At 47.3% G+C, this 281,813-nt stretch overlaps 10 protein-coding genes and 1 long non-coding RNA gene across 28 annotated transcripts; 7 read left to right on the forward strand and 4 right to left on the reverse strand.

The window, feature by feature from the left end:
* Window positions 1–2,571: 2,571 nt before the first annotated feature.
* Window positions 2,572–10,196, reverse strand: LOC310834980 (protein Wnt-4-like). Its single transcript, XM_083719609.1, has 5 exons — window positions 10,123–10,196; window positions 9,165–9,403; window positions 5,913–6,044; window positions 4,668–4,810; window positions 2,572–3,287 (listed from the first exon to the last, which is right to left on the reverse strand). Exons 1-5 carry the CDS (start codon window positions 10,185–10,187, stop codon window positions 2,820–2,822), a joined length of 1,047 nt encoding a protein of 348 aa, XP_083575735.1. The 5' UTR covers window positions 10,188–10,196; the 3' UTR covers window positions 2,572–2,819.
* Window positions 10,197–13,509: 3,313 nt separating this feature from the next.
* Window positions 13,510–33,441, forward strand: LPAR5 (lysophosphatidic acid receptor 5). 3 transcript variants are annotated; one of them, XM_083719537.1, is made up of 2 exons: window positions 13,510–13,671; window positions 30,957–33,441. In XM_083719537.1, exon 2 carries the CDS (start codon window positions 31,190–31,192, stop codon window positions 32,300–32,302), a length of 1,113 nt encoding a protein of 370 aa, XP_083575663.1. In that variant the 5' UTR covers window positions 13,510–13,671; window positions 30,957–31,189; the 3' UTR covers window positions 32,303–33,441. The 3 variants fall into 3 exon arrangements, with proteins under 3 accessions (XP_083575663.1, XP_083575664.1, XP_083575665.1); XM_083719538.1 differs by lacking the exon at window positions 13,510–13,671 and adding an exon at window positions 19,778–20,247; XM_083719539.1 differs by lacking the exon at window positions 13,510–13,671 and adding an exon at window positions 19,862–20,161.
* A 24,838-nt stretch (window positions 33,442–58,279) lies between these two features.
* CHD4 (chromodomain helicase DNA binding protein 4) lies at window positions 58,280–85,930 on the forward strand. Of its 7 annotated transcripts, none has more exons than XM_083718216.1 (40): window positions 58,280–58,356; window positions 60,277–60,466; window positions 63,179–63,306; window positions 63,475–63,669; window positions 64,037–64,155; window positions 64,873–65,114; window positions 65,335–65,462; window positions 65,628–65,763; window positions 66,191–66,372; window positions 66,483–66,722; window positions 67,560–67,763; window positions 67,856–68,061; window positions 68,468–68,599; window positions 68,835–68,931; window positions 70,298–70,489; window positions 70,585–70,785; window positions 70,978–71,115; window positions 71,709–71,830; window positions 71,943–72,116; window positions 72,410–72,551; window positions 73,098–73,229; window positions 73,343–73,460; window positions 73,865–73,989; window positions 75,084–75,348; window positions 75,458–75,630; window positions 75,850–76,033; window positions 76,130–76,216; window positions 76,604–76,692; window positions 76,892–77,025; window positions 77,304–77,448; window positions 77,639–77,804; window positions 78,091–78,218; window positions 78,628–78,754; window positions 78,939–79,016; window positions 79,115–79,252; window positions 79,349–79,457; window positions 80,674–80,806; window positions 81,599–81,794; window positions 85,080–85,255; window positions 85,415–85,930. In XM_083718216.1, the coding sequence occupies exons 2-40, from the start codon at window positions 60,370–60,372 to the stop codon at window positions 85,430–85,432; spliced, it is 5,796 nt and encodes a 1,931-aa protein (XP_083574342.1). In that variant the 5' UTR covers window positions 58,280–58,356; window positions 60,277–60,369; the 3' UTR covers window positions 85,433–85,930. The 7 variants fall into 7 exon arrangements, with proteins under 7 accessions (XP_083574342.1, XP_083574347.1, XP_083574344.1 ...); XM_083718221.1 differs by having other exon boundaries at window positions 58,290–58,356; window positions 75,850–76,030; window positions 78,631–78,754; XM_083718218.1 differs by having other exon boundaries at window positions 58,301–58,356; window positions 75,850–76,030.
* Window positions 85,931–88,832: 2,902 nt separating this feature from the next.
* NOP2 (NOP2 nucleolar protein) lies at window positions 88,833–111,059 on the forward strand. Of its 2 annotated transcripts, none has more exons than XM_083718914.1 (16): window positions 88,833–89,020; window positions 91,789–91,834; window positions 93,074–93,141; window positions 94,612–94,850; window positions 96,718–96,761; window positions 99,416–99,573; window positions 100,979–101,178; window positions 104,076–104,165; window positions 104,252–104,339; window positions 104,468–104,608; window positions 106,090–106,229; window positions 106,643–106,732; window positions 108,215–108,337; window positions 108,812–108,909; window positions 109,014–109,144; window positions 110,496–111,059. In XM_083718914.1, the coding sequence occupies exons 1-16, from the start codon at window positions 88,915–88,917 to the stop codon at window positions 110,816–110,818; spliced, it is 2,085 nt and encodes a 694-aa protein (XP_083575040.1). In that variant the 5' UTR covers window positions 88,833–88,914; the 3' UTR covers window positions 110,819–111,059. The 2 variants fall into 2 exon arrangements, with proteins under 2 accessions (XP_083575040.1, XP_083575039.1); XM_083718913.1 differs by having other exon boundaries at window positions 88,851–89,020; window positions 94,606–94,850.
* A 3,223-nt stretch (window positions 111,060–114,282) lies between these two features.
* On the forward strand, window positions 114,283–141,983 carry IFFO1 (intermediate filament family orphan 1). 5 transcript variants are annotated; one of them, XM_083719131.1, is made up of 9 exons: window positions 114,283–115,212; window positions 130,478–130,538; window positions 130,630–130,725; window positions 132,146–132,286; window positions 133,182–133,366; window positions 135,538–135,658; window positions 138,771–138,866; window positions 140,374–140,504; window positions 141,178–141,983. In XM_083719131.1, the coding sequence occupies exons 1-9, from the start codon at window positions 114,389–114,391 to the stop codon at window positions 141,278–141,280; spliced, it is 1,758 nt and encodes a 585-aa protein (XP_083575257.1). In that variant the 5' UTR covers window positions 114,283–114,388; the 3' UTR covers window positions 141,281–141,983. The 5 variants fall into 5 exon arrangements, with proteins under 5 accessions (XP_083575257.1, XP_083575258.1, XP_083575259.1 ...); XM_083719132.1 differs by having other exon boundaries at window positions 114,337–115,212; window positions 138,774–138,866; XM_083719133.1 differs by having other exon boundaries at window positions 114,337–115,212; window positions 133,206–133,366.
* Window positions 141,984–147,544: 5,561 nt separating this feature from the next.
* MRPL51 (mitochondrial ribosomal protein L51) lies at window positions 147,545–211,217 on the forward strand. 2 transcript variants are annotated; one of them, XM_083720014.1, is made up of 4 exons: window positions 147,545–147,556; window positions 205,711–205,822; window positions 209,917–210,024; window positions 210,847–211,217. In XM_083720014.1, the coding sequence occupies exons 2-4, from the start codon at window positions 205,726–205,728 to the stop codon at window positions 211,041–211,043; spliced, it is 402 nt and encodes a 133-aa protein (XP_083576140.1). In that variant the 5' UTR covers window positions 147,545–147,556; window positions 205,711–205,725; the 3' UTR covers window positions 211,044–211,217. The 2 variants fall into 2 exon arrangements, with proteins under 2 accessions (XP_083576140.1, XP_083576141.1); XM_083720015.1 differs by lacking the exon at window positions 147,545–147,556 and adding an exon at window positions 203,794–203,862 and having other exon boundaries at window positions 205,572–205,822.
* GAPDH (glyceraldehyde-3-phosphate dehydrogenase) lies at window positions 156,506–164,188 on the reverse strand. Its single transcript, XM_083719628.1, has 12 exons — window positions 163,967–164,188; window positions 162,938–162,983; window positions 160,772–160,871; window positions 160,041–160,147; window positions 159,835–159,925; window positions 159,455–159,570; window positions 159,236–159,317; window positions 158,543–158,694; window positions 158,368–158,446; window positions 157,526–157,609; window positions 156,983–157,080; window positions 156,506–156,736 (listed from the first exon to the last, which is right to left on the reverse strand). Exons 2-12 carry the CDS (start codon window positions 162,958–162,960, stop codon window positions 156,667–156,669), a joined length of 1,002 nt encoding a protein of 333 aa, XP_083575754.1. The 5' UTR covers window positions 162,961–162,983; window positions 163,967–164,188; the 3' UTR covers window positions 156,506–156,666.
* NCAPD2 (non-SMC condensin I complex subunit D2) lies at window positions 176,328–203,398 on the reverse strand. Of its 2 annotated transcripts, none has more exons than XM_083718373.1 (31): window positions 203,026–203,398; window positions 200,643–200,718; window positions 199,797–199,855; window positions 199,172–199,353; window positions 198,348–198,481; window positions 197,938–198,065; window positions 197,667–197,790; window positions 197,444–197,591; window positions 196,270–196,467; window positions 194,957–195,091; window positions 194,341–194,425; window positions 193,510–193,687; window positions 193,196–193,320; window positions 191,872–192,069; window positions 190,602–190,776; window positions 189,922–190,006; window positions 189,018–189,151; window positions 188,436–188,568; window positions 187,363–187,447; window positions 187,114–187,272; window positions 186,679–186,899; window positions 185,460–185,571; window positions 185,192–185,315; window positions 184,896–185,051; window positions 184,513–184,690; window positions 181,737–181,831; window positions 180,991–181,071; window positions 179,149–179,335; window positions 178,811–178,955; window positions 177,152–177,304; window positions 176,328–176,863 (listed from the first exon to the last, which is right to left on the reverse strand). In XM_083718373.1, exons 1-31 carry the CDS (start codon window positions 203,168–203,170, stop codon window positions 176,778–176,780), a joined length of 4,224 nt encoding a protein of 1,407 aa, XP_083574499.1. In that variant the 5' UTR covers window positions 203,171–203,398; the 3' UTR covers window positions 176,328–176,777. The 2 variants fall into 2 exon arrangements, with proteins under 2 accessions (XP_083574499.1, XP_083574500.1); XM_083718374.1 differs by having other exon boundaries at window positions 197,667–197,803; window positions 203,026–203,341.
* An 8,216-nt stretch (window positions 211,218–219,433) lies between the features above and the next one.
* On the forward strand, window positions 219,434–227,284 carry VAMP1 (vesicle associated membrane protein 1). Its single transcript, XM_083720025.1, has 5 exons — window positions 219,434–219,609; window positions 222,652–222,778; window positions 222,906–223,064; window positions 223,934–223,985; window positions 224,309–227,284. Coding segments are annotated over exons 1-5 (357 nt in total). The 5' UTR covers window positions 219,434–219,607; the 3' UTR covers window positions 224,326–227,284.
* Window positions 227,285–230,119: 2,835 nt separating this feature from the next.
* Window positions 230,120–232,893, forward strand: LOC310835381. The gene is made up of 2 exons (XR_014559619.1): window positions 230,120–231,532; window positions 231,913–232,893. It is a non-coding gene; the product is annotated as an uncharacterized lncRNA (long non-coding RNA).
* Window positions 231,972–262,471, reverse strand: SCNN1A (sodium channel epithelial 1 subunit alpha). Of its 3 annotated transcripts, XM_083718963.1 has the most exons (15): window positions 262,115–262,370; window positions 259,585–259,635; window positions 255,684–255,729; window positions 252,679–253,069; window positions 250,878–251,127; window positions 249,055–249,242; window positions 243,009–243,109; window positions 242,193–242,356; window positions 241,364–241,462; window positions 241,082–241,199; window positions 240,860–240,938; window positions 239,530–239,587; window positions 238,098–238,153; window positions 235,830–235,905; window positions 231,972–233,999 (listed from the first exon to the last, which is right to left on the reverse strand). In XM_083718963.1, exons 3-15 carry the CDS (start codon window positions 255,727–255,729, stop codon window positions 233,700–233,702), a joined length of 1,926 nt encoding a protein of 641 aa, XP_083575089.1. In that variant the 5' UTR covers window positions 259,585–259,635; window positions 262,115–262,370; the 3' UTR covers window positions 231,972–233,699. The 3 variants fall into 3 exon arrangements, with proteins under 3 accessions (XP_083575089.1, XP_083575088.1, XP_083575090.1); XM_083718962.1 differs by lacking the exon at window positions 259,585–259,635 and having other exon boundaries at window positions 262,115–262,471; XM_083718964.1 differs by lacking the exons at window positions 255,684–255,729; window positions 259,585–259,635; window positions 262,115–262,370 and adding an exon at window positions 254,994–255,105.
* Window positions 262,472–281,813: the final 19,342 nt, after the last annotated feature.

Here is a 281,813-nt window from a genome sequence, read left to right on the forward strand (position 1 = left end):
CTGTGTCGTCTGATATATTCACCCACAACTTAACAGTTGCTATGACAGAATATGGATTTATTAGATTTGGAAGGCTTCAATAACCATTATGGATGGTACGCCTATTTAGGGTATGATAAGGTTAAGGTCCACAAAGGAATTTTGAATCATATGAGCAAACTGCTATATGTGGTATGGGCCAAATACAAAGATCTACTTGAACAAAAAACACCCTGGTGTATATCATCCTTAGTGGCATTTGCAGTAAAGAAAAAAAAATATGAAAGGAAACTGGCCAACCTATATAGAATATTCTTAGAAGAAGAGGAAAACCAGCTTAGATTAAAAAGTTTCGATGAAATTAGATCACATCTTTCAGACTGGCTCCAATACCATCAACTAAATGAGACATTCAAATCAGATAAAAGGAAGTGTTTTGCTACAGAACCCATATAGATTAGAAAAAGAGTAGGCAATCAAAAGAGAAAACTCTCTCTAAAATGTATAATAATAATAATAATAATTTTATTTATATCCCGCCCTCCCCGGCCAAAACTGGGCTCAGGGTGGCTAATATCAAAATGTATAATACATAAAAACATAAAAACAAACAATTGATTTAAATACAGCTTAAAATCAGATTAATATCAGAATACAATCAGTATAAACTTCTCCTTGAGGTGAAGGAGGAGGAGGTAAAATCTGTGATGGTCGAATGGGCCCAAGACTTTGGATATAATATCCCAATGGAGTCTTGGGAAAGATTATGGAAGGAAGACCTAAGGTTTACCACGTGCTACACACTGAGAGAGAATTTTATGAAGATGCTATAAAGGTGGTATTTAACGCCTTCAAAACTAGCAAAAATGTATAGGAACACCTCAAAACGTTGTTGGAGATGTGGCAAGGCAGAAGGCACAATGCTACATATGTGGCGGAACTGCAGAAAAGTAAAGGAATTTTGGGAAACAGTTTACAACAAACTCAAAAATATATTCAAGATTACCTTTGCAAAAAAAAACACAAAAAACACAAAGCCTTCCTTTTAGGCATAATAGACATGGATATACCCAAAAAGGTGAGGAAGATATTTCTCTATGCCGCCGTGGCAGCAAAATTTATACAATAGCTAGAAACTAGAAAGGAGATGTAACACCGACTAAACTGGAGTGGCAATCAAAACTGTTAAGAGTTTGGAGAATTAGGAAAAATGACGAAAAAATTAAGGGACTGGACTGAACAAACATTTATGAGGGAATAGGACATGTATAGAAAGTATCTCAAGGAGCACTGCAAAAATTTGAACTCGTTGTCAGGCCTGTAGTGACTTCTGTAGGAAAGTAGGAAACTATAGAAACTTAATAGAACTAAGATGTATTATTAGTGATAAAGATAAGTGCAACAAACCAAAAAGCACTAAGGAACCATGATGGGGTGATGGGAAGTCTCCACAGAAGATATGTATTATGAAACTATTATATCTTCTCGTAAGATGTGAAAGTGTTTTCGTTGACTGTTTGTTTTCTTTTTGGAATCAATAAACCAAAATACTGTATAAAAAAGAAGGAAGGAAGAAACAGATTTCCCTTTAATAAATAAAACAATTATATTTTCAAATGACTAGTCGAGTTGCATTTTTTAAAATGAAAAATATGGATGGACAGTCCTTTTGAAGACTGGGAGAAGGAGAAAGACATACAACGGCGATGTGGGTTCAAATCCCTAAGGAACACATCTGCTTATTGTGTCACACGCATGGAGGAAACCAGGGATTATTCTTTTCAGCCGGAGCTCACCCGACCTCAGTTCTGGCACCTCTTAGGTGGGTGCCATTGCCATTATAAGAGAGCAACAGAGGCATTCATGGTGAGTTCTGCCACCTCTTTTTCCAGAAAAATAGCACTGGAGGAAACCACTATAAATGGGAAGGGGAAGCCTATTTTAAAAGTACATCTGTACCCTCCCCTACCATATAACATCAGGGTTAGGCAACCTAAGGCCCAGGTGCCGGATGTGGCCCAATTGCCTTCTCAATCCGGCCCGTGGATGGTCCAGGAATCAGCATGTTTTTACATGAGTGGAATGTGTCCTTTTATTTAAAATGCATCTCTGGGTTATTTGTGGGGCATAGGAATTCATTCATCTTTTTTTTCAAAATACAGTGGTACCTCAGGTTACATACGCTTCAGGTTAAATACGCTTCAGGTTACAGACTCCGCTAACCCAGAAATAGTGCTTCAGGTTAAGAACTTTGCTTCAGGATGAGAACAGAAATCGTGCGGCGGCAGCAGGAGGCCCCATTAGCTAAAGTGGTTTTCAGGTTAAGAACAGTTTCAGGTTAAGTACAGACCTCCAGAACAAATTAAGTGCTTAACCCGATGTACCACTGTATAGTCCGGCCCCCCACATGGTCTGAGGGATGGAGGACCGGCTCACGGCTGAAAAAGGTTGCTGACACCTGGTTCAGATCTTCCAGACTGGAGCTCCTATTCACGCACCCACAAAAGCACACAGACTTCTGTAGTAAAGTCATTTTATTTCTACTATGCAAGGAAATTAGTTGGCTGCATGCCCTGCGTCCAAAAAACAGAGTGTCCCAAGAAAAGTGGAACAAAGCGAACCATTTGGATTGCCGCAGCCTCTGCCAGAAAGACATCGTCATGGTGGGTAGGGTACGCTCCTGAAACGTGTCCCTCCCAAGTGCTCACACCCAGCTCTTGGCAACGGAGCCTGTCGCCCTGTGACTCACTTGGCTTCTGCCGCTTTGATGGACGAAAGAGTCCCAAGCCAGAGTTTCTGTTTTCTTGGCAAGCGGCCCCTTCCTCTTCCCACCTACCTTCCTAGCGGCAGCGGTGCACTTCCACCAGATGCCGGCATTGCCTGCACTTAACTGAGCAGCACCAGCGGAACTTGCAGCTGCATCTTTCCACCACCTCGGCCTGAGCCGTGCGAAAGCCGCGGCCGCAGCAAAGCAGCTCACAGCCATCCACAGCGGGGGAAGTCCTGTTGCACTGACGTCCTGTGGTGCCAAAGATCCCTCCTCGGGGGTCCCAGTTACAGAAATCTGGGCTGGCCACCAAGTAGACCAAGTCGTGAGTAGCGTAGGGCTTAAAGCGGGAGCTCTTGGGTACCAGCAGCTTTCGGGATCCCACGCGCTTCAGGTGCACTTCCGTGGCGCTTTCGAATTTCTCCTTCAGGAGGTTGCCCACTTGGTGAAATGGGGGCATGACCTTCCAGCACGTGCGGATCTCACAGGATCCCGACACCCCGTGACACTTGCATTCCACCTTCATGTGGGACAGGATGGCCTAGAAAACAGAAGCAAAGATTCCAAGGGCACCTTCAAGTTCCGTGTATGTACTGAGTTGAATAGGATCCAAAATGCAGCAGTCTGATTGGTCCTAGAACAATAGGATCCAAAATGCAGCAGTCTGATTGGTCCTAGAACAATAGGATTCAGAATGCAGCAGTCTGATTGGTCCTAGAACAATGCAGCAATATGATTGGTCTGCAGGAGACACCCAATCCAGCTCCAGGTGGAAGTGAATTCGCAACCTGATTGGCCTACAGGAGAATTCCAGAATTAGCTAATCACATGCAGCCCATTGTGTAAATAATGTATATAAAGCAGATATTTTGGGGGAATCTTCATTCCTCCTCACCACTAGGAGCTGAATAAAGAGCATGAAATCCACTCTCGACTCCGAGCATATTTCAGTGTTGCAGAAGCTTCAGGAGCTAGAGCCGTCTGTCATCTGCATGAAGTGAACCCGCATGTATTGGAAATTTTGTCTGTTTTTCCCCCCCCCCAAATGCTCACCATCAGCATGTAAAGAAACTGCATTTGAAAATTATCAAACGAGAAGGAAAACTTTGGTGAAGTTTTCTTGGATAAGGAGGGAGGTTATTGCTGCATTTACTTAACTTTGGATGTGGCCGAAGGGTTTGTAAAGAGTTCTCTGGTGGCGTGCATTCTGCAGCCTTCCTAGGTGCCTGCACTTCATTGAAACCTCTTGATGTACTCAGCTGCACTTTCCTTTAAGTGCAGGAAGTCAGAAAGGCTGTCTGCTATGTGCCTGCAGCTGTCCGTCATTGTTGGTTTTTAAAAAGTGAAGTCAGTTTACTTTTAAAGTACAGTTGTACCTCAGAAGCCAAATGGAATCCATTCCGGAAGTCCGTTCAACTTCCAAAACGTTTGGAAACCAAAGAACGGCTTCTGATTAGCTGCAGGAAGCTCTGATTGGCTGCAGGCTGCAGGGCGGATTCCAGACTCTCCAAGAGTCCCTATTTTCCAGGGACAGTCTCAGGTTTACAGAACCCGCTCTGGTTTCTGATTTGATCCCAGAATGTCCCGCTTTTCCTTAGGACATCCCTATTTTCATGTTGGAGGGTATGGAGTTATGCGACCCCCAAGCCAAGGAGATAAGATACAACCTTTAGAAGACATCTGAAGGTAGTCCTGTATGGGGAAGGATTTTTAAAAATGTTTAATGTTTTATTGTGTTTTTATATATGTTGGAAGCCGCCCAGAGTGGCTGAGGCGACACAGTCAGATGGGCAGGGTAGAAATATTATTATTATTGATAAGGGCGTCACTAATTCATTGCAGAAATGTTGGGGAGTATGTGACAGGAAGCTCCCGACCCACCTGAACCAGCAGCATGGATGAGCCCCATCATGAGACTTACCTTTCTGCCTGCTTCATTGTTGTGCAAGTTCATTAGTACTCTGCTGGAGGAAGCGCCACGGTTCCGCTCCGTGGTGTCCACGAAGGCCTGGGAGAAGGCAATGCCATAGGACAAGTTGTCAGAGCAGCCTGACCACTGGAACCCTATTGGGTTGGGGAAGAAGAGAGAACAGAGTTCTGATCAATCAATACGAAAATGCACGTTCAAAATTCCGCAACCAGAGCACCTGAATTCTGCAACATGCACAAGTCAGACAAATTTGCAAGGGCTTTTAAATTTTATTTAGCAAAATGTATTTGTTCCATTTTTTTCCTAGTAAAGTTGTACCTTGGTTTTTGAACAGCTTAGTTCTTGAACGTTTTGGCTCCCAAACGCTGCAAACCCAGAAGTGAGTGTTCCGGTTTGCAAACTAGTTTTGGAAGCCAAACGTCCAATGGGGCTTCCACAGCTTCCGATTGGCTGCAGGAGCTTCCTGCAGCAGAAGCCGTGCTTTGGTTTTCGAACGTTTTGGAAGTCGAATGGACTTCTGGAACAGATTCTGTTTGATTTCCAAGGTATGACTGTAGAGGAGAATGGAAAGAAGGATGACAAAGTCTTAAAAGTGTTGTCCGACAACCCCATGGGCTTCTAAGGTTCAATCTAGGAGGCCTTATACACACACAGTCCCAGTCCTAGAAGCATAGCTGTCAACTTACAGATTTGAAAATAAGGGACCAGCAGCCTCGAAAATAAGGGATCAGCAGCCAAAATAAGGGATTTTCCGGGCACAGGTATGTTCAACTTCTGAGCCCCTCTGAGCCAGAGGCAGGAAGCCCAGCCAGCAGCCAATCGAAGCCTCATCAATAAGGGACAGCAGCGGGACATGGCGCTGGAATAAGGGACTGTCCCGCCAAATAAGGGACACTTGACAGCTATGCCTAAATCCAAGCAACTTCCTTAAAAACAAATAAAAAGCAGATTCTTATGAGGCCTGTAATGTGGTTTTCTGTGCTTCTGCAGAAATGAATCACAGCAGCTCCTCCTCCTAAGGACAAGAACAAAATCAGGGTGCTATGGCCAGATAGGAGCCTCTCCCTTTATTCTTCCAGTCAAAGCTAATTGCTCTTCCCTTACTCTTCCACATAGCTAGGAACACCAGAGTGATTCCTTTGTGAAACTGACATTTCCCCTTGCTCATATTACTCACGCTCTCCTCCTTAGACCGGGGCATGATTACTAGTTCATGCCAGTTGTATTTCTCCTTACCTTCAGGGCTGACTCCTCTGACCTTGCGATCACACCCACACTTTTCCAGTTCGCCGCGGCTACAGGCTCGGGTCACAGCAAATGCGATCCCAGCTGAAGAGACAGCGTGAACAAAGGCCGATTCCCGAGTGCCTGCAGAAAAGAATGTATTAGCAGAAGGACTGATGAGAGGTGGCTTAGAGGGCTCAAGCCCCAGGCCCTGTCCCTTTCTTAAAGCATTTTTTGAGTGCTGACTTTGCAAATGGGAGGGGGCACTGCAAAGCAGAGGGCTGGTGATACCCCACCCACGCACCCCCTTAATTTCCAAGAGGCATCTCTACAAATAAATCAGTCTATACAAATGTGTGTTGTGGGGCTTCTACCCCGAGTCTTTGCAGTGCCTAGGAAGGCCTCTGGGTGTATGAGAATGTGTGTGTGTGTCCATGTACCCCTTTGTATAGAGAGTGCACCCTTTACTGTCTCCAGTCTAGGTGAATGGTTGCCATTTATTTGGGGGTGGGGAGCCAAACACTGCACTTGGGGAGTAGAGGGAAGTGAGGGGCAGGTGGGACTTGTCAACCTGGGAAACTGTAGCCCATCTAGGAGAAGGAAAACTCTAGTCCTGAGTTGGTGGAAGAAGATTGGAATAAATTTAAAGACTATCTACAGAAACATTGCAAAATTAATGAATGTTAAAATGATGTTGGAATGAAATGAAGTGGTTTTAGCAACAATGTTAAAAAGGAGTATGTAAAAATGGATTGTTAATAGATGTAAACATAAAGTTATAAAATGTTAAGATTAAGAATTAAGATAAAAACAAAGAGGGAAAGGATTTGCTGAATTAACCATTCGAATTGGAATACAAAAAAGGGAGGTGTGAGGAGGTCAGGGAAACAAGTAAATGAAAAGCAAGATATAGAAAGATGGATTTATTTTTAATTGTTTTTATTTCTTTTCTCTATTTTATATTTTTTGCTTTCTTTTTTCTTTCTATTCTTTTTTACTACTTTTGTAATCTTTTTTGAAATCTTAATAAATATCATTTTTTTATTAAAAGGAAAATTCTAGTCCTAAACCTCTGCTGCCTTGTGGGACATCTTCAGGAGATGAAAAGCCCAACAGTGAGCCCTACACAAATCCAGTTGAATCTCTAAGATGGTTGGATGGTGCCTTGTCCTGCAGCCAAGCTCTATGAAATATACTCAGAGTTGAGTGTGAATTTCATGCTCTTAGTAGCAATGAATGAAACTTCCCCCAAAACGTCTAGCTATATATACATTATTTACACAATGGGCCCCGCATGATTGGCTAATTCCAGGCTGCTCCTGTAGGCAAATCAAGTTGTGGATTCACCTCCTCCAGAAGTCTGATTGGCTGCTCCTGCAGGCCAATCAGGTTGCTGATTCACTTCATCCAGCAGCCTGATTGGCTGCTCCTGCAGGCCAGTCAGGCCACTGATTCACTCCCACCTGGAGCTGGATTGGGTGGCTCCTGTGTTTTTTATATACATTGTGTTTTTATATACATTGGAAGCTGCCCAGAGTGGCTGGGGCAACCCAGTAAGATGTGTGGGGTATAAATAGTAAAATTATCATTATGGAATGGGACGTCCCTATTTTTCATCGGATAAATGTTGGAGGGTGTGGATTTGTGTGTGCATGCAATGTTCATTCTTATAGAGATATACAGTGTACCCACACCCAGAAGGCCTTTGCAGTATGAAACCTTATCTTAAATAGGTATTTCATGAGTGTCTTTTGGGTGGAATCCTCCCCCCAAATTTCATCCATCCTTTCTTCACTGTCAAGACACAAGAGCATCACTGAGCCACTGAATAAAATGAAGCAGTCTAAATTCAGAGGTAGTTGAGGAATCCAAGCAGAAAGATGACATCCATGACAGAAAGATTTTGCTAGTGTTTCTTCCAAGACCTCTTACTTGCAAGATCTGCCTTCTCAGCGAGGCCTTTTTGGAGGAATGCTGAGGAAACATCTGCACAAAGCTTTTCCCTCAACATTTCTCTTTGCTCCTGCTCTAGTTATACGGCTTAGCCTGTTGCTGTAGAAAGCTGGGCAGGCACCATATGAACCAAGTTCCTTATATTAACTACTGCATAACAGCATAGCAACCAAGTTCCCTTACCAGAAATATGAAACTCTGGAGTCCTGCTGTGGTACAGTGGTACCTCGGTATTCAAGCATCTCAGAAGCCAAACGTTTCAGTTTTCAAACACTGAAAACCCAGAAATAAATGCTCCCATTTTTGAATGTGCCTTGGAAGTCAAACAGCCTCCGCTGCACTTTTTTTCAATTTTCTCCATTGACTTTGCTGACCGCCCTTTGTGCCTCAGTTGTCAAATGTTTCGGAAGTCGAACCGTCTTCTGGAACGGGTTAGGTTTGACAACGGAGGTACCACTGTATGCCAATTTAGTTTAGATTCAATATTGGGTTAGGGTTCCATTTGCTGTTACTATAAGAACCCAAGCTGATACTAAGAACATGGGGTTTAGATGGGAGTGGTGTAGTGGTTAGGGTGTTGGGTTAGAACCAGATCAGAGTTCAAATCCTCATGCATTCATGAAGTGTGCCGTGTGACCTTGGGCCAGTGGAGATGGGTACACACCATACATTTAAATCACATGGCATCCCTCAAAGAATCCTGGGCACTGTAGTTTAACCCCTCACAGAGTCACAATTCTCAGCTTCCTTAACCAGCCACAGTTCCCAGAATCCTTTGGGGGGAAGTCATGTGCTTTAACTCCCGCCAACCTAGCAGTTCGAAAGCACGTCAAAGTGCAAGTAGATAAATAGGTACCACTCCGGCGGGAAGGAAAACTGCGTTTCCGTGTGCTGCTCTGGTTCGCCAGAAATGGTTTAGTCATGCTAGCCATATGACCCGGAAGCTGTACGCCGGCTCCCTCGGCCAATAAAGCGAGATGAACGCCGCAACCCCAGAGTTGGCCACGACTGGACCTAACGGTCAGGGGTCCCTTTACCTTTACCTACATGTGCTTTAAATGTATGGTGCTTGCAAAGCCGTAGTCTCTCAACCTAACCTTATTCATAGGGTTGCTGTGAGGAAAAAATGGAGGGGCAGTGAGAACAATGTGCCCCATCTTGAGCTCCTTGGAGGAAAGAAGGAATGCAAGTGTATTAATTGATTGATTGATTGATTGATTGATTGGTTGGTTGGTTGATTGACTGACTGACTGACTGACTGACTGACTGACTGACTGGTATGCCCTAGTCATGTTATTAATGAAGTCTGACCTTGCAGAATAACTTTCCCGAAAACCTGCAGCCCCTGCAGGGTGGAACAGTTCCAGGGGCGGTTGCGAAACTGGTGCTGGCACTCTTTGAGGGCCACCTCAGCGCCATGCTTTACCGAGTCCATGGCTTCCGCTTGGCGGTGGCATATCCTCACTTGCTCCTGTGACAAACCCTTCAAGCTTTCGCAGGCACTGGGGTCCCTCACAAGCCCTCGGAGGGACGGCTGTTTGGCCAGGTATCTATGCAAAAGGGAAGGTGGGGGGAAGCATTTGAGACAAGATTGTTAAACAGTTTTGGGAAAGGGGAATCAATCCCCTCGCCCATGTCATTATGACCCAGCTGCAGGTGGCAGCATTTCTGCACTCGATTCTGCGATTCCCCCCATAGTCAGAAGTGGCTACTATTCAACAGAATACAGTGGTACCTCGGGCTACAAACACATTGGGTTACAAACACTTTGGGTTACAGACTCCGCTAACCAAGAAGTAGTACCTCGGGTTAAGAACTTTACCTCAGGATGAGAACAGAAATCGCGAAGCGGCAGCAGCAGGAGGCCCCATTAGCTAAAGTGGTACCTCAGGTTAAGAACGGTTTCAGCTTAAGAACGGACCTCCGGAACGAATTAAATTTGTAACCAGAGGTACCACTGTAGTTGAAGCAAAGCGAAGTCATCTGCCTCAAGCCCTCTGACTACAGTTCTCCTTTGGAGCGTGTCCCTCTCACTTTCCTCTGAATTCATCCCACAGGAAGTATCGTCCACCAACCCCACCCCTTCCCCCCTTTGCGAAGTTTTGGCAAGTGGCAAGCCAGGTAGCTCAGTGGGTAAGAGCACAAGGCTCTTAATCTCAGGGCTGAGTCCCACGTTGAGCAAAAGACTTCTGCATCGCAGGGGGTTGGGCTAGATGACCCCCAGGGTCCCTTCCTACTCTGCCATTCTGTGATTCTAGGGTTTACTTACAGCCAAGTCACAGCGAGGGCATGGTGCACCAAAGCCAGCACTGAGCACAGGTAGACACTTTCCATCTTGCTATTTTGCCAGATATTTAACTCTCCCTCTTCTTTGCCTTCCTTCCCCAATTCTGCTGAAGGATTACTCCAAAAGCAATCTCGCAGCTGGGCAGAAAGCAAATATTCCGGCCCGATTGGAAACCATTTTAGCTCCTCCTGTTCATCCACGCTGACATCTCGCTTACTGAGAGGCATTCATTGCAGGGTTCTCAGCCAGCGGCTCTGATCGGTTCACCCACAGATTCACATATCTGGACCGCAACGCCACAAATTTTTAAAGTGGGTTCTCTTAAGCCCACTCTGAGGATCGATGTTTTATATTTTCTCGCAAACTCTTCCCTCTTCAACCCCAGAGGTTCACGCCACAAACCATGCAAGATCATTACAGGGCAGAGTTCCCAAGTCAACAGAGCTCCTCGGCACTTCAAAATCCTTCTGGCATTAGATGGTTGTCGCTCAGGATCACAATCCTTCTTTCCGCTTGGCTCAGCTGCCCAGCTCTTCCTTCTTCAACCCACCAGTCCGATTAAGCACTCAGGCAAGACCCCAGTGCTGGTTCTCAGGAAGGGAGAGCAGAGGGGAGCCTGGGCTGGCAAGACTTGGCTGTCCTGCTTGGCTCCCTTGCAGATGTGGAGATGCCTCCGTTCTATCCTACGGCCCTCATGGTGACAGCAAACACAGACAGCTCTGCCTGCTGCTCGCCAGGCCCTTTCGCTCTTTCCCTGCTGGTGATTTTGCAGCCCCTCCTAAAACTTTGGACACAGAGGCAGCTGTGTGGGAGACAAACGGTGACACTTCAACCAAAGCCGGCCCTAGTTTATGGGAAGAACTTATTTCGCACTGGGTCAATTTGCTTTCCTCCTAGTCAAAGACAGGGATGTCTATGGAAACTGGGCAGAATTTAAACCCTTTAAGTTGGGTAGGGAGAATCCTGACGGAAATCAATTCCCTTCAGAAATCGCTGCTGTGCTTCTGAGGAATCCGAGGGAAGCTGAACCCTTGTATTGTCAGTTGCAAGACGACACTTGCAAGAGACAAGGCAGATATTATCTGCCTTTTAAAGATAGTGCATGCTCCCTTATCCCTCACCCACCACACGCCACCCCAGCACAAGACACGGGTGACAAAACGTCTTGTTTTCTTCTTGTGGATTTGACTGATTGTGCCTTCACAACGGCGTTGCTAAATGTGTGAGAGGCAAGAGAGCCTCCTCATCCCCGATACAATAGTTGTGAGCGAGGCTCATTTTAAAATGAGGAGGTTTTACTTTGGCCCCCATCTGCACTACACGTTTAAAGCAGTATGATACCCCTTTAAACTGTCATGGCTCTTCCCAAAGAATCCTGGGAAATGTGGTTTGTGAAAGGTGCTGAGAGTTGTTCAGGAGGCCCCTGTTCCCTTAAGAGCTGCAATTCTCAGAGTGGTTTAAGTGTTAATCCATCTTCTCGGAGGTCTCTGAGAACTGTACCCCTGTGAGGGGAATAGTGGTCTGGGTGGCGCTGTGGGTTAAACCACAGAGCCTAGGAGTTGCCGATCAGAAGGTCGGCAGTTCGAATCCACCCAATGGAGTGAGCTCCCGTTGCTCGGTCCCTGTTCCTGCCAACCTAGCAGTTTGAACGCACGTCAAAGTGCAAGTAGATAAATAGGTACCACTCCGGCGGGAAGGTAAACGGCATTTCCGTGCACTGCTCTGGTTCGCCAGAAGCGGCTTAGTCATGCTGGCCACATGACCCGGAAGCTGTCTGTGGACAAACGCTGGCTCCCTTGGCCTATAGAGCGAGATGAGCACCACAGCCCCAGAGTCGTCCACGAGTGGACCTAATGGTCAGGGGTACCTTTACCTTTACCTTTAACCACTCTCCTAGCAGACTTAAAAAACTACAGTTCCCATGATTCTTTGGGGGAAGCCATGAGTGTTTAAAGAGGTGTGATACTGCTTTAGATGTATAGTGCAGTTGAGGCCCATGTCAAGGCAAGCTATCTTAGTTCTAGCAACTACAAGAAGTTACAAGAACAATGTAAAAAAGGGGAAAGCGAAATAAAACCATATTCCAATCACCCATCTCTCCTAACTTCCCGGAGGTACCTATACATATGAATCTGCATGTGCAAATCGGCATCATGGGCCTATGCCATGAGTCTTTTAAGTATCTAGCAACGCACACGCATCCTATTACATATCCCTCAACCGTCCTGTTTTCAACGGGACATCCTGGAATTATATAAGCCAGGGACGTCCAACGCCCAAGAGACTGCGATCTACTCCCAGAATAAAAATCTGGCAGTGATCTGGGGGAAGGGGGAGGAACCAAACTTGTTGACCTTTTTTGGGGGAGGGGCAGGTCAAAGTATATTTTTAGGGGAGAAAGTTGCTCATCAGAAGATCACAGTGATAACTCTTTCTGCCACTTTTGCAATCGTGCGAGAGTGAAGGACGGGGGGGGGGAGGCGGGGCCGGATGTTCTCTCCCCCACCAACCTGTGGAGGAAATAGAGACCACGATCGACTGCTAGCTGTTGACCAGTCGATCACAGTCAGTGGGTTGGATATCCCTGATATAAGCCATTGGATCCCGGAACGTCTGGTTTTTCAGTCCAGCAAGTCAGCTGGCTCCCGCAAGAGCTCTGGACCAAAAAATGAATGGGGTGTTGGAGGGTATGCTATTACAGGCAGCCTGTTTCAGAATGCTCTCCCCATGGAGGCCCGCCTGGCGCCTTCATTAGACATCTTTAAGGGCCTGGCAAAAACATTCCTCTTCAACCAGGCCTTTGGCTGATGTCCTTTTAAATGCATTTGTGGGAAGGAGGGTTATGGGTTTGTTTTGTTGTTGTTTTTATTGTGTATTTTGTGTTTTTCTCTTGTGTTTTTATGCTGTGAACCACCCTGATATCTTCAGATCAAGGGTGGTATACAAATTTAATAAAGAATAATAAAGAAATACCAGTGTACACCAGCGGACGAGAGCCTTCCTTTCAGCAACGCGTAGTTGGCCTGTGTGTAGGGAAAAGGAAAGATCTGTGTGCGTAAGGCAATGACACCTGTTCCAGGACAGGGGGCTGTTGTAGTCTATGTTTTGTCAGACTCCATTTCCCATTCCCTCTGACCATTGACCATGCTGGCCCGGGGCTGATGGGGGCCCAACAAGATATCTGGGAAGGGCCACAAGGTTAGCTAGCCCTGCTGCTATTCTCACCAGCGAAATGTTGGGAGGCTATTTCTCCCTATGGTTTTTGTAGCAGGTGGTGTTCTTATTATTTCCAGATATCATAAATGCCTAGTCCCAGGAACATGTTTGGATCTGCAGCTCCCGACACACCTCGAAACACACCCCAGGAGTCTGGTTTTACCTGCTGCCAGCTCACGCAAAGAGATGAAGTCATTTGGGCACTCCTGCTGTTTTCCCTAAGGAGTTTAGACCAGAAAATGCAGCTCTCCAACACAACATGGGACTCCGCTGGTCAGCGACTGGACTGGCTCAGGGGCTGAGAGAACGTAGGAGGTAGGTAGATCTGAATTTTGACTTTACAGGGAAGGAGGCAGAAGTATTCAGAGGGGCCCATAGCAAATATCACAGCCTTAGCAGAGCTCCCAGACTTTGGCTGGTTCTCGGTTTTGCAGGACTCTGAGGTAGCCTCCCTTGTTGTGAAGGGGAGGGGTGTTGCTCCCGCTAATTATGGGACATCACAAATTAACCGGCAGCCATGTTTTCATCCCCCAAAGCCAGGTCTTTACTTCTGGCTGACATGATTGTGAGTGTGTGTGTGTGTGTGTTTAGAAATATTTTGTTCTAGAAGACTTGTGGTGGGAGTTCTGCCACTGTGGTTTCTTTGCAAGTGCTGCAATGAAGCGGCTGCCTAAGTAGGTCACATCCACACGGTACATTAAAAGCTTTGAGAGGCACGGCATTCTCCCAAGGAATCCTGGGAGCTGTAGTTTGTTAAGGGCGCCCTCAAAAACTCTCAGCACCCTTAGCAAACTACAGCTCCCAGAAATCTCTGAAGGAAGCCATGGCTCTTAAAGAGGGATAACGGTACACCATAATTATAAAACTTGCCTCAGCAACAAATCCACAAAGTGGCCTAAGGGAACCCACTGTTCTCTAGCATCTCTTCTCCGCCAAATCTTAGCCAACCTTTCAAGGTAGTTGTAAAGGAGCCAGTAAGAGTTTTTAAAATCATGAGGGATGTGGAGATATTCCCCCCCTCTCTCGTAATGCTAAGGTAAAGGTAAAGGGACCCCTGACCACTAGGTCCAGTCGTGACCGACTCTGGGGTTGCGGCGCCCATCTTGCTTTACTGGCCGAAGGAGCTGGCATACAGCTTCCAGGTCATATGGCCAGCATGACTAAGAAACTTCTGGCGAACTAGAGCAGCGCACGGAAACGCCGTTTACTTTCCCGCCAGAGCGGTACCTATTTATCTACTTGCACTTTGACGTGCTTTCGAACTGCTAGGTTGGCAGGAGCAGGGACCGAGCAACGGGAGCTCACCCCGTCGCAGGGATTTGAACCGCCGGCCTTCCGATCGGCAAGTCCTAGGCTCTGTGGTTTAACCCACAGCATCACCCGCGTCCCCTCATAATACTAGAATGGTGTAAAATGTGTTGGCAGTAGCCTCAGCCCAGGCCAGAGAAAAAAGAAAGAATTTCTTCACACTGTTCTCAGTTCTATTATTAGCTTATTGAATTCACTGCCACCAGATGTGATGCTGGCTGCTAGCAGACTTCCACTTGCAACGCCACTTTCCCCCCAGGGAAACCCGATCTTTAGTGCTCAATCGGAGCAAATGTCCCTCAGGTTTCCTCTCAGTTGATGTTTGCCCCTATTTAAAGAGTGGTTTCCCCTAGGAAAGGAGTGAAGAAAAGCGCTCAGACCCATTATTTCTAGGAATAGGACACAAGGAAGTGGGGTGTGCCCCTTTGTCGCTGCTTTATTCCAGTGTTTTCAAACCTGGGTCTCCAGATGATGTTGGATCCCTAGCTAGCAAGACCACTGGTCAGGGATGATGGGAGTCGTAGTCCAACAACATGCAGGGACTCAAATTTGAGAAACACGGCTTGAGAAATTGTGCTACATATTAATGCAGAGCAGGTGTGACAACGACCAGTAGAAATGATAATTAAATGGAAATGCTGGGATCAGAAGTAAACGTAAAGGTAAAGGGACCCCTGACCATTAGGTCCAGTTGTGACCGATTCTGGGGTGAACCAGAGTAGCGCATGGAAACGCCATTTACCTTCCCGCCAGAGCAGTACCTATTTATCTACTTGCACTTTGACGTGCTTTCAGGAGCCACGGAAGCAAATCCCTACTCCGTGCTGTGCCGGTTTAGTGCAGCACGTGGGGACTTGCCAAGCGGGCAGCCCGGTTCGGGGGCAGCTCGGGGCTGTTTAAACGACCCCCGTGGGCTGCTTGTGGCCCATGGGCTGCAGGTTGACGACCCCTGGAATAATGCATGACTATAGGACACCTTGGTGGCGCTGTGGGTTAAACCACAGAGCCTAGGACTTGCCGATCAGAAGGTCGGCGGTTTGAATCCCTGCGATGGGGTGAGCTCCCGTTGCTCGGTCCCTGCTCCTGCCAACCTTGCAGTTCGAAAGCATGCCAGTGCAAGTAGATAAACAGGTACCACTCCGGCAGGAAGGTAAACGGCATTTCCGTGTGCTGCTCTGGTTCTCCAGAAGCGGCTTAGTCATGCTGGCCACATGACCTGGAAGCTGCACGCCAGCTCCCTCAGCCAGTAGAGCGAAATGAGCGCCGCAACCCCAGTCGCCCACGACTGGACCTAATGGTCAAGGGTCCCCTTTACCTTTACCTTATAGGACACCTTGGTCTGATTCAACAGGGACATTCCTAAGGGTTCAGAACACTTGAAATGTGGAATTATTATTACTGTTCCTACTACTACTATTGCTACAGCTTCCTTATATCGCCTGTGCCGCCAACACCCCTGTGTCTGACTGTTCCTGCTTCCTTGTGAGTGTCCATGGCAGCTTTTCTGGCTGTTTTTAGCCCTGCACCTGCCAGCTTCTCCCCTTCCACGCTTCTTGAAAAGGGCCTGAAATTCGGAAGAACACAGATCCCAGCAACGAGGGATCGGGAGAAAAGGGGCACGGCTCTGAAAGCAAAGGCACTAAAACGAAATTGGATGAGATCACTGGCTGGGAGGCCTTTGTTATCCCCTCAGGATTTATGGGTGGCAGGGACACATATATATATCCCCTGGGGTCTCACCCTCTGAATGAGGAGCCAGTGTCAGCAGAAAAAGCAACATAAAGAGACTGAGAAAGACAAACAAGGGCAGAGAAGGAAGGTCCTACAGACCGAGGCTGCGGAGAGGAAGACAAAAGGGAACGAGTTGCTCCCAGTCCATGCCCGATAAATCTCGGTTATGGGAAGTCCTAACTGTGACCCCCTCAGGGTAGCTTTCCGTGCTGTGAAGACTCTGAGCAACGGTTCTATTAAGCAGTTGTAGACCCTGGATGTACACATGTCCTTATGGAGAGCTCTCTTTAAACAGCCGTTATGTGTTGTTCATAATAATAATAATAGTAAAAAAATATTATTTATACCCCGCCCATCTGGCTGGGTCTCCCCAGCGACTCTGGGCAGCTCCCAACAGAATATTAAAAACATGATAAAACATCAAACATTAAAAACTTCCCTAAACAGGGCTGCCTTCAGGTGTCTTCTAAAAGTCAGGTAGTTGTTTATTTCCTTGACATCTGAAGGGAGGGTGTTCCACAGGGCAGGTGCCACTACCGAGAAGGCCCTCTTCCTGGTTCCCTGTAGCCTCACTTCTCGCAGTGAGGGAATCGCCAGAAGGCCCTCGGAGCTGGACCTCAACGAACATTTCTCTTCTCCCTCGCCACCACCCCATGTTAGAGGCACAAAGGCACAGGTTGCCAACCCTGATTTTTAAAATAGTAATAACAGATTGCTTATACTCATAGCTGTCAACTGTCCCTTATTTGGCGGGAAACTCCCTTATCGCAGCGCCGTGTCCTGCTTGATGTCCCTTAAATTTCCCGGGTTTCAAAGGAAGCAGCTCCTCTCCCTCCCTCCCTGCCGGCCAGGGAGGAGGGAGGCTCCAACTGTGTTGCTTGGCTGCGTTGCTCACCCAATAAGGAGTCTAAGAACGACTGGGGGGTGGAGCTTACATGCCTTGTGCCAATCAAATCGGCCGTGTTGCCTGGGGACTCGCCTTTGCTCAGCGCTTCCCAGCGGAGAGGTGACGGTGGTTTTCCTTGCTGCATCTCCTTTGCCGGTTGCTGCACTGTGGGAACCACCGCTTGAGGCTTTGTTTGGCTGCTGGCTGACTAAAATCCCTTATTTTGGCTGCTGATCCCTTATTTTCGAGGCTGCTGGTCCCTTATTTTCAAATCTGTAAGTTGACAGCTATGCTTATACTACACCAGAACAATAAGGTGCAAGAAGAAATCATAGGATCATAGAGTCAGAAGGAAACCTGAGGGTCACCAATCCATTGCAATGCACGAATCCTGCACACAGCCAACCCTGGCTGGACTCGAACCACCAACCTTCTGGTTGTAATAAAGTAATAAAGTAATAAAGTAATAAAGTAAGCATCTGTCATCATAGACAAGCCCAGACGGCAACCCTGTGATGATAAAAATCATTTTAAAAATGAGAAGGAAGGAAGGATGTTGTGGTGGTCAGCACCAGTATTTTGTTCCATTCTAATCTGATGCAATTGTATAACTTCAGATCTGCACAGCTACTTTTGTTTGGGTACGGACTGTTCCTCATTAATTCTGCCCCCTCTCCAGTGCACTGCCTCTCTGCAAAATGTCTGCCCACAGGGCAGCGTGGAAAGCGTCTCTCCATGTGTCCTTGCTGTTTGAACTTGGTGCATGGATTGTATGGCCAATAAGGCAATCTTGGCAAGGCCAGACCATCAGGTAGAGGTGACTTGCTTCTTCAGTTTATTTATAATATCCCCTCTTCCAAACAGTGGAAGGCAGCGTACGTGCTCACATACACACTGTTTTATCCTCACAGCAGCCCAGGGGAGGTTAGCCTCAGAGACGGTAGCCAGCCCAAGGTCACCCACATCCCTGAGATTAAGTGTCTTGTGCTCTATTAATGATAATAATAATTTATCATTTGTACCCCGCCCATCTGGCTGGGTTTCCGCAGCCACTCTGGGCGGCCTCCAAAAAAGATTAATAATACATTAAAATGTCACACATTAAAAACTTCCCTAAACAGGGCTGCCTTCAGATGTCTTCTAAATGTCAGGTAGTTGTTTATCACTTTGGCATCTGGTGGGAGGGCGTTCCACAGGGCGGGTGCCACCACCGAGAAGGTCCTCTGCCTGGTTCCCTGTAGCCTTGCTTCTTGCAGTGAGGGAACCGCCAGAAGGCCCTTGGTGCTGGACCTCAGTGTCCGGGCTGAACAATGGGGGTGGAGACGCTCCTTCAGATATACTGGGCTGAGGCCATTTAGGGCTTTACAGGTCAGCACCAACACTTTGAATTGTGCTCCGAAACATACTGGGAGCCAATGTAGGTCTTTCAAGACCAGTGTTATGTGGTCTCGGCGGCCGCCCCCAGTCACCAGTCTAGCTGCCACATTCTGGATTAGTTGCAGTTTCCAGGTCACTTTTAAAGGTAGCCCCATGTAGAGCACATTGCAGTAGTCCAAGCGGGAGATAACTAGAGCATGCACCACTCTGGCGAGACAGTCCGCGGGCAGGTAGGGTCTCAGCCTGCGTACCAGATGGAGCTGGTAGACAGCTGCCCTGGATACAGAATTGACCTGCACCTCCATGGACAGCTGTGAGTCCAAAAAGACTCCCAGGCTGCGCACCTGGTCCTTCAGGGGCAGTTACCCCATTCAGGACCAGGGAGTCCTCCACACCAGCCCGCCCCCTATGGAATACTCAAAGCCTAACCACTGCACCATTTGGGGCCTCTATCATTCTCTAGAGACAATGGAAAGCACCTTTGGGGTCAAAGTCAAACAGCTGTGTTGGCAGCTCCAAAGTGACCTCCCCGGCACGCAAACCTGGACAGTGTGCATGGAGGTCCTGGGCTGCCCAGATGTCCAGACCCCCCTCTCAGCCTTGCTGATGGGGTCCAAAGGAAAGCAGAGAAATGCATTTGACACCAGCTTGGCCACAGGAGTTGCTGGAAGGAGGCACAGAAGGCGCCGTCCAACCACCTGAGAAGCTCCACTCTGGATTTCTTCTCCCAAAACTTTCCACAAGTTTTAGGATCAGAGTTTTCCTTCTTCTAGATGAGCTACCTTCCCAGGTTGATGAGCCCCATCTGCCCCTATCCACACTTTTTCTGCCTCAGGCGTCAAAATGTCTTGGGATTCTCTGGCTCTCACTACGAAGGAGAGAAGGCAATCTCTGGGTGTTTTAGACCCAGGACAACCGTGGTTTTAACACAAAAATCAGCACCTTTTCTAGCCGGAAAAGGCAACGCAAACGCTGCAGGATTGGTGTGATGTGCTCTGCATGACACACCCATCCAACAAACCCTCAACTTCCTTTCAGCCCTGCGAGCCTGAACTCCGATGTGATAGCTACTGGCTAATGATTAATTTCCTTGCCTTGCTCTGCACTTTCTGCACAGGGTAGAGTAGACGTCTGAGGAAGTGCAAGAGAAGAAAAGTAAAAAGCTAGCAAAAGCACCACTAGCCCACTTCCTTATTTGTCGCGTTCTTCTCACCACAAAACTACCGCGGCGGGCAGAGGATGATACGTTTTCTTCTTGCTTGTCTGAGGAGCCTGTCATGGCTTATCAGCTGTTGGAACCAAAGTTCATATGTTGTTATCAATGGCAAGTTGTGTCACAGACACATGATGGCCGGGAAATGGGATTGAAGCAAGAAGAAGAGCAATTTCCGTAAAAGAAGGAATGAAAGCGAGAGAATGTCCGGACGGTGAAGTCCATGGAGCTAGATTTCCCACCTAACCTGAGGTCCTCGCTCGTTTCTGATCTGCCTTTGACTTCCGCTGGTGAGCTAAAATTCCTTCAGTTGCTGTGGACTTTCAGCCAAGAAGGTCAGAAACCTCAAGCCTGCAATTCCTCCAGATACAGAGAGGTAAAAGACACTGGGAGAGTGTAGTAGGGAGATGAGGTTAAATGCTGGTGATTGTGGTGGTAGCTATAAAAGTGTTTTGTTATCTGTCAGTTAGCCGGCTGACTGGAAAACCTCCTCAGTCTGGCCTGCTTTCTTTTCCCAAAAGAAAAACTGCTCAGAAAAAATACAGGGTGGCTCATAGGACTAGGCTGACGTTAGCCCTGTGGCAAAGTTCAATGCCACAATCTGAAAATCTCCCCCTGCTAATTTCTGCACATCAATCATTTGTTGAAGGCCAGGTTTGGGGCATGAGCTGTCCTTACTCAGTGGGGAAAGCATACTCAGAAGCATTGAAAAGAGATTAAACTGAGATATGGTTATGACAGCCTGAAATGGTGTCCTCAGACAGTGTTCCTACATTTACTTTTGGAAGATCTTCTTCTGTGCTTCTAAAAGAAGATTGATAAGCAGAAATTCAGCAGCTACAGCTTCTTCATCACTGCATTTCCATTCTAGGGAATTCGCATCTGCTGAATTTCTGCCTGTCATGCAACTATTAAAGGCACAAGAAATCAGACAGAACAAAATATAGCAATGTTTTCCTATTCCTTCCTTGGCAATTTAGACAGTCAGGTGTTTTTCTTTTACAGTACTTATTTGCTGAGTGATTTTTATTCTGCTTTTAAAAGCAAACCCCTTGCAAGACAGCTACAGTATAAGAGTTAAGATTAAGAACATCACAACAAAATAAATACAATTAAGAATCCACAAAACAGCATCATGTTAAAGCTGAGAGAACCAGCGCCAGCATTTTTTAACTGGCAGAATAAAAGGTTTTAGACTTTGTATTTATTTATTAAGACTACTTTATTAGAGAAAGAACTTTTGCAGTATGGGTAAGCATTGCTGAAGGATCTTGGCCATGTGAATAATAATGCTATAATAATTTATAATACTATATCAAATTCCACTTGTATATAAATGAGCTGGATGGTTTTTAGTATGAAGAAAAACTTGCTAAGGAGAGGTGTGTTGCTATGATGCCTTTGAAAAGCCATTGGAGGGGGTGGTATGTGTAACTTTCATTTCTTGATCTAAATGGAATTTTACCAATTCCCTCAAAAACTAGAAATGAAAGTGGACAGGTTGTTTTCAGCTTCAGTTCGGTACCCTCTCTAGCAAAGTCTCTGGGCACCTTCCATAGAAACACAAGGTAAAACTGAAAAGCGTCCCTTCGGAATTTGCTGTGACACTTTGGGCAGATCTATCTACAGGACAATTTCAAAATGGTTTCAAAGCCCATGTTCCTCCACTGAAATTGGCTGCCTCCTGTAGCTGCTTTTCATTTTTGGAAAAATGTTGGGAGACTGTTCACATGTCCCAAATATTGTTGCTGTTGTTGTTTAGTCGTTTAATTGTGTCCGACTCTTCGTGACCCCATGGACCAGACCAGAGCATGCCAGGCACTCCTGTCTTCCACTGCCTCCCACAGTTTGGTCAAACTCATGTTCATAACTTCGAGACCACTGTCCCACCATCTCGTCCTCTTTCGTCCCCTTCTCCTTGTGCCCTCCATCTTTCCCAACATCAGGGTCTTTTCCAGGGAGTCTTCTCTTCTCATGAGGTGGCCAAAGTCTTGGAGCCTCAGCTTCAGGATCTGTCCTTCCAGTGAGCACTCAGGGCTGATTTCCTTCAGAATGGAGAGGTTTGATCTTCTTGCAGTCCATGGGACTCTCAAGAGTCTCCTCCAGCACCATAATTCAAAAGCATCCATTCTTCGGTGATCAGCCTTCTTTATGGTCCAGCTTTCACTTCCATACCCTAAGCACCCCTAATTCCAGCTCCCAGTATTCCCTCATAAGAGGGGATAGTTATTATACAGTCATACCTCGGGCTGAATGTGCTTCATGTTGAGCGTGTTCGAGTTGTGCTCTGCAGCAACCCGGAAGTAACAGAGTGCCTTACTTCCGGGTTTCGCCACTTGCGCATGCGCAGATGCTCAAAAATGACTCACACGCATGCGCAGAAGCGGCGAAAAGCGACACACGTGTGCGCAGACGTGCCATTGCTAGTTACGTTTGCTTCTGGGTGCGAACGGGGCTCCGGAACGGATCCCGTTTGCATCCCGAGCTACCACTGTAATTAGTGTTGAGGCTATGCTCACCGGAAAACAAAAGCAACAAAACCAGGCTGATTTGGGGGTATTCTCTCTCGCCTCCCCTAAGAGCTCATCCACATTTACCTTTTGCCTTCTGCTTTCTACTTACAGGTCCTCCCTTTTCCAAGCATATTATTATTATTATAATTATCATCATCATCATTATTATTTTGTGTCACTACTTTCCCCAGGAATACCTGCTCTTTAATGCTGAATGGCAATTTGTGTTTTCTGCGGATTGCCAAGAGCTTTAAAGAGCGGGTTTTTTGTGGGGAGAGTGGCAGCGCAAAAAATTTAATTAAATTTTTTAAAATGCAAATCCCTAAACTACACACACACACACACACACACACACACACACTTGGACACAGACCAGAAAAACATGGATCTGTGCCTAGAAATTGCAGTGGAAAATTGGTGTGGATGAGCCCTAAGATCTACTGCTGCTTCTGTTATGCTTTGAAAGATTCTCTCTGTTTTCCCACACATAAATTAATGTCTGAAGTGTGTCGGTGGACAGAAAACCACAGAAACTACTCTCCTAACTGGATAGGGGAGTAGTTTTTCTCATCGCAGAAGTAGCCGCTGCCATTTCTGATGTGTCCCCGTTACAGTTGTGAGCAATTAATTACAGGAATTTACTTGTAAAGTTTAAGAAAGACGTCAGCTAATTTTATTTGAGAACCAAAGGGTAAAAGCATAAGTAGAACAGGAAAAGTGACAAGCGCTTAGAGCAGGCCGACTGCTCTCTGCTACCTTCATATGTTGTTGTTGACATCTGTCTGTCTCAGGAGACAATTGAGGAGTGCACCTTTGGGGGGTGAAGTCAAACCATTGGAGAGTTACAGCGCCTGCTGTAGCTGTAGAGACTGATACAGGAGAGACATGTTTTGTTGCAACTGGGGCAGAGGAAGGTGTCTAGTTGTGCTGTTGCAGATGTACCATGGCATTTCTTCTCTCTGCGCTCCTTCCAGCCGCCATTCCTCCTCTGCTCCCTGCTGTGGATACGCAATCTGACTGTCTGTCTCCAGACTTTGCGGTCATCTGCAAGGGATTCCTACTGGGTGGGGTTGATGTTGCCCGTCTTCATGTCACATTTGCAGACATTTTTATAATACAGAGTTGGTCCGCCAACAGCCCTGGTGCCTGAAGCCAGCTCCCCGTAGACATGGGTCAGCAAACTTAGGTCCACTAGCCGGATCAGGCCCAATTGCCTTCTGGATCCGGCCCGCGGACGGTCCGGGAATCACCGCGTGGATCGCCAGCACATGCCTTCTTTCCCTCTCCCTCCCACACACGGCGACGCCGCCTCCTCCCTCCCTCTTCCTGTCTTCTCCCTGCCCTGCCTAGAGGAGGAAGGGGGCTGGGCTTTGTGGGGTGCCTCACGGTTCTGTCCTCTCCCCCATGCTTTTTAATATCTATATGAAGCCGCTGGGAGAGATCATCAGGGGGTTTGGACTGGGTGTTCATCAGTATGCAGATGACACCCAGCTCTACCTCTCCTTTAAATCAGAACCAGTGAAGGCGGTGAAGGTCCTGTGTGAGTGCCTGGAGGCGGTTGGAGGTTGGATGGCGGCTAACAGATTGAGATTGAATCCTGACAAGACAGAAGTACTGTTTTTGGGGGACAGGAGGCGGGCAGGTGTGGAGGATTCCCTGTCCTGAATGGGGTAACTGTGCCCCTGAAGGACCAGGTGCGCAGCCTGGGAGTCATTTTGGACTCACAGCTGTCCATGGAGGCGCAGGTTAACTCTGTGTCCAGGGCAGCTGTCTACCAGCTCCACTTGGTACGCAGGCTAAGACCCTACCTCCCCGCGGACTGTCTCGCCAGAGTGGTGCATGCTCTGGTTATCTCACGCTTGGACTACTGCAACGCGCTCTACGTGGGGCTACCTTTGAAGGTGACCCGGAAACTGCAATTAATCCAGAATGCGGCAGCTAGACTGGTGACTGGGAGTGGCCGCCGGGACCACATAACACCGGTTCTGAGAGATCTGCACTGGCTCCCAGTACGTTTCCGAGCACGATTCAAAGTGTTGGTGCTGACCTTTAAAGCCCTAAACGGCCTCGGTCCTGTATACCTGAAGGAGCGTCTCCACCCCCATCATTCAGCCCGGACACTGAGATCCAGCGCCGAGGGCCTTCTGGCGGTTCCCTCATTGCGAGAAGTGAGGCTACAGGGAACCAGGCAGAGGGCCTTCTCGGTAGTGGCGCCCGCCCTGTGGAACGCCCTCCCATCAGATGTCAAAGAGATAAAGAATTACCTGACATTCAGAAGACATCTTAAGGCAGCCCTGTTCAGGGAAGTTTTTAATATGTAATGCTGTACTGTTTTTAACACTGATTGGGAGCCGCCCAGAGTGGCTGGGGAAACTCAGCCAGATGGGTGGGGTATAAATAATAAATTATTATTATTATTATTATTATTATTATTATTATTATTATTGGTGCCAGCAGCAACAGCAGCGCTTGAACGGCTGCCATTTTAAGCAGCCTCTCTCCAGATCATATTCTCTAGGAAGGCCCAACAGACAGGAAGTTTATAGAGCCGTTCCACACTCCACAGTAGTCAGGTAACATTTGCACAGAATCTTTCATGCAGCACAATCCTATACATATCTACTCAGAGAAATTGGTTTCACTGAGTTCAGTGTGGCTTGCTTCTAGGTAGATGGGCATAGGATTGCAATCTGCCCTCTCTACCACCTGTGCATTTTCTCAGATAATCCGAAAAGGTTCTCCACTCTTCCACAAACATTTAGTCTTTTTGGTCTCCTATTTTAAAACTATTGGACTATATGGAGGTGGTGAAATTGACAGCAAAATTATGCTAAAAAATCAAGCATATTGGATTACCTGCATTTAGGTTCTGGCTGTTCTTTATTGCTTCATCCTTTGCCACCCTGCGCACTCTTTGCGTTTCTCAAACATTTTGGTTACACGCCTGGAATCTAGTTCCTTACAGTGACAAGCAGTGGAGGAAATGAGGCGATTCCTGTTCCATTAATAGTTGCAAGTAAGAGGGGATTCCTCCAGCTGCAGTTTGTCAGGGCAGACAAACTGAGAAAAACCTGCGCCTTCCCAAATTCTGTGCTCTGAATAAAAGTACAGTAGCTCTGGCCTCTCTTCCACCTGACCACCCTACAACAGGGGCATGAAAATGTGCAAACAGAGCTGTGAGATCACACGGAGGCTTCTTTTCCCCACGACCATCAGCAAAAATAAAGGATGCAGAGGCGTTGGCTGACAAAAGTTGGTTCAGAAGTTCAGCCCTGTAGAGGCTTGCTGGGACGCTGAACCTCTTCAGGAGTCGGGGTACCAATTAAAATAGGCCATCCCAGGAAGCTAAAGGATCCAGATGGTTTCTGGATGACTCCTGGGAATTTCCGTCTCACCTGGGATACTGTCAAAGCCATGGTGGACTTCTGGAATGGGGAAATGACTCAGGCTCACCGAATGGGTGTGCTTGTTTCATCAGTTTCATCAGTAGCCAGGAGCGCTTTTGCACAGCTGAAGGTAGTGCATCAGTTGCACTCCTTTCCAAAAGTGATGCATGCTTTAGTTACATCTTATTTGTAATATGGAGAAAGTCTCTGGGAGTTAAACCCTGAGGAAATATCGGTACATGCTGACTTGCAGGACACCTTCTGGAGAAGAAAAGGCTAAGATGTAAAGCCTACACAAATCTGGAGTCCCTAAGGCAGTTGGATGGTGCCTTGCATGACTCCTTCTGGCAATTCCTGCAGCCAAGCTACTGCCAATAGTATTGCTCTGCTTTCCTTTGGACCCCATCAGCTGAGAAGAGGATCTTGTTGTCTGGGTAGCCCAGGACTTCAAGACACAATGCCCAGGCTTGCCCCCGGGGAGGTCACTAAGTGGTTTAGCTTCACCCCTGGAGGTGCACTCCATTTACTCTTGAGATAAATGGATGTCAAGTCCGGGGCCGGATTTAGGTTTGATGAGGCCTTAAGCTACTGAAGGTAATGGGGCCCTTTATATGTCCAGCTGTCCTTTGTCAACAACAAATTGTTGCTGGTTTTTGTGTGTGTTGAATATATGCTATATGGTAATTTATGGACCTAATAGGTCATACACAACACAAAACAAAATTCTGTTGCTGTATGTCATCTTTATTTTGTTTTTTATCTTATATTTTGGAAATGTACATCCAGTTGTTTTTTCCTTAAAAAATTATTGGGGCCCCCAAGAGAGTAGGGCCCTAAGCTATAGCTTGTTTAGCTTATACTTAAATCTACTGCAATGCGCTCTGACTACTGCAATGCGCTCTATGTGGGGCTACCTTTGAAGGTGACCCGGAAACTACAACTAATCCAGAATGCGGCAGCTAGACTGGTGACTGGGAGCGGCTGCCAAGACCATATAACACCGGTCTTGAAAGACCTACACTGGCTCCCAGTACGTTTCCGAGCACAATTCAAAGTGTTGGTGCTGACCTGTAAAGCCCTAAACGGCCTCGGTCCAGTATATCTGAAGGAGCGTCTCCAACCCCATCGTTCAGTCCAGACACTGAGGTCCAGCGCCGAGGGCCTTCTGGCAGTTCCCTCGCTGTGAGAATCCAAGTTACAGGGAACCAGGCAGAGGGCCTTCTCGGTAGTGGCGCCCGCCCTATGGAACGCCCTCCCACCAGATGTCAAAGAGAAAAATAACTACCAAACTTTTAGAAGACATCTAAAGGCAGCCCTGTTTAGGGAAGCTTTTAATGCTTAATAGGTTATTGTATTTTGGTGTTTTGTTGGAAGCCGCCCAGAGTGGCTGAGGAAACCCAGCCAGATGGGCGGGGAATAAATAATAAATTATATTATTATTGTTGTTGTTGTTGTTGTTGTTGTTGTTGTTGTTGTTGTTGTTATTGTTATTATTATTATTATTATTATTATTAATCCAGCACTGGTGCCAACAACAATAGCAACAACATCTCCGCAGGCCTAGCTTTGAATAGTGTTTGGAAACTTCAGCTAGCAGCCAAACTATTGACCAGGGCTGATTATAAGGGCCATGTGACTCCCTTGTTACTTCTTTGTTCCCACAGCTTCACTGGCTACCAGTCTGTTACTGGACACAATTCTGAGTTCTGGTTCTGACCCGCAAAGCCCTACACAGCTTGGGAGCAAGTGATCAGACGGACCACAATCTCCCATATGAGCCTACTTAGGGTGGTTGTTTTTTAAATGTTTTATTGATTTCAGTACTGTCAGGGAACTGCCATCAGGGCCGGAGGGAGAGAGCGGGCTCCAGAGGGATTCCAGAGAGCGTCCCGGGATGGGGAGAGGCAGCCCACCTTCTGGGGAAGGGAATCAGCGTAGCACCAGTGGAGAAGGGGGGCAGATGGGGGAAGCGGCAAGGCGGTCCCATGACTCCTCGCCGGAGACCAGCGGGGAGAGCACGGGTCCTCCGCTGCCTATGCCCTCCTTGCACAGAAGACTTCCGCGCAGGGAGAGTAGGAGGAGACTAGGCGTCAAAGAGCTTCTTTGCTGGAAGAAGTTCAAGAAATGCCCACTGATGGATTCTGCCAGCGATTGAGACAGCCACGGGCGAGTGGCTGTCCGGACAGAAGAGGTTCACTCAGGCAACCCAGCCAGGTGTGGTGCCGGTTTACGCACAAGCAACCCCTAGAACCATTACAAGTATATAACAGAACAAAACAAATACAGTCATACCTTGGGTTAAAGATGCTTCAGGTTGCGTTTTTACGGGTTACGGACCCAACGAAACCTGGAAGTACTAGAACGGTTACTTCTGGGTTTCGTGGTCATGCATGCGCAGAAGCACTAAATCGCTTTGAGCATGCACAGAAGCGCCAAATCGCAATCCGCGCGTGCGCAGACGTGCCACTGCAGGTTGTGAATGCTGCGGGTTGCGAACGTGCATCCCACACAGATCACATTTGCAACCTGAGCATCCACTGTACAAGAAAGAAATCGTAGCCCCCAACCCCAGCCAAGGCAAAGTCCGTCTTTCAATCGTCCATGTTTTCCATATCCGTTCTGTAAAATATCTGTTATCTCAAGGTGTCTCTCCATTGGCATTCATGTGTGGAGGGTGGTTGTGTTCTTTTGTGGTTGCATATGTCATAAAACTGTACGAAACCACATCCGAGTGGGCAGTCTAAGTCAATTGTTCCATGAATGCTAAAAGCTAAAGCTGTTGGCACTGCACCTGGTTTCTAATTTACTGGAGGCAGGGGCTTTCCAGAACTTTGCAGTTGTCAATCCTGCAGCACTAACTATGAATAAGAGCAATTTCCAATGAGGTAATCCAAGTTCTTCTCTAGAAGAGAGCCAATGTGGTGTAGTGGTTAAGAGCGGTAGTCTTGTAATCTGGTGAACCGGGTTTGCTTCCCCGCTCCTCCACATGCAGCTGCTGGGTGACCTTGGACCACTCACACTTCTCTGAAGTCTCTCAGCCCCACTCACCTCACAGAGTGTTTGTTGTGGGGGAGGAAGGGAAAGGAGAATGTTAGCTGCTTTGAGACTCCTTAAGGGGAGTGAAAGGTGGGATATCAAATCCAAACTCTTCTTCTCCTTCTATATAGGGAAAGAAGAGCCATTTGAGGTTTCATAGGAATTTGTTGGGCTGTCATCATGCTAGCTCTTCAATGACTTCCTTCCAGAATGATCAGAAGAATTGAGGAGCTTGATTCCACATGTGGACATACTTTCCTGTCTCCCCCCACACACACCCCAGCACACGGCAGAGTTAGATGAAGCTATTTGACTTAGGCTGTGGGGTGGCATCTGCGTAGGATTTTCAACTATTTTTCTCCAATACGCACAGAAATCAGTTTGAATGTTGTTGGGTTGGGGGGGGGGAGGTTGCACCAAATTGTAGCCCATTAAGCAGTATTCATTTTTCGCCTAGATCTTTTCCCCATAATTGATTTAGGGTATGACACAGATCCCCATGTTTCTAGTTTTTAATTAATGTTTTGTGATTAACAGAGATTTGTTTGAACACAACATGCGAGGAGTGTTTGAAAGGCCTCCTGTGTTTCGAAGACAATGTATTTGTACCCTGTGATTGTAACTTCCTCACTGCCTCAAGGAAGGGCCTGCCAAATCAACACCTGGTGGAGAATAATGATAAAAAGGAAAAGGAAATCTACTAATTTAAGTGCACGGTCAAGTAGGGGAAGTCTATCCAGTAAGATAAGAGGTCAAAAACCATAACAATGCTAGATATCAGGCTGGAGCAGCTTCCCCAAGCTTGGATTTCCACAATGAAGTGTGCCATTTCTTTTTTAAAAGTCTAGTATTTTAATTGTTATGTATTCCGTGGTCTGTGTTTGCCTGCGCTTGAGTCCGGACTAAGGATTCTGAGCTCCTGTGTTCTGATTTGATACATGATGTCCAATCACAGAACATTTCAGGATTTGGGCCTCTGCCATTGGCCCTTGAATTCTGAGTCGTGATTCGCAGCTTGGGAGTTTAGACAGCCAATCACGTTGGGAGTGGGAGCGGCCCGGGCTTTCAGGAATGTATATAAGAAGTTGCTTTGCGTGTTTCCAAGTTATGTAGTTCAGTAAAGGTTCTTGCTGTTATCGCTGTGTCATGCCTCATGGGAACTCACCTACACTTCATTAATGGTTTACTTACTATTTTCTCCCACTTCAACAAAAGCTTAATTCAGACACCCAGACACAGCCAATGAATCTTACCTCTTTCTGTCAAGAACGAGCAGAATCGGAAGTCATAATTTGAAGTGAAACTGCAGGCTGTGGTTTGTGCATGCAGCGTTGACATGCTCTCTGAATTGAGTCAATATTTATGAAAAAAAAGTCAAAGGAATTCATCATCTGATAGTTCAACCCCACCCAAAAACCCTTGAGGATGTTATGTGGTATTCTCGGTGATGGCAACACTCTGTTATCAGAACCTGGAGAAGCAAAAAGAGGACCCACCCCTGCCATGAGTTTTTCCTGATGGGTGAAGAGAGGTAGGGACACGGGTGGCGCTGTGGGTTAAGCCACAGAGCCTAGGACTTGCCGATCAGAAGGTTGGCGGTTCGAATCCCCGCAACGGGGTGAGCTCCCATTGCTCTGTCCCTGCTCCTGCCAACCTAGTAGTTCGAAAGCACATCAAAGTGCAGGTAGATAAATAGGTACTGCTCCAGCGGGAAGGTAAACAGCGTTTCTGTGCGGTGCTCTGGTTTGCCAGAAGCGGCTTAGTCACGCTGGCCACATGACCCGGAAGGTGTACGCCGGCTCCCTCAGCCAATAAAGCGAGATGAGCACCACAACTCCAGAGTCGGTCACGACTGGACCTAATGGTCAGGGTCCCTTTACCTTTACCTTTAAAGAGAGGTAGGGACAGGGTTAAGTACTCCCTCCTCTGTGTAGTTAACTATTAAATTAGCTGTTAAAAGCAGAAAGGAAAATTTGGAGAAACCTTGTGCCCTTTCTGAATATTTTCATAACAACATGCTGTATCTATCTACCTGTTGCCTTTTCCTTTCTCCTTATGTGCATTTCTCTCCCACCCCTGTGACTGAATTCCTCACTTTTCTTGATGTGAGTATGCTATAGTTAATAACTATATTTTTCGTCCTCTTCCAGACTCATCATTCTGTATGATCATGAATGGCGCCAGCCTTCCCATCTCTGACAGTTCCTGGGGCCTGGAGGCTTAAGTAGGAATGCTGGGAAGAGAACCATCTAGCAACAGCAACTGCTAGAAATGAAATAAAGAAATGATCACCAACTTGAGAATTGCACACCCTTTCCTTTGAAGGAGATTGTCTCCAAGCACCCTGAACGGCAGGACTGAGGCCCTCAAATGCTTCACAGGCATGTCACCAGCCAATGTCACCCCGATCGTGATTTGCAAGGACCACAGTGCCAACCACCGGCTGCACCTGATCGGCTACAGCCTGATCTTCACCGCAGGTTTGCTGCTCAATGTGGCCGCTATCTGGATCTTCTTGAACTACCTGAAACTCAAGTCGGTGGTGAGCATCTACATGCTTAACTTGGCTGCGAGCGACCTCCTGTTCACCATTTCTTTGCCCTTCCGTATTTACTACTATGCCATGGAGCAGTGGCCCTTTAAAGAATTCCTCTGCCAGGTCTCGGGCTCTGTCTTCCAAATCAACATGTACGGTAGCTGCCTCTTCCTGATGTGCATCAACTTGGACCGCTATGTGGCAATTGTCCACCCCCTTCGCTGGCGCCACCTCCGGCGCCCCAGACTGGCTCGGATTGTCTGTCTTGTGGTCTGGGTGCTTATCCTGGTAGGCTCTATTCCTGTGGCTTATGTCCACAAATCTACTTCCTGTGTCAAAGACAGGATAACCATCCCTCTTTGCTTCGAGAACTTCAGCGAGGGCCTGTGGCAGAAAGAGCTCCTCCCCTTGATCATCCTTGGGGAGATCCTTGGCTTTCTTCTGCCCCTGACCTCCGTTTCCTACTGCTCGGTCCGAATTTTCCAGAAGCTGTGCCAGGCTGGTGGGATGCAGAGCCTGCGCCAACGGAAGACGCTTCGCATGCTGGTGGTCAACCTGGTCATCTTCATTATCTGCTTCGTGCCCTACAACGTCGTTCTGGCAGCGTATGGGCTGATGAAAGCCCAGCTGATCAAGACCGACGTGCAAATGAAGGATTCGGTACGGCAGGCCCTGGTCATCACGGTGATATTGGCCAGTATGAACTGTACTCTGGACCCCTTGATCTATTACTTCAACACAGAGGGCTTCCGAAATACTTTAAATAAACTGAGGAGGGCGCAAGCTTGGGACTCTGAAATGGGAACACTTCAGAATCAAGTAACGGAAAGTAAGTCCTACCAGGCAACAAGCGCCAAGCGAGGATTCCCGGTCCAAACCTTAATCCTCCCCTACGAGGGCTTGCCATTTGTTCCCCCTAAGATATTTTTGAACAGCCCCATTGAAGACTCGGAAATATAAGCAAGGGGGAAGGGGCTCTCCGACTGGTGATTACTGCAAGAAGTGCTTGCTAGGAATTTCTGAATGATAAACAGAGGGGCAGGGGAAGCGATGAAACAAAACTGTAAAGGGGGTAAAGCCTCTTGGAACATGGATGTTTGGAGACGGTTTCAGACCTATAGAGAGTATGTTTACATGACCACGGTAATCTGTTTCTACACCCTAGGCATTGTCTTCTTCTTTGGCGATCACTCGTAGCCGAGTAAGATTGTCTTCCATAAACATGGTTTTAACCGTGGGTCCGTAAGTGACTGGGGAGGCCAATTCTGGATCCACGTGTCCGGACAGGAGTTGATCATTGTGCCTTCCTCTTAGCACATTTCTCCCTTTCATCCTGAGTTCAAGCATCTTCAAAGCCCATGACACCTTTGGTCAAGGCTGTTCTCCAACTGGAGCACTCGCAGGCCAGTGTTTCCCAGTTGTTGGTGTTTATACAACATTTTTTAGATTTGCCTTGAGACAGTCTTTAAACCTCTTTTGTTGACCACCAACATTACGCTTTCCATTTTTAAGTTTGGAATAGAGTAGTTGCTTTCGAAGACGATAATCAGGTATCCATACAACACGACCAGTCCAAAGAAGTTGATGTTGAAGAATCATTGCTTTGACACTGGTGGTCTTTGCTTCTTCCAGTACACTGGCATTAGTTCGCTTGTCTTCCCAAGTGATGTGTAAAAATTTTCAGAGACACTGTTGCTGGAATATTTTGAGGAGTTGGAGATGGCATTTATAAGTGGTCCGCAAGCATACAGTAAGGTTGGTAGTACAATAGTTTTGTAAACAAGCATTTTGGTTTCCCTGCGAAAGTCCCAGTCCTCAAACACTCTGCACTTCAATTGCGAGAAAGCTGCACTCGCAGAGCTCAGGCGATGCTGGCCTAGGCATTGTACATCATGTACAACCCAAGAAACAGGCCCTGTGGTGAACTAAGGCTGTAAACACACAGCAACTTAAAGTGGACTGGATGCATCTCACATGTAACTTGTGTTGTTCTCACCCACATGGCATCCCACACTATCCCCCATTCTCACTTGGATTTTCCCAATCCATAATGCGGTAAGGAAATAAAATCCCATGTTACACAGCTGCCAACTACTGAAGCACATTGTGTGGATGGCATTTCATTTCGTTTTTACTCGTGTGGTGTGATATGTGCATATATCTGCAATGCAGGCTTCTGGCGATGGTGGCAGTGGTGACTATGATGGTACTTTTATTGCACCACTGTACATGATGAGCAAAAAGGAAAGGGAAAAAGCACAGGTCCCTGCTTTGAGGATTTTACAAGCCAAATTTCAGCAGTTGCAGCGACAACAAACAGGAAAGCCTGTGTCACAAGGGATCGATGTGATTAAAAGCATTTGTGATTCCTTTGGCTTAGTTTTAATTGAAGGATAAAGGCTAAGGGCTTAAGCCAGACTCCATGGGGGAAAGGGGGGTTGAAGGGGGGATGATGGGAGACTAAAGGTGCTCTCGGACAGAGTTTAGTACTGCAAGCAGGTCATTCGGGTTTTGCAAATGGATTGTAACAAGCAGGTTCCCCACCACCAGTGTATTGGTGAGAAGGGTTAATGTAGAAGAAATGGAACAGAGAGGCACGGAGACTGGAATTTTGAAACCACTGACATCATATAGACACTTGGTGCACCGATCCCACAATGAAGTGCAGTATACATACGTGTAAGGATTCAAAGGGGTTGCTCGAGAGCAAGCAGGCAAACACCTCTCTGCTCGGCTGTGAAGCCTTGCTTTTTATGAAAAAATAAACTTTGTCTGTCCGGAGCGCCACTCTCCCATGGCTGGCTCATTTCACTGGCAGAATCCATGAGTGGGCATGGCTTAAACTTACCCCAGCAATTTCTTGATGCCCAGTCTGCGCCTCCCCTCTCAGCGTGAAAGCTTAATGCGCAGGGAGGGTGTGGGTAACGGTGGACCTCTCCCCTCCCTGCTTTGCCCAGGCAAGGTGTCCTGGTACCACCTTGCCTCCTCAGAGCCCTGAAGCTCCTCTCCACTGGAGGTGTGGTTACTCTCACCCGCTGAGGAGGAGCTGCTTCCCACGATCTTTGGGGGCTCTCTGCAATCCATTCGGCTTTTCCTCTCTCCCTCCTGAACCGATGGCAGTTCCCTGACAATATGCATCTTGGCTAACATTGTGTGAACATGGATTAAAAACCCAGGACTTGAAATGCATTGGATGCACGTTCGGTATTTACTGAGCATTCATCCATTCATCTGTTTGCAGGGACAACCTTCTCATCGAATATTGCAGAGTTGGACAGGGCCACACAAGGGTCATCTAGTCCAACCCGCTGCAATGCAGGAATCTTTTGCCCAACACGGGGCTCAAATTCAAGACCCTGAAGTTAAGCGTCTCATGCTGTACCCTCCAAGCTATTCCACATCCTCCCCATGTATCAAGCAAGCATTATCCCACATTTCCCATGGATTTTCCTGTCACTTTCCCTATTGGAAAAATTCCTTGGCGGGCAGAGGGCAGAAATGTTACACAAGAGCTCCAAATCAATTTAAATTACACAACCTGAATTTGCTGGTATGTGAATGAATCCCATCTGAAAACACAAGGTAGAAGTGCACGTTCTTCATTCCAATTTGCAATCCTCCAGTTGATTGTGATAAAATCAACAATGATGTAGCCACCAACAGACAACTGTGTGTGGTCCCAAGGAATTGTCTACTAAGGAAACATTGCTAGTTGCAATTTTTGGAGAGGGGAGCGGGGAGCTCCCCAGTCCATTTTCCTCACAAAGATTGCTTTGCTTTCCCCCTGCTTCTAAAACCATCACCTATCCCTTACCAACCAATCCCAGACTGTACCAAAGGCAGCAGAAGGGTCAAAGTGGATGAGGACCAAATAGAAGCCCATGGAAGAGTCCAGTAGTTTCCAGAGGGCGGTTTCAGTTGAGTGCAGGGAATAAAAGCCATTTGGAGGAGATCAAAAGCAGAGTTGGAAGAGATACAGCAGAAATAAGCTGTACCCTCCAGGAGGTTACAGGGGAAGGGAGTAACCAAAGGGGAAGGCTATAGGAATGCCTGCTTGTGCCTTTCCTTGCAAAGTTGGCCAGTTGCAGTTCAAATTATCCATTAGTGCTGCCACCACCCTACCCTCTTAGTACCTACACTCAGAAAGACAAAAGACAAGAATTGAGTCATGTGAGCTAGAAGTTGGAGGCAAAAGCAGCAGGCTGGAGAGGCAGAGAGAGAAAGCCGGGCCTGATTTCTGCTGGAATCCAAGGCAGTGACTATGGGAGAAACAAGACTTTTTGAGGTCTGAATGCTGTGAGTCCCTCCATCGCAGGCTCAGCGCTGTGGGTTAAACCACAGAGCCTAGGGCTTGCCGATCAGAAGGTCGGCAGTTCGAATCCCTGCAATGGGGTGAGCTCCCGTTGCTCGGCCCCTGCTCCTGCCAACCTAGCAGTTCAAAAGCACGTCAAAGTGCAAGTAGATAAATAGGTACCACTCCGGCGGGAAGCTAAACGGCATTTCCATGCGCTGCTTTGGTTCACCAGAAGCGGCTTAGTCATGCTGGCCACATGACCCGGAAGCTGTACGCCGGCTCCCTTGGCCAATAAAGCAAGATGAGCGCCGCAATTCCAGAGTCGGTCACAACTGGACCTAATGGTGAGGGGTCCCTTTACCTTTAAGCTATATATCCTAAAGACACCACATTCTCCCCTGTGCCTCATTTCGAAAAGGAAACACAAACTCCCAGTAAGTGCCTGGAACCCCTCAAACTCTGCATCCCTGGGAGATTGGGTTGGTGAGCGACAATTCAACAAGCAAAAGTTGCGAGTTAAGAGGGGAAGAATGTGGTGATTTGATTTCTACCTTTCTGTTCAGTTATTCCAGGAACTAAATAGGTTATTTTATATAAAAAGACAGTATTAAACTGAACCGTAGCTAGGATTTTACTTGTAATAAAATGAATGCATCGTATCTTTAAATTGTGCTAATAATAACAATAACAATTTATTATTTATATGCCGCCCACCTGACTGGGTTACCCCAACCGCTCTGGGTGGTTTTCAAATAACACATCACTTGTTCTACTGCCATTGATAGATGTTCAAAAATACAAAGGCGAAAAGGGTAGGAGGAGCTCAGGCCCAATAAAATCTGCATGTTTACATTTTCACAGCACCCTGTTAATCCGTGAGCTGAAATTGTCGGAGAATCCTCCTCCTATTTCCACTACAAAACCAAATTTCCTCATAAATTCACCATGGTTCCTGCAAACAATATCGCTATGTCTCTAGTCCAGCCAAAGTAGTATTGTCCTGTTCCTCTGCTGCCACCTGGTGTCTTAGATATCTGCTGAAAATAGCAATGTTGGCAGCTCAGTTACTCTAAAAATAGGGAGGTTCATCTCCATTTCTCTCGGGTATTGCCCATATAGCTCTATAAAAGTGTGTGTTTTTTAGTATGCTTTAAAAAAAAAACATGCCACCACTCTATTTTTGCCATGGTTTACTTCTGTCTTTTTGACCTTTTATTGAGGAACAGCGGGAAAATGAAGGAGAGTTTGCCAACACAGAAAACGTGACTATTCAAGATGAGCTGCCTCAAGCAAGTTTCAGAAAGTGTCCTCATTTTCTTGCCTTCCATGTTTGAAAACCATCAACCAAATGGCAAGGCGACAGGGTCCGCTTTCTCTTTTTGACTTCAGGAATGAAAATGTCTAAAGGCAACGGGATGTAGGTATGTGAGTAAGAGAACATCACATGTTCTATACCTCCAGTTTCCTTGCGAGAAGGGAGTCATGGAGACTTATGGCGCCATTATCGAGAAACTGATTATTTGCAAGTGTAGCCTGAGCAAGCATGCACATCCTCTCTCCCACAAGCAGGATTCACCCCCAAGAAATAACATCACTCCAGCACCCCAATAACTCAGCAAGCTATTTCCCACACTCCCACACTTGCATGGTGAGTTCCCGCCCCCCCCCCAAGTGGAAAAAAGCACACATGACACAATTATTTAAGGTTAATGGGCTAAATATGGCCACAACTTTATTGGTTACAGGTGATGAGCGGTATTGGCTTAGGCATTGGTCCTAACCGACTATCCGGCTTCAGCCACCCACTTGAAGTCCGGGAAGGGTTAACCACTAGTAGGGGGAGTTCTGCTGACGCCCATCAACTAGGAGCTCCCCTGGGGTCACCCCTCGGGGCGTGCCTTAGGCCCTCATCTCCTTAGGCTTCGGACAGGGCCACGCCCCCCAGAATCCTTTAGCAGACTACCCTTCGATATGTGGGGCAGGTGAGGGCACTTCCTCCCCTCTTCCATCTACAGAACAATACCAATTCCAATGCCTAACCGCCAATACCCAGAAAGTTGTGACGATTTGCTACGAGGTAGGCGAAAAACCAAGTGGTGAGTGGTGAGGATGATGGAAACTAATTCTGGTTGTTGGAGTAGCCTTCAAAGAACCTCACTCAGTCAGGACTCTGTTGCCCACCATCAAGTGCCAGGCTAAGGGAGACAGAGTGGCGCTGTGGGTTAAACCACAGAGCCTAGGACTTGCCGATCAGAAGGTCGGCGGTTCGAATCCCCGCGACGGGGTGAGCTCCCGTTGCTCAGTCCCTGCTCCTGCCAACCTAGCAGTTCGAAAGCACGTCAAAGTGCAAGTAGATAAATAGGTACCACTCTGGTGGGAAGGTCAATGGCGTTTCCGTGCGCTGCTCTGGTTCACCAGAAGCGGCTTAGTCATGCTGGCCACATGACCCAGAAGCTAATAAAGCGAGATAAGTGCTGCAACCCCAGAGTTGGCCACGACTGGACCTAATGGTCAGGGGTCCCTTTATCTATTCTCTGGTTGGCCTCTGTTATTTTCTCCTACCAATAGGGAACCCACATAAGGACTCTATACGGGCTCTTGGATACCCCATAAGGGAAAAGGGGCAGGTTTTGTTTACAGCAGCAGCACAACACACCCCACATACATACATGGAGGCAGACAGCACCCTCTCTTTCTCTCCTTTCCTCATGCATATACCTCACTCTTACAAACCCTGGGAGGTGAGCAGTTCCTGCAGATCAAGAGTACTAAGCCTCCATAATACAGGCCTAATCAGCAGGCTCACTCGGGGTAAAAACCTGAGGGGCTGTTGTTTTTCCATTCACCGACCCAGCAGTGTTCAGCAGCAGTAACCTTCAACACAGAGGGACTGTCACCAGGGGAAACCAGGCTCACTGACTTCTGGTTGTTTAGTCGTTAAGTCGTGTCCGACTCTTTGTGACCCCCTGGACCAGATCACGCCAGGCACTCCTGTCTTCCACTGCCTCCTGCACTTTGGTCAGACTCATGGTGGTAGCTTCGAGAACACTGTCCAACCATCTCGTCCTCTGTTGTCCCCTTCTTCTTGTGCCCTCCATCTTTCCCAACATCAGGGTCTTTTCCAGGGAGTCTTCTCTTCTCCTGAGGTGGCCAAAGTCTTGGAGCCTCAGCTTCACGATCTGTCCTTCTAGTGAGCACTCAGGGCTGATTTCCTTAAAAATGGAGAGGTTTGATCTTCTTGCAGTCCATGGGACTCTCAAGAGTCTCCTCCATAATTCAAAAGCATAAATTCTTCGGCAATCAGCCTTCTTGATGGTCCAGCTCTCACTTCTCACTTCCATACATCACTAATTGCTAAAATAGCCCTCCCTAATTCCCTTCGTCTCCCTGCTAAGGGTGAACTTTGGCAATGTTCAGTAACATGGCATCCTGAGCGAGGCCAACATTTTGCGCTCCCAAGTGGGTCTTCTCAATTATGGATCTCCTCAATTTTGTGCCCTGTGCAGGAGAACTGCCCACACTGCCTTAAATCTGATGCAGCTCCTTAAAGGTAAAGGTAAAGGTACCCCTGCCCGTACGGGCCAGTCTTGACAGACTCTGGGGTTGTGCGCCCATCTCACTCAAGAGGCCAGGGGCCAGCGCTGTCCGGAGACACTTCCGGGTCACGTGGCCAGCGTGACATCGCTGCTCTGGCGAGCCAGAGCCGCACACGGAAACACCGTTTACCTTCCCGCTGGTAAGCGGTCCCTATTTATCTACTTGCACCCGAGGGTGCTTTCGAACTGCTAGGTTGGCAGGCGCTGGGACCGAGCAGCGGGAGCGCACCCCGCCACGGGGATTCGAACCGCCGACCTTTTGATTGGCAAGCCCTAGGCGCTGAGGCTTTAACCCACAGCGCCACCCGCGTCCCTCGATGCAGCTCCTTGCTCCCTCTCAAAACACCTCTCTGCTACTTACAGTGAATGGCCTCAAGCAGCAGGCAACACTATCTGGACCCAGCAAGATTGGTAAAGAACAAGCGTTTTATAGGCGTTGTCTATGCGATATAAAACTGTGACACCAGGTGGCACTGTGGAATCCCACATTTCTCTACTGGATTTCCCTGCATGAGTTTACAGCGCGTTTCACTGAATTGCTTCTTTGACATGGGTAGATCCAGCCTCTATCTATCCCAATGATGGCAAAAGCCACCAATATCGACTTTTCCTCCTGAAAGAATTCACAGGAAGCTGGTGCTATTACCAGAATAGGCCCTCCAAACTTACAGCCATAGTAACTGTAGTTTGTTAAGCGTGCGGGATGTTGTTTGGGGACCCCAGTTCTCCGCACAGAGTTCCAGTTCCCAGAATAGGGCAGTGAGGTAAATAGAGGTCGCCTACCAACTCAAAGGAAGGGACGCGGGCGGCGCTGTGGTCTAAACCACAGAGCCTAGGGCTTGCCGATCAGAAGGTCGGCAGTTTGAATCCCTGCGACGGGATGAGCTCCCGTTGTTCGGTCCCTGCTCCTGCCAACCTAGCAGTTCAAAAGCATGTCAAAGTGCAAGTAGATAAATAGGTACCGCTCCGGCGGGAAGGTAAACGGCGTTTCCGTGCGCTGCTCTGGTTTGCCAGAAGCGGCTTAGTCATGCTGGCCACATGACCCGGAAGCTGTACACTGGCCCCTTTGGCCAATAAAGCGAGATGAGCGCCGCAACCCCAGAGTCGGCCACGACTGGACCTAATGGTCAGGGATCCTTTTACCTTTTTACCACTGTAGTGCAGATGGGGCCCCAGGCAAGCCTGTGGCAAAGAGTTTTAAGGGCCACTAGCCCTTCCATTTTTGCCCTTCCTTTCCTGCCAAAGTCTCTGGAAATGAAGGTTGCTTTTGCAGGCTCCAGGACTTGGAGTGGCCAGCAGAGGGAACGTGCTCTCCATCACTCGCCCTCTTCAGTTTCATCGCTGTACAAGGTAGCTCCTTTGCGCAGCGCATTATACAACCCTCAGCATACAACCCTCAGCTATGAAGACTTGAAGGACGGCTGCAAAGTCTGAAATAACGACGGTCTGCAGCACCAGGAAAAGAGCAAGGAAACTCCAATCTGCCTAAATGTGACTGTGGTGCTTCACGATGCAAGGATGCAAATCTAGAAACGAAGGCTATGATGCAGAATCAGATCGTAATTGGAAAACTGGAAAGGGCTGACCACTGAACTTTGTGAAACTGTGTAGAAAAGGCTCGAGGTGACTCCTCCTCCGACACTTTTGTTAATCTCTGGTAGCCCCTCACTGAAAGTGGCCAAGATGTCAGGTCTCCATCTTTGTTTTCATCATTTTTGAGGGGTTTGTTTCCTTACCGGTCTTGACTGTATATGCCTCTGCTATGGATGTGTAGCAAGCTGCCTGACTCATTCTATTGCTGCATCTTTTAAGGGATGGATCTTTGCTTTTGTGGGAAAACAAAACATTTGATAGGAAAGGGGAAAAGGGGGGGGGGACGAATGCTGTTTCTTTCCACAGCAGGGAAGACTGTGGCCTGTGTGCCAGTGCGATGCAGACTGATGGGCAACTCCTCGCTGTTCTTTGTTTTTTATCCAGAATTGAACTGGGCAACCCTTCAAATGCAGCATTATTTCAAATAAAGGACTGTCCTTCCAACAGAGGATTGTCCTCTGTAAAGAAGGACAAGTGCCCACCCTTTTCTGGATTTGCACACACATACAAAAAGGCAAAGCGAGATCAAAATTTGATCTTCTTCCTCAATGTTTACACTCTGATGTCCATTGAAAAAAACCTAAAACTGGGACTCAGTATCTGGATGAGATAAGAGATGGATGGGGTTTAAATATTACAGACCAGAGGGCTATTTTATTTATTATATTATATTACGTTGTTAAAAGGGGGAAATGTTACAAACTGCAAAGGGTCCAGGCCGGTTTCCATGCTCACTGGAAGCAGAAAGCACACAGGCCCAGCCACAGGAAATCTCTACAACCCGAGCTGGCTTAGCCGGCTGGGGTTTGGCCCACGGGGTCAGGCCTCTGGCACTATTATGGGATGGTGAGGCTTTATGCGACGGGGTAGGCGGGGGGGGAGGAAGCCAAGGAAATATTATGGGCTGGAACAGCAGCAAGGGCTTATGTGACCAGAGATGGTGCGGCGGTGCGGTATCCGTGAGGGTGGGGTGGGGGTGTTGTTGAGGAGGCAAAAGGATGGGTGGTGGAGAGAGAGAGCGAGCTGTGGGATGTGTGGCGACTGCTGCTGCAGCTGGCGAGAGTATTATGGGATGGTGCCCCACGAGAGGCCAGGACTATTATGGGATGGGAGAGGATGGCAAGGCGAGTGGAGGGGGGGTGGGGTGCTGCAAATCTGAGAGTGTGCTCAGGGGTGGAGTATTATGGGATGCCTCTGCATTTCAGCCAGCCAGCCAGCACGCCACACACGTGACTGGGGTGGGTGGGTTGGTGGTGAGGAGAACATTATGGGATGCGGGCCGGCCTCTCTCTCTCTCTCAGTTACTACGGGGTGTTGTGGACAAGAGGGAGGAGAGCGGGTTATTATGGGATGTCAGCGCAGACGGTGTGTCTGGCTGGGTCTGTTGGGACTGTGTCCAAGTGGCTGCCCTGCCTTCTTCCTCTCTCGCTCTCTCTCTCTTTCTTTCTCTCTCTCTAATATGCTCCCCTTTTCCTTCCTCTCCTCCTTTTTTTGCCACCACCAGCCCAGCCTTCCCCCCCCCCCCCCGCTCTGTAATCTCCTCTGTTTCAACTGTCAGAACCTGTAAAGCAGGCATGCTATTATGGGATGGCTACTCCGTAGGTGGGGGTGGGGGTGGTTGCTAGGGAATGTCTCCTGTCGGAGATATTATGGGATGTGACCAGTTTTGCAGGGTGGGGCTGCCCAGGAGGTTTATTCAGGGGCCTTCACAGCCGTGTGAAGAAAGAAGGCAGATTGCATGGAAACCCTGTGAATTAAAGATATATGTGCACACACACATATATCTATCTATCACACAGAGTCAGGGGACAGACGCTGCTCTCAGCTTTTATGTACAAAAGAAACAAATAAGCATGGGGGGGGGGACTTCTTGCAATTAGAGGCACTTATTTAAAGGCATGGGAACAGGGGTGGTAAAATTATTGAATTATTCCTTCCCACAGTTCAGAATCTTGCCATTTCCAGTGTGGTTTGGTGGTTATGGCGTCAAGTGACTGGGGAACACCAGGTCCCAATCCTGCCCACACAGCCATGAAGGTCACGGGATGACCTTGGACCACCAACTTTTCCTCATATTCTCTCTCTGCTTTATCCGCCTCATGGGATTGTTGTGATGATAAAAAGGGTTGTGGGGAGAGCGGACAGCCATATATGCTGCCTTGGTGGGGAGAGGCGAAAGTGAGCTGTAGAAATAAATTAGACCCTGTTGAAAAATGTCTGTACACGGAGCAGGTTTCAGACTCCTTCGGCTTTTGTCAGGAATGTTCAGGGTTAAAATAAATAAATAATGAAAACTTTTTAAAATGGTTAGCCAGTTCCGGTGCTTCCGTGAAGGTTGGGGCAAGGTCATGTTCAGGAGGACAATTCCAGAAAACCACATCCGGACCCCACAGCGGAGTTCAAAAATGCCTACGTTCAAGTCAGAATGAATTTGGATTTGCCAAAAAAATAATCTCCACTTCCCGACTAACGCTTTCAAGCAAAACATACTCTCCTGAGGCTTTTACACACACACACACACAAATGCAATTTATACTTAGCAAGTATTGAGGTGCTCTCAGTCTCCGCCTCTCCCCCTGCCCCCCATTTCATCACCACTTTCAATTCTCAAATATTGGGGCTGTGTGGGTCTAGCATGCAATAGATAGAGCAGAAGAGAGTTTTACCCAGGGGGGTTAAATTATTATTATTATTATTTTCCTTCACACACACACCCCTTTTATAAACAGTAGACGATGTGCTCCAAGACCAGAAAAGAAACCGAAGACTACAGAGAGGGGAGAGTTAACATAACAGAGAATACTCATCATTAATATTTTTCAGTATTAATAGGAAGGAAAACAGTTGTGTAGAATTCCCCTCCCTCCCATATTGAAAGGAATACACTGATCGCAGCTAATGAAGTCCTGTCCAATAGGTTCTTGTGACAAAGGTGAAAGAAGAATATTGAGAGGTCCCTTCAAGGGTTCAGCTTCTTAAGGAAGATTGGACCTTCAGAGAGAGCGGAACTTTTAAGGCTCAAACCGGTCAGGAAATGAACAGAGACCAGACCAGGATATACAAAAGCAAAGCGGCTATAAGCCTGATCTTTATTAAAGCTGTTGCAACAGGGTCTCCCCCCACATGCAGGACAGAGGAGAAGGACACCAAACCATGCGTGCAAGCCCTTATATAGACTTTTCAACCGCCCACCCTGGAGCCCAAGACCACCCCTCCATGCATCATACATACATACATCACAGAAGCTGTGTAGCCCAAGACCACCCCCAATAAATCATACGTACATCAGAGAAGGGATGGACTACAACAGAAATCTGAATGCATTGTTTTTATCCTGTCTGCCAGGTTACCTGATTGGATTACCTGGGCATCCTGGCCACTCTTTTATTATGATAACTACTCAACTCCTGAGTCCAGGTCACAGGCTCACCCTATTCATATATTAACTGTGCCCTTGAGACAGGATTTGTGAGCAAAGAGACAATGGGGAGGATCCCCATTTCCTTCGACCTTGCAGAGAAATATTTGAGGTCAATTTGGAAGAGACAAATGGTTTCAGGACATTTTCTGTGAGGTTTCAGACATGTGGTTTATACATTTATGTGTGTGGTGCTGTGGGTTAAACCACAGAGCCTAGGACTTGCCGATCAGAAGGTCGGCGGTTCGAATCCCTGCGACGGGGTGAGCTCCCGTTGCTCGGTCCCTGCTCCTGCCAACCTAGCAGTTCGAAAGCACGTCAAAGTGCAAGTAGATAAATAGGTACCGCTCCAGCGGGAAGGTAAACGGCATTTCCGTGCGCTGCTCTGGTTCTGCTGGCCACATGACCCGGAAGCTGTACGCCAGCTCCCTCAGCCAGTAAAGTGAGATGAGTGCCGCAACCTCAGAATCGGCCACAACTGGACCTAATGGTCAGGGGTCCCTTTACCTTTATGTGCTTGCTTGGTACATTTATGAACATTTACTTTATATATATAAGACCTTAAACTTCTTATAACATAGGCTATATTATAGAATTGTAGAGGGACCCTGAGAATCATCTAGTCCAACCCTCTTCAATGCTGCATTCCTGCTCACAGCTGTCCCTGGGTAGCCTCAAACCAGTGACCTTCTGGTTAACAGCCAGATACACTGACCTGTTGTGCCACTAGGGACTTAGACACATTAACGGTTTGAAACAGCAGCAAGGTCAGAATTTCCCCCTGCTGCGTTCCCAGTTGCTTTCTTACATCCCTGTACGCCCCAGAGAGAGGAAGATAACGTCTTCACCCAAGGCGCGTTATCCAATTTGTCTCCCTGCTCCCGACTCCCATTCATTGAAGCTGTCATCTGCGCATGCTCAACCTCTGTCTCCAAAGAATACACCTCAGCTTAACCACAGATTCTGTTTTCTAATCGGGGGGGGGGGGAGGGACTGGCGTAAGGGAAAGCGTACCCAACAGGAGCGTTTCTTCAGAAGCTAAAGGGTGCAGATGGATTGGGGCCAATGCCATGTGTGCGGTACATAGCTATTCTGAACTTAAAAATTGAAAGCGTAATGCTGGTGGTAAAAGGGACGCGGGTGGCGCTGTGGGTAAAACCTCAGTGCCTAGGACTTGCCGATCGTATGGTCGGCGGTTCGAATCCCCACAGCGGAGTGAACTCCTGTCTTTCGGTCCCAGCTCCTGCCCACCTAGCAGTTCAAAAGCACCCCTAAGTGCAAGTAGATAAATAGGTACCGCTTTATAGCGGGAAGGTAGACAGCGTTTCCGTGTGCGGCGCTGGTGCTGGCTCGCCAGAGCAGCTTCGTCACGCTGGCCACGTGACCCAGAGGTGTCTCCGGACAGCGCTGGCCCCTGGCCTCTTAAGTGAGATGGGCGCACAACCCTAGAGTCGGACACGACTGGCCCGTACAGGCAGGGGTACCTTTACCTTTAATGCTGGTGGTCAACAAAAGAGGTTTAAAGACTGTCTCCAGGCAAATCTTTAAAAATGTAGTATAAGCACTGACAACTGGGAAACACTGGCCTGTGAGCGCTCCAGTTGGAGAACAGCCTTTACCAAAGGTGTCATGGGCTTTGAAGACACTCGAACTCAGGACGCAAGGGAGAAACATGCTAAAAGAAAGGCATGCTTGTCAAATCCACACCGTGATCAACTCCTGCCCGGAAACCTATGTCCCTACTGTGGAAGGACGTGTGGATCCAGAACTGGCTTCCACAGTCACTTACGGACTCATTGCTAAAACTGTGTTTATGGAAGACAATCTTACTCGGCTACAAGTGATCGCCAAAGAAGAAGCTTCAAGCACCAGTGATGAGAGTGTGCCCAGAGCCGGAGCAAACAGTAATGTGTACACAGCTACAGTTTTGCAACCACATTGGACAATCCACCATCCCAACAGGTGCACTGAGGTGGATGGGAAGGTTAGCAGAAGGGGGGGGGAGGTTGCATTTTTCCAGCAACAGAATGCTGAAAGGAATATACTTTTTTTTGCAAAGCAACGAAGGCAAAGACATTTGGACCACCTTTCAGCAACAGAATAACTATAGCACATTTCTCATGCTATAAAATGATCAATACGAAAACTCATATATTGTGCACCTGGGAAATGTCCTTCTGTGAGTTCACACATTCAATTTGATCATGACTGATGTATGGGATGCAGTTGTGGCAAGTGTCATAGACAACGGTTGGATATTGTCTGTGACAAGAATCTCTTTTTCTGGGTAAAAATGAAGGATACATGCTTTATTTAAAAGTAGTGATAAATGATGCAACTTTCTACACATCTTTACCATTCTGTGATTCCATCCCACCCCATAAGAAATCTTTGTTGAGGAATGTATGTATATTCTTGCATTATAACGTAACTCCAGCACAAGAACACACACAAACACACACACACACACACACACACACACACACACACGAGAAACAGGTGTTGCATTGGGGCTGCCAATAATGATTGGTTAATCATCTGTATTTTTAAACCAACGAATTGATTAAAACTTAATTTGCATATTAAAAATACTTGGATACAGGTGCCTGTTTTGAGATATTGTGTAAGAGAACATACAATGTAACAGATTATTAATTTTGTGAGTTGGGAAGTCAATTAATCAATGAATGATTAATTAGTTAATCGACTAAAACTCATATAATTAATCAATTATCATTATAATAATAATTAATCTATTGATTAAATTTGCACAGGGGCTAAAACCAATATTTCTGAAGCACCTTTTTATTTTTACAACACAAACGGTATAGCAAGCATAGTCCTTGAAGATCCATTTCCTCTGTTAAGATGGGGCTTGCCACCTGCTGTTTTCATAAATGTGTGTATTGAGTGAGATTAATCAGAGGCACTTTCTTAGTCCTTTAAAAGGTTTGCTAATCAGTAAATCGACCGATCATAAACAGTTGATCATAACACCAAAAGATAAAAGTATGCGATAGAATGTTTACATCCCACAATTTATCTGCACTGCAATTATTTCATAACAAGCAAAATCGGAGTCATCAAGACCTGGGTGTTATGGGGGAGCAGTCCATTCTTTTCCTGTGAATTTGCATAAATGTGCTTTAAGACACACCTACTGTCTGGATAGGCAGTTATGGGTGACAGCAGAGGGAAAGCAATGCTCTGTTTATTTGTAGGTGTGGGTGCACATTTAAATGCGTGCATAAGAAGAATCAAGATGCAGCCCCACAGAGTTAAATCAGGTTTAGCCCTGAAAAAAATACACTGTGTACCCCCCCAAAAAAAAAATTCTCCAAAAGAACAGTGAACAGTGATTTACCGGGGACAGGCACTAGAAAATAGAGACTATCTTTGGTAAATAGCTGTGCTATATCCCTCTCATAGATCATTCCTATGTAGGTCTATTCACCTATTTAGGACTTCTTATTAGGTAGAAGTAGGACGCGGGTGGCGCTGTGGGTTAAACCACAGAGCCTAGGACTTGCTGATCAGAAAGTCGGCAGTTCGAATCCCCACGACGGGGTGAGCTCCCGTTGCTCGGTCCCTGCTCCTGCCCACCTAGCAGTTCGAAAGCACATCAAGTGCAAGTAGATAAATAGGTACCTCTCTGGTGGGAAGGTAAACGGCGCTTCCGTGCGTTGCTCTGGTTTGCCAGAAGCGGCTTAGTCATGCTGGTCACATGACCCGGAAGCTGTATGCTGGCTCCCTTGGCCAATAAAGCGAGATGAGCGCTGCAATCCCAGAGTCAGTCATGACTGGACCTAATGGTCAGGGGTACCTTTACCTTTACCTTTATTAGGAGTCATTTTTAGGGGAATATGCATAGGATCGCACCCTCAGAGATCTAGACTATGAGAGAGGGCTGTGAAACCTGAAGAACTATACTGCATGTGAAAACAACAAACTGTCTTGCAGTAGTTCAAAGACTGATTCATTAATTGTGGCAGGGACTTCCATAGGCAGGAGTCTATTTCTGCCGGTCTGAAAACTGAACAGTGAAGTCATTGCAGATGATGTGCGCAAAAGCGCAGCCGGCACTATGACAAATGAAGGATAAAGTACAGTGGTACCTCAGGTTAAGAAGTTAATTTGTTCTGGAGGTCCGTTCTTAACCTGAAACTGTTCTTAACCTGAGGGACCACTTTAGCTAATCGGGCCTCCCGCTGCTGCTGCGCCACCGCAGCACAATTTCTGTTCTCAACCTGAAGCAAAGTTCTTAACCCGAGGTACTATTTCTGGGTTAGCAGAGTCTGTAACCTGAAGCATCTGTAACCCATTATTATGTATGTGTTCTTTGCAAAGAAACACCATAAGAGGTCACCAAGATGGCCTGTTTGGACTTTCTAAAGGTAGTCATTCTTCCTTTGTTTTTGTATTAAAATTTCTTTAATAATAATAATAATAATAATAATAATAATAATAATAATAATAATAATAATATCTTTATTGTCATTGCCCCCTCTCGGGGACCACGAAATTACTTGGCTGCTCCATCCACCCAGGTAGGGCTCTCCACACAAAATCAGAACAACTATAAAAACACTAATTAAAACAATACAATATAATACAGCAAGGAAGATTAGATGACTTTCAAAGTCCAGGTTTCCCATTCAGGGCCGAGATCGCTCTGGAGAAGAAGCTGTTCTTGAGACGGCTCGTTCTTGTCTTCATCGTCCTGTATCTCCGTCCCGACGGCAGGAGCTCGAAGAGACAGTGACCAGGATGCGATGGATCTCTTACTATGTCCAGTGCCTTCCTCTGGCACCTTGTGGCATAAATCTGCTCTAAGGTGGAGAGTGGGCAGCCAACAATGCTCTCTGCTGCCTTCACAACTCTGCACAACCCCATCCTGTCCTGGGTAGTACAGCTTCCGTACCACACACATAAGCCATAAGTGAGCACGCTCTCAATGGCACAGTGATAGAAGGCAAGCAGCAGTTTCTGCGGAAGATGGTTTTTCCTTAGGATTCTCAAAAAGTACAGTCTCTGCTGCGCCTTCTTCACAAGCCCCCTTGTGTTGACACCCCAGGACAGATTCTCTTGTAATTCAATACCCCAAAATCTGAACGTTGTTACCCTCTCCACACAGACCCCATCAATCAAAAGTGGCTGGACATTGCTCTTCTGTCTCCTGAAGTCCACCACAAGATCCTTTATCTTCCTTGTATTTATGAGCAAGTTGTTAGCTCTGCACCACTCTATCAGCCGCTCCACCTCATCTCTATAGTCCGTTTCACCCTCCCTTTCAGAGATGAGCCCAATCATGGTTGTGTCATCTGCAAATTTGACAACCCTATTACTAGGGTGAGCAGCGACACAATCGTACGTGTAGAGAATATAAAGGAGCGGTTCCTCTAGTGCAATTTACACAGCTACCTGGATTTTTGGACTCTCCTTTGGAGTAGCTAATGGGTTGCTCCTGCACTTCCAAGCTGACCAGCTCACCACTGATCAAACCATGGAGAATTAGGCTATTGATGACCACTAGCCATGGTGGTTGTGTTCTGCCTTCAGTGTTGGAAATCAGTATGCCAGTTGTTGGGAATCACAATTGGAGAGGTGCTCTGGTGCTCTGTTCCTGCTTTCTGGCTTTCCTGCAAACAGGAAGCTTTCATTCATCTTGCACGAGACCTTTGCAGAATCAGATTTCCTCCCTGCACGCAGAAATTGGGATTCCCCTTATACCGCTTGCACACTGCTAAGAATCATGCTTTTAACTGTACAGCACAGAGGAAAGGAAGGTCAGTTGCTGTAGCAGAACATTCAGGTAGAGCGTGAGGCTCTTAATCTCAGGGTCGTGGGTTTGTGCCCCGTGTTGGGAGAAAGATTTAGCTAATCGGGCCTCCCGCTGCTGTTGCGCTGCCACCGCACAATTTCTGTTTTCATCCTGAAGCAAAGTTCTTAACCCGAGGTACTATTTCTGGGTTAGCAGAGCCCCGTGTTGGGAGAAAGATTCCTGCATTGCGGGGGGTTGCAGTGTGATGCAGCAGCTAAAAAAGCCAATGCAATTCTGGGCTGCATCAATAGGAGTATAGCATCTAGATCAAGGGAAGTAATAGTGCCACTGTATTCTGCTCTGGTCAGACCTCACCTGGAGTACTGTGTCCAGTTCTGGGCACCACAGTTCAAGAAGGACACTGACAAACTGGAACGGGTCCAGAGGAGGGCAACCAAAATGGTCAAAGGCCTGGAAACGATGCCCTATGAGGAACGGCTAAGGGAGCTGGGCATGTTTAGCCTGGAGAAGAGGAGGTTAAGGGGTGATATGGTAGCCATGTTCAAATATATAAAAGGATGTCACATAGAGGAGGGAGAAAGGTTGTTTTTTGCTGCTCCAGAGAAGCGGACACGGAGCAATGGATCCAAACTACAAGAAAGAAGATTCCACCTAAACATTAGGAAGAACTTCCTGACAGTAAGAGCTGTTTGACAGTGGAATTTGCTGCCAAGGAGAGTGGTGGAGTCTCCTTCTTTGGAGGTCTTTAAGCAGAGGCTTGACAACCATATGTCAGGAGTGCTCTGATGGTGTTTCCTGCTTGGCAGGGGGTTGGACTCGATGGCCCTTGTGGTCTCTTCCAACTCTATGATTCTATGATTCTATGACTAGATGATCCTCGTGGTCCCTTCCAGCTCTATGATTCTACACAGGTAGTTCCTGTGGGAGGAGAGCTGCGCACCCATGCCTCCTTGGGACAAGGATTCAAGTCCCTCTGACAGCAAAACACATCTGAGGAGCAGAAGGAGCCCTTTGCAAGGCAGATAAAGAGATGCATTTGGTTAAGCAATAAGGGAAGCATCAATTGCAGTCTTACCGCAACCAGCTCCATTAATTCACTGAGTTTTATGTTGGGTTTCTAGAAGATACCTAAGACCCCCAGTTTGAGTATCAATTACTCAGCTGGAGGGGGCACTACAAATCGCGGGGTTCACGCTACAAAACCCTACAAAACGGCTAGGAAACATTGGCACAGGTTTGGAGTGAATTGGACAACACTGGATTTCTGGGTGTTAATTACAGAATGACTACCAAACCCCACAAAAGTTATGGAGGGGATCCCAAACATTGGAGTTCATAGCACGAGTATGGGAAACATAGAAGGCAGCTTTGAACCCCAAGGGTATCTCGTGGGGCATTTGTTCTCCACCAGCTGCCAGACCCAGCCCTATATGCCAGAACCAAGAGTCCCATGCCGTGCTAGCTGTGGCCCAGTGGGGTGGGGAGAAATCCCTAGATAACAAAGAACAATTGGCGAAGAACAATACCAGATAAGAAAGTAGAAGCTTTTATTGAACAGAGAGGGAGATAGCTCTCAAAGCAGGACAGATTAACAGGTTTGCCCAAGAGTGCCTTGTCGCAGCAGCTGTCCGGTGCCCTTGAAAGTTCTATGAAAGGCTGCGGAGTAAGACAATACGTAGCTGTCTGTCCAGAAGATTTCAGAAGGTACAGGGCCCTCTAGGATGCGAGGTTGGCAATTCCTCAGGAAACAGCTGGAACCACACTGGTCACTGGGAACTGTCCTCTCTGGGGAGCTGAGAGAGAGAGAGAGAGAGAGAGAGAGAGAGAGAGAGAGAGAGAGAAGGACAGTCATGACCAGTGGTTAGCAGCTGCAGCATAGCCTCTTGGTGCAGAAAGAGTGCTGTCTGTTGTAAACAAATTCTGCCCTTCTTCCCTTATGGGGTATCCAAGATCCCGTATAGAGTCCTTAAGTGGGTTCCCTATCAGTAGGAGAAAATAACAGAGGCCAACCAGAGAATATTGAGAAGCAAAGCAGCTAGTAAGCTTGATCTTTATTGGACTGTTGCAACAGAGTGCTCTCCTCACACGCAGGAGGACGGAGGAGGACCCATATAGACATTTTAAATTGCCTTTCCTGGAGCTCAAGACCACCCCCCACAAACATCCTACCTACATCACAGAAAAGGCGGTCTACAACAGAAATTTGAATGTTGTTGATTTTCCTGCCTGCCAGGTTATCTGATCATGCCTTATCTGATTGCCTTTGCTGGTAGTCTGCCCATTCCTTTGAGATGGTAATTACCCAATTCCTGAGACAATGGGAAGGTTCCCTCACCCCCTCCCTCCTTGCAGAGAAAACATTTGGTCAGTTTGGGAGTCAAAATGGTTTCAGGACGGTCTTCCTATGCTGCTGCAGACGTGTGGTCCACATATCTATGTACGTGCTTGGTTGGTACGTTTATGAACATTTAATATATATATATATATATGTATAAGACCTTAATTTTTTTATTACACTGTCCCCTAGATGTGATCCCCATGCCCTTTCTCAATCAACCTTCCTTCTCCTGTTAGGCAAGAGAATATATCTGAACCCTTTCCTAGCGGGTTTTACAGGGGACTTGCGTGTGTGCAGTAACCTGTCTGCTCCTTGGAGCTGGACTGTGCTCCTGCAAAGCAAAGGGAATCATGAGCTTATGGGAAGCAATAGCAATGGTTGGAGTAAAGTGCCTGGCATTTGGCAACAGAAATGTGGCCTGCATGTGGAGGTGGCCCCTGGTCCTCTTTTCTGGGTGCAAGACACAGCTACTAGCTGTAGAAGGAAGGCGTGGTACGGGAGCTATCATACACAGCACTCCTACTCCTTTGCCCATTTGCAGAGTTTGCTTTATTCTAGAGCACCCTCTGCTTTGGGAGGTGAGTGGGGAGTTGTTCGTGAGTGCTTTTGTACGGAGTCCTAAAGCAGATAACTTGTAAGGCTTCTGAGAAAGCAACGGTTAGCTATTTGCTCTTCCTATAATTGTCCTGGGGCTTTGTGCAAAGTGCTCCTTTCTTGTGCAAAGGGCCCTTTCTCCATTAGTTCCCATCACCCAAATTTCCCCCTGGTGTACTCTAGGTGTGCAAAACATGAGGTCAGATGTGGCCCCATCAAGCACACTCTTTCATTTAACTAATGAGCTCCCTGGCAGGGTTTTATATGCTGATGTGTTGCATTAGGATGAATCCTGCATTTCATTGCAAAGCAGGAAGATGTGAGGGGGCAGCTTATTTTTGCTTCCCAAAAGCTGGGACATCCAAGGTAGCTTCCTCTGAAATGCTACTGGTTCCAGGCACTGGGTTGGTCAGCCAGGAGCAGCTTTGTGGTCTCAATATGCAGGTGAGACGGTGGTATTGAGAGGTAGGGTTTGAATTTCTTAGGTGCTAGAGCACAATCTGGGATAAGCCAGGCCTGTAGAAAAGGGACAGGCGCCAATCAAACTAGGGTGGAACCAGATTGTAGACGCTTGGAAAGGGGGCAGAGCAGCTTTTGAACTGAGCCAGGGGCAGGAAGAACACTGGCAGGAGCTGAGGAGAATCCAGTTCGGAACAAAACTCCCCCCTCCTTGGATGAAGATGATAAAATTGAAGAAAAATTAAATGGGGGACATGTTAAACTAGGCACTGTGAGTGCAGAGGCACAGGACAGCAATTCAGAGAGATCAACACAGCACAAGTTAAAATAGTAAAGGTAAAGGGACCCCTGACCATTAGGTCCAGTCGCGGAATACTCATCTCGCTTTACTAGCAGAGGAAGCCGGCGTACAGCTTCTGGGTCATGTGGCCAGCATGACTAAGCTGCTTCTGGCGAAGCCAGAACAGTGCACAGAAATGCCGTTTACCTTCCCGCCAGAGTGGTACCTATTTATCTACTTGCACTTTGACATGCTTTCAAACTGCTAGGTTGGCAGGAGCAGGGACCGAGCAACGGGAGCTCACCCTATCGTGGGGATTCAAACCTCCAATCTTCTGATCGGCAAGTCCTAGGCCCTGTGGTTTAGGCCATAGTGCCATCTGCATCCTTCAAATTAAAATAAGACTGTATAAAGCCATTATACCAGGGCTGGTGCAGCCATTAAGTGGTGTGAGGCTACCACATCAAGTGGCAGAAGCCCTAATCAATCAATCAATCAATCAATCAATCAATCAGCCACCTTCACTGGTGGAGAAGCCATGCCAGCATCAGTAATGATTTCGGGCAAGATCTTGCCAAAATCACCTGAGATATTGTGGAGTGCAAGAGAGCTGTCCTGAAATCATTTTTTGGCTGAAATTGGCACCAGTGCCATGACCGCTTCTCTGCTGGTGGCGAAGGCAATGTGGTGGGCAACACAGGTGGTGGTGGCGGCAGCCGGGGGGCACTTCCTGTTTCACCTTGAGCAGTGAAATGGGACATGCTGCCCCGATTGTAATTCTGTGAGGGATAAACTACAGTTCCCAGAAATCTCTGAGTGAACGAATGAGATTCAAATGCTCTTTTGTGGTGTGGAGTAAAATCTGCAACAAGCTGCTATTTTTATAATGAAACCAGTTTCTCAAGAACTGGCTTTCAGGGGCAGAAAATATGCAATAGATCCCGGTATGTGTAAGTACCATTTAGCAAAAAAACAAGAAACAAGTAGTCACTTTCCTTTCATGCTAGGATAAAATACGTACACAGCTTTTATTTTTTGAATGAATCGAGTTCTTCAGTAAGTGCTTTTCAGGAGCAAAAGTAGGCAATCAAACAGGGCTCCTTTTGGAGGAAGAAGAGAAGAGTTTGGATTTGATATCCCGCCTTTCACTCCCCTTCAGGAGTCTCAAAGCGGCTAACAATCTCCTTTCCCTTCCTCCCCCACAACAAACACTCTGTGAGGTGAGTGGGGCTGAGAGACTTCACAGAAGTGTGACTGGCCCAAGGTCACCCAGCAGCTGCATGTGGAGGAGCGGAGACTCGAACCCGGTTCCCCAGATTACAAGACTACCGCTCTTAACCACTACACCACACTGGCAGGACATAAATGTTATGCTAAATAAATAGTGTGTAAGCTACATGGGGGGCGGGGAGAAGCAAGTACTCAGCCTTGATTGAGTCCAGAATAAAACATTGTGTATACATTGTGTATACAGAGTGTCTGTGTGAAAACTGATGTATAGGGACCTGGCAATGGGAGTTGTATCCAATGAGGGGTGGATTTCATGCTCTTTATTCAGCTCATAGTAGTGAGGAATGAAAGTTCCCCCAAAATATCTGCTTTATATACATTATTTACACAATGGGCCGCATGTGATTGGCTAATTCTGGGATTCTCCTGCAGGCCAATCAGGTTGCGGATTCACTTCCACCTGGAGCTGGATTGGGTGGCTCCTGCGGACCAATCATACTGCTGCATTCTGGACTCTATTGTTCTAGGACCAATCAGACTGCTGCCTTTTGGATCCTATTCAACTCAGTACATACAAATACAGTGACTGCTTCCTTCTTCCTTCACCTGGGGCATGCGCAGGGAGGAAAAGGCATGGATATAACCTAATCAAAGAGGGCGCTTTTAGAACACGTATCGTGAGCACTTCCACCTTTGTGCATGCCAGAAGCTAGAATCAATAGAGATTGAAAGCAGCATGTTGAGAATGAGCACGGACAATTACGTTGGAGAAAATCTTTTTGTGCTATAAACCCGTGTGTGTGTACACAGGCTAGACCATGCGTAGGCAAACTAAGGCCCAGGGGCCAGATCTGGCCCAATCGCCTTCTCAATCCAGCCTGTGGACGGTCCGGGAATCAGCATGTTTTTACATGAGTAGAATGTGTCCTTTTATTTAAAACGCATCTCTGGGTTATTCGTGGGGCATAGGAATTCATTCTCTCTTTTTCTCCTTTCAAAATATAGTCCGGGCTCCCACAAGGTCTGAGGGACGGTAGACCGGCCCCCTGCTGAAAAAGTTTGCTGACCCCTGGTCTAGACAATATCTGCTGCTCCCTGACATATCCTTCTAACGTTGTCGTTCCATCAGTGACAGGGATACACCAGCAGGACCCACACATCACACTGAAGTTGGGTCCCTAGTGGGAGGCTTGTCGGCAAGATCTAAACAAACCCCAGGAAACCTAAACAGATCCTAAACCTCTCCCATCAGCATAACTTAAGCGTACAAATAAAATTAGATGTGCAAATTTGCAGTTAGGATAGCAGCTTGAAAACATGCAATCCAAAATTCATGAGATCTCGGGAGAAAACAGAGGTTTTTGTCATTTTTACACAGGCAATAGTGTGCATATATAACGGATAGTCTGTTATAGTAAATACATAGCCATAATAGTGAAGCTGTCTCTGATCTCATAAACACCTTTGGTATTAATGGAATTCTCAAGCTCCGAGTGATATCAAGATTATGGCCTTATTTATATAGACGTTTTGATATGTGCTTGTAAAGTTTGTTACAGGAGGGCGACCTTATCTCTGATACTTGGCATTCCTCTCCCTTTGCTTCCCTTGCCCTCTGTGTACGTTGTGTTTAAATGTAGCATGCGACTTACATTGATTCTTATGTCTGTGAGCTATGACAAATGTAATGAATGGAAGTTCCCTTTTTCTAAGAGATTTTCACAACGATTTTTCTAAGAGACACCCACAGTTACTACTGAATTGTCTGTTGTTGTTGGGTTTTTAAAATATATATATACAGGTTTTTTCTGTTTTTACTGCCATATCTCTGTTTTTATGTTGCATTTCTGTATACTGCTTAGAAATTTTAAAGCGTTAAGCAGTTTGGAAATGTTTTTTAAATAAATTAATAAAATAATAAATACGCATCTTATGAGATGTGTATATTGCCGGTAGTTTGTGTATTCAAAAAGAAAAACATTGTCAGTCATAATAACGGAGGAAGAAAAACGTGCACCGTTAAATTAGGGGATGGACAGATGCAGTCGTCATAGATGCAATTCACTAAGCCCTGCTGCTAAACAGTCTCCATTTATTTCAATGCAGCTTGCACAGCAATAGATGAAATACTGGCGAGTCGCTTGCTCCCTGTGCATATCAAGGACCACATTAGGATAAGGAATATTATGGCAAATGGTCAGTATGCTGATAGCATTACGGAGCATCCGCCAGACCTTTTTTAAATCGCAGAACTGCACAATTGCAGGGAAGGTCCCTTTATGGAATGTGGGTTCAGAAGTGGCTTTTCCCGCATCATCAGGTGGTTGGACTAGATGACCGTGGAGGTCCCTTCCAGTTCTATGAATCTATGAGATTTTTACGGGAATCTGAGAACAAGTGAGATGTATCATTTGTAAAAATGATACTACAGTAGCATTATGAGATAGACCCGTCGCAACTTTCACGACAGCAGTCCCGCATTCCCAAACTGAAGTGCCCTGAATTTTCAGAGGGCGGTCGAAAAACAGGCAAGAATATTTGCCAGGAGAAGTTTGCGCATGAATTGATCACCAAAGTTTGCATTGGTGAGCCGGTTTGCGCATCAGAAGGTTACCTTCTTTTCCAATATGCCAGGTCACCTAAATAACCCTGGTGCTGCGCGAATGGCAGAGAGGGGAATCCTGCCTTAGAGGCCTTGCAGGGTCTGACTTCCCAACGCCTGTGCATGAAAGATTATGGGATGTGCAGCGTCTGCATCATCTGAAGGAAGAATAGAGAACCCTGGCAGGCTTTGCCAGAGTATTATGGGATGTGTCATTGGCCCTGTGCCCCCAGTGGTTATTATGGTCTGTGCACTTTGAAGGCGGGGGTGTTGGGGGGGGGAAGTGGGGCACATTGGGACCAGGCGCGCCAAATGCTTTCTTAGGGGGCAGCTGGAAGGAGACCCCTGGAGGGGGCGTTGGGCGCTGCGCACTCTTTTAGCAGGGTTCCTTCCATTCTGTTTGGGGAGGAATAGTGCGCCGGTGATTATTATGGGCTGTGTGAAGGAAGGCGGGGGGGGCTGGGAGGGAGTGGAGAGAGAGAAGATGCAGTAAGTGCAAGCATTGTCGGCTGTGGCTAAGAGTTGCTGACAGTATTATGGGATGTCTGGCTGGACGAGGACTATTATGGGATGCTTGCCTGAGGAGGGGGAGGGGGGAAAGAGGTGGAAGCGGCTGGTATTATGGGATGTCTCTGGTGCGGACTATTATGGGATGCCAGGGGGGCTTCTAGTGGAATATTTCAGGGAGGAGTGCGCCTGCTCTGGGATGCCAGACTTGGCAACAGTGGAGTGTGTGTGATTATTATGGGATATGTCAGGGAGTGAGTGAGTGATGGGGGGGGGGAGATTGTTGTGGGTTGGCTGGAAGAGCCAGGGAAGGAGATGAGGGTAAGGTAGTGACTATTATGGGATGCTCAGGGCAGGGACACAGTGCCTGTGGGAGGAAAGTGGAGGGAGGAGGAGGGGGGGGAGCAAGGAGAGAATGTGATTATTATGGGATACCTCGGTGGGGGGAAGGGTGGCTACTGTGGTATGTATGAGTAAGGGCGAGTATTATGGGATGTTTCCGCATGGTGTGTGTGTTGGGGGGGGGAGCGGATTACTGGACGGTGCCCCGCAAGGACTATTATGGGATGCTTCGCTGGGGGTGGGGGGAGGGCGATTATTATGGGATGCAGGGCTGGGCTCCCGAGTTTTGTGGACAGGGGAGTATTATGGGATGGCTCGGTCGAGGGGTGGCCTGTGTGTGTGTGTGTTACTGAGGTGACGGGGGTGGGACCCGTCGCCAAGGCGCCGTGGTGGTGGCGGCCGTGGGGGGGGGGGCCGGGCAAGGGAGCGGGATTATTATGGGATGGAGGCGGGAGCGCTGAGGAGGGGAGGGGCTTGGCTGGGGCTTTTTTTTTCCCCTTTAAGAGGCGGCGCTGGAGCCGGAGCCATTTTCCCTTCAGCGGCGTCGAGAAATAAGAAGCCGGGGCGCCCGGAGTCGGGTGAGGGCGGGAGAGGGGCAGGAGCCCAGAGAAGGGGCGGGGGGGGGCTTTTTTGTGGGGTGGGGGGGAGAAGGATATTGGGGTCTGGGGGGGGGGACGAGGTAGGAGAGGCGGCGGCTTTCCCGGCTGCACCGCCGCCCTGCAACCCGGGCGACCCGCCGCCGCCTGAGGGAAGCGGAGCTGCCCCCCCCTCGCCAAACGCCCCCTTTCTCTCCTCCCCCCTCACAGAACTCCCCACAGCCTCTCACGGTGGGGGGGGGAGAAGGGGGTGGGGTGCCCTCGTCTTTCTTGGGGGGCGGGCTGGAGAATATTAGCCCCCCCCAGACACGTGTTAGGGGGGTGCCTTGTATGTGGGGATATTATCTCTTCAGTTTTACCCCCCCCAACCCATGGCAAGAGGAAATCCCCCCCCCGTCCCAAACCTCGACCTTCCTTGCCATAGCGTTCCCCCCCCCCACTCAACCTTCAATAACTGCTCTTCTCAGCCAGCCCCAAAATAAATGTTTTGGTTTGGGTCTTTTTTATTTTATTTTATTTTCCCCCAGCCCCCCCCCCCCCAGTTTGGGTCTTTTCCTCTCCCCCCCCCCCAATATCTAGGAGGAGTGGGACGGGTCCGACAAGTTTCTCAGCTTCCCTCAAGCCGCCTTTTTGTTTTACAGCCTGGTCCAAAACTTTAATTTCCTTAGCCTGTTTATGTCAGAAGGAAAAGGGGGAGTTAAGCTTTTTATTTTATTTTTTTAAAATCCCAACTGCCTATCAGGGGACGCCAGGACGTCCATTCTCGGCCAGAGAAGAATGAGTGGGCTTTGTAAAAATCAAAATAAAAAACCAGCCCCACATTTCTTATAGCATTTCCATTGCGCGTCTTCTAGTGAGTGGGCGTTTTTTTCCCCTTCTTTTTTTATTTGTCCAGGAGCTGAAACAAACTCTCTGGGTGGTGGTGGTGGTGGCTTTGAATTATTGGTAGCTTTGACCACAGAGGCGCCACCAAGAGGCATTTCTTGACCCATGGGAGGTGGGTTGCTCAAGGCTTTTGTTTCGCACCCCCAGGTTTTGTCTGCCCAAAATACAGGTGGAACCAAACTGGGAAACCCCAAGTCGGTGCTGCCTGTCAGGATCCTCATAATAATGAGACTGTGACTCGGATTAATTTGGCATTGGCCTGAAGGCCTTCTGAGATGAGGGCTTGGACCAAGCTGCTACCTAGTTGTCTGGCCCTCCCTCTGCCACCTTTCTCCAGAGATCCAGAGGCTGTCTTTTGGCTGTTTCTTATAAAAAGGCTGCGACTTTTAAGCTTTCTTTTCCTTCTCTCTCCCTATAGCCCGTTGCTGGCCTTAGCAGTAAGGAGGCGCCGAGATAGCAGGAGATAGCAGGAGCTTCTTGAGCCCTCGGATTGTCCTCCGAAACAGAGGACATGGCGTCGGGTATAGGATCTCCATCGCCATGCTCTGCGGGCAGCGACGAGGAGGAGATGGAGATCCTGCTGAACAACAGCATCCATCAACACCAAGGTACACATATCAGCTAGCAGAAGAGCGTTGACTCCTTCGTTTTGGGGCTGCTATGGTGGCTTTTTCTTGAACTAAGGAACAAAAAGAGTTCTCTCCTGTTTTGCATGCTTTAGACCAGTAATGACAAGGTCATGTTCTTCCTGCTTAATCCATGCTCTTGCTTAATGGGTTTTGGCGGGGGGCAGGGAGGCATCTTGTCCTGTGTTTCTGATAATTCTGCTACATAGACATGATGGGATAACTTGATAGTTTGGATCGGAGGCTGAGGGAAATTTTTAAAAATTGTTCTGAACTTCTTTTCACCCGGGCTGCAAGATTTATCATTGACTGCTATAGCTGCTAATGTTTTAGATGTCTCATTTGGTTGCCTCTTTCCATGGCTTCCTGCTGAGTCCTCCTCCTGCTGCCTGGAGAGGGCTTCCTGTAGACCCCGTTCAATCATTCTGAATACTCTGAATACGTAGCTTGTCACGCTAGCTTTGCTTTTGAATGAACATGAATGGTGGCTGCGAAAAGACATGGCTCAGGTGAAAGTTCTGTTTACTAGGAACTTCTGTGTGTGATAGAAAGTGTCTCATTCCTTGTTATTGCGTCCCTTTTCCTAAAGGTGTGATGGAATTCATTGTGGGGAGGGCTTGTGGGGGAGGGGGGAACCTTTCAAGTGGATTGACTGAAGTGAGGGTGGATGACAGGTTCTTATGCACATTTCAAGCTGCTTTGAAGGGAAATACGAAGTGGAAGGCTTTCCTTTCTCTTGCCCACTTGAGAGCTCAACTATGTCTTGTGTCCAAAATGATCTGTGCCCTGGGCTGTTGCATGACCCACTTTCCTCCCTAGCCACACCCTGTGAAGCCTACTTCACAGCTGCTCACCTGCATTTTGGGTTGAATGTGGCCTGCACCATGTGGCAGGGACATGGGAGCAGTGCATTTCGTTGTGTATCTTCTTCCCTTGGTACCTTTCAGAAGAATTGTAGTTGAGCTCAGTTGTATGGAGTGGCCACCTATTGATTTGGGTTGAGTGCAAGAATATCCCTAGGAACAGGGTGAAGGTCTCCTGGCCTCTGAAGTGCTTTTAGTGCTTGGCCCAGCTGGGAGTTCAGGGGGGCAGACATGGATTGTGTGTTTTTGAGCTCACAGGCCAAAGAGGGAGTCAGCTCTCTTTTACCATTGCTGGATGCTAGAAGGCCTAGAGAGGTGCAGATGATGCTTGAGGAGCGGAGCCTGCCTGAAGTTCATGGGGAGGGAGAAGCACGGGAAAGTCTTGCTGAAGGAAAATACTTCTGGCACAGGATACATTTGCTGGTTTGGGAAAGCAGGGCTCCACCCTGTGCCGTTTCCCCTCTGCTCCTTGTCCTTTGGTTGCAGCAACTGCTGTGACCTGTAGCTTCCCCCCTCCTGCCCAGTGCCTGTGGTTAGGAGGCCATTTTCCCTTGGAGGGAGAGCTTGTGACTCTGGCTGCGTGTAATGGGCGGGGGTGGCTGCTGAGGGGGGAGGGGAGGGAGAATGGCTGGTTACTGTGGATCTTGTCACAAAGGAAGCTGCCGGCTGGCTGTGCCCCTCTGGGCTGTTGGGGGTTGGAGAACAGATGGGAGTGTGGTCTGTCGGGTTAAGGAGTGACATGTTTCTGTGTGTGTGTGTGTGTGTGTGTGTGTGTGTGTATGCGCGCTCGTGCTTGTGCATGCATGCGCGTGCACCCACATGAGAGGGGGAGAGGGAACGAGTTAAAGCTTGCATTTGCATAGCGAGGAGGTGATTTGTGAGTTGTGAGAGGGCTGGCACCTGAGTTAGCACCTGGTGATTGTTAGTACTCAGAACCTCCATTTCAGTCTAGGTAGGATGGGAGAGTTGAAGCAGCGTCCAGTTGAGTTTGCTGTTAGCTATGAAGGTTTCTTCAGGGGGATTTTGAGGAAAGTGGGAGAGAATGTTTGTTATACCCTGATCATTATCTAGCAGGTGTCTCTTCAGAAGTTCTTGCTTGCAGACTCATATTTTTCATTTGAAACAAAGTGGTAAGGGATGAAGGGGGCAGTGCTTTGCTTTTCGGTTGCATTAAAAACCAGTACTGTTCCTAGTCTGTATTTTGCTCTGGTGCTGGACTAAACAAATGTCTTCCATATGGAATAACTTCACTAAGCAAGAGGTAGAGGAAGATGCATGAAGACACTTAGTCTTTGCTGGTGCATTGGAAGAATCTTGAGGCAGGTGGCACCATCCTCATTCACTAGGTGAGACCTTAGATGGGTTGAATGCCCCTGGGCAAAGGACCCCCTCCCTCTCTTTGAGTTGCATTAGGTTTGTGAGGATACAGGAGGAAGCTAGTATAGGACGAGCTTCCAATTTCTTTCAATGAAGGCTCCCTGTATACAATTTTTGGGATGAGATCAGAGATGCCTTGTTCTCTTTAATCTGTTAACCCCAGTTTTGGGCTAGTACTTCAGTCTGCTGTTACTTCAGTGCAATAGCAGGAGGTTGAACACTGGAATCACACCCATGGGGAAAAGAATGGGGTAGTGAAAGGTAATTCAGAAATGGGCCCAGTTCAAAAAAAGAAGAAGTGAGGAGTGACCCTATTGCATATGGTCTAACTTGAGAGTGTGGCAAAGCAACAATGGACCAAGTACAAGTGGGGTGTAGTCTGTGGCAATGTGAAGGAACACCTAGGCATTGGAAAATGATTAGTTACCCCTGCTGCCTTCATAATTTCCCTCAGAGCCGGAAGAAGAGCCAGAGGAAGAACTCTTATCAGAGGCAGAACTGCCAAAAATCAAGAAGAAGAAGAAACCCAAGAAGCTGAAGGAACCTAAAGTGCCCAAGCTTAGTAAGCGCCAGAAAAAAGAGGTAAGAAATAGAGTAGGCCTTGTGGCTGAGAGGGGGGATGAGGGAGAGAAAAGCAGCTTAATGTACAGATGGGTCTGCATGTTGATTACATTACAGTTTTGCTTCCTTTTAGAAAGAATATTTTTTGGGTGCTGATTTATGTGCTTTAATTCTTCCCTCCCCCTCCAGCTTGGAGACAGTTCTGGTGAAGGAAATGAATTTGTGGAGGAGGAAGAGGAGGTGCTGCTGCGCTCCGACAGTGAGGGAAGTGACTATACCCCTGGGAAGAAGAAGAAGAAGAAACTTGGGGCTAAGAAGGAGAAGAAGAGCAAAGCCAAGCGCAAGGAGGAGGAAGAAGAAGAGGATGAAGATGATGACTCCAAGGTGAGAAGATCCAGAATGGCCCATTAAATCACATGAACACGTGATTCCACTGCTGCTATAGTGATTACCCTTGCTTATCTTACTTATTTTTGTACTTTAGGTTTGGGGGGGAAGGGGGGGCACAACACAAGGTGCTGCTAAAAGAGGGTGATGTTTTTCTTCTTGGGGGTCTGAGGGAATTCCCTGTCCTGCTTTTGTAGGGTAGGTGTGTGTGTCTTGGGTTCTTCTTCCTTTTGGCCCAGTCCTCTTTAATTTCCTGCTGATCCTGCCCTTTCTTTGACAAGCTTCCTGCTCATGGCAGGAAAGTGTCTCCTTGTTGAAACTAGTATCTTTTTAACTAGCAACTTTTCCCTGTCCCTTTCTCCAGGAACCTAAGTCTTCTGCCCAGCTTCTAGAGGATTGGGGCATGGAGGATATTGATCATGTTTTCACAGAGGAAGATTATCGCACTCTTACCAATTACAAGGCTTTTAGCCAATTTGTCAGGTGCGTCGTACAGTCTTTTCTTATCTTGAGAATGCAGGGCAAGAAAGACTTAATATTCTAGCAGATGATGTGATATTGAAGTGTATTATCTGTAAGTCTCTGGTTTAGTTTTTTTGTTGAATGGCAAATAGGCATGCTACTTTTTCTGTGCCTTGACACCTCATCTAAAGCAGGGGATAATACTACTTGGCTTACAAGGCAGTTGTAAGAATTATTGAGATAATTTATGTGAATTTCTATGAATGTTTTTATGTAGAAAATGCTATATAAATTATCACAGTGTTCCAGGCTTGGGCACTTGGTGTTACAGAATTGTTGGATTACTGTAGGAAATAGGTTAGGCTGCAATCCTAATCCTCATTGGATTCATTATGGCTTACTTCTGAATAGGCATGTTTAGATTTGCATGTTAACTATTACCCATAGAAGGATGGAAGACAAAACTGGAAAGCCTAAGTAATTAGTCTCAAAAATCTTCGGTTTGTGGCAGAGTTGGGGACTTAGGAACATACCTAGCTTTTCTAGGAATACTTGAACATGTTCTTCTCCCATATGTTAGTTGGCTTCAGGGGCAATGGGAGGGGCTAACAGTCTTAAGAATAGGTTGTAAAGTTTGAGCTTCCCAAAGTCCAGACCATCCAGCAGTGCTCTTTTTTTTTTTCTTCCCAAAGTCCAGACCATCCAGCAGTGCTCTTTTTTTTTTCTTCCCCCATGTAGGCCACTTATTGCTGCTAAGAATCCCAAAATTGCTGTCTCAAAAATGATGATGGTGCTTGGGGCCAAGTGGAGAGAGTTTAGCACAAACAACCCCTTTAAAGGGAGCTCTGGGGCATCTGTGGCAGCTGCGGCAGCTGCGGCTGTGGCTGTGGTGGAGAGCATGGTGGCTAACGTGGATACAGTTGTTCCTCAGCCCCCAGTTGAAGTCCCGCTTCGGAAGGCTAAGACCAAGGAAGGCAAAGGTGAGGTGATCATATGGGGACTGTTGCGATGATGAGTGGGGGGGGTAGGGGTTCATAAGCTCTGTACCTTCTTCTAGCAACTTTGATCAACTGTATTGCAGGGCACCCATTAATTCACTTCTGGAAATCTCTCATAAGATTTTACATTTCCCTTTAAAGCACAGCTCAGCTGGGATCTAGGTACCACTTAATAATGGGGTGATGACGGTCTGTTTTCTAGGTCCCAATGCCCGAAAAAAACCCAAGGCTAGTCCTCGTGTTCCTGAGATCAAAAAACCCAAAACCAAGAAGGTGGCACCCTTGAAAATCAAGCTGGGAGGATTTGGCTCCAAGCGTAAAAGATCATCTGTGAGTTTTTCTTTTTCTGGTAAGAGGGTGGGAATTTTCTCTTGGCCACATTGTCTCTTGCAGGATATGGGTGTGTGGGTTTGTGTGGGGCAGCCTCAATAGCACTGGGTCACAAAGTCAGTTTTCATATTCCTTTACAGTATTTATTTATTTTTGTACCTCCAGAGTGAGGATGATGACTTGGATGTTGAGTCAGACTTTGATGATGCAAGCATCAACAGCTACTCTGTGTCAGATGGCTCTACCAGTCGCAGCAGCCGCAGCCGCAAGAAACTAAAAGCAGGAAAGAGGAAAAAGAAAGGTACCGAGCTCTGCTTGGCTCATACGGGAGCTGTGTGGAAAGTGTGTGCTCAGGGGCAGGGATTTCATGATTGCAAGTGTCTGGAGGGTGGTTGGGGACCATTGGTATAAAATATTTGCTATTGCGTACCTAGGGAAGAAGTCAAACTCTGCAGACTTAAAAGATTGAGGGATTTTCAACGGGACAAGACACACTGTGAGGAAAACTTAAAGTTTGTGTTACGTCTTTTTATGGTACACCCAAAGCCATTTTCCTGCTCTCTGACCCTTGGGATACAATAGTGATATCCAGGCTGTGCTCTCTAAATAATAAATCTTTGCTATCTAGATACTGCTCTGTGGCACGAGGTTGGAGTATCCTCCTTGTTGCTTGAACCTGCTGCTTGCTTAATTGTTTAAAAGCTTTCTTCACCACCTTGCTCTGCTAGGAGAAGAGGATTCTGCTGCAACCGTTGATGGCTACGAAACGGACCACCAGGACTACTGTGAGGTGTGCCAACAGGGGGGAGAGATCATCCTGTGTGACACTTGCCCTCGTGCCTATCACATGGTTTGTCTGGATCCAGATATGGAGAAAGCGCCAGAGGGCAAGTGGAGTTGCCCGCACTGTGTGAGTTTTGGGTTCTATGACGCAGCTAGAGGCCTGGGAATGCAGGGGGGTTAGGAAGACCGCTTGAGGGACTTCGAGCATCTTGGTCTAACGGATTCCCTCCCCTATAGGAGAAAGAGGGTATCCAATGGGAGGCTAAAGAAGATAATTCTGAGGGTGAAGAGACCATGGAGGATGCTGTGGGAGATGCAGAGGAGGAGGATGATCACCACATGGAGTTCTGCCGTGTCTGCAAAGATGGAGGAGAGCTGCTCTGCTGCGATGCCTGCCCTTCTTCTTACCACATCCACTGTTTGAATCCACCTTTGCCAGAGATTCCGAACGGAGAATGGCTTTGTCCGCGTTGTACTGTGAGTTCCTGTGCTCTTCCACAAATGGGAAATACAAGCTGAGTTTGTGGGAGTCCCCTGAGTGAGATAGCATTTGAATCAAGATGGCTCACGCTGAAATCCTGCTCTGAAAAGCATTTGAGTACATTTTTGGATCCTACTCTCCAGGCAGATTAATTTTTTTGTGGTTAAAAAGTGAGCTAGCACTATGTTCATCTGCTGCAATAGGAATCAGTTTTTGCCAAGTATTTAAAAACAAAGTTAGGTCCTTGTGTGTAAAGGGAGAGTCTAGATTAGCATCTTGTGATAGGTCCAGGGTCTGGGTTCAATGGTTGACCCATAAATATTAGAAACAACATAACAACCAGTAAGCTTGTAATACTCCCTCCATAAATGTATGAGGGTCTTTCTCTTACAGAATCGTAAAATTGTAGAGTTCAGTACCAGCAAGACACTACCTTCAGCATTGCCTCCTGGACTCTGGCCAAAATGTTCTTTATAGGAAGCCTCACGTGTCTTTTAGCCGAAGCATCTTCATCTGTTATGTCTAGGTTGTATTCCCACGCCTGGTGCAATCCACCTGCATTTCCCATCTTGCAGCCAATCTACAATTTATAAAGAAAATAATTGGAACCTTTGTAGCTCAGTCAGTAGGACAGGAGACTCTTGTTGTCACAGTCATGTGTTCAAGCCCCATGTTGGGCAAAGTATTCCTGCAATGCATATGTCTGGGGAAACCAGATGACCTTTGTGGTCCCTTACAGGTCTATGATTCTAAATATGAAGCAGATTGGATACAATGCTGTTCAAAAGCTGTGGTGGGGACTGATTTCTAATGCCATGCTCCATCTTCTCCAGTGTCCATCTCTGAAGGGTAAGGTGCAGAAGATCTTGACTTGGAAGTGGGGACAGCCCCCACCAGCCACGCCAGTGCCACGACCGGCTGATGCAGACCCAAATGCACCTTCTCCGAAGCCCCTGGAGGGAAGACCCGAGCGACAGTTCTTTGTCAAGTGGCAGGGCATGTCCTACTGGCATTGTTCTTGGGTGTCTGAACTACAGGTAAGCAAAAGGCATCTTTACTAGAAGCAGAGCAAAGAAATTTGCTTACCCCATGTCAGGATGGTGTGTAACTGCATCTCTTTGTATCTCAGCTGGAGCTGCATTGCCAGGTACTGTTTCGCAATTACCAGCGTAAAAATGATATGGATGAACCTCCTGCAGGAGATTTTATGGGAGAAGAAGAGAAGAGCCGTAAGCGTAAGAACAAGGACCCAAAGTTTGCAGAGATGGAGGAGCGTTTTTACCGTTATGGAATCAAGCCAGAATGGATGATGATCCATCGGATTCTCAACCACAGGTGAGGAAAGAGGTTGAGATTGCCTCAGTCTCTGAAACATGAATGGTTGAACATTCCTGAGTTGAAAGCGACCCTAAAAGGTCCTGAAACACTCAAAAAGGAGAAATTCAATTCCAATTGTCTCTAGCCAAATGAATGTAAAGTCACACCTTACTTTATATATTGTCTTTCCACACTCACACAAACATGTAAAGAATAATATAAAAGCAGCAACGCCAATCAAGATAAAATCAGTAAGAACCAAGAAATCCTAACACACAATTCAGCCTCCTTTTCTGTGCCTCCTCTGGTTCCCTTCATTAACTGTATTTTTTTGGGGGGGGGGCGAAACAGGAACAATATATGCAGTTTTCATCCTTTACTACTTTACATAGACTGATACTCATTTAATCTCTCTCTCCTTTAGCATTGATAAGAAGGGGAATGTTCACTACCTTATCAAATGGAGGGATCTACCATATGACCAGGCTTCTTGGGAGAATGAGGAGGCAGAGGTACAGGATTATGATATCTACAAGGCGGCATACTGGAACCACAGGTGAGCATGGATTTCATTCTTTGATAAGTGGGTCAGATGAGAGAAAAGCCCAGCTGGGTTGGTAATGTGAATTGAAGCATAGCTATCCTAAGATCTTTGTAGCTTTCTCTCTGAAAGGAGAAGGATACTCTACTCAGCCCTGGGGTGCTTCATTTGGAAGAGTTTCTTCTTCTTTCCATCTGCTGTGTTGGAAGTACAGAGTTTATACGACCTGTGTGCCTCTTTTCTTATACAGGGAATTGATGAGGGGTGAAGAAGGAAGACCTGGAAAAAAGATAAAGAAAGTGAAGTTGCGGAAATTAGAGAGGCCCCCAGAAACTCCAACAGTGGATGTGAGTTAATGGCTTTGAGGGGTGTGGGAGGGAGACGCAAGAAGGGGAAAGGACATGGTGGTTCTGCCGTTGTATGTTCACGGTCGGAGACAGCGTGTTCTGTAGCTGGAGCGAAAACTATGTATCTATAATGCTTTTGATCACCAAAGCAATCCTTTGTAATTTTTATGCATTCTGTGGAATCTTGGTCCTGGACCAGTTTTGATGGCGTTAAGTTGCAGAAGCATAGGAGCCAACTGCTAGGGAATGAGGTCTCTTCGCCCCACCCCAAATACAATATTTGAGCCCCCCTCCCAAGTTGATGGGCAGTGCCACTCAAATGGTGTGTGCTGTGTCTTGTGATCGATTATTTTATTCAGGTTGGCACCCCGAGAGTAGCTCAGGCCAAAGACAGTGAGGTGGAGCAGTTTTGCCTTTTTTTGCCATGGGTGGAAGAGGGATAAATGCAGGCGCACAACCTTCTGTAAAGAGGGAATATACTGCTGTACAAAGTAAAGTAATATTCACCAGAGCAAAGGATCTTGTCTACTGAGCTACCATCCTCTGCTTCTACTAATTTTTTTGTGTAGTATCGGAAGTCCCCTAGGTGCTATACTAGGGTCTCCATATTTCAAAGAGCAAAAACCTGGACACTCACCCACCACCATAGGGGCACCCCATCACCACCAATACACATCTCTATCAGGCGCAGAGAGAGAGAGACAGACTAGATGGAAGGGAGGGAGAGAGAGAGAGGGTGCAATGTTGGAGGGAACCGGGGAGGGAGGCAGCAGGCGTGAGCCAGTCCCGCGCTGAGAAAGAAATTTTGCCGAGTTCCGAAAATTCCCCCTGCACACCCATTTTCAGGAGTGGGATCCTGGATATGTCTGGGGAAACCAGGATGTATGGCAGTCCTATGCTATACAGAACTCACACCATTCTTGCCTGGGGAAATTACTCTTGACTTTTCAAAGGAAGCAACAAGCTTCCTTTTTGCATTGTGTTCCTCCCTTAGTTCTTGCCTGCTTTGCCCATATCCTGTTCTTCCCAAACAATTTTCACTAGTAGAGGTTTGAATAAAGTATAGGTTACCTTTCAGCATGAAACAGTATGCATGTATGAGGTACATAGCTTAAAAGCTGCACAAAGCTGGTGTGTGAGTGGCCTGTTTTAATGTTTATTCATACATTGAGCACGTAGAACCCTGCTTAGATAAGGTGTTGTTGTTTTTAAATTTTAAACATGTGCCATGCAGTCAGTTTAAAACTTACTGTTGAGCCCTAGGCTGAGATATTACATGTTATCCAATTGGGCAAGACTCAGCTTTCTCTAATAGCAGCAATGGCAGAAACTGAACATTTTCGATTGCTTTTCTCCATCTCTGCAGCCAACCGTGAAGTATGATAGACAGCCTGATTACTTGGATGTGACTGGAGGAACCCTGCATCCTTATCAGCTTGAGGGTCTGAACTGGCTGCGTTTCTCTTGGGCTCAGGGCACAGACACCATTCTGGCAGATGAAATGGGTCTGGGAAAGACTGTCCAGACAGCTGTGTTTCTGTATTCTCTTTACAAAGAGGTGAGGTTCCAGAAGACCTTGACATGCACACATATATATCATTATTCCGGAAGTCTGTTTCCTGCTGTCTTAACATCAGATTTATCTGATTGTAGGGACACTCTAAAGGACCTTTCTTGGTGAGCGCTCCATTGTCCACCATCATCAACTGGGAGAGAGAATTTGAGATGTGGGCCCCAGACATGTATGTGGTGACTTACGTGGGGGACAAAGACAGCCGGGCCATTATCCGTGAAAATGAATTTTCCTTTGAAGATAATGCTATTCGTGGGGGAAAGAAGGCCTTCAAGATGAAGGTATTACAGCAAACTAATTGGAGTTAGTGCCTCTCTTGAGAACTCTGTAATGTTGCAGGTTCCTGTGTGAAGCACTGAATGCCAAGTAATTTCAAATGATGGAAAGCTGGGTTTTTGTGAGTGTGGGTCTGGCCTGTGGTTATACCTTTCCTGCTATTTGTTTCCCTAATGTGCAACTTCTGATCCTTGCAGAAAGAGGCATCTGTGAAATTCCATGTATTGCTCACTTCTTATGAATTGATCACTATTGATATGGCCATTCTAGGCTCCATTGACTGGGCCTGCCTTGTAGTGGATGAAGCGCACAGACTGAAGAATAACCAGTCAAAGGTAGGAATAAATTTATCTTGGATCTGTAAACTCTTTATTCCTTTCCCCATGTTTTATGACTCTGATTAGAGGGGCTTGCCAAGATTAGACACTGCTCTCTCTTTCTAAACTCAATATTAACAAACTTTTCAGAAGACTTGTCACAAGCAGCATTTTTACACTGTGTATATATATGTGTGTGCACCCATGTATGAGGAAGCTATTAACCCTCAAGAACTGCTTTTGTGTTTGCTGTGCAGCAGCTCCTAATTTTGTGCACTATGATTAAGGATTGTTCTTGTTTTAAAAGAGGGATGAACAGTGCTTTATTTGAACATGCTTGTTTTGTTTTTTTAAAAAAACTTAATGTTAATCTCATTTGTTATTTTCTGTGTTGTACTGGAACAGTCTGATGCTCCTCAGGCTGGCCTCTGCATAGTCCTTTAATTGTTGATAGGTTATTGTAGTTTTACAAAAGCTGAGAACTTGCTTGGAGATTACACGATCGGTGTCTAGTCGCCTTCTGTGCAGATCTGTATGTTTGGAAATACGTTGTGAATTTGTCTGACTTTCTATCTTTCCTTTTCTTGCTGTGCCCTTCACACCTCCTTCAGTTTTTCCGGGTGTTGAATGGCTACTCTCTTCAGCACAAGCTGCTACTCACAGGGACACCCCTGCAGAACAATTTGGAGGAGCTTTTCCACTTGCTTAATTTCTTGACGCCAGAAAGATTTCAGTAAGTCCTGCAGTGTGCACTCAAGCACAGCTTACCTGTTGGGTTGCTGTTCCCATGTTTCTTGTTGTTGTTTTTTAATTTCTCCTGACTGTCTGTCTGACTTCCCTCATAGCAACCTAGAAGGCTTCCTGGAAGAGTTTGCAGACATTGCCAAGGAGGATCAGATCAAAAAACTTCACGATATGCTGGGCCCACACATGCTGAGGCGCCTCAAGGCTGATGTCTTCAAGAACATGCCTTCTAAGACAGAGCTTATTGTCAGAGTGGAATTAAGTCCTATGCAGAAGTGAGTGTGGGAAGATAGTCCTTTACTCCTTTAGCGAAGTATCTTGACATTAACAAGGTTTAGCCTATGCTTCAGGGTCCTGGAATTCTAATATGCTCACTTTCCTGTTCTTGGTTTGTCTCTCATGCTGATCGGCTGCATAAAGTAGACTTGTACGGCTGCTTTTCTCAGTACAAGGGGGGAGAATGGGAGGGGAGCTGTGCTTCAACAGATAGTTCTGAGGTAGAAGCGAAGTGTTTGCAGCAGACCTAAGAAATAAGTAATCAGCAATGTGAATATTCATATTTTTACAGAAAGTACTACAAATATATCCTGACAAGGAACTTTGAAGCACTGAATGCCCGGGGTGGTGGCAACCAAGTTTCTCTACTCAATGTGGTTATGGATCTGAAGAAATGCTGCAATCATCCCTATCTCTTTCCTGTAGCTGCCATGGTAGGTTCTGTCTCCCAGAATTTCCCTTTCAAGTGCTCTATACACTTTGCTCTTAAATGTCTAAGCACTGGGGAATGGGCCTGTTGTTTTATCTCCCCTTTCCTGCTTAAACCTTCATCCTGATCTTAAATGTTGTCATATGTATTGGTTTTATGAAGCACAACTATCATTTGAGGGCATGGTTGTGAGCAGCAGTTGCCACATCATTAGCTTTTGAATGTAGTAATTGGAGGGAAGTTTATAACTTGATGATCATCTCAAAAGACTGAGAATTGGCACAGAGCAGGAAATTTATTAAGTAATAGGCCATCTGTTTCTTGCTATGCTGCCTTTTGTATGGAAATAATAGGGCAGCTGCAAAAAAATAGGGAGAATTGCTAGAGAGGCATAGGTAAGAAAAATGAAGTGGAAGGAATACATGATAAGACTGCTGGAGTCCCTACAGGGTAAGCTGTTTGACACTTGTGAATCATTAATGGCCAGGACCAACAATTTGAAGAATACTTTCCCTCCCTTCTTCACCCACCTTTTCAATTTTTCATGCAGGAAGCACCAAAGATGCCCAACGGCATGTATGATGGTAGTGCCCTAATCCGGGCCTCTGGGAAGCTGCTTCTGCTCCAGAAGATGTTGAAGAACCTCAAGGAGGGAGGTCACAGGGTGCTGATCTTCTCTCAGGTAACCAAGAGCTATTGTGTATTGGGGAAATTTTTCCAGATGGTGATAGGTTAGCTGAATGCATTTTGTGCATTTTTACTCCAACTCATTTCTTTGTCTTTCCCCCCCTAAAGATGACTAAAATGTTGGATCTGTTGGAAGACTTCTTGGAACACGAAGGATACAAGTATGAGAGAATTGATGGTGGGATCACAGGAAATATGCGTCAGGAAGCCATTGATCGCTTCAACGGTATGTTATGAGACAGAGTACATAATGGCAGGCACAGTTACCCTTAGCAGGAACCAGGGATCCCCTCTCATACTTTGCTAAAAATGTCAATTCACCCTTTACAACTACTAGCAGGGCAGCTGTGTTACTCTTTGAGCTGACACAAGACCTCTTTGCTGTAACAGGCTAACACATTTGTTAGCATATAAGCGTTCATGGACTACAGTTCACCACCACCTGATAAAGCATACTGTAGTCCATGAAAGCTTACACCATAACAAATCGATTAGCCTTTAAGGTAACACAGGATTCTTTGTGATTACGCTTTATAGTATCCCTGCTCTATTTGGAGAATGGTGAAAATGAAGGTCTGGATGATCCAAGTATGCGATAATCTGACAGTATCTCGTCTCATTTATCTCTAGCTCCTGGTGCTCCACAGTTCTGTTTTCTGCTTTCCACCAGAGCTGGGGGGCTTGGCATCAACCTTGCCACTGCTGACACCGTGATAATCTATGACTCTGACTGGAATCCACACAATGATATTCAGGTGAGTTTGAGCAGCAAAATAAAAATCTCCCCCCCCCCCCACCCTCCATTGCAACAGTGAGGAGGAATCTGGAAGCAGCCAGTTGCATTTCAGAGTATAGCTTACTGTGGTTAATTTCAGCTATGGCTAGTGAAAACAGCTAGTTCCTAAACTGACTTGAAACTGGTTTGTTTCAACTAACCATACTTAAGAGTTACCGCAGTTTGTCAGCAGCAAGGCCACCTGCTCTCGATTGTAAACACGGCCTTCCCCTTCCAGAACACCCAAGTTGAAGGTAAATCAAGGGCTGTATTCTGGTACGTTCCATGAGTGTATAAAAGCCAACCATTGGGAGCAACGGGCATGATCATTGCCCAGGAGTGTGGCAGGACATGGTGTTTCATAGAATTGTAGAGTTGGAAGGGACCCTGAGGATCATCTAGTCCAACCCCCTGCAATGTAGGAAGATGCAGCTGTCCCATATGGGGATTGAACCTGCAATCTCAGCGTTTTCAGCACCACGCTCTAACCAACTGAGCTATCCGGGTTCAAATAAGGGATAAAAAGAATGCAAGTATAAAGGAAGGTGCAAGGGGATCTTTTTTTGATATGGCTAGAGACCGGGGAGGAATAATAATAAGGAATTGAAGTTCTACAAAGGCTAGGAAGCGGGAAAGCTGAGCAGAATATGCTGTATATAGCTTGGGGTTGACTTTAATTCTGTTAGAAGAGTCAACTGGGAAACCGTGTGATGATAGAATCCTGAGCTTTTTTGAAAGTATTCTGAAGTAAAAGCACCCTCTAATGGTCCCCATTAAAAGGAAGAAAAAATTACAAGGGGGTTGGATGGCTATGCCATCTGGGTTTAGTGTAAAGCGAAAGTAAAACCTTTCAGACTCCTGCTATTCTACAGGAGGTGTGAAAGCCCAAAGCTTGCCTAGGATCATTCTTGTAATGCTAGGCTGTGGTTTGAAATGGCTTGGAAGGCATACTAATGTGGCAGTGGGCAAAGGGATAGGACTGCTTTAGGAAGGCAAGGAAATGGAGGGACCCAAAGACAGCAAAAGGGGGTTTAATGAATGAAGACTGAAAGAGTACCCTTTTCTCTCTGTTAGGCCTTCAGCCGTGCTCACAGAATTGGACAAAACAGGAAGGTGATGATATATCGCTTTGTCACACGAGCATCTGTGGAAGAACGGATCACGCAAGTGGCCAAGAAGAAAATGATGTTGACCCATTTGGTTGTGAGGCCAGGGTTAGGCTCCAAGACTGGTTCTATGTCTAAACAGGAACTGGATGACATCCTCAAGTTTGGTACTGAAGAGCTTTTCAAAGACGAAGCCACGGAAAGTGGCAAGAATCTACGTAATGTGACACAATGTGAGTGAAGTGATTAACTTTCCTTTAGTTAGAGCTTTTGCTCTGTCCCCTTTCAGCTATCCAACAACTCCTTGATTACAGCAAGACTGTCCTCCTCCCCCTCCTCCAGGTGATATCAAGGAAAACGAGGACGGCAGTGTCATCCATTATGACGATAAGGCAATTGAACGCCTACTGGACCGGAACCAGGATGAGACGGAGGATGCTGAGCTTCAGGGCATGAATGAGTACCTGAGCTCCTTCAAGGTGGCCCAGTATGTGGTGCGTGAAGAGGAAATGGGGGTAAGTGGAAATTGACCGCCTGCTTTCTGATTCATTTATTTCTTGGTGCAAAGGCATTTACTGCTGATGGCTAGAGGATGGAATTCTGGAGCAAGCGTGGGTTTGAAGCTTCAATCCTAAACCTCCTTACTAGGGTGAAAGCTTTACTTGAAGGCATTGGGATTTCTGAGTAAGTATGCTCAGAATTGCCTCTTCACGTTTCTAACTTTCCTATGTTAGGAGGAAGAGGAGGTTGAACGGGAGATTATCAAACAAGAGGAGTCTGTGGATCCAGACTACTGGGAAAAGCTGCTTCGTCACCATTATGAGCAGCAGCAGGAAGACCTGGCCAGGAATCTGGGGAAGGGCAAACGTATCCGCAAGCAGGTCAACTACAACGATGGCTCGCAGGAAGACCGAGGTAGTTGTGCGTGCGTGAGATAGGAGGAAGTGGCTTTATAAAAACAATGGTTGGGTTTTTCCCAGGCAACTGACTTTGGGCCTTCTGTTTATTTTCCAGATTGGCAAGATGACCAGTCAGATAATCAGTCTGATTACTCTGTAGCCTCTGAGGAAGGAGATGAAGATTTTGATGAGAGGTCGGAAGGTATGTTGAGGCGTTGTGCATTTGGACTCTTTGATTCTGGGAAAAACGCAATATGCTGTGAGCTACAGTGGTGTAGTGGAGTAGAGCATCAGGGCACAACTAGAGACCACCCACTTGGCCATGAAGCTCTCTGGGTGACCTTTGACCAATTGTGACCTCTCAGCCTCACAAACTTTAGAGGGCTGCTGGGATTTAATAATTGTTAGGGTGCGTTGAGAAACATCCTGCCTTGAGCTCCTTATAGGAAAGGCCAGGTATAAATTGAATAAGCGAAACAGATTGGAAGCTCTTTATATGATTGCTATGCTTTTCCTTTGCATACCAAACTCTATCTGATTCAATATAGTGTCTTAAACTGGTACTTCTCCCTTTTTTCTGTCTTGCCAGCTGCTCGCCGGCCTAGTCGGAAAGGCCTGAGGAATGACAAAGACAAACCCCTACCCCCACTCCTTGCTCGTGTGGGAGGCAACATTGAGGTAATTCTTAAGAGTTTTATACTCGTGAAATTCTGAGAGTTATACTGAGGGTTTGGCGTAGAAATCTTCCAAATTAACAAAATCAGATCCTTTGTGGAAGACTTTAGCCTCTATGCTTGGGGGGCTGCTGGTGCTGCATCTAAGCTTTCTCTCTCTCTCTCTCTCTCTCTCTCTCTCTCTCTCTCTCTCTCCTGTTCAGGTTCTGGGCTTCAATGCTCGCCAGCGGAAGGCCTTCCTCAATGCCATCATGCGCTATGGGATGCCACCTCAGGATGCCTTTACCACCCAGTGGCTGGTGCGGGACCTCCGTGGGAAGTCAGAAAAGGAGTTTAAGTGAGTCTGGCGTGCTGGTTGGAGGAGGCATAACTTGTAATGCCCAAGAAAGAGTGGAATTAGGGGAACAAACTTTGCTTTGCCATGTCTGGGCTGGGGAGTGATGGAATTTGACAAACAGTCTCTGGAAACCAAGCTAGTTTGAGTGGAATAAGGGAGATTGCTGGTCGAGAACTTGCACACACTTTAATTGTGAGTCTTGTGGGGAATTGCTTGCATCGAGGGTTTATGCAGTCATGATGCTACCAGTCTTTTTAACGCTCCCTTCCCTCCTTCAGGGCCTACGTCTCTCTCTTCATGCGCCACCTGTGTGAGCCAGGAGCGGACGGTGCAGAAACGTTTGCTGATGGTGTCCCACGCGAGGGCCTGTCCCGACAGCACGTCCTCACACGAATAGGGGTCATGTCTCTCATACGCAAGAAGGTGGGTATTAAAACAAACTTTTTAGAGACCTCTAGATGGCCCTTAGCCTCTTATATGCATTGGATGGACTAACTGGTGATCCCTTTTGCCTCCCAATTTCTATTTTTGGAGTTCAGAAGGACACTGATGCATTTCTTTGTTTCTGACTTGGAACGACTAAAATGTGTTTTCCATGTTCCCATCCCATTAGGTGCAAGAGTTTGAGCATGTGAATGGACGCTGGAGTATGCCAGAGCTAGCAGAGATAGAAGAGAACAAGAAGCTTTTGCAGCCCAGTTCACCTTCCCCCAAGACCCCAACTCCCTCTACGCCAGGAGACACACAGCCTAATACCCCTGCCCCTGTTCCTCCACCTGGTGAGAGCCCTGCGTTTTTGTTTTTGTTAAAAGAGCCCCGTCCAGCCTTCAATGCTGCTCCTCTTTCCGCCTGCGACAGAGGACCTGGGGCGGACGTAGATCAAACCAACTCTTAATTTAGGAGGGCTTCCTGGAGCTGAGGCTAACCCTCAAAGGCACAAGAGGACATTGCTGTGGATTGTCTGCATGGGAGGAGGGTCATTCCAGGGGATCAGAGTATAGAGACTTTCTGAGTCCCAAGTGGTGTGTGCTGAAAGCTTCTGCTTTCTCCCCTACTGCTTTATAGAGGAGGTAGTGAAAGTAGAAGAGGGGGTCACTACCAAGGATCAAGGGGAGCCCACAGAACCTGAGAAGGAGACTAGTCCCACTGCTGCTGCTGCTGCTTCCACTGCTGAGAATGAAGCCCCGGTTGAGGTGAGCTTCAAGGGTTTTCTTCATGTTGTTGCTAAATAACTGCATTTCTTCTTCTGATCTTTAGAATACTCTGCTGATGACTGAGGTTCTTCAGCTTTCAAATGCTGTTATCCCCTGGCCCTATTGTCTTTGGGAGACGGGGAGGGAAATGTGGCTTTTAATCAGTTATTCCTCTGCACCTACTGCAGGATTCTGAAGAGAGACATCTATTTTGAAAGATAAATGCTTTGTTTTTAAAAATGCAAAACTCCATAAAGCAGTGAACAGTGTCCATGGCTGGGAGAGAGCCGTTTGTTATTGTGGCTGAATGTGCTGTGAAACCTGACCACAGAGTTGGTATATGTTCTTACACTCCACTGGGTATGATTCTTACCCCCACCCCCCTTCTTTCTTTCTCTTGCCCACTCAGCAGGCTCCTCCTGCAACAGAGACCCCCGCACAGGAGGCGAAATCCCCTGTGAATGCTGTGGAAACCGAAGAGAAGAAACCAGAAGAAGTAGAAGTGAAAGAGGAGCCAATGGAAACGGAAAGCAAAGGTATGGCTGTTAATTCATAGAAGCATGTGCAAGACAAATGGCATTCCAGAGCATGGGGGGCTCTCTGGTGTTGATGTCAAGGAGAGTTCACAGGGTTACCAAGATTAACCTGGTTGGGACTGAATTAGCCACTGCTTAAATCAGGATGGATGCATTCAATTCTTAAAACCTTCCTCTCCTGCAGCTGACATAGAGAAGGTGGAAGAGAAGATGCCTGCGGAGTCAAACCCTGAGCCTCCAACAATTAACCTTGAGGAGAAAGGTGAGCATTCTAGGCATGGCTGGTATGGCCTTGGCTGTGCCTCCTGTCGCTGCGGAGATCCGGAGACTAACCAGCAAGTTCTTTTCCCCCCTAAACAGAGGAAAAGAAAGAAGACGACAAGAAGGATGTCGTGATGCTGCAGAACGGGGAGACACTTAAAGAGCCTTCTGAAGACCGGCACAAGAAAGCCATGAAGCAGCGGTTTATGTTCAACATTGCAGACGGAGGCTTCACTGGTACTGGCAGGCCGAGGGTGAAGGTGTTGACTGTGGGGAAGCGAGGTGTCACTCGGCTATGAGAAAATAATTTTCTGACATTGTTTCCTCTTGCAGAGTTGCACTCCCTGTGGCAAAATGAAGAGCGAGCAGCTACCGTTACCAAGAAGACCTATGAGATCTGGCACCGGCGCCATGACTACTGGCTCCTGGCAGGAATCATAAAGTATCCTTTCTCTAGCCCTAGACTTTGAGTGTGGCCCCGTGCAAAGGGCTTCGGTGGGTCCTAAGCTGCCATTGCAGCTTAGCCTGCTTTCGTCCACTGCATCTGCCGCTTACTATTCATATTCCATCCTTCTTCCAAGAAGATAAGCAGCACAGTACATTGAGTTACTTCACCTTAGCGTTGCAACATTTTTACTTGGTAGGTTAAGATAGGAGCAACTTCCCCACATTTTGCATGCTGTGGTTGTTTGACTGAACAGGATTTGAACCCGGCTCTCCCAGAATGAATGCATTCTGCATGTTGCAATAATACATACCAACATATGTATGTGCACTCAGTTGCTTGCATTAGGATACTGTACTGTTTGCCACTTAACTTCTGAAGGATTTTCAGGTTTCCTGCTTAGCTCTGCTGCAATTGCTGCTGTTTCTGTGTGATTCTCATCATCTATTAAGGCAATCTGCCTGCTCTGTCTGGCAAGCTCCACTTTGCCATTGTATAGTAGCTTCATCCAAACAGAGAACTGCTCTCTGGTGCAGGCAGGCTATGCTCCAGCAAATTTTGCAGCAGTGGTTTGGCAGGAAGAGTAGTAGGATGGAGAAAGCTGAGCTAAGGAGGTGAGCAGCTAGGAGGGTGATTGCATTAGCACCTGCTTCGTAAATCTGGGGCTATGGGAGCCTGGTACCTGACTTGCATCTTCTGAAAAATCTAGAGGACTTCTTCCTATTTAAAAAGGAACACTGTCTCAATACTGAATCTTAATGCCTCAAGATCCGCCTCCCCCCAAATGAAATAACCCAGCCCCTGTGATTATTATCTGAGGCTCCTCTTCATGTGCCTCCTCCAAGAGAGGTCTGGAGTGCAGCAATACGAGAATGGGCCTTTTCTGTTGTAGCTTCAGCTGTTCGTGGAATAATCTCTCCAGGGAAGCTCGCTTGGCACCTTTGTTACAGATTTTTAGGCATCAGGCAAAAACTTTCCTCTTCTCCCAGGCCTTTGGCTAATTAAAGAATCTGTGGCCTTATAAACTCCGGGTAGGGGGTTGTTTGTGTGGTATGTATTTTTTTGTTTTTATATTGTACACTGTCCTATGGTCTTCAGAGATGTAATAAATAATAATATCACCACTAAGACACTTGATGAGTGTTAAAAGCAATGGCAATTGCCGGAACAGTGCATTTCCAAAATTATTTTTTCTGAGCTTGGCCAACTTCAGCCACGGTTACGCTCGCTGGCAAGATATCCAGAACGATCCTCGTTACGCCATCCTCAATGAGCCTTTCAAGGGTGAAATGAACAGGGGCAACTTCCTAGAGATAAAGAACAAATTTTTGGCCAGGAGGTTTAAGGTGAGAAGCTATGAATTAAATGCTATATATCAGTGGTGGCTTGAGTTTTCTCCAATGAATGGAGACGGTCTCTCCCACAAACTCACACCAATATATATTTTACACAATATAAGTAAGCTTTTTTAAAATATGCGGGCCTGTTTGCCATAGCACCTTTCTTAAACAAACAAACAGAATACCTGTTGAGAGGCTGAGTGGCTTCATGCTATATGCACCTGGTACAATTGGAGCAACACACTGAACTATAGATCCCAGTAGCACAGTGGTAATTCTGCAGCTAGCATTTAGCTACATGTCTCTCCAAACTTGTGTATTCTGTTTCAGGTTATGTTGCAGATGTCAAAGGGGTGATTCTGCTGTTATCTTCTTGACCTAATTGTACCAGTGCAAGCCTGTACTATAGCTGGCATAGGCACCAGGGGTTGGTTCTTTGCATGCAGTATTAGCTACTGAACCCATGGTTTTGTTTTGGTTTCAAGAATAAATTGTGTGGCGGTACAAGATTGCATAAGCTATGCAACCATTCCTCATAGGCTTGCAATAAACTTTGTGGTGGTATGCCATTTCTGAGGGAGTTTAGCGTATGGATAGATTTCTCCTTATGGCAACACTATTGATCTTTCTAGTACTGTGCGTAAGCATGTCGAGACAAGAGTCAGCAATTGGCATAGACCCTGCAGAGGAAACTGCGTGGCTCAAGTGAGAAAAGACCTCCCTTGTTCTGGGAGGGAGCCTTGCAGCAGTTTGAAGAGCTGGACTCAGGATCCTGTGGTTTTTAAAATTCTTTTGCAGCTGCTGGAGCAGGCACTAGTGATCGAAGAACAGCTAAGGAGAGCTGCCTACCTGAACATGTCAGAAGATCCATCCCATCCCTCCATGGCCCTGAACACCCGTTTTGCTGAGGTGGAGTGCCTAGCTGAGAGCCACCAGCATCTATCCAAGGAGTCTATGGCTGGAAACAAACCAGCCAACGCGGTGCTTCACAAAGGTGAGGAGTCGGCAGGCAATCACATGGAGTGAGGGCAGATTTCTGTTGTGTGCCACTGGCCCCTTCCCCCCGCCCCACATCATCCCGCCTCCCTCCACCCCCCCAGTGCCTGTGTCTTTCTAAATGTGCAACTTCTCTTTCTCTTCTAGGGGAGGAGGGCAGCTAGTGTTGGGGGGAAAACCCTCCTCCAGGTTCAGAAGGCAAACTCCAATTTTAAAACGAGGAAGAGGGGCTTTAATTCCCTTAAATCCCCAAATGATTTTGGGTTTTGGGAGGCTCCAGCAGAACCTGGCTGTCTTGCAGTCACAAAGCAACGAAAAGCGAGATGACATAACTTTGCTGCAGGAAGCAGGAGATGGGTCAGGCTTTATAGGTCAGATCCCACTAGTTCTGAAGGGGAATGTTTTGGCCTGGCTAATGAGAACATGTTTGGGCTGGTGCCATCATATGATTGCAGCCGAACATTGCTGCACCACAGGCTGCTCTCCTTCACACCCATTACCCGACGGAGAGAATGCAATGGGAGGTAGTATAGCCTCCCTTCAACAAAAGGGCACAAAAACAGTTGTGGAATTACAGGAAGGCCCAGGTAACAACCCCCAAGGAAGGCCCCCTACTGCAGAGCCCACTCTCTGGGAAAGATGCTTCCATTGCCTGAGGCAACCATCCTTTTTCTTCCCTCCTCCCCATTAAAGGGGAGACCATTCCCCCCAACACACACACCTTTATGCAGTGGATCAGTGTGTTTCTTCTGCCTCTTACTAAAAAGAAATGCACTCTTGAGAGAGTGTTTAGGAGCAGGAATCCCTCATTCCATGGTAGACGTGATAGTACTCATTTTTCTCATACCTGCTCCAGGGGCAGAAGTGCACTCCCTGAAGAGGTAGAAGGTGCAGTACATCTTGGGAGCACATCTGCTCTAGGTCATTATTTTATTATTGCCCATGGGGATAGGTACTATTTACATGGCCAGAAAGCTGCTGAAGACATCCCACAAGAGTGGACTCTTTCCCAAGTTGGACCCCCCTACAATGATCTTGCTTCCAAGGCAGTGCTCTTCTGAAGCAGATGAGTTGTTGATAGACCAGCAGAACTACAAGTCTGGATCTCCCCTGTCAGAAATGTGGGCTTCCTCAGCTATGACGCTAAGATAATCTTGCACGGAGTTCATTATCACTAGCACCACCTTTTCACGAGTCTCTGTGATGCTAGATAAGGAGAGATAAATGCTGCCTTCAGTGGGAGTGTCTCTTGGTGATTCATCTTTGGACACTTACATAACTAGGTAACAGATTCATGGCCTCCAAAAGGGCTGCCTTGAAGAACTCTGTTGCTAAGGTGTAAATTCAAAGTCTAAGGCCTCTGGAGGCAGTCTTTAGGAGAAAGTAAAGCTTCATAGTGCACAAATCGATCTTCCAAACCACGTTGTTGTTATTTTTATGTCTTAAAATGGGCATCAAGTCCATATTGCAACAATAGCAGATCTAAAGAAATCCAAAACGGGTTGCAGCTCTTGAAAGAAGTCCAAACTTAGGCTATCTATTGTGCCCCACCCCTTTTCCTGCAAGAGCCTGATGGCTGGAAGCCACCTGAAGGAATTCATGGACATCTGAACAACCATCACCAATGGATAATGAAATTAATCTCCAGAAGCTATGCTTTAAGATTCACCAAGATGCCAAGACACAGATTTTAGGGAGGAACTCCTATATATCCAACAGTACCTTCAAAACGTCACTGGATTTCCAAAGTGCTGGAAATCAAGGCCAAAAACCCGTTCCTGTCTCAGAAAGGGGAAATGGTTTTCTTTTTTTACACTCCTGAAGAAAAATGGTGAAACACACTGACTATGCTGGATACTAAAGCATGGCAAGCAGTTCCTGGACAAGTTTCATATGCTCTTTCTTTGTCTGAGGCCATGTATCCCTGCTCAGTGTCATCCTGGCCTACCTTCACATCCTTAAGAGCAGACATGCAGGTGCTTTCGTTTCAGCTGCAGGAACCAATAATAGCAAATTTTATGCCAAACCCTTTTGGTCTTCATCGGGATCCCAGTGGTCTTAAAGTGGAAGGATGACCTACTTATCTGTTCTCCATCTCTCTGGCATTGTCCCCAAGGTGTGGCAACGACCGTCTCAACACTACAAAGACGTTGATTCTTAATCAGCTGCGTGAAAATCTCATTAGATTGATCTTTTGCTTCTCAACTAGGGAATGTGAATATCCTCATAGATTGAATCTCTCTCCAAGTAGGAAGACTTCTGCAAGCATGCTAGTAACACTCCTCCACTACTGTCCCAAATCACATCTCCGCTGTCTGCCCAAGCCCTCGGGGACCAATTTCATACACCTCTTAACTCCTGTGGGTAGGGTTTTGCTACAGACCTTTGTTTGTCATGGAATACATGTGATGCCTGCAGGACTTTTGAGTACTCCATAGACAACACGCTGTCCATTAAGTAGTAGAGGTCTTACCTGTCTCAACCAAGAATACTTCATAGGGCAAGAAAGTGCCTACAGCTTCCTTGGCATAGTGGAAAGTGTCAACCTAGCGAACTCTTCAGCAACTTGCAGGTTTGCAAGACTGTTTTTGCTCCTTCTGTAAAGGGGTACCGTTTCCTCTCCATCCTTCAGGGAGAGCTCTCCTCTTAAGAGAGATGAAAAATTACCACATGGGTTTCGATGCCTGACTTTACCAGACACTGTTAAGACACATTTGGACTAAGTTGAGATGGTCTTTGGGTGCTAGATTTCCATATATGGCTGCATACCCTCTGGAAGTGACAGTGTACAGTAGTTGCCAGTTTCCAGACAGGTACTTCTCTTTTTAGCAACCTAATTCTACCTGCCCTCTCCACCCCCACCCCAAGGTTGAGAAAAGGAAATTCTGTACTTCCCTGTGAATTTCTGTTCTCCTCAAGGAAAAGAGGGCAGCTAGGTCCATTCTGCGGTGCTTTTCCACCTTGTAGGCTCCCAAATGCAACAATAGGGGAGGATTGCTTCTGAGATGACTGGAGCCACCCCTTATGTCGTGCGCTCTCCATATAGATGTAGAGAACTGTTCCAGATTTCAGCTGTTGGTTATATAGCTAGTTTCTAGTTGGGCCTAGGTGCATTCTCAGTGTGGGAGTAGTTGGGGAGGGGGTTGTCCTGCCTCCTTGAACCCAAAATTGGAGCCTGCCTTCCTGGCCCTAGAAGAGAGGCTTTCCCCAAAGACTAGCTGCCCCCCTCCCCTTACGGAGACCAAATTCACAGGTAAGTCTAGAATTTCCTTTTTTCTTCCAGTGCTGAAGCAGCTGGAGGAGTTGCTGAGCGACATGAAGGCCGATGTGACGCGGCTGCCCGCCACAATTGCCCGCATTCCTCCAGTGGCTGTGCGTCTCCAGATGTCGGAGCGCAACATCCTCAGCCGCTTGGCAAACCGTAGCAGTGAGCCTCCTCCGCCACCGCCGCCCCAGCAGGTAAGCATCCGGACCTGCTCCCTTTCCCCTTCCACCCTAACCCTGGCCACGAACCGGAGGGAGGGGGCCCTTGGCGACTGCCCCAGGTTGGGTGGGTTCTGCAGGAAATACACAGCACTTAAGAAGCTCTTGTTCCTCTCTTTTTTTTTCCTGCCCTAGGTGGCTCAGCAGCAGTGAAACGCTTGCCCAGTGCTGACAACCCAGTGATTCAGCTGAAGTGACAAACACACACCCTTGTTTGAATTCTGACCCCCTTCCTCCCCCTCTGCCTGGCACTCCTGATCAGATGAGGTCCTCCCTGCATGGGGGATGTGGCTGGTGAGAGAAGGAAGTGCAATTCTCCATAAGCTGCCAGTTGCACTTGGATTGCACTTGGGTGTGATAAGAGGACATTGGACGGACTCTGTACATAGTGACTGCTGGAGGCTGCAGCGCCACATGTGTTACACAGACTTGGCTGCGACGCGCATCACCTTGGCCCACACTTCCTTGATTTTAATTTTATTTTGAGTTTGTTTACCAAGACGAGTGCAAGCAAAAGTCAGGACAGACACAGCTACCTCCATCAAGATCCTTTTAATACAAAAACTGACTGGACTTGTCCTCTGAAACAGCTGGAAAAAAGACAAAAAAAATCTTGATAAAAGTTGAAAATAAAGGTTTCCTTGTATTTTATTTGGCTCTGTCAAAGTATTTGGGAGCTGTGGGGTTTTCTTCTACATTTCAATTCACTTTCTGCCAGGAGAGCCTACTCATACAAGCAGCCAGGAGCGATGTAATTTTTATAGCTTTAAAGTGAGCAAAGCAAATCCCAGACTGGTCCAAGTACTTACAGATGACCCTGCAGTTTGACTGGTGTTGAGCCCCCTCCCAAAAGGTCTCATCAAAATATATTTTGATACATGGTCTTGCCCTATCCCAACATAGCATGAAAGACTAATCAGAAATGGAAATCAGAATGTTAAGATATGCCTACTTCATAACCTAAAGCATAGCCTACATAAGATGTAGTAGTAACAAATTAAAGATAAATTTAGCCTAATGTTTAATATCTGAATATTCCTAGGTGGACCATGACATTGAGGCAGCCTGTAACTGACATCTATCAAATCTGAACTTGATGGGATGGCTGAATTCCAAGCAAATTACAAACAGCCCCTATACATTAAGTCTACATTACCAAACATATATTAAGTTATTGAACTGCCTACGACCTATTTTGTTGTCATGCACGTATAATGCTTGGTATGGGCTACAAGTTAAATGCAAATCTGCAACTTGCAAGAAAATAATTGATGCTCCTGGAATGTGGAGGTCTGCCTCTACACATACAAAAAGGGGGGGCAGTAGAACAGCCCCCTCCCACAGTTCAAGGCCATCTGCTTGTACTAGAAAGCATTCCAGGATCAGCAGAGGCGAATATAGCACACCAGTAAATGATGAAGTTGGCAAACCTAACTAGATCCTTCATTAAGGATACAATTTTTGCAGCAAAATCTGAATACAGACAGGGACTGGACACTCTTGAGCAGGAACAGCTCACCCATGAGACAAGGTAAGGTGACCAGCTCAGGTAGCAGGTTCCACACGGGCAGCAGATCCTGATGTAGATCTTTTATTTCCCCCTTGTTCCATGTAGCTCTTCACTCAACCTTCTTCCCTGGTGGGGAGGGTGGCACTATTTTGTGGTTCACCTCCGTTGCCAAAATGTCCTGGGCCGGTCCTGCTTTTGAGGAAACGAAAGTCAGGACTGGTGGTCGTTTCCAGACAAAATCCCCTATTCTGGGTTCACTCCATCTATAGCAGAGGTCAGCAAACCTTTTCAGCAGGGGGCTGGGTCCACTGTCCCTCGGACTTTGGGGGCTGGACTAAATTTGGGGAGGGGATGAATTCCTATGCCCCACAAATAACCCAGAGATGCATTTTAAATTAAAGCACACATTCTACTCATGTAAAAACATGCCGATTCCGGGACCGTCCACGGGCTGGATTTAGAAGGTGATTGGGCCGGATCCGGCCCCTGGGCCTTAGTTTGCCTACCCATGATCTATGGGGACAACAGCAAGCTGCTCAGCTGCCTAGATTGTAGATCAAGGGGGACAGAAGTGCATTTCTTCAACTGCCAGTTTCAGTCACAAACTTTCTTATGGGGTGAAGGGACAGCAAGGAAGGGCTGCCCACTGAAATCAGCTGTAAAAAGCCAGGATTTTACTGGAGCTGTGATTGTGTAGTAACTTACAACCCAGCAAGAAATGTGAGTAGCAAAGGTTCCCACGCTTTCCAACCCAGTGGGTCTTAAATCCGTGTCAAAAAGTGGTTTTGCTTAATTTTTAATATGGAGCTTTCAAATTTGCCTGCAAGCCAATGCAGCCCAGTGACTTAGGACAGTCCTCCAATATGGCCAGCGAATAAAATTGCATATCTGATGCAGTAATAAGGTTTGATTTACCACTTAAATCCCTTATACTTAACACCTTTCAGTTTGCGACAGGAGTCAAAGTACAGTAAGCCCGCAACTGATACACATTTAACTTTTGTGCATTCAGTTTAAGGCATTTGGCAAAAAAAATATAAGAATTAAGAAGGGGCGGGTGTTACGGCGCTGCTGCCCCCAGTAACAAATCAACGTCATTGTAGCAGGAAACCCCCCCCCCATCATTCAGTTTGTACAAACTTCACACACACACACACACACACACACACACACTACATATGCTACACTTCTGTTATAAATTCATAGAAAAATCAACCATACATCAGATTTGCACTGTTCCACTTTTATTTTACTCCATGAAGGAAGGACTACAAAATGGGGAAGGTTTGATACAGGCCAGCCATAATCCCTTCACCATCCCAGCACATCCACAGGAACCCTGCCCAGTTGCTATGCCAACCCTGATGGTCCTAGACAGAAGACAATCAAGATCACAAAGAACTTGCATATGGGAGTGGATTCAGCATGGACTGAAACAAAGGACAATGATCAGATCTTCCCTCTGGGGGCAGGAAACTGCCAACTCCCCTTTGTCTCCTGGAAGCGACTCATGGGGAGGGGGAGAGAAGGGAACCAGCCAGGTGACAGGACACTCAGGTTACCACCCCCCCCCCAACCCCTCCTTTCTGTAATGTATGCATGATGTTTCTGGGGGTGGGCTTGACTTACAGGATGGGAATTCCAAAAGTTTTTATAAGACCTTGCACACCATTTTTCTGGGTCTTTCCTCTCACCTGCAAGTGAGGGGAGCACCCTGTCGCGACAGTCTTTCTTCAATAAAGACCAAGCCTACAGGCTGCTGATTTGCTTCAATTTACTCTGGTTGGTGTCTTTACTTTTTGTCCAAGGGAGCCCTCAGATTTTTCCGGTAACAGTCATGAAATGAAATCCTGGTTTTTTTTCCTCCCCTGGGTTCCACGGGCAGCCATCACTTCCGCCTCGCGGGAGGGAAGGAAAGGGAAAGTCCGCCTCCCGAAAGCGGAAACTCAGCCCACCCACTTGGCCGCCACTGCTGAATGAAACAAAGGCTCAGCCGGTCGGCGAGGCTGGCCAATCAGCGCCCGCCGGCGGGGCGGAAGGAAGGAAGTGCGCGCGGCTGAGCCTGGGAAAAGGGGGCAGCCCACGTGCAGGAAGCCACGATCGCCTCGCGAGGAAGAGGGAAGCCATGGGGCGCAAGCTGGACCCGACCCGCAAGGTGAAGCGAGGCCCGGGGCGCAAGGCGCGCAAGCAGCGCGGAGCCGAGGAGGAGCTCGCTCGTTTCCTGCCGCCTGGTAAAATTGCGACACCCTCCCCCCCCCTCCCCACACACTTTGGGTTCGGGTTCGGCCCTGCGAGGTGGATCGACATCGGAGAGTGCACGTGTTCAGTCCGCTTGCATTTTGGATCGCGCGTAGAAAGCGCGCATTTGTTGTCTGCATAGCGGGGGATCTGGGATTAAGCTGCCTGGTCGGCCCCTGCGAGAGCAGGATGCCGCGCATCGACGGGCCGTCGATCCTATGATATAGAATCATAGACTTTCAGAGTTGGTAGGGTCCGCGAGGATTTCTCAAACGTGAGTCTTCAGCTGTTGTTGGACTACAACTCCCATCAACCCCAGCAAGCAGGACCAGCGGTCAGGGATGGCGGGAGTTGTAGTCCAACAACAGCTGGCGACCCACGTTTGAGAAATACAGTGGTACCTCGGGTTACATACGCTTCAGGTTACAGACTCCACTAACCCAGAAATAGTGCTTCAGGTTAAGAACTTTGCTTCAAGATGAGAACAGAAATCGTGCTCCATCGGCAGCAGGAGGCCCCATTAGCTAAAGTAGTGCTTCAGGTTAAGAACAGTTTCAGGTTAAGAATGGACCTCCGGAACGAATTAAGTACTTAACCCGAGGTACCACTGTACTGATCTTGTCCAACCAACCCTCTTTAGTGTGGGAATGTGGGAATGTGCACCCACACGGGGCTCAAACTATCAGCATTATCATCACCACACTCCAACCAATTGAGCTAAGCAATCCTTATGGTTCTGCCTTCCTTAAGCGCATGACAACGTCCCTTAGGGCACTGCAATGGAATTCCGTTAGCTGCTGCAGTGGATGTACAGTCATACCTCGGGTTACAGACGCTTCGGGTTGTGTGATTTTTGGGTTGCGCACTGTGCTGAACCCAGAAGTACTGGAACGGGTTACTTCCAGGTTTCGGCGCATGCGCAGAAGCGCTAAATCGCTCTTTGTGCATACGCAGAAGCGGCGAATCATGACCCGTGCATGCACAGGTGCACGGATTGCAAATGTGCCTCCCGCACGGATCACGTTCGCAACCTGAGCGTCCGCTGTAGTCTGTTTTCTGCCCACCTCTACTGTGCTAAAGGTGCAGCCCCATGTATGCTTAACCGAAAACAAGCAAGTCCTGTTGGATTTGCTCTGAATTTGCCTCTTAGTTGCAGTGTTTAGGATTGCTCCACATGTGCTAGTTCAACTCTCTTCTTTCTCACAAGATCACTGGTGGCCACTGGCAATCCGCTCTGCCTCCACCCCCGCATCTGCAGTAGGGATGATAGTAGTTTTACTTAACAGAGTTGTTGTTAGGAATCTGAAGGTGTTATTGTTATTGCTACCTGCCCTTCACAAACAGGGCCCAGCGATGTAAAATTCAGAATTAAAATCAGCTAAACTAGTTCACAGGGATAGGGTGGGTCCTGAAAACACGCGTCTCAGATGTCAGAGGCCAGGGTAAGAGGCAAAGGTAGCATAAGAGGCATGCTTTTAATTTTTGAAACTTGCGTGGTTTCTGTAGGGTATTCCGTGGGTCTTTGCACTCTTGCATTGAAACTGGTGTTTCATGTTGAGTTCAGCATCTTCTGAGCTGCAGCTCTTGTTTTTAGTATGTATAAGCCTATAACCTGTTTTGCTTCTGGAAAAGGACTTTGTGTAGGCTTTGTTCACAAGACGACTTGTTGGGGGATGGCTGGATTCATCTTGTCTCTTCTGTTGAAATGTTCCCTCCATGGCTTTTCTGACATAGTGTTATAGGGCTGGCTAGCCAATGTGGTCCCTCTGTATGTGGTTGGACTACAGAGCTTCCATAGCTTGCCACTGACACACATACTTTACATACTGGCTGACGTTTCTCCAACCCTTCTTCCTGCTTGTGCCAAACGATGGTTTGGTCTTCTGAGAATGAGCCTTGGCTCCCTTGCTCTCTTCCACTTGTGCGTTGTCCACTATTTCCTTCTCGTTTTGTTCACACAGGCAAACCATGGTTTGCATTTGTCTGCAAATGTGGGTTGCGAACCAGGGTTTGCGGCAAACCACCATTCCCTATTTTGTTCAGACAGATGAACCATAGTTTACATTTGCTTACCAAGCAGAATCAAACCCTGGTTTGCAACCCGATTTGCAGACCGCACGTATTTTTAGTAGCCAGCTAAGGATTGGTGGGAGAGGGACAGAGGGCTCCATCTCTCCTACAACAGCTGCCTGACACATTTCTGCACAGGGGCACAGCAGTTCTCCATCAATCCACCCACTCAGCTGCACACAATTCCTTGTCGTCCATGGCTACCAGGGAAGGGCTTACATACAAGGCTGTCCCAAACCATGGTTTGGGTATTATGGAAAGATCTAGGGTTACCAGACATCCCCGTTTGAGAGCTTATTTCACGAATCTGGATTGGCATTGCATCTGGGAAAACCGTAGCGGCTAGCTGTCCTTTCTTGCCCCGTCCCAAGGAGAAATGGGTAAAGAGAGAAGATCAGTGCAGAAAAGCAGCTTTGACTCTTCCTTTGCCCTTTGAGATTCCGGTCCCCTTCTCTTTTCTCTGGATGTTGGTGGCAGTTTCAAAACTCTCAACAGGTAGAGATCTCTCTCCCTGGGGGTAATGGCATTGCGGCCTGGCAGCTCTGCCTCCCCGGTTGAGATTTTGTCCTATTTGAAATCACATTAATGGAGTCGGGAGGCCACCTTGATGCTTTCTTGGTCTTGCATGCTATATTGCTATATCAGCCTTCTAATAATTTTAATTGTTCTTTTTCTCCTGCTCAACCTCCAGATTCCTCTGACAGTGCAAAGAAGCTTTCTAGTCATGCTCGACGAAGGTTGGTAGTGAAGGCGACTTTATTCAGAAAGATACTTTGCTCTTATTTTTAAATAACACAGGAGAACAAAATTTTTGCTGCATTGACACCTGCAGTTGTTCTAACCCAATTTCGACATGCTGATTTCATATCTGAAGTTGGTTTTGTTCTGTAAGATCTAGTTTTTTTGCAATTCGTGTTTTTCACTTTTCACCATAATCTTTGTTTTTCACAATGCAAGAATTCAATATTTTATTAAACACATAGCCAAAGTAGTACAATATGAGTATAAATGTAAGTGACTTATATAGCATTGAACATGACATGTGTCCACTTATCCCCAGTGTAAATATGACGTATCGGCAAAAGTTGTAAATGGCAATATAACTATAGCATGTACACAAAAATCAATTTCAGATTTGAAATCAGCATTGAAAGAACATATAAGAACAGTGGAAAAATCTCATGCAACAGAAAATGGAAAAAAAAATGTTCCCCAGTTTAATGACTGCCCACCAAGGAGAGAGACTTTAATTCTTTGCTTTTTCCTGTGTTAACTGATTCATTAATGACATCCAGCATTAACTGATTGCATGAACAATATCTATCGACATGGATTTTATTAATGTTATCTGCTTTCTGAAGAAAATGATGTTAGAATGCACATTGTAAACTAGTGTGCTTGCCACTCATTACTAAGCCATCTTTGAGATTTGCCAGTAATTGTGTGGTTTGTTTTAGGCATGGCTCTCATGGTAGATTTGCTTCCACAAGGCTATGTGGGTTGAATCCTAAGGATTTGATTCTTATACTCAAGCAGTCCAGGTTAGAATTAGAAATGGAGAAACGTAATTGGCAACAGATTGCCAGGCCTTGTGTTTTAATGTTGATTGTAGTGTGTCTGGCTATGGTTAACTCTACTTTTATATTTGATATTCTTAGGAACTAAATAGTTGTGCTAGCAGGAACCAGCACAGAGTCCTGCTATTGCAACAGGATTAAAAAATATATATCTTCTAAATTATACTTGCTGCCATTTTTTAAAATATAGGCACATTCATCTTATCGTATATATTTTTCTTTTCCTCTAGAAAACATGATACCAAAATGACTTGAAAAAAAATAAACGTGTCCTTAAATTCTGAAAAAAGTAAATGCGTCCTCTTACTGAATTCTTGGCTAAAACTTTCATTAGTGTACATTGATTTATTTTGGTCTCTTAGCCATGCTTGCTTTTAGCTCATTCTCGTCTTATTTTAGAGCTGCAAAGAGACGAATCAAATCCACAAAGCCCCAGGCAGATGCAGAAGGCCCTGATCTCCAGACAGGTGAGGAGGCATCAAATTCATTTTTCTTCATCACTTTGAAGAGGCTGTTGTTGCTCTTCAGTGCCTAGTGCAGATGGATATAAAGAGGAGCTGCAGCAGGCTTCCTCAACCTCGGCCCTCCAGATGTTTTGAGACTACAATTCCCATCATCCCTGACCATTGGTCCTCTTAGCTAGGGATGATGGGAGTTATAGTCCCAAAACATCTGGAGGGCTGAGTTTGAGGAAGCCTGAGCTTCAGGTTGGTGGTTGAGTGTTTCCTTCCTTGTGAAAACCGGCGGGGGTGATTCCCTGCAGACATTGGTGTCAATTCCAGCACCCTGTTCTTTTATGGGTGGTCTTTTGAGCCTCAGGAACAACTTTTCAAGGTGTGCAAGACTCCATCTGTTCTGCCTCTGCTGGCATTTGGGGATGCTCTCTCTTATAATTCAAAAAGGTAACAGTGTTGGTCCGTATTTGGCAGTAACCCTAGAATTCAGGCACCTTAAAAATCAGCAGATGTATTGTGTCACAAGCTGTCATAGCTAATAGCAAACTTTCGTCAGATGCTAGAAGATTTTGAGTTCAGGGCAGCCTCCTGTCTGCTTCTGATGTCTCAAAGGATGGAAAAAGACAGAATTCCTTATTGATTCCACATGCTGTAACAGTCAGGAGATTACAAACAAAAACCCCTCACAATTATGCACCTCTTCCCCCTCAAAAAAAAAGTTCTTTATGTATCTTGCTCTGTTTTCAACCCAAAAAAGAAGCACTTATGCCCTAAACTCTCAACCACAGGTTGAAGCTTGCTCTTACTCCCATCTATTAACTGACAAAAGTCCTAGTTGATAGAAGTACAAATTTAAAGTACTTACACCAGATCGATGGCAACTTGTGCTCTGGGAGGTGCACCTGATCTTTGAGCTCAGCTGTTTATTCTTGTGGCAGGATTGCTTGCTGTGGCACACGACCGAGCTGCCGACATCATCTTTTGCTTCCATTCATTTTTAATGAGTGACATTTTAATGTATTTTTAATCTTTGTTGGAAGCCGCCTAGAGTGGCTGGGGAAACCCAGCCAGATGGGCGAGGTACAAATAATAAATTATTATTATTATTATTATTATTATTATTATTATTATTATTATTATTCTGCAAAAATGTTGTTTTAAAAAACATGGGGGGTTATTCCTTTAAAGACATGGCGCCATATTTTTGTGCAATGGGGGTCTTTCTAAGGACTTCAGGTTCTCACATGTCTTTGAATCTTCGCTGTTTTAATCTTGCGTTTCATATTTTGCAATACCTGCTGGCCTTTCTCTAAAGTGCCTCCATACTTGGTTTGAGTTAGATGCCTTAAATACTTGGATTTTTCTCAGGAAACCGAAGTACAAAGCACTCTTTAGAACAGGTACAACTACAGCTGCTTCAGAACATTTTTTCTTCAAGACCTGTTCTAAATAGTTCCTTTCGGTCTTGCTTTGCAGCTGCAGAGACGCCTTTGTTGAAGGCCGCAAATGGAAGAGCAGCCGCACAAGATGGCCGCCAGCGTGGCTTCAGCGATGGCAACGCTTCTTGGCTGACTCCTTCGGCCTCAGGAAAAAAGAGACCGAGACCCGAAGAGAGTGATGAAGAGGACAGTGAAGCACTTGATGAGAGCGGCGGAGATGATGGAAGCGAGGAAGAGATGGTGGACGACTACGGAGATCTGTCTTCTGATGGCGAAGAGGAGGTAAGGATTCCTCAACCTTCCATTATAAATGGGTGAAAATAATTCTTACTGTTGGGTGGGAAAGAGTTTGCGTTGTAATAACTCAGCTGTGACTTGGTAAATCTCCCATCTGAATCTTCAGTTCCACTGTGAGGTATTAAAAATAAATGGTAAGTAACTTAAACTGATGGAATATGCGCAGCTTGCAGATCTAACGTATAGAATAACAGAACGAGAAGAACATTCGTTTAAAGAAGATTGGAGAATGTTTACTGAATATATGGGGGGAATTGTGTACACTTGGAAATGTTGGCATCAAGAAGACAAATTCAACAGTGTAAATAAGTTTTGATGGAAGTAATAATGGAATACTGAATGGTTTACATAAAATAGGCAGGGATTTATGATATGTAAAATGAACCACAGAAAGAGAAGAAGGAAAGTCATTGATACTTTAAGGTTGTATAGGTGAATGTTCTAAATTGTAAGAGCGAAAGAGAGAGTGAGTGTAAGTGTCTTTAAAAAGGAAAGCGGAAAAATATTTCACTAAGAAATGTGCATATTGTGCCACTTCCCTCACCCTTGGAACTGCAGAGATGTTTGTGGCATTGCAAGTAGGTGAATGAGTCATTTGGCCCATAACCTGCTGCTTCTCTGCTGCAAATAGATTTTTGCATCGCCCTCAGCTATTGATGCTTCTGGCTCTGCCAGTGAATGTGTTTCCCAGCCCCTAGAATTCAGACAAGGTCACCTTCCATAAAATAATGGACTGAAAAGAATTGCCAGTGCAGGCAGTGGAAAACCTTTCTGCTTATGAGAATCTCTTGTTAGCATGCTTCTCCAAAAATCTTCAGTACTTCATCCTTCTTAAAATATTTATACAAATGCTATATATTTATTAAAAAAAAATTAGGGGTTTCATTTTCACCCTCTGCACATCACACCAGTGAGGCTGAGTTGTTGATTCCTGGGGCCAGATGTCAGGCAGCAATGTTCAAGGCCACGTTAAGGAGGAATGTGTGTGTGTTGCCTGGGAGGAAGCAAGTTCTGCTTTTCTCAGGCAAAGTGTTGCTGAAGAGGTACCAGAAGGAAATGTTTGAATACCGATGAACGACCATTATCGATAGGTAGAAAAGGATTTACTCTACTTGGCTATTTTGAAGACAGGTTATAACAACGTATAAAAGCCATAGCAGAAATTGGTAATGTGTGATGTGTAGGGAGAAGGGGTGAATGTACAGTGGTACCTTGGGCTACATATGCTTCAAGTTACATACACTTCAGGTTACAGACTCTGCTAACCCAGAAATAGTGCTTCAGGTTAAGAACTTTGCTTCAGGATAAGAACAGAAATTGTGCTCCGGCGGTGTGGCGGCAGCAGGAGGACCATTAGCTAAAGTGGTGCTTCAGGTTAAGAACAGTTTCAGGTTAAGAACGGACCTCCGGAACGAATTAAGTACTTAACCTGAGGTACCACTGTATTTTGAAAGGATAGTTGGAAAAGTTGGGGTTTTTTGGGGGGAGAGCAGCAAAATGAGGGAGGAAAATAGAGGGGACACCTGGGGTGGGTGGGAAGTCAACTTTTTAATTTGTGTTAATTTGGTGGCAATTTGTTTACAATTATGGAATATCAATAAAAATAATTGGAAATGAAATGCAAATACAAACCAGTATAAACAGATGAGTGAATATGGAAGATAACAATCCGTGTGTCTACTTACAATGAACAGTGTCGATTTCTCCACTCTGCAATTCCTGTTGTGGATCTGTGTTATCCCTCTTGATGTGTGAGGTGTATATCTGACATCTGATTAAGCTGCTTCTCTCTCTCTCTCTCTCTCTCCTTTGTGTGTGTCTGTCTTTTTTTTTTTTTTTAATTTAAACTCAGCTCTTGCCTATAGAACAAGCTGCCCAAAAAGAGAAGCTGGAGGGGTGAGTAAACCAAGAGATTTCAATTTTGTGGGCTGATGAACCCTTCACTCTTTTAGAGCAGGAATTGCCAGCGTGTCATTGGACTCCCATCAGCCCTCAGCAAATGTAACTAATGCTCAGGGAGGGTGGGAGTTATAGGCTAGCAATATCTGGAAGGCACAAAATGGAGGCCAGTATGGTCCAGTGGTCAGTGTTAGAAACTCAGGTGTATAATCTATAAATGCCAATTGACACCTTAAACCTAGACCGCAGTCGCCACAATGGAATGTCTAGACACCATTCCCACCCCCCATTGGACTTACGATGATGATTCATTCCATTTTTATATCGCTTTATATTTTCAAAAACAAATCTCAAAACGGTTTACAACACATTAGGTAAAAGGTAAAGGGACCCCTGACAACTAGGTCCAGTCATGGCCAACTCTGGGGTTGCAGCGCTCATCTTGCTTTACTGGCCAAGGGAGCCGGCGTACAGCTTCCGGGTCATGTGGCCAGCATGACTAAGCCGCTTCTGGTGAACCAGAGCAGCGCACGGAAACGCCATTTACCTTCCCGCCGGAACGGTACCTATTTATCTACTTGCACTTTGACGTGCTTTTGAACTGCTAGGTTGGCAGGAGCAGGGACCGAACAACGGGAGCTCACCCCCTTGCGGGGATTCGAACCGCCGACCTTCTGATCGGCAAATCCTATGCTCTGTGGTTTAACCCACAGCACCACCCACATGGTTATATCAAATAAAACTAACTCAAGCTTCAAGAAAAGTATTTCAGATCCTTCTCCAAATGATATTTTGCTATCCCATATTTATTTACCTACTTAATTTATAGAGCTGCCCCGTAGTTCAGAAGTAACTAGGAACCCAGTATGGTGTAGTGGTTAGAACAGGGGTAGGCAAACTAAGGCCTGGGGGCCGGATCCGGCCCATTCACCTTCTAAATCCAGCCTGCGGACGGTCTGGGAATCAGCGTGTTTTTACATGAGTAGAATGTGTTGTTTTATTTAAAATGCATCTCTGGGTTATTTGTGTGGCCTGCCTGGTGTTTTCACATGAGTAGAATGTGTGCTTTTATTTAAAATGCATCTCTGGATTATTTGTGGGGCATAGGAATTCGTTCATTGTTTTCTTCAAAATATATTCCGGCCCCCCACAAGGTCTGAGGGACAGTGACCCGGCCCCCTGCTGAAAAAGTTTGCTGACCCCTGGTTTAGAGTATCGAACTAGGACCTGGAAGATCATGGTTCCAGTCCCCACTCAGTCTGAAGCTGGCTGGGTGACCTTGGAGCCAGTCACAGCCTCTTAACCTACCTGACAGGGTTCTTGTAGAAATTAACTGATGAGCGGGGAGAACCATGTACTCCTTGGAGAAGACAGTGGGACATAAATAAGTAACCTCTTCTGCATTCTTGCTTAAGAAAGCTAGAGGGACCAGCTTGGATGGAGATGTCAGTCGCCAACACGGGATCCAGAGATCTCCACGTGGTTGCAATTGGACTGGCGCCTGCCTAATTTTCAACACTGGTAGCGGTTAGAGCAGGAGTCGGCAAGGCTTTTTTCCCCAAATTTTTTTTATTGGTTTTCACAACATTATAGACAAACAAACATAAACCATAGCCTTGTTGAAAATTACACTTATTAACATTGTTAAGTGACTTCCTTGCTTCCCCTTGGTTGAATTTCATTGCATGCCCTTTTAACGGTTTTCCAAATCACAGTTCTTATAAAATTTAACTTAAACATTAACATCCTTAGATCTTCACATTATGAAATTAAACATATTAATTCATCACTTAACATAAATAAAATCCTAAGCCAATTAAGTATCTGCAAGCTGTTTTCAGTTAATTTAACTTAACAAATTTAAGTAATCATTAAATTTAATCCACTCTTCCTGATACTCCTCCTCCTTCTGGTCGCGGACTCTTCTGGTTAGGTTGGCTAGCTCTGAAAAATCCATCTGCCATTCTTCTATTGTTAGTAATTCTTGGGTTTTCTCACTTTTTAGCTAACAAAATACGAGCAGTGGTTGTGGCATACAAATATAATTTAACATCTTTCTTGGGCAATTCCAAACCTGTTATTCCAAGAAGAAAGGCCTCTGGTTTCTTTATAAATGTATGTTTCAACATTTTTTTCAATTCATTATAAATCTTTTCCCAGAAGTCTTTCACCTTGGGACAGGAGTCAGCAAGGCTTAGCTTGCCTGGGCTGGTTCACTGCCGCGGAGCCCCCTGCGCAGGCACGATTTCCGGCGCCGCGGAAGCGAGTCACCGTGCTGCACTGGTTTAGTGCAGTGCAGGGACTCACCGAGCGAGCGGCTCGGTTTGGGGGCAGCGTGGTGGCCGGTAAAACAACCCCTGTGGGCCGCTTGTGGCCCGTGGGCCTTAAGTTGCCGACCCCTGGGTGAGAGTGTCGGACTAGGACCTGGCAGGCCAGGGTACAAATCCTCACTCAGTATATGCTCAGTGCCTCTCAGCCTAATCTACCTCACAGGGTTGTTGTGCGGATTAAATGAGGAGGGCCAGGTCCTTAGCGAAAATGTGGGGTGTAAAATAAAAGACTGAACCACATTGGCTACCCCTGCATAGGGGTATGCACTCTGATGAGCGGTAAAAATCTCCTGCTGAAATGCTTCCCTTTCTTGGATGCAGCCCGGCCTTCAGCGACGATGACAGTGGCAGTGAGGATGAGACGTCGCCACGGAAACGGGAGGCAGCGCAGGAGCAAAGCAAGGACACAGACCTGCAGCTCAACGTGGACACGGAGGAGAACTTTGTGCTTCCCAGCGGGCAGGAGATAGAGAAAGAAGATATCCTTCCTCTTGGTTGGAGATGGGGGCGCCTACATGTCTTTGGGGCGAGAGGGGAGATGTGCCATGTTGCCCTGCGCTGTCCGCCTTAGGATTCCTTGCACGCCTTTTCCTCTCTGGCCCCCTGGGCCTCTCCTTGGCAATGCAGCGGGGAGCTAACCTTTCTCAGGCCAAAGACCACGTTGACCCAGCGCCAACCAGCGGTTGTCACACGTTAAAGTGGGCATGGCCAATCTTTTTAAAAAAATAAAGGACAGATCTTGTAGGGGGTGTTGCAAAAATCTTTTGGCACCACAGCAGGAGCCCTTTGGGGGTGCTCATTTAAAACACGGTTACATTTTTTTAACGGAGAAATTGTGGGGGGCCTTGGCATCATAAATTATTATTATTATTATTGTTGTTGTTGTTAATTGAATTTCTATACCGCCCTATTCTCAGAGGTCTCAGGGCAGTTCACAGAACAACATCAAAATATAAAACCTCGAACTATATAATAATTTTAAAAACGGCATCAAAATCTCACAGTGAGGAAAAATCAGTAAAAGAAAAAAAATCCTTATTTTTGTGATCAATTAAGAATGGTGGGAGGCTTGGAGAACAGCCCCCCAGAAAACCATTTGGTATCACAGCAGGAAACCTTTGAGAGCAGCAAGTTTTTTGGGGGTTTTAAAATTAAAGGCCCCACATTGCAAGCTAAGCACCCACATTGTAATGGGAATGAGTGTCTGGGAGCTGGGGGATCTCCTGGTTCACATATCTAGCGCCTTCTAGTAACGGAGTGGTACCGTATTTTTTGCTCTAAGACGCACCAGACCACAAGACGCACCTAGATTTTGGAGGAGGAAAACAAGAGAAAAAAAATATTCTGAATCTCAGAAGCCAGAACAGGAAGAGGGATCGCTACGCAGTGAAAGCAGCAATCCCTCCTGCTGTTCTGGCTTCTGGGATAGCTGTGCAGCCTGCATTCGCTCCATAAGACGCACACACATTTCCCCTTACTTTTTAGGAAGGAAAAAGTAAGTCTTACAGAGCAAAAAATACGGTAATTCCGGCTTGCTTTTACAGGGCTGTTTCAAGGGATGCCAACATGTGTGCAGGTCCTTGAATTCTTAGCTGCTCCAAAGTGTTGCGAGGATCAACTTTTCCACTCCAGAATATACAGTATGGGATCAGTACTGTGTAAATGTAGCATTTCTGTATCTAACAGTTTGTTTTTGTAATATCTTGCCTTAAGTTGTCTGTTTCTGCTTCTTTATGGTACACTGCTTGGAGATGTTTTTAAATCTATTAAGCAATCTGGAAGTTAAATCATCAAATCAAAAATCAGGTGGGCCCCCTGGGTGGTCTGACGTGGGACCAGGCCTCAATCCCTGCCTCTACTGTTTCTTCTTAACATCCTGATCACCTGCGCAGCCCCCTGACCTGCAGCTCATTCACCAGCGCATAAAGGACAACATAGAGGTGCTTCAGGATTTCAGTGCGAAGCGAGAGGAGGGGCACTCGCGGCAGGAATATCTCGCCCTTCTGCGCCGGGACCTTGCTGCTTACTACTCTTACAGCGACTTCCTGATCGAGAAGTTAATGGAGCTTTTCCCACTTTCCGAGGTACTTTCCATTATTGTTATCCTAACCAGTTTTCTGCCTGGATAATTTCTTTCTAGGGATGTGGGTGGCACTCCTGTGGGTTAAACCACAGAGCCTAGGACTTGCCGATCAGAAGGTCGGCGGTTCGAATCCCCGCAATGACGGGGTGAGCTCCCGTTGCTCGGTCCCTGCTCCTGTCAACCTAGCAGTTTGAAAGCACATCAAAGTGCAAGTAGATAAATAGGTACCACTCTGGCGGGAAGGTAAACGGTGTTTCCATGTGCTGCTCTGGTTCGCCAGAAGCGGCTTAGTCATGCTGGCCACATGACCCGGAAGCTGTACGCCAGCTCCCTCGGCCAATAAAGCGAGATGAGCGCCGCAACCCCAGAGTCGGTCATGACTGGACCTAGTGGTCAGGGGTCCCTTTACCTTTACCTTTAATTTCTTTCTGGGGATAACCCAGTTTTGGAGCCCACATGTTGTTGGGTTCCAGCTTCTTCCAGACCCAAGGCAGCATGGCCCAATGGTCAGAGTGATGGGGGGCCAGGTCAGGGAAGGTTGCACTGAATTGTGGTTAAGCAGCACGACACCTGAATTTGATCCTTGATGGCAAGGCTGAATTGTTTAGGCAAGTAGCTTCGAAACATTCTCATGGCTGTTCCACTGTCTGAAGGCTGCATTCACTGCTGAGAAGACATAAAGCTTGCGGGATCTTTTTTTCTTCTTCAAACTAATTAACTAACTAAAACCTCCAAGGTCCACTGACTGGCAGTTTGTGGGTAGGGGAATAAGGTACAAGTTGAGTGTGAAAGGAGAATGGGAGAAGAAACTACAGGAGATGAGTAAAAATAATTTTGAGAGCGTGAAAAGAGAAGAAACTACAGGAGATGGCTAAAACAACTTTTGAGAGGCCTGTGGAAGTGGGGAGGAGCAGATATAAAAGTAAAAGCCACCTTCACTTAGAGGCATCAGGATTTGCCTGAAAGTGGGGAGGGGGGAGGCTGAATCACAATACCTCTAGAGTAAATAATGTACAGTGGTACCTCAGCTTACATACACTTCAGGTTACAGATGCTTCAGGTTACAAACTCCGCTAACCCAGAAATAGTGCTTCAGGTTAAGAACACAAATCATGCAGCAGCAGCGCAGCGGCAGCAGGAGGCCCCATTAGCTAAAGTGGTACCTTGGGTTAAGAACAGTTTCAGGTTAAGAACGGACCTCTGGAACAAATTAAGTACTTAACCAGAGGTACCGCTGCAGCTTAGGGACGCGGGTGGCGCTGTGGGTTAAAGCCTCAGCGCCTAGGACTTGCCGATCAAAAGGTCGGTGGTTCGAATCCCCGCAGCAGGGTGCGCTCCCGTTGCTCGGTCCCAGCGCCTGCCAACCTAGCAGTTCGAAAGCACCTCCGGGTGCAAGTAGATAAATAGGGACCGCTTACTGGCGGGAAGGTAAACGGCGTTTCCGTGTGCAGCTCTGGCTCGCCAGATGCAGCTTTGTCACGCTGGCCACGTGACCCCCGGCCTCTTAAGTGAGATGGGCGCACAACCCCAGAGTCTGTCAAGACTGGCCCGTACGGGCAGGGGTACCTTTACCTTTACCTTTTTACCGCTGCAGCTTGAAAAAAGATGAGCTGTAGAACTCATTACCTCAAGGGAAAAGCTGTGACAAATAATTCAGCCATTTCCAAAAATGGATTAGAAAATTATGTCAGTAACTGCCAAGTGATTATGCCAGACATTCTCTTCATCGGCCATCATCTTGTGACTCTTGCACCATTGTTTTGCTACTGGTGAGCCAAAAGTTTTCAGAAGCCTTATTTGAGCCCTTGGGACAATATGTTTGTAGAATGAGGTGGTGCTGTTACATTTACAGTGGTACCTCAGGTTACAAACACTTCAGGTTACAGACTCAGCTAACCCGGAAGTAGGACCTCGCATTAAGAACTTTGCCCCAGGATGAGAACAGAAATCGCGCGATGGTGGCAGCGGGAGGCCCTATTAACCTCAGGTTAAGAACAGTTTCAGGTTAAGGACAGACCTCCGGAACGAATTAAGTTTGTAACCAGAGGTACCACTGTATATCCTACCTTCCCTCGAAGGAGCTCAAGGTTCATCCCATTTCATCCTCACAACAGACCTGCGAGGAGAAGTTCAGGCCGAGAGGCAGTGACTAGTCCCAAATCACCCAGTGAGCTTTGTTAGCTTCATGGCTAAGTAAGAGATTTGAACCCTGGTCTCCAACACCCTAACCACTAAAACAGAACACTGTACAGTGGTACCTCGGGTTACATATGCTTCAGGTTACAGACTCCGCTAACATAAGAACTTTGCTTCAGGATGAGAACAGAAATCGTTCTCTTGCGGCATGGCAGCAGCAGGAGGCCCCATTAGCTAAAGTGGTGCTTCAGGTTAAGAACAGTTTCGGGTTAAGTACGGATCTCCGGAACGAATTAAGTTCTTAACCCGAGGTACCACTGTACATCTTTTCACTTTTATTGACCTGCCTTCTCAGGCAATAGGGCTTAGTTGGCAGGTGATGTAAGACAGACCAAAGAAATAAAAATTATTATTTTTTTTAAAAAAGAAATATTTCCCCACACACAACTCTATGGAATTCATTGCCTCAAGATGTGGTGACAGCCACTCTCTTAACTTTCTTTCTTTTTTAATACCGATTTATGGAGAATAAATAGGTCTATTGGTGGCTGCTAGTCACAATGGTTTGATGGAACTTCCAAAGCCAGTGGCAGCAGTACCAATCCCTGGGGAGCACATCGGAGAGAATGGTGTTTCACGCCTGTCCTACTTGTGGGATTTTTCTCACAGGCCTCTGGTTAGCCACTCTCAGAATACGACTGCTCATAGGTAGCTCTCATGCCTTGTTTTGGTCTTTCTCTCTTCACCCCTCCCCACATTTAGCTGGTTGATTTCTTGGAGTCCAACGAGGTTCCTCGGCCCGTGACCCTTCGCACCAACACGCTGAAGACACGACGGCGCGACCTGGCTCAGGTGTGTAGCTGGCGGAGAGCCCCCCACCCTCAGGTGAACCCTGGTTGACAAAACCTCACTCTGCTTCTTTCCCCTTCATCCCACAGGCTCTGATAAACCGTGGGGTGAATCTTGACCCGTTAGGAAAGTGGTCCAAAACCGGTCTTGTTGTGTACGACTCCTCTGTGCCTATAGGTGAGTAGAAGGCTGTATTATCTTTCTCTTCACACACACACACACATCCCTCCAAAAAAACAATAACACCGCCACATTTCTCAGCAGCTGGTTTCTCATGGCTTTGCTTCTTCTCCCTTCACTACCAGGTGCCACCCCAGAATACTTGGCTGGCCAGTACATGCTGCAAGGAGCATGCAGCCTTCTCCCCGTCATGGCTCTGGCCCCCCAGGAGAACGAGCGTGTCTTGGACATGTGCTGCGCCCCAGGAGGCAAGACCAGCTACATAGGTACTGGTGGAGGGTTGGGACTGGACCAAGAGGGTGGAGAGGGGTCTGTACTGCCATCTTGTTGGCTCCCGATGGACCACAAAGCACAAGAGTGCTGCTCTTCACTGCCGGCTAAGACGCCGTCTCGCTGAAGGAAACTTCAGCTGGAGCCTGGGCTTGGGGGAAACTAGGTCACAACACAGCAGAACCTCAACTGGGCTCTTTGGGAGCCCCCCACCAATATTTTTCCACTGAGAGGAGAGGTAATCTATTTCTAAATATATGCACCAGGGCTATATCGGACCCTGAGATCATCCTCTGTGACTCTTCTTCATTTGCTTCCTCCACGAGAGGTCCTGGTGGTGGCGACACAAGGACGGGCCTTTTCTGCAGCGCTCCCCATTTGTGACATGCTTTCCCCAGGAAGTCTTGCCTGGTGCCTTCATACATCTTTAAGCACCAGGCAAAATTGTTCCTTTTCAACCAGGCCTTGGGCTGACTGGCATCCGATGTCCTTTTAAATGTGTTGTGGGAAGGGGGGGCGCTATTGGTTTTGGTTTTGTTCTTATTTTTTATTATATATTTTTGTCTTTTTTATATTGTCTTTTTTTTGTGAACCACCTTGAGATCTACAAAAGTGGGGCGGTATACAAATTTAATAAATAAATAAATACTAAGTCCTAAGAGAGAGAGCCAGTCTGGTGTAGTGGTTAAGAGCGGTGGACTCGTAATCTGGGGAACCGGGTTCGCTTCCCTGCTCCTCCACATGCAGCTGCTGGGTGGCCTTGGGCCAGTCACACTTCTTTGAAATCTCTCAGCCCCACTCACCTCACAGAGTGTTTGTTGTGGGGGAGGAAGGGAAAGGAGAATGTGAGCCGCTTTGAGACTCCTTCGCTTAGTGATAAAGCAGGATATCAAATCCAAACTCCTCCTCCTCCTCTTCTTGTGCTGATGTCTGATGCCATGGCTGCGTCCCAAGAGAAACCTCCTGCAAGTTGACCTGTGTTTTTGGAGAAACTAATCCCACCTGCTCACCTTTGCTGTGTTTTTGGGTCACTGGGAGATGACAAGTATGGCTCATTTGACAATTTTGAGCTTATCTGCAGACTCTTCTACAGGGGCCCGCAATTTGCCTTGCTTCTTGTTTTCCTGAGTTGTCGATTTGGGAATTTAGCTGTTTGTGGGGTGCAGTTCATATTCCTTTTTCAGCTGACCATCTAGCTTAGGGTAAGAGATTGAAATAAGGGAGGGAGCAGAAGTTGCCTCCCATTCTTAGCGCTCAAGTGAGTCATTCTCCAAAGACCTTGCCTGTCCTCCTAGTGGAGGGGTACCCAGAAAATCCACATGTAAGCCCAGACTTTGATAGGTACAGAGCTGCCTAAGGAGAGAGAGCCTCAAGGACAAGATGTCTGGGAGAAATTTTAAGTCTCTAATGATCAGGGCTGGAGGGAGACCTGCTATTTCTTTGCAAGCGCTAACCCATTTGCGTCCTGCTTTGGCAGCCCAGCTGATGAAGAACACGGGTGTGATCCTGGCCAATGACAGCAATGCCGAGCGTCTGCGCAGTGTGGTGGGCAATTTGCACCGCTTGGGAGTCACAAACGCTGTTGTGAGCAACTGTGACGGGCGCCAGTTCCCCAAGGTATATACGGTTGCGCAGGAGGTGGGTTGAGGGTATTGGGTTTTGTTATGTTTTTTGACGGCTCTGACCTTTCTTGACCCAGTGGATTCCTGGCGGGGAAGGTCCACTTTGTGAGGAAGCGGGTACAGATGCTGTCTTGAAACTTGGGGCAGGATTCCACCACTGCAGACGGAGACAAGGCAAGAGTGACAGTCCCTCAAGTTGAGTTGTCTGCCACCTCCTTTCTGTGCTGGGCGGAGAAGGAATCCCCGAGTGATGGGGATGGGCAGGGACAGTTGCCACTGTTGTTTCTTCTGCTGACCTGGAAGGTTTTAAGATACCCATTTGGTGTCCAGGCGGCCAGCCCAAGAGAGGGAGAGACCATGTAGAACTGAGGGAGAAACATCCTCCTGAATGCATTTTTCTTTCCCAAGGTACTAGGTGGCTTCGACAGGGTCCTGCTTGATGCTCCATGCAGTGGAACGGGTGTTATTGCAAAAGACCCCACAGTTAAAACCAATAAGGTGAGTTGGGCCTTAATCGCTGCAGTGGGGCATTGGGAGGGGTCTGTCAGGAGCTCGTCCTACACTCGAGTAGGACCCTGGCAGAGACACATGACCAACTGGCATGTTCCTTCCCTCCTGGTCGATCGTTCGGGAGCTTCAAAAGCTTTCTTCTGCCTGAACATCACAGCGACCAATGCCAACAAACATTGGCACACTTAGCTTGCGTGACAGACCTCAGCAACTCAGCATTTTGGCTAATCTACTTTATTTACATATAAACGCACACGGAGCACTGCAACATGGCTCCCTCTCTCTCTGACATCAGACAGCAAAGAGAAAGAACAAAGGACAATAGACCTACTTCATGGAACACAGTAACAAACATCCTGTCTCCGTCACTTCCCACTCTGTGGAGTCAAAACATATACCATCATGTGATAGACAACAATCCCATGACTGCAATCACGGAGCAGGAATTCTAACAGGGTCTTCATCTGTGTGCAGAAAAAGAGGGACTTGGAGCTGCACATCTGCTTCATTTTATTTCTTACCAAAACCTCTTTGAGGATATTTGGGGGGAAGTGAGAGAGGTTACTAAAGGTACAAGAAGTGCAAGAGGATGCCAGCGTGCTTGATGAATAAAGTCAAGGAAGCAAAAAAGAGGCAAGAAGGCCTTCGTTTTTAAAAGGATGGCAGTGTGGCCCAAACGAGAATGAAATTAAGCACAAGCTCTGGCGAAACAAATGTTACGGTGACAACCAGGCAGGCAGCGAACAGTTTGACCATTGTATAGCTAAGTGAAAGGATTATAGCACGAGATGAGGGAGCTTACAGAGAAGCTGAATTGTTTATTTCTGCCTGCCTGCACTTCAAAAGATGCTTGGCAGTTGCCACACCTGAACCAGTTTTGTGGGGAGGTGAACCTGAAGAACGAAGTCAAACAGAATGCAGTTTTAGGGCTAATGGGCATATTCTTAAAACTTAACCAATTGCCAGGATCCAGGTGGCTTAAACCTAATAGTTTTTGAAAGAACTCAAGATGTACGTCGTAATGACACAAGAAGACGCTTATACCCAATCACAGCGTTGGTGTGGTCTTTGCCAAAGGCTCTCCTAGGCCTGAGGCCTGCTGACTCAGATCCTTCCAGCTGGTGATGCCAGGGCCTGAACCCTCTGAAGCATTCTGCATGCCAAGCAAGAGTTTTGGCTCTTGAGGCCCCTCCCCAAACTCTGGATTAAGTAGTGACAGAAAGTGCCTTCTAATCTCACCTCTGCCATGAATTTGCTGGGTTGCATTCAGCAAGCCGTGTCTCATCCTTAGCATCTCAGCGCCACCTACAAGTGGGAGGAGGTTTCTTCAAGGGCTGTTGGGAAATGTAAACCAATGGTGAGAAGTGGGTGTCCCTCTAGGTGCATTGGAGAGCCGCAGATTCCCCATCCCTGGTATAAACAAAGTGCTCCTCCACGAACATTTCATGTGTGTCTGCCTTGTTCCTTCAGGATGAGAAGGACATTTTGCGCTGCGCCCACCTGCAGAAGGAACTGCTGCTCAGCGCTATTGACTCAGTTAATGCCGCCTCAGAAACCGGGGGCTACATCGTGTATTGTACGTGTTCAGTCATGGTGAGTCTTCTTTCCCCTGTTTAGTCTTCGCTGCCCCAGGCAATGGAACACCCCTTCCCAGTAGGAAGCTTTAAGGACGCGGGTGGCGCTGTCGTCTAAACCCCTGAGCCTCTTGGGCTTGCTAATCAGAAAGTTGAATGTTCGAATCCCTGCAACTGAGTGCCCTTTGCTCTGTCCCAGCTCCTGCCCGCCTAGCAGTTCAAAAGCACGCCAGTGCAAGTAGATAAATAGGTACCACTTAGGCGGGAAGGTAAATGGCGTTTCTGTCACGGTGTCCTGTTGCGCCAGAAGCAGTTTAGTCATGCTGGACTCATGACCCGGAAAGCTGTCTGTGGACAAACGCCGGCTCCCTCGGCCTGAAAGCGAGATGAGCTCCACAACCCCATAGTCTCCTTTGACTGGACTTAACTGTCCAGGGGTCCTTTACCTTTACATTTTTAAGGAATCTGACCGTCCATTGTCTGTGTTTGACAGGTGGAGGAAAACGAGTGGGTGGTTGATTACGCCCTGAAGAAACGCAATGTCCGCCTGGTGCCGACAGGCCTGGACTTTGGCAAGGAAGGATTTACCAGGTGTGTCTCTCTAATCCTAAAGCTGGAATGCAAGAGCAGCTCATGATTCTCATTGCTCTCGGCAACTCACAACGTGCAATCTTTGTGTTCCCCTTGACACTCAGGTTTAGGGAGCGCCGTTTCCACCCTACCTTGAAATCCACTCGCCGCTTCTACCCTCACACCCACAACATGGACGGCTTCTTTGTCGCCAAGCTGAAGAAGTTCTCCAACGCCATTCCCAAGCCTCCAAAAGGTAATGGGCTGGAGGGTTTGCCTCATCAGCAACCTTTGTTTTCTTGCCAAACAGACGCTCCCAAAATTCTGTGTCCTGGAAACCGTTTCTTGGCTGCCAGTTATGCAATTTTGCTGAACTGTTCACTGCAACACTCTGATCCTGTTGAGCTTTAGTCAAGTGGTAATACTTTTGTTTTGAAGCGGCGGGGTTGTGGCATCTAGCATATATTTTTAGCTTTTTGGTTCTTAAATATAACCTGGAACAGAGAGAAAAAAACGTGAACAGTGAGTGATGGTGCTTGCGGAAGACGTTCTTATTTTCCCAGCAGCCTGTTTTTGCTCTTAATCGGTCTGCATCTTTTGGTTGGGCAGGATGTATCCTTTTTATGTTATTGCAGGATGAGCATTTTTAATTAATAAAGGTTTTTTATGTGTTTTAGTTTGGTATCGTAGGCTTGTTTCTCTTGAAGGAAGGAAGGAACAGCCGAGATACATTCCAGACTTTGTGCTATATCAGCGTTTTGCAGTATTTAGCTGCTGTTATATCACAATGTTGAGAACCCGATATCGCCCAGCCCTGATACATTCTGCAGACACCAAGCGGCATATGTCACTTCCCATCACTTCACATGACCAGATCATCATCATCATTTATTATTTATACCCCGCCCATCTGATTGGGTTTCCCTAGCCACTCTAGGCAGCTCCCAACCGAATATTAAAAACACAATACAGCATTAAACATTAAAAACTTCCCTAAACAGGGCTGCCTTCAGATGTCTTTTAAACGTAAGATAGTTGCTTATTGCCTTGACATCTGATGGGAGGGCGTTCCACAGGGCAGGTGCCACCACCGAGAAGGCCCTCCGCCTGGTTCCCTATAACCTCACTTCTCGCAGTGAGGGAACCACCAGAAGGCCCTCGGTGCTGGACCTCTGTGTCTGGGCCAGAACGATGGCAGTGGAGATGCTTCTTCAGGTATACAGGACCGATGAGGGCATAAGTGGCAAACACCCAAATCTTACAGATAGTTCCCCTTTCTGGGCTCAGAGCCCAGCACCCCAAGCCCACAAATAAGGATAATGTCAAAGCAAGCCTATTAGCTTATAGCAAAGCAAGAGAATATAAACATGATGAGCTCATGTTTATACAACACCTAACAATTAATTGCTACAACACCTAACAATTAATTGGGGGGGGGATATCTTGCCTACCAAGATGGCATTTGCGGAGCTTCCAGAACCTTGGGTTCAACACAATGCTCTCCCTTTTCTTTGTGGTCCTTGGCTTGTTCCCACCCTGCTCTCTCTTTCCCTGCTGATCCAGTGTTGCTGCCATTGTTTTGGTCTAACGCTTGCTTCTGTTTCCAGACGAAGAGCCGAGCAGAGAGCCAGCCGTGCAAACGGCAAAAGAGGGATCTGTTGCAGCACCAGCTGAGCCACCGGCTAAAGCAGGGAAAGGCGTTGAGTCGAAGGCCGTTAAGAAGCAGCCTGCAAAACGAGGACTTTCTGCCAAGGCGCAGCCTGCAAAAGGAGAATTGAAAGGGGATGAGCAGAAGAAGTTTTTGGTCTCACGGCAAGGCTCCTTCCAGAAGCGGTCCAGGCCCTTGAAGGCTGCTCGGCCCTCTCCGGGAGGTGCGAAAGCTCGGCCAACCCCCAGCAAGAAGCGCAAGGTGCACCGAAACCACCAATAGGGAGGAAATTGCATTGCTTGATGCTTCACTGACAGCTGCCAGACAGCGCTAGTGAGACTGGAGGGAGATCTCCCCCCCCCCCCCAAGGAACTTTGCCCTGGCAAGACCTGTGCCTGGTTGGCGTTCGGGCACTCTCCTCTGCACACCGGGGCTGACGTAAAATATTTAATTTTCTTTTAGCCCTCTTGGGAGGGCAGAAACTGTCTGAATTTGTCAGTCATTAAAAGATTTTCTACCTGGTCGTGTGGCATGTTGGGTGTAGGATTTTATTTCAAGTCTCAGTATGGTTTTTATTTTCATTATTTTCTACAGCTGAAGTAAATACTAAAGGGGGAAGGGGCTTTGGTGGGGGAAGCAGATTGTGGGGAGAAACGGAGAGTGGCAAGGAATAGGCTCTAGCAGAGCCCACTGGGCACGTACTTCATGCAAACAAGTACGGATCCCAAATCTCGGAGTGCTTATACTTTTTGTGCTGCCTGGTGAAGGTAGCCTTTTCGTATGTTGTAAGAATAGGCACGTCTTCTGACTACTGAGCTGTTATGGGGAGAGATACTCCCCTCCCAGTGTTGCAACACCCGTCTTTTGACCAATAAAGCAAACAAAATCCACTTACATTGCCCCTTCCATCAAGGTCCACAGAGTTGTGTTGTGATGGAGCACCTGAGAATTTTAAGTCTGCCCCCCACTTGTCCGTCACTAAGTAGCTCTGTAATTGAAGATCCGAGCCAAACCTTACAGAGGCCAAAGCAGTTTGCCATTGCTTCAAGTGTATAGGGAAGTCCAACTCTTTGGTCCAGGCCTCCCATGGGTCATTCACATGAGATTTCCCATTGCCCTCTTGTAGAGGGTGGGCTTTTTATAGTTCACCAAGGCCATCAGGTCCTCCCACACTGGGTTCCAGAGGGGCTTGCTTAAAATAGAGACGGGTGATGTAGAGGGGGGCACCCCACAGCACCTAGCTCAGTCTGGGTAGCCCATTCATTTTCATCACATGAACTTTGCCCCACAGACTCGGAGGAGTGTCCACTGTTCCAGGTTGGACTGCGTTTTCTTGATAATATGTGTAAGAGTCCAGTTGTCCAGTGCTACCAGTATCCTTGGGAACGAGAATTCCCAAATAGGTTAGTTCAGTGGGACACAAATGGAAATTCTTATAATGAAAATGGATGCATCAAGAAGCACAAATTCTGATTTATGGGGAGGGATACTCCCCTTCCAGTGTTGCAACACCTGTCTTTTGACCAATAGGGCAAACAAAAGTCCAGTTACGTATTTTTCGCTCTATAAGACACACCAGACCACAAGACGCACCTAGTTTTTGGAGGAGGAAAACAAGAAAAAAAATATTCTGAATCTCAGAAGCGAGAACTGCAAGAGGGATCTCTGCGCAGTGAAAGCAGCAATCCCTCTTGCTGTTCTGGCTTCTGTGATAGCTGCACAGCCTGCATTCGCTCCATAAGACGCACACACATTTCCCCTTACTTTTTAGGAGGGAAAAAGTGAGTCTTATAGAGCAAAAAATACGGTACATTGCCCCTTCTTCAAGGTTCACAGAGTTGTGTTGTAATGGAGCACCTGAGAATTTTCAGTCTGCCCCGCACTTGTCCATCACTAAGTAGCTCCGTAATTGAAGATCCGAGCCAAACCTTACAGAGGCCAAAGCAGTTTGCCATTGCTTCAAGTATATAGGGAAGTCCAGCTCTCTGATCTAGACCTCCCATGGGTCATTCACTTGAGATTTGCCATTGCCCAATGGGGTCTTGTAGAGGGTGGGTTTTGTATAGTTCACCAAGGCCATCAGGTCCTCCCGCACTGGGTTCCAGAGGGGCTTGCTTGGAAGTAGAGATGGGTGATGTAGAGGGGGGCACCCCACAGCACCTAGCTCAATCTGGGTAACCCATTCATTTTCATCACATGAACCTTGCCCCACAGACTCAGAGGAGTGTCCACTGTTCCAGGTTGGACTGCGTTTTCTTGATAATATGTGTAAGGGTCCAGTTGTCCAGTGCTACCAGTATCCTTGGGAACAAGAATTCCCAGATAAGTTAGTTCAGTGGGACACAAATGGAAATTCTTATAATGAAAATGGATGGGCAGCACATCATCAAGAAGCACAAATTCTAATTTAGAGCAGCTGACCTTGTTGGCATCTGTCTGTCTCAAGAGATGATGGCAGGCAACTCTAGGGGGTGGGGGTTGAAGTCAAACCACTTAGCTGCACAGAGTGTGTATCAAAGTTGTGGGCTACTCAAACGACAAGACCCCTCGCTGATGCGGTCCAAAGGAAAGCAGAGCAATGCGTTGGGCACCAGTTTGGCTGCAGGATTTGCTGGAAGGAGGCGTACAAGGCACTATCCAACTGTCTTAGGGACTCCACTCCAGATTCGTGTAGGGTTTACTCCTGAGGAGTTGCAAAATGATAACTATAATAAAAGCTATATTTATACAGACATCTACTGAGAAGATCCGGGTGGCACTGTGGTCTACACCACAGAGCCTAGGACTTGCCGATCAGAAGGTTGGCATTTCAAATCCCGACGACAGGGTGAGCTCCCGTTGCTCGGTCCCTGCTCCTGCCAACCTAGCAGTTCAAAAGCACGTCAAAGTGCAAGTAGATAAATAGGTACCACTGTGGCGGGAAGGTAAACGGCATTTCCGTGTGCTGCTCTGGTTCGCCAGAAGCGGCTTAGTCATGCTGGCCACATGACCCGGAAGCTGTATGCCGGCTCCCTCGGCCAATAAAGCGAGATGAGTGCCGCAACCCCAGAGTCGGTCACGACTGGACCTAATGGTCAGGGGTCCCTTTACCATTACTGAGAAGATCCATTAAAAGGCAACTGTGCCAAAAGGAATTATTGTGGAAAATAATAATAATGGGGCACCCAATGTGCCAGATTACCAAAGTCTGCCTGCAACACACACACACACAGCGCTACAGCTATGTTAAAGGTCTTGCGCCCCCTACTTTTGGAAGGCTGGAGTAACTTGGTAGAGCATGAAGCCCTTATAATTTCAGGGTTGTGGGTTCGAGCCCCACACTGGGCACTGCAGGGGGTTGGACTAGATGATCCTTGTGATTCCTTCCACCTCTACAATTCTGTGGTTCTAAGGGCACACAGAGGCAGCTTGTCCAGCATCCAGTCTTGTTCTGATCTGCATCGCGGCTGGCAGGCAAAGGGTCGTTTCCGGCCAGCAGATGAGCGCAGCTCCGTTTGGCAAAGGAGCGCCTTGCTCCTCCTGCGCGCCGCGGTCTCCTGGCGTCGGGGGCGCAGCCGGGCGCGCGGCTGGGCGTCCTCAGCTCCCCCCTGGACGTGCGGCGCGCCTCCATCCCCCGGCCCGTCAGGAGGGCGCCGCATCGCCGCGCTGCTGCATCCCTCCCTCCTTCCCTCCCTCCCCGTCTAGGCGCCTCCCTTCTGCAGCGGCGGGAGGCGGGCGGGCGGCCGGATCCCGCCCCTTCTGTGCCAGCCCGGCGGGCGCCTCCGGCCGCGATTGGCCGTGGCGGGCGCGTGTGCCCGCCCAGCCCGCGCTTCCCCCGGCGCCGCCGCAGCCCCCTGGACGGCCGCCGCAGCCATGAACCCGTTATTCGGCCCCAACCTCTTCCTCCTGCAGCAAGAGCAGCAGGGCTTGGCGGCGTCGGAGCCCGAACAGCAGCAGCAGTTCCCGGACCTTTTCTTCCTTCCCGGCGAGCCCCCGAGGGACTTCTTCGACGGGGAGCTGGCCCCGCCGGCCTCCCTCGCCGCCGGCTCTGCCTTCCCGGCCCCGCCGGCCGCCATGGCGCTCCGCAACGACCTGGGCTCCAACATCCACGTCCTCAAGACCCTCAACCTGCGCTTCCGATGCTTCCTGGCCAAGGTGCACGAGCTGGAGCGCCGCAACCGGCAGCTGGAGAAGCAGCTGCAGCAGGCCCTGGAGGAAGGCGGCGCCCGTCGGGGCAGCCTGCAGCGCCGGGACCAAGCCGTGCAGACGGGCTTCGTGGGCCCCATCCGCCCGCTGGGGCTCCCGCTGGCCGGGGGCGTCGGAGGAGGCGGCGGCGGCGGCAGCAGCAGCTGCAGCAGCCCCCGCTCGGTGGGGCTGGGCACGCCGTCGAGGGTGCTGAGCTCGCCCAGCTGCCACCACCCGGGGGCCCCGCTCACGCCCACCTCCTCGCAGTCGCCCTCGCTGCCCGGCGGCACTTTCTCGTCCTCCTCTCGCTTCTTGCCGGGCACCATCTGGTCCTTCTCGCAGGCTCGACGGCTGGGGCCCGGCCTGGAGACCACCTTGGTGCAGGGGCCCGGCGTCTCCTGGGTGCACCCTGACGGCGTCGGGGTGCAGATCGACACCATCACCCCCGAGATCCGGGCGCTCTACAACGTCCTGGCCAAGGTGAAGAGGGAACGCGATGAGTACAAGCGCAGGTGAGGGGCTCGACGGGGCGGGCAAAGCCATTGTCGCGGTGGGTGGGCGCCAGCCGGCAAGGAGGCAGTGCCAGGGAGGGGGGGGGGAGAGACGGGCTGGTGGGAGCACTAGGAAAAGAGGCGACGAAGGAGGGCTACCGTCGCAGGAGCCTCTTAGTTTGCCACTGTTTTTGTTTTTGTTCCGGGCCAGGCCAGCTTTTGTTGGACGACTTCCTTCTCCTTTTCAGTTTTGCTAAATTCGTCAGTTCCCGACATTGTGATGCAGTGCAAGTCATCGTGATTCGCTTTTTCCACACATGTCAGCAAACATGCCAACTTGAATAAAATATTGGGGGGGGGGGGAGGTAAGCTCCACCCCACATAATCGATCACAAGATGCAGCGCATGCACACCATTTGATTTTTTTCCCCAATTTTTAAAATCAGATTTCTAAAAAAAATTTAGACAAACAAACAAAAATCTCGACCTTATTTGAACCAATCTTAGTAACATTGTTAAGTGACCGCCTCGTATCCCCCTGGTTGAATTTCCATGTATATCATGCAAACAGTTTTCCCAAACCAATATTCTTATAAAATTAACTGAATCAATTAACATCTTTCTTTCTTTCAAATTTGCATGCACACCATTTGAATGGCAATGCCCATCAACTTTAGGGGGGCCCAACAGCCCCCTCAAATATTTTAGGGGGGTGGGCAGAAAGGACCTCGGCCCCCAGCAATTGGTTCCTCTGTGTGGCAGGACAGAGTTATAAAGAGGTTAAATTACCTCTCCCGGTTGCCACTGCCCTTCTTTTTTCCTTTTTAGAAGGGAGAGAAAAGTGAAGTTAGGCCAAGAGCTGTGCGCAACTCTTCCCTGCCACACTGAAGCGTTTTGTGAGTCCCGTCTACTTCAGATTTCTATAACTAAGGTGTGACGCCAGTTTAACCCTTCAAAGCTCACCACTACCTTTTTACCCGTTTGTACCTAAACATCCCCATCTTGTATAGAAAGCCAATGTTGGGCGAGTTCTGTGTCGCAGATGCTCCCTCAGCTGACTTGCTGCGGAGAGAAGGCACAGAAACCCAAGCCTTTAAAGATCTTCTGTGTGTGCAGAATTATTATTATTATTTGCAGTAGCCACATATTATTTATATAATGCCATCAGTGCACATAGCACTCTGCAAATGCAAACGGCAGATGTCGGCTTTGTGGCCTGAGGAACTTGCGGTCTGCATTTAGACGCTGGCTGGGAGTGACAAGGGATGGATGTGAACAAATGCATTTTTATACCTCTTGATGCTTCATTTTGCTTGGTGGCGAAGACTGAAGGAGCCAAGCTGCACACGACATGCCGGTATATCCTTTCTCTGAAAACTTTATTCCCTTTTACTGAAAGCAGCAGAGAAAGCTATGGCAAATGAATCAGAGAGGTTTTATTTCTCTCTTCTCCTCCTGCTGCTCCTCCCAAAGGAACTCAGGGTGGCAAATAACAAGGGAAAAACCATACAAACACATTTAAAACTATTCCAGTGCAGGTGCAGATTGGGAAAGATCACACAACTTGAAAAGGCTCATTTATTTATTTATTGTTTATTTACCGCATTTATATGCCACCCTTATCTTCCAAGGATCTCAAGATGGTCACATGGTTCTCCTCTTCCCCTTTTCATCCTCACAACAACCCTGTGAGGTTGTTGTTGTTTAGTCGTTTAGTCGTGTCCGCCTCTTTGTGACCCCCTGGACCAGAGCACGCCAGGCCCTCCTGTCTTCCACTGCCTCCCGCAGTTTGGTCAAACTCATGCTGGTAGCTTCGAGAACACTGTCCAACCATCTCGTCCTCTGTTGTCCCCTACTCCTTGTGCCCTCCATCTTCCCCAACATCAGGGTCTTTTCCAGGGAGTCTTCTCTTCTCCTGAGGTGGCCAAAGTCTTGGAGTCTCAGCTAGGCAAGGCTAATAGATGGTGGCTGGCCCAAGGTCACCCAGTGAGCTTCGTGGCTGAGTGGGGATTCGAACCCTGCTCTCCCAGCTCCTGGCAGGTACCCATAACTTTTTCCTGAGTTGTCATGTTTTGAGCATGTGACACACGAGCAAGAGGTATGCATCTTCCCTTTTCGTAAACGTGGGGAGTTTTGTCTCACTCAAACCTGCCAGCTACTAAGATCATTCTCAGACACTCTCCTAGGAAGGCCACCTTCAGTGACCAGAATCAAGGTGCCTCGCGGTGCCCAGCCATTGAATGCTCACTCCCAAGAGAGGCTTGCCTGGGGCCGACTCTGTTGCCCTTTTGGCACCAGGCGAAGAAGACTTCCTTATTTTTCCCAGCCTCCTAAGAAGACTCTTTCTGATCCGACATTTCTGTTTTGTGCTATAGTGATGGTATATTCTGTTCCATTTTATTTAGTAACCCATGTTTAAACAAACAAACTTGTAAGCTGCCTTGAGAGTCCTTTGTGCTAGTAAAGCAGAGCACCAGATGCTTAAAAGAAAACATAGGTACCTTTGAAGAGGTAGAAAGATTTGCAGGGTTGGCTAAGTTCCAGGATGTTTAAATATGCCAGAACTTCAGGTGCCTCTAGCTGGGCTTCAGTGAGGGGAACCAGGTTAAAAATCCGTGCCTGCAGCAGTTTTTCAGGCAATTGGGTTGCCAGGAAGAGGACTGATGAATTGCAATGCACTTTTGTACACTAGGGAAGGTACATCTGCAGAGGCTGGTGAATGTCTGTGATCATGGGAGAGATAGAGAGATCCCTGTCAAAGCATCCTTTAAAAGAGTAAGAGGGACAACATAGGAGCAGCTGCTCAGAAACAGTATTTTTCTTTCTTTCAATGGGGCTACTGCTACTTTTGTTGGCTTTAAGCATGAAAGATACCAGGATGGTTGCATTATAATTGGCCAAGAAGTATTTGTGCATCTGCCTCCTAGCTCCGTATTGTGACCAGTTGTGAAATGTCCCTGTGGATGTGGCGATGTTCCCTCATGCTGCTGTAAGGGAGAAGTGCCAGCTCCCTCTTTGCACGTTTCACAAGAAGTGTGAGGCGGAAGATGCACAAGTCGTGCACGTTTCTACCATCTCCACTTCTTTGCAACATGCAACCTTTGCTCCTAAAATGTAGGAGGTGATCCATGGGAGAACATAGAAAAAAATGTTAAAGCACCAGAGGAAGGGGTGTTTTAACTCTTTTCATGGTGCTACATTCGCAGCTGAATTCACCCCTTGCCTTGTGGCTTTTAAACTTAGGAGGGGGGAAAACCTTTGCCCACTCCCCCAATGGGACTAAATGCAGCTTTGACAGGATGCAGAGGATGATTTAACTTGGATAAATAAGGTGAAGGTCAAGGACCCCTGGATGGTTAAGTCCAGTCGAAGGCAGCTATAGGGTTGCGGGGCTTATCTCGCTTTCAGGCCGAGGGAGCCGGCGTTTGTCCACAGACAGTTTTCTGGGTCATGTGGCCAGCAAGATTAAACTGCTTCTGGATGGAAACCAGAGCACACGGAAACACTGTTTACCTTCCCGCCGCAGCGGTGCCTATTTATCTACTTGCACTGGTGTGCTTTCAAATTGCTAGGTGGGCAGGAGCTGGGCAGGAGCAACGGGAGCTCACCCCGTCACGGGGTTTCAAACCGCCAACCCTCTGATCAGCAAGCCCAAGAGGCTCAGTGGTTTAGACCACAGCACCACCCGCATCACATTCATTTGAATAAACAACATGGGCAGAAAGGGTCAAGTAACACTCTTCTCTCCCTGCCCCACTTTTTCTTTTAAATAGATCAGCCTTGAAGCTCCCATATCATACCTTTTTTGTTTACTGTGGTTAGCTAAGAAAAGCGAAGAAGAATTATGAGTAGTGTAGAGAAAGTTAACAGAGGAATTATTCTTCTCCTCCACAATGCAGAGGTCAGTTTAGGACGGGTTTTATAATTATTATTATTTTTAAAGTGCTGAGCATACATAGTGCTAAATGAGAGCCTTTCTTGTGAAGTATCCCTGCCTGGTCTTCATTGATAGTGTTGCTATTTAACAATCCCTGTGCCTAATTGTTACAGCTGCATAATCACAGAAACATTAGGTTGGAAGGCATCTCAGAGATCATAATAGGCTAACCCCCCCCTGTCCAATATAGGAAAGCTACTTCAGACTACAACATCCCTGATAGGTGCCCATCCTGGCTGTACTTTTTAAAAAAAGAGTCCATCTTCTTTTGAGGCAGTCCATTCTGTTGTCAAGCAGCTTGCACCACCAGCAAGTTCTTCCTAACATTTCGTCCAAATCCATTGTCTTGACAATTGAATGCATTGGTCCGGGTCCTGACCTCTGGAGCAACAGAAAGCAAGTTTGCTCCAATGCTTGTGCAACAGCCCTTCAGATAGTTGGCTGTCATGTCACTGCTCAATCAACTCTTTGCCAGGCCTAAGCATCCTCTCCGCAAAGGACTCCACCTCTGCGCTCATCAGCATTGTTCATGCCCACCTTTGGGCAAGCTCTGATTCATCTTCTTTCCTTCCCAGAACTGGACATTACTCCTTGCAATATAAAGTTTGCCTCTCTTGCCGGAAAGGCTGTGAAGCTCCCTTTCACGGCCTCCTTGCTTATCCAGACAAGATAAGACGCAAGCTGATGATAATCCCGGCAAAGCTGGATCAGAAGTGAGTGCTCTGATGGGATGGAGCCAATTGCCGCTCACTGAGCCTCCCTCGCCCCCCGCCCCTCTCAGGCTTCATAAAGCCTGGATCGCTTTTCCGAAGGTCATCCTTGTTGGGATTTACATGACCAACCTTTGAGAGCTGTTTCTGGTGGAAAGGCAGGAGTTAAATATTCATACATGTGTTGAGAAAAAACAGCTTTGGAACGGGCCATTTCAGAAGCAGCAGATTCTGGTCCTTAGCCGTTTCCTCGTCTCCTCCTCTGCTCCAAATGCATGTTCATCCTTGCAAACGTATTGTTTGGGATCCTATTCTGTTTGGGTGTGTGAATGTGGGAGGTGAGAAGAGGAAAGCATCGTGGCCTTGCTTCCATTACAGATTCCCCACTCATTCATGTTTCATATGTTCATGTTCGTAGAGCACGAGACTCTTAATACGAGGGTCGTGGGTTCAAGCCTCACGTTAGGCAAAAGATTCCTGCATTGCAGGGGGTTGGACTAGATGACCCTTGTGGCCCCTTCCAACTCTTCTGTGAGCCTGTGATGTGTACACAGCCTAGGTGCCTGTGATGCTTTGGGGGTAAATTCCTGGAGACGACGGGCCCAGCCTACAACACACGGGCCTGATGCAGAAACCAAAATGGCATCTTCTTTCCATTAACTAATGCACAGTACAATTTACCAGGGAGTCTTTTTCTGCTCCAGAGAGGAGGAGCTACAGAGAGGGTTGCAATATCTCTGCACGCACTGATTCTGCCCATTTCCTGTGTCCTTAGCGGCAGCCTGATGCAAGGTGATCGGCCGAGGTCAGCTGTCCTGGTAACAGAGAGGAAGTGATAGCAAACGGTTCACCTGCTTAAACGATCTCAGCCGTGCTGTTGTTAAAAACAGAGGGGAAGGACCAGTCAGAAGAGCAGCTGGAAACACTGAACTGCACTGGGCACATGGGGAATTCGGACACATGGGCTGTGCACGTGAGAGAGAATGTTTGTGCCGAGCTGTACGATGCTCGCGTCTCTCATAGCGAGATGATAATTGCAAAGAGCTTTTTTGCAATTAAGGATAGCACTAAATAAACACTAGGAAAATATGCTGACCTGCGGCATCATCCAGGAGCCAACCAGTTACTGAAAGAGGGACCTAATAATTGAACTACTCCCTCCTTCCCTTCCTTCCCCTCACTTGTGATATCCTGAGGGAAAAGTGAATTCACTAAATGCCTTGGTGTTCGGAGATTTCTCTGTGTGTGTGCGTTGGAATTTGCAAAGCTGCAAAGCTGGCAAAGGGTCCAATGCAGAGAACTGAGATGACTGTGCAGAATGGCTGAGCACCATCGATGCCAGCAGAATAACCATTTTTGGAACAGGGAGGGATTTTAAAAGGCCATCTGCTCAGTCTCCCTAACTTCATTAAAGTTCATTACAAAATAAAGACTTATTAGAAGTGTGCTTCCCCGCCCTTAAACTTGACCACTCTTTTGCAACATAATTCCTTTGTATTTCACTCAGCCTGAGAATAGCAGTGGTGAAGAGGAGCAATCCGTCCCCCCACCCGCCTTTTTTTGACAGAAAGGAGGACACCTCTGAACCACTAACTTGTATTGATTTATACAATTTTTAACTACCACAGATTCTTCCAGAGGATCCTGAGAACTGCAGTTTTGTTGTTGTTTGTTGTTGTTGAGTCGTTTAGTTGTGTCTGCCTCTTCGTGACCCCCTGGACCAGAGCACACCCGGCACTCCTGTCTTCCACTGCCTCCCGCAGTTTGGTCAAACTCATGATGGTAGCTTCAAGAACACTGTCCCACCATCTCGTCCTCTGTTGTCCCCTTCTCCTTGTGCCCTCCATCTTTCCCAACATCAGGGTCTTTTCCAGGGAGTCTTCTCTTCTCCTGAGGTGGCTAAAGTCTTGGAGCCTCAGCTTCAGGATCTGTCCTTCCAGTGAGCACTCAGGGCTGATTTCCTTCAGAATGGAGAGGTTTGATCTTCTTGCAGTCCATCAGACTCTCCTCCAGCACCATAATTCAAAATTGCACCATAATTGCAGCTTTAGTATTCACTGAAAATCTGTGGGAGATCTTTAACAGCCCCTGCTTCTCATAGTAATAGTATTCTCAGGAGTCCCTAGGGAGATCTGTTGCCCCCCCCCCCACTTGTAGATCTGTGTGTGCATCGGAAATGCCAGGGACTGGAGACAAAGGAGAAAGAGCTGATACTTCCATGCTTTGCTGGTGAGCTTCTCTGAGCCACCAGCTATAGCTGGAAACAGAGAAGTGGCCCCGGATATGATGCACCAGGGGGATTCTTATAGTCTAACACAGGCATGTGAGTGAGGAACATCAGAGGTATCTGGGAAATGCCCCAGATGAAAGCTTTATAGGAGACTTTAAGCTGCCCTGTAGACATCTTAAAGGTAAAGGGACCCCCTGACCATTAGGTCCAGTCGTGGCCGACTCTGGGGTTGCGGCGCTCATCTCGCTTTGCTGGCCAAGGGAGCCAGGATACAGCTTCCGGGTCATGTGACCAGCATGATTAAGCCGCTTCTGGCGAACCAGAGCAGCGCATGGAAACGCCATTTACCTTCCCACTGGAGCGGTACCTATTTATATACTTGCATTTTGACATGCTTTCGAACTGCTAGGTTGGCAGGAGCAGGGACCGAGCAATGGGAGCTCACCCCGTCGCGGGGATTTCAACCGCCGACCTTCTGATCGGCAAGTCCTAGGCTCTGTGGTTTAACCCACAGCGCCACCTGTGTCCCTGTAGACATATTACATGATAGCTATTGTTGCCTCCAAACTAGCCCTCTGAAATTTGCTGCTCTCAGAGTTACATTACAAGTACCTTGCATCCTTCACCCATAGGATAGCTCATGAGAGACGAGACTCTTAATCTCAGGATCACGGGTTTGAACCCCACATTGGGCAAAAAAATTCCTGCATTGTAGGGCGTTGGACTAGACAACCCTTGTCGCCCCTTCCAAATCTGTGATTCTAAGTAGATAAACTCTAAATCTGGAGCTAGCTAAGAGCTGAACGCTGTTCAGACTCAACGCCCCGGACTGGAGTCAGCTGTTTTCTCTTAGGGTTCCTGTTCCATCCTTTCCCTTGTTGCTCTGAGTTGATCATGTCTTGAGGGAATGAAGGATCGTTGGCAGGAAGGCCTACTGTTGTTTCAGCGGCTTGGTCTCTTTGGGGAACGGTTCCCTGTACCTCTTTCGCCCCTCCCTTTCATCTTGCAGCTTCAAAAGCATCTTCCTGGGAAGGAGGGAGCTGTGGGGTCACTCAAGGAAACGTCTGCTTGTCTGGGCTGCTCTGCTTTGCCTGGGCTGGGCTGAGTGGGGAGGAGGGAACGTTGCAGTCGAGACTATTATTAGGAAATGGTGCATTGCAGATGAGAGTGCGAACCGGGAGGTGGAGGCGGGCGATGCGGGATGGAGATCAGGAGACGAGGCCGGATGTGAAGGAGGCTAAAGAGTCGCCTTCTGATTCTAGTGGGCCACCCTCAGATCGGTGTTGCTACCTAGGAAGCGTTTACTCCCATTTTCAGCAAAGGAAGCTGAAGGTACGCTGGGTTAAGGAGGGACACGGAGTGTGTCCTCTGGTCCCAGATCCGAAGAACCAGTAGAGAGCGAACAGGAGATCATTTCGGAAGGGCCAGGGTGGAAATAGCCGAGATAAAAGAATTGAAATAATAGTTTTCAGTACTGAAACCAATTCCTAGCATTCTGTCGCTCAGTGCTGGGGCCAACCAACACAACTCAGGATGTGGAGAGAGATTCCACTCTCAAAGGCCGGTGTTGCTCTTTGTGGGCAGGAAATGGGTACAGACTCTGCTGGTATCTCTGACTATGTCTACTTTATTATTATGAGTGTTTTGACTGTACAAATGACTGCTAGACCCTTTTTTAAAGAGGAAGCAGCACATTCTGGGATGCTCATATCCTCCAATGTTTATCTGATGAAATAGGGGCATTCTATTCCATGATACTAACGATGGTAATAATAATACCCCACCCATCAGACTAGGTTGTCTCTGCCACCCTGGGGGGGGGGGGTGGCTTCCAACATATATAAAAACATAATATCAAGAGGGAGGACAAGAGTATAGACCCTCCCAAGTACTCCTATTTTGCAGGAACAGTCCCAGATTTACAGAAGCTGCCCCGGTTTCTGATTTGATCCCAGAATGTCCCTTAGGACATCCCTATTTTCATCAGAGAAATGTTGGAGGGTAGGGAGTTATGCTACCCCCCCCCCCAAGCCAAGGAGATGCAACCTTTAGAAGACATCTGAAGACAGTCCTGTATAGGAAAGGTTTTTTTAAAACGTTTAATGTTATATTATGTTTCTGTATATGTTGGAAGCTGCCTAAAGTGGCTGGGGCAACCCAGTCAGATGTGTGGGGTATAAATATTATTATTATTATTATTATTATTATTATTATATAGGACATCCCTATTTTCACTGGAGAAATATTGGAGGGTATGGGCCTGGATTTTCCTCTACCTATGGCAGCTATGTTGTACTCACCACATAGATGGAACATTGCAAGATGTGCAAGCAGAAAAAAATGCAATACTCCTGATAATGTGGACGGTCCATTATAGCTTACTGCCAAATAGCAATGATTATTAGGTGATAGGAGCCACATGTCTGAAAGCAGGATTGGAGCCTGAATTGGAATATCTTAATATTACTAGTCCCCACCCCCTAATAACAAGCATGTGCTGTAGTTCTTATTAAGCTTTATTTATAACACATAAATGGGACGCAGGTGGCGCTGTGGGTTAAAGCCTCAGCGCCTAGGACTTGCTGATCGAAAGGTCGGCGGTTCGAATCCCTGCGGCGGAGTGCGCTCCCGCTGCTCAGTCCCAGCGCCTGCCAACCTAGCAGTTCGAAAGCACCTCCAGGTGCAAGTAGATAAATAGGGACCGCTTACCAGCGGGAAGGTAAACGGCGTTTCCGTGTGCGGCTCTGGCTCGCCAGAGCAGCGATGTCACGCTGGCCACGTGACCCGGAAGTGTCTCCGGACAGCGCTGGCCCCTGGCCTCTTAAGTGAGATGGGCGCACAACCCCAGAGTCTGTCAAGACTGGCCCGTACGGGCAGGGGTACCTTTACCTTTACCTTTATAACACATAATCTCAAAAAGCAGATCTCTCATGCTTTTTTAAACATAGAAAGGCAGACTGTACCTAGATATCTTTTGCGCTGCCGTTTGTTTTGATAGCATGCTATAGAAGCTCTCTGCCTGTCCCTTCTTCCACATTTCGCCTCCCTGAGTCACCCTTCCTTTCTCATATTCTGCCTCATTTTCTGTGTTCCTCCCCAAACCATGAGTAATCGCCTGTTTGTTTTTGTCCTAAATGGGTGGGTGAGCAGGCAAACTCTTATGGCATATGAAGCATTTGGCTAGAGGTTTGCCAGGAAAGAATTCCACTTATTTTAGGCCATGAGAGATGCCAGCTCAGCCTGCTGCTCCTGGAAGGAAGGAAATTTTTCAAGTTTGTTCTGGGAAATACTAAAAGGTTGCTGGGAGAGGGGAAGAACAAGTTTTCATAAAAGCCCCTGGAGATAAAGATCAAATTAACATCTGGGCAGATTCTTCATCCTCCCAATTTCTACACATAGAAGACTATCTCTCCAGCCAGTTTAGTGGGGCACCACAAAGCATTACAGCACAGTTGCTGATCTAGTTATGAAATATATGAGATGCATTTCTACCTCCCCTGGCTGTGTGTGTGTGTGTGTGTGTGTGTGTGTGTGTGTGTGTAATTACCTGCTTTTATATGGGAATCTTGCAGGTAACACAAGAGAAAAGCTCTGCCTCTGAAACCATTTATTAATGGGCTGGAGGAAGGAATTATTATTATTTAAAATATTTTTAGGTCACCCTTTAGTAAAGTTGCAAAGGTACTAGAATCAATTCCACATCAGCAAGCCTATATCAAGAAATTCCCTTCATATCAGCTGGACCATGGGTAGGCAAACGTAAGGCCCAGGGGCTGGATCCGACCCCATCACCTTCTAAATCCGGCCCATGAACAGTCCGGGAATCAGCGTGTTTTTACACAAGTAGAATGTGTCCTTTTATTTAAAATGCATCTCTGGATTATTTGTGGGACATAGGAATTTGTTCATTTTATTTTATTTTTCCAAAATATAGTCTGGCCCCCCACAAGGTCTGAGGGTCAGTGGACCAGCCCCCTGCTGAAAAAGTTTGCTGACCCCTGAGCTAGACCTTTAAGCTGCTTGCCTAGACCGTAAGACACTGGCCAGGTATGCTTTCGATACAAAGAACCAAGGAATTCCAAAAGCGGTTTGTGATAGAGGGGAATCATAGAATCATAGAGTTGGAAGAGGCCACAAGGGCCATCGAGTCCAACCCCTGCCAAGCAGGAAACACCATCAGAGCACTCCTGACATATGGTTGTCAAGCCTCTGCTTCAAGACCTCCAAAGAAGGAGACTCCACCACTCTCCTTGGCAGCAAATTCCACTGTCGAACAGCTCTTACTGTCAGGAAGTTCTTCCTAATGTTTAGGTGGAATCTTCTTTCTTGTAGTTTGGATCCATTGCTCCGTGTCCGCTTCTCTGGAGCAGCAGAAAACAACCTTTCTCCCTCCTCTATGTGACATCCTTATATATATTTGAACATGGCTATCATATCACCCCTTAACCTCCTCTTCTCCAGGCTAAACATGCCCAGCTCCCTTAGCCGTTCCTCATAAGGCATCGTTTCCAGGCCTTTGACCATTTTGGTTGCCCTCCTCTGGACACGTTCCAGTTTGTCAGTGTCCTTCTTGAACTGTGGTGCCCAGAACTGGACACAGTACTCCAGGTGAGGTCTGACCAGAGCAGAATACAGTGGCACTATTACTTCCCTTGATCTAGATGCTATACCCCTATTGATGCAGCCCAGAATTGCATTGGCTTTTTTAGCTGCCGCGTCACACTGTATCTGCTGTTTGAAGAAAAAATGTAGACAATCCTGTTCTGTGCTTCTAAGGCCTTTGAGGGCATCTCAGTCTAGTCCTTCTCACTCTGCACTTTATTATTCAGTTGCTTCCTCACAGATATTTTGCGGTATTGTTCATAAGGGATCATGGAAGCGATTTTGTGGCGTTCGTACGGAGCCCCCTGTTGTCTCAAGGACTATTGACCCATACACCACTAATCTGCTGCCACCAACCAGGTGGCAAGACAGGAATATGCAGCTGTCCCACACAAGGATCGAACCTGCAACCTTGGCGTTATCAGCACCACACTCTAACCAACTGAACTATCCATGCACTAAGTGCAACCTTCTTTTCACCAACCACATGCAACATGTGGAGCATCAGTGGCTGAGTAGATCTGAAGGGCATAGAATGAACTAGCATATCTTTGCCGGAGCGGCTCGAGTTAGCAAAGCATAAGGGTGTTTATTTAAGGTATGCCCTGCCGCTCAGTTTGCAGTGAAACCCCAGAGCGGCTCTTTAGCAGGACAGCAACGTGAGCTGTCGCACTCAACTGCAATATTGCAAAACTTCTTGCAATGATAAACCTCAGTAGGCTTGCTAGAGCAGCCCAGGCCAGTGCAGCTGTGGACAGATGGTTTCTATAGCAGCAGCCAAAGTTTTACAGCCAGCATGTTTTTGTGGAAATCTTAACATTTTGTGTTCCTCCTGCTTTTAAACCAACCTACTTCCCTAAAACGAAATGATCCAGAAATGTAATACTTCTACTGCTCTTTCTTGTTGCACATGAGATATGGGCCTCTGGAGGGAGGATTGTGGCCACGTTGCGCCTTCTCTTGTCCTGCTGTTGCACCGCTTTGTGTCAACCCAGATTCCTGGTTTATGTTCCCCAGGAACAGTAAACCATAGAACAAACCTGGGCTACAGCTCTTGAGTTATCTGGAATGAGATAAGCCATGAGCTCAGTTTGGGTGCAGTGCTAATAAATAGTAGTAGTAATAATAATAATAATAATAATAATAATAATAATAATAATGGTTTAAGAAACAGTAATGCGGCAGCAGCTGGACTAGCAAAGCAACAGCAATATTTTCTCTTGGAACCTGTTTCATTTGTGCTAAGCCATAGTTTGGTTTGGCATTTAGTGCAAATTGGGCCATTTTATGCTGAAATGATTAATTTTTACTATGGAAATATGTTTGATGTTAATTTCTTTCCACCCCATCACCGCCCCAATTTTATTTTCAAAATATTGCCGTATTAAAGGAACAGCATCCAAGCTCCTGTTTTCTTTAAATTTCGGACCAGGTAAGCCACATTCTGCAACAAGAAAAGCAAGGTTCTGTTACTTGCAATGCAAAGATACCACCTTTATACATTTATTTATCTGGTCTGTTTTGGGGGGTGTCCTGCAACGTGTTTAAGTCTTCACTCCGCAAACTATACATTGGAATCTACTTTGGATCAATACTGGGTCAAATTTAAATGACAGGTACAGACTTCAAACTGGTTTGGGACGATATATCGCTCAGCCCACATACATTCTCTCTTTCAGATATGCTTGCAGCAGACACACACTTCCCACAGTTGATCCATGTGGATCCGCTGATGAGGGAGTTACCAGCACACACACACACACACACACACACACACACACACACACACACTCTTTGGTCCTCAAATGTTTGATATTGTGACTGGAGAGGACAGTCTGCATCACCCACAGGGTGCTGGGCTTTTCTCCCACTGGGACTGTGTGTTAGTTGGATTCCCCCCTCCCAACCCCACTGCTGCCCAAGTTGGTTGAGTCTTGGGGGCCTAGAACTTGACCCTATAGCTTTATATTATTTATTTATTTATTTATTTATTTATTTATTTATTTATTTCCCCATTCTTTATGATCACACTTTCATCCAGGGATGTCAAATAACTTACCAAAAAAAAGATCATTCAGTCGAAAATCGTAACAATAACATGCATCAAAATCCTCCTCCTATTAGTTATACATAACAGTATATACTTTTGTCCCTACTCATTTATCCTAATTTTTTTCTTCCCCTTCCTCCCTCCCCTTTAATCCCTCTCCCCAAAAATTGTTCTCTCTTCAGATCTTTTAACCATGTGCACAGATTACTGTATTTTTTGCTCTATAAGACTCACTTTTTCCCTCCTAAAAAGTAAAGGGAAATGTGTGTGCGTCTTACGGAGCGAATGCAGGCTGCGCAGCTATCACAGAAGCCAGAACAGCAAGAGGGATTGCTGCTTTCACTGCGCAGCGATCCCTCTTGCTGTTCTGGCTTCTGAGATTCAGAATATTTTTTTTCTTGCTTTCCTCCTCCAAAAACTAGGTGCGTCTTGTGGTCCGGTGCGTCTTATAGAGCGAAAAATACGGTATTCATTCTAATTTGGATGCTTGGGTTGGCTTCCCCCCGTGCTATCCAATTCCTATAACTTGTCCATTTATTCAAAATCTTTTGACATTTGTTTTCCCATGTATCTTCCGTCATTACCTGTTCAAATATATCCCCATAGCTATATGAATCCCTGTGTAGCACACGTCCATGCATAGCTATCTGGCAGCAGTAAAATGCCACTCGCTAGGCCGGGGGACAGCTGAGTGCCAGCTATAGTTGTGAAGGAAGGAAGAGGGAATGCAAGCCTTGGGCTGCCCAAAAACTGATGAGGTTAGACATACCCAGCGGCCTGATCCTGCAGAGCAAAGGAAGGAGAGGCAGGGCTCATCTGTCGATGTGGTTTATTCTGGGGTAGCGAGTCTCTTGCAGTTGCTAAACATAGTTTGTGGTTGCTCTCTTCGGTTTTCGGCCGGTGGGATGTGAATTCAGAGCAGCAGGGTTAAAAGCCTGTGTGGCAAAGCCTGCCAGCTGTCACTGCGGCACATTCCAGGGGGTGCCTCTGCTTCTGTGCCAGTCCCTCCCGCGTGGCACAAATCCCGTGCAAAATTTCCTGTGCCAGCACCGGTTTCGCCAGAGGGAGGGTTGCACCTGTCCTCCCAGCAGTAAAGGTAAAGGGACCCCTGATCATTGGGTCCAGAGCAGCGCACGGAAACACCGCTTACCTTCCCACTGGAGTGGTACCTATTTATCTACTTGCACTTTGACGTGCTTTCGAACTGCTAGGTTGGCAGGAGCAGGGGCCGAGCAATGGGGCCCCTATCGCTGGGATATGAACCACCAACCTTCTGATCGGCAAGTCCTAGGCTCTGTGGTTTAACCCACAGCGCCGCCCACGTCCCCAGTGTAGGAATACTAAAGGTAAAGGGACCCCTGACCATTAGGTCCAATCGTGGCCGACTCTGGGGTTGCGGCACTCATGTCGCTTTATTGGCCGAGGGAGCCGGCGTACAGCTTCTGGGTCATGTGGCCAGCATGACTAAGCCGCTTCTGGCGAACCAGAGCAGCGCACAGAAACACTGTTTACCTTCCCGCCAGAGTGGTACCTATTTATCTACCTGCACTTTGAGGTGCTTTCGAACTGCTAGGTTGGCAGGAGCAGGGACTGAAGCAACGGGAGCTCACCCCGTCATGGGGATTTGAACCGCCGACCTTCTGATTGGCAAGTCCTAGGTTCTGTGGTTTAACCCACAGCGCCCCCCGCGTCCCTCCTCCCAGCAGAGCTCAGTGCAAAAACAAATTGCCATGTCTTTGGTCTGTTTGTCTCGCCAGGTGGGAAGAGGAGTATACGTTGCGCGTTCAGCTGCAAGACCGAGTGACTGAGCTGCACGAGGTGAGGATCACCCCTTCCCCTCTGACTCCCCGTGCCCCGGGCCTGGGTCTCTCCAAGCGCTGACCTGTCGATATGTCTACCTCTCCCCTAGGAGGCCCAAGAAGCAGAAGCGTGTCAGGAAGAGCTGGCGATGAAGGTGGAGCAGCTTAAAGCAGAGCTGGTCGTTTTCAAGGGGCTGATGAGCAATGTGAGTTTATGTACTGCATTCCCAAATGTGCACCCTGGTTTATTTTGGACCACAGATGTCTGGCAAGTGAAGACATGTCAACTGGCATAGTCCACAGCAGGGTGGATTTGATTTGCATCAAATCGATTTAAATCTTCTTCTTTTTTTTTAACAGAAAGACTCATTCTTGCTGGTATCATCTTGACAACCAGGCAGAGTGGATAAAAATCAATGCTTTTTTTAATTTAAAAAAGCAGATTTTAAAAAATATTTAAATTGGATCTTTTTTATTTAAATCAGATTTTTTTAAAAAAAATGCTTTTGGAGGAAAAATCTTTCTAAAGATAGTTTTCTCTTTAAATTACATTATAGTCCAAAGGCTATTCATCAGGAAATAAGGATTTGTTTTAAGTTTTTAATGTGTACTAAAACTCAGTCTAAGTTTTTTTTTAATTGTTTAACCACATCAGTTAACAAACATCAGTTACCAAAAAAATCGGATTTAAGTTTTAAAAACCATATATATATGGTTTATATATATAAATATAAAAATAAAAATCCACCCTGGTCCACAGAGGATACTCTGTTGCTGGGATGGAGTGGGGTCCCTGTGGTCTTCCAGTTGTTGTTGGTCCAAAACTCCCATCTATTACGACAGTAAAGACTGAATGAATGAAACTTCCTTTATCTCTGGTGATGCAGGAGAAAAGGAGAAGAAGCAAAGAAAAATGGAAAGGCAGCAATTTGTGTAGGGGAAAAATATGAATGTACACGGGGGGAAATACCCTGACCCACACATTCTTTTATGAATGTGATATTATTATCTTAATATATATGCAAATATTAATACCCTACTACATTTTGTATAAACTCATTCCAAATACAGTGGACCCTCTACAATGGTACCTCAGGTTAAGAACTTAATTCATTCTGGAGGTCCGTTCTTAACCTGAAACTTGAGACATCACTTTAGCTAATGGGGTTTCCCGCTGCCGCCACACGATTTCTGTTCTCATCCTGAAGCAAAGTTCTTAACCAAGGTACTATTTCTGGGTTAGCGGAGTCTAACCTGAAGCGTCTGTAACCTGAGGTACCACTGTAGTTACATACCGCTCTGGATACGTAACTTTCGGGTTATGTTTGTGGCAAACCCGGAAGTGTATACTTCTGGGTTTCGCCATGCGCGCATGCGCAGAAGCACTCAATCACACCATGCACATGCACAGAAGCAATGCCTTTGCCTACGGACTTTTCAGGTTGCAGACGGACCTCCAGAATGAATTTAATTTGTATCTAGAGGGTCCCCTGTATTGTCACATTGATCCAAACAAAGTCTCCATCTGCAAGCAGTCCGTTCATAAGGGTACAGAGGACCTTACGTAACGATCCCTAACTTTCCTTTCTTCCTCCCCCCTCCTCTTTTTCTTGAATGCTGGGCCAGAATCTTACCGAGCTCGATACCAAAATCCAAGAGAAAGCCATGAAAGTGGACATGGACATCTGCCGGCGCATTGACATCACGGCTAAACTGTGTGACGTCGCCCAGCAGCGCAACTGCGAGGACATGATCAAAATGTTTCAGGTGAGAGGCACCAGCCCCACGTCCTCCCTGTGGGGAAGGGCCACAGCGCCCCCCCCCACCTTTCCCAGGCGGAATGGAACCCCCCTCCCACCCAAACCTCATTCCATGTATTCACTTCCGTCCCCTGGGGAAAACCGGCAGGCAGTTTGAGACCCTCTGTGAGGATGTGCAGTAGGAACCCTGTACTCCCACCCCACCCTGGTCCCTGTCATCATCTCTTCAGGGCCCCCCACCTCAGTCTCTTGGCAGGCCCCGTCAGGGAAGCAGCCGGAGAGGGAGACATGGTGGAAGTGTTTGTGTGTGTGTCTCTCTAACACCGTCTCTCCCCTCTCCTCCCCGCCCCCTTTCTCTCTCTCTTTCTTTGTCTTATTCACTCACTCACTCTTCTTTCTCTTGCTTCCCCTATAGAATCAGTTGGTTAGTTGTTGTCTGTTTCTTTTCTTCATTGAGCTGGAAAACTATGCGAGTTAGAAGCTTTTCTGTAAAATAATTTAACTGTAATTCCCGGCATTTTCCTCTTTTTCCTTCTGGACACCTCTCTCTTAATCTTGTCTTCCCAACGCCATCTTTGGGGTGTGATTGGAGTTCCCTTTACTGTGAACCCTCATCAGATTCCATCTTTCCATTGCTTAGTTTTTAATTTACAAAAATAAGAGGTTTCTAAAAATTGCATTTTAGCCATCGCACCATCTTTAACCTGGTCATAATAAGCCCGTCTCTCTCTCTCTCTCCTCTCTCTCGATCTCTCTGTTTCTCTTTTGCTCTCTTCCTTCCTTCCTTCCTTTCTTCCTTCTTTCTCTCTCTCTTTCTCCACATCACCCTACACCACCCCATTCCCCCTTCCATCTCTTTCCACCCACCCACCTCCGACCTCCAACCCAACCTCGTTCTGTAGTCTCTGCACTTGTCTCCCATTAAGGTCCCAGCCACGATGGGGCGGAAGCGGGAGAGGAAGCTGGTCAGCGACGAGGACACCTCCCTCTCCGAGAGCGAGACTTCCAAAAAATTCGAGGAGGAGGAAGAGGATGAAACCACAGCCATGAGCATCAATGAGGAGATGCAGAGGATGCTGAACCAACTGTGAGTTTAATCCCTTGCTTCTGGAGTTACCTTCAAGTAGGGCCAAGTTACTGGTTAGGGATTGCCAATCCAGCCTTGGGGGGACGGGACAAAACAGAATCCTCCGTGGCTGAGATTAAAGGTAAAAGGTAAAGGGACCCCTGACCATTAGGTCCAGTCATGGCCAACTCTGGGGTTGCGGCGCTCATCTCGCTTTATTGGCTGAGGGAGCCGGCGGACAGCTTCCGGGTCATGTGGCCAGCACCAGCAGGACTAAGCCGCTTCTGGCGAACCAGAGCAGTACACGGAAACGCCATTTACCTTCCCGCCAGAGCGGTACCTATTTATCTACTTGCACTTTGACGTGCTTTCGAACTGCTAGGTGGGCAGGAGCAGGGGCCGAGCAACGGGAGCTCACCCTGTCACGGGGAATTGAACCACTGACCTTCTGATCGGCAAGCCCTAGGCTCTGTGGTTTAACCCACAGCGCCACCCGTGTCCCTTTTGTCCGCTGAGATTGCCAGACCACAACTCCCATCAGGCCTGTCCGTGGCTGATGGTAGTTGGAGTTTGACAACATCTAGACATCACCACATTGTGCTACCCTTGTGGTTACGTTTTGCTCCCTCTTTTTAATTTAAAGGAGGAATAATCCTGGGGATAGGTCTTATAAGAGCATAATGTGGGGCTACCATTGACGGTGACCCAGAAACTCCAGAATGCAGTAGCTAGACTGGTGACTGGGAATGGCTGCCGAGACCATATTACACCTGTCCTGAAAGACCTACATTGGCTTCCAGAATGTTTCCAAGCAAAATTCAAAGTGTTGGTGCTGACCTTTAAAGCCCTAAATGGCCTCAGCCCAGTATACCCGAAGGAGCGTCTCCACCCCCGTCGTTCAGCCCAGACACTGAGGTCCAGCTCCGAGGGCCTTTTGGCAGTTCCCTCACTGCAGGAAGTGAGGTTACAGGGAACCAGGCAGAGGGCCTTCTTGGTATTAGCAACCCCCCTGTGGAACGTCCTCCCATCAGATGTCAAGGAAATAAACAACTGCCTGACTTTTAGAAGACATCTGAAGGCAGCCCTGTTTAGGGAAGTTTTTAGTGTTTGATGTTTTATTGTGTTTTTAATATTCTGTTGGGAGCCACCCAGAGTGGCTCAGGAAACCCAGCCAGATGGGCAGGGTATAAATTACTATTATTATTATTATTATTATTATTATTATTATTATTATTATTATTATTATTTAGCTGTCTCATGTGCTTTCAAGAAAGGCAAAGGACTTCCTTGCAGTCTGCCTTATCGTCACAATCATTCTTGGGACACCCCCCCTAAATTAGTAACTAAATGCCATCCAAATGCCACATTTATGAAAGCCTTCATTTGCTAGATGAAGCCAGCTTTATCGCATGAAGGACTGCCTGAAGGGTGGTGTGGTGGTGGTGCAGCTGTCGTGGCCGCTGGACCTAGCATCCGATCGAGGACATCTGTTTTTCCCCCCTCAAAATTTTTATTAGTATTATAAACAAACAAACACACAAGACAAACAAACATAAATCATAGCCTTATTGAAAATTACACTTATTAACATTGTTAAGTGACTTCCTCGCTTCCCCTTGGTTGAATTTCATTGCATGTCCTTTTAACGGTTTTCCAAATCCCAATTCTTATGAAATTTAACTTAAACGTTAACATCCTTAGATCTCCACATTATGGAATTAAACATATTAATTCATCACCTAACATAAATAAAATCCTAAGCCAATTAAGTATCTGCAAGCTGTTTTCAGTTAATTTAACTTAACAAATTTAACTAGATAATCATTAAATTTATTCCACTCTTCCTGATACTCCTCCTCCTTCTGGTCGCGGACTCTTCCGGTTAGGTCGGCTAGCTCCGAAAAATCCATCATCTTCATCTGCCATTCTTCTATTGTTGGTAATTCTTGGGTTTTCCACTTTTTAGCTAACAAAATACGAGCAGCAGTTGTGGCATACAAAAATAATTTAACATCTTTCTTGGGGATCCGATCGAGAACATCTAAGACAGCCGCTCCCAGAACTGAAGTTGCTGGGATGGTCCCTCGCTAGCCAGTCCCAGTACGGAAACGTAGCAAAGTCTCTCCTCCTCTTGATTCTGGGCCTGCCTGCCCACCGTCTCTTTGCTGATAATGCGGTTCCTTTGTCCCCAGGAGGGAGTATGACTTTGAAGATGACTGCGACAGCCTCACCTGGGAGGAGACTGAAGAAACGCTGCTGCTGTGGGAGGATTTCTCTGGCTATGCTATAGCTGCAGCTGAAGCACAGGGGGAGGTAAGCCAGTGGCCTCTTTGAAGCGCCTCCTCTTGTCAGCGTACATATCCGCGCAAGACCTTCTCCATTGTTGTGGAGTTGGTGCTTTGAGTCGTGCTTGAAGGTTGGGCACAAAACCAAACCCAAACCAGTCAGAATTCTTGGCCAAGGGATTCATAGGTTTCCTTGGTTTGCAGAAGAAGGTGTCCTTGTTTTGCTTCTTAAGGAAGGGGCAGTAATAATAAGAATAATTATAATTGTTAAGTTGTGGGTGAACATATCACAGCGATTCTTCAAACAGCTCTTGTTTATTCAGAGGCCAGAACAGAACTGAACTGAAGGGTTCAGTCAGCCTGCTTATATAGAGCTCCAGTACAACGTAACTGTAACAATTTTCTAAAACTATCCAATCACTGAACGTCTCGATCCCTTATTTGCATAACTATCTACAGTATCCCCCTGCTGGCCCAGGGTGAGAACTTCAGTACATAACAACAATTATTATTTATTATTTATACCCCGCCCATCTGGCTGAGTTTCCCCAGCCATTCTGGGCGGCTTCCAACAGAATATTAAAATACAATAATCTATTAAACATTAAAAGCTTCCCCAAACAGTGAGCTAAGCAAGTGTGAGGCCTGGCCACAGGGCGAAGCCTTGCTTTTAGAGGTTTTGCCCACAGATCTTGAAGCAGGTGCTGTCGAACTCTGGCCCACTAAGGCTGAAGGTACACAATATTAGAAGCGCACTCCATGCTGGAATAACGGTTGCCCTTCTCACGCTTCACCCCCCCCCAAAAAAAATGTTTGGGGTACTCAAGAAAAATCACCATTTTATAGTTCAAATCTCCACGTTGTCCACAAACGACGCTGCATCACACAACACCATTGTCCCATCTTTTGTTTTTACAGAGTCATCCTTAACTTTACACTTCTTTGCTAGCTGTGATGATGAAAAATAGTAATTTTCCTACTCATACTGAAATACTGCTCCTCAATGAGGCCAAACTTTCATCAGTAAAACACCACACATCCACATTCCACACTGCTTCACACATTAAACGCTCGCTTCCGTCTGAGAGTCAGGAAACACCGGGAAAGGAAATGAAGCCGCAGTCGGGGGTAGCAACGGAACTGACGATTCACCGTGCTAGAAAAGAAACTTTTTTTAAAAAAACAAGAGTTTCTTCTTCCGTTAGATTCACAAAATGTTTAGGGGTACGAGTAATCCTTCGTCCCTCCAGGAAAAAAGCACTGCACTCTATGTTGTAGAGTACAATTTGCCTCATGCAATGCACACTGCTGTGGCAGCTTCTGCCTTTTGTGCATCTCCCAATTTAGTTCCCCCTTCACACTTTTTCCCCTTTTTCAGTGTGTCCGACCTCTGTTTCCTTTTCTGTGTAATTCCTCTGTGCCCCCAAAACGGGCCTAAAGGCATTCACAGCAAGGGAAGCGGGCAGGGCTGCCAGAGGCCTGGGATCTGTTTCCCAGCAGGCCAACAGCCAGCGCTGCCCTAAAAATGAAGGGGGGAAAGAGAAAGGAATAGTCTCCATCACTGCTGGTACACAGAAAGGGGCAGCAGAGGGTGTGCCATGGGTAGGGGGTAGTTTTCGTTCACAACTTGCCAGCCAATCCAGAATGAGACCTCGCATTGAAAGATGGGGGGGGGGGGGTTATCTCTTTGCTTCAAACTATGGTCCTGATCCAGACCAAGCCTATTTCACGGCCAACATGCATTAGGAAAAGTTCCCATTTTGCAATGCAAGTTGAAAGCACAGGAAACGCTTTCTGGATCAGGGCCACGGTAGAGGAGAGGGTCAAAAACCCTGATCCAATTTGGGCCCTTTGCAAAGAAAGGCCTATTGGACCTCTTTTTCTTCCACTGCAAACCACAGGCATGGCTCCCAATAGAGTGTTAAAAACAATACAGCATTAAGTATTAAAAACTTCCCTAAACAGGGCTGCCTTCAGATGTCCTTTAAAAGTAGGATAGTTGCTTATTTCCTTGACATCTGCTGGGAGGGTGTTCCACAGGGCGGGCGCCACTACCGAGAAGCCCTCTACCTGGTTCCCTGTAACCTCTCAGTTTCTTCCCGCAATTTCTCTCCCCAGAAATGTCCTTGATCTGGATTGGGAGCAATTCCCTCCAGATTAAAAGACACCCAATGTCAGGCGTGGAGAGTTCTCTCCTCCCCTGGTAGCTTCATAGGCAAGAATCACAAGCAGTTTGTATTTTATAGTCCTTTGAATTCAGTCATCTGGTTGCAAAGCTAGAATCCATGTCTCTCCACAAATAGAGGTGTTGGCTACTCTGAGCCCTTCCCCTTGCGACCCAGCAACATCCCAGGCGCCAACGCGAAGTTTCACCCCTCTGCATTCTCTGTTCTCTAATATGGCTGGACCTGCGAGCCTGAGTGGAGCGGGGATGGCCCAGGCCCTCTAGGGAAGTCTCTGCTGGCTGTTCCCTCCTTTCCCCCTCTTCTTCCACTATCTCGTAGCTCGGCAACTCCTGGGGAGGCTGTGCAGCATTCTCCCCTCTCTCCTACTGAAACTGCTGGGGAGAAGGGGGGCAAATTGTTCGCCTCCTTCTCCTCCTCCTCTGAGAGAAGCTGATCTGGCTGAGGATACCCTTCCCACTCCTCCTGTTCCGACCATTCCCTGACACCCAGTGAAGCTTCCTTCAGCTAATACCATGGGTTGTTTGGCTCCTGCCCTCTGCGCCACTATGTGCTCTCAGCAGATGTGCCGGCTTGCCTCCGCAATAGAGGGGGCCGCGGCGTGAGAGGTGCTCACGCCATGTGCACACACTGCACAGCTTGCGCGCATGATGTGAGCATGTTGTGTGGTGTGCGCATGTCACTGCGGGATATTGAGGGGCCCCGGCCCCCTCCTTGAACATTTTGGTGGGGGGACGAGGCCCCTTGGCCCCCCTCCCAGATGGCCCCCATGACTCTCAGGTGGAGCGTTGAACTCTGTCAACACACTGTAAATGAGGCTGTGAACACCATGCGCTCTGTAGCCTGTCCTCCTTCTGCGGCGATGGACGCCATGTTGTTTTGCAACCTGTGTCACTGATGGACGGCGACTGCTCTTTCTTTCTTTCTTTTTGGGGTCGCTGCCACCTTCCTTGCCAGCAGCCGGACGACAGTTTGGAGAAAGTGATCAAGGACACAGAATCGCTCTTCAAAAGCAGGGAGAAGGAATATCAGGAAACCATCGACCAAATTGAGGTGGGGGAAAGAAGAGTGTGCAAGGAAATAAATGCTGGAGGTGAACTACTAGCTCCCTGCCACCGCCACCAGAAAAAGAAGGAAACCCATGGGGATCAGGGTTAGATGGTCACATGGCTTGGTGGGGGTTGGCTCAGCTCAGGGGGGCACCTAAGGTGGGCAATCAGTGGCATCTTGCGGCACCGAATTTAGGGTGGTTCACCCTCACAGGGCACCAAGCCGAAGGTGTACAAAATTGAGAAGATTCGCAATTGAAAAGATCCATTTGGGGGAGCCAAATTTTGGCCTCACACAGGGGGCTATATTGTGAAATATTATACCAAAGCCCGTCCCAACATCTGGCAAATTGCAAAGATCATTGGGCAGAGGGAATCCCATTGCCTCCCTCACAAGTTCTTGGGTGAATAATGGAGTCCGGGGAAAGGGGCAGCTTTGTTCTGTGTATCTACTCAGGCCTTTAAATGTTTTCCGCATATAACACCCCTTCTCCTCACTGCATTTGATAGTACAGAATGGAAGAAAGGGCTTCTATATCTCAGGGATTATATAGTGAGGGGCAGACAGGTCTCCCTCCCAAAAGGCTTCCTGCTTCTCAATTCAGCTCTAAATTGTAGTTTGGAATTGTTTTGTTCTTGCCAATAGGAAGGTCGGCAGTTCAAGTCTGCGATGGGGTGAGCTCCCGTTGCTCCTTCCCAGCTCCTGCCAACCTAGCAGTTCAAAGCACGCCAGTGCAAGTAGATAAATAGGTACCGCTGCAGTTGCGCCAGAAGTGGTTTAGTCTTGCTGGTCTCATGACCCGGAAAGCTGTCTGCGGACAAACGCCGGCTCCCTCAGCCTGAAAGCGAGATGAGCGCTGCAACCCCATAGTCACCTTCTACTGGACTTAACAGTCCAGGGGTCCTTTACCTTCATAGCTGTCAACATTTTCCTTTTTTAAATGGAAATTCCCTTATTCCGAATAGGATTCCTCGCAAGAAAAGGGAAAAGTTGAAAGCTTTGTTTACCTTTAAAAAGGTAAAAGGACCCCTGACCATTAGGTCCAGTCATGGCCGACTCTGGGGTTGCGACGCTCATCTCGCTTTATTGGCCAAGGGAGCCGGCGTACAGCTTCCGGGTCATGTGGCCAGCATGACTCAGCCGCTTCTGGTGAACCAGAGCAGCGCACGGAAACGCCGTTTACCTTTCCGCCGGAGCAGTACCTATTTATCTACTTGCACTTTGACGTGCTTTTGAACTGCTAGGTTGGCAGGAGCAGGGACTGAGCAACGGGAGCTCACCCCATTGCGGGGATTCGAACCGCCGACCTTCTGATCGGCAAGTCCTAGGCTTTGTGGTTTAACCCATGCACCACCCGCGTCCCTTATGTTTATCTTTACCTTTTATCTATCACATAAAGTTAAGAGTTGCATCCAACAGTCTTAGGAAAGGGCTTTTTTTTTTTTGAGATGGGTTGGATCTGGATTGATATTTGCAGGATGAGTGACCCTGAAACTCCTCTCTTCCTCAGCTGGAGTTGGCCACAGCAAAGAATGACATGAACCGGCACCTGCACGAGTACATGGAGATGTGTAGCATGAAGCGAGGCCTGGACGTGCAAATGGAGACTTGCCGCCGCCTCATCACCCAGTCGGGAGACAGGTGAGCTCCTCTAGCGGGGATCTAGGCCAGGCCCTAGTTCTTGCTGTGGGAAGGGTACACCGGTGTGGGCGGGGGGAGGGTGTCTGCAGGGCCTTGTCGGTTGTCTTCCCTGTTGTGGGAGGGGAGGGGAGTGTGTGTGTCCGTGGAGGGCAGGCGGGAGGCGGAGGCAAATTTGGGCTGGATTCTGAGTGATTGGCTGTAACCCCCCCCCCCTTGCAGACTTACAGGAGTTGTGTTTCGTGCCATGTGTCTCTAGAAGGTGACGCAGTTCCGACAGGCGCAGTCGCCGTCGAAAGAGAGCTTCGGCCGGAGAAAAAGAAGCATCGCCGACATGCTGGGCTTTTTTGGCACTGGTTCATGGGACAATAAATTCAGTGCAGCGCTGGGCCTGGGGAGGATGTCCGTACTGTGCCCCCCATTCCTTCCAACCCTGGGCTTGGCAAGGTTCCCAAAGAAGCTCCCTCACGCCCCCCCATTCCCCCCTCTCTCTGTGCCCTGCAATTGCATCCAGCGTAGCCAGAAACTGATTCCCTCTCCGTTCCAGAGCGCTCTCCTGTGCTTCCTTCTCTGCCTGCCGCGAACCTTTGTTACAGGCGCCCACTGGTCCCTCCCGCCGTGTGTGTGCCCCCCCCAGCCCTAGTGCGCATGTGACCCCGCCCTTTTTTTCTTTCAGAAAATCTCCTGCTTTCACTCCGGTCTCGAAAAGTGAATCGGCTCCAAGCGAGGAAAAGGAGGAGTCCGATCGTGACCTCCCAAGCGATGCCTCCATAAGATAATGAGGGGGGAATCTGCCCCCTCTGCATCTCTCTCCTGGCCCAGGAGTTGTGAGCGTGCCATTGGGGTGGGGTGGGGGGAAGCCATGCCCTCGCTGTGGCTGTGCCGGACGGAAGGGAACCAGGAGCCCCACCCCTCTAGAGTCCTGCCACATAATCCTGCCTCCGCAATCTGGAGGTGCAGCTAGATAAGTCGGCCATCGGGAGAGTCTGTTCCTTCATTCTTCCTCCTCCTCTCCTCTTCTGCCCCTCTGTACTTATGTGGGCTTTAGTGGGGCAGCACCCGCCTTATAGCATCCTCTACTCCTGGGTTCTGCCTCAGGAAGGGCCCCCCCCACCTCGCCACCTAGTATATGTGACTTGCCTCCCCATGCTACACACACACACAAGCCGAACTGGATCCGTTCCTCTCTGCAAAACGTGAACCTCATCTCGGTGCCAAGTGGGCTTAAAGGCTGGACTCTGTTCTCCGAACAGGCAGAAGTGCATTTGGGCAGCGCGCCCCCCCCCCAGGCCACGTTGCCCCCCCCCCCCGACAGCAAGAGCCTCTCCTCCTGCGGGGATGAAGAACGAGCTGTGGTCTCCTTCGCCCCCCGCCTCTCCGCCCTTGCGTTCTGCTTAGTCGCGCTTCCGCGGCGCAAACAATGTCTGCGATGTGCTATGTCTGGAAAAGAGGAACATTAAATGGATTTGACGTCCTTTTCTACGGGCTGTTGTGCGCGTGAGATTTTGTGAGCCTCGCGGCAGGTGCTGCGGACGCGGGAGCTCTTGGTGCAGGTATTATGGGAAGCCACGGTCTGTTCTTTTTTAAAAAAAAAACACAAAAGAATTTTATTAAAGGTTTTCAACATATAATGCAATAAAAACATAACAAAGTTAATATCTAGAGAAAGCTAAAGAAAAGAAAAGAGAGGGGGGGAGAGAAAGAAAGAAACAAGCCTACACAAACGCAAATTTTTATATTCTATCAACTTTCTGTCCTAATCTTCAATTCATAAACAGTGATCCACATCTACCCAGTTCCCACCTGGGGCAGCTCCCATCTTTCTCAGGCTCTGAGAAAAACCACTATGCTGTCTCTCACATAGTTTTCTAGCCATCTTTTCTCTGTATGTATCTTCATATATTTATAAGTAATTTTAATATTAATAAGGAATGATCCAAAACTAAATAAGACAGAGAGAGAGAGAGAGGTACTTCCACTCTTCCTTCGTCCAATTGTATAGAATACAGTTATTTCCAATATTTGGCATATACACTCCAGAATAACCCCCACCTGCAGGTGGGGTGCAGCTTTCTGCTGTCTGCTAAGTGAATGGCCAAGTTTTCAGATCACCTCAAATTTATTCAGTGGCGAAAATCAAAGAGGGATTTGGAGCGCTCCTGAAGGATTGTTCTGCCCTGGGTGAATAGGCAATAAAATGGTAACTGCAGATCAGTGTAACTAAGGGATTGCCCACACCTTTGTTTGCCCCACTGTTTTCCTCTGGGAAAACCCATGGTTTAGCGCTGAATCAGAACAAAGAGCCATCAAGTTTTCCGCAGATGGCTGTTTGTTCCCGTTTAGAGCTAAAGAGTGCATTTTCCAGTCAAAATCAGCAGGGCAAAAGCTAAACCTCTTGGAGCTGTGCTTAGGAAGCCTAGGGCATGTAGGAAACTGCTTGGACTCAGGCACAGGACAAGTGTGGATGAGCCCATTGGAAACATGTTTTTTACATGTGTGGCAACATTTCAGGGAGTGTTATCATAGGGATCCACAAATGGGAAGAATTGATGCTTTTGAATTCTGGTGCTGGAGGAGACTCTTGAGAGTCCCATGGACTGCAAGAAATTCATACCTCTCCATTCTGAAGGAAATCAGCCCTGAGTGCTCACTGGAAGGACAGATCGTGAAGCTGAGGCTCCAATACTTTGGCCACCTCATGAGAAGAGAAGACTCCCTGGAAAAGACCCTGATGCTGGGAAAGATGGAGGGCACAAGGAGAAGGGGACGACAGAGGACGAGATGATTGGACAGTGTTCTCGAAGCTACCAGCATGAGGGAGGCAGTGGAAGACAGGAGGACCTGGCGTGCTCTGGTCCAGGGGGTCACAAAGAGTCAGACATGACTAAACAACAACAACATGTTATCATTTGCCCCCCTGCATCTCCTTTATAACTCCCAATTTTTGATAAGTCCTTAAATATCCCTTAATTCCAATTTTCGGATGGTAGTTTCAGAAGCCACCACGCTTCCTCCAGCTGTGCTAGATGGCTGCCAGGTAAACTTTTTCAGCAGGGGGCCGGTCCACTGTCCCTCAGACCTTGGGGGGGGGGCGGACTATATTTTGGAAAAAAAATATGAATGAATTCCTATGCCCCACAAATAACCCAGAGATGCATTTTAAATAAAAGCACACATTCTACTCATGTAAAAACATGCTGATTCCCGGACCGTCTGTGGGCCAGATTTGGAAAGCGATTGGGCCGGATACGGCCCCCGGGCCTTAGTTTGCCTACCCCTGATCCATATGTTGCAGGGAGTGTGTCCCTGCAGTCCTAAAAAAAGAGAGAGGAAGGAAGTTGTCAATTCCAATCGTGTAGCAGGTGTGTGGGTTAATGGACGGCCCACACTTGCAAGTTCTAAAGCATTGCCTCCCTCCACACAACAGCTGTGCATATTTTTTGTTTATTTTCTTCTCTTCACATTTTTACGCCAGCATTCCTCCAAGCAGCGGGTGGACGACTGGCCCACGGCCACCCAGTGAGCTTCGCAGCTGAGTGGGGATTTGAACCCTCATCTTTCAGGTCTTAGGTCAGCACCCAAAGTACTACACCACCATGGGCTTTGGGATCCCAGCTAGAAGATAAGCGGGGAGCAGAAGCAGGAGAAGAGCTCAGCACTATGGGCATAGCTAGCGTGGCAGGGAGGGCAGCTGTTCCCCTTCCCATCAAGTAAATAAATAAAAATACCTAACCAAAAGTAGAAATAATTGGAATATGTGAAACTGAAAGGTTTGCTGAGGTCGCTTGGATGATGTTGTGGCACGTTCTGGTGATGCAACTGGCAACCAAGCTGAGTAATAGGTGCATGAACAGAGGGAACAGAGGAAAATCTTTTACCCGACCACAAAAAAAGCACTGCTCATCTCTCTTGCTCAGCCATGCACCTTTCGTACCATAGAGCAGTCATTCAGTAGCTTGCAGAGGGTAATAGACCTGGCTAAGATCATCGATGACAGGGGAGCGTCTCAATGGGTTTGGCTTACTGAGCGTGCACAGAAAATCGCCATTGGAATTTGAGAAGGAAGTGCTGAAAAGGTTTTCAGCAAATCCAATAAAACTTCTAGATTCAGGTGGGGAGCCGTGTTGGTCTGACGAAGTTGAAATGTATATAAAAAAATAAATAAAAATGTCCAGTAGCACCTTAAAGGTAAAGGGACCCCTGACCATTAGGTCCAGTCATGACTGACTCTGGAGTTGCGGCGCTCATCTCGCTTTATTGGCCGAGGGAGCCGGCGTACAGCTTCCGGGACATGTAGCCAGCATGACTAAGCCGCTTCTGGCGAACCAGAGCAGCCCACAGAAACGCCGTTTACCTTCCCGCCAGAGCGGTACCTATTTATCTACTTGCACTTTGACGCGCTTTTGAACTGGTGGGCAGGAGCAGGGATCGAGCAATGGGAGCTCACCCCATCGCGGGGATTTGAACCGCCAACCTTCTGATCGGCAAGTCGTAAGCTCTGTGGTTTAACCCAAAGCGCCACCCGCTTCCCATCTGAACTTCTGAATAAGTGTGCATGCACATGAAAGCTTATACCAAGAACAAACTTAGTTGGACTCTAAGGTGCTACTGGGGACACACACACATATATATCCAATAAAACTTGTTTTAGTTTTTTTTAAAAACTAAGATAAATAAGGTGTGTTCTTTGTAATTTTGCAAAATATTCACTGCATGAAAGGTACTCCCAGGTGTTAATTTTTTATTTAGCTTTCAAATGACTGATGATTTTGACATACTTTTCTGAGTGCTTGGGGGTCAAAAGGAAGCAATCTGTCACTGAGACATTTCATTCTGAATCTGCTAGACAGAGCCAGACAGAGGATGGCGGCAGGTGGGTGTCTTACCCTCCCCCAACATAAATCATGGTTACGCCCAACGCTCGGCTCCATACTCTACCTCTGGGCTGGACTTCTCCCACCCTTGGCCAATTTACAGCTTTTGAACTGGTTGCATTTTCACACCCAGCTCATAGGGAAGCATTCAGGAAATAATAGAGCCTGTGGTTTTGAAGAGGCCGCCATATGTGCCATTATGTGGCACTTGTCCCGTGTGGCATCTGCGCAAAGTTTTTTGGCTCTGTTTAAATTAGAAGCTGCTCTCGGGTTCATGTCATGAAACAGGTCCGGCCGCACTTGCTGGAATGCTTGATAGAGAATTCATGGAAGCGGATGCCTGCACAGAGGGGCAGGTGGGGCTGGCAAGACTTCTAGTTGCTAAGCACCAAGCTGTTGATAAGGGGTTGTTTGCTAGCAAAGGTCAGTCAGCAATCGTATGTGGGTACGTATTTTCGTCCCCTGTCATGTCCAGCGGTTTCCCTTACTCCATTTCTGTCAATAGTCCACAGGTGTTGGGGGTAGGAAACATACAGCTGTTTCCCATGCACATCATAAAGAGCTCATAACCCACCTACTCTCAGCAGCCAGAAACATCATAGCCAGACAATGGAGAGACCTGTCAGGAGTAAGCATGGATCAGTGGTATCAAATAGTATGGGAAACAGCTTTATTAGAAAAATTAACCAGTAAACTGAAACTGACACGGGGACAAATAGAAGAGGATGCCTTCACCCCGATACGGCTCCCCTATACAGTGGTACCTTGGGTTACATACGCTTCAGGTTACATACGCTTTAGGTTACAGACTCCGCTAACCCAGAAATAGTGCTTCAGGTTAAGAACTTTGCTGCAGGATGAGAACAGAAATCGTGCTCCGGCGGCGCGGCAGCAGCAGGAGGCCCCATTAGCTAAAATGGTGTTTCAGGTTAAGTACGGACCTCCAGAACGAATTAAGTACTTAAGTACAGTGGTACCTCTGGTTGTGAAGGGGATCCGTTCTGGAGGCCCGTTTGCAACATGAGCAGAACGCAACCAGCGTGTGTGCGGTTGCAATTTACTGCTTCTGCGCATGCGCGTGATGTTATTTTGCACGTCTGTACATGCGCGAGCAGCAAAACCCGGAAGTAACCCTTTCTGGTAGTTCCGGGTCACTGCAGGACACAACCTGAAAAAGCTCAACCTGAAGCAAACGTAACATCAGTGGCGTAGCGTGGGTTGTCAGCACCCGGGGCAAGGCAAGTAATTTGCACCCCCTAACCCGTGGATTTGCGCCCCCTAACCCGTGGATTTGCGCCCCCTAACCCTAACCCCCAGATGTTGCGCCTGGTGCGGCCGGCCCCCCTGCACCCCCCACGCTACGCCACTGCGTAACATGAGGTATGACTGTATCACATACACAGCCCAATAAGGCAGCAACAAGAATCCGCCAACAGCATACGAATCAATATGGCTGCCCTGATCCAAAACGCCCACTCACAGATGAAAACAAAGTTCAACACAGCCAATGACAAACAAACAACCACACCCCAACCTCTCTCACCAACAAAGGAACACAAGCGAATAGTAAAGAAAACCTGCACAAGTGATGCCGACACCAAACCCCACACATTCAGCACATTAAGTGAAATAGAAGCATTGCCACTTGACCCCACCCACATTCACCATGCCCCCCTCCACCTCTTTCCCCCTTTTCTTCCTAGACACTAATGTCTCAACAAATGAAACCGATCTGTAGAAAATGTAACTTGAAAAAAGAGACATTGCACATACTTTTGTAAACCAAGAAATCTTTAATTATAATATTTTTTTTAAAAGAAGAAGAAACATACAACTGTTTGCTGGGCATTGTGAGAAGCAAAAATCTGCACTCTGTGCTGTGGCAGTCGGAAACGGGAGCAAGGAGGTATTACATGGATGTAAACAGTGTCCTGGGCTCAGCTGGTGGCGCTGTGGTCTAAACCACTGAGCCTCTTGGGCTTGCCAACCAGAAGGTTGGTGGTTCGAATCCCCATGATGGGGTGAGCTCCTGTTGCTCTGTCCCAGCTCCTGCCAACCTAGCAGTTCAAAAGCACACCAGTGCAAGTAGATAAATAGGTACCGCTGCAGCAGGAAAATAAACAGCCTTTCCGTGCACTCTGGTTTCCATCACAGAGTCCCATTGCACCAGAAGCGGTTTAGTCATGCTGGCCACATGACCCAGAATGCTGTCTGTGGACAAACACCGGCTCCCTTGGCCTGAAAGCGAGATGAGCACCACAACCCCATAGTCACCTTTGACCGGACTTAACTGTCTAGGGGTCCTTTACCTTTACCTTTTACCTTCCTAGAAAAATATACTGGCATGAGCATAGCCAGGCTGGGGCAGCTGCCCCCCCCCATCAAGTAAATAAATAAAAACAAAAATAATTTGTACAAAGATGTTGACAGGTTTTTCTCAGCATTTGGGGGGGTCAAAGGAAAGTAATTTAAAGCAACTGTTGTTGAGACATTTCATTCTGAATCTGCGAGACAGAGACAGACAGAGGAGGATGAAAGGTGGGTGTCTTGCCCCCCCCCCCTAAAATCCTGGCTACACCCAGGGTGGAAGATCCGGGACAGACAAAAGAAAATGCTTCTGATGCAGGAGGCAGTGATGGCTGTCAGTCTAAATGAGTTTAAAAGAGGATTAGAAAAATCCATGGGGGAAGAGAGCCATCAATGTCTATTGGCCTAATGGCTATGCGCAGCCTCCACAGCTTCTGAATAACACAAGGAACCACAGGAGGGGAAAGGACTCATCCTGCCTTGCCACTGTGAGGATGCCGGACTGAAAGGGCCATTGTCTCAACGCAGCAGGCTCTTCTAATGCTCTTACCCCACCTTTGCATTTAAAATATAGAGCTCAAGGCAACCAAGGAGGCGTACGTAAAAATAAAACAATCCAAGTAGACTACAAACCAACAGCAATAATAAAATCAAGGGCAAAAACCAAACCCACTAAGAATAAAAAGAGGCAGGTAGTTAAATCCCTAGAGCTGAGGCAGCAGAAATATGCCTTTTAAAAATCTCAACTAGGTAGGCAGAAAGTAGTAATTTTATTTACGGCCATAGGCCCATACAGGTAAAAACGACACATAAATAACAACTTGTGCACGTGGGGAAAACAGCCGCTAAAACACCACTATAACAATAAAATACTATAAGATAGAATGGCATACTATGCCTTAGTTAGCTTGTAGTGCTCCTTGGTGTCGCTTTTGGGTAAGGACAGCGACCAGGAACCTTGCCACTTTCAGGGTCGTATGAGTATCCTTATCCTGCAAGATTTGGGCAAGGTGGAATTTTGGTGGGATACCCTCTAGTTTCTGTATGATTGATCCCAACAAATTTGCCCGTGGCACATTGAACAGGGGGCAAGTGAACATAATGTGCTGGAGCGACTCCGGTGTCTCCTTATCACATTCGCACATGGCGGGGGCTTGGCCCTTTGAGAATCTATGTCTCAGGACATTGGAGGGAAAAACGTTGAACCTCGCTTTGGTGAAGGCCAGTCTATGGGCAACAGTCGAAAGGGAGGAGAGGTATGATGGAACGCAGTAAGTTAAAGTGATACCAATGTTCTGAGGCGAACAAACACCTCCCCCCAGCATATAATTTCGCTGTAGATCGATGTCATCCAGTCTTTGAGCAGTAATTTGGTCTAGTTTTAGGGAATCTGAAGGAGAGATTCCATAACTCAGGAGTTTGGCATGAATTCTACTAGTCCAAAGGCTAGAGAATTCATCTCGCCATAAGCATTGGACAAGGTAGTGGTTTGGTAGTCTATGCCACAATGATAACCAATAATTGAAGACTTGCTTCCACAGGCAAGTTTCTAAGGATGCGATCTTCAATTCTAGTCGCATGGCTGCGTTGCTTACGCACAGGGGGAGCATTAGGAGCTGACGTAGGAATTGATTTTGCAGTGTCTCGAGAGGAGCAAGATCTGTCATCACAGCCCAAAGCGGGGCAGCATAAGCAAGCACGGCAACCACTTTTGCCTTGAACACCTTTAGGGCCGAGGGAACATGCAAAGCTCCATCCGAAAAAAAGAATCGGAGGAGCGCATATGACAGAGTTTTGGCCTTGTTAAGTAGGTGTTGAATTTGAGCTTTCCACCCCAAATTGTATTGAAAAATAACTCCTAGGTATTGAAATTTTAGAACTTGCTCTATTTTTGCTCCACCAAGCTTCCATTCGTATAATCTCCGGCTTCTGGAGAAAATCAGAATCTTGGATTTAACATGGTTGATGGTTAATTGGTTGAGTTGACAATACGTGGCAAAGATCTTCAAAGCTCTGGTTAGTCCAACACGTGTATAAGATAGAATTACCGCGTCGTCAGCATATAAAAGGAGTGGGCAGCGGTAGTCCGCTAGTCTAGGCGCGTGTCTAGGCACCTTTGCATTTAAAATATAGAGCTCAAGGCAACCAAGGAGGCGTACGTAAAAATAAAACAATCCAAGTAGACTACAAACCAACAGCAATAATAAAATCAAGGGCAAAAACCAAACCCACTAAGAATAAAAAGAGGCAGGTAGTTAAATCGCTAGAGCTGAGGCAGCAGAAATATGCCTTTTAAAAATCTCAACTAGGTAGGCAGAAATATCTTAACCACCCAACAGGAGCTATATATAAAAAAAACGCATTGGGAACCAGAAGTCACCTGGAAGGGAGAGATGCAGACCTATTGCAGCAGAGCTACAGATTAAATTTAGGTGGCGTTCTAGGTACAGAAGCAAAATAAACATTCAGGTGCGTGTCTATGACAGGCAAGCATGAGTTTCGTGTGAAGGTGAAGATTTTTCAAGCATTAAAGGGACCCTGGACTATAACACACTCATACACACACACATGCTTTCTAAGCCATTGTGTGTTTCACTCGCTTAGTGTGACATGGAAGTAGGCATTTTTCGCAACAGACCTCAAATTAATCAGGCAGCTCCCCAAATAATAATCAGTACAGGATAGCAGCTGTTATCTTACCTCCTTGGCAAACTTCCCTTACGCTTGGCAGGGTAGCCCATCGTTTAAAATAGTAGACCCAGTCGGTTTCACAAAGCGTCAGCAAGTATATTCTCCCAGCACATAATCACTCCACACCCCAAACCCCTCTTTTCACATGAATTTAGGGCTGGGTTTAGGCAGAAAACATGGCAATCTGGCAAATTTGGATGATCCGACTATCTGAGTTCCAACCTATTCTTCCAAGGACATAATGTTGGATTCATATTTTTTTTATAAGATATTTATTAAATTTTCACAGATTATATAATAACGAAACAAAACAAGCAAACAATACACAAACAAAAAAGCACAAGTATAATTTCAATCCCTTATTTTCTTAACCTTACTTCCCCGACCTCCTCATACCTCCCCTTTCTGTATCCCAATTTCTAATTATTAGTTCAGCAAATCCTCTCCCTTAATTTTCAGTTAATTTCTAACCTTTCTTTTCTTTTTACATAACCCTTTCAACTGAAAACCACTTAGTTTCTAAACCATCGTCATGCTAACATTCATTAATTTTGCAATGTTTCCTAAGATAGTCTTTACATTTCTTCCAATCTTCTTCCGCCGTCTCTCTTCCCTGAATTCTGTGGATTCAGACCACAGAACTAAAAGGATTTCTGTTGCCTCAGTGAGAAACCTGTGCTTTTTTCTGTTGCCTCAGTGAGAAACCTGTATTCTTGGGTATACACATGCTGTTAGGATAGCTCTGTCAGTAGAGCATGTCTCTTAATCTCAGGGTTGTGTATTCGAGTCCCTGTTGGGAAAAAGATTCCTGCATTGCCGGGTGATTGGACTAGATGACCCTCATGGTCCCTTCCATCTCTACAGTTCTATGATTCTATTATTCACAGAAATAATATTATCTATTATTCCAGAAAAGTACCTGGTTTATCTTTAGCAAAAGAAATCACCCTCTTCCTCTTGAGGACATAACTTTAGAGAGATAAATGGGGTACCGACGTCCCAAAGGAGCAGAAAAGGCTTTTTATGTTTGGGACAACAGCCGCTCGGATGCTACTAGCCCAGAGATGGAAAGAAGATCCCTACCAGAGAGGAAGGGCAAATTAAGCTGATGGACTACGCAGAAATGGCAAAGCTGACAGAAAAGCTCAGGAACCAAGAGGACAAAAACTTTTTAAAAGAATGGGAAAAAATTATAATCTGTTTAGGAGACAACTGCAAGCAGATGAAAATATTAGCAGCATTTTAATCCCACTTGTAATGTAACAAACTTTACGGATAATATGGATTGATAATATAGACTACGGAATAATATGCAGTTTTATATGTTGGCAATAGGACCCACGAAGGGGGTGAGGGGAAGTCTCAAGATTCACAGTAATCTCTATATATGGATATGCATTTGGACTCATAAAATTATATTTGTAAAATCAAATAAAATGATTAAAAAAAGTACACAAGCAGAACCCTCCCATGAAAGAGAGATAAGTGGGAGACAACAGGTTTCCCAATAGTCTCTGTGGTGACAGAAACCAAATTGGATAGTGCTGCCTAGCGGTTAGAGGGGCATCTTGTTTGGGTGCTATGCAGAGCAACGCACTGTTTGCAACATCAGGATTTCTTCTTCTTTAACGATAAAGTAAATAGAACTTGTTTTGTGTGCATGGGGAGCCGGGACTAGCAGAACTTCCTCTCGGACAGGTTGAGTGTTGTTCTGAACCTCCAGACACAGCAGAAATATTTGTGGTTGCTGTATGTGCATTTGGGATTACCAGGATGATCTTTCTCCTGAGGACATCCAGCAGGGCTCGCCTCCTCCCCAGCAGCTGGCACACTGGTGTTCAACCAGAAGTCTCTTTTTAATACTGTTTTTAGTAGCTCAAGGAATGCACAGCAGTTCTCTCACTTTTGCTGCACAGCCCACGCACTGTGCCCCACTTTGGTAGCTGAGTTATAAGGGTGATGTTATTCTTCCTCTTGGTAACACACCCATAATCACTGCTAAGTGGAATTTGCTTAGAGATACGTCACGAGGTCCTGTTTGATGTTGCTTTTGTCTTGACGTATGCCAAAACAAAACAGTTACTTGCGCAAACACACCACGGCTCCACTATTTTGTGACCTATTTTAGAACTTTGTTCTACTTAGGTTTTTTCCCCCAGAGTTAAAACCCTCACCTTCACCTTCCCTTCATTGCTCACTCTTTAAAAGTGGAAACTGCTAGGTTAGTTAGTTAGTTTCACACAAGGGGCTTGTTTAAAACTCCTAATAGAAAGATAGATCACAACCTCTTTTTAAAAAAGTTTTATTGCTCCTCGAAGGATGTGCAATCCCAGTGTAGTTTCATCTCATCTTTGGAATGAAGGGGCAAGACATCTCAAATCCGTGAAGCAAGATCGTTCTGTCTTCCTGGAATCAGACAGGTAAAAAAAGGTATTTCCTGTTCTGAGAAATGACAGCAAGTTGTCTCTCCAGAAGCTAAGTTGTCTCTTGTTTTGCTGCATGCATGTCACTTACCCACATGGGAATACTTACTGTTCCAGAGTCTATAGATGCAAAACATTTAAAGGTAGACAAGTAAAGTGCCTGGACCTCATGCTATTTTATATAAAAGGTAAAGGTAAAGGACCCCTGGACAGTTCAGTCAAAGGCGACTCTGGGGTTGCGACTCTCATCTCACTTTTAGGCCAGGGGAGCTGGCGTTTGTTCACAGACAGCTTTCTGGGTCATGTGGCCAGCATGACTAACCCACTTTTGGTGCAACGGAACACCGTGACGGAAACCAGAGCGCATGGAAACGCCGTTTACCTTCCCGCCAGAGCGGTACCTATTTATCTACTTGCACTGGCATGCTATTTGAGCTGCTAGGTTGACAGGAGCTGGGACAGAGCAATGAGAGCTCACCGCATCACGGGGATTTGAACTGCCAACCTTCTGATTGGCAAGCCCAAGAGGCTCAGTGGTTTAGACCACAGCGCTACCCACGTCCCCCTATTTTATATAGGCGATGTGGGAGGGTGCACCTCTACAGTCAGAGGTGTGGGAAACAATGAATTAGCTCTCCAACTTGTTTGGCCGAAACATAGGTTATGCACAAAGCGCTGGCAGTCGAAGCCTAGAATTGCTGCCCTCTGGCACCAAGATCCTTTGGGTTAGAAATATTATTATTATTGTATTATTTATTACATGTTTATCCCACCTTTCCTCCAAGTGGTTCAAGGGGAATACATGGTCCTCCTCCTCCCCATTTTATCCTCACAACAACCTGAGAGGTAGATTAGGCTGAGAGGCAGCAAACTGGCCCAAGGTCGCCCAGGAAGCTCCCTGGCTGAACAAGGATTTGAACTCTGGTCTCCCAGGTCCTAGTCCAGCATTCTAAACACACAGCACCCCTGGCTCTCAAATAGAAATATAGAGCTTCAGTGAGGCCCAGGCTTTTCTAGGACAATACTTTGATCTGTCAAAATTGGCAGATTTGGGGGCTGGATGAGGCCAGTTTTTGTTTCTGCTTGGGGAGGACTCCGTGCTGCAGAGCTATGAATGAAAACGAAGGCAAAATAGGACTTTAAACATTGATTTTGCCTGGGGCGGAAAGCCTGTTAATGTTACTTAAACTGCCCAACCAATCTCAGAATTTCTCAGCTTAAAAATAAGTTTGTGTTGCTGTAGGCCTGTGGACTCATTCTGCCAACGGAGACAAGGAGAAAGGAAAGCGCCATGAATAACCATAAAGAAAGCTTGGCTGCAGTGCCCTCTGCAGGATAGGTTCTTCAATCCTACATCATCTGTCTTAATTACTCATCGCCTGCAAGGAAAGCACTAGGAACATGCGGCAGTCTTTATCCTTAAGTGCATTTGACCAGTGGCGTAGCGTGGGTTATCAGCACCCGGGGCAAGGCAAGTAATTTGCGCCCCCTAACCCATGGATTTGTGCCCCCTAACCCGTGGATTTGCGTCCCCTAACCCTAACCCCCAGATGTTGCGCCCGGTGCGGCCGGCCCCCCCTGCACCCCCCACGCTACGCCACTGCATTTGACTGTCTCATATAGTTCTTGTACACAGTTCAGCAAAAGAAATAATCATGCATTGCCCCCTCTTCCCCATTCAAATAAGGTTTCCTTCGGCAAGGAATTTGGCACCTCTAAAATAGCTCCTGCCCACCCCAAATACTTCACAGTGCCCGAGGCCAAAAATCCAAACGGCTGTCACTTCCCATTAACTTGAGATGGGGACGCTCCAGGAAGTGGCCTTGCAAAATCCAGTCGCACAGAGTCCGAGCTGTTGCAGCTTCTGCGGCTGGTAATTGTGTGATGCTAAATGTGACACCTGTTCATGAGGGACAGAGATGCAGCCTTCAGACTTGTGTGTGTGCCCTAAGGAGGCAGAAACCAAAGCAGAATAAATGAACCGGCTGTTCCCCACACATCCTGAAAGTCCGACTCAGCTGAAGGCAGAGGAGTTAGGCTCAAGCCAAGAGTTTGAGTCTAAGAGGAGTAAAACACAGCCTGTTCACACACAAAGCAGAGCGAGCAGGGAAGATCTCAGCAAATTGTAAGCACTGTTTGACAGGTGCCACTGAAAGATGGTGGACTGTTTCATTGGCAGTTTTAAAGCAGAGGTTGGATGGCTATCTGTCATGGATGCTTTCGTTGAGATTCCTGCATTGCAGGGGGTTGGAATAGATGACCATCAGGGTCCCTTCCAACTCTACAATTCTGTGAATTCCACAGCTGCCTATCAGAGAAAACTAAGGGTGAGTGTGCTCTCCTTAGGCTAAATATCCTGTATTGTTTCTGCCAGCAGCTGGTGCTGCAGTTTGTGTCATGGCTAGTCTCCCATTGTGGAACTCCAAACTATTCATCTACTTCACTGCCATTGTACAGCTGGTTAATTCTTATACATCATATAATGAAAGAGAACTAAGCACATGCTTTATTAAATAGATTCCAAGTTTTCAGTTCCTTATTAAAGGAGGCAAATTACTAATATAGCTGCCAGCTGTTGAACATTCTCATGCTGTGTTTTGTTTTCTTCCTGGTTGCGTTCACCCCCATGAAAGATTTGTGGCTCCTTGCCTTAACCAGCATTGCAGCAGGTTGGCAAAAGTATGAGTTTTAAAAGGCTGGAAACTGAGGAAATTGAGTGAAGTGATGCAGAGCCTGTATTCCTTCCACATTTTATCAACTTGGAGAAACGGGGTAGAGGTAAATCATTGGTAAGAAACTTGGCAGGGATAGCGAACACCTCAGGAGTACTTATTTAAAATTGCCTCGGTAGTGTAGTGTCAGCAGTTTTCCATTCTAAGACAGAGACAAATGTGAAGTTCTCCATGTAGGCGAAACAGTCTCAGGACTGTGGACAATCACAAGATGAACTTGAGTTAGCAATGTGATGCTGCTGGAAAAGGAAACTCATACAATTTCTAAGCTACATTAACAGAACTTATTTTCCAGCAGCCTTAAGGAATAGTTCCACTTTACTCTGTACTAATTAAACCTGGTGGCATGCAGTGTCCACTTCTGGACACTGGATCTTACATGGGCTTCAGTTTCGAAGAGTATGGGTATCGAAACGTCTTGATAGCAACAGCCATTCTGAGACAATGGAACAATTTAGGTAGCTAGGTGGTGATCTAGTGAAGATCTGGGTGATGATGCCCTGGTTTTGGTTTCCAGCATTCAGCAGCAGATGGAGCCAGGTGGAGTGCAATTGTGTCAGCTTTACAGTAAAAATGAAGACTAGCTTGATGGGTCCCTTGGCTAAGCACCATCATTGTTTTATGTTTTATATTACCAGCAAGTCACGGAGTCCCCCCCCCCCCATTAAGCTGCAACTGCTCTTGGTTATCTTCTGTTGCTCATTCTTTAAGCAGCAGCACATTCAGCTTAACCCCCTCAGCTACAGGCATTCTGAACCCCCGAAACTCCGAGCCAGGCTGCCTCCACCACCATGCCCGCTGGTCCATACAGAAGTACAACTGCTGTTCAACAATGCAGCCATCAAGTGGGAAATTTTCATGTAGAAACTCTGTCCTGTGGGCTATCTATTTTCAAGGCAGTCCAGCTCTTTTGGGGAGAAAGGACAGCCTTTGTGCTCACACCCTCACAACAACAACAAGAAGGAAGAGAACAAGGATTTGAGACAGTGATGACTTTATTGAGAGGGGAGATGTTACTGAAACGGTCAAGTTTCTTCCAGCCTCTCCACTTCCTCAGAGGCAGGTGGAACAAGAGAAGGCCTCTTACTGCAAGATACAGAGCCGAGTTGTAAGAAAATTAAGAAATGGAACTCTGCCTTTACTCCTTTGATGCCATGTGAACCAACAAGTCTACCACGCGGTTGCTGTATCCATATTCATTGTCGTACCTGGAAAAGAAGGCAGGGGAATAGTAGGGTTACCTACAGTATCCCTCTCATCATAAAATAGCCTCCCCCTATTTGACAAGTGGTAGGAAGAGAGCAGGAAGTCTATACTGCTACACACATGTGTGCACACACTATGTCCCCCTTCCCAAATTTCAGCAGGCCACTGGATGACCATAGCAATTCAAACAGCAATAAGTTCCTTGATCCTACACAAGTCTAGAACTTATATCTAGCTTGATCTCTTACCAGGAGACCAGCTTCACAAAGTGGTCGTTGAGAGCAATGCCAGCAGCAGCATCAAAGATGGAGGAGTGGGTATCACCATTGAAGTCACAGGAGACAACCTTTGAGAGAAAAAGGGACACTCATATACAAGGCAACACAAGTCTCAAAAGATGATCTCACATTTTATCCAACAGAGGGTAACATAATGTATAAACCTGAAGCAAAACTGGTATGGTCTAAAGGTGCATGGGGCCATCACCTTGTTGAAGTTAAGCACCCAGGTCACCACTGCCTGGGTGAAACACGTACACCTTGGGTTCCAATATGGAAGAAATGCAGGATAGAACCACATGCCACCAGTCACGTAGGGCAAGGAAGACGACGGAGGGGAAAAAATGTATCACATAGATACATGCAATGTCAAAAAATATCTTTACTGCCACTATCACGGTAGCAGAAATTGCTACAAAATGTACCGATGTGCTTTCTTCATACAAATGGTGTGTATAAATGAAGAGAAAAATCCAGATTTGACAGTCTGCTGAAGCAGCTATAGCGGCTTACCTGGTCCTCGGTGTATCCCAGGATACCCTTCATAGGGCCTTCGGAGGCTGCCTTCACAACCTTCTTTATGTCATCATACTTGGCCTGTGTGAAAAAGGATGGGAAAGGTTGAAATGGTCCTACCTGCCAGAGCTGTGCAGGAACTTATGGAAATTACTTAAGACACAGGCCAGGGAAGGCCAGAGGCAGTTATATAAATTTAGACCCTGGATTCAAATGGTCTTCATGAGGAGACTGGGCTCTAGACAGCCATGTGGACACAATTAACATTTCTCTTCCCCTCCTTCCCCCACTCCATCCACCAGTCTGTGATTTGCAACTATTTCTAGATTCCTCATATAGTAGAACAAACAAACCTCTGTGTTTGTGTGTGTGCAAAAAACCTCACTATCACGGCTGCAGGAATAAAATGGGAATTCACATCTGCTGCCCTGGTGCTAAACACATTTACTTGTAGAAAATAATACATTTTTAAAGCAAAAATAAAATTAGGATTATCCCAAAGTATATATTTTTAAGCATAAGGAAGGAAGGACTAGAGTGACCAGTGCCAACCACAATGGGCACGATTCAGGTATTAATCTTGGCTTCTGCCACCATCACCTGCCACTTTCTTTTTTTGGGGGGGGTCATAGAGAGGGGACTGGGCTTCAAACGAGAAGTCCAGCCCTAGCTGTGCTTGTTTAGACATAAATGCACAGCTCATGGTGCATTGTACGGTGGTGCAACCCCCTTTTGTGGTTTCTGTACAGGCAAGCGTTACAAAATATTACCGAGAGCTACAAAGGTGAGTTTCTACACGAGGCCACAGGGAAAGGCGCTGCAAGTTCCGAAATACTCACTGGTTTCTCCAAGCGGCATGTTAAGTCCACAACAGAAACATTGGGAGTTGGGACACGGAAAGCCATCCCTGTGAGTTTTCTGAGGGTGTAGAAGATTACTCGGGTTAGGGCGCAAAGCATTCCTCACTTTAATACCCTTCCCTCAGACGCCACCCAGAGAGACAAGAGGACTTACCCATTCAGCTCAGGGATGACCTTGCCAACAGCCTTTGCTGCACCCGTGGATGCTGGGATGATGTTCTGAGCAGCTCCTCTGCCATCTCGCCACAGTTTCCCAGAGGGACCATCCACAGTCTTCTGTGTGGCTGTGATGGCATGGACTGTGGTCTGGGGTAGAGAAGCGGCAAGAGAGATCAATATTCACCCCCAAGCACAAGATATGTGTCCCCTCCATGTACACTGCTGAGAGGAAGGGCTCTAAACTGTATAGTCCCTCTCAGCCAACGTTTATCCTAGACTGCCTTTGATCATTGAGGTTAAGCTTTGAACAACATTTCAGCGTGAGGAGAAATGGTTGCAGTGAAGCAGAAAGGGTTTAAAAGTATGACACAATAACGGAAAGAGTCAAAATCTTTGCAAGTTATTGGATAGAATACTCTATGCACTTTTCCCCTTGTACAACCACAAGGGGAAGGAGAGACACAATTCTTAAGAGCTGCAAATTTGGCTACACTAAGGATGGATAAATTTGTTGCTGGACAGCAGCTTCCATCATCCCTGACCACTGACCATGCTGGCTGATGGGGGCTGGAGCCCAACAATATGTGGAGGGACTTGAGGTATCTGTTGGGGGGGGGGCTAGGCCTCCCCCTCCACAGTAAAGGACCTTGGTAATGAGGAGTGCATTAGGAGCATGCAATTCACTTACCATAAGGCCTTCCACAATGCCGTAGTTGTCATTGATGACCTTGGCCAGGGGAGCCAGGCAGTTGGTGGTGCAAGAAGCATTGCTGGAAGGAAATGAGGGTATTTATATGGAGCGTCAGAACTCTTAACCCCATCCATATTCTGGTCCAATGTTAATAGGCCAGCGAGCAGCACTGCTCCGGTTACTATTACAGTACCACGGTTTTGCTTGCATATTCACCTGACGATTTTCAGAGAGTTGTCATACTTCTCATGATTGACACCCATCACAAACATGGGAGCATCTGCTGATGGGGCAGAGATTACAACACGCTTGGCACCGCCCTTCAAGTGCGCCTGAAAGGGGAAAGGAAGCAAGAACTGTAGCAATCTGTTCCAAGACTGACAGAGCATGTGTTATTTAAGAATCTTGTTGCTAAGGAAGGCTACAGCCCTGTGGATGAGGCAAACTATGTTATCCTTCTGACTTTTATCATTGCTCAGCTAGGGGGAGAAACGGGAGTGGGAAACAGAAAACTGCTGCACCAATTTGTGACACCTCTCCTTCTGCCCAGGAGAGATGCATGGTCCCCTTTGCTCATCTGCACAGAAGATACTTACGCCGGCCTTTTCTAGGGTGGTGAAAACACCAGTGGATTCAACAACATATTGCGCACCAGCATCGCCCCACTTTATGTTGGCAGGGTCACGCCTGATGAGGAAAAAAAAGGAGAAAAAGAATCACAGTTTTAGACTCTGCAAGTGTCTGACAGAGCCAGATCCTGCCCAGCCAGCAAGGAAAGAGAAGAGTGAGAGATATTACTCACTCCTGGAAGACAGTGATGGCATGTCCATTGATCACAAGTTTCCCATTTTCGGCCTTCACATCACCACGGAAACGGCCGTGAGTGGAGTCATACTTGAACATGTAGACCTAAGAGTGAGACATTCAAAACGTGAGTTTTGTAGTCTGGTTCCACATTAATCCCTCATTCTGCCTGCCTCTCTATCCCCAAGCAATTTCCCCCCATACCAAGCTACGCTCAAATACACAACTCCATGAAGACAGGGCTGTGTGAACTGAAAGTAGAAAGGCAGGTTTGTTGCTGTTGCTGTTTGTGTGTTATGGTCATGGGGAGAATGTCAAGTACTGCTGTGGTCACACAAGACCACAAAACTCTTATGTGTCACTTTGTGCAATATTTTCTCTTCAGAACCTTGAACACCTCTCTCTGAACCTGGTCCTTTGAAAGTTGCGTTTGGACTTTCAGCATCTCACTAGGGACAATGTGATTATTATGGGTTATGTGCCAATTTGGCTCATACTCTGTAGTCTTCAGTTGGGGGGTTGGCTTTATTCTAAAATCTCAAGAGGCCCTTGCTCCCTAACCCCCCAATGCTGCTTTCAGCTTATAGACTGTCTTCCCCAAATGAAACTGCTACCATTTGCCAGATCTCTGGAAAAATACCAAGAATACTGTTTAGTAACACAAATACATGTTCACAAGGTAAGGCCATAGCCTGCTTTTTGACTTTAGAAAGAATACTGGATTCTCACCATGTAGTTCAGATCAATGAAAGGGTCGTTGATGGCCACAACCTCAACTTTCCCAGAGTTAAATGAAGCCCTGCAGACCAGACGGCCAATGCGGCCAAATCTAGAGAAAGAGAAGAGCAACCGTCACAATGAAGCAAAATCAGAATTCTCTCTATCTAGTTGTTCTAAAAGCAAAAAAAACAAAAAAAACCCCAAAACAGAGAATAGTACTTTGAGAAAGTATTAAAAATCAAGTAATTGGGGCAGGGGGAGAAGCAGCAGTGATGAGGCACATCACATTGCAGCTTGTGATAACTTGGCAATCAGCTGGAGGGCACTAACTAGACAAGGGCTTAGGCCTGAACCTAACCATATTAAGATAAAAATCAGGCTTATTCTATAAATATTTTCTGCCTTAGGCACACAAGAAATGTAGCCAACCTCTTTCTGTTATCTAAATACCCTGTGCAAGCCTCACTAAAATGCAGAATCCCAGTTCGTTTCAAATTAGGCTTATTGCCAAAGCCTTCCGAATAGACTGTGCCCCACATCCTAGACCTGTTCAAATCCTATTCTGGCACCCTGAACCAGCAAGCCAGCATCTGATGCCCAAGAGAGCTGCATGATATTGCCTTAAGTTCGGGGCATCTCCCAACACACAGCCATCATCTGCTCTGGTGAGCTCTGGCCTTTCTCAGTTTCTCCTGTGGCTGCAAGTCAAGGACCAGTGAGAGAAATGGAGGGAGAGGGGAAGGAGAACAATTGCAGCAAGGACACCAACTGAAGACATGCAACATCACCTCTGCAAACCTTCCAGAGCCCTACAACTGCAGCAGCTTTTTTGGGTCACGTGATGAAGGCTTTGTATTTGAGACAAAGGGCACATTTGCATGAGAGGCCAAGCCACCATTTTATTAGCTCTAAAATGCTTGGAACTGGCAGCCAGCTAATCTAAGGGGCAAGAAAAACGTGGACGGAGGAGGCTCTGATCTCTCCACTTTCATCACGAACCTCAAATCACTGCTCAGCAAGTGCATGTGCTTGAAAAGTTACTGCCTGATTTGCAGAGATTCACTGCTCATGGCTACTGCGAGGGTGTTAGATAAGATATTAAACCGCCATGCAGAAGTGCAAGTCCTACCCTCCCTGTGAAGCTGCTCTGGTGAATTCCACTTGGCTCACATGGTTTATTCCCAACCAACTTGTGGGAATAAACCAATAAGCAGCTTCCCCTTATCTGAGTCCAAAACCCTCTGAATGCAAAGCATGCAATCTGCCACTCAGCTCTATGGGAACTCTTACAGGACACTGCTACTATTTCATTAGCAGCCTTGAGATGGGAAAGGTATTGCTTAGACAGGCTCTCTCATGTTGCATCCAGACACCTCTCCCCTTCCCTTTACAGCACCATCCCTCCGCTGCAGAAAGGTCAGGCACTAACTTTAGCGCCAGCTCCCCCCCCCCCCCCAGCACCAAGCTGCAAGTTATCTGGTTACAGTTTTCTGCCTCCACAGGGTGTAGTGCAGAAGGTCACATTCTTTGTGGGCCCTTCAGACCAAAAGGCACAGAGTTTCACTTTGATTTGCGGGGGGGGGGGGGGAGCAGCCAGAGTTGCAAAAGATGGGAATAAAAGAGAAGTGGGGCGAGGAGGACCAGGGAGCCCCACTGCTGCTGCTGCTGCTTCCTGCCGCAAGTGATTCAGCAGTTCAAAGCTCAAGGAAGTGAGTCACACCACCACCACTCCTCTCCTGCCTAGGCACATCCTGGCCACTGGCTTGCCCCATGTGCTTTCGCTGCTGCACGCGGAGATCAAGATGGGGAGAAAACCCTTTTGGGTGCCACCTGTTTTAATGGGGCAGCTGGGCCGACAAGGACACAAGAGGATCCTTTTTCGAGAGGAGCAGCTGCTGGGCGGAGGCAGAGGAGCGGGAGTGACCTTCAGACGTCCTTGCAAAGGACAGGAATGCCAGCCGGGTCCCCCCAAGAACTGCCACAAGAGACAGCAACAGGCAGCCAGGCGCCAGCGCTCTCCCATTGGCTGGAAAGTTCTCCAAGTTCTCCCAGGGGGCAGCCACCCCCTACTTCTCCCAGCAACCAGATCTCCTCCTCCTCCCCACTTTACACGCCCCTCCCTCCCTGCCATGCTAAGGCAGCCTCGCCGCACGTCCGCCCCCTCCGAAAACTCACCCGTTAACTCCGATTTTCACCATTTTCGGCTCTGGAAATTGTGATCCTGGGAGAGAAAAAAATATATATATCCAGAAATTACAAGGTTGCTTATCTTGCGCCAAAACTCAAGGAGGGCTCCCCACCCCCGTCACTCCAGTAACCCCACCCCGATTCATGCCCGAGGAACCCCCAGGCTCAAAGGGGTCCTTGTCTCTGCCCTCCACCCCCCATCAGGATAATGTCCCCTTAGGCGGAGAGAGAGGGACGCCCCCCCACACCCGCCAGAGGGGAGGGGAGCGAAGCTCAGGATCCAAGAGGCAGTGGCGTAGCGTGGGTTATCAGCACCCGGGGCAAGGCAAGTAATTTGCGCCCCCTAACCCGTGGATTTTAGTAGGGGCAGAGAGCTGCGAGTGCGAGCGCCCCCCCCCAGATGTTGCGCCCGGTCCCCCCTGCACCCCCACGCTACGCCACTGCCAAGAGGGAACGAAAGTTGCTTCTAATCTTTTTTGGGGGAGTGGGGGGGTCATCGTACTAAAGAAACGCTGCCAGGCTCCGTTTCCTTCCTCCAACCTCTCTCTCCCCCCGCCCCCCCCATAAGAAGGCGCTTCCGCGGCCGCCTTTCCAGCGAGGCTCCCCCCCCCCCCTCGCGGAAGTCGGCCGGGGAAACTTTGTCACCGTCGCAGCCCGAGGGCTGGAGGGCGCGGAGCCCCCGAGGACTGGGCGTGGTGGGGGGGCGCGAAGAGGAGAAAAGCTCCCCGCTTCCCACAGCGAGCCCCCCCTCCGCCCCACGGCGCGCCTCCTCAGAAGGAAAGTCCGCCCCCCCCCCAACTGAGTTCTGTGGGACTTCTTCAGCCTCGCCAAAGCTCCTTCGCTGAGGAGACGCGGCGACTCTTGGAGGGGGGCTCTTTGCCCCACAACCAGCCCCTTCCTCCCCGGCCCCCCATAAACTTTTCCAAAGCAGCAGCAGCGCCGCCTCCCCTCCTCCGCCTTCCCCGAAATGGCGAGCCCTGCCACCCTCCCTCAGCGCGCCCCTCTGCCTGGCCTTACCCGAGGGGTCCCTGACCTAACTCAGCTCCGCCGTGCAGTGAGGAGGTGAGAAGGAAGGGCCCCGGCGCCCGCCTTTTATACCTCCCCGTATGGTAATAGCCCGGCCCGGCCCCGAGCGCAGGCGCCGAATCAGAGCCCGAGGGGAGGCGACGGGCGGCCCGGATGGCGCGAGGGGAGGCTCCCCGGCCCCCATTCAGGGGGAAATAGCCCTGCCTCCTTCCCGCCAAATCGCCTCACCACCCACCTTTTGTTTTTGGGGCGGAGGGATACCACCCAAAAACGGGCACCTCAGAGGGCAAAATTTTCATTACTTACCCATTATTCGACCTAGATAAAGTTGAAGGCCAGGGAGTGGATTCGCTACTATAAGCGCTTTCCTCAGTCCAGGAAGGGATGAACAAGCACCAGCAAGTCAGGCCTTCCTGGCGGCATAAATTCCCTTCCCGTCTCCAACCTTCACGTCTGGAATGCGCCTGCCCTTCTTACTTAGGTTAATAGCACCTGGGCAGAATCGCACCATTCCAACAAAAGGGGTTTTTTTTTGGTGCTGAACTGAGGCCCGGAACCTGCCATGACAGCTTGCTGCAATTTTCAAAGCTCAGAAGTTGGATAGGCCTTGTTTTTCATGGATTCCTGGAGATACCTGCCTGGCCACCTAAATGCCGGCCATTGGTCAGGGATTTTTTGGGCCCACATTAATAATAATAATAATAATAATAATAATTTTTTATTTATACCCCGCCCTCCCCAGCCAAGGCCGGGCTCAGAGCGGCTTTATTAGCCATAAAGGTGGCCTGGAACCTCCATGCTGGAGGCAGTCTGCCTTCCAAGCCACCAGCCCTCCGCTGCTGGAAACAGAAGGCAGTTCTGGAGAGCTGTCTTTGTAAGACAGAGTGGCCATAAGGTCCACAGCCGCTTCTTTCTGCAGGATATGGTGATGCGTGTTCTTTCGTCCAAAATGGTTCTTTTAAAAAAAACAGCAACCCTCATCACACCAAAGAACCCTTTCTGGGTTTTTTTTTAAGAACTGTTTTATTTTGCATCCCTAAGATGCTTTGTGCATGTGTCCTAGCTGACCAGCTTCCACGCTGCTGCTGCCACAGATAAGCAGTAAAGGGACCCCGAGGCGGCATTTCTCCTTAGCAGGATGCCGGCAAGATGATCAGCCATCATTGGGGCTGATGGGGGTGGGTGGAGAGATGTGAGCTGCAAACATTGTTGATTTGCTGTGTTTTAGCAGAGAGACGCGATTTTGGGACACGGGTGGCGCTGTGGGTTAAACCACAGAGCCTAGCACTTGCCGATCAGAAGGTCGGCAGATCAAATCCCTTCAAGAGGGTGAGCTCCCGTTGCTCAGTCCTTGCTCCTGCCAACCTAGCAGTTTGAAAGCACCTCAAAGTGCAAGTATATAAATAGGTACCACTCCGGCGAGAAGGTAAATGGCATTTCTGTGTGCTGCTCTGGTTTGCCAGAAGCGGCTTAGTCCTGCTGGCCACATGACCCGGAAGCTGTATGCCGGCTCCCTCGGCCAATAAAGCGAGATGAGCGCTGCAACCCCAGAGTCGTCTGCAACTGGACCTAACGGTCAGGGGTCCCTTTACCTTTACCTTTAGCAGAGAGATGCTGGAAGGAGGGTATCTGGTTCCCTGGGGAGAATTCCCATTTGGTGAGCCCCAAGGAAGTTCAGGAGGGGATGTGAAGCAGAGGATGCAGTGGGGGAAGGGATACAGGGCCGGCCCCTGAGTCAAACCACTAAAATGGCACCCCACCTCCCCACCAGGAAAGAAGGGTTGAGTGAAGATCTACAGCCGGAACAAGAGAGGGAGGAAAGATCAATACACTGCTCCTGTAAAGCCTTAGGCAGTTGCCTCACCTTAACTCATGGGGGTGGGCCGGCCCTGGAAGGACAGGAACGAAGAATGCAGGTGGATGACACTTGGGCATTAGGCCTTGGGTGGCACTGTGGGTTAAACCACAGAGCCTAGGACTTGCCGATCAGAAGGTCGGCAGTACGAATCCGTGAGCTCCCGTTGCTCGGTCCCTGCTCCTGCCAACCTAGCAGTTCAAAAGCACGTCAAAGTGCAAGCAGATAAATAGGGGCGGGAAGGTAAACAGCATTTCTGTGCACTGCTCTGGTTCGCCAGAAGCGGCTGAGTCATGCTGGCCACATGACCCGGAAGCTGTCTGCGGACAAACACCGGCTCCCTCGGCCTATAGAGCAAGATGAGCGCTGCAACCCCAGAGTCGTCCCCGACTGGACCTAATGGTCAGGGGTCCCTTTTCCTTTAAGCAAGATGCAGAGGACTCAGATCTGGTTCGCAGACACCCCATCACTGTGTTGCTCTACACTAGAATTACTATGCATTTCACTGGCCAGCAGCTAGATGCCTGAACTGAATGGAGGAGTGTGGAGTTTTATCATGGGCTGAGTTAAGAGCATCAGCCCCTGACACAGATTATGCGTCTAAGGACCCACTCAAAGCCATCCCTGGAGAAGTGCCACTTGGGCCAAGACTCTCAGCAGAACCTGCAGCAAAGCCTTTGGTACTGCCTAATTCCTTCATTCCTCTCCCCACATCGGTGGCTCTTTTGTTGTTGTTGTTTAGTCGTGTCCGCCTCTTCGTGACCCCCTGGACCAGAGCACGCCAGGCACTCCTGTCTTCCACTGCCTCCAGCTCAAGGTGAAATAAAATAATATAAAAACACACCTACATGAAAGAGCAGTTCTGGGTGGATATTTATCTCTCAGAAAGGAAACCCTTCTGGCCTAGGAGCGTCTATGGGTCAATTGTTGTTTGGTCGTTTAGTCGTGTCCGCCTCTTCGTGACCCCCTGCACCAGAGCACGCCAGGCCCTCCTGTCTTCCACTGCCTCCCCCAGTTTGGTCAAACTCATGCTGGTAGCTTCGAGAACACTGTCCCACCATCTCGTCCTCGGCAGCTATTAAGGAACGCATATATCACAGTTAATACGGTAAGAGGGCGCAAAGCGAAAGCCAGCCTTCCAACCCAGGCATGCATGGGGGTTGGGAGAAATAGGTTTCCGTCCAACCTCTCCCATCCCCCCCCCCCGAATAATTAACAGCTCGTTTCCCAAGCAACAACAGACGTGCACCCCCCCCCCGGTTGTTTTTGGTTTTTTTTGGAAATGTTTCCCTTAGATTTGTTATTTCCCAGTCTTGCACATATTGTAACCTTTTATTGATTTTATATCTCACCCCACCTTCCAGGATGGGAAATAAAATCAATAAGAGAGAGCAACGTACAGACACCAGTTCAGGGGAAATATGCTTGGAGTAGTGTTAGCATGGATCTTTCAGAACTCTTCAAGCTCATCTATGTCCCGCTAAGTTCGGAGGGACCAAGCCGCGCGTAACTGCGTAGAAAGAGGAAGAAAGAATGATATTGGAAAACTGCTACATTTAGTTACAAGGGAAATTCAGATGGAAGGGACCGGAGGAAGTCAAGCAACATGTTTATGACGTTGGAAGTTTAACTATTCAATCAATTTCTATCGTTTATGTGTTAGTTGTTATATTTTCCTTAATTTGTTGTTATTTGCTGTACTTGTTTTATGTTCCAGTTACAGATAGGTAGCCGTGTTGGTCTGCCATAGTCAAAACAAAAAATTCCTTTCAGTAGCACCTTAAAGACCAACTAAGTTAGTTCTTGGTATGAGCTTTCGTGTGCATGCACACTTCTTTAGATACACTGAAACAGAAGTTACCAGACCCTTCTATATAGTGAGAAGGTGGGGAGGGGTATTACTCAGATCCAGTATATCTGAAGAAGTGTGCATGCACACGAAAGCTCATACCAAGAACTAACTTAGTTGGTCTTTAAGGTGCTACTGGAAGGAATTTTTTGTTTTGTTTTATGTTGCTTTTCTTTTTTCCTTTTTCTTTTCATTCTCTGTTTCATTTGTTTTTACAGTATGTGTTATATTTATAAGAAACTGAATAAACATTATTGCAAGAAAAAAGAAAAAAAGAGGAAGACATTGCGATGCAATGTATCGCTTGCCTTTTGCGCTACATTTGTATCCGGCACGCCAAACTCCGGCGGCAGCAAGGTCGCTTCTATCCTGGGCTAAACCAACGAACATTGCTTCCCTGATTTAATTTTACAAGAGGGCCAACCCCCGCTCCCCACCCCGCTCCGTTTTTGTGTTATATTCTCTTATAACATGGTGTTCCATCCTGCCTAGTTTTCTTGCTTTAGATCCAACGCCCCAGATGCATATGAGGAAGGCCAGCACTGTGATTTCTTGGCGACCAGGAAAAAAGTGTGTATCCTTTTTGTAACTGAAGATTTAATGGGAGTTTTAACACAAACCTTTACAAAACGCAGCAAACCGTAACACTGTAGTGAAACTGAGTAACGCAGAACATGGTAAAAACCCTGAAAGTAGGACAAATTAGGCTGCGCCGAAAGGATGAAGGACACACCTTTCTTAACTCTCGCGAAGCTAGACACCCTAGCCTTAAATAATACAGTTAAATAATCTAAGAGGTTACGCGTCGTTAATTGGAATTATGTTGAAATCGATGAGACATAAAGTTGCATCAGCTGGGCTCCCAAATATGCATGTCTGGGAAACGTCTAGCCCTTGCAATCGAGTCTTATCCGCGTTTACCGAGGAGGAAGTCCCGTTAATTTCTGCAGACCTTAACTTAACTTCAATTTAAACGAGACTGCAGACTCTTAGACGCAGCCCTCACATCATGGGGAACAGTTGGGACGGTTTGGGGATGACACTGGATTTGTTGGGAGTTGTTTTTTAAAAAAGTGGAGGATCCGTGTAGATCCGCGTTTTACCCATTCGCTGTGTGAATCAGGGCAGAAAGTTCCAAATACAATGGGCCAACTTTTGCAAAACGCTCCCTCTCCCTACAAGGGCTGCTCTCCCCATTTCCCTCGCCCCCCGATTGGGGCTCTTTGTTGGCTCTGCTGCGATTTGCTCATTGACCCAGCAACGCCCGCCGACCCGCTTCTTCCCCGTAACAGCAGCAACAGCGGCAGCGTGACCCGCATCTCTAATAAGGCCAGGCGAGGGGAAGTCTCCCCCAGGGCTCTACCCGAGGGACGTGACAGCGGAAATCCCGCCCTTCCCCTTTGCAGTTTGGGGTTGCATGCGCAAACAGGAGCCAAGGGCGCCCTGCCAGTCGTCGCTGGATGCAACAGGCGCGAGAGGGGCAGAGGGTTTGGAAGGAAGGTCCGAGAAGAAGCACTTTCCCCCGAGCAGCTCCCGGAAGGCGCTAGCCCGAGAAGCAGGGAGGGAGCATGCAGGTGGTGTTTGGGCGCAAGCGTGCCTGGAGGCTGAGCAGGGTGAGGTTGCAGCGGTGGAACGGGCAGCGCCCGCCTACTTGCTGCAAGACCGTGCAACGTGCTGGGAAGGAAACGTCTCAAACCTAGGCAATGGATCTAGGCCGAAGCAGCAGCTTCCCAGTGCTGGCACAGCGCCACTACTACCACCACCGTAGTGAAATGTGCAAAACGTAAGCGGACTCTCGCCAAAAAGCAAATTACTAGCTGGAGAGTACAGCAGCGGGAGAGCAAGCAAGAAGAGAGTTGCAAAGTGCAGCATATCTAGAGGAAAGAGAATGTGTGACAAAGGGATGCTGCAGGGGGAAGGCACCATTTAGGCCAGAGTAGGGGCCCAAGGTGACCTTCCAGGCTATACTGTCTCTGGCCCTCAAAACTCTTCCCCAGGCTGCACAGCTCGCTAGCCTTGCTTTGCACCCCAAGTGCATCTACCCAGCTAGAATGCGGCCTTGACCTCTGTTGTCATTTGCTTGTCTGGATGGAGGCTACAGAGAGGTGTGTGTGCGCAGAAACTAGCCTAGGGTACAAAGGTAAAATGTACATTTATTGCTTCTCTCACTTTTGCCTCTGGCCCCACCCCCACTAGCTTGTGCCCCCTCCCTCAAAGTTACTCGGAAGGGAATGCAACCGTTGGGCTGAAAAGGGTTCCCCACCGCTGAGGTAGGCTATGGTTTATTGGAGAGTAAAGGTAAAGGGACCTGTGACCATTAGGTACAGTCGTGGCCGACTCTGAGGTTGTGGCACTCATCTCGCTTTATTGGCTGAGGGAGCCGGCATACAGCTTCTGGGTCATGTGGCCAGCATGACTAAGCCGCTTCTGGCGAACCAGAGCAGCGCACAGAAACGCCGTTTACCTTCCCACCGGAGCGGTACCTATTTATCTACTTGCACTTTGACGTGCTTTCAAACTGCTAGGTGGGCAGGAGCAGGGACCGAGCAACGGGAGCTCACCCCGTCGTGGGGATTCGAACCGCTGATCTTCTGATCGGCAAGTCCTAGGCTCAGTGATTTAACCCACAGCGCCACCCGTGTCCCTTCCACCGCTGAGGTAGGCTATGGTTTATTGGAGAGACCACTGCCTAATTTCCAGTGGGCCCACCTGGCACCTGCTGATGTAACTTCCTCCTTCTTCAAAGTGGCATGGAGCGCAGAAACATCTGGCATTAAAGACATGGTGTGGAAAACATGAGAGAGTTGACATTTAGCCGAGTTGCAGTTTGCCATGGGGCACTGTGATGAATTCAGATGATGAATTCAAATGTGTCACTTGACATAGTCCTGAGAAGCCTACATGTGATCTGGCCGATAATACCTTTAGTTTTAAAATGGTTGCCCTGCTGAATTAAAAGACAATAAGGCAAAATATATCTTCCAATGGGACTTCTTACCAACCGAGCACCATGAGCACCATGAGCACCAGAGTAAAATGTCTGCAGACAATATCCAGTGGCCTCTTAACTGAATGCAGATTAGGACATTTGATGCTGATAGGGGCCAAGGAACACTAGCAGAATCTGAAACACTGTGTTCCAGACTTGTGGACTCTGAGAGGCAGAGATGTCACTCTTACTGTTTGTGTAGGAAAGACATTCAGTGGTATAGCATCTCTTCTGCATGCAGAAGGCCTCAGGTCCAATCCCTGGGATTTCCAGGGAATGTTCTGTCTCACTCCCTGAAGAGACACTTCTAGCCAGTGCAGACAACACTCAGATAGCTGAACCAGGAGTCTCAGCAATAGTGAGATTTTGCAATTAGTAAAGGTAAAGGGGGGACGCAGGTGGCGCTGTGGGTTAAAGCCTCAGCGCCTAGGACTTGCCGATCGAAAGGTCGGCGGTTCGAATCCCTGCGGCGGGGTGCGCTCCCGCTGCTCGGTCCCAGCGCCTGCCAACCTAGCAGTTCGAAAGCACCTCCGGGTGCAAGTAGATAAATAGGGACCGCTTACCAGCGGGAAGGTAAACGGCGTTTCCGTGTGCGGCTCTGGCTTGCCAGAGCAGCGATGTCACGCTGGCCACGTGACCCGGAAGTGTCTCTGGACAGCGCTGGCCCCTGGCCTCTTGAGTGAGATGGGCGCACAACCCCAGAGTCTGTCAAGACTGGCCCGTACGGGCAGGGGTACCTTTACCTTTACCTTTAAAGGTAAAGGGACCCCTGACCATTAGGTCCACTCGTGGCCGACTCTGGGGTTGCGGCACTCATCTCGCTTTACTGGCCGAGGGAGCCGGTGTACAGCTTCCGGGTCATGTGGCCAGCATGACTAAGCCACTTATGGCGAACCAGAGCAGCTCACGGAAATGCCGTTTACCTTCCTGCTGGAGCAGTACCTATTTATCTACTTGCATTTTGACATGCTTTCGAACTGCTAGGTTGGCAGGAGCAGGGACCGAGCAACGGAAGCTCACCCCGTTGTGGGGATTCGAACCACCGACCTTCTGATTGGCAAGCCCTAGGCTCTACGGTTTAACCCACAGCACCACCCGCGTCCCTTGCACCACCCGTGCAATTATGATGGACAAAAAGATTCTGCTTTTAATGGATGAATGAATCCAACTGACAACAATTGCATCATCATTATTGTTCTCCCTAGCACTGAATTCCAGGAAATCCAAAGTCCTAAGCTAGTGATAGGAGAACCAAAACAGACTCAACACTGCCAGGATTTAACATATTGGTGTATAGCTCTTGCAGTTATGTAAAGACACCTGGGAGATGAGGTCCTCTGTGATTAGTGCCCATAAGTTCTTAATTAGCAACCCACCTGCGCACAAACCATTGCATGCACACACACATTTCTCCAAATGCCAGTTTAAAAAATAAAGGTTGCACTCTCTTGGGATTTTGAGCAGAACCACGGATCAAAAGATCGATCTTTTTTTTAAAAAAAACCAACAACCTGCCACTGAAATTTTGTAGCTGTTGCAGTGGAACTCTTGACTTGTTCCTTGACCTATGTGGCTCTGCAAAACAGGACAAAAAAAGGCTGAAGAGATGATGGGAGGTGCCGTCTTCAAGAGACGCTGGAGAAAGTTCATTTGGCTCAGGAGGTAACCCGATTCTCATCACCCAGCTGCTGTTCCCAATGCTACTGGAGGACCAAGGCACTAAGTTTAGCCCTGGCTGAGGTTATGACCTTTAACGAAAGGCCAGGGGGACGGTTTATAACTTGATACTAAAAGGATGCCAAGAAAGGCAGGAAAGACCCCGTTGCCACGGTCTGCCCTAGGATGATAAATCCCTCTATTGGATATGGGCTACTATGTGGCAAGCCAGCAGAAACGGTGAGGCACCAGGCTGAGTGTGGCTTGTGGCCTTTAATCTCCACCAACCCTCCGGCAGGCAGCAAAAGGAGCATGTGCACAGAGGCTCTGAGAAGGCACAAGACTGTCATAGGATTAGGGGTGGTGCGCTGGGTATAATCTTTGGGGTCCCCTCAAAGCCTGCATTTATATATCTGCAAGATGGGATTCCGCAGGGAGGCTTCTAAAATGGTTGAAGCCATCTGCCAATTCATGCCTCTTTTGCAAGACTAAATAGTACATGTAGTTCGTGGGCCACATAAACTACTACTAGCTGCAGCTGCTCTTGAAAAGTGAGCTAAATGGTGAGGCCATCTCCCTACTCCCCTGGCTGGAGGAGACACCATCTGTGAGTGACAAAGAAAAGAAAAGTCCTGGGGCCAATGTAATAAATTGAGCTAGAAACAAACACATTATCTACTTGCTTTCTGTACTGAATCCAGAGCTGTGGCTTGAATATGTGCATAAAGAAAGCCATACGGTGATACCTCGGGTTAAGTACTTAATTCGTTCTGGAGGTCCGTACTTAACCTGAAACTGTTCTTAACCTGAAGACCACTTTAGCTAATGGGGCCTCCTGCTGCCGCCATGCTGCCGGAGCCCGATTTCTGTTCTCATCCTAAAGCAAAGTTCTTAACCCGAGGTACTATTTCTGGCTTAGTGGAGTGTGTAACCTGAAGTGTATGTAACCTGAAGCGTATGTAACCCGAGGTACCACTGTATATCCTACAGACAGCAAAAATGTATCATCGTATCCAGCGATACCAAACCCAAGGTATGCAGGTGCACCCCTTATTTCACTTGTCACTTGGGATGTTGGGGTACACATAATACATTGCTGCAAGAGTGGATTTAGAATACAGTGGTACCTCGGGTTAAGAACTTAATTCGTTCTGGAGGTCCGTACTTAACCTGAAATTGTTCTTAACCTGAAGCACCACTTTAGCTAATGGGGCCTCCTGATGCCGCCACGCCACCAGAGCACAATTTCTGTTCTCATCCTGAAGCAAAGTTCTTAACCCAAGGTACTATTTTTGGGTTAGTGGAGTCTGTAACCTGAAGCGTATGTAACCCGAGGTACCACTGTAGTAGAATTGTAGCACTGAGACTTTGATGGCAACATGCTCTGGGCTACTACGAAGGAAAGTGGTTTTAAGAGTCTCGAAGCATTTGCACAATCCGAGTGTTCTGTTTGATGAGCAAACAATTGCCAGCAAGGACTCTGCTTGCAGGGGCCAGAGGACAAATGACACAGGCACATCAAATGCTAACGTTCGCCTGAAGTTTGTACTATCACCAGAACACCCTAGTACTTTGTGGTGGGAGGTGCCAGCTGGGAAAACACCCATTTATTAGGAACATAGGAAGTTGCCTTACAGGGAGTCAGACTGGCATCAGCCTTGCAGACACAGTCTTTCTCAGCAACACCTGGGGAGGCTGAGGGCTGGACCTGGGACCTTTTGCATACAAAGCACATCCTCTGTCATTGAGCTATGCCTGTTTCCCAACCACTAAACTCTCACTCGTTTAGTTATGGCTCATAGTTGACCCCTGTGGTATATTTTAGGGCTTGAAGCCAGGTGGGTGGGGAAGAAACATGGCAGCAAGTGGATAAAGTGAGAGCTGTGTCTCTTCCATAGGAAGATCGCAATATGCTACACTTTATATTTGAGCATTTTCTCTCAATGGAGCTGCCTCTTTCATAGCACCCCACAATCTTGCAGCACCTTGTCAGTTGCAGCAATATTTTATAGCATGTTTGCCATGCTAGGAAAAGCTTTTACAATTCCTGCCTCTTAACGTGAAACATATTCAAGAGGCAATAGCTCAACATGCACAAATGCCAATAATTGGAAAGGAAATTACATTCCAACCAAAGAAGAATGGTTGAATAAATTATGCAAATACTTGGAATTAGCAAAGTTGACTGATTTGATAAGACAAAAACCAAAAAATATAATCCTGAAACGATGGAAATGCTTAAATGATTATTTATGTAGACAAGGATTAAACGTAAGGTATTGATTGTGTTTAGAAGAGATTTAGAAAACTTATTGATCAGAATATTTGGGTGAGATTGTATGCGAAAAATACGGAATAACAGATACAATCTTGCTTAAAATGTATATAGGAAGTGCAGTGTAAGCAATGGAAGCCAATCAACGAAGTTTTATTATTATTATTTTCATATTGAGATATTTGTAAAATGAACTTGGAAGAAATTCTTCCAACTTTTGTTCTTGTTTTCTCTTTATTTCCCCCCTCTTTTGTTCTTTTTAAATATGTATGTGCTTATTTGAAATATATATGTATGTATTTGCAATATTTTGCTTATATTTTGCAACAAATGTTAAATAATTAAAAAAAAAACCACACAAAAACTCCACATGCACAAATGCAGTAAAAAGCTCATGCCACCTCCTCAACTTCCAGTGCTGACTAATGAAAAAATCTGGTGGGATCCTGGCAGCGGGAAGCCTCAGCTGTTTAAAGTGGTAGGATGCTGCTTTAAAAGTGCATTGCAGATGGAGCCACACACACAAGCATTTATGACTTTAGAGATTTGTTCGAGTCTGACAAAAGCTGCGATAAAGAAATGGTGTTCATGGGTCAGGTGCCTGTGGCAGCAACCATCAGGCTGAGCAGGAGCTGCTCTTTCTTTATGCGAGAGAATATCCATTGTTGCAGCATGTCAGCCAGCCTAGGCCTTGACCAGGCCTATTATCCTTAAATGCAGTGGTGGTAGCTGTAGGGAACACTTTGGCATTAGAGCTTTTCAAAGGCTAAAAACATTTCTGACACCCTTCCCTGCCTTCTGACCACGGCTTGGAAAATGAGACTCAAGATTAACTTGGAGCTTCCTGAGAAATGCTGTCGCTGAGATGCCGGGGGTTGTGCTGCCATCTGCTGGCAATAGCTTGCAACCCCATCTCACATATTTTCTGTAACTCCCCTATAATTAGCAACTGTTCCCCCCCCCAAACCATTTTGTTATATGCTTTAGATACATGGTTGCTCTGCTAAGTAATTTTCTATGCCTGTGAGCAAGAGCCGGAATGAATTGATGCTGTAATGGTATTTAACACTAGGGTTGATTTAATAAAGCATTTTCTGTCATCAGGTTTCAAATACTGGAGATATAAGGCTCTATACCAGATGTCAAAGACATCTGAAGCCAGCCCTGTTTAGGGAAGCTTTTAATGTTTAATAGACTATTGTATTTTAATATTCTGTTGGAAGCTGCCCAGAGTGGCTGGGGAAACCACTGGGGTATAAATAATAAATTATTATTATTATTATTATTATTATTATTATTAGCAGGTATTTTTTTCATATGTGGTGGAACTGTCAACTCATATGATCTGCATCCAATACTTTTACAGGGTCCATATTTGCTTTACATCCTTGTTTGTTGTATTTAATGTTATGCATGTAGGTCTAGATTTGTTAATTGCATGGTTGTCCAAGGGTAGTCAACCTTTTTATACCTACCGCCCACTAATGCATCTTTCTTGATGGTAAAATTTCCTTACCTCCCACCAGTGCTCGATGGAAGGATTCAGCTTGTGCCGTAGAACCCCATACCGCCCACCTAGAATCCTGAAACACCCACTAGTGGGTGGTAGGGACCAGGTTGTCAACCCCTGGTCTAGACAATGTAGAGACCCCAAGATACTCAATGTTTAAATTTGGCAGAGATGACTGATATAACACGCACACACACAAATGGGTATGCAATGGATGGTTCAGTTGACAAGTGAACAGACTTTATTCAATGCTGGATTAGGCACTGTGATCACATAACTTTGGATAGGAGCATGTTTGTATTAATTACATTTATTGTGATTACATTTTTTACATTTAAAAAAGTGATACACATGAGTGGCTTTTCAAAGGCCAATTTTGAAAATCCGGGACCGATCGAAAATGCAAGGATAGTTCTTATGAGCGAATGGCACATATTTTCTCAAGGCCTATGCTGCCCTTTTACTATCTTTTTTTGCACCTTCACCTCCTTTGAAAACCCATGGGGCAGAGAGGCTGCGCAATCTCCATGTTGTGATGCAAGAACTCAAAGTCCAAGCTTGCATTCTGCATTGCTTTAGCATATACAAAAACCTGGAGAAGCAATACTTCCAAAACCCAGAGCGCTTTACTCCCAAATTAACCAGGAGAGTGTCTATGCAGGGTGTCTTCATCTCCGAGCACGGCGGGATGAAGCACGTAAAATGGGAGTCGTTTTGCTTGGTGTCTCCGCATCCGTCAGTTCGGCAGAGAGTTCTGAAAGAGAAGAAAGCAACAGCTGGCTTTGGAGGGAAATGGCCTGTGCACTGGGTGACAGCTGCAGCAAGCTTCAAGCAACAATCTCCCGTTTAGTGAAATTCTAGCCCACTTTTCAATATAAAAACATTTCCAGGGTGGCTAACAGATCAAACAGGAGACGAAGGAAATGCACAAAAGATGGCTTTATGTATTCATGTCTCCATTGGGGGGGGGGGGGGGGAGAGACCATTCCAAAATGAGACCCCTCCATCTCATTGTTCAGGCACATACAGAACACAATCTCACCTTCCTCTGGGGCATTCTCCTCATCGCTAGAGAAGACAACAGCAATTTTGAGCCTTGAAGTCTTTCTGCAGGGTTTGGAAACACGGGGCTCTGGAGTGGTGAAGGACGAGTCTGCCTCTCTGTTGGCTGCACGCAAAGGACGTCGCCGGGAGCCTGCGTAAGAAGTGGGAGTTTGAAGAAGCTACAAGAACGCAGACTGAACGTGCAAATGATTAAGTAGATACTACATTCTTCATAAAGCCAAAGTGGGACACTTTTTAAAGGTTCTATTATTGGGCATGTTTAAAAAACACACCCAAAACCACACATACCTTTTCCTAGCCTGTCATGGATGTTTCAGTTGAGATTCCTGCATTGCAGGGGTTGGACTAGATGACCCTCAGGGTCCCCTCCCATTTTTATAATTTTGATTCCTAAAGTTTTCCCAAGCCTACTTCTACACGGGACAATTCCGGTGCAAAGTGCTTTACATACCATCTCCAAGTGTGCTGCCCCACAGCTGAGATGGAAGGTACAAGCTCTGGAGGCTAATAGAAATCTGCAAGTTAAGTTATACTGCCAAATCGCCGAAAGTCCCCCCCCCCCCCCCGTATCCTGAGTTTTTGTGTGCTTTTGTTAAAAGAAAAAAAGGCTGCAGGTCAAGTTTTCTCGTTTCAAAGAAAACACAAATGTTTTTCTACAACAGGTCTACAAAAATCATGGAATAAGGACAGCCATTCTTTAATCAACTGTGATAAGCTACCCCAGGACTTGCTTTTACAAGCCTTATCAGCTGCTGATGCAAGAGACAGACTGTGAGCAACATCACGGCAGAGGTGTGTCTACAACTGAGGTGAAACTGTGAAGCTTCCTTGCTATTTTTGCTTTTGGATGTAATTTTAAGGGACGCGGGTGGCTCTGTGGGTTAAACCATAGAGCCTAGGACTTGCCAATCAGAAGGTTGGCGGTTTGAATCCCCGCGATGGGGTCAGCTCCCGTTGCTCGGTCCCTGCTCCTGCCAACCTAGCAGTTCGAAAGCATGTCAAAGTGCAAGTAGATAAATAGGTACCATTCCAGCGGGACGGTAAACAGCGTTTCCGTGCGCTGCTCTGGTTCGCCAGAAGCGGCTTGGTCATGCTGGCCACATGACCTGGAAGCTGTATGCCGGCTCCCTCGGCCAATAAAGCGAGATGAGCGCCGCAACCCCAGAGTTGGCCACGACTGGACCTAATGGTCAGGGCTCCCTTTACCTAATGTAATTATGTTAGATTTGAATTGTTGTTTCATCTTGTTAAATTTGCTATTGCTATTTTATTACGTTATTATTAAACTGTTTTGCAGTATTTGATTTTGAAATGCATTTCTCTTTGCTGTAAGCCGCTTTGAGCATGATTTTTCTGTGGGAAAGACAAATAATACAATGGGTGACGGATGGAAGTCCTATTCATTGTGTATAATTCCCAGTGTCTCTTGCTGTACCCTCTTTGCACCTGTTGCGCCATAGTGGCCTTGAGTCCAATTCTTCCTAACCCCTCAAGAGTTTAGAAAATATTCAAAGAGTTGTTAAAAAAAAAACACCCTATCAAGCTGGTCAAGATTTGTCACTTTGCTTTAGCAGGCAACCCTGAGCGTTCATGCTGCCGAAAGGTGTTAGTGCAAACTCTTAAACTGTGGACATACTTGCTGCTGCTTTCTTTGTCGTCCGGGGCGCAGGGGTATTTCTGACTTTGTGGTCTATTGACTCCCCAGGAGGATCTTCAGCGAGAGAGTCCAGGCCCCTGTTGTGGCATGTGCGGAGCTTCTGCTCGAATTCTTCAGCAAGAGCCTGATAAATGACACCCCATGCAAAAGCAGAAATCAACACATATCACAAAGCAAGGGAAATATTGCGTGTCTGGATGCCAGCAGTTGAAGAAGCTTTCACTTTTCTTTGTTTCGGGAGAAAAATGGCAACCTCTTCCCTGCTCTACCGGGGGTGGGGGGACGGACGACACACAAAAAACAACAACGGCCTTCACCTTCATCTCAGGCTTCGTGGACATCCTGCGAAGCCGGCCCAAGACAGTCAGGAAGCAGTTGTAGACAGCTGCATCCTGAAGCTTGTCAGCAAAGCAATCAAAGTTGTCTTGCATCTTGCGAAGACCTCGTTCTGTGAGAGGAAGCAAGGTGAGGCAGTACGCCAGGTCATGGTGCTGACGCTCCGTTCTGCAGGAGAGAGGCAAAAAAGCAACCTGCCTTCAGCTTCAGGGATTGCAAACCAGTTGAAACAAGTCTTGTCTTTGCCACAGTGGCCAGGGGATTCTGCTCTAGGTGGAAATGCCCTGGCTTGCCCTGAGCTAGAAGCCTGCAACGGCTCTGCACTTCTGCTGCAAAGCAGAGCCCAAACAGATCCCAGATTGAAAATGAGGGCTGGGTTTCATCCACTCTCCTCTGTAGTGCCAAAGCTCATCTTGCTCACCTGAGCCTTGCCTTTCCCTTACCATGATGAGCAAAGCTGTCAAACCCTGGTTCAAGGTTTACAACACTAAGGAGATACTAATGCCTAGCTCTGATAAGAGCTGGGAAATTTGTGCCTAGGCTGGACCATTTCCGATTGCAAGCACCATCACCACTGACATTGCTTCTTTAGCTGCTACTAGGGCTGCTTTGGCAGATAAGCTTTCAAGTGACAGTGAACAAAGCAGGAGCTCCAGAAAAATGACTTTGCTGTGGAATGTCCCGAGGAGTGCTTTACATCCTGTAAGCCCCTGCAGCCCAGCCCAGACAAAGGTTTACCACTTGACCCAGAACTGCCTGTTGTATGCAGTAATCAGGAAGCGGAGAGCTAATCAGACACACAGGACAAAGTACCGACTTGCACGAACATTTCATACTATTTTCCATAACAGCCAGTGCAAGAGTAGTTGGAAATTGGTAGTAAAAGGATTTGGGGCCTTTCGTGGAAGGCGGAATATGAGATTTTGAACACAGAAACAACTAAAGGAAGCATCATCCAGTAGTGTAGCAAAGCACACTGAACACAAGATTTTACTAATGCTATGCTTGGGTTGCTAATTCGTTTTGGTGAAGCATTGCAGAAAATCTTGGCTGGCTGTAGCTGCCGCCTCAGTTTCTGGCAAGTATTCAAACTGGACAAAGAGCTTCTTTCTAAATAATCAGCACACAACCTAGAAAAAAAAAGGCTGCAGACACTGCCGTTTAGGCACACCTCTTTCATAGCACTGTAAAGGATTTCTATGCCCTAGTCATTGCCTCTCCCCTTAAAACTAGGAAAACACCCTTTTTAATTTCAGAAAAAACCCTCAGGAAAGTGTGCCTTCACTAGCTTCGAAACAAAATATATATACTCCACCCTAGCAACGTTGCAACTATGGCAAATAAGGAAATGACAACTAGTTTTGTTTCTTTCTTTTTTTGGCCTGCCCCTAATAATTCCTCCAAGGACACTATGCAGCGACTTCAGAGACACAGGGTGCAGTTCTGACGGACTTTCTCCCTGCCAGGGAGAGAATACACTCTGGCAGGATCAATCCCTCCACACCCAGGAGCACTACAGGCTTCTACAGCTATTGGTCCACTGGTCAACGGATGAGCCCAGACAGTCTTGCCCACTGAACTGTCTCACAGGCAGGTCAAGTGCTATTCATTGTCTATTTGTAACTTCCTAAGACAGTAGTAACAGTGAGCTTTTGCTCTCCATGACTCATTACCATACTTCAGGGAAGCAAGCACACCCTTTCCATCCAACTCTCACCCACCAAGTTCCTCATTCCAGAACCTACGGCTTCTAATTTCAGGATCTAGCAGACTGAGATAGGTTGTTCCCAGATAGCACATTTCCCTAGCAATTCCTCACTCACCGAGAAGTCCGGAACCGCTGACAAAGCTTTTCCACCAAGCTCTCTGTCTGCTTCTCCTTTGTGATATAAGAGAAGAGCTGCCTGTGGAGGAGAGTAAAAATAGGAATGAAGGAGGCAGTTGTTGTTGGCCCCCAGGGTTCCAGTTTCACACAGACTCTCCTACTGCAGCTTCCCTATATCAGCAGGAGCTACAAAGAGTCAGAAGGAACCAAAAGGAGAGAAGCTTATCCAAACATCCGACGCTGGAATTTACAATGCTAGTTGACTATACAAAAGCATTGTTACAAAGAATGGCAGATTCCCTCTCTGAAAACAGTCTTTAGCAGTGGAGGGAATCAGGAATGTTAACATGTAATATTGAAATTAAAAGTGTATCACTGAGCCTCACAGGGACCCGTATGATGAGAAGAGACTCAGACCTCCTCTAAACAAAGGTGTAAGAGTCTCACCAAGCCCTCTCTGCAAACTTGAATAGACTTGGTATTCCAAAACGCTGCTGCATCCTGCAGGAGTCTTAAAACAGGACAGGCGCTTAGGGAAAGTTTGGCTCCCATTGTGACCCCTTAATACAGCTTACCTGGATAAGACCAAGGATCCAAACAGCGGTCAGCCAAATATCTCCGGGAAACCCACAAGCAAGGTGTGAAGGAAGCAACATCTCTGAACCAGGAGATTCAATTTACCCAGTCCGTCCCCAACCTGACACACTATTCTGGGTGGGAAACACAAAGCCAAGATAAGGCTACCTCATAACGATGCGGAAAGGCTGCTCCTCTATGCCGGAGTCTGGATCTGAGAGACGACTGATGATGTCCGGGAGCAAGTTGTACACAGCGTTATCCTGCATGGAAAGGAGCAGAAGTTGTTGAATCGTTGCCCCAGTCCACTATTTGTGCCCTGAAGACGGGAGTCTGACCCAGAGACTGTCTTTTTGTTTTTTAGCTAGGGATACAGAGAGAAGCATTTTTGACCGAGTGCAAGCACAGCCGCCTGCAAACAAGCCTAGAAAGAGCATAAGGACTCTTTCGCTCCTTGGGATAAGCAGGTGCCACTTTTAGCATGAAGTACAGAAGGATACTTTCAGAGAATGTGAGAAGAGGAGGAGGATACTGTCTAACATCAGAATATCAAGCAAAATAGTTTTGTTTTGTTTTTGCTTCTTGTGGAGAAAGTAGCAATTTGATCTGTTTTGGAACATTTAAATATACAATCAAAGCAACACACCGGAAAATGTTCTAACAGTTCACGATTAAGAACATTTAGTTCTGGTGACCACTGAACAGGGACTCACAAAGTTTGGCTGACCTTGGTTGCCTGGATCCCTCCCAACTGGCCTTTTGATTGGGTTTTGCGACTGAAACTGCACTGGCTGTCCTAATGCAGGGGTGGGGAAGCTCAGGCCCCCCAGGCTGCTCTAAGTGGCCCTGTTTCACACCCTCGTTGAGTGTCTTTGCCTGGCTGGAATGTGTCCTTGATCTCTGATAATGCCTCATGTGTCTGGATGGAGGACAGAAGAGTGCGTAAGTGTGTGCAGACACTCGTCTTCGGCACAAGGGTAATGTTTACATATTCTGCTCATCCATGTTTGCCTCTGCCCTGCCTACCGCTGACACATAACTCTCAGAAGGGAATGCACCCCCTGGCTGAAAGGGTTCTGCATCCCTTTGCTAGTGGATGAGTTGTGGCAGGAGATGGACTGGGATATGTTATTATGCTTCATTCGCTGGGGCTTCTCTGTAATCAATCATGCTATCCCTCTGGGTTGGCTTTCAGATAGTTTGGGAAAGCACTGTGTTAAAAGATGTGCTCCAGGTCTGAGAAGGTTTTGAGGGATTAATGTTTTACTTTCTAACCAGATGAGGTTCCATCTCATCACTCACGCTTTTCAACATCTATATGAAGCTACAGTTGTCCAGAGATTTGGGCAAAACCCAGCTCTCACTCTCAACAGATCTGAGGAAGGCAGTAGAATCCAAGAACTGTTTGAAACTCAATCCAGTTGAGATTGGGATATTGCTGGATGGTGTTGCCTGATTGATGACTAGGTGTACAGTGCTGCTTTGGCTGGGGTTGCATCCCCCCTGAAAAAAATTAGTTGTGCAGCTTGGGGTGTGCTCCTTTGACAGACACGAGAGATCACTAGGAGTAAAGGTAAAGGACCCCTAGATGGTTAAGTCCAGTCAAAGGCGACTATGGGGTTGCGACGCTCATCTTGCTTTCAGGCAGAGGGAGCCAGCGTTGGTCCACAGACAGCTTTCCGGGTCATGTGGCCAGCATGACTAAACTGCTTCTGGCATAACGGGACATTGTGATGGAAGCCAGAGCGCATGGAAATGCCATTTACCTTTCTGTCGCAGCAATACTAATCTATCTATTTGCACTGGTGTGCTTTTGAACTGCTAGGTTGGCAGGAGCTGGGACAGAGCAACGGGAGCTCACTCCGTCACGTGGATTCGAACCGAGTGCTTTCCACTAGCTCTGGCTAGTATATCAACTGTGTCTGTTCCAAAGAAGTCAGATTTGGCGATGGACATTCAATCCTTAGGAACCTCTAGACTTGACTACTGTAAACTGCTCTCTCTATAGGATGCACACATAAAATATTTGGAGACTTCAACTGGTTACAAAATGGTGCTGCCAGATTGCCTAGTGCCTACCAACAAAGAACAGCATCATAGCTTGATTCTGACCCATCTCCACTGTCCTTCCTGCTTCCTCTGCCAGGTGTGCTGCTGTCCTCGTTATCTTGCATTCCTGTGATGAAACAGGAATTGAACCTCAAGCTTATGTAAGTCCTAGTGGAGGAAGTGAAACCTTGGGAAATATAGGCATTGGCCAACAGTGAATGAGAGTGTCACCATCACAAATCCCTAGGAAGTTTCAACATAAAGGGGAGTTTCAGATTTACAGGTTAACTTTGAGGTGAAATTCAGTTTGCATCTTCCCCTGTCCTGAACAGGCACATCCCAAACCAAAGTGCTTAAGCCCATTTCCCTTTTTAACTGTCCTGTGCTGCTTTTTTTAAAAAAAGGAACTGAGGCTTTTATATGGCAACTATACTTTGCTGATGGGATGCAGGTGGCCCTTGGGTTAAACCAGAGCCTAGGACTTGCCGATCAGAAAAGGTTGTTGGTTCGAATCCCCGTGACGGGGTGAGCTCCCGTTGCTCGGTCCCTGCTCCTGCCAACCTAGCAGTTCGAAAGCACGTCAAAGTGCAAGTAGATAAATAGGTACCGCTCCAGCGGGAAGCTAAACAGCGTTTCCGTGCACTGCTCTGGTTCGCCATAAGTGGCTTAGACATGCCGGCCACATGATCCAGAAGCTGTACGCCGGGTCCCTCGGCCAATAAAGCGAGATGAGCGCCGCAACCCCAGAGTCGGCTACGGCTGGACCTAATGGTCAGGGGTCCCTTTACCTTATAATTTGCTGACCTGCTTCATATAACAGTTCAAAAGCATAGTAAAGTGAGCAAGATTGATGCTTTGTACTCCAGAAGTTTTGCACCACACCCTTTCGCCTCACCTTGCCAGAGAGTTCTGTGAAGAAGTTCCGAGCGAGTCCCACTATGTCCTCCTCTGGGTCGATGAGAAGAGCTGCCATTTCGCTCACCTGCCCCTTCACTTTCACCATGTCCTTGAGGATCAGGTGAGTCATAACCAAAGCAGCTGTCTGCCTCACGCTCCGACAAGGGTCCCGCAGCCTGAGGAGCAAAGCACCCCCCCCCCCGAGCGACAGTAGTAAGCAGCCAGGCCATTATAACCTGATGCTTCCATTGGACTCCTGCAGGCTTCCCCCGTCTGGAGAAGTCCTGCTCCTGCTCCAAGCACTGTTGCATGTTATTACAGCCCTCCATCGCCCAGATTCAAGCCCTACACCCCTCCCAATCTTCCTTACCAAAGATTTACCTAGCATAGAGGTGGGGTGTCCAAGGCTCCACCAGGTTGGGGAAGCGAATGGCCAGGTCTCCGGCTGCAATCATGAGGTTGGCGCGTACACTAGGGAGGGCCGATTTTTCCATCATGGTGAAGAAGAGCCGCAACTGAGAGTCACAAAACTCTGAACTGAATGCGAACGGAAAGGGAATCAGTGTCAAGTATGTCAGAGTGGTGGCTCCAAGTTGTTGAACTTGGAATGGAATACAGAACCATGCAGGAGGGGTTCCAGAGGAGCAGGAAGGGGAAGAACACAAAAAGATAAATACCTGACCATGCAAAATTTCCCAAGGGCCAATGTGGCAGCAGCTGAGAGGGCTGGATCACTGTAGAGTCCTGGGTTGTTGCAAATCTTGAGTACCAGGGGAATAAAGGTTGAAAGCAGCTGTTTTCCTATACAGAAAGAGGCAGTAGAGAGGTTGCAGCAGATCAGTCCAAAATAGAAGCCTACATCTGGCCTTCATTTGTGCAATGGTTTCTCACAAACTAAGCAAAGTAGCCTACAGCCTGCATTCCTACTCAAACAGCAACACTCACCATCCAGCAGCTCTGCTTCAGTAATGGTGCGGATGAGCTCCGCTTCTGTGTCGTCAGCAGAAGCCCCCACCAAGCCAAGGTCCTCCTCCATGGTGGTATCATTCCCAGTACTCTGAGCAGAGAGAAAGAAGCAGCCAGAAATTAGCACTTTCTAAACTCTTCCCCTCCAGCACAGACTGCCCAGCTTAAAAGCAGGAGAGAGTTAAGTGCAAAGAAAGACAGGACACCGATAACTCTTGTCAGGCAGTATTCCCTGCACCTCTAATTCCAATTGAGGAAGCACTTCCAGAAAATTGGGGCTCTGTCTCTAACTCAAGTATTGGGGATCTACTCTGCAGATCAGATTCATTTGTTTTTATAGCAGAGAGCAGAGCAGAGGTCAATGGTTTACAAACAAACTGAAACATTTTGAATACCAAGCAATTCTAGCAAGCAGCATGTTTGCAGCATGAGATGTACAGGAAAAGGATCCCACTACTCCTAATGAGATAACAAAGCATTGCCTTTGTAAAAACAGTGTCAAACCAGGTATGATCAACTTGTATAAATACCGTATTTTTCACTCCATTGGACGCACCGGACCATAGGACGCACCGGATTATAGGAGGGGGAGAACAGGGAAATTCCCCCCCCCCTTGTTCTCCCCCTCTAAAACAAGGTGCGTTCAAGGTACATTCACCAGAGCTTGTGGGGCTGGCGCTGGGGGGAAGTGCTGCTTTCCCCCACCGCCAGCCTCAAAGATCCCTGAAGCCTTTGGAGTGCAGCGCCCCGCTGCCCTGGAGAGGCTGTGCGCGCAGCTGTCCCCAAACTAGAGCAGCGAGACGGAGTGCTCCGCAGTGCTCCGTCTTCCTGTTCTGGCTTTGGGATTAGCGGCGCAGCCTGCATTCGCTCTATAGGGCGCACACACATTTCCCCTTAATTTTTGGAGGGGAAAATGTGCGTCCTATAGAACGAAAAATACGGTATCTAAGGCCCTAGTAACACTCTGCTTCTCCTCACTCTTCCAGATGAAGTAGTGACAAGCAAGCACACCTAGCAAGGGACTTACACAGAACGATTTGCTGAGAAAGGTTTTTAAATAGAGAGCGCGCGCTCCTGAACAGCAGAGGGACCTGCAAAATTTTATGGCCAGATGAGAAACAGAGATCAGTTCCTGCTACGGTGTCAAAAGTGCCAGGAGGCCAATGAAGCAGCAGTGATAGAAATCCAGCCCCCTCACCTTGTCATTCTGCACCTTCGTTTTGCTTGCAGCCTTTTCTTTTGCTTCTCGTTCTTCCCCAAGGACTCGGCGCCTGCGTAGCTCTGCGCTCACTGACAACTCCAGATGCACAAGCTGCTGCAACGCCACGTCCCCAGCCAGAGAGATCAGATGTGTCAACACCATGGTGTCAATAGTGCTAAGCTCATCAGCAACCTTGTTGGGAGAAGGCGGCCCAGGCTCTGGAAGCAAATAAAAACTGTTCCATGACGCATCTGCAGTCTGCCCTTATTTTTCAGCGCTGCGCATTTACGACCCAAAGAGTCCTTGTTGCCCTGTATCTAACCTGCTCATCTATTGGGTTCTTGGTCATCTCTTTTCCATTTCACCCTTTCTCCTCACAGCCACATAAGAGTAAACCAGAAGGAATGGGGGCATTTCCCTTTTCCAACTCACCTGCCTCAGCCCCTTCAGACTCCAACTTCTCCAGAGCCTGCTGGCTACAGCACTGCAAGATCTGAGCACATATTTCCTCAGGCCCTTCTGCCAGCTGATAGATGAGGGCAATTGCTGTCTCTGTGAAAGGGATCCAGTATGCACTTGATCTAGCAAAGCCTGAAGAAGAAGAGAAGGACTTCTTATATTAGGTAAGGCAACCAGCTTGCATAGAGGCTCACCCATCGTATTGCAGCTTCAGTAACTCACCCCCAGTTATCACTTCGCGCAGGCGTTCAAAGAGCTGATGTGACTGAGGAAGCCGGAAGGGATGACTCCTTTTCTCAAGGCCAGGCTGTTAAGTAGAAAGAGAGCGCATCAGGTTTTGTCCAGCAAAACCTTGCCCTGTTTGCCTTTCAGCAATAAACTGATTAAATGTAGCAAAAATAAACAGTTCTAATTTAAAGCTACCCTCGTGACTGCTCCGTGAGTTTGGCCAAGCACAGCAGCTTGAGATTTTCGCATCAGAATTCTGTCCTTTATTCACAACAACAGTTAAATGACACATGCTTGGTCAGATTGGGCTGTGGCACTGAAAGGGTACTGGAGAGCCCTGGCTTTTGGACGATGATCTGGAACTGGAATGGGGAAACTTTCGCCCTCCAGATGCTGTTGAACTACAAGTCCCATCAGCTACAGCAAGCATAGCCAATGACCAGGGATAATGCGAGCTGTAGTCCAGCAACATCTGGAAGGTCAAAGGTTCCTCACACCTGATCTAGAGCAGGTATATTCAACCTTCTCAGATGCAGGACCCACTTTTAACCCAAACATACCCATTTCTTAATCTTTTACCATATGTATTTGCATAGTGGTAGTTATCTTGCTGCAATCCATTTTGGATCAAGCCACAATCCACTAGCACAGGAACCCCCAAACTTGGCCCTCCAGATGTTTTGGGACTACACCTCCCACCATCCCTAGCTAACAGGACCAGTGGTCAGGGATGATGGGAACTGTAGTCCCAAAACTGTGAAGTGACTAAAAGAGCATGAATTCCCCAATAGCTGAAAGTGGCTTCCAAATGTCATTTAAAACTTAGAACACTTAGAACATTAGGCACAGTAGGGCTGTTGTAAAAGATGCACAGTGAAGGAACTATACATGCTGTATAATTATACTGTGTAGTTACACTGAATATTATTACAGCCTGGGGCAAAGAATACATGCAATATTCATTGCTGATCAAACTCCAAGACCCAGACTTATCAAAGTTGGCTGCCACCTGTTGTGGCAGATAATACAAGAAAATAACTTTACACCCATCACAGGCAGATTCTGACCTTCTGGCTACTGGCAATTTTGGAGATGGCATTGCACACTTCTTGGGCAAGGCGATAATCTCCATGCACTCTCTCATCCAACCCCACTGTTACCAGAACATCCAGGTTGCTCCCCACAATCTCAGGCTTCCCTCTGGTGAAGGCAAAAACACATTTTGTTAGAACCACATGAGAGTGACTCTGAAGGACTCAAGCCACTAAAATCCAAATATACCACAGAAGCAAAACAATCTAAGAGATCATTCCCCATGCTTAGGTATGCATTAAGCCTCAGCTAGTGGGAGAGGAGAGAAATTATTTCACTGGAGTACCACAACAGTAAGAACACCGTGGCTGATATCTGATTTCTGAAACTCATTGGCCCACACAAAATGCAACACCTTTGAACTCTGGTGAGGACCACATACCTATGGCAAAAAGGGCAATACAGCCAAACCAACCAAATTTCAAGATTACTTGGGCTTCCCCTCACCTACCTAACACAAGACAGGGTAGAAAAGAGCAAAAGCTGGGGGGGGGGGGAGAGAGAAGATCTGTTGCTTTGAAAGAGACCGGACACAGGAGGCTAACTTAATGACTCACCGTGCCATCATCCCAAGAAGCATGATGGCAGCATGGCGCTCCAGTGCTGAACACTGCAATTTCTCTGTAAACTGTTCCCAGAGCAGCTGGACCACAGCAGGTTTTATTTCGTCTTTTTGCACAAACTCAGAGATCTAGGGAACCACAAAGATTACCAGGGAAGAAAAAGCAATCAATTGTTAATTTTTAAAATTTTAAATACAAAGCATGTAAGTTATTCCCCACCCCCAAGGACGTGAGGTCAATTCTGTGCAGATTAAGTGGCTGGAATAAAGAAGCTGCAACTTGGAGCGGAGGAGTGCTTTTATGCTGCAGAAATTTGGGTGAGTTATATGTGTGTGTGTGAGAGAGAGAGTGTTAAATGCCCATTCCAACTTTTCAAAGCTACTGTCGGGAGTGTGGGTTAAGAGACTATCCTCTGAACAAAGGTACAATTTGATCCGCAAATTTGTCTTATCCCTCCCTTTGAAATGGGATCTAAGTAGGTGGCCACCAGCGTAGCAAATTCTACAAATTATGTGTCCAGGGAAGTACTCTTTTCTTCTAAATCTACTGCCCTTCAAACTTGAAGACCCCAACAGCCAGTACTGCGGAGGAAAAAGTTCTATCTTCATATGCCCAATAATATTCCATTCTCAAGAAACCTCCCCCTCCGGGTAGTTGTGTCCTTTCCTAAACTAAAGAAGCCCAAGCCAGTGTCAGCTTAACTTGCTTCAACCAAATTACCATCCAATGCCAGTAAACTGGACCAATCTGAAATTGTACTGCCAGGTCTGCCTATATTAGTAAGTTCCTCAAGAACTCAAAAAACACAAGAAAAAAACTTTCAAAACAGGCTTATACTCCGAGTCAAGTGTCACTGGGTTTATGAGAGGTGGTCGGTTACAGGGGAAAGTGCACTCACAATTTCTCCGAGACACTGAGTGGTCCCCAGTGACGCATCCACCAGGAGCAGGGAGAGAGACTTCACCAAGTGCTGGGCTCGAGCCCTGTGCATTGAAGAGAATGAAACGAAAAAGATAAATAATCTAGAGATTCTACTTAACAGCTGCCATGATTGCAAACCTAGATTAAAAAGGTGAATAGGGACTACACCAAAAGAAGTAACTTGACAGAGCCCATAACCAGTGTATTCATTTAGAGGCAAAGGCAGTTTGAGAGATGCATTCCTTGTTATGTGAAACCCAAAGAGTGCACCCAAGGAGGACACTGGATTTCAGTCTGAAAGTTTAAAACAAACCTCAGGACTGGCCACATAGAAATAGTATACAGTGGTACCTCTGGTTACATACTTAATACGTTCCGGTAAGTCCGTTCTTAACCTGAAGCACCACTTTAGCTAATGGGGCCTCCTGCTGCTGTTGCGCCGCCGCTGCACAATTTCCGTTCTCATCCTGAAGCAAAGTTCTTAACCCGAGGTAATATTTCTGGGTTAGCGGAGTCTGTAACCTGAAGCATATGTAACCCGAGGTACCACTACTGTACTTGATTGTAACTGCATCTTCTCCACCCCTCCCCGGAACTCCCAGTTAAGATAAAGCACAATCTACTCTGTCATGGCAGGTGGAAGGGCGTCAGCCAAACCTTTCAGAGTCTCCACTAGGATTCAGGTAGAGCGTCCTGTAGGCATCCAACACAGCATCTCTGATTCCTGGCTCTTTGGACCATACAAGAGGAAGCATTCGACGTACTCCAAGAACAGCCTGAGGGACACCAAACTGAGAGACTATCACAAAGAATTCAATAGCTTCCTGCATAACTGGGGGGGAAAGAAGAGAAGAGGACGGTGAGGGCACTTGGTTTTCTACTGCATCTTTAAACCCCCCCCCCCAATGCCTTAAACACTGCAATGTTCATGTTGCATTTCTGTTAGGCAGCCTTGTAAATGAGCCACAAGAAAAATTACTAGCCAAAACATGTTATTGGCCTCCTGAAGGGTGGCAGAAGGACCGAGAGCTCCACCCTGTCTGCTGCATCTCTATCCTAAGGAGAGGATGGTGCTTTCGTCCTATGGCAGTAGACCTAGTTTCAATGCTAGACACAGTGGAGGGATAGAGTGCTCCACCCCTCCTCCAATATTGGACAAAGTTGTTTGGGGCTTTATAGGCAGCTAGGTCAGCCGCTAAGCAGTCTTCAAAGAAAGCCCCATGTGGAACACGTCAACATAGATGTTCAACAAGATAGGGGACAGAATAGAATCCTGTAGGACCCCATAGGATAGAGCCCAAGGTGTTGTATAGGACCCACAACCATCTTCTGAAACCCCTTCCAGGAAAGACTGGAACCACCACAAAACAGTGCCACCCAGTCCAATGACCCAGGCTACCATGGTATTGAAAGCAGCTCAGAACCAACTGGGGTGCTCTTCCCTAGCCTCTTCCTGCTGTAGATCACCTAAGGTGACTAGAGTTGTCTCTGTCCCAGAACCAAGGCTGAAACTGGACTGAAATGGCAGAGATGAGATCCTTAAACCTCTCCCCCCCCACCCCAAATGGAATACTGGAGACCGTCTGGCAATTCTTCAACAAGATGCGATTCATGGAGGGTTTTACTTTTTAAACGATTCATGGAGGGTTTTACTTTTTTAAGATCTTAACCATGCCTCTTTTGAGCTTGATGGAAACAGCTCTGTCTCAGAGACAATGACCATTCCCCTTACCCACTCAACCAGTCCCCTCTTCTGGTAGGGCTTTTATAAGCAAAGAAGGGCAAACGATGAACTATCCTGAGATAGGCATTACTTCACCAAAAATTCTGTCCACATCCTTGGGCTCCACAAACTAAAAAACAACAACATTATATAAGACTAGCATTATCTGGAAAAGATAAACCAGGAGTAGGAAATTACACCTACCGGAGACTGAGCTTTCATACATTAGTCTGGAGACCAGGCTCAAGGCTTCAGTGATTTTTGCAGAGAAGTTGTAGGCATCCTGTAAGTACTGCACCAGCATCTCCTGCTTTACTAACTCTTCTGGAGGCTGCTCCATTTCCTGGGCTTCTTCTTCCTCCCCATCTGTAGCTTCTTGGGCACCACCTTCAGCCTGGGACCCTGAAACACAGAAAGAGGATCCATGCAGCTCCAACACACTGTCATAGAGGAGGTCTAAATACAATTGCACAGAGACCTATATTGCAATGGTGAATTTATCACCGCATGCAGAGTCTGCTGAAAGAGTCTCCAGTGTGGCAGGGAACTAGTGCCAATCTAACAATAGTTGCAGCCACTATGATGTATAAAATGGGAGTGGATGGGTAGATTAAATTTCATCAAACATGGGTGGGAGAACTGAATCCATCACATTCTTCCCTCCCACTGTGCTCTATTGCTTTGGGTGCTTTGCTTCCATCCTGCTTCAAGATTGGGAGTGCGATGGGGTCAAGGGTGCCTGATGGGGTCATGTTTGGATGCCTGACTGCTGAGAGGTATGGTGAAGAAGGACGAGTTTAGCTTCCACATCCACAAACCCTTTTTGATTTCGGTACCTTCCACTACTCACTCCCTATGAGAAAAGGCACACAATTAGATGCAATAGTGGCATCCATGTTTGTTTAGTGTGGTCCGCGTAAAAAGGGGATACTGGAGCCAACCAAGCAGCAAAGTGAGGTGGAGCACCAACAGTGTCAGTTTGCAGAAAGTATTGATCTGATGTGATCTTTCCTATTCTAATTAATTCAAGTGGGTTCTGGAAGCTTCTCTGTGTGAAAGAAACAAGCAAAAGGTTCATGATGTTTGGGTTATTCCTTCAGAGAACCTGAGTACAGCGGGCTTAAACTGGTTCTCTTATCTCTTTCTGTCAAGGTCATGCTGACTATAAAAGTAAGGCCAGTAGGAGCCTGTGCTTCACTTTCTCTTTCTATCTCTTTTGCTTCTGGTGTGCTGTTCTGTAAATAGTGTTAAGGTTTAGTCTTATTATAATTTACTGTAAATTTAAGTTAAGTCTGCTGCAACTGGATTTCTTATGGACAATGCCAATCCTGAATGTGTTGGATTTGTGACCATTATGCTCATTTGCCTTCAGTAGCAGTAAAGCTCTGTTGGATGAAATATTTATTGCTTCTGGTCTATTTTTGGGGGAATCCTGCAACGTGTTTAAATTGTTACTCTGCTAACTATATGTTGAGGTTCTACTCTGGATCAATATTGAGTAGAATTTCAATGACAAATGTATGGTTACCTATGTAAAGTGTTCTCAAGACGCTCAGGATAAAGTCTTCCTCATCACCCTTTGTTCTTGGTCCGCTGAAGGGCTCCACTGCCTGGAACTGGCGCATACCCTGTTGTGTCAGATGAATGGCACCCCTGCATTGAAAGCACGTGTGGCAAAATATGTGATCCAGCTGCCCTTCGCACATTCATCCAGGTCATCTGAGCAATGCAGCATCCCCTTAGAATTACTTGCGGGGGAATATTTGGGACACGTAGCCCCCAAGAAAAAACCCCCATCCTACTGCAATGAGAAGCACACAAATCCTTTCTGGGTTTACTCACTTGTAATTGGATTTCCTTAACAGCTGGACGATGCTCTCAAATAATTGTGCTGGATCCTCCGTCTCAAGCTCACCCAGCTCTTCTTCTTCCTGCTTTCGCGAGCAAAGGCAACTCTTCAAGGTTGCTTGAAGCTCTGGCTGCATGGCTTCCCACTCCTCCTCTGGAGGGATCACCACAGCTGCGAGGTGGAAGAGTCAGATTAAGCCTTCATCACCATTGCAATGAACAGCAGTTAATGGGAAGTTAGTTCTCTATAGAGCAAGGGGTGGGGGAACGCTTTTCAGCCCAAGGGCTGCATTCCCTTCTAGGCAACCTTTCAAGAGCTACATGACAGTGGCAAAAGTGGGTGGACCAATGAATGGAGATGTTACTTCTGTACAGAACCAGTGGTGTAGTGGTTAAGAGTGCCAGGTTAGGATTTGGGGTAGATCTTTCCCACCTGATTAACTGGTTTTCACCCTGCCATGGAAAACTGCTTGAAATGGGAAACATTTCTGAATCCAAAGCAGCCATGGACTTATGAACTGAGCTTAAGTCTCCTTAATAAAGTAGACAACAGACAACTACGTACCAATTGCAAATGTCTTAAGGTGTGTTCTCTAAGACATCCCCTCATACAGGCTTTGTTGGAGCTGAAGGTACAATTCTGAATTATGTTCGAGTCTCCAGAAGGTTTCTGCCTTTTCTCCTGTGTTCCACTCTCACCACTGGTCTCAAACTTTGACTTTCTATTCTCCATGCCTTTTCCTTTTCCATTTCTGCCTTTCCCCACACCTCCCCAGCCAGGGGCACCTCAAATGTTGAGCGGCGGCACAGGGGAAAGTACATTACCAGTTTTGGTTCTGCCTTTGCTCTTCATTTCCTGAAGTTTCTGCTTCTCTTTCTCAAGCAGCTCAGTTAAGTCTGTGCAGCTCAACTGTGAACATAAGAATTCTTGTTGACGCAGCTAATTTCATGCTCCTCCCACCAAACCCCCTTCTTTCCCCGCTATCACCAAATTTCATATCCAAATCTTGTGAGATCTAAGGGAATGTGATCCAAAAGTTAGATTGTGTTCAAGTTACCTGAGCAAATGCCGATATAAGTAACTTACAATAGTTTTTAAAAGATAGTCAGCTCCCCTAAGCTACTCGGAGGAAGAGTCCTTCCAAACTAACTAATGAAGAGTTACTGCCCCTGCTGTGTGGCCCCCTGTATGTTATAAAATTGGGGGCGGGGAATAAGCTGTGTGTTTTCAGGAGGGGCATAATGACAAACGCTTGATGCTCTGATCTATCTTGCACATGTTACATTTCATGCAGTTTGAGCTTAAGATTTATTTACCGAGTTACCTCTTCTTTTCCATCCAATTGTGTATGAGTAGGAACCAAAGTTTGGGGAAGGGGGAGTCTATAGTGGCAGGAAAGGGTGTCAGTGTACCAAGCAAAATGTGAGATTAAGAGCTTACCTTACAGGAGAAAGGATTGTTGGAAAGGAAGGCAGCCAGCAGCTGAATTGCATTCTTAACCACATTTACAGATTTATCTTGCAGGCGACCCACAGCTAAGCATGCTACAGACTGGAACTGAGTTAAGGGCAAAGCCTACAAGCAGGGAGGAAAGAGAGAGATGAGAGGCTATAAATAGGTACAACTGTAGAAGCAGTAAGTGGCACCAATGCCATGTTACCTTAATTAAGTGGTACTAGAAACCTGTATTTTGCTTTTGGTCCTAAACATGTGTATGATGTTTATAATTGCCCTTGAAATTTAGACTGGTTCCTACTTGCACTGTTCCCTTGAAGGCCTACAGCTCTCTCCAGCCATCACACGTAGCATTATCTGACAAAGTCCAGATAGAGACAAATCTCTACAAACCAGGCTGGGAAGGGCGACCTGGAAAAGCCCACTGCCCTGTCTCTCACCTTTCCACCCCCACCAATCTTGTATTGTTTCAGTGTTCAGTATGTGGGGCTTACGTTTTGGGTGAAAAAGTGGGGAGACCCTCTAAGCACCTTTTAAATGCCCTCTCTGGCACTGTCTCTCCAATCCAGACCAAAAACCTGTATCAATAAGTATCCACAACTAGAACTGAAGCTCTTGGGCCAGCAAGAAGCTGTAGGATAAGTGGCTGCTGCGCTATCACACGCATCAGCTGTTAGGCGGGGAGGCTGAGCAGACTAAACAAAGCACTACTGTGCCTCCAGTATCCTCAGGGCTTCCTCCACCCACACCAACATCCTCTTCGGGCTCCAAGGAGGGTCTCCTCATGAGCCATAAAAACTCCCCAGCTCTCTCCCACTATGTCCAGGTTTGAATTGAATTATTTATCTTGTTCCTGGTACCGCACATATGTTTGGTCATGCGCAAGCCCATTGTGCGTAAGTGCGGGGGATGCCCGTGTTTACAAACGGTGTGGATATTCTCATAGCCTCTTCCATAAGGAAGGGACCTGGAGGTCCGGCTAGCATACATGGCCGCCCACTTCCTGCTTTCTTCAACTGCAGAGGATGGACAAAATACGATGAACCAAAGGCTGGAGGGGAGTAGATGCTCAGCAGACACAACCCCACTCCCAGGTGTGCAGAAGGGAGGAAAAATTAACCCTAAACGAGCCAATTAAACTTGGCAGGACAGGAAAACTAGAACAAAGCCCCTGCAATCTACAATTACAAAAAGCCTCCAAGAGAGATGGCACTTCCTAATGCAAACTATCCTCCTACCCTTTGAGGGAATTGATAAAGGATGCTCAACTCAAGAGTGCCCTCTCCCTCACAACTCACTTTTTGTTGCACAATTCGGGTGAAGAGTTGCAGCACACGACTGCGCACAAAGCTATTGACATCACATGTGTGCGCCTGCAGGGTGTCCAGAAATTGATCCCTTGTGTTTTTGGAAGCTTCTTCCAGCTGCTCTCCATTCAGCACCTGCAGCAGCACCTCTGCCATAGCAGTCAAAATGGCATTGCGCATCCCATAGCTCTGCAGGACAACAATATGGTTTAGAAGGGCATTTCTCCTGGCACTTTCAAAATCTCACAAACAAGGGGTCGAGGAGGCATACGTCCCAAGGAAACTTCCAATACGAAGCAGGTTGAATTGCATAATCTCTGCAGCACTTGTAGGCCAGATGCCCGCTACAGCAGCAGCTCTGTGCCAGCCTGAGCCTATTTGTCATGGACTGCTAGAAGCTGCAGGGAAAGGCAATCCAAAACCAGAATATCCTGATGCAATACTTGGACATTATTGATGAGTCAGAACTAGAGAGACACAGAATTAAGATGCCATACACACATCCCATTTCGTATAGCTGGAAAGACATTTCTGGGCTGGCACATGTGTGCCCCTAGTGTTCCAGCTGCAGCACAGGGTTGTGGCCGACTTGCACATTGATCCAAACCAGGTTTTCTCCGAAGAAAGTCTCAAGAGTCCACCATCACTCATTACCAAGCAACCATGAGCAGGACTGATGCCACAGAAGAGAGGATTTCACGAATTAAGAACCACAGAGCTGATTCTTGTATTTGAACCAAACTCTTCTGGGCAGCTCTCTATGATTTGTCTGCGGTCTCAGGAAAGCTGACGATCCATTCTAAAGCAGGTTCTGAATTACAAGATTGGTCTGGGTGCTCAATACGTTTTGCCTGAAACCTGAGTATCGTTATAAGGCAGGCATATGAAGGGAGGCGGGGGGGGGGGGGGCAGGCGCGGCGGCAGAGGAAAAGATGCCAGCTACTGGTTCTGAATCTACTGAGGTGCAACCAAAACAAAGAGATGCAGACGAAATAACAAAGCCTTGACAGATGCAAGATGCAGGCTGGGCAGGTGGGGGTGGGTGATTTTCTTTGCTGTAAATAAGCCAGTACAACTACGTCCTCCCATATATGCTCAAGATCTCAGGCCAAAGAAAAGGAGAGTTGTGCAGTCTTAACATTTCACATGCTTCCATATTGAGTACCTCTCCGTCCAGGTGATGCAGGAGGACACTTATGTTGGCCAGCACTATGGCTGGTGCTTGTCCAGCCAGTTCTACAAGGAAGGCAGCATAGCCCTTCACCCCTGAGGCGTCTCGGGACAGCTCCTGAGGGCACTTCTGTCCGATTTCCCTGAACAATGAACCAAGAGTCAGTGGCTGAAGCTGCCGAGAACAGGGTGGGAACAAGAACAAGAGCCTCTCTCACCTTAGCAGCTCCCCCACAATGCTCTTCATTCCATATTCCTTGATCCACACACCCACAGCCTCCACAAACACGGGAGCTACGTGTTCAAAGTGCTGAAGCATCTGCACGACCTTCAGAGTGGCACCTACCAAAGATAGCTGCGGTAAGAGAAGACTCATTTTCAATAAGAAGACAGGTAGGGAAGTTTAGGTTAGGGGTTTATGGTTCAACAGCAGCTGGACCATATCGTGTGGAACACTGGAGTAGCTCTAAAAGAAAAGAGCAGACTTACTGAGCATATGGCCATAACGCTGTAGAACGACACCTAGCAGATGAATCACTGCATTTCGTGTAGGCCGATGTCTCTGGTGGCCAATGCTAGGGTTCTCCAGGATGCGGTAGCAGCAGCCAGTCACTAAACTGGAGGGAAAATCAGAAAAGATAATGGATTATATTGGGGAGAACAGAGAAATGGGAGGGATATCAGATACTCACAACACTGTAAGCCTCGAAGGCACACATATTACCGATGATAAATCCCTGAATTATTTTTCCTTAGTTCAAGTTTACCTTGTTGCCCTAATCAATCCTTCCTCCTCGCAAACGGACTGATCCCTGCCACTCTTCCGCAATGTAAGAAAGCATGCTTTCAGAGACCTTGCCGAGAAACAGCTTCCTGTTCAACCCCTCCAATATTCACACCTGATAAACTCTTCCTCCACTACAAAACTGTTCCACAGGCGATGAAGGTCCAGCTGAAGTAACTGCGTGAGCAGCTGCACGACATGTTGCCTTTCCTCCTCCCAGAGAAAGCCTTTAGCCTGGCTCTTCTTACCCTAGTAACGTAAACGCAAGGCATCAGCTTCAGGTGTGAGTGGAAGAGAAAAATGAGCACACACAGCACCCCTTCATGAACTAGGTTCCACATGTTCAAACTGCACTCCCAAGATCAATGCACATTGGGCAGCTGAATGTGTGTATTTCGCTCTTCAGATGTTCCATACAACACATGAAGGTGGTAGTGGGTGGAGCCTGCGGTGGAAGGCCATGTCCCTATTTAAGTTCTCAGCTTACATTTTATGTATCAATTATTTTTATCATACAACTTGAAAGACTGATTTTAATTTGACTTTGGGGCAACTGTATTCATAATATTAATAATTTATTATTTATACCCCACCCATCTGCCTGGGTTTCCCCAGCCACTCTGGGCAGCTTCCAACAAAACACTAAAATAGAATAACCTATTAAGCATTAAAAGTTTCCCTAAACAGGGCTGCCTTTAGATGTCTTCTAAAAGCCAGATAGTTGTTTATTTCCTTGACATCTGGTGGGAGGGCGTTCCACAGGGCGGGTGCCACTACCAAAAAGACCCTCTGCCTGGTTCCCTGTAACTTGGCTTCTCGCAGCGAGGGAACCGCCAGAAGGCCCTTGGTGCTGGACCTCAGTGTCCGGGCAGAACGATGGAGGTGGAGACGCTAAAGGGCCATCTTAAGCCCAGCAAGTTTTCAGATTCAGCCTTCTACCTTCTTCTTGGAATCCAGCCCCACCAGGTTGCTTTTGCCGCACTCTATTTCAAAAGCCTCCACCATCCGTGCTAGTAGGTAGCAGTTCATCTTGAGAGCATTATGGTGAAGAGCACGAAGTGATGGTGCTAGGTCAGCATTGTTCATGATGGCTGTCAGGGCACTGGAGTGACTGGCGACAACTGTAGAGAGAAGTGGGGAGATGGATCACCAGGCATGCTCTTGGCACATGTTTTGCCTTAAATACAAACCCACTACAGCTTTCAGATTACCAAAGACTTGTGATCATGTTGCCTCAAAAGCCATAACTCTGGCAGCACCCAGCAACCCATAACCCAGGCACACTAGGCTTGTCTTGTGTCCATGCCCCTGACCACTCCTTGCAACACTTTGCAAGAGATGGAGGCCTCCTCTAGAGAGGAAGCCAGAAGGAATGGGATATTCTGTAGGTCTGCCCTTACAGCGGACACACATAGCTTTGCACTGACCACCAAGATTACAGACCTCTATAAGGGGAATGGGCTGAGGGAGCAGCCTGCCAATGAGGTCACATTTGCCTTGATAGCATCATAAAGCTGCTAAAAAAGAAGTCACACTTTCTATGACCTCAAGGGGCCTCACTCACCTTTCATCATCAGTTCTAGGGCATCTTCTTTAAGAGCAGCATCAACAGTTCTGAAGTGGCTGCAGGGCAGAGATGTGAAGTTCAAAAAAGGGGAAAGCAAGAGCCAGGTTCAGTTCAGAACTGCATTCGGTGACCCCAGCTCCTAAGACATACTTTTAAAGTACATTATGTAATACAAGGCCTGGATCTGCTGTTGGGTCAGAGACAGGTTAGGAATGCTATTGGTGTACCACCCACACTACTGCTTTACAGCTTCCCTGACTGAGGTTGCCTCAGGTGTGATGCTGGAGAAACCCAGAACAGGGGTTTCGGATGTCTTCACTTAGGATCCAGCTTGGGAGTTCACAGCATCCAATGGTCTTTCTCAAATGGTCACTGGTCCAAAGCACTGAACAAAACACACCTTCCATTTAGTCTGTGCACTTTGCGGAGGGTGGCAGTCTGAAAATAGGTGGAGTGGTCATCACCTTGTTGCGATGGGCAGTCCACTTTCAGGTGAGGTTTGGATTTACAGTGACAATTCTCCCCTGCAAGGGTGGGGGACTAGTTTGGATAGCCCACCCCTGCAGACTGAAGGTATCTTATTCCTAACTGCTCTAGGTTTCCTCCCTAGTGGATAGAGCAGGTGATCCTACTAAGGCACTAGTCTTAGTATGGAATGGTGAGACTTGTAGGGCCACTGACATCACTCCTGACAGACCTCTCCTATGTTGTGCAGCCCACTTTGTTCCTTGGTATACTGAGGAGCTGCATTACTGTTAAGAAAAGGGCCCCAGGGACTCTCAACCCCAAAAGGCTGAACTCTTTCAAATAATAGCAATAGTGCTTCTGAGCATGCAAACTCACTGTAGGATACTGTACACGGTATCAAAATGCTGCAGGATAGCAAGAGCTCCTTGTGTGCGGAAAACTGTCCGAAATGCTGCAGAGAGAAAGAGAGAGACCACACACATGAGAGCCAAATTTTATATAGCTGACTAGGCTATGACTCATTGTGACTTAAATCGGTGTACTTCCAATTACTGCCCTTAATGCTGTTCAGCATCAGAACAATGTTGAAAGTAAACAACGGAGCAAAGTTGGTTCAGCTCTAGCTCTGATAGCTTTAAAAAGGGATTGGACTCATTCACAGAAGACAGATCTATTAACATCTATTAGCCACGAAAGCATAACCGTCAAGGGTCCCAATTTTCCAGGGAGAGTCTTGGAATGATGAAAGCCATCCTAGCTTGATTTGATCCTGGAATGTCCCTATTTCCCCTGCCAGTGCTGCAGCACAGTGATAAGAAAGACCATGGTGCACCTGCAGCAAAATAACTGGATACCTTCACCTGCCACAAAGCAGGTCTTTCCCCTATTGGTCTCCACAGCCACTGCAGACGCTGCAACTTTCCCATAGCTTGACCTCACCCCCAAAGGCAAACTCCTCCACTGTCTCCCAAGACAGATGGATGCCAGCTGCTGCCACTGAGCTCAGAGAGGGTGATGAGCCAACACTTGTCCAGAGCGGTGGCTGCGAGGGAGCATCCTGTTGCCTCTCCATGGCTGCCGCTGACAGTTTCCTCCCCTAGGCAGCTCAAAGCGGCTGCTGGAGAGCAGGTGAGGAGAGGCTGCCACTACCAAGGCCCAGGCCCATGTGATGTGCCAGCTCTGAGGGGCAAGAATAAAAGGGGAGCGGAGCGCAAGGAGTCCTGTTTTATTTAAAAAATGCTTTATGCGTCCACGTCTAATATTGCCCCCTTCTAATTTCTTTATTGGTGTGCGTTTTTCTTTTTGTAAATCTACTAAAGAATAAAATAAATTCAGGATTAAGGTGTTTTTACAGAACAGTGGATGGTGTGTATGCGTGTCCTATTGATTTAGTGGTGGTAGTACTGGCACTTCTGATAGGAAATGCTCTGCATGGGGGTGGGGAGGCAGACAAAAACTGTCTTCTTGGTTTCTGAGTTTCCCAGTTAATTTTGCCATTTCAGCACAGTCCATCAATTTGGTTTGCCATTCTTCTCTGGTCAGGGTTGTCTACAATTCTGTGATTCTCTCTCTCTTTAATCAATCAATCATTTATTTATTTATTGTATTTGACTAAAAGGCATCACAAATCCAGTTACAAAAGCACCAAACCCAATAAAACCTATTAAATAAGATCAAGAAACAAGCAACCATTTACAATAAATCAAATTAATGAATCCCCTGCACAATCTACATTTTCTTTTATGTGACTAGCAAATAATTTTAGCGGCTTTTGCCAAGGCTGTTTAATATGTGACAAGGGGGTCGCAGTCAGGTAATCTGTGCTTTTTTTCTAGGGGGATGCATAAGTACGCATACCCCTAAATATTTTGTGAATCTTTGTACTTTTGTTATTTACTGTATTTATTTTTCCCAATTTTAACTATAAAATGGTGTTGTTTTTTTTAGAAAAAACAATTTTTTTATTTATTTTCCATTTAGTTACAGTCATATCCCATGTTGCGTTTGCTTCATGTTACGTACTGCGGCAATCCGGAAATACCAGAAAGGGTTACTTCCAGGTTTCGCCGCTCGCGCATGCACAGAAGCGCAAAATGACATCGTATGCATGTGCAGATGCGCTGCTGTGGGTTGCGCTCTTTTCATGTTGCGAACGGGCCTCCGGAATGGATCCTGTTTGCAACCAGAGGTACCACCGTATGCGAACGGGATCTGTTCCGGAGCCCCATTCGCATCCTGAAGAGAAAGCAACCCACGTCTGCGCGTTCCGCTATTCACCCATCTGCGCATGACGTTATTTTGAGTGTCTGTGCATGTGGCAAAACCTTCAGAATGGAGAGGTTTGATCTTCTTGCAGTCCATGGGACTCTCAGGAGTCTCCTCCAGCACCAGAATTCAAAAGCATCCATTCTTCGGCGATCAGCCTTCTTTATGGTCCAGCTCTCATTCTATACATCACTACTGGGAAAACCAGAGCTTTAACTAGAGCCTATCAGCTTCCTTTCCTCCTGCCTCATGGCTTTCAAAATTCATGGCTTTCAAAATTAACTTAATTATCACTGCATTTTTTACGTTTCCATATTCTAATTACACTTTAATCACACTCACAATTCAGACCTCGACACACACACACACACATATATATCACCGCCTCTCAGGCTGCACGGTTACTCGGGAGTAAGCCGGGCTCAGATGGAGGCGGGAGGGGGGGCCTTACTCGCGAGTAGGCCCTGTCCCGAGCGCCCCGCCTCCTACCCACCTGCCAGCTGCCCCGGGAGCTGTTTCGGGGGCAGCACCTCCTGCACCACGTACTGCGAGGGCCCCGCGCCGCGGAGCAAGTCGGCGGGCGACAAGGGCAGGCTGAACTCCCAGGAGGGGGCCGCGGGCGGAGGAGCGTCGGCCATGGCCGCTTCGGAAAAGAATCCCCTCAGGAGGAGAGAGACCCGCAGAGGAGACCTCGGAACACGACCGGCCCGCCGGCCGCGCCTCAGCGAATGGGGGGAAAGCGCGGGAAGCACCGAAAGAAGCACCCCAGCGCGCGCGCGCCCGCACCCGCCGCCCAATAAGAGACGGAGAAGACGAAACGCGCGCCGCCACTTCGAACGCCACCCGCTCGCCCAATCACGACACAGAGCCCGGCCGCCCCAGTCACGTGCAGAGGGCGAGGTCCTCCCTAACGGCCCAAAATTCCAATTAGAGCTTAGACAAAAAGTATAGAAATGTGAAAGTACCCGATACTTCCGAGACGGAAGTTTTTGTTTGCCTTTGGCGTTAGTTTCTTCAGCGGAAGAGAGTTGTCTTTTCTTTTTAGGACTACTGAAATATAGTCGTTCCTCCGGTTCCCTTATTAAGTGACACAATCAGTGCTTTTTTTTTCTGAGGAGGGGGGGACGCAGGGGGACGCGTACCCCTAAACATTTTGTGAATCTAAGTTTGGCCTCATTGAGGGGCAGTATATTTCAATATCAGTAGGAAAATGAGAGCACCTCTAAACATTTTAAAAGAAAAAAAAAGCACTGGACACAATTAATCAGATCACGTTCAAATAAGGAACGAAACAAGCCTTGTTGATCCTACTTTGCCCCACAGAATCAAGGTAGGTCTCATTCTGCGCTCATCATCAACTGTGGCTAAATTAGGTAAAGGGACCCCTGACCATTAGGTCCAGTCGTGACTGACTCTGGGGTTGCGGCGCTCATCTTGCTTTATTGGCCGAGGGAGCCGGCGTACAGCTTCCGGGTCATGTGGCCAGCATGACTAAGCCGCTTCTGGCGAACCAGAGCAGCGCATGGAAACGCCGTTTACCTTCCCGCCGGAGTGGTGCCTATTTATCTACTTGCGCTGGTGTGCTTTCGAACTGCTAGGTGGGCACGAGCAGAGACTGAGCAACGGGAGCTCACCCCATCGCGGGGATTCAAACCGCCAACCTTCTGATTGGAAAGTCCTAGGCTCTGTGGTTTAACCCACAGCGCCACCCGCGTCCCGTGGCTAAATTAGTGGCAGCAAAATACTGGAAATCTCTAGGGAGCAAACCTTTTCGAAGCTGGATCTCGCAAGTATGGGCACCGTTTCTATATGGACAAATTAACTGTTTTTACAGAAACCGGTGGGGGAGGCGGGAAACCCCTATACTTTCTGTACAACGTAGACTCTGAAAAATCGACTGAACATGGTTTCTTTCCACCCACCATCACCACATGGAAACATTATGGAACAACACTTTTATTTGACAGCTTTCATTGGAATATAAGTCACCACAACTCTTTCGTCAATATTTTCTTTCTTCTTTTTGTTAAGGCTCTGCATTCCACTTCGACAATTATTTATTAAGTTTTTTGTGCATTTGCCATTTAAAATCAATGAAATACATTTTTTTAAAAATAAGCTAAACAAGAGCTCATGGATTTTTTAAAAAAAGAGTTTTTAAAACATCTTAAACGTATAATACGACTCAAGCAAATCAGTAAAGCTCAATGTTTCTGCATAGAACTAAGCGCTGGATCTGGTGGATTGCAAATTAAGGAAGTGACAATTACAGGTATCTGGAGGCAAAACAAAAAAAAATTCCTTCCAGTAGCACCTTAAAGACCAACTAAGTTAGTTCTTGGTATGAGCTTTCGTGTGCATGCACACTTCTTCAGATACACTGGATCTGAGTAATACCCCTCCCCACCTTCTCACTATATAGAAGGGTCTGGAAACTTCTGTTTCAGTGTATCTGAAGAAGTGTGCATGCACACGAAAGCTCATACCAAGAACTAACTTAGTTGGTCTTTAAGGTGCTACTGGAAGGAATTTTTTTTGTTTTGACTATGGCAGACCAACACGGCTACCTATCTGGAACAGGTATCTGGAGGGTTTTTGGTTCGTAAGAGTCCCAGATAGTCTCATCACCAGCCCACCTTTTAACCTGCTATATATCCACAGTGAACTGCACTTGGAGGCATAACCTACCCACAGGCTACTGTCAGTTAAAACGCCCCTCCTCGAATCGCAGTTGAATTATCATAACATTTCAAGGAATGTTTGAAAGCAACAACCAATTAAGCACGCAAAATATGACGCACGTTTGAAAAAAGGATGATCTCAGGTCTTCTCTGCTGCCTAGGTAGGGAGATACTGTAATCCATTCGAAGTCATGATAAAATCCCGAATTTCTTCACTGATTTCTTTAAGCAGCTCACTTCCCCCCCCCCAAAAATTTTTTAATTTATTTAAATCGTGCTTTGTTTCTTTTTTTAAGACCCTTTTATTCAGCCCTAAACAAGCATTGCAGACTGGCTTGCCATTTTTCCCTTTTCCTAGCTCTATGGTAATTTCATTCACTTCCCATTAAAAGAAAAAACCCCTGACCGGAAGCTGTGCGGAAGCGATGCATTCTGGGAAGCTCCCAAGATGGCGGAAGTTGACTCGTGAGGCCGCTATGCTTCTCTGAAGCGGTTATTAACTCGGGATCTCGATGGCGGCGGCGGCGGCGGCGCTGCTCTTGTCAGCCGCGCGGGGCTTGTTGGGCCGCAGTTTCCTTGCTCCCGGAGTGAGCCGGCCATTCAGTACGGGTGAGTCAGCCCGTCTGCGCGGAGAAGTAGTAGTTGGGGGCTGGGGGCCGTCGCCTGGCGATGACGTCACCGGAGCCATGCCGCCGTAGTTCCCATTACAGTATTTGAATGCTTAGAAAGCCGACCTCGTGTGTCGTGTCATCAGGGTTACTCAAACTTGGGTCTCCAGCTGCTGTTGGACTATAACCTCCATCATCCCCAGCTAGTGTTGTAAATAAAAATATGCCCTTTTCCCTTATGGGGTATCCAAAAGCCCATCGAGAGTCCTTACATAGGTTCCCTATTGGTAGGAGAAAATAACAGAGGCCAACCAGAGAATACTGAGAAGCAAAGCAGCTAGTAAGCCAGATCTTTATTGATCTGTTGCAACAGGGTGCTCCCCTCACACGCAGGAGAGGAGGAGGACCCCCAAAATTGCTGTGCAAGGGCTTATAAAGACTTTTGAAATTGCCACCCTGTAGATCAAGACCACCCCCAGAAACATTATGCATTCATCACAGAAGGGGTGTAACCTAAGACCACCCCTCAGATAAGGCGATCTAAAACAGAACATTTGCATGTTGTTTTCTCCTGTCGCTTTGTTTATTTCCTGTCTGGCAGGTTACTTGATTGGATTTCTTGGGGAGCCTGGGCAGTCTTTTGTAATGATAAGGCTCACATGCTTATTCAAACACAGATTAAGACAGGATTTGTGAAGGAAGAGACAATGGGGAGGCTTTTGCATTTTGACCATGCAGAGAAACATTTGCTCAGTTTAGGAATCAAAATGGTTCCAGGTTGGCTTTCCTGTGCTGATCTATGTACGTGTGGTTATGAACGTTGCCATATATCTAAGACCATAAAATTCCTATCACATTATCATAAAATTCCTATCACACTAGCAGGACCAGTAGTCAGGCGTGATGAGAATTGTAGTCCCAACAGTAGCTAGGGACCCAACTTTAATGTGTGTGTGTGTGTACACACAGTGGTACCTCCAGTTACAGACGCTTCAGGTTCCAGACGCTTCAGGTTACAGACTCCACTAACCCAGAAATAGTACCTCGGGTTAAGAACTTTGCTTCAGGATGAGAACAGAAATTGCACGGTGGCAGCGGGAGGCCCTATTAGTTAAAGTGGTACCTCAGGTTAAGAGCAGTTTCAGGTTAAGAATGGACCTCCAGAACGAATTAAGTTCTTAACTCTATATATAGAGAGAGTTTTCCATTTAATAATATACAATCACATTCTTATTATCAACTTTACCTCTCTGGCTCCTTAGAGCCCCTCAACTTCCTTCCCTCCTGGCTTTCAAAATAGACCTTTATATCACTGCATTTTATACATTTTCCAATTCTAATTATGCTCACTACAAAATACCTCAAAATTTAAATAAATATAAAAAGGGAGAGAATTTCTCGTTACAAGTCTTCAGACAACAATAATCTTTCATATATATAAGTTTACTCCAGTCCTTTTGGAATACTTGATCATGCTGGTTTGGGATTTTTCATGTCACCTTCACCAGTTCCGCAAAGTCCATCATTTTCATCTGGGGACCCAACTTTTGAGTCACGCTAGCTTTTGTGAGCTTGTTCAGTCAGATCAGAAGCAAATCCTGTTGATTTTAATGCTGCCTGCTTCCTGGTGACTTAATCCCTAGAAACAATTCCTAGGTAGCTTTTTCTCTGCCCGGCGCATGTAGACTTGACTTCAGTGGGGGACACTCCTGCGGAGAGGTTGATCCAACCCTTCTTTTGAGGGGTGCTTGTGGAGTGTCCCTGTTTAATACCAGTGGCAGCTAATCCTTTAAGGGTCATAACTATGTTCTGTTTTGTTTCTGGACCCATATAAGATGCCAGTTTCCCCTCCTATAAAGTGCCACATGGGTCCTCAGACTTCAGTACCTGAAGGAACACTTTTTTCCATAAGTCCCATGAGCTTATCAGCAGAAGCCCTTCTCCAAGAACTCTGGCTGCAATATTGTACACCTTCTGAAGTTTCTGCTCCTTGGCTGTAACTGTTATGCTGGCTGTTGGTCTGTTTGGGGGCACAACTCAAAAAGTGCTGCTTATGACCTATAAAGCCCTCAATGGCCTCAGACCAAACCACCTGAAGGGCAATATTTAAAAGCTTACCCAGGTATTGAGATCTTCTAGGGCAGGCATCCTCAAACTCGGCCCTCCAAATGTTTTTGGGACTACAACTCCCATCATCCCTAGCTAACAGGACCAGTGGTCAGGGATGATGGGAATTGTAGTCCCAAAACATCTGGAGGGCCGAGTTTGCCTATGCCTGTTCTAGGGAGGACCTTTTCTTGGTCATGCCAAAATATGATGCATCTTTTGCACAAACCAGAGACAAGTCCTTCCTTGTGTTTATGCCCAGACTCTGGAAATCTCATATTAACGGAGGCCCATCTAGCTCTTTTGACAGAAGATGTACTTGTCTTGCCCTGCTACTCTTTTTGGTTTTTGACCTGTATCTTAATGTACGTTTAACTAGCTGCTGTTGCTCAGCTTTTTTATATAATCGCTTTTACCAGTCTTTGGTTTTTTTTGGGGGGGGTTATGAATATTCATTATATTATTTATTGTATATCTTATTAGCTCCCTTGGGCATTTTATATGGAAGGCACTGACCAGGTGTACTAAGATTGAATGAGATAGTGGCCTCATGTGCCTTCAGGCCATATCCTGGCCTAGATTCCCACATGCAGATTTAAGTGATTTTGTGCTTTTGTGTTTAAACCGATTCATTGATGGGTGCAGGTCTTCAAAACCCACTCCAATGAATACAGACTATATAATGGTGTTAGTTTCTCAAATGTCTTGCAGTCCTTTTTTTTTTTTTGTAATTGACCTTTTGTAATAGTTCTGTGAGGTAGATTGCTAGCTATTCCTCTTTAGAAATAGCAATTTGAGGTTTAGGGTTAATAATTCTTCCAAGGCTGTACTGTGAGTCTGCAGGGGGTTTGGGCTGGGTGTTCATCAGTATGCGGATGATACCCAGCTCTACATCTCTTTTAAATCAGAACCAGTGAAGGTGGTGAAGGTCCTCTGTGAGTGCCTGGAGGTGGTTGGAGGATGGATGGCGGCTAACAGATTGAGGTTGAATTCTGACCAGACAGAAGTACTGTTTTGAGGGGGCAGGCGGGTGTGGAGGACTCCATGGTTCTGAATGGTGTAGCTGTGCCCCTGAAGGAGCAGGTGCGCAGCCTGGGAGTCATTTTGGACTCACAGCTGTCCATGGAGGCGCAGGTCAGTTCTGTGTACAGGGCAGCTGTCTACCAGCTCCATCTGATACGCAGGTTGAGACCCTACCTGCCCACAAACTGTCTTGCCAGAGTGGTGCATGCTCTAGTTATCTCCTGCTTGGACTTCTGCAATGCGCTCTATGTGGGGCTACCTTTAAAGGTGACTTGGAAACTGCAATTAATCCAGAATGCGACAGTTAGACTGGTGACTGGGAGTGGCTGCTGGGACCATATAACACCGGTCCTGAGAGACCTCCGTTGGCTCCCAGTACGTTTCCGAGCACAAATCAATGTGTTGGTGCTGACCTTTAAAGCCATAAATGGCCTCAGCCCAGTATACCTGAAGGAGCGTCTCCACCCCCATCATTCAGCCCAGACACTGAGGTCCAGCTCCGAGGGCCTTCTGGTGGTTATCTCACTCCCACTGTGAGAAGTGAGGTTACAGGAAACCAGGCAGAGGGACTTCTCGGTAGTGGTGCCTGCCCCGGGGAACGCCCTCCCATCAGATGTCAAAGAAGTAAGCAACTATCCTAATTTTAAAAGACATCTGAAGGCAGCCCTGTTTAGGGAAGTTTTTAATGCTGTATTGTGTTTTTAATATTCGATTGGCAGCTCCCCAGAGTGGTTGGGGAAACCCAGCCAGATTGGGTGTGTGTGTATAAATAATAAATTATTATTATTATTTTATTAGCGTGGGTGGGCCTTGATCCCAAGTTGCCCACATCTAAATCTGAGTAAGTAGTATTTTTGGACATATGCAATGTGAGAATTTCCAAGGCGAGTACCTAAAGAACAGATCCCATAGGTGGAGTTTTTACAATGACAGACTTACCATTTCTGGTCACTTTTTCTCTTTCAGGAATCCCTAACCAAATGCGTGTGAGGGAGCCCCCCCGCCCTAAAGCAGTTGATCGATGGACAGAGAAACGAGCACTCTTTGGGGTCTATGACAATATTGGCATTCTGGGTAAATATTGGGAATGCAGAGTTACTGAACAGATAAATCGGACAGCATGCAACTTTATGTCAGCAAACACAGGCTTTCTCTTCATCTCCTCCCCACCCTGCAGCCCTCCCCAGTTCCCCAATCTGCTCTGGAGGGTCCCTCAACCCATTGCTTTTTGAGGGAGGGGGAAGGGAGCTAACATGAAAGCCTCACTCTCAGGGAGATATGCTGGCATTTGGTGACAAGCAGTAAGGGAAAGACATGTTTATCTGTTAATAGGTATTTGTTAGGAGTGCTTCCCAACCGAAGGAATGCACACAGCAGATAGTTAACTCTTTATTGTCAAGGATAATACTTAACACTCCCTCTCTACCACTTTATGTACCTACCCCGTCACAGCCCAAGATTCTGCCTGCATGGCAACTGCCTCTGCTCCTCCCTTTTCAGTCCTCTCCTGGTGCTGGGAGACAGTGGTGCAGGAGAGGGTGGAGAAGCACATGAGCCCTTCAGTTACCTGACCTGCCTCTTCCTCCTGTTCTTTCAACCCATCCTGTGCTCCATCCTGCAGCTCCGAAGCTTCCCCTGCCTCTGACTCTTGCCCCCTAGCCAATATAGTTCCCCCAAAATCACTGACCCCCCTGCCCCGGGTCAGACTCCAGCTCCTGCCAATCGCTGACAGCTTTTTTATTATTATTTCTGTGTTCAGGAGGGGGCAGAGCAAGATGGGTGCCTCGGGAGGTGTGTGCAAAAGAGGAAGGGGGACAATGTCTGGCTATTCGGCCTACAGCCCCAAGGCTGACCTCTCTTTCTTTATGTCTGTTGTATCTCTTTCTCTCTTTTTAGGGGACTTTAAGGCCCACCCCAAGGACCTGATCATTGGCCCCAAATGGTTACGTGGTTGGCGGGGGAATGAACTTCAGAGATGCATCCGCAAAAAGAAAATGGTGGGTGACCGAATGTTCGTGGATGATTACCACAACCTGAACAAGAGGATTAGATATTTGTACAGGCGTTATAACCGCACTGGGAAGCATCGCTGAGAGCAGCTCCGCGTTCGCTAGCATCTGCCCCGAAGAACATAGTGCAAAATATTTGCTCACATTATTAGGGCTCCAAAGAGAACTGTGGATGTGGAAAGCTGTTCTAATGATCTTATTCTGATTATGTTTCCATCGTATGCCACTTCATCTACCAATATATTCCTGTACAATGTATTAATGTCCCATTGTGAGTGTACCGCTGTGACTTTTTTTCAGTCCAAGGGCTACATGTCCTAGTAGAGATATTGGGAAGGGGCATACAAGCTAGTGATGGGTGGCACCACTTTGTAATGTAGGCTACATTCCAACCATGCAAAAACCAGAGGTTGCTACACACATATTTCCCCCAATCCTTCATCCATGCCAAAGCAGTTGAGGAGGGTATGGAGAAGGGCCTTATTAGAAACTCAGATATATAAGCTGATTGCCAAATGGCACCTTAAACCTAGGTTATGGTCATCACAATGTTTAGGTGCCATTCCCCCCCCCCCCCCATGAATTATTATTAATATTTTATTCCATTAGAGAGAAAATAATCTCAAAGCGGTTTACAACACATTAGAACATAAAATACAGTGGTGCCCCGCAAGACGAACGCCTCGCAAGACGAAAAACCCGCTAGACGAAAGGGTTTTTCCGTTTTGGAGGCGCTTCGCAAAACGAATTTCCCTATGGGGTTGCTTCACAAGACGAAAAAATCTTGTGTCCCCCGGCGGTTTTTTTTTGCTTTTTTCGCCCTTTTCCTAAGCTGCTAAGCCGCTTATCAGCTGTTCCGCTGATAAGCCGCTTAACAGCTGATCGCTGGAAGCCGCTTGACAGCTCTAGCACTAATCCGCTAAGCTGTCAATGGGCTTGCTTCGCAAGACGAAAAAACCGCTAGACGAAGAGAATCGCAGAACGGATTAATTTCGTCTAGCGAGGCACCACTGTAGAACAATCCAGAATCAAACAAATTCAAGCTTCAAGGAAAACATTTCAGATCTTTCTCTAAGTGACACCTTGCTTTCCTCCCATTTATTTACCTACTTAATTTATATAGCTGCCCCATAGCAGAAGTACTCTAGGAAGCCAATGTGGTGTATAGTCGTACCTTGGATTCCAAATGCCTTGGACGTTTTGGCTCCCGAATGCCGCAAACCCGGAAGTGAGTGTTCCAGTTTGCGAATGTTCTTTGGAACCTGAACATCCAACGGGGTTTCCGCAGCTTCTGATTGGCTGCAGGAAGGTTTCCGAACATTTGGAAAGTTGAACAGACTTCTAGAACGGATTCCGTTCGACTTCCAAGGTATGACTGTAGTGGTTAGTGTGTCAAACTAGCACCTCAAACCTGGTCAGCGTATATGGAGGTCCTGGGACTTGCTGATGTTGTCCAAAGGAAAGCAGAGGAATACCTTTGCCACCAGCTTGGCTGCAGGACTTGCTGGAAGGAGGTGTACAAGGCGCCATCCAACCGCCTTAGGGACTCCGCTAAGGATCTGTGTAGGGTTTACTCTTTAGCCCTTTCCTCTCTCGAAGATATCCCGCAAGGAAACAGAGTTTTAGGATCAGAGTTTTCCTTCTAGATGGGCTACTTTCCCAGGTTGACAAGCCCCATCTGCCCCTCACTTCCCACAATAGCATGTGCAGAAACTGCCTTCTTGACCATTGGATCCACTCTTGGTTTCGTCCGCTCAATCCGCCGGAGCCTGTTTTCACATGCAGGGGATCTCCATAACTCACTGAGGGTTTGAGATCCATTGGCTTACCCACACCTGGTTTAGCCAGCCAGTCTAAGTCATTCCTGAGATAGATAGATATTTATTTATTACGGTCGGAGACCAGCTTATAAAACACACTTGGGGATACAGTCACAGAAGAAAAATAAACAATTAAAACAATGTACAACAATAAATTTAAAAACAATGTATAACAATAAACTACCGCAGGGAGGTGAGCCAGAGTCACCCATGGAATCAAGTTTGGGGATTTTCATAACGAACTAGTTTGAGTTAGGAGATGGTCTGCACTTACAGATCTGTACACAGAATCTGGCGACCATCCAGGTCGTCTTCTGATCTTTGCCTAACAGCAAAAGGTCAAATTTTTGCTTTTCCGAGAGGTCGATGAGTAGGGGATCAATGGTCTTACTACGTGCCTCTTCATAAAAGGGACATCTAAAGAACAAGTGTTCTGGGCTTCCTATCTCTCCCAAAGAACAGGCGCAAGGTCTCTGAGCATTTGGGACTATTTTAAAGGATCCTTCCAGGACTGGCGAGGGCAGAGCCGAGCTTCTGGCGAGTGTAAAGGCCCTTCTTGCTTTTTTAGATATGAGAAAGAAGAGATATGCTGCCGGTGCGGCTATATATCTCTTGATTTCTCCAATTTTATAGTCGGGGCACCTTGAGCAGTCCTGTTGTCTCTCGGTGTCTATGATTCTTTGCCTGACTGTAGCTTTTGCCTGGTCCAACCCCATCATTCCTGGGGTGTGGCCGCTGTTGCATGCTGACAGCTTATAGGAGCCACAGGTGAGAGCTGAGTTCTAGGTGGAGACCAAAGGTGAAAAACTATCCCAGAAGGAGCACAATGTACCCCCCCAGAGGTACTACCTCTCCCCTAGCACCCCATACACCCTAGGAGAGGGTTTAGGGCCGCAGTAAAAGCCATGTGAGTGATCAGCAGTGGTGCTTTTTGAGTGGTGCAATGCAACAGCAGCCACTATAATTCACAGCTGAAGTCCGGGGGGGGGGGCAGAATGAGCCGAATCCCTCTTCCACTTTTCATTCTTGTGAGTGCCTTGCATAACAATAGATTGTCATTGTCTTTAAGAGGAATGCTGGACATGTCTGTCACATAAAGTGTGAATTGCTTGTAAGTTGTAATAATAGCATTACTGATCACATCAAAGTGCTTCATGAAATCTTTGCATATCACACTGTTTGACAGGATGTGATTGTGTTGTAAACACTTTTCTGTCAGGGTTTCTGTCATCAGTTTTAAGATGGACTATTCCCAAAAATGTGATACAGAGCAGTAGCACTCTTCACAGAGAATCAGGGAAGGAAATGCAAACATTCAGGGAGCATTAATAAAACGGCAAACTAATTTGGCTGCGTAAAGTACAGAACCATTCCAGATGCAACACTGGGTGCCGTGTTACTTAAAAGCACTTCAGGAGGGAAACAGAATTAAGCTCTAATGTGTCCTGAAGACCAGTGTCAAAAAACAATGCCCTGCCAAAGAAGTCAGCCTTTTCTTTCGTTTGAGATTAGAATACATATTTCTATCAGTAGTCTCCAGAGGTGAGAGGAAGAATAAACCTGAGCCAGCCATTATTTTTTGAATAATACATTATTAATAACACAATAAATAATATAAATAGTAAACTGGTCATCAAGGTGGTTTATGTATTTAATGTTTTATAAGCCACTTTTCTGCATTAAAAAAAAATCACAATTTTTAACCATTATTTTGAGTGTAACTAAATTAAGTGCACAGTGTGGTGTAGTGGTTAAGAGTGGCAGTCACATAATCTGGGGAACCGGGTTCGTGTCTCCGCTCCTCCACATGCAGCTGCTGGGTGACCTTGGGCCAGTCACACTTCTCTGAAGTCTCTCAGCCCCACTCACCTCACAGAGTGTTTGTTGTGGGGGAGGAAGGGAAAGGAGGTTGTTAGCCGCTTTGAGACTCCTGAAGGGGAGTGAAAGGCGGGATATCAAATCCAAACTCTTCTTCTTCTTCTACAATCAATAATAATACTAGGTGAAATGAAGCATCAGCTATAGAAAAGAAATGAAATTTAGTCTGTCTGAATAAAAATATCATGTCTGATTTAGCACTGTTCAGACTCAGGTATGTATTCCAAAACCACAGCACCACTACTGAGAAGGCCCTGTCCTTGTCAACAATATTTCAGAGGTCAGTGTGCCAGAGAGCACACTGGCTCAAGAAGGTTCATATAGAGAAGGCAATTATAGATGGAGGAGGTCCTGAAAATATCTTAGGCTGTTATGCAATTGCTCCTCTTTTTAAATTTAGCCTGCGACTGCCTCTCATCTGTCTGGTAGATGTTCTATGCTTAAGAAAAAACAGGAAGAGGGCTCAACTCTGCTCACAGGCATATTTTCGCTTTCTCGCTATTGTGAATTTTGGAGATGGCATTACAAACTCTGTGGGCAAAGCGACAGTTATTTTTCTGTATTACAATTTTCATACACACCCTTCAACAGGTTCTGAAGTCAGCTTTTAGAAAGCTAAAATGACAACAAAAACTGAAACGTTAATACAGTATAAAAGAGCATATAAAAGCAGCAGAAATAAAAACAAACTCCAAGCAGAATGAGAGTAACATAGTTTGGGAACATAAAAAGGTCTTTTCCTGGTGTTGAAACAACATCCAAGGTAAAAGGTAAAGACGCCTAGACGGTTAAGCCCAGGCAAAGGTGACTATGGGGTTGTGGCACTCATCTCGCTTTCAGGCTGAGGGAACCGGTGCTTGTCCACAGACAGCTTTTTGTCATGTGGCCAGCATGACTAAACCGCTTCTGGCACAACGGAACACCGTGACGGAAATGCCGTTTACCTTCCCACCACAGCGGTACCTATTTATCTACTTGCACTGGCGTGCTTTCGAACTGCTAGGTTGGTAGGAGCTGGGACATAGCAATAGAAACTCACCCTGTCATGGGGATTCAAACCGCTGACCTGCTGATCGGCAAGCCCAAGAGGCTCAGTGGTTTAGACCACAGTACCACCCGCGTCCCCGTCATGCATCCACCATCACGCAAGCTTCCCTGTGGGGAGAGAATTCCACACAGCTTCCCAGGGTTGTAAAGACTGTGGAGAGAATAATTGGGTGCACTCTTCCCACCTTGGATCAAATCTATACTTCCAGGTGCCATAAGAAAGCTGCAGAGATAGTGCAGGATAGTGCACACCCCGGAAATTATCTCTTTCAGCCTCTGCCTTCTGGAAGAAGGTACAGGGTTATAAAGACTAGGACAAGCCGCCTGAGAAACAGTTTCTATCCAAATGCGATTTTGGTTTTAAACACAGTGTGAGGTAGTCTTTATGTGAGTATATTGTATTCAATTATGGGGTATCAGAGTTTTTAGGGGCTAACCAGTCTGGGATAGCAGGCTTGTGGGTTTTTGAATGTCTGATGTAGATTTTTTCAATTTCGTTGTTCTGTATGGGACAATGACAATAAAGATTATCGTATCGTAACATTGTGATATATCACCAGCTAAACATTGTGAAGGGACGTGGGTGGCGCTGTGGGTTAAACCACAGAGCCTAGGACTTTCCGATCAGAAGGTCGGTGGTTTGAATCCCCGCAACGGGGTGAGCTCCTGTTGCTCAGTCCCTGCTCCTGCCAACCTAGCAGTTCGAAAGCATGTCAAAGTGCAAGTAGATAAATAGGTACCACTCTGGCGGGAAGGTAAACGGCGTTTCCGTGCGCTGCTCTGGTTTGCCAGATGTGGCTTAGTCATGCTGGCCACATGACCCGGAAGCTGTACACCGGCTCCCTTGGCCAATAATGGGAGATGAGCGCCACAACCACAGAATCGGTCACGACTGGACCTAATGGTCAGGTGTCCCTTTACCTTTACCTTTACCTAAACATTGTGATAGACCAATATATCATGATGTCTGAAATAAACATGTAACTATGTAGGGGCGAATGAGGTAATGTCCTGGCAACTGCTACTACTTAGGGGTCCAAAACTGATGCATTTTTACTTACCTTTATTGTATTGTTCCAACTGTTATTTTATAGTACAGAGGAGCAGGGCAGCAGGAATTGTGAGAGAAATGATGGCTGGCATCAGGATTTTCCCATATCACAGTTTTTCCCATAGCACACACACACATGTTGTGATTCGTGATATTATCGCCATGTCAAATATTATGAAACCGTTGTCACAATGATGATAATAAAAATAAAAATAAAAATAATTCTATTTATACTCCGCCCTCCCCAGCCAAGACTGGGCTCAGGGCGACTAACACCAAGTATGAAACAATTGATTAAAATACAAGTTAAAAACAAGATTAAAATACAACATTAAAATGCAGCCTCATTTCAGTAGAACTCAAATCCAAAAACTTTTTGGGGATGAAAACGTCAAATCTTCACCAAGGCCAACTATCCAGACTGGTCCTATGTGGGCCAGAAAAAAAACCAGGGAAGTCCCCAATTAGAATGAAAAAGGAAAGGGGGAGGGATGTAGACTTCAAACCGATTTTGGACGATGTTTTGATACGTTGCCCAGACCTACCACCCTCTTCTCATGGTGGTCATCCAGATTCTTGTGGAAACCAGTGAGCAGAACATGAGACCACAAGAGCACTCTCCCCTCCCATGGTTTGCAGCCACTGGTATTCAGAAGTACTGCTGTAGAGGCAGAGCACAGCCATCATGGCTACTAGCCATTGATAGCCTTCTCCATGAATTTGTCTAATTGTCTTTGAAAGCCATCAAAGTTGGTGGCCATCACTGCCTTTTCAGGGAGAAGTGATGTGGGTGGCTCTGTGGTCTAAGCCACTGAGCCTCTTGGGCTTGCCGTTCCATTGCGCCAGAAGCGGTTTAGTCCTGCTGGCCACATGACCCGGAAAGCTGTCTGTGGACAAATGCCGGCTCCTTCAGCCCGAAAGCAAGATGAGTGCCGCAACCTCAAAGTCAAATTGAACTGGACTTAACTGTCCAGGGGTCCTTTACCTTTTTACGTACCTCGGGGAGAGAATCCCATAGTTTGACTACACCCTGCTAGGACGTGTTGAATTTTTTTTACCTTTCAAATTCTCAAAATAAGGGATGCTAATAGGTTGCAACGTGACTTGGGAAACTGAAAGAGATTTGGGTTAAATTAATATAATTCAGTTTTGCTCGGTAAATAATGACATCAAAAATACTGACTTTTTTGAATTTTTGAGGAATTTCCAGTTATTTAAAACTTGTCTTATTATTCTTTAAAAATTGCATAAAAATAACTAAAAACGACCGCCAAGTATTTGCAGTAATGTATATATAAATATTTTATTATTTCTATATTATAGTATTTTATATTGTATATTACAGTTACACACACATAATTCACTAATGTTGTGCTGTAGTTGTATTTGCTTCTGTGGGAGGTTGAATAATCTTTTATCGGTGTGTTAAAAATTACTTGTCCGTCAGTGCTAATACTACTGCCATCCTAACGGGTAGGAATTGACCTTAAATGGCTTCTTCAAGACTGGGGACATTCATTCACGCATATGAGCCACCTAATTGGAACTGGCAGAGAGTTGTTGCCCTTTGAACTCCCAACTCTGCCAGATGACTGGTTCTGTTGGATCACATCAGATTGGCTTGCCAGATCTGTCTGAGAAGCTAAAAAGCAGAAACAGGCAGAAGACTTGCTGAATATGCTGCTTTGCCAACCATTCAAGCGCTCAGCATGGCAGCAGAATGTGGGTTGGGCAAAAAAGGCTCCTGCACAGCCTCGTGGGCCCTTCCAACTCTACGATTCTTCAGGTTGCAGCAAAAGACGCGTTTATCTAGTCTACCCCTTTCCAGCCCAAATCCAGTGCTCAACTGAATGCAGTAACAAACTCACGCCTGAAACCCGGAAGACTCACTGCTGACCAGATGGAGCAATGTTCTCCTTCCTGTTGTTGTTTAGTCATTTAGTCGTGTCCGACTCTTCGTGACCCCATGGACCAGAGCACGCCAGGCACTCCTGTCTTCCACTGCCTCCCGCAGTTTGGTCAGACTCATGTTTGTAGCTTTGAGAACACTGTCCCACCATCTTGTCCTCTGTTGTCCCCTTCTCCTTGTGCCCTCCATCTATCCCAACATCAGGGTCTTTTCCAGGGAGTCTTCTCTTCTCATGATGGGGCCAAAGTATTGGAGTCTCAGCTTCAGGATCTGTCCTTCCAGTGAGCACTCAGGGCTGATTTCCTTCAGAATGGAGAGGTTTGATCTTCTTGCAGTCCATGGGACTCTCAAGAGTCTCCTCCAGCACCACAATTCAAAAGCATCCATTCTTGGGCAACCAGCCTTCTTGATGGTCCAGCTCTCACCTCCATACATCACTCCTTCCTTTCGCCCCTGGTGAAATCCTGGCTTTCTCCACCCCCCTCGACGTGCAACTCTCCTGCTTCCGCCCTGGGGGCCAAAATAAAACCCCAAAAGCATCAGAGAAACGGAAGCTGAGATTTCATGCTCCCGTCTAATGATTAAGGCCGGACTTGGGAGAGCACCGTCGAAGTATGCAGATTGAGTGGGGCGCTGATTGGCTGCCGGACGGGGGAGTGTCTCTTTCGGCGGACAAGAGAAGGTCCGGCGTGAGCGCCTATTGGCTCGTCGAGCCGGGTCGGCAACAATGGAGGGCGTGGCCAGGGCCAGAGGGACCGCCCCCTCGGCCGCCTATAAAGCGCGCGGGGCAGCAGCGCGGCTCCTGCTGCAGCAGTAATTCTCCGAGCGCCGGCGGGAGAGGCTCATTGACGCGGACGCTCCCCCGGCTGGGCCGTCGATCCTCGCTCCGCACGCTCCGTCCAGCGCTCCGGAGGAAAGGGGTCTCCCCGAGCCGAAGCCGGCCATGTGAGTAGCAGCCGGGCTGGGTGGTGGGTGATGGAGCCCGCCCTGCCCTGCTGCGGTCCGTCCTGCGCTGCGCTGCCGCCTTCCCCTGCGCGGCTGCGGCACCTGCCGAGTTGCGCATTGCAGCACCCGCTCCCGCCCCCGCCCTCGATCTCCTTCCCGCCGTCCGTTCCCGGCTGCCCGGGGCTGAAGTCAGATGGGGCGCCGATGGCGCAGCATCCCGCCCCAGGTGGCCGCGGCTCTCTGGCCAGCTGCGCTTTCCTCCTTTATTTTTTGCCTGCCGCAGTTGTCCGGCTCTCCCCTCTGTCTCCCGTGTCCCGCAGCATCGCTTCCCATTCGAAACATTGGCTGCTCGTAGCGAAGGGCGGCTCCGTTGTGTGTGTGGGCTAGGAAAAAGATTCGCGGGGATGGCTAGGGGGGGCTTTTTCGCACGTGACGGCGCCTGCACGTGTGAATGTAAATATGCGGGAACAGTCGAAAGGAAGGTGGTCAAGCGAATGCGGGTTTTGCGGTTGGGGTAAAGCAGAAAGTCGCCCAAACCTTTGGGTTGGGTGTCATGTGTGACCGAGGCGGTTCTGCCTGGCATGTGCCGCTAGGGGCGGGGGGAAGGGAGTGCGGAAACCTCCTTTGCATGGGCTTGTGTGTGGAGGAATCCGTCGGAGCTCAGCAAAATTATATTAAGCTGACCCTAGAGATCTCTGTAGCAGATATTGAGGGATGGGAGAAAAGAGAGACCTGTGGTTTTGAGACAGAAGGGTGGCTTAGAGTAGAAACACTCAGTTTTGTCTCTGCTTTCCTTTGGACCTCTGCAACTATGAAGTCTTTGCCGTGAAAGCATGCCTCCATCCATGTCCTTTTATCTGTGGGCCAACCAATGGCTGCCCAGTGGTGCTGCCTCAAACACCTTATGGCAGATTGTGCTAGACTAGTCATTGGTCCAGTATATCCTGGTACCTGCGTTCCATGCCCACAGTTGCCATGCAAGAAACACAGCCTTTCTCTCAGAACTGGGGCTTAACTGCTAGTTCCCCTGACCTCTCCTCTCTCGCTGCAGGAAGGAATTATTACGGCAGCACAAACCCAAGGATATCGGTAGCAAATTTCTCCTGTGGCAAAAAACAACGGTCCAGCCTTGTGACACAGCAGTTATTTCATGTTTGCCCACACCTTGACAGACCTGGGAGCTTGCTAGGTTTCCCTGGATGTTGAAGAAGCCGTTGACCTTGTTTGCTGCGACGTTTGCTCTGGCGGTGTAATCGCAGCCACAGTATTACAGAGCACTGCACACATACACATCCTAGGAAGCCTTACAACAGCCTTGTAAGGGAGGCCTGCTTAGGCGGATAGTGGATTGCCTACAACTGCCTAGACTGTTGCTGAGGTGACGTCCTGGGCTCATAGCTCATACTTGCCCATGATACCAGCCGTGTCACCCTGATTTTATCCCTCATGGACAGGTGTCCCTGCCAGGTCAAAAACCAGTTGAGGAGCAGTAAGATCTGACAGCATTGTTGCTTATTAGCTGTTGGTGTTCTGGATTTCTATCTCAATTAGCGTGTTTAACTTCAGTTGCAATCTCTGTGGCATTTCCTGGCTCAAGAGCTTTAGACGAGCCACACTAGATCAGGCCAGCGGTGACCCAGCCACATGCATCTGGGAAGTTGTAAGAAGGGTATAGAGGCAAAGATTCCTGCCTCTGTCTGTCCCCTAGCAAGCTAGTCTTGAGAGAGATGTTTCCTATGAGCAGAGAGGTCTACTTTGGCTGTCATGGCATGTGGATGTGGAGACCTGTCTTCTAAGCCAGAAATGGGTCCTCCAGATGTAGATTAGCGAATCATGTAGATCCATCTCAGTCAGCATAGCCAGTAGTTAGGCATCATGGGAGTTGTAGTCTTACAACAGGTTCTCCATCTGTGCTCCAAGCCATCTAAACTAGTGGTCTTCACTGCATCCTGTACAACCCTTTGCTTGAAGTTCTTCTTGGGTGACCTTGAGTTCCACGGTTGGACAAAGAGAAAAGCTTCTCTCTCTACTGTGTGTAATCCTCTCATGTTTTGAGTTAAGTCTTTCTTTTGGCTTAAGGAAAAGAAGTTGGGTGCTCTTCACTTTCCTTCATGGGGAAAGTAGCCCAACTCTTTGATCATTTTTGATTACCCTCTTCTGTGTCTTTTCCAGCTTTAGAATGCCCTTGGCTGCCTTCTGTTCTGCTAGGAAGACAACATTTGGGGCTGTCATTTCTAGTTGCAGTTTAGTTGCTGATCTCTGTGGCTGAGGGCCCCAATGTGGCACTGTGGGTATCTAGATGTCCTCAGCCACGCCCATGGCGCCCACCAAGGAACATTGCCTCTCCAAGTTTCCAAATTTGTAATGTGTTTTTTCCTGGGTGGGGGTATTGTTTTGGGGACTTTCCTGCTTTTGTGGGGTGTTTCCTGCTTTCTTTTGTCTGCGTCTTATCTGTTGGGAGGGATGTGTTAATCTTTTGCTTGGAGGCGGATGGGAATGTTCTGAGCACCAGCAGTTTTTCTTTTGTGGTGCCCATAGCAGTCATTTAGCTCTCCAGAAGTGCCCCTATTCCCCCAAAGGTTGGGGACATCTCTTCGGAGTGAGCACCGGACATGTGTGACCACTTCTCCCCTCCCAATAATATTTATTATTACCAGTAGATAAACATAGTATAGAAAAAAAGATTAACATAAAGACAAACAATAAATAAAAGAAAAAGGGAAAAAAGAAAAAAGATACATACAGCATATTACCACTTAATTAATTAAAATTAAGTACCATCCATCTTCATAAACATAGTATTTGACTTCCTCGAATCTCTTCCATCCGAATTTCTTAGTAATTCTATGTAGCAGTTTCCAATACCAGTGTTTCTAAAGACCATATCACAGTCCTAATCATATTACATAGCTTTCGTTATCGTACATTTTCTTATTTATAAATTTAATTCCATTTTAATCCTAGGCCTAATTGTTTCTTTCAAGTGGTTACATATCTTTAATATTAGTGTGACCACTTCTTGCACCTAATTTGCCTCCACAGGTCTGATCCAGCTCAGCAACCAGGGACGGGGCAAGAAGGGGAAGAAAATGCTGGAGGCCCCCCTGGAGCTCCCCCAAATTTGACCAGCAATCGCCGCCTGCAACAGACCCAAGCGCAGGTGGAAGAAGTAAGTTGCTTAACCTCCTGAGCTGTTCTCATTGGGTCTTCATGCCTTCTTTGTTTCCAGGTGAATTCAGCTGTCCCTTTTCTTTTCTCTCTCTTTCTCTCCCCCCCCCTCCATCTCTCTCATTCAGGTGGTGGATATTATGCGTGTGAATGTGGACAAAGTCTTGGAGCGAGACCAGAAGCTATCGGAATTAGATGAAAGAGCAGATGCACTCCAAGCTGGTGCTCAAGTATTCGAAAGCAGTGCAGCAGCGCTGAAGAGAAAGTATTGGTGGAAGAATTGTAAGGTGAGCTTTGGAGGGAGGGGGAGCGCACAGCAATTTTACACTGGTAGATTGAGACAACAGTCACAGTCCTATTGTGCTGCTGTTCCCTGAACTGGAGGGGGAGGGCCCATCTATTGGAAGTAGAATGAATGCTCTGAGATTCCAGTTTCAATCCCTACAATTTCCAGAGAAAATATACGTATGGGTAGCAAGGCTGGGGAATAAAAAAATCTGTGCCTGAGACTAGAGAGTTGCTGGTAGTTGTAATAAGGTAAAGGTAAAGGGACCCCTGACCATTAGGTCCAGTCGTGGCCGACTCTGGGGTTGCGGCACTCATCTCGCTTTATTGGCCAAGGGAGCTGGCGTACAGCTTCCGGGTCATGTGGCCAGCTTCTGGAGAACCAGAGTAGCGCATGGAAACGCCGTTTACCTTCCCGCCGGAGCGGTACTTATTTATCTACTTGCACTTTGACGTGCTTTCGAACTGCTAGGTTGGCAGGAGCTGGGACCGAGCAACGGGAGCTCACCCTGTCGCAGGGATTCGAACCGCCGACCTTCTGATCGGCAAGTCCTAGGCTCTGTGGTTTAACCCACAGTGCCACCTGCGTCCCTGTAGTTGTAATAGACCAGCCTTAATCAACCTGATGTTCTCCCAGATGTTCTGGGCTCCTAGTTCTCTTCAGCCCCAGCCAGCAGATCCAGTGATGGGTACTTACAGTGCTGGGGGGGGGCACCAGGTTGGCGGAGGCTGTGGTAAGAGGCCCTGGATTTTGCGGATGTGCGGTCTCACTTGGTACGAGGCATCTTATAGAATGCTCCCCTTAGTGAGATGTCTGTTTGCGCGGGGTGCTGTGTTGAATGTGTGAGCTCACGATGTCTCTTCTCTCCAGATGATGATCATGCTGGGAGTGATCTGTGCCATTGTGGTCATCGCAATTGCACGTAAGTACCAAGGGGGAGGCAGGGGGGACTGGGCTTGTGACCCCTCCCTGACCACCGGATAAACAGCACCAGCCTGTGGGTGTGAAAAACTCTACCTGCTACCTCTCTCCTCTGAGTGATGCTGAAGACCAGCAGATCTGTGACCCTGGTGCCTTCTAGGACAACGGGGTTGTTTTGCCTGCTGGATGAGGGCAGAGGCATGACATTAAGGGTGGGCCTTCCTTTTTTTGGATGTTCAGCCTGTGTTCAGTGTTGGGAGGCTTGGTGTAACATGCCCTCTTGTTCTCTCCCCTCTCTTCCTTCTGTTGCTTCCTGTACCCCAGTCTACTTTTTTACCTGAGAATGTGGTCCTTTCCCCCCTCCCTCCCCAGTCTGCAGCCTCCTTTCCCCATCTCCCTTTCCAGTCCCAGGTGTTCCTCCTCCCTCCTCCTCCTCCTTTCCTTTCCTTTCTCCCTTCATTCTGGCTTAGTCATCAGTTTTCCTTTTGGTTCTGTTTGCCTTCCATACGAGACTTTAACGCACTGTTTCCAGATTTGAGTTGATTCCCCCTTCACAGCTGCTGCTGCTGCATCAGCCTCTGAGCAGGCCACCTTGCCTTGGAGGGTGGCAGCGGGACAAGAGGAGGAAATGTGTGGGGTGGTTGAGTGACGCTCGCGGGTCTGAGGCCTACTCTAGGGGTCCGCTTCTCTTGCCGTGTGTTTGCTTTGGGACAGCATTACTTACATTTCTACAGGTGGCGGGAGGAGAGAGGAGGGGCGAGCCCCCCCCCCCCAGCACCAGGGAGAAGATTTGGACGTTGTGACCCCAGGATAGTGTTCCCTTAATGTGAGGCATAAGCTCATGGTGTTTGCTCTGTCTGCAGAAATTCTGGTCCTATGAAGACGGGACATCTCTTTGCAATCCTCGGGCAACACTCATGAACCCTAGCAGGGAAGATGTTGGTTTGATCCAGTCTCCTCTGCTCCGGGGAGCAAGCACACCGTTTGTGGAGGCTTGCCTTCCCAGGATAGTCAGAAGTAGGGTCAGATTTGCGCATCTTGCAGTTCTGTGGCCATGTGGTTTGCTGGAACACTCCGGCACTTAGATGGAGCTTGCGATTCCAACAGCAAGTCCCAGACGACTTGCTGCTTAGCTGGATCCCAAGTCCTGCTACAAAACAGTAGCGGCATGTCCCTCTTTGCCTCTTGGGGAGTCGTAGAAGGGTTTCCTTCTAAAAAGCAGGCCTGCTGTGCAATGACAGGCCTGAATTCCTATCTAGTTTTTAGGCTTCTTGGGTCAGAGGTGGTCGCGCAGAATGCCAGTGTTTCCAGGGACCGCTTGAATGCAGATTCACATACATGCCTTTCATCACTCCTATTTTTGGCGATCACTTAACGATGCTCCCAGTGGTGAGCATGTGTGTATGAATTCATGCTTATTTTGCCACCTGACATGCTATGGAGGTGCTGTATCGATCCTGATTGGAAGAGAAGCCCAGTGCAAATGGGTTTTAAATCTGCTTTAGAGTGGGTTCTGCCGTGCCTGCCAGTCAAAGACAGAGGCAGTGGCATAGCTATGAAGCACAATCACAGAGAGGGGAGAGAGAGAGGTGTTTGGGTGTCCCAATATGGCTCCAATCAGAGTTTGGCCAGAAAGAGAAGAGTGTTGAAGGGCGGAAGGAGATATAGAGACTGCAGTGCTGTAGGACAAGGGCCTGGGGGCTGCATTGCAGCCTCGGACAAAGCAATATGATCTGGGCCCTTCAATGTCTTAACCCAGGAATACTCTCCCCATAGCATGCTGTGAAGGTGCTGACTCTTTTTGCATGCCCACTGCCACGCACCAGCATTTCATTTGCAGAGCCCATCTCCTTGATTCTCTCCCCACCTCCCCCCACCTCGGGGGATGCTTAGAGGAGAACAGGAACGCCGAAGCTCTCTGCTGGTTTGGATAAACCTCTCCTGTCTCAGCGGAGCTGTGCTGGCGGAAGCGCAACACGCCTGAAGAGGATCCGGGGTCCGTGTTTTGTGATGCTGCTGTCGCTTTGGGGAGGAGACACAGTAAGGTGTTTAAAGAGGCCTCTTGATCTCTTCAGGACAAGATCTTGGTTTTGATCTGCTGCCGTCTGTATTGAGAGGAAAGCCCTCCCGGCTGCTTTCTTTTGCTTTTCTTGTCTGTTCTCATGGATGTTGTATGTTTTGCCTCTCTTTCTCTTGCCCCCCTGCCCCCTTGTTACCTCTCCACTTGCTCCATCTCTTTATGCATGGGCAAAAAAGTTTACCCCCTCCCCTAGGCCCTCTGTGCCTAAAGCAAGGGACTTTCTTTCTCTATGCAGAGGACTTCAGCCGCTTTCTCACGCACGTGTGGTTTCTGTCTTTGTAAGGAACACAGCCGTAATATTTTTTCCCTCTGGCATGTGTCGATTTACCAGCTCATGTACTCTTTAATCTCCGCCAACAAACACTCCTCTGCCACCCAAAACGAGTCTGCGTCCTCTGTCTTGAGTGATAGCGAGAAGGGGGTTGCTGCTTTTAAAGTGGGAAGGGAGAAGAACCCAGGTACAGTGGTACCTTGGTACTCAAACGGCTTGGCTCCCAAACGCCGCAAACCCGGAAGTAAGTGTTCCGGTTTGCGAATGTTTTCCGGAAGCTGAACATCCGACGTGGCTTTCTCTTGTGTGCAGGAAGCCGCTCCTTGGTTTTCAGAGTCAAACGGACTCCTGGAACGGATTAAGTTCAAGAACCAAGGTACCACTGTGCTTAAAACGTAGGCCATAGCACCCCCTGGAAAGGTACCCTATCTTTAACACTGTAGATAGTAGGTGAAGAATGTAGCACCTAGGCAGGAGCAGGAGCTCTTGCAGGCCTAGTTTACAGCACAGCCGGGTCCACGTCCCTGCCTGCCTGCAGCAGCCATGCTGTGCTCATGCAAATCCTTTGCTCAGTAGACTGCGGTCAAACCTGCACCCTGGTAGAAGGAACTTGCGTATGCAGCCTAGCTGGTGGTTCTATCTCATGCTTTACACTTGTGGGTGGAGTACGTTTGTCAGGAGGTTGGCCACAGCTGGTGTCGACTCTTCCATCATGAAGGGCTTATGAGCAGCCAGCAGAGGCCGGAAGGCTTGCTATAGTGAGAAATGGCCTAAGCTAGGGCAGCTCCTGACTGGGACCTCAGATAGCCATGCCGTGCTTTGTTCCTCCTTGTCCTGCCTTCCCTTATCTTAACTGGCATAATGCACCTTCTGTTTCCTTTGCATAAACGAGCTAAATTCACTGAAACCATCAATATGAGCAGAATAAAGTGTGTCAAGATAAACCAAACACCTGGCCATGTAATTTTCCTAATTGGGATCTCTTTCTGGCACTCTGGAAGTCAAGTCTTGTAGAACGACCACCTGGGATGCTGCAGTTGAGAGGTCTGAGCAGGAAAGCCCAAACTAGACTATCTGGATGCTGCATTTGGGGGGGGGGTGAGAATCAGCGGTGGTCCCTCACTCTGTGAAAAATGAGGCTCTTTCCCCTGAAGTGACATGTAGGAGGCCAAACCACATCTCCTGCATGAGATGAGAGGAGACCTAAACACAACGTTTATGCGGTCAGGACAGAGTCTTGGGTACAAGTGTAACTCGAAGTAGTGGGAGAAGCTCAATTTGCACTACATAATTGGTAACTTAATTTTTGTACCATGTCTGTTCAAAGAAGAAAACGTGTGACCGGGCTGTTGCAGAAGGAAATGAGAAAAGCACTTCAGGGATGTTATGCCATATGCCACAACTCATGCCATTGCTATCCTTGTAGAATGTTGACCACGTCTGGCAGACATCTAGCTTCCACCATCCTTGACCATTGGGCCTTACTGCTTAGGGGTTGAAAGGAGTTGTCAAATGACACGTGGAGGCTTCCCCGGTGCTGGCGCTGCTGATGACATGGAAGTCGCGCATGAAGGTCCTACACAGCAGACATGTAACATTAACATTTGAGGGTACAAAAATCTGGGCAGTGCAGTTGTACCATGGTTGACTAATGCCTTGCGAGTCGAACGTTTTGGATCCCGAACGCCGCAACTCCAGAAGTGAGTGTTCCGGTTTGTGAATGTTCTTTGGAACCCAAACATCTGGTGCGGCTAACGATTGGTTGCAGGAGCTTCCTGCAGCCAATCGGAAGCTGCACCTTGGTTTCCGAATGTTTTGGAAGTGGAGCAGACTTCCGGAATGTCTTCCAAGGTACGGCTGTACTTTGTCCCTGTCACATAGATATCGTGGCCTGTGAAAATAGGACTGTTTCCTGCGTACTTGCATTGCGTGTGGTCTTACTCAAAGGCCTGGAAACGATGCCTTATGAGGAATGGCTATGGGAGCTGGGCATGTTTAGCCTGGAGAAGAGGAGGTTAAGGGGTGATATGATAGCCATGTTCAAATATATAAAAGGATGTCACATAGAGGAGGGAGAAAGGTTGTTTTCTGCTGCTCCAGAGAAGCGGACACGGAGCAATGGATCCAAACTACAAGAAAGAAGATTCCACCTAAACATGAGGAAGAACTTCCTGACAGTAAGAGCTGTTCGACAGTGGAATTTGCTGCCAAGGAGTGTGGTTGAGTCTCCTTCTTTGGAGGTCTTTAAGCAGAGGCTTGACAACCATATGTCAGGAGTGCTCTGATGGTGTTTCCTGCTTAGCAGGGGGTTGGACTCGATGGCCCTTGTGGTCTCTTCCAACTCTATGATTCTATGATTGCTGCCTAAATCCCCTCCCCTCATTATCACATGTTGCTGAAGGATCTTCTGTCTCTGCTGTAGGATGTATTCATTTTCTCTACAATCTGTCCTGATTTAAATGCAAGGAGTGTGTTTGTTTTGCTACAGATGACGCTGGAAAAGCAGAACTGTCCTACAATATATTAAACAGCTCGATATTCTGATCCCCAGCTGCAGTGTATGAAATGGCAGGTTCCATCATAGTGTGGGCATGTTTAGCAAATCTAAGCAGCATCTGACCTTGAGTAATTATTTAAATACTGGAGTGATGGAGGATAGGGCTGAAACTGGGAAAACGACAAGTTGCAGTATGCCAGCATACCCAAATAGTTGATTCCCCCCCCTGTAAGTCACCATCGCTATCTCGTAATGCAATTGGATTATGTGCATGGAATCCTGTGATCATTGTAACTATGAAGCCTCCCGCTGAAATTCTGAATACATCACCAAGAAGATACATTAGGGTTGCTTGACAAAAACCAGGTGTTTTTTTAATAATAATAAAAAAGTACAGGAAAAATGGAATCTGCTCAGTGGGTTCCTTGTGCTGTGTTGTCTCCTGCAGTTGTTCAAGAGCAGCTGAAGTAGCTATAGGATCACTAAAGGGATCTCTAAAACATCCTTTTCAACTACCGGGGGTGGGTGGGTAGTGTGCAACAAATGTATGTGTGCCAGGGTCCCATGTTGTCTACCTGCAATCTGTTGTGGTGCTATGTCAGTACAGCAGCAAGCAAGCAGTAAATACCTTGAGGCAGTAAATACTTTGCAACGCCAGAGGGAGCCCTGGCGGAAGAGCAGGACACCTTCTTGCTGATACGGGAAAGAAATAACGCAGAACACTATGAGAAACTTAGTCTTCCTGCAGCCTGTGTTGCTTGGACAGTGCAATTTTCTGTGGGTAGGAAGCACTAGACTTTTAGAATCAAGAGGAGCTGTCTGAGAAGATCCTTGGCAATGCAGGTGCAAGACCAGGATTGGTGAGAGCACAAGCAGAGGGGATGTAAGCTCACCTTTAGTGCAACTGTGGGGAACATGTGAGCCTTGCAGATGCTCTTGGGTTGCAGCCATCCCTGGCTACAGACATTGCTGGCTGGGACTGATGAGGGCTGTAAGTGGGAGGGGCTGCAATGCAATTGTAGAGATTCTGCCCAAAATGCAGGCTGTTCCAGTTTCAATTCCAAGCGTTTCCGGCTAGGGCTGGGAAGTGTCACAGTCAGTAGACAGATCCAGTGATCTGAGTGCATAAAACAACTCCCTGCATGGTCCACCAAACAGCAGATGGGCTGCAGGTTCTTTACCTCCGACTTGTACTGTTATGTACATTTAATGTGTGTACATAACCTCTTTAATGCAGACCTGTTTTCCTAATGCCTCTGCACCCATTCTGTTCTTTGTTTGCATCACACTACAGTGGTACCTTGGGTTCCAGACGCTTCAGGTTGCACACTCCGCCAACCCAGAAATAGTGCTTCAGATTAAGAACTTTGCTTCAGGATAAGAACAGAAATTGTGCTCCGGCGGCATGGCGGCAGCAGGAGGCCCCATTAGCTAAAGTGGTGCTTCAGGTTAAGAGCAGTTTCAGGTTAAGAATGGACCTCTGGAAGGAATTAAGTTCTTAACCAGAGGTAGCACTGTATTAGAAATGGGGAAAGGGTGCTGAAGCTCATCCTCCTGGCTTCTAGGAGCTACATCATGCACTTACATCAGTGTTTCCCAAACTTGGGTCTTCAGCTGATTTTGGACCACAACTACTTGCTAGCTAGTAGTCCCCAAACAGCTGGAGACCCATGTTTGGGAAAGCACATAAAACAGCAAGCATGTTGTGAGCAAAAGCACCTCCCACCCGTTAGAAGAGTGATGAGGACAAGATCCAAGCAGGACCCAGATTCTTGCTGAACTCCAGATCCCCAGAGGCAGCCTGCAAAGAGGCTGAATGTAAACAGGCCCCTGAAAGGGATAACACAGCTGGCCTGAGCTCTAGCAGCTTTGGAGCTAAGCTTTGGCCTCCTAGATGGTGCTAGGCTACAACTCCCAACATCCCAGACCATTGGCCACGCTGGCTGGGACCGATGGAGTCCCAACAACAATCAGAGGGCTGCAGGTTAGCTACCCATCATAAGGTACCCTTGGATGTGCTTAATGGGTTGAGTCTTAACAAATTCATGGGCAGAGGTTGGTAAAAGCAGCACACTTTGAAGCAATCCAAGCTTTGGACACTTAATATTCTTAGAAAGGGACTGTGGCTCATCAACCTGGGATGGTAGCCCATCTAGGAGAAAGAAAACTCTGACCCTAATCCTCTGCTGCCTTGTGGGATATCTCTGAGAGAAGAAGAGTAAACCTGACACAAATCCAGAGACGGGTCCCTAAGACGGTTGGATGCCACCTTGTCTGCTGCCTTCTGGCAAGCCCTCTAACCAACCTGGTGCCAAACACAGTGCTGTGCTTTCCTTTGGACCCCATGAATGAGGTCGAGAGGGAGGTCTGGGCAGCCCAGGACCTCCAGACACACTTCCCAGGCTTGACTACAGCGGTTTGACTACACCCTTGGAGGCGCACTCCATGATCTCTCAAGGCTGATGGGTACCAACAACTGATGTTCTAGGCCAGGCTTCCTCAGCCTCGGTCCTCCAGATGTTTTGAGACTGCAGTCCCCATCATCCCTGACCACTGGTCCTGCTAGCTAGGCATCATGGGAGTTGTAGGCCAAAAACATCTGGAGGGCTGAGGTTGAGGAAACCTGTTCTAGAAGATTTACCTTTGAATGGACCAGAACAACATCCCGTGTGTGAGATGAGAGAAACTGAAAGAAGCTAGGTAAAGGTAAAGGTACTCCTGCCTGTACGAGCCAGTTGTGTCCGACTCTGGGGTTGTGCGGCCATCTCACTTAAGAGGCCAGGGGCCAGTGCTGTCCGAAGACACTTCCAGGTCACGTGGCCAGCGTGACGAAGCTGCTCTGGTGAGCCAGCACCAGCGCAGCACACGGAAACGCCGTTTACCTTCCCGCTATAAAGCGGTCCCTATTTATCTACTTGCACTTAAGGGTGCTTTCGAACTGCTAGGTGGGCAGGAGCTGGGACCGAACGACGGGAGCTCACCCCGCTGCGGGGATTCGAACCGCCGACCATACGATCGGCAAGTCCTAGGCGCTGCGGTTTTACCCACAGCACCACCCGCGTCCCCCTGAAAGAAGCTAGTCCCCCTTAAATGTTTGATCCCACGAGGTAGGTTGTTTCCCATTAATGAGGAGGCACACTTCATTGTTCACACTCAAATATTTAATTCACACCTTTTTTTTACCAGCTCCTTGGTGTTCTGCTGTGGTATAACACCATTCAATGGTGCTGCGTGCCTAATCAGGGCTGGGAAGGTAGGTCATGTGATGGTTTTTGGGTTCTGCTGAGCTGCAATGGGGCTAGCATTACCTTCCTTACCTTCTCCCTCCCTCCCTCCCTCCCAGTTGTTTTCCTGATGCTCCAGTTGTCACCTTTGCCTCCCTCCCTCCCTGTCTGTCTGTTGCATGAGGCGTCCCAGCCTTGAGGGACATGGATGCCTCCAACATGGAGAACTTGTTTTTTACAAGCTCCAATTTTAGTCCCTTCTTCGACCCCCACATTGGGCCTCGCAGTATTGCCACAGTTCTAATACTGGGAGCTCTTGGGTTTACCGCATTTCTGTTCTCAGTTCATATTACACATCCCAACACTGTGTTGCACGATAAAAGGAATCCCCGGGCTCCTAGTGGGATGGAGGAAGATGCTGCCAAGGAAGCCTTTGTCTAGCAAGCTTGCAGAAGCGAGACCCATTTCCTGTCTTTAGGCAGAAAAAAATGCATACATTGCACAAGGCGGCAAGACTCCAGCTAAACTGACTCCTGCATCTCTCCAGGTGCAAAGGAATCTGTTGGAAATGGCAGCAATGAAGGCAAAATGGGTAGAGGGTTTTCCCTTGAAGACTGTGCTAATCGTATGTGAGCTGAAGGGGTTGGTTCCTTGTTTTTCATGCTCTCTTTCCTGCTAGACTCTTGCTTATCACGCATACAAAGACCTAGCAGATACACAGCCTGTTTCTGGTTTGTTCTTTTAGATCAGGGGTCTCCCACCTTTCGGGGCCTGGGAACAACCCATTTCACAGAAGGGAAAAACGGTGATGCTCAGAACTCTTCTGCTCTCCATCAACAGGCCCCCCCAAAACAAACACAATACAGACCAAAAATTTCCCCCCAGTAGCCAGAACATTCTCCACAACCAAACAGCAACAAGAGCCAATTCAAACACCCCAAAACCAAGCAAAGTAAAAAACCAAAAACAAAATATACACCAAAGGGAAGGGGGGACCCCAAACAAAACATTTATGCATGGGCCCAGAGACATTCTGGGGGAAGGGAGGGGTGGGTGGATAATGAGCTTAGTTTTCTACGCGGCCCAATGTCACTCATGATCAAAACAAAACAATTAAACAACTGGGAGGCATGGGCAGATGGCAACTCTCTCTCTGTGTGTGTGTCTGAGGGTGCCACATTGGGGATCCCAATTTGAAACAGAAGAAGAAGAATTTGGATTTGATATCCCGCTTTATCACTACCCAAAGGAGTCTCAAAGCGGGTAACATTCTCCTTTCCCTTCCTCCCCCACAACAAACACTGTGAGGTGAGTGACGCTGAGAGACTTCAGAGAAGTGTGACTGGCCCAAGGTCACCCAGCAGCTGCATGTGGAGGAGCGGAGACGCAAACCCGGTTCCCCAGATTACGAGTCTACTGCTCCTAACCACTACACCACAAGTTGCAAAGCAGGCAGAGAGGGCATTCCAAGCCACTTGGGCCCTGTATATATGTACTATGACTTCCTTCTGCCAATAGCTTCCCAGGAGACCTTTTGGTCCAATCTGCCTCATGGAAGTATGAGAAGTACAGTGAGCTGCTGGCAGTAATGTCCATCTCTATGCTTCAAGAAGGGCTTCTGCAGGCCATTCTGGCCTGGGCCCTCACTCTGTTCTCCTGAAGGAAACTCTGTGCAGGGATAGCGATTCCAAGCTGTTGTAGGATGGTAGCGCAGCAACTTCAGAGGCATGTTGTGGGGCAGCAGATGTAGCATGGGAGCTGGTGTCATGGCTGTTGGGTGTATGGAGGTCAGAAGATTTGTGCAAGTACAGCCGGCGGAAAGCCAGGATGCAGGTGATGGCGACAAAATCCAGAATCAACTCGGCCATCTCTACTACGGAGAGGACCGAAGAACCAAACCAGAGACTCCACTGGCTCCCCAGCTGTGAAAGCAGTGTCACCACCTGCAGAATGAAGATCAAAACAGGGGAATATTTTATTTTTATTTTTATAAAAACACTGCTCAAGAAAGAAATTTGGCTCCCCAAACATCTTAGCCACTGATAGAGATTGGAAAGGCTGCCATCTTTTCCCTCGGGACTCACCGAGATCACCTGTTCTGTGAACTCCATTTCAGAAGAAATCACAGTCTAACTTCAATAAGGAGTAGCTATGTTGCTCCTGCCTCTTGGGGGCTGGAGATGTACTCCAGAACATTTATATTTTAATGTCTACATATGATTCAAATGTTGACACTTGTGCTTCAAAATCGAAATTGCTGTTAAACTTTTACAGTCACCTGTTTCGATTCATTGAATTGAGGTCCATATACTAAATTACTAAATTATGACGCAGGTCATGTTGGTGTGAAATTTTGACACCATCTACGGTACCACATGCTGTCAAATATTGACTGCTACAGCAAAATCCGGCAGTGACTGTCAACTACTTGCTGAAGTTTTGCAAACATAGAGAACGCTCAGTATCGAAACGTTCACAAAAGATTGGGGATTGTATATGCATTTTTACCCTAGCTCCTGTGCACAGTGCTTAGCCTACTAAAAATGAACTCTCTCAGATGCTGAAAGTGACCAATCTCAGGACTTCTTGCTGGGTAGAGAGATGTGGGGAATAGGATACTTGTCTTGAGACAAGCTAGTTTAAGCTTCTTTAGGAAGAGCTCTTTTGCAGGGGCTGCTGTTAGCGGGCATGGGGGCAGGGGAATTGTGTCGCTCAGCATATCGGCTGTGAGTCCTGGAAGACCTGCTCCCTGCCTTGCAGGCCTTCTCTCACCTGGCTCAGACTGACTCCAACTACAAAAAAACTGAGCCCCGCTGAACAGAATCTTGGACTGGGGTATTGTTTAGCGGAGGTTATTGCAGTAAATGTTTGTCTCTTTATTTGGATCTTACAATTCATGTGGAAGTTGTTCAGTTTGGTTGTGCTCTTTTTGAGGTTTTATTTATGGTTTATGATTACTTTTGGTATGTTTGTAGTTACACAATTTTTCACATGCTGTAAGCCGCCTTGTAAAAGTAAAGGTAAAGGGACCCCTGATCATTAGGTCCAGTCGTGACCGACTCTGGGGTTGCGGCGCTCATCTTGCTTTATTGGCCGAGGGAGCCAGCGTACAGCTTCCAGGTCATGTGGCCAGCATGACTAGGCCACTTCTGGCGAACCAGAGCAGCGCACGGAAATGCCGTTTACCTTCCCGCCGCAGCGGTACCTATTTATCTACTTGCACTGGTGTGCTTTCGAACTGCTAGGTTGGCAGGAGCAGGGACCGAGCAACGGGAGCTCACCCCGTCACAGGGATTTTAAACCGCTGACCTTATGATCGGCAAGTCCTAGGCTCTGTGGTTTAGCCCACAGCGCCACCTGTGTCCCACACGGCCGCCTTGAGCACGGTAGTAAAGGTAGCAAACAAATAAAATAATTGATTGATGCCAAGGGGTGGGCATTATTCTAGCGTATGCCCATGACATTCTAACGAGTACATTCCAAAAAGTGTTGCAGAATGCAGTTACGATGCTGCTTGGGGCAGAGAACCACATTTTCCCAACAACAAAAATGACCCCCCCCCCCCGAGAAATAGGGAAGTGCAATGTACCTGAAACAAAAGCACTTATTTGAAAGAAGGAGGCTAGATTCCCATGCAATGAGCAACAATGGGCAGATTTTTATTTCCAGGAACTGACTATCTAGACAGGCCTTAAAGGATGATGGCTTTTTGGTGTCACAGATGGTGGTAGGGGGAGCAGTTGGGAATACGTGACGACGAAGGGAATACATACTGTGAAAGCAGGAGACTCCCCGTTGCTTTTATAATTCCACTCCTCAAAAAATATATTCACTTTGGCAATTCCATTCCTGGCAATACAAAAGGGAAAGTTCTGGCTCAATCAATATCCTACAGCACAGTCCTACAAATGAGTATTCATCCTATTCAGTGCAGTGGGGCTTATTACCAGGTAAGTGGCTATAGGATTAGAACCTACACCTCTCCCAAAACACCCACTCCTTCCAAATTCACAAACCCCCATTCCCAGGTCTACAGCATTTCTCTGAACTTTATCTCATAAACTCAAATTAAGCTGCCCCATAACATGCCAAATGTTTTTAAACAGTGTGAGCATCTGTTCAGAAGCTATAATTTCCTACTCCACCTCCTGAAACATGCAAACGATCTGTCTAGGGCATGGGTAGGCAAACTAAGGCCCACGGGCCAAATCAGGCCCAATTGCCTTCTGGATCTGGCCCGCGGACGGTCTGGGAATCACCGCGTGGATTGCAAGCACGCACATTCTTTCCCTCTCCCTCCCTCACATGACGCTGCTGCCGCCTCTTCCCTCCCTCCTCCTGGCTTCTCCCTGCCCTGCCTAGAGGAGGAAGGGGGCTGGGCCTTGTTGGTGCCAGCAGCAGCAGCAGCCTTTAAGCGGCCGCCATTTTAAGCAGCCCCTCTCCAGAGCCCTTTTGCACACCGCTCATTGTTCCGCCGCCGCTGCCAACCCCTGCTCCTCGCAAGACACAGGTAAGCAGCCACAGGGGCTTGCGGTGCTCTTGCATCACTGGCCGCCCCCAATATAGTCCGGCCCCCCACAAGGTCTGAGGGACAGTGGAGCGGCCCCCTGTTGAAAAAGTTTGCTGACCTTTGGTCTAGGGCAGTCAGCAACTTGTGGTTGCTGATAAAACAGGACTTGTTGGAGCGTATATTTTTAAAAGTGTGTGTGTTTTCAGCTATTCTTATTGTATCTGTAAGCCACATTGAGTGTGTAACATTATGTAGAGGAATGGATTAGAAGTGGTACCTCGGGTAAAGTACTTAATTCATTCCGGAGATCCGTACTTAACCTGAAACTGTTCTTAACCTGAAGCACCACTTTAGCTAATGGGGCCTCCTTCTGCTGCTGCCGCACTACCAGAGCACGACTTCTGTTCTCATCCTGAAGCAAAGTTCTTAACCTGAAGCACTATTTCTAGGTTAGCGGAGTCTGTAACCTGAAGCTTATGTAACCCGAGGTACCACTGTACTACACTGCTTCTTGCACCAGAATCATATATTTGCAGAGTTGGAAGGGACATGTTGTACATGTGAAAAGGGACATGTTGTACATGTGAAAAGGATCTAGGAGTCTTGGTTGACCACAAACTTGACATGAGCCAACAGTGTGACGCGGCAGCTAAAAAAGCCAATGCAATTCTGGGCTGCATCAATAGGAGTATAGCATCTAGATCAAGGGAAGTAATAGTGCCACTGTATTCTGCTCTGGTCAGAGTACTGTGTCCAGTTCTGGGCACACAGTTCAAGAAGGACACTGAGAAACTGGAACGTGTCCAGAGGAGGGCAACCAAAATGGTCAAAGGCCTGGAAACGATGCCTTATGAGGAACGGCTAAGGGAGCTGGGCATGTTTAGCCTGGAGAAGAGGAGGTTAAGGGGTGATATGATAGCCATGTTCAAATATATAAAAGGATGTCACATAGAGGAGGGAGAAAGGTTGTTTTCTGCTGCTCCAGAGAAGCGGACACGGAGCAATGGTTCCAAACTACAAGAAAGAAGTTTCCACCTAAACATTAGGAAGAACTTCCTGACAGTAAGAGCTGTTCGACAGTGGAATGTGCTGCCAAGGAGTGTGGTGGAGTCTCCTTCTTTGGAGGTCTTGAAGCAGAGGCTTGACAACCATATGTCAGGAGTGCTCTGATGGTGTTTCCTGCTTGGCAGGGGGTTGGACTCGATGGCCCTTGAGGTCTCTTCCAACTCTATGATTCTATGATTCTATGATTCTATGACCCTGTAGCTTGCCTCTGCTGTTCAGGAATCTCAACACATAGTCCCCAGTCCAATTAATCTCCACAGTTTTAGAAAACATGCATTTAATTCATGTAATCTAGCTTAAGCCCTATCCCTAAGCAATTTCTTCCTTGATCCTAGAATTCACCACTCTCTCCTGTCCCAACACAGCTTAGCACCCTGTGATTCTCATTGTTTCTCCCTATTTTTTTTCATCGATCGTTGCGTCTCCGATGCTGACCTTCTATTCTGACTGTAGGTGGAGCTCTTACCTCTTCGATGTGATGTTGTACTTGTTTTGCCGTGACAGCATGTGGAACACCCAGGCCTGAAACGACACATTGCAAAATAAATAAATTGGAAACAAAAGCTTTATAGGCAGCCCAGAAGCACACAAATGCATATAACTAATCCACCTGTCTCTCTCTCTCTCTCTCTCTCTCTCTGTGTGTGTGTGTGTGTGTGTGTGTAATTTATAGCAAATCAGTGTGTGTGGGGGGAAACTTAGTCTTTCCCCCCACTGTTTTCACTCTGCTTTTCTTTTCTAAAAAACTTTTTAATTGCGTTTTACCTTGCCAATTTAAATTCAAACATTAAACATCAACATCATCATTAAGGATTCCCTGAATTCTTCGATTCCCCCTCTGCCTTTCCATGGTTACCGCTATCAAACTTTTTTCAACTGCTTCACTTATTTTCTCTGCTTTTCTTAAATAATCCATTTTTACCTTAGTTTTTTTAATACATTACAAGCGTCACTCAAATCCCGTCAAAGTTTTTTTGTTCTTTACAGTGTTCTCTTAAACACATTGTAATCCCATTCCTCCTTAAAAGTTCTTCTCTTCCTGGTTTCTCACATTCTGTTTCCACTGTTTCTGGTTGCCTGCCCCAAGTGGCTGCCAACCCCCCACCCCAGTATGCTGAAAAAGTGAGTTTGATAGAAACGTGCCTTTTGGACTCCCTACTGCAGGGAAAGGCTGAAGCTTTCTGATATGGTTTTTCTTTTTTCTTTTTTAAAAAAAGCACTGCAGCTTTGCTATATGCATTTATGCAAAACATATACCGTATTTTTCACTCTATAAGACTCACCTTTTCCCTCCTAAAAAGTAAGGGAAAATGTGTGTGCATCCTATGGAGGGAATGCAGGCTCCTTGGCTTCAGCGATAGCAATGCGAAGCCTCTGAAGCGCAGAGGGAGAGTTCCCCCCGCGCTCCGGAGGCTTCGCGTTGCTTTCGCTGAAGCCGCCTGAAGCCCCCGGAGCGCAGGGAACTCCTGCTGCGCTCCGGGGGCTTCAGGCAGCTATCTGCAAGCCTTCAGAGCGCAGCAGGAGTTCCCACTGCGCTCCGAAGGCTTGCGGATAGCTGCCTGAAGCCTGGAGAGCGAGAGGGGTCGGTGCACACCAATCAATCTTGCTCTCCAAGCTTCGCTTTGCTGGAGAGGCGCTGCACAGTTTTCCCTCTCTGTGCAGTGCCCCTTCAGCGAAGCAGGAGGAGAAATGGAAGGGGCTCTGTTTCTTCTGCCGCTTCGCTGAAGGGGCGCTGAGCAGAGAGGGGGAGAAATCCCCCCCCCCGTTCTCCCCCTCCTATGGTCCGGTGTGTCCTATGGTCCGGTGCGTCCTATAGAGCGAAAAATACGGTAGTTGCCCCGTGGCAGTTCTTAGGTGTGCATGTGTGTACTCATGGAAGCAGGAAATCATCTCCTTACCTCAGAGACAGCAGAAGGCCATCGTGAATATCCAGCTGACAACTGGTATTCTGTCACCCTAAAGAGAAAAGCATACAATAAGCTTAGAGGCATATTACCAGGGGACGTTATTTACATCCGACGTTCATGGGTGTCAAGGATTGTAACATAACCTTCCAACATTCCTCAGAATTGGAAATACTCGATGCATGCTCAGAGGCACTTGTGCCACCTCTTCATTACTCCACACATTTCCGGGTGGGACCCTAGCACTGGGCTCCAGTCCTCTTCCCCTTTCCCCCTTGCCCTTGCCTCCATCCTGCTGGTCACTCAAGGTTCATCAACTGCCACTGCTGGCTCCAATCTGCACTGCGGCCCTTTTAAACCCATGCTTCTCTCCACACACCCCTGGTCTGTCTCTCTGCCTCCGGCACTCTGCAGCGCCTTGGCAAATGACATCATCAAGCCGCGCCACCATCATCCAGCAGCCGCCATGTTGCGAGGGGCAGAGAGGCAGAATCCGCTACTGGGGCAGCATTGTGATGGCTGCTGGTGATGGTGGAACAAAGCCTTGAAATTGGGATGCCCCGATTCAAAGTCAGAAAGTGTGATGGTTTCTCCAATTCTGTGACTGTCCTGGAAAGATTGAGGTATTTGAGGGGTATGCTGTATGGGTGCAAGTTCTTATAATGCTGCTCTTCTGTTGGTACCATTCTGAACCAGGCCTAGCCTGCATGGCTCAGCTAAGATACACTGAGCTAGGCCACCTGTGGCACCATCACCTTCCAAGATATGAGCAGCTGCCAATCACAAGATATGCTTGCTACATCAGGCGGTGGCATAGCGTGGGTTGCCAGTGCCTGGGGCAGTGTGGGAAGGAGGGAAATGGATAGAGTATGCATGGAAATTCAATGGTCTAGCGGCATCCATATCACCCAGGAGTTTACAGCCACAGAGGTAAGAAAAGAAGAGTTGTTCTGTTGGGTCACTTCCTGGTTTGCATGGAGAAGCAGTTTTCAGTGGAGCCCAGCGACGGAAGTGTGCAGCTGTATTGAGGCAGCACCGGGTGTCCCCCACTATGCTACACCACTGACATCAGGTGAGACATCAGCTGGAGAAAAGAGGCAATGGAAGAACCCTTCATTACCGGGTTTCTGAAGAAAGCCTGGGGCTGAGAGGCCTGAGTTTGGGAAACCAGCATGGAATGATAAGTTGGGTACAAAAAACCACAAAAAAAAACAAAAATCCTGTTCCGCTCCATTTTACTGAATATTTTTTTACTGCCCAGCAAGCTCTGTGGAATTTGACCAGGCCCAGGAATGCAACTGCACAGGTTTTGAAGCTGACTTACTTGCAAGGTTTCCGGCATTTGGTGAAACAGCCCAGGGTGCCTGTTTTGAATTCAGCCTGGAGTTTGTAATAACAATAACCTAGTCCAGAGACAGAGGGACAGTCGATAAAGTAATTGTGTGAGCTGCGCGCATAGGACAGGAGCCCCAGCACCTTGCACCTTGGATAGGAAACAGGTGAGATTGTGGATTTCTCCCCCCCACCGCCTTTTGTTTCCACTTACCCCAGGCGGGATGCTTGTTGTAGTCACAGTAAACTGCTCCGGTAGGCAAGGGGTAGAAGAAATGGCCACAGCCACACCGGTCCACCATGCTATTCTGAAAACAGGAACGAATGCAGACCTAGGTGAAGTAAAAGGAGAATTGTCACCCTAGGGCAGTGTTAGCAATACCCTGGGAAACCTACGGGCAGGTAATGCAAATAAAAGTACGGATCGTAATCATAACAGGGTTGGTCTGGTGCCAATTACAGGGTAAGGATTAGTGGGTGAGTCAAATGTAGATACCTGCTCAGTATAACGGGATTGGTAGAGGATCTTCACGGGTACATCGCTGCCGTTTTCTGTGCAGTCGCTGTAGGTGCCCCCAAGACGGTTTGTTGTTTCCTGACAGTTAATTCACAATATGTCAGATCAACACAGTTGCATTCCTTCCCTTTCATTTGCAGCTGTTTCTCAGGTCAAATCAGCTTCTCTCTCTATCTCTAGTTTTATGGGAAAGTAACCAACATTTATTTATATTTTCTTTTTGTAACCTCTGACTGAATCCAATGGGTCTTACGGGAGCCATGTGCCTTCCCCTCATTCCCTCATAATTCTGCACACTGAAGCCAGGTCTCATGGGACATGGGTGGCGCTGTGGGTTAAACCACAGAGCCTAGGGCTTGCCGATTAGAAGGTCAGCGGTTCGAATCCCCACGACAGGGTGAGCTCCCATTGCTCAGTCCCTGCTCCTGCCAACCTAGCAGTTCGAAAGCACATCAAAGTGCAAGTAGATAAATAGATACTGCTCCGGCGGAAAGGTAAACGGCATTTCCGTGTGCTGCTCTGGTTCTCCAGAAGCGGCTTAGTCATGCTGGCCACATGACCCGGAAGCTGTACGCCGGCTCCCTTGGCCAATAAAGCGAGATGAGCATCGCAACCCCAGAGTCGGCCACGACTGGACCTAATGGTCAGGGGTCCCTTTACCTTTACCTTTAACCAACATGTCTTTATATTTTCTTTTTGTAACCTCTGACTGAATCCAATGGGTCTTACGGGAGCCATGTGCTTTCCTCTCATTCCCTCACAATTCTGCACACTGAAGCCAGGTCTCATATCCTACTTCTGACCTCACCTTTCTCATACTGATGGATGTTTCGACGCCGGGGCGCACGTTAAAGCCCCCGTCATCCATGAAGGCTGGTTCCTTCTGACCGTGCACCATCACTCGGGCTCCCGTCACAGTAGAGAGAAGTGGGATAAAGTCGTTCTGCTCTGTGCGGACAACTAGAGAGAGACCTGTGGAGACAGAGGGCAGGGAAGGCCAGTGGCAGTCATGCACAGAGATGAAAACAGGGCAAAAGAGAGATGGAAAGAAGATGGAACGGTAGACCAAACTGATGGACTATGCGGAGATGGCAAAAATGACTGGGAAAATCAGAAACCTGGAAGACCAGAATTTCAACAAAGACTAGAGGAAATTCATAATTTACCTTGGAGACTACTGTAAACAATTGAACTCTTTAGCAATATTTGAATAACACTTGTATTGTAAAAAGAACTAGGAATAAATGGGATACTTAAAGAATTGGAGTAATATGCAGCGGAAAAGGACTAGAGATGGAACCCATGGAAAGGGGGGGGGGGAAGTCCAGAGATTTGGGTGAATCTTTTGTCTATTTACCTTTTTATTACTTATGACTTTGAATGTAAACTTGTAAAACCAAATAAAAACTATTATCAAAAAGAAAGAAAGAAAAGAAACACACAAAAATGCAAAGAAAGGAAGAAAAGAAGACAGGCAGGTGGCTGTAGGAGTGAGCTCAGCTAGGAAGAAAAGTCAATGTTGCAGGAAAGAGATGAATGTGGTGCCAGATTAGAAAGGGGAATGAGGATATAGCTCAAGGAGCCTCTTCCGACATCCATCACTACCTTCCAAGCCCTTGCTCACCATTATTGATCCCAGGCAAGGAGGACATCCAGAGTGTGCTGCTGTTGTCATTGAACGTGTAGCAGTTTCCATAAATAGGGTGATGGAAATGAGTGTAGTTCCTGAGAAGAAGAAACGCAAAGTGTCCAGGTCAACTCAATGAAGAATCATAGAACTGAAGAGTTGGAAGAGACCCTGAGGATCATGCAGTCCAACCTCCTGCAATGCAGGAATATGCAGCTGCCCCATACAGGGATGGAACCTGCAGCCTGGTGTTATCAGCACCACGCTCTAACCAACTGAATTATCCAGAAAGACAATTCAGTTGAACAAAAGTGAAAAAGGCAGGCCACTGCGTTGGCCCATTAGAAATGAGCAAAAATCAACAGTAGCACAATTTCTGTACTGGGGCCAAGTAAACACAATAGCAAAAGAAGCCAGCAGGCTATAGTGTATGAGAACGCAGCCTAGGTATCAACCTCCTGCTTTAAAAATGGAATAGAGGAAGAGAGGAAAAGAAGTTTCTGTCATGGTGGAAGTCCCAGGTCTTGCAGCTTGTCTCTCCTAAGATGGAAGGTTTTGTGCTGATTTAACATTCTGCCAATAGGAAAAAGAAAGACTATTGGTCCAATCCTGGGGTCAGATATGCCCCAAGAAAGCCATACAAACAAACTATCTTGGGGTTGGTATTAAGCCACTATATGCCAATGAGAGGGATGCAGGTGGCGCTGTGGGTTAAAACCACAGAGCCTAGGACTTGCCGATCAGAAGGTCGGCGGTTCGAATCCCCATGACGGGGTGAGCTCCCGTTGCTCGGTCCCTGCTCCTGCCAACCTAGCAGTTCAAAAGCACAAAGTGTAAGTAGATAAATAGGTACCACTCTGGCGGGAAGGTAAACGGCGTTTCCGTGCACTGCTCTGGTTTGCCAGAAGCGGCTTAGTCATGCTGGCCACATGACCTGGAAGCTGTACGCCGGCTCCCTTGGCCAATAAAGCGAGATGAGCACCGCAACCCCAGAGTCGTCCGCGACTGGACCTAATGGTCAGGGGTCCCTTTGCCTTTACCTATATGCCAATGAAGCCAAACTAACATGCCTTTGATGATAAGTTTCTTTTGCCAGTAAAACAGTATGGTGGCACGTTAGTATTTAGTGCACAAATTAGTCCGGTACACAAATGCACAGGGACGGTGCATGGAGCATGACATCGAATTATTGTGCCATTAACATACATCTAATGTTAAGTATAAAAGTCACATAGGCGGAACAGTGTAGAGATAATTAGTTGTGAATGATCTGGGACAACAACTCTAATGGGCTTTGTGATTTTAACACACCGCTTGAGCAGTCTGGGCACAGTCAACGCATTTCACAATGGAACAAGTTGGGTTGGCAGATTGGTTACATGCAGTACACTGCTGCTGCCAACCAGGGAGATGACACCTTGGCATTGTCTTGGTGCCCTCAGGGGTCAGCAGGATTGGGCAGCTGCTGAGGGCACCAGAGCTCAGAAGGGCCCCATCACCCACCGGCCTGACCCCCCTAGCTCTGCCGCCAGTCACTCGCTTCACCTTCCCCTCCCCACTGCGCTGCTGAGGTACATTTGACATCACTTAATGGGTTGTTAATTATGTGAAAGCAGTGTTTGCCTTGCTGCATCCAAAGTTCTTTTTTTGCACCAGCAGAGTCAAATAGTGCTTAACACCTGCTCCATCCCATCTGAAGGCTATTACAAACGGCCACCTGTCATGTTTGAGCTACCTGAAATTCCTGCATAGCAGGGGGTTGGATTAGATGATGCTTGGGTTACCTTCCAACTTCTACAATTCTGTGATTCTATTCTCTGCTGACTTCAGCTCTTCAACCAAGCCCAGCAATATTATGTTTTATTCCTCTGCCCAAAGATTTGGTGTGCAGAAGTGCTGTAGTGAATTCAAAGATTTGCTCGTTGCCTCATAACATTTTACTTAGCCTTAGTAAAGGTAAAGGGACCCCTGCCTGTTAGGTCCAGTTGTGGACAACTTTGGAGTTGCGGAGCTCATCTCGCTTTATTGGCTGAGGGAGCCGGCGTACAGCTTCTGGGTCATGTGGCCAGCGTGACGAAGTTGCTTCTGGCGAACCAGAGCAGTGCATGGAAACGCTGTTTACCTTCCCACCGGAGTGGTACCTATTTATCTACTTGCACTTTGACATGCTTTCGAACTGCTAGGTTGGCAGGAGCAGGGACCGAGAAACGGGAGCTCACCCCGTCGCGGGGTGACCAAATTGTGTCTGTCATTATGACCCCGCAGTAGAGCTTCCTTAACTATGACCCCTAAAGTTTCGGATTCCCTCTAAACCGGTGCCAAAGTGTTGTGGTTGTTTTGTAGGGTTTTGTAGTGTGAACCCCTTGTTTTCTAGAACCACCCCCCACTGATTAATTGAGACATCAAACAGAGGTTCGTACTTAACAACAAAAAAATCAAACATGGTTCATGCTACAAAATCCTACAAAATTTTGGCACCAGTTTGAAGGGGACCCCAAATTTCAGGGTTTGAAAATTTCCCTGTGGAGCTTTGATGCACTTAGCAGCCTTCTCAGAGAAGATCCAGTGCTTTCTAATTCAGAGGCACAACAGATGTGTGAAAGTTATGGGCATGACCCACGCGCAAGCTGTGTCGACACCATAAATAGTGTCTGCAGCACCAGACGCAAATCAGCAAGGCTTAAACGTATTGCAAATTTAAACAAGAATAAACGGCATTCCGCGCTGATTCAGGGCACTTGTGAAGAAGCCTGGTGTCAGCAGCAGGTGGGTTTGGAGGGTGGGGAAACGGCGCGCACAAGTTGTGAAAGGAAGGTCAGAGTAAGGTGAGTTGACAAAGTACTGCAAACAATTGCTGGAACTAATGGTGGTTTGTCAGCCTGCCAGCTAGACCCAAACAACCGAGGCTTGGCTGCACTGGAAAAATGGTATTTTTGTTCCAGAGATGGGAATCTAACCAGTGTAACTAACCCCTGTGGTCACGGAAGGCCTGATTCATGTACGCCCTTATCACAAAGCCAAATGCAGCCCACTGGGAAATTGATACACTTCCTTGTTTTGCTGCTTGTGGGGCACTGGAAAAAACAGGGGCAAGGGGGCTGGTGGCCAAGAACCTGGCAGCAGAGAGGGGGTATACACATGGCCAGGGGGCTGTATTTACCTTTTGAGTAACAGGCAGAGCAGGGCTCCCTCAGCATCACATGGAAAGGGGTTTCAAATGAATCATGTTGACACCTTCCAATGAAAGAAGCGACTCCCCACAACATTTGGGTGACGCATAGCTGTCAACTTACAGATTTGAAAATAAGGGACCAGCAGCCTTGAAAATAAGGGAACACCAGCCAAAATAAGGGATTTTAGTCAACCAGCAGCCAAACAAAGCCTCAGGCGGTTGTTCCCACAGCACAGCAACGCAGCAAAGGGATGCAGCGAGGAAAACCACCGTCACCTCTCCGCTGGGAAGCGCTGAGCAAAGGCGAGTCCCCAGGCAACGTGGCCGATTTGATCGGCACAAGGCATGCAAGCTCCACCCCCCAGTCATTCTTAGACTCCTTATTGGGTGAGCAACGCAGCCAAGCAACACAGTTGGAGCCTCCCTCCTCCCTTGCCGGCAGGGAGGGAGGAAGAGGAGCTGCTTCCTTTGAAACCCAGAAAATTTATGGGAAATCATCAATCTGGGACAGCAGTGGGAAACGGCACTGGGATAAGGGAGTTTCCCGTCAAATAAGGGATGGTTGACAGCTATGGGGTAACGTCAACCTCCTTCTTGGCGGGAGGGGGGGATATTTGCTGGCGTGGCTGTACTGACATAACCGTAGGAACCAGCTACTAGGGACCGAGGTCTCTTTGGCTCCGCCAATAAAATATCTGAGGGGACAGGCCTCTCCAAAGTTGATGGGCACTGCCATTCAAATGGTGAGCGCGTACTGCGTCTTGTGGTTGATTATGCAGGGTGGGGCCTACCTGGACCCCCCAATATTTTATTCAAGTTGGCACCCCTGGACATAATTTGTAATGGTCCTTAACTGGGGTTGCCAAGCTGCCAGGCAGGATTTTGCAAAGGTGGGACTGCTTTTCATTCAGATGTCATATGTGAGTAGAACTAGGAGGACACGGGTGGCACTGTGGGTTAAACCACTGAGCCTAGGACTTGCCGATCAGAAGGTCGGCGGTTCGAATGCCCGTGACTTAGTCATGGTGGCCACATGACCCGGAAGCTGTATGCCGGCTCCCTTGGCCAATAAAGCGAGATGAGCACCGCAACCCCAGAGTTGGCCATGACTGGACCTAATGGCAGGGGCGTAGCATGGGGGGTGCAGGGGGGGTTGGCCGCACCGGGCGCAACATCTGGGGGTTAGGGTTAGGGGGGCAAATCCACAGGTTAGGGGGCACAAATCCATGGGTTATGGGGTGCAAATTACTTGCCTTGCCCCGGGTGCTGACAACCCACGCTACGCCACTGCCTAATGGTCAGGGGTCCCTTTACCTTTACCTTTACCTTTAGAAGGTTTCACAGCAAAAACATATTCCCAAATAGACAGAGATACTGGGAATATAGGGTCCGAACGGCATTCAGTGTTTGTCCAAACTACTGCTTCTCCCATGCTTTCTAGACATGAGCCGAAGAAGTTTTTCTTTTGTCCCACTGTTTCCCTGGGGAAACACAGTTACTGTTTAATTGGAACAAATGTTAATCCACAGATAACCCGATTGGTGTTTGTTACAATTCAGTGGTAAACAGCGGGGTTTCCTGGGGAAAGCAGTGGGGCGAATGAAAAATCTCTCAAACCCATGCACTGAAATGTGAACAAGCCCTCAAACTTTCCACCCACTAGGGATGGAAAGTTCTAACAGTTTGGGTGTCTCTATTTCACATTTCCCCCCAATCTTAAACCAAGTGCTTCACATTTCTGAAGCAATTTGCAATTTTTTAAAAAAATCCTCATAAACATAGCCAGCATTTTAGTATTTCTCCTAATGAGAACACATTTTTGTAGACAGTTCTCAATAATGTACACATTTTTGCAAGCCATTTTTAATGAATTCAATAATGCTCTTTTATGTGTTATTTCCACAAATGTGCGTACGTATTGTTTGCCTAGAGAACTGCATTGCAAAATTTGAATAAATGTGCATTTCGAAAGGTGGTTGTGTTTTGCTTCTTGTATGGCTTTGGCAAGTGTGAATTTGGCAGATTTGGCTTTAAATGTGAGCTGCATTGAATCCACCCTCCCTTACCCTCATTGCTAATGCCCACCAATTCTCTTCAGAAAAATGCCCCGCAGACAATTTTTCACCTAGAGTGGCTTCTGGTTTCAGAGTCTGGCGGTGGAAAAAACCAGATTACCTGGGGGGTGGAAGGTGCAAGGAAATAGGCAGGTGTCTGGGGAGGGAATATTTTATGTAAAAATTCTGTGCTCCTTCCCCTTCTCTTGGAAGGAAGTTCACAGATCATGTTGTGAATTGCTTTCTTTAACATGGAAATCCGCTACTTCATCAGCTATTTAGTTTTTTTATATTGAATTTTTGAGGCACTTTGAATCAGTGATGGGAAGGTGGCCTTTTTAGTTTTTATTTTAAAAAACCAAACAAGTACCGTATTTTTCGCTCTATAAGATGCACCAGACCATAAGACACACCTGGTTTTTGGAGGAGGAAAACAAGAAAAAAAATATTCTGAATCGCAGAAGCCAGAACAGCAAGAGGGATCGCTGCGCAGTGAAAGCAGTAATCCCTCTTGCTGTTCTGGCTTCTGGGATAGCTGCACAGCCTGCATTCGCTCCATGAGATGCACACACATTTCCCCTTACTTTTTAGGAGGGAAAAAGTGAGTCTTATAGAGCAAAAAATACAGTATTTTCCAAAACTAGGTCAAAATTAAGATACCCATGAACAGTGAGTGACCTGTGTCAATCATTGAGAGCCTTTCCTAGCCTGTTGGCCTTGAGATGTTTTGGACTATAATTCCCATCAGCCCCAGCCAGCAACGGGTACCGAGGTGGGGAAGGTGGGTTTCTAAAGCAGCAGTTATTTGGGGACTCACGCTTTGTTGCAGGTCTCCTCGTTGAAACGGCAGGAATAGATGAAGCTTGTGAAGTTGGACTCGTCGAGGTCTTTGACGTCAGGGATGCTCGCCAGGATGTTGATGTAGTGGAAGCTGTACCACTCTCGCACGGCATCCACACCCGAGGAGTACATTTGGTGGAAGCAGTCTGTCTTGTTTTCATTCCACTGCAAAAGGAAGTCAACAACCCCATTAGGCCACTTCCCCAAGGCATAGAGGATGAAATGTGGGCCCTGGGAAGATCAAATGGACATGGAGGAAGAGGGTCGTTCCAAATGCCTGACAAGGACGAAATGTTGGGGAAGCCGAAGAGGCTCAAATCTTGGTTGTCACACAAACAAGATTGTCATAAGACATATGGTTGTTCAGGATAGCTATGATGCAGATACATCAATTTAACATTTATTCCCTCGTCCAAAGTAAAAAGAGATTATCTTTACTGATGAAAAGCATTGTTTGTTTCTTTGATGAACTGGGGATTTAAAGGCTGCAGGTACAGTGGTACCTCGGGTTACATACGCTTCAGGTTACATACGCTTCAGGTTACAGACTCCGCCAACCCAGAAATAGTGCTTCAGGTTAAGAACTTTGCTTCAGGATGAGAACAGAAATCGGCAGCGGGAGGCCCCATTAGCTAAAGTGGTGCTTCAGGTTAAGAACAGTTTCAGGTTAAGTATGGACTTCCAGAACGAATTAAGTACTTAACCCGAGGTACCACTGTAATCTGAACCTGCACCATTTGAGAAGATGAGCGAGACTGAGTTAGATTCAGTCACTGCCCTTTCCAGCTTGTGTGTGTGTAATTTTTAATTAATTATTTTCTAATTTACATTTCAAAATATCCAAACAACTTTAAATCAGTGACTTCCCTTCTTTTTCCGTGGCTCAATTTGCATACCAGACATCCCTGCCTATTTTGCATAAACCAAACCATTCAGTATTCCATTGTTACATCCATCAAAACTTATTTACACTGTTGAATTTACCTTAATGCTACCAGTGTTATTAAATGTACACAGTTTCCACCCATATATTCAGTAAACATTTTCCAGTCTTCTTTAAATGTATGCTCTTCCTGTTCTCTTATTCTATATGTTAAATCTCCAAGCTGCATGTATTCCATCAGTTTAAGTTGTCATTCTTCTTTAGTTGGGACCTCGCTCGTTTTCCATTTGGGGGCTAGCAAAACATGGGCAGCAGTAGTAGCATACATAAACAACCTCTTTTGACAATTGGGAATTTCCATCTGAATTATGCCCAACGAAAAGGACTCTGTTTTTTTTGGAAAGGTACTTTTAAACATTTTTTTCAATTCATTCTATATTATTTCCCAATACGCTCTTACCCTTTTACAAGTCCACCATACAGTGGCACCTCGGGTTAAGTACTGTATTTTCTGCTCTATAAGACTCACTTTTTCCATCCTAAAAAGTAATGGGAAATGTGTGTGCGTCTTATGGAGTGAATGCAGGCTGCGCAGCTATCCCAGAATCCAGAACAGGAAGAGGGATTGCTGCTTTCACTGCGCAGCAATCCCTCTTGCTGTTCTGGCTTCTGCGATTCAGAATATTTTTTTTCTTGTTTTCCTCCTCCAAAAACTAGGTGCGTCTTATAGAGCGAAAAATACGGTACTTAATTCGTTCCGGAGGTCCGTTCTTAACCTGAAACTGTTCTTAACCTGAAGCACCACTTTAGCTAATGGGGCCTCCTGCTGCCGCTGCGCCACTGGAGCACGTTTTCTTTTGGAGGGTAGCAGGAAGAAGCAGATAGGTGCCACCAAAGGAATAGGAAGTCATCCTTACCAGAATGAAACCAATCTTCCAGTCACTCTTGTCCACTTGGGGATTGTTCTCCTCCATGCTGGTCTCACGCTTGTGTCTATAGAGCGGGTGGCGTTGGATGTGGCGGAACAGGCTTCTGGAGCTGCGTTTCCGCAAGGATTGGGCCTGCCAGTTCTTCTGCTCCATGGACATGTTGTATTTGTAGAGCTCCATCAGTGTCCGCTGTGTGATTTGATCCAGCTCTTGCAGCTGCTCCTGAATTGCACTGTACCTAAAAGATGGAAGAAGGGGCTTAAAGGGGTCTTACCTCAAGGGATCCAGTACGTGAAAGGTGGGCAGAAGGTAATATAGTCTACTTGATGGTCGGTTAGGGGTGCATGGGGTGTTAGGGGAGGGACACGCCATGCTCCTTCTGGGGTTGTTTCATCCACCTTTGGGCCTCACCCTGTAATCAGGTCTCACCTGTGGCTCCTGCCACATGGTGTTTCCTGCTTGGCAGGGGGTTGGACTCGATGGCCCTTGTGGTCTCTTCCAACTCTATGATTCTATGATTCTATGATTCCTAGAAGCTGTCAACACGTGACAGCGGCCACACCCCAGGAATGGCCTCGACGGATCAACCAAACCAGGACAGGGCAACCAATCAACCAATGGGTCTCAAACCCTCGGTGAGTTGGAGACTTCCTCTACATGCAAAGACAAGCTCTGGTGGAATGAGTGGACTAGGTCAATAGTGGGTCCAATGGTCAAGAAGCTGGTTTCTGCATGGTCCTAAACCTCCACTGTGTTGTGGCTATACTCATTTGTGAGAAAGGCTTTGGGAGTAAACCCTGAGGAAAAATCCATACCTGCTGCCTTGCCAGGACCTCTTTAGGAGGAGAAAAGGGCCAAGGAGTAAACAACACACAAGACAGTTGGATGGTGCCTACTGGGCCTCCTTCCGGCAACTCCTGCAGCCAAGCTGGTGCCAAACGTATTGTTCTGCTTTCATTTGGCCCACATCAGCAAGGCTGAGAGAAGGGTCTTGTTGTCTGGGCAGCCCAGGACCTCCATACACACTACACAAGCTTGTGCTCCAGGGAGGTCACTGTGGTGCTGCTAATGCAGCAAAAACAGCACAGGAGGCAGCAGTTATGAACTGCCAGTTTCTGCAGCCACAGCAGGCGCCGTGATTCCCCAGCAGTGTGCCTTCGCTCTCGGTGGTGCACTTTGTTGCCTCTTGAGACAAATGGATGCCTGGAACCACCCCCTTGATCTGATCGGGCATGGAACATATTTCAACGCAAGATCAGATACTCAGGATCGCATTACACAGGTTAAAGGTAAAGGTAAAGAGACCCCTGACCATTAGGTCCAGTCGTGACCGACTCTGGGGTTGTGGCGCTCATCTCGCTTTATTGGCCAAGGGAGCCGGCGTGCAGCTTCCGGGTCATGTGGCCAGCATGACTAAGCTGCTTCTGGCGAACCAGAGCAGCGTACGGAAACGCCGCTTACCTTCCCGCCGGAGCGGTCCCTATTTATCTACTTGCACTTTGACTTGCTTTCGAACTGCTAGGTTGGCAGGAGCTGGGACCGAGCAACGGGAGCTCACCCCGTCGCGGGGATTTGAACTGCCGACCTTCTGATTGGCAAGTCCTAGGCTCTGTGGTTTAACCCACAGTGCCACCCACGTCCCAATTTCACACGTTAGTCGTGCCTTAACTGTTTGTGGATAGTGAGTGCTAACTCACCCTTTATCAACCTAAAACACTGGGCAGGGGAAGTAGACCACGCAAGGCTCAAGTCAGCCCCAACTGGCAATATTGCACATCATCAGGCTTACCTGTAGGGATTGAGAGTACACAGCGTGACAGCAGGGAAGGTCAGCCTATCAGAGTTGAGGTTCAAGTTCAGGTTGACAGGAAAGCTGAAGTACTCTCTGTAGATGATTCCAAACTGCCAGTACATGAGGCCAAAGGTGAGGAAGAAGAGAACTGACCAGAAGGCCGTCTTCATCTTGTTCTTCTTAGAACAGACCAGCCGGATGGCCCCATGGATGGTTGTGTTGTTACAAAAGAACTGGAAAAGCTCCTGATAGGAGCTAAAGAATTCAATGAGACCAGAACTCTCTTCTTTTTTCTCCTCCTTCTTTTTTTCTTGCTTTATCTCCATTTTGAGCTGTTCAGCCCTCTTGCGTCTAGGCTGGTTTTCAGCCTTCACGGTTACAATTCGAGCTGAAAATATATGAAGAAGAATATATATATGAAGAAGAAGAGTTTGGATTTAATATCCTGCTTTATCACTACCCTAAGTGGCTAACAATCTCCTTTCCCTTCCTCCCCCATAACAAACACTCTGTGAGGTGAGTGAGGCTGAAAGACTTCAGAGAAGTGTGACTAGCCCAAGGTCACCCAGCAGCTGCATATAGAGGAGTGGGGAATCAAACCCGGTTCACCAGATTATGAGTCTACCACTCTTAACCGCTACACCACACTGGCGCGCTCTCTCTCTCTCTCTCTATATATATATCTCACAACCATTTCTAACTTCTCCATTCAACTTCTCAAAGGGAAATTTTGAAATGTAAATGTAAATTCACATTTTGAATGTGAAAGTTTAACTTAAATGTTTAAAATCAGACCGCCATACAGACGGTTTAATGCTTGCTTACCCAGAGGTAACATAAACCAATGGGAGAGGCTTGGAAGAAAATGTACGTAGAAATGCACCCATATCTCTTGGTAGCTTTGATGTTGGCAAATATGAAATATGACATTTCATTCATATGGAGTACAGCCCTGGAGTTGAGTTCACTAAACTGCCTCAGGGTCTTACTCAAGCAGTCAGGCTTGCCTTGGTGATAATCAGTGATACCCTACACATATTATTTCTGTCTGTGCTCACTGGGTTTATTCCCAGGCTCATAGTATTGTAATCTAGCCTCCTTACTAATACAGATCCACACCATAGATTTAAAGCACATCCAACATACATGGCTTTCCTGCAAAGAATCGTGGGAACTGTAGCTTGTTAAGGAAACTGGGAATTGTAGTTATGCGAGGGGGAAGCTGCAGTTCCCAGAATTCTGGGGTGGAAGTCATGGCCTTCAAAGGTGCTCTGGAGGTGCTTCAAATGCACGATGTGAGATCTTGAATGCTCCCTGTTAGGTTGAGAAAGGATCTTGGCTCTGCAAAGCATATTCCTTTCCATCTCCCTTGTCTCAGTCACATAACTGTCAACTTACGGATTTGAAAATAAGGGACCAGCAGCCTTGAAAATAAGGGATCAGCAGCCAAAATAAGGGATTTTGCTATTGTAAAGAGTTACACACATTGGCAGGATTGACAGATGCTGTCAATCCGGCATCAGGTGGTTGTGGCGCGGCCGCGGCCGCTGAAGCGCTGCCCTTCTGCGTCCCTCCCCATCCCCTCCTCTTCCTCCTCCCTCAGGCCGCCTCCTCAGCTGCCACCACCGCTGCTGCCTCCGGGCTTGTGGGCAGTGTGGGCGAGAGTCTCTCCCCCCCCCTCTCTTGGGTGAGTAAGGGCCGATGGAACTCCTCGCACCAGAACAATGGCACCAGCGCGCTCTCTGTCTCGCGCCGGAGGACCCTGAGCCGCTGCTTCCCTCCCGAGCCGGGCGAGCATGAAACCCGGGAAATTTAAGGGACACCATCAATAAGGGACAGCAGCGGGACACGGCGCTGGGATAAGGGAGTTTCCTGCCAAATAAGGGACGGTTGACAGCTATGCTCAGCCATAGCCCTGCATATCAATTCCCGGAGCCTCTTTACAGATTAGTCTCAGGAATGTAACACTGTTTGGTTTGGGTGTGACGTGCCTTTTGCACCAACAAACGCAGCATAAGGGGTCTCTGTAGTATAGTACATTTTAAAATGGGGTTTTAGAGTTTTTTAGGAGTTTTTGAATGTTTTATGTGTTTTTCTGTAGTTTTCTGTAGTTCTGTGGTAGTTTTATGTAGTTCTGTGGTAGTTTTATGTAGTTTTTATGTAGTTTTATGTAGTTTTTCAATTTCATTGTTCCGCAAGGGACAATGACAATAAAGATATCGTATCGTATCGTAACAAGTATCTCCAGTGTTAGAAGCAGCAGCATGCCAGATTCTGGGAAACACAATTGGGGAGCCCGCTATTGCACTCACATCCAGCTTGCCAGAGGCATCTGATTGGTCACTGTGAAATTAGATGGCCCTTTGGTCTGGCAGGACTGAGATGTGGATATATGCTTCAGAGATCCAGACCGTGGGGAGCTCTGAAAAATTAATATTTATAATTTGGACTTTTTAATTTTAATTATGATTGGGTATATTAATTGGAGGGGACGCAGGTGGCGCTGTGGGTTAAAGCCTCAGCTCCTAGGACTTGCCGATCGAAAGGTTGGCGGTTCAAATCCCTGCGGCGGGGTGCGCTCCCGCTGCTCGGTCCCAGCGCCTGCCAACCTAGCAGTTCGAAAGCACCTCCGGGTGCAAGTAGATAAATAGGGACCGCTTACTAGCGGGAAGGTAAACGGCGTTTCCGTGTGCGGCTCTGGCTCGCCAGAGCAGCGATGTCACGCTGGCCACGTGACCCGGAAGTGTCTCCGGACAGCGCTGGCCCCTGGCCTCTTAAGTGAGACGGGCGCACAACCCCAGAGTCTGTCAAGACTGGCCCGTACGGGCAGGGGTACCTTTACCTTTACCTTATATTAATTGGATGTTTTTTATTGGAAAATCAATGAAAATTATTTTTTAAGAAAGATGGCCCTTTGGTCTGATCCGACAGGGATCTGCTTACATTCTTAAAATCACACAGAAGTGTGCCTTGTGCCTTTTGTTTGGTGACAAGAAGCCTACCTTTTCCACGAAGTCTTTGGCTCAGGCCCTTGGTCCTCATATCCATCTGAAACAAAACATAAGTAAATGTAACTATATCTGCTCATATGCATCCGTTGACTAGCTGAACCTTTCCCATTCCTTCCCTTCCCTTCTTTTGTCTCACCCACTTCAGAAATTTAGACCGTCAGCTGCTTAGGGACACAGATCTGTCTTTTTTGAGTACATTCCTGTTTGAGCTGAACTGGACGTCACTCCTATCGCAGTGTTGTGTAGTGGTTAGAACATGGTAGGCAAACTAAGGCCCAGGGGCTGGATCTGGCCCAATCGCCTTCTGAATCCAGCCCATGGACGGTCCAGGAATCAGCTTGTTTTTACATGAGTAGCATGTGTGCTTTTATCTGAAATGCATCTGTGGGTTATTTGTGGGGCATAGGAATTCGTTCATTCCCCCCCCCCCCAATATAGTCCGGCCCCCTGCAAGGTCTGAGGGACAGTGGACTGGCCCCCTGCTGAAAACATTTGCTGACCCCTGGGTTAGACTGTCAGTGGAAGATTGGAAGAAATTTAAAGACTATCTACAGAAACATTGTAAAATTAAGGAATGTTAGAAGGATGCTGGAATGAAGTTATGTGGTTTTAGCAGTAATGCTACAAAGGGGTATGTAAAAATGGATTGTTAATAGATGAGAATGTAAAGTTATAATATATTAAAATAAATTATTAAGATAAAAGTAAAAATGGAAAGGATTTGCTGAAATAACTAATTGAACTAGAATACAAAAAAGGGAGGTGTGAGGAGGTCAGGGAAACAAGTAAATGAAAGACAAGATATGGAAAGGTTGATTTGTTTTTAATTATTTTTACATTTCTGTATTTTGTATTCTTTTTTTTCTTTTTTTTCTTATTCTTGTAACTTTTTTGAAACTTTAATAAATATTTTTATTTTATTTTAAAAAAAGACTGTCAGGCCAGGACCTGGGAGATCTGGCTTCGAATCCTTAAAATGTAAAGGTAAAGGGACCCCTGACCATTAGGTCCAGTCGTGACCGACTCTTGGGTTGCGGCGCACATCTCGCTTTATTGGCCGAGGGAGCCGGCATACAGCTTCTGAGTCATGTACAGAGCAGCGCACAGAAACGCCGTTTACCTTCCTGCCAGAGTGGTACCTATTTATCTACTTGCACTTTGAAGTGCTTTCGAACTGCTAGGTTGGCAGGAGCAGGGACCGAGCAATGGGAGCTCACCCCGTCGCGGGGATTCGAACCAGTGACCTTCTGATCGGCAAGTCCTAGGCTCTGTGGTTTAACCCACAAATGCCACCCACATCCTTGCCCAGCCACAAAGCTCCTTGGGGGTGACCTTGGGCTAGTCACTGCCTCTCAACCTAGCCTACCTCACAGGGTTGTTGTGGGGATTAAATGAGGAGGGGGAGAAAATCATGTGCGCCACCTTGAGCTCCCTGGGGGGGGGAAAGGTGGGATATAAATGCAATAAATAATAGTTTCATGTGTCATAGCTGTTTTTGATTTCACATGGCAGGGCGGGGTGGGGGGGCGATGACGACAATGAGAACTTCATATTGCCAAGTAACATCCAGTTTGGCTTCTTCTGCCCTCATAAAGTAATGAGTAATCAATCGACTCATTGACAGATCCTTGCAACAGCAGACTAAACAGGAAATGTCCATACTGGCTAATATTTCAATAAGGATTTATTTACTTATTTATTTTTTAAAAAGTCTACCACAAGAAAAAACACAGCGCCCATACGTAGCAAAGTGAAAAATGAAGTTCTATTATATTATATTTGACAATCTTTTTCTGTGCCATGATAAAATGAGTGCCACTTCAGATTACTCAAGGAAGTGCTTGTGGTTGCCTAATGAAGCGTAAAGGTCAGAAGCAGAAACTGAGCTGGCTTTATCGCTTTCTTCACATTGATGACATGTATTTATTCATTTATTTGTAATTCTTTAGTCTAACCTCATGGTTTAGCTTCTGCTTGGCAATTTTTTTTGAAAACTGATGTTTGGCCGGTGCATTCCTGTAAACTGCTTCTATCTGAAAAGCTGGAATATAGAACTCTGAGATATAATTAATAGTCAAAATTTGTTCTTAATGGTTGCGTAGCTTACGTAGGTAAGACACAGAGAGCATGATCCAGCCAGAATTTAAGGGGAGAAATATAAGTGGGGCTCCCATGGGACTTATAAAGCAGTGGCATAGCGTGGGTTGTCAGCACCCGGGGCAAGGCAAGTAATTTGCACCCCCTAACCCGTGGATTTGCGCCCCCTAACCCGTGGATTTGCGCCCCTAACCCTAACCCCCAGATGTTGCGCCCGGTGCGGCCGGCCCCCCCTGCACCCCCCACGCTACGCCACTGTTATAAAGGCCCAAACCAGTTCTTTATTTCTTTATTTACCATCCCTCTGCTTCTTCCTCACAGATTCCTGCCCAGAACAGCAGCTCTTCAAAGGCACAGGCCTATTCCCAACAAGACGTCTTAGTCTTCTTACCCAAATCATTAGCCTGCATGTACACCATACATTTAAAGCACATTTCCCTCCCCAAAGGACTCTTTTGTTGAGGGTGCTAGGAATTGCAGTTCTTTGAGCAGTAAACTAGAGTTCCCAGGATTCTTTGGAGAGGGGGACGTTCTTGAAATGCATGGCATCTGCACAGCTGACAACACTCGGGGCGCGGGGGAATGGAACCCAAATAAAAATGGAAGTGATTTAGAAAGGTGGTTGCTCCTAAAGTAAGTAATTCCACCATCCTTACAGGGGTGGAGGGGGAATCAAAAGGTCATCAAAACTACAGAATGATAAAGATGCTAAAGCCAGCAATTTTTGAAGAACAATACAGTGGTACCTCGGGTTAAGTACTTAGTTCGTTCTGGAGGTCCGTTCTTAACCTGAAACTGTTCTTAACCTGAAGCACCACTTTAGCTAATGGGGCCTCCTGCTGCCACCGCGCCGCCAGAGCACGATTTCTGTTCTCATCCTGAAGCAAAGTTCTTAACCAGAGGCACTATTTCTGGGTTAGCGGAGTCTGTAACCTGAAGTGTACGTAACCCGAGGTACCACTATATCTATTATATGCGACTTCTAATAAAATAGCATGCTCTAAAATAGCCTTTGCTAAACTGGTGCCCTTCTGGCTGGCACCAGGGGGTTTAGTCCAGAACATCTGCAGAGCAGCAGGTTGTCAAAGGCATCTCTAAAGGGCTAAGCAAAATGATGTTTAGTCATGTGCTGTCATGTAAAAAAGTGTTGCCTGACTTATTTAAACATGAAAAAGTGGATGTGCGTACTGCCCATACCCTCCAACATTTAGCCAATGAAAACATGGATATTCTTGGGCGGATCTACACACAGGAAAACCACCCCCTCACTATAAATACCTATAAATACACCAGGAATTAAATTGTTATAACAAAAGAAAAAAACCGCTATGGAGAATCGCTTAGAATTTTTTCTGTGCTCTCTGTCGCCATCTGGTGTTGCATGTTTATAACACATTCAAAACTCTGCTTCTTGACTAATGTAGTTGAGTCCCTATTCAATACTACTACTACTAATTTTATTATTTATACCCCGCCTATCTGACTGGGTTTCCCCAGCCACTCTGGGCAGCTTTCAACATATATAAAGACATAATAAAACATTAAACACTAAAAAATAAAAACACTAAAAAATCAGATGTCTTCTAAAGGTTGTATAGTTACTTATCTCTTTGGCTTGGTGGGGGTCGCATGACTCCATACCCTCCAACATTTCTCCCATGAAAATGGGGACGTCCTAAGGAAAAGTGGGGCTTCCCAGGATCATATCAGAAACCAGGACAGCTTCTGTAAATCCTGGGCTGTCCCTGGAAAATAGGGACACCTGGAGGGTTCTGACCTCCCAGTTCTTCCTTACCTTGCAGTGCTCTGCACTTCACACACCTTTCCTGCCAGCGGAGCTCACTTCCTGTAAAAGAGACAGGCTGCAACGATGGCCACTCACCCCATTTGGTATTAAATGAGATGGACTGGAATAAAAATGTCTGCAACCAGTGGCGTAGTGTGGGTTGTCAGCACCCAGGGCAAGGCAAGTAATTTGCGCCCCTAACCCCTAACCTGCCGCCACTGCCAGCTTCTTCTTGCTGCTGCCCGGGCTGGGGTATTTACGGTAAGGTAGCCACGGCGGCGACGGTGGGTCCGTGTCAGGTGATCTGAGGCGAATTGCCGCTGGTGCTGCTGCCCAAACGACGCCGCTTGCCCGGAGGAGGAGGGCAGAGAGGCGAGGAAAATGCAACATGGCCCAGCAGCTGCAGCAGCAGCGGCGGCGGGGCTGTGAGGAGGGGCTGCCCGGTGCGCCCTCCGCGGCCCTGATGCGCGGGGACCGCGGCGAGCGCTGAGAGCCGCTGCCTGCCGGACGCCTTCAGCCCGGACATGCGTACAGCTCGTCGGTTCCGCGAGACATGGGGCTCTGCTACAGCCTGTGCCCAAGGCTCTTCGGCGACTCCGGAGGCGGCGAGTGCGCCCCCCCAGATGTGGCGCCTATTGCGGCCGGGGCCCCCCTGCACCCCCCACGCTGTCTGCAATGATGGAGTGCAGAGAGATGGAGGGAGGGCTCAGCTCCCCTCAGCCACTCGGGCCTTTTTGGTTCAAAAGAGAACGTCTGGGAGAAGACTGCTTGTAACAATGATGTGTGGAGAGGGGTAGGTACCGTAATTTTTGCTCTATAAGATGCACTTCCCCCTCCTAAAAAGGGGAAATGTGTGTGCATCTTATGGAGCGAATGCAGGCGGGAGGCTCTGTCAGTGCTCCCTTTAAAGAGCCATGTGGAGCATGTGTTCAGCTCCTGGGGGCTTTTCCCTGAGGAGAGAGAAGGGCTGCACACTCTGCACGCTCGTTAAAGGGAGTGCAGCTCTTGGGGGAGCCTTAGCCGTGTGCAGCCCTTGCCCGGGAGAGGCTGCGCACAGCTAAAGAAGATGCCAGAACAGTGAGCGGGATCCCGCTGGCTGTTCTAGCTTCTGGCTTAGCCACGGGATGAAGTCTCCGCAGGGGAGCGGGGAGCCTCCCCTAAAAACTAGGTGCGTCCAATCGTCCAGTGCGTCTAACAGAGCAAAAAATACGGTACATGAACAAGCCAGAGCTGTGGCTGTGTAATGCTGGGGCTGCACCATTACATTTTGTTGGGTCTTTGCAGAAAGACCATTACCTGCAGGAGCGAAAGGGCTTGGAGGTGAGGGGAATTCTCTGACAGCGTCTCTGCTGCAAATCTCCCCCTCCCAATGCCGCTTTTCTCTTGAAGAACCTGCTGCTAGAGTTTAATAAGCACGTAACTGTGCAGTCAGACTCCAACAACAAGTCGAGGCCACTCATGCAAAATGGTTGCAACAAATGGCAGCCTCACCACAGAGAGGTGAGCACTGCAAAACACCAACACCATCATCATCATTATTCCGGCAACTCTTGTTAGAGGTAAAAAATCTGAGAAGACCCAAGGCAAGGAGTAAAGCCCAACAGGAGTGCCTGGGCAAACAAAGGTGACCTGAGTTGTGTGTGAGAGATTGAGAGAAACATTATATACTTTAGTGTGCTACATTCCATCATTTCATGGCAGAGAGGCAAGACAAGGCAAGGAGAGTCTTTGGCGGCTGTCTGTCTGCTGCTTCAGCATCACAGTGGAAACAAGACGAAGGAAACCAAACTCCAAAAGTGGGCTCAGGAGAACAATTCCTCCAAGCAGGTTATTGTGGCCTCGATGCACCTCACGCATTCAGTATTTATGCTGTGCCCACACATTGCCTCCCCCATCAAAATGCCATCCCATATTATTTCTCCATTTCATTTGGATTTATCATTTATACAGAAGACCCGTCAGTAAACAAACAGAAACCCCCAGATCCTGGAAATGGCAAATCTGGATTAAACTGAGGGTGGGGTTAGATATGGGACGGCAATTTAATGCAGGCGATATTGTGTGGGTGCTGTGAAAAGCTTGCCTGAGTGAACAAGACAGAGCCCGCCATAAAGTGGCTTGCGGAGGTGCCTGTTTTCTCATCCTGTGTTAAAAGTACAGGGCTGTCTTGCTGTCCCCCAACAGAGATCCATGTACAGTTATCTCCCCCCAACCACCGTGGGCCGTGCTGTGCCTTTAAAGAGCTGCCTGACATGCCAAAACTCAAGGTTTTTCCCCCACGTGGGGATAGAAGTGATGGGAAAAATTAAACTCCACCTGCTAAGCGTATGCTGTTGCTAAAGTAAAGGACTCTATATGGGCTCTTGGGTACCCCCATAAGGGAAAAGGAGCAGTTTTTTCTTACAACATTACACATTTGGAATAACGGTAGAATTGGTTAATTCCAGTGGGAGACAGCTGACTTTGTCCTCCCCCCCCTTCTTATCTACTTGTATCCCTTGTCTCCTCCGCCCACAACTGCACAGTCCCCAGGCTTTACCTGTTGATTAGGATCAGAATGAGAGGTGGCGGAGAGACCAGCCTCTTGCATGTTGCCTTTGGTGATGATGCTTCTGTCCTGCTGCATTTTCCCTGGGGGGGGGTGCTCCACCCAGCAGCTGCTGTCTCTGCTGCAGAAGAGGGAGAGAGAGAGAGAGGGAGAGAGAGAGAGAGAGAGATCTTCTTGCCTGATCTCAGGAGGCTGGCCCCTGCTTTGCTGGCAGCTCCTTGTTCCTGATGGTTGGGATTAAACTGGTTCCTTTCCAGATCAATCTGGCGACTTGTCCTGCTCCTTTGGCCCTCCCTGCCTCTCCCCGCCCATGTAAAGGGGCTGGGATGAAAGAAAAGTTTAGACAGCGGAGGCAGCAGCAGCAGCAGCAGCAGGAGTCTCAATTTACTGCATAATAGCAGAGAGGTTGAGAAAGATGGAAAGGAGGAGGTGATAGCAGTAGAAGGAAACGATGAGGCTATGTCTCCACTGCAGGACATCTTACCTTACATTCAGAGAGGGATGCTATTTATTCTATGTTATACTGAATTACAGCGGCTAGCTTTATACAGTGGTGCCCCGCAAGACGAATGCCTCGCAAGACGAAAAACTCGCTAGATGAAAGAGTTTTCCGTTTTTTGAGGTGCTTCGCAAGATGAATTTCCCTATGGCTTGCTTCACAAGATGAAACGTCTTGCGAGTTCTTGCGAGTTTGTTTCCTTTTTCTTAAAGCCACTAAGCCGCTAAGCCGCTAATAGCCGTGCTTCGCAAGACGAAGAGACTCGCGGAACGGATTAATTTCATCTTGCGAGGCGCCACTGTAATTTGATTTCTCCGTGTGCAGCCTGTTTGTTGCATCACTTCTTCCATCTCATGGTCTCCCCGGTCTAACATACCTCAGTTTCCTCTGTCTTTGGGCTGCACCGGCTTGTGACTGTGTTACTCAGGGGTAGGCAACCTAAGGCCCGGGAGCCGGATCTGGTCCAATCTCCTTCTCAATCCGGCCCACAGACGGTCCGGGAATCAGCGTGTTTTTACATGAGTAGAATGTGTCCTTTTATTTAAAATGCATCTCTGGGTTATTTGTGGGGCCTAGGAATTCGTTCATACCCCCCTCCCCCAAAAATAGAATCCGGCCCACCACATGGTCTGAGGGATGGTAGACCCGGCTGAAAAAGGTTGCTGACCCCTGGTGTAACTGGCCTTTGAGGTGAGTGGAAGTGATTTGGCACATTTCCAGATGACTGGTTTATTGTGCATTCATCCCGATTTGTTTGCAGGGAGGTTAGACAGCATTGGTTGTTTCATGAGCATTCATTTTATTTGTGGGGAGGTTGGATGAGATGCATACACACTATACCTTCAAAGCATATTTACCCCTCAAAGAATTCTGGGCACTGTAGGTTACCGTTTATAGAGTTATGCTCCAGCAACCCTGAAGAAAACTTTGAGGAGAAGGCTGTCATTTGAATGTGCTTTAAAGGTGCAATGTGTATGCAGCCATTGTGTCAAAGCAAGTCTTGCCCTGTGCTTTCCACCAGAGCATTTCCCCATCACTTTCCTTATTGCAAAAAGCCCAGTCTTTTGGAGAAGCGGATTTGCTGCACAACTTGAATTTTGCCTGTATGTGGTTGAATCCCAACCTGAAAATGGCAACAGCCTGGAAGTGTCTCTGTTATCCCTCCAGAGTCAGCTTTTGGAAGAAGTCTAATAAAAGTTGGCTGTTGTGTATATGTTCATCACAAGCATGCAAAACTATGGGGGAAGGGGGGGAAGAATTAAGTTGTTGGGGACGGTATACAAGGACCCTGCTCATGTTTAACGGCCACAATAGGATACTTAAATTCACACACAAATTTGTTGCACAGTAAATTTCCCTAATCTGATTTATTAACTGGGTGCCACTGAATATTGCTGGGGGTGGGTATCAGGGAGTGTACCATTCATGGGGGAAGGTCTTTAGTACAGTCGTACCTTGAAGGCGAATGGAATCCGCTCTGGAAGTCTGTTTGACTTACAAAACGTTCAGAAACCAAAGTGAAGCTTCTGATTAGCCCACCTTCAGAAATGTGGTGCTTCCCAATTCACTTCATCCAGTCTGTATAATTTTGACAGCCCAAAATCCACCCCTGCACCCAATTCACTAAGCTTTGTTAGTGAGATATACTCGGAGTGGAGAGTGGATTTCATGCTCTTTATTCAGCTCATAGTGGTGAGGAGGAATGGAAGTTCCCCCAGAATGACTGCTTTATATACATTATTTACACAATGGGCCCCATGTGATTGGCTAATTCCGGGATTCACCTGTAGGCCAATCAGGTTGTGGATTCACTTCCACCGGAGCTGGATTGGGTGGATCCTGTGGACCAATCAGACTGCTGCATTCTGAATCCTATTGTTCTAGGACCAATCAGACTGCTGCCTTTTGGATCCTATTCAACTCAGTACATAACAGTTAGTGCCTGCCAATATCTTTCTCAAATTTAAAATGGCCGCCAGATAATATCTTGTCCCCCTGCAGGCTGCAAACTCAGATCCCCTCATGTTTCCTGTTTGTACCACAGTTTTTAGTGAAACTACAGAAGAAGCAGGAAGAGCTGGCCTTACAAGGAAGCAATATCTCCCAGGGCTATAGAGGTGATGACCATGTCTGCATTAGCCACAAATAATTAGCAGCTTAAAATGCAGTGAGGTCATCGCCGGTCCCACCGACCATGTTTCAAGTGGCATGTTTCTGTTGCTGGACACACCAGAGAGGGGGAGGGGATGTGTTCACTAGATAAGCATTGCCTGGTTAGTTTCACTGCTCCTACAACCCCCCTGCCTTAAACAACAATTCAATAAAGTTGCCGTCTGTGCAAGCACAACAGCGTTCTCAAATGTACACACAGCTTAACCGTAGCTCCTGTTTTCAAACCAGGTTCAGCCCAAGTTGGTCCTAGACTTGCATTTGGGATCTGGGTGGATTGGAGGAAGGGATGCAGAGTCCCACAGGAAAGGGCCACCTAGATGTCCCGACCCCCAGTGTACCTGGCGGTAAAAAGTAAAGGTAAAGGGACCCCTGACCATTAGGTCCAGTTGTGACCCACTCTGGGGTTGTGGCGCTCATCTTGCTTTACTGACCGAGGGAGCCGGCGTACAGCTTCCGGGTCATGTGGCCAGCAGGACTAAGCTGCTTCTGGCGAACCAGAGCAGCACACGGAAACGCCATTTACCTTCCCGCCAGAGCGGTACCTATTTATCTACTTGCACTTTGATGTGCTTTCGAACTGCTAGGTTGGCAGGAGCAGGTACTGAGGAACGGGAGCTCACCCTGTTACGGGGATTTGAACCGCCAACCTTCTGATCGGCAAGCCCTAGGCTCTGTGGTTTAACCCACAGCACCACCTGCATCCCTACCTGGGTAAGTCAGTCCAAATAGTCAAATACTGGTCCAGGTCCAATACAATGAGCAAGGTCCAAAGTCAATCTCTGAGGTCAGGTTCCCACCTCCACCAAAGAGCCAGGATTGGGATCAGTCCAGAAGTCACAGTCCAGTGGCATTCCTGAACCAGCCAAGTCATATTCTGTCAATGGAGAAACTTGAGCAGACGCAGAATCTCAGCCTTGCTTCCCTTTTATCCTTCCCAGTCTTTATTGTGTCAGAATGTTGTGGATAGTAGGAAAGGATATATTGATTAAATATTATCCTTCTTCACACTAGTGAGTTAGTAGCAGAGCACATTCTCTGTACATCGCAGGAAGCTAGTTGGTAGATTTGTTAGAATCTCTTGAGTTAAGCAGTCCAGTCTGGCTTGTTTAGATTGAATTTGTTCCTGGTAAATTCCCCTTTAATTCCCTCTTAAAAACCAAGAATGACACAACAGTCTTCTTTTAAAGGTAATAAGAAGTTTACTTACATTCAGTTCACAGTATGAGCCTGAAGGCAGGCTTTAGCTTGTAGTTACAGTTACAGAGAAAGATGTGGATTTTTCCCATATGGGGATTGAGCCCATATGCTGCTGGCTGAGAGCTAGCGCACAGCAAAATAACATTGGGAAGGTGGAGAAACAAGAAGAAGGGGAAGGGAAGATGGATGTGTCACTACCCCCTTCATGGGGTCTCCCAGGGACATGCCCATCTACCTGGTCACACGCAAGGGGAGGATGCTCCAGGCAGGTGTGACAGGAAGTCCTCCTGGCTGGAGTAACATCCCTCTGTGTGTCCACTCTGGGCAAACAGGAAATGTTGTACCTGACTGCCACAGATTGATGCACCTGAGTTTGCTCGAGCTGAGCAGCTTGACGAAACATGTGATCCTCACCTGCTCTGAGCCTAATCCAGTTCAGCAACCACAAACCTCCTCCCAGACCTAAGGAACCCCAAGAAGAAGAAGAAGAAGAAGAAGAAGAAGAAGAAGGAGAAGAAGAGTTTGGATTTGATATCCCGCTTTATCACTACCCGAAGGAGTCTCAAAGCGGCTAACAATCTCCTTTCCCTTCCTGCCCCACAACAAACACTCTGTGAGGTGAGTGGGGCTGAGAGACTTCAAAGAAGTGTGACTAGCCCAAGGTCACCCAGCAGCTGCATATGGAGGAGCGGAGACGCGAACCCGGTTCCCCAGATTACGAGTCTACTGCTCCTAACCACTACACCACACTGGCTCTCCACCTGGTCCACTAGTGAACTGGGTTGTGTGCCCTTGCCTGCCTCAGTCCCCTGGAATGCACTTCCTTCTGTTCCCAATGCCTTGGAGGCCAATGTGTCTGCGGAGATCAGGGTACCTCTGGTTCTGGTGATGGGTCTCCTTCCTCTGGCTTCTGTGAACTGTTCATCACCTCCTCAACATCCCCTAATGTCCCATGAGTATGTCCTAAGTTCCCAACCTCCCCTTTGCCATCTTCATCTTGCCCTGGTATGAACCAATCGTGGCCACACCCCTCCTCCCCGTCGGTGTCCTGCCAGCTCATGACACTAAGATGAGGCACAGAACCGGTCGTGACCCGAATTCTGTCTCCTAAGCTGTAAGCCGATTCCGTTCTGGGAACTGCTCGAAGGAACGTTCCAAGCCCAGGGATTTTGCTCCTAACGATGTTAGGTGGAACAATCTGATCCAAAGCAGTTGTCTTGAGAACGTCATATAAACTGAAGTCTGGCGAAGTGGAACAGTTAACCCACACAATACCCAGGAAACCATACATTAGGCAACTTCTGGCCCAGGGGCTCAAACTGACCCCGCTTCCAGCAACTTTCCATCAGGCCCTTTCAAATTTCTCTCTGCATCTGAGTGGCTCTTCCGCTCCCCAGGCACAGTACGCTGACTTAGGTAGGAGATGGGGCTGGAATGATGCTCAGGCGTCTTGTGGCAGCTTGGTTTCCTTGGCCAGTGGCTCTGGAGACAGCTCCTCCTCCTCCTGTAGCTACCATGGATCAGGGGCTGCGGCAGCAGGTGGAGTAGTCGCTGTGAGCCGCTGCAGCTGCACTTCTGGAAGCCGCCAATGTACTTCCAGAAGCACACTACTGGCACAAGCTTCTGGAAGTACCGTATTTTTTGCTCTATAAGACTCACTTTTTCCCTCCTAAAAGTAAGGGGAAATGTGTGTGCATCTTATGGAGCGAATGCAGGCTGCACAGCTATCCCAGAAGCCAGAACAGCAAGAGGAATTGCTGGTTTCACTGTGCAGCGATCCCTCTTGCTTTTCTGGCTTCTGAGATTCACAATATTTTTTTTCTTGTTTTCCTCCTCCCAAAACTAGGTGCTTCTTGTGGTCTGGTGCATCTTATAGAGCGAAAAATATGGTACATAGCCGTTGGTGGCCTAGGCAGCCTGCTGGCAGCCTAGCAATCCTTGCAATGGTGGTAGCCTGGCAAGCCTCATGCCAGTGCCTCACACTGGTGGCTGTAGTGCGGCACACCTCATGCCAGTGGCCTGGAGGTCTCATGCTGGTGGCTTGGCATACTTCGCAACAGTGGCAGCACTCAGCTTTGGGGGTGGGGACTCAGCTCCATCAACTACATTTTTTTGGGGGGGGCTGAAGTCGCCTCAGTCCCTAGGACAGGGGTCGGCAAGGTTTACCTTGCCTGGGCCGGTTCACTCCAGCAGAGATCCCTCCATGGGCCAGATCGCGTGCGAGTGCGTGCGTACCCACCCTGCCTGTCCGTGATTTCCGGTGTCTGCGCAGACACAATTTTTGGTGCTGCGGAAGCGAGTCTCCTCACCAAGTTGCTCTGGTTTAGCGCAGCTGGCGGGGACTTGCCGAGCGGGCGGCTCAGTTTGGGGGCGGCTCGTAGGCCGGTTAAACGACCCCTGTTGGCCACTTGTGACCCATGGGTCTTAGGCTGATGACTCCTGCCGTAGGAGTTGGCACTCCTGCCGCTACCGTTCAGTTCAAAAAGCAGACCTTTAGAAATCAGTTGCCGAACATTCATTTAAATGAAAATGAAACTGACTCCATAGCTCCTTGTGGCTCATAAAAGGGCACCCCAGTGAGTAAAGCACATGTTTCTGTGGAACGTGGGTGGCCTACAGAACATCAGAGTTTGCTTTCTGCTGAGAAGCCCCTTATTAGATGAGCCATCAATCATACTGGACAGGGTGGAGACAACCAGGATGAGGGGGGTTGCTGGTGGCAAGGGCATAGTTGCCACCTTTCTTGGGTGTCTCTGCTCCTGTGCTTTTTAAACAGCTGCTGACACGCAGAGAATCACAGCGGATTGTAGGCTTTCCCCGCCACTTAGCTCCATTCTATCAAAAGCTTCACACGCTCAATTTCCTCAGGCCAGTAAAAAAAATATATTGGCAGACCTAGCATTCCGCCTCGTGTCTTACTTGATGTGATTACGATCTCCCTGTCACCTGAAACAGGTGAGGGGGAGGAATTACACTTTCTGCTCCAGGCTATAACTGCACACTGCTTAAAGAACATTGTGTTCCTGGAATAGTGGCGGGGTGGGGGGTGGGGGTGGGATCAGCAGGTAAACAATTAGCTAAGGTAGCAAGGAAGAAAAAAGAAAAAGAATGAGTTGGCAGCAGCTTCTCAGAGACTTCAGGTGATGATCACCAGGAAGCGTCCAGGATTAGTGGTTCCTATTTTCCAGGCTCAAGATCTATTGTTAATGCATTTGATTTATTGCTCACCCTTCACCATAAGCTTCCAGGGCAGGCCACAGCAAATAAAAAGTAGAATAGTAAAAACAGTTTAAAATAAATCAGTATCCATTAGCAATGCCCATGTGCCAGCTTACATCTTGTCCTTCTGGGATGGCGTGGATTGTCATGGCTTCACGGTACATTTGCCTTCGGCTAGCTGTACCTTGTCTGTTCCACTTTTTGTTTCTCATGGCATTCACATACCTCAGGGCTATGACAGGGTTACTGGCACTGCCAAAGAGGGTTTGCCCATTTGCCAGGCATCTGAGCTGCCGATGGTATAAATAAAATAGGAGATGTTGTTGTTGTTTAGTTGTTTAGTCATATCCGACTCTTCGTGACCCCCTGGACCAGAGCACGCCAGGCACTCCTGTCTTCCACTGCCTCCCAAAGTTTGGTCAAACTCATGCTGGTAGCTTTGAGAACACTGTCCAGCCATCTCATCCTCTGTCGTCCCCTTCTCCTTGTGCCCTCCTTCTTTCCCAACATCAGGGTCTTTTCTAGGGAATCTTCTCTTCTCATGAGGTGGCCAAAGTATTGGAGCCTCAGCTTCAGGATCTGTCCTTCCAGTGAGCATTCAGGGCTGATTTCCTTCAGAATGGAGAGGTTTGATCTTCTTGCAGTCCATGGGACTCTCAAGAGTCTCCTCCAGCACCAGAATCCAAAAGCATCAATTCTTTGGTGATCAGCCTTTTTTATGGTCCAGCTCTCACTTCCATACATCACTACGACCCCAAATACACAATACAACATAGTACAAGGTGTGACCGGAAAGTTTGGTGAATGGTCACAGAAATCGGACAGCAAGAAATATTCAAACATACATACCTTACAGGCCTTCAATGTAGGCCCCCTTTGATACAATGCACCGTTGACAACATTTGTAGAACTGTTGGAAACTTCTGGAGATGTCCTCTTTTCATACTGCTTTCAATTCCCTCTTCACAGCAGCTTGGACGTGTGAAATGTTGGAAAATCTGTGCCCTTTCAGTGCAGATTTCAGTTCTGGACAAAGAAAATCTAGTGGAGCAGATCAGGAGAATATGGAGGATGTTACAACTCAGTAACCTCAATAACAATTTCACATGAAATATGCAATTCTTCCGCCATCACTTGGACAGACAAATGCCAATCCTGCATCAATAACTCACGAACTCTGTCAACATTTGCCACCATTCTGCTCATCAATGGTCTACAAGAACAAGGGTCATATTCAATGGTTTTCCACCCTTCATGGAAACGCTTAAACCACTCACACACCGTCTTTCAAGTTACAGCCTCATCTCTGTGCACAATTGTGAGCATTTTATGGGTTTCCGATGCCGATTGTGTGCTCAAATATTTATCGCTGTCCAGTTTCTGTGACTATTCACTGAACTTTCTGGTCACACCTTCTATATATCGACAGTGATTAAGGTGTAAGATCGCCCATGCTAGCCAACGGACGAGCTTTAGCCTGTACATCCTGATTTCTGATTTTTACTGCTTCCGGGAGGAATTTTGCTACAGCCAGTGTGATATTTTATCCTCACCTAGGGCCTTTTCAGCCGGAACTCACCAGAACTCAGTTCCGGTACTCTCAGGTGGGCACCAGAGCCAATCTAAGAGAACGAGGAAGGTGTTTGAGGTGAGTTCCAGCACCTCTTTTTTCAAGAAAAATAGCACTGGATGTACCTATGAATTATGAGACAGAACCCATGGATTTTACATGTACAGTATACGGACACATCCCAAGCCACTGTTCATGGAACCAAACAGGAATAAAACACAAGTTTTCACTTGAAAATTAGCCCAGATGTGTGCGAACTCCCAGGCTGAAAATGCTGTTGCTGCCTCCGTATTGCGCAATGCCTTTCCCCGTTGTAGGGAGTTGTCACACACATACGTTAATGGTTGGCCTTGACACTTCCCTCCTGCCACAGGTAGCTAAAAACATTTTTTGTTCTGCAAGGCCTCCTGTTTACTGATAAATATTGAGGAATGATCCCTCAGCTGTGGATTTGTTGCTTGCTTTCGGTTTCATCGGTTCTCTTGCTTTGCATGCATTGTAGATTATTCTGAAATGTTGTAAACTGTTTTGCACCTTGTAAATCAGATGTTTGATATGTTAATATTCTGGAAGCCCCCCAGAGTGGCTGGGGAAACTCAGCCAGGAGGGCGGCATATAAACAAATTATTATTATTATTATTATTATTATTATTATTATTATAGATGAAGATGATGATTGGTAAAAGAAATAAGGACACAGGGCAAGATTCTCCTCATGACCATCTTTAGCATATGCACCACTGCTGTGCAAAGATCTGCCCAGCACCCCCTTTTTTAGGGGAGCGAATTCAACGTTGTTGACCTTTTTGGAGGGGAGGGAAATCGCTCACCCATAACAGTGACACAGCGGGAAAAAATGCTTTTGTTTGACACTACGGAGTAACAGAGTGATGGGGTGGGGGGACTTTCGCTCCATTACTTTTCACTGCCACCGATTGAGAGAGACCGGAATGAATTTGGCATCCCCCAGAATTCGGCACCCAGGTGCACCGCACCCCTTGCACCCCCGGGTAAAGACAGTCCTGGTACATTCTTTCATCTTTGGTGGACGTGCCCAAAGATTAAGGCTTTCTGGGAGATGATCTATAATGAAATGAAAAAGGTATTTAAATATACCTTTCTGAAGAAACCAGAGGCTTTTCTCCTGGGCATGGTCGGCCAATTGGTGCCAAAGAAGGACAGAACTTTTTTATGTATGCAACAACAGCAGCAACAATACTCATCGCGAAGTATTGGAAGACACAAGATTTACCCACCCGGGAAGAATGGCAAATGAAGTTGATGGTCTATATGGAACTGGCGGAAATGACTGGCAGAATCCGAGACCAGGGAGAAGAGTTGGTGGAAGAAGATTGGAAAAAATTTATTTACAGAAACATTGTAAAATTAAGGAATGTTAGACGGTTGTTGGAATGAAGTAATGTGGATTTAGCAGAAATGATATAAAGGATTAGGTTAAAATTGATTTATTAATTGGTGAAAGATGAGAATTACAGTATATTAAGATAAATTATTAGGATAAAAACAAAGCTGGAAAGGATTTGCTGAAATATCTAATTGAACTAGAATACAAAAAAGGGAGGTGTGAGGAGGTCAAGGAAATAAGCAAAGGAAAGAAAGCTATGTAAAGGTCTGATCTGGTTTTTTTTAATTGTTTGTTTGTATTTTTATGTCTTTTTTTGTTTATTTATTTTTGTTCCTTTTTGTAATTTTCAAAATTTGAATAAATTTTATATATATATATATATATATATATATATATATATATATATATATATAAAGGTAAAGACCGTCCCTCCTTCTCCCCCCCCATGTGCCCGCCTGCACCCCTAAAATTGGTACTGGAGATTTCAGGAACAACAATGTGCAGGGGAAGAGGGAAAACCATTTTGCCAGGCTGCCAGGCAAGGGGAACAATCCCCTTAGCACGTTGAATTGCTCCCAAGGTGAATACATTTTTTTAAAAAGTGAGATACAGATAGGAAAATATGTGAATAATAATTTGTTCAACTACAGTGGTACCTCGGGTTACAGACGCTTCAGGTTACAGACTCTGCTAACCCAGAAATAGTACCTCGGGTTAAGAACTTTGCTTCAGGATGAGAACAGAAATCGCGAGGCGGCAGCGGGAGTCCCCATTAGCTAAAGTCGTACCTCAGGTTAAGAACAGTTTCAGGTTAAGAATGGACCTCCGGAACGAATTACCGTATTTTTCACTCTATAAGATGCGCCTGACCACAAGACGCACCTAGTTTTTGGAGGAGGAAAACAAGAAAAAAAAATTTCTGAATCTCAGAAGCCAGAACAGCAAGAGGGATCACTGCACAGTGAAAGCAGCAATCCCTCTTGCTGTTCTGGCTTCTGGGATAGCTGTGCAGCCTGCATTCGCTCCATAAGATGCACACACATTTCCCCTTACTTTTTAGGAGGGAAAAAGTGAGTCTTATAGAGCAAAAAATACGGTAAGTTCTTAACCCGAGGTACCACTATACAGTGCAAATTCATAACAATCTGTTGCTGTAGTTTACAGTGGACAGTCTTGTGTTTGAAGTGGACAATTCAGCTGATCCAGTTTAGCAGGCCTTATGATCTTTAACTGATAACTGTACGCATTGCAATTTGCTCCCATTCCAGTGTGCTCTCACCATTGGTTTTTGACGCCATGTGCACATGGCACTGCACCACAACCCGTATCTATCCTGTACTTTCTTGAGAAATGCTGCAGTTTGATAGGTTTCCCTTCAAACCAGCATCAGTCCGATTTGCAGACATAAGCCACATTCAGGTTGCGGTTAAGCCAAGGTGTGTGTAAATTCGAGGCAGCTACTGCGAATGCGCTGCTGAAAGCTTCGTGAATAGGAGTCTGGGTGAGCTCCTGTGCAGGCATGGGGAAAGCAAGCAAGGAATGCGCATTGGGTGAAAACATCCCCACCTGGTCTCTGGGGTGTACAGCAGAATGCAAATGCTATTGGAAATGCAGGGGTGTGTGGGCAGGGGGGCTGGAGAATTCACTTCGTTTTAAGCTGCTAATGTATATACAACCTACATAATAATAATAATTTATTATTTGTACCCCACCCATCTGGCTGGGTTTCCCCAGTCACTCTGGGTGGCTTCCACAGAGACCAAATATACACTAAAATATCACACGTTAAAAACTTCCCTGAACAGGGCTGCTTTAAGATGTCTTCTGAATGTCAGGTAGTTGTTTATCGCTTTGACATCTGATGGGAGGGGCGTTCCACAGGGCAGGTGCCACTACCGATAAGGCCCTCTGCCTGGTTCCCTGTAGCTTTGCTTCTTGCAGCGAGGGAACCGCCAGAAGGCCCTCGGAGCTGGACCTCAGTGTCCGGGCAGAATGATGGGGGTGGAGACGCTCCTTCAGGTATACTGGGCCGAGGCCGTTTAGGCTGTCAGGGCCAGATTTAGGTTTGATGAGGCCCTAAGCTACTGAAGGTAATGGGGTCCTTTATATGTCCAGCTGTCCTTTTTCAACAACAAATTGTTGCTGTTTTTTGTGTTGAGTACAGTCATACCTCTTGTTACATTTGCTTCATGGTACATGGTCGTCCTGTGGCGACCCGGAAGTACCAGAAAGGCTTACTTCCGGGTTTTGCCACTCACACATGCGCAGACATGCAAAATGACATCACGCGCATGCGCAGAAGTGGCGAATCATGACCCACATGTGCACAGATACGCAGACGCAGGTTGCGTTCCTTTCAGGTTGTGAACGGGGCTCTGGAACGGATCCCGTTCGCAACCAGAGGTACCACTGTATATGCTATATGGTAATTTATGGACCTAATAGGTATCTAAACCCATTTGCACATAACAAAATGTGTATTTTTTCAAAGTAATTGTTGAACTGAACTACTTACGTGCCCAGGGGTCAGCAAACCTTTTCAGCAGGGGGCCGGTCCACTGCCCCTCAGACCTTGTGAGGGGCCAGACTATATTTTGAAAAAAATTAATGAACAAATTCCTATGCCCCACAAAGATGCATTTTGAATAAAAGGGCACATTCTACTCATGTAAAAACACGCTGATTCCTGGACCGTCCGCGGGCCAGATTTAGAAGGCGATTGGGCCGGATCCGGCCACCAGGCCTCAGTTTGCCTACCCATGGCTTAAGCGGACTGCAGACTTGACGGCTGTATGGTCACTGTTTGAAGCTTGAATAGACAGTGTTTTGATAAAGTGGGCACACATTTTTCATGCAGCTTGGTGCCCTCTTTTTTTTGGGAGGGGATGTGATACATTTCCTCTTCCTTGGCATTGCCTAAGTGGCTACACTGATGAAACTACTCCTGAAACTTTCAGGCATTTGTCTGGCAAACCCATATATGTGGGGTATTAATAATATGATTCTGATTCTGATTATTGTTTCAACATAGAATTCCCTGGGTTGCCTTGACTTTGGCAAAGAGCTACCTGTCCCCAGAAATATCTCCTCCTCCATCCAGATGAGAACTTGAATGGAACAGGTGGCACCATCTGGGCAAGATCTGTGGCCCTTGATCCAGGAAATGATCTTAAGCTCCAAGGGCTACTGTTCCCATCTACTCCTTTTCTAAGTTCTGCAAATATTTGCAGGAACACTTTTGCAAATACCTCTGCCTGAACCTCTGATGAACAAGTTTGTTTAGCAGGCAGGTGTAAGCAGCACGCAACAAGTAGGTCAAGCTGGGTGGGATGGGCAAGGAGCCTGGCACTGCCCACTGGAGGAGAGGAGATGGGGCACTATTTTAATGTTTGCCTCAGGGGTCTCTGGGCATCCTTGTCTAAATGTACTGCCAGAAATTGACTGGAAGCTAGCAAACAATGTGGAGAAGGGGACTTGTTGTCTTGATGACCTGTGTGTAACTTTTCAGGGGACTTTGACTGACCACTGTTGGTATCAGAAATGGATGGTGGGCTACATGGTCTGATCCAGCAAGAGTCCCTATAAGATGTATTCTATAGAATAAGACATAAATCACTGCTGGTTGTTTAATGTCCTTACTAAAGAATTGAATTCCAATACAGTGGTGCTCCGCAAGACGAACGCCTCGCAAGACGGAAAACCCGCTAGATGAAAGGGTTTTCCATTTTGGAGGCGCTTTGCAAAACGAATTTCCCTATGGGCTTGCTTCGCAAGACGAAATGTCTTGCGAGTTCCTGCAGGTTCCCCCCCTTTCCCCCCCTTTTCCTAAGCCGCTAAGCTGCTTATCAGCTGTTCCGCTGATAAGCCGCTTAACAGCTGATTGCTAAAAGCCGCTAAACCGCTAATAGCGCTAATCCGCTAAGCTGTCAATGGGCTTGCTTCGCAAGACGAAAAAACCGCTATACGAAGAGCCTCACGGAACTAATTAATTTCGTCTTGTGAGGCACCACTGTAACAGCAATGAAATCAGCATGCTGGAAGTGAACTTACCACAGTGTTCATTCTCTCTCTCTCTCTCTCTCTCTCTCTCTCTCTCCCCCTCCCACCCGAGGACTGAGAAAAAAACTGATTCTCTGTATTTATGCAGTGGTGGAGCATGTAGGGGGCCAGGGAGCAGTGGCCCTGGACACAAAATTCTGAGAGGGGTACAACCAGGTGCCCCCACGACAGGCTCCCTGAGCTCATACCACCTTCTGGAGCTGCAGGGAGGCAAGCCACAACTGGTCCAGGCCTTTGGGGCCAGGGTGCTGCCATCTTCTCTATGTGGCTAGGAAAGGGACATCTGTGTGTGCCCCACCTTGGGCTGGCCAACGAGGTCGGGCCAGTTTGCCCATCCCTCCATGCAAGCTCTGCTCCTACCCTCAGGCTGCCCAGTTCACTAGGGAGGTGCAACACTTGCTCTGTCCCGGGCACCAGCAACCCATGCTATGCCACTGTGTTTATGCACTGTGCATTGATGGGCTGGAGTCTGCGGTGACATAATAGACTTCCCTTCCCTCTCCCTGGAAGCCGTTTTTCAATTCTTTAAAAAAGGGTATGGGCAGATCCACAACACATATGTAAAACACATGACTTCCCTCAAAGAATCCTGGGAAGTGGAGTTTCCCCTCAGAGAGCTACAATTTCAGGCACAGTTAAACAAACTACCTCAATTTATTTGTTTGTTGATTTTCTTCCACCATGGAATGCAAGGCTGTGTTGATGTGGTTCCCAAACAGCCACCCACCCAGACACGGAACAGACTCAAAACTGCTTAGCTTTAGCAGGGTAGTCGCCTCATGTCACCTCATGTGCCTTCAAACCGTGTTACTGCTGCCCACAATAACAATTTCATATAAAAAACTAAATTAGATGCACTTGGAGGTGTCCTTTAAAAAAAATTTAAAGCATAAAAAAGGAGGAGAGAGCCACTTCCACCCTACAGAGGAGGTGGGGTTGCAGGCTTCACGGCCCCACCACGCGCACGGTGGCTGGAGCCCAGCCCCCACACGATTGGGGGGGATTCCCGGTCATGTCACCCCCTGGCCAGCCAATCGGCTGGCTCTGGGGGTGTGACCTGCCCTATTTAAGGCTGGACGTGGCTGGGGATCTCCCTCCTTGCCGCCTGCCAGCTGTTCTGGTTTTTCCCACCCTCCCGCCCTATAAGGTTTTCGTTCCTTGACCTTGCTATGGACCTTGGTTGGTTTCTGTTGAGGGGCCTGGTAGGAATTTTTCCACTTGGCAAATTGGCACCAGACACTTGGTTTTCACCTACCTCATAGCAAATCGTCACAACTTTATTGGTATTGACGGTTAGGCATTGGTATTGTTCTGTAGATGGAAGAGGGGAGTTAATGCCATCGCCTGCCCTGCATATTGAAGGGTAGTCTGATAAAGGATTCCAGGGGGCGTGTCCGTGTCCGAAGCCTGGGGAGGTGAGGGCCTAAGGCACACAATCAGTGACCCTGGGGGAGTTCCTAGTTGATGTGCATCAGTAGGCCTCCCCCTATTGGTGGTTAACCCTTCCCGGACTTCAAGCGGACGGGCTGAAGTTGGATATTGTCAGTTAGGACCAATGCCTAAGCCAATACCGCTCATCCCCTGTAACCAATAAAGTTGTGGCCTTATTTAGCCCATTAACCTTAATAATTGTGTCATGTGTCATTATTTCCACTGGGGGAGAGGGGTGGGAACTTGCCCCGCAACATCCATGAGTTGTCAACTTGCTGAGAAGTGCCTTTTTCTAAAGCACTGCGAAGATGAGGAAATCTGAAACTGCTGCAAGGCTTCTTTTAAAGGTATGGGTCAAGAATGGAGAATGACATTTACTAGGCCTCCTGGCACCCACATCACTCTGTTTTATAGGGAGGGAGAGGGGGGAGTGCAAGGCAGTGGGGAGGTTGACACGGTGTGAATGCATTGACGGAAGTGCTGAATTGTCTCTGCCTGGACACCTGCACTATGACAAACTCCTGCCTTGTCCTTCCTCCTCTTCTTCCTGGTAAGCCACAGTGAAACCAGTGCTAGGAAGCTGATAAGCACTGCTACTCTTCCCTGTCGGACGCTCCCAAAAATTACCTAACTGTGTACTACTTGACTATTGAAAGGAGCAAGCCAGCAGTAAATCACACTGTTCATCTCGGAGTTAACTCTTTATTAGAAAGAACAGGATCTGCACTGACTTGGTGGAGTGGTCTCGTGAGTGGCAGGTCTAATGAGCAGAGCAACTCCTCCCCGATATGTCTTGCCCCCATGGATCAGTTGCCATGACTAAAGGTCCCTACCATCCCACAACCATCTATGTCTCTTCCTTCCCAGGCAATCGGAGACTGTGCCTGCATGCCTGACTTTGCTGCTCTTGTTTCATGCTCCTCCTGGTCCTGGGATACCAAGTGGGAGGGGAGCTTGTCACAGCAGTGCTGATTCATCTCTGCCTCCTCTCCTGCTTCAGCTTCTGCCTCTGATTCTGGCCTTGTCTCTGCCACCAACTCTCACAGCTCAATAAGCCCTGTTACCTCTTCCCAGTCTTTTCCCTCTGACCACTCATCATTGTCCCACCACCTGTCCTTGGGCACTGAGCCTTTGTCCACTAGGGGTTTCCCAGCTGGATCCTCCCACCATTCCTCTGCGTCCAACCAGACCATGACAGCTGTTGATGCACGATGATAAGTCTGGAGCATATACTGCAACAAGAGGCATCAATGCAAGCCAAGGTTGACACTGGCAGAAAAGGCCACTGCTTACAGCCATCAACACCATGTCCTCTTCTGTAGAGGCTGGTTCTTGCAGGGGATGCTGAATATGCTGTTGGCTTGTCGGGCCCCTAAATCACTCTGGGCCTGGTTTTGCTGGCCGCAATCTATGGGCGTGGGTCTGTGATTGATGAATTATTCTGCCCCAGTCACACAGTCAGGGACCAGGAAGCAGCTTCCAGTAGGCAGAAATTGCCAGCTCGGTGCTCCATGAGAAAGTCCTGCCCTGGTGGAATCAGTTTTCTTGGCAAACAAAAGGACAACAGGGCTTTCTGATTGCCCTTGACTGACCCAATATTTGAGCAGCAGCAACATCACAAAGAAGGTCCATGGGGAGCAGATCCAGCACTTTCGTTGCTTTCTGTGGCAACTGCTCATTTATATGCCTGGGGCAGGATACCAGTTCTGGGACTGTCCCTGAGAACTGGCACTGTAGCAAGCTAAGGAACCGCATGGGCCTTTCAGGGTTCTGTTCCTGAAATTCAGTGTGTTAACTTCTCTAGGAATTTTGCTCCTGTTCAGAATCTGCTGTGTAAAACACCTGCTGCTATCCAACATCACATGATTATCGTTTTCTCTTATGTTGGGTGCACGGAGAGGGTCCATTAGAAGCTGCAACAGTTCCTGGCCTGCTGTTCTCAGTAAAGGCCCCTCCAGACATCCTTTTCATTGTTGATACATTATAAGGCCTTGTCCACACTTCTGCATGTTCCGTGCCTAGGCAGCACTGCTCTGAGTGGTTCCCCGCTCGACCTGCGCTTGTTAAACATGGCTCTGAGTGGTTTTCTGTTTGCCCCGCTCCTTTCGCAGGAAAAGCCTGCTCTTTAGTTTGCTAAATTGAAGAAAACATCAAAGTGGAGAAAACCTGAATTGCCATTTGCTCTGATGGAGCACAAAAGAGCAGTTTTCCCCCAGGGGAACAAGAACAAGAGGAAGTGTGGATATGTTCAGAGAGGCGACTGGCAGAATCCGAGACCAGGGAGAAGAGTCGGTAGAAGAAGATTGGAAGAAATTTAAAGTTTATTTACAGAAACACTGTAAAATTAAGGAATGTTAGAGGGAGGTTGGAATGAAGCTAAGTGGTTTTAGCAATAATGTGGTTAAGGGGTATGTAAAAATGGATTGTTAACATGTAAAAATGTAAAGTGATAATTTATTACGATAAAGTATCAAGATAAATGCAAAAAGGGTAAGGACTTGCTGAAACAACTATTGAACTAGAATACAAAAGAGGGAGGTGTGAGGAAGTCAGGGAAATAAGTAAATGAAAGACAAGACATGGAAAGATTGAAATGTTTTTAATTGCTTTTTTACTTTTTCTGTATTTTGTATTTTTTGTTTTCTTTTTCTTTTTTCATCTTTGTAATTTTTTTGAAACTTTAATAAATAGTATTATATATATAAAAAAAGATATGTTCAGAGAGGCAACAACTTGTGCTCTTGATGCAATCCTATTTTCAATACAGTTTGAAACAGCAAAAGTTTTGGGGCAGACATAATGCCTCATTCCCAGGTGCATCAACTATAGGGGGCTGACGTGTCTCCAGCCCCCTCAATCTTTGTTGGAAACAGGCCAGGCCCCCTCAGTGTTGGAGCGGTCTGGTGCATCGCAGCTTCAGTGCTGGCTCCCACAGAGCCTTCTCCAGGTGACGCAACGTCACATGATGTCACACACCGTGACATGCAATGCTTGAGTGACGTCACACACACTTTCGCTGGGCCATCACAATCTTGAGGACAACCTGGCACCTCAGCTCATTCCCAATTGCCCTGTATGGCTGCACTACAGTGTAAGAATGCCCCTCCAAATGGCAACAATGAGACTAATTCTATTGGAGGAGCATTGCATAACAACTAATAAAGTGGGACAATTTGTGGACTGTTCAGTATAAATCCACCACTAATGTACTATTATTGCAACAGAGACATGTTGCAGAAGTGGCTTTTGTATCGAGTTTCCTTGCACTGAAATGAATGGGGCAGAATAACGTAATGTCCTTTGAGAGGAAGAGTGGCATAGAAACGGAATACCTAATAACTTTTTAAAAAGTATACTTCTGTAAGATGTTGTACCACCTGAAATAACAGTATCAATTTGTGCAGGGGGCCGGGGAGAGAGAGCCTGCTGAGAAACATATTAACCTCTGCAATTTGTGAGACGAGAGTTCAGACTTTCCTACTTGAAAAGGCAATGGCATGACCACACACTTCACAGTTGCAGCATTCCTTGGCAGGCCTTTGTAGATGCCAAGAGGCCCGGTCTGTGCTGAGACGCCACCTACTTTGGATGTAGGCAGGGGACCCTGGACCACTGAGCTCGTGGTTTTTCAAGAGAGAAGCCAGAGCCAAGAATCATTGCTCAGAGGTTGTGCACAGGATTTTGCAAGAATATGGGCTTGTGTTCAAGCTCTTAAAACACAAAACTCACATTGTATTTTCCCAACTGTGTTCTTGGAAAGAAGGTGACACAGGCATTGCTTAATCTTGGGTTTTTTTGTTTTTTTAAAAAAGAGAAAAAATACCAACACAGACATATCAAAAACACAATGCACTGTTAATGGCAATCGCATGAGAAAACGATTAGAATAAATCATATGGATAATATAAATATCTAATCCATTTAATCAAATCTTCAATATTTTAGCTTATGATGACAAGCAATTAACATTACATTCTGGCAAAGCAATAACGTAGCTATAATGTTAATATCTAGTCTCCCAAAGTTCCATAAAAGGTTGCCAATCCATCATAAATTCCATTTCCTGCTTTCTCCCATCTGTCAGTCTGATTTCACTTAATTCAATCAACAGAACGGCCTACCAAACTTCATCCCTTCCCCGTAGTTTTGACCTCCCCAGTTTGTTAGCAATAATAAA

This window comes from Podarcis gaigeae, assembly GCF_964106915.1.
Source record: "Podarcis gaigeae genome assembly, chromosome: 17".
In the NCBI taxonomy this organism is placed as follows: domain Eukaryota; kingdom Metazoa; phylum Chordata; class Lepidosauria; order Squamata; family Lacertidae; genus Podarcis; species Podarcis gaigeae.

What these genes read in the sequence shown, in the direction of transcription:
- LOC310834980 (XM_083719609.1), bottom strand. Translation starts at nt 10,187, where the DNA reads ATGGAAAGTGTCTACCTGTGCTCAGTGCTGGCTTTGGTGCACCATGCC. An exon ending in CGGGAAAGTTATTCTGCAAG is followed by an intron (nt 6,045 to 9,164) that starts GTCAGACTTCAT and finishes TCTTTTCTGCAG; the next exon opens with GCACTCGGGAATCGGCCTTT. An exon ending in ACAATGAAGCAGGCAGAAAG is followed by an intron (nt 3,288 to 4,667) that starts GTAAGTCTCATG and finishes TCTGTTTTCTAG; the next exon opens with GCCATCCTGTCCCACATGAA.
- LPAR5 (XM_083719537.1), top strand. Translation starts at nt 31,190, where the DNA reads ATGTCACCAGCCAATGTCACCCCGATCGTGATTTGCAAGGACCACAGT.
- CHD4 (XM_083718216.1), top strand. Translation starts at nt 60,370, where the DNA reads ATGGCGTCGGGTATAGGATCTCCATCGCCATGCTCTGCGGGCAGCGAC. An exon ending in GGCTTTGTCCGCGTTGTACT is followed by an intron (nt 66,723 to 67,559) that starts GTGAGTTCCTGT and finishes CATCTTCTCCAG; the next exon opens with TGTCCATCTCTGAAGGGTAA. An exon ending in TCTACGTAATGTGACACAAT is followed by an intron (nt 75,349 to 75,457) that starts GTGAGTGAAGTG and finishes CCCCTCCTCCAG; the next exon opens with GTGATATCAAGGAAAACGAG.
- NOP2 (XM_083718913.1), top strand. Translation starts at nt 88,915, where the DNA reads ATGGGGCGCAAGCTGGACCCGACCCGCAAGGTGAAGCGAGGCCCGGGG. An exon ending in GACGGCGCGACCTGGCTCAG is followed by an intron (nt 104,166 to 104,251) that starts GTGTGTAGCTGG and finishes TTCATCCCACAG; the next exon opens with GCTCTGATAAACCGTGGGGT. An exon ending in CGACTCCTCTGTGCCTATAG is followed by an intron (nt 104,340 to 104,467) that starts GTGAGTAGAAGG and finishes CTTCACTACCAG; the next exon opens with GTGCCACCCCAGAATACTTG.
- IFFO1 (XM_083719131.1), top strand. Translation starts at nt 114,389, where the DNA reads ATGAACCCGTTATTCGGCCCCAACCTCTTCCTCCTGCAGCAAGAGCAG. An exon ending in CGCGATGAGTACAAGCGCAG is followed by an intron (nt 115,213 to 130,477) that starts GTGAGGGGCTCG and finishes TTGTCTCGCCAG; the next exon opens with GTGGGAAGAGGAGTATACGT. An exon ending in ACATGATCAAAATGTTTCAG is followed by an intron (nt 132,287 to 133,181) that starts GTGAGAGGCACC and finishes CTCGTTCTGTAG; the next exon opens with TCTCTGCACTTGTCTCCCAT.
- GAPDH (XM_083719628.1), bottom strand. Translation starts at nt 162,960, where the DNA reads ATGGTGAAAATCGGAGTTAACGG. An exon ending in CATGCCGCTTGGAGAAACCA is followed by an intron (nt 157,610 to 158,367) that starts GTGAGTATTTCG and finishes TTTTTCACACAG; the next exon opens with GCCAAGTATGATGACATAAA. An exon ending in TTTGTGAAGCTGGTCTCCTG is followed by an intron (nt 156,737 to 156,982) that starts GTAAGAGATCAA and finishes CTTCTTTTCCAG; the next exon opens with GTACGACAATGAATATGGAT.
- NCAPD2 (XM_083718373.1), bottom strand. Translation starts at nt 203,170, where the DNA reads ATGGCCGACGCTCCTCCGCCCGCGGCCCCCTCCTGGGAGTTCAGCCTG. An exon ending in ACACCCCACCTCTATGCTAG is followed by an intron (nt 184,691 to 184,895) that starts GTAAATCTTTGG and finishes TTTGCTCCTCAG; the next exon opens with GCTGCGGGACCCTTGTCGGA. An exon ending in TCACAGAACTCTCTGGCAAG is followed by an intron (nt 181,832 to 184,512) that starts GTGAGGCGAAAG and finishes CTTTCCATGCAG; the next exon opens with GATAACGCTGTGTACAACTT.
- MRPL51 (XM_083720014.1), top strand. Translation starts at nt 205,726, where the DNA reads ATGGCGGCGGCGGCGGCGGCGCTGCTCTTGTCAGCCGCGCGGGGCTTG. An exon ending in GAGCCGGCCATTCAGTACGG is followed by an intron (nt 205,823 to 209,916) that starts GTGAGTCAGCCC and finishes TTTCTCTTTCAG; the next exon opens with GAATCCCTAACCAAATGCGT. An exon ending in TGACAATATTGGCATTCTGG is followed by an intron (nt 210,025 to 210,846) that starts GTAAATATTGGG and finishes CTCTCTTTTTAG; the next exon opens with GGGACTTTAAGGCCCACCCC.
- VAMP1 (XM_083720025.1), top strand. An exon ending in CCCAAGCGCAGGTGGAAGAA is followed by an intron (nt 222,779 to 222,905) that starts GTAAGTTGCTTA and finishes TCTCTCATTCAG; the next exon opens with GTGGTGGATATTATGCGTGT. An exon ending in ATTGGTGGAAGAATTGTAAG is followed by an intron (nt 223,065 to 223,933) that starts GTGAGCTTTGGA and finishes TCTTCTCTCCAG; the next exon opens with ATGATGATCATGCTGGGAGT.
- SCNN1A (XM_083718962.1), bottom strand. Translation starts at nt 262,201, where the DNA reads ATGCAGCAGGACAGAAGCATCATCACCAAAGGCAACATGCAAGAGGCT. An exon ending in AATCCCGTTATACTGAGCAG is followed by an intron (nt 241,200 to 241,363) that starts GTATCTACATTT and finishes TACTTCACCTAG; the next exon opens with GTCTGCATTCGTTCCTGTTT. An exon ending in AAATGCCGGAAACCTTGCAA is followed by an intron (nt 239,588 to 240,859) that starts GTAAGTCAGCTT and finishes TTTTCTCTTTAG; the next exon opens with GGTGACAGAATACCAGTTGT.